This window comes from Cervus canadensis, chromosome 8 (assembly GCF_019320065.1).
Source record: "Cervus canadensis isolate Bull #8, Minnesota chromosome 8, ASM1932006v1, whole genome shotgun sequence".
Taxonomy (NCBI): Eukaryota; Metazoa; Chordata; class Mammalia; order Artiodactyla; family Cervidae; genus Cervus; species Cervus canadensis.
Genome location: NC_057393.1, coordinates 29,456,308 through 29,730,489, shown reverse-complemented (window position 1 = coordinate 29,730,489; position 274,182 = coordinate 29,456,308). Strand labels below are relative to the sequence as shown.

General features: G+C 40.7%; 8 protein-coding genes, 4 non-coding genes and 1 pseudogene across 16 annotated transcripts; 1 reads left to right on the top strand and 12 right to left on the bottom strand.

Moving 5' to 3' along the window:
• Nucleotides 1-16,572: 16,572 nt before the first annotated feature.
• Nucleotides 16,573-44,063, bottom strand: CPN1 (carboxypeptidase N subunit 1). The gene is made up of 9 exons (XM_043475774.1): nt 43,640-44,063; nt 39,285-39,484; nt 33,543-33,698; nt 28,195-28,377; nt 26,892-27,003; nt 24,230-24,369; nt 22,894-22,993; nt 20,399-20,517; nt 16,573-16,846 (listed from the first exon to the last, which is right to left on the bottom strand). Exons 1-9 carry the CDS (start codon nt 43,857-43,859, stop codon nt 16,688-16,690), a joined length of 1,389 nt encoding a protein of 462 aa, XP_043331709.1. The 5' UTR covers nt 43,860-44,063; the 3' UTR covers nt 16,573-16,687.
• Nucleotides 44,064-64,069: 20,006 nt separating this feature from the next.
• On the bottom strand, nt 64,070-84,995 carry LOC122446729 (cytochrome P450 2C23-like). Its single transcript, XM_043477227.1, has 9 exons — nt 84,682-84,995; nt 82,516-82,678; nt 75,935-76,084; nt 75,156-75,316; nt 74,475-74,651; nt 71,592-71,733; nt 69,570-69,757; nt 67,206-67,347; nt 64,070-64,761 (listed from the first exon to the last, which is right to left on the bottom strand). Exons 1-9 carry the CDS (start codon nt 84,862-84,864, stop codon nt 64,580-64,582), a joined length of 1,488 nt encoding a protein of 495 aa, XP_043333162.1. The 5' UTR covers nt 84,865-84,995; the 3' UTR covers nt 64,070-64,579.
• On the bottom strand, nt 73,005-73,111 carry LOC122446874. Its single transcript, XR_006271034.1, has one exon. It is a non-coding gene; the product is annotated as a U6 spliceosomal RNA (small nuclear RNA).
• A 1,119-nt stretch (nt 84,996-86,114) lies between the features above and the next one.
• On the bottom strand, nt 86,115-86,512 carry LOC122445787 (annotated as a pseudogene).
• A 7,101-nt stretch (nt 86,513-93,613) lies between these two features.
• On the bottom strand, nt 93,614-131,045 carry ERLIN1 (ER lipid raft associated 1). Of its 2 annotated transcripts, XM_043475746.1 has the most exons (12): nt 130,915-131,045; nt 130,558-130,681; nt 128,499-128,580; nt 123,710-123,756; nt 122,230-122,291; nt 118,543-118,668; nt 116,445-116,518; nt 109,619-109,677; nt 107,198-107,289; nt 98,284-98,373; nt 97,325-97,404; nt 93,614-95,876 (listed from the first exon to the last, which is right to left on the bottom strand). In XM_043475746.1, exons 2-12 carry the CDS (start codon nt 130,668-130,670, stop codon nt 95,655-95,657), a joined length of 1,047 nt encoding a protein of 348 aa, XP_043331681.1. In that variant the 5' UTR covers nt 130,671-130,681; nt 130,915-131,045; the 3' UTR covers nt 93,614-95,654. The 2 variants fall into 2 exon arrangements, with proteins under 2 accessions (XP_043331681.1, XP_043331680.1); XM_043475745.1 differs by having other exon boundaries at nt 130,558-131,016.
• A 4,844-nt stretch (nt 131,046-135,889) lies between these two features.
• CHUK (component of inhibitor of nuclear factor kappa B kinase complex) lies at nt 135,890-174,470 on the bottom strand. Of its 2 annotated transcripts, none has more exons than XM_043475742.1 (21): nt 174,285-174,469; nt 169,658-169,752; nt 167,966-168,080; nt 167,048-167,117; nt 165,998-166,086; nt 163,975-164,064; nt 163,701-163,825; nt 163,428-163,535; nt 162,683-162,818; nt 160,321-160,515; nt 159,245-159,347; nt 156,518-156,641; nt 155,966-156,117; nt 154,174-154,235; nt 152,828-152,937; nt 152,002-152,051; nt 140,956-141,052; nt 140,517-140,664; nt 139,878-139,993; nt 137,817-137,916; nt 135,890-137,082 (listed from the first exon to the last, which is right to left on the bottom strand). In XM_043475742.1, exons 1-21 carry the CDS (start codon nt 174,387-174,389, stop codon nt 137,053-137,055), a joined length of 2,220 nt encoding a protein of 739 aa, XP_043331677.1. In that variant the 5' UTR covers nt 174,390-174,469; the 3' UTR covers nt 135,890-137,052. The 2 variants fall into 2 exon arrangements, with proteins under 2 accessions (XP_043331677.1, XP_043331678.1); XM_043475743.1 differs by having other exon boundaries at nt 137,034-137,082; nt 139,895-139,993; nt 174,285-174,470.
• On the bottom strand, nt 165,549-165,655 carry LOC122446976. Its single transcript, XR_006271106.1, has one exon. It is a non-coding gene; the product is annotated as a U6 spliceosomal RNA (small nuclear RNA).
• On the bottom strand, nt 166,793-166,899 carry LOC122446966. The gene has a single exon (XR_006271096.1). It is a non-coding gene; the product is annotated as a U6 spliceosomal RNA (small nuclear RNA).
• A 57-nt stretch (nt 174,471-174,527) lies between the features above and the next one.
• LOC122446047 (GTPase KRas) lies at nt 174,528-175,629 on the top strand. Its single transcript, XM_043475747.1, has one exon. It carries the CDS (start codon nt 174,802-174,804, stop codon nt 175,366-175,368), a length of 567 nt encoding a protein of 188 aa, XP_043331682.1. The 5' UTR covers nt 174,528-174,801; the 3' UTR covers nt 175,369-175,629.
• A 2,459-nt stretch (nt 175,630-178,088) lies between these two features.
• CWF19L1 (CWF19 like cell cycle control factor 1) lies at nt 178,089-201,292 on the bottom strand. Of its 2 annotated transcripts, none has more exons than XM_043475740.1 (14): nt 201,152-201,292; nt 198,862-198,946; nt 197,404-197,482; nt 196,633-196,734; nt 194,804-195,018; nt 192,823-192,941; nt 191,399-191,483; nt 189,637-189,777; nt 187,679-187,793; nt 186,902-186,981; nt 183,096-183,305; nt 181,668-181,787; nt 181,166-181,263; nt 178,089-178,525 (listed from the first exon to the last, which is right to left on the bottom strand). In XM_043475740.1, exons 1-14 carry the CDS (start codon nt 201,172-201,174, stop codon nt 178,378-178,380), a joined length of 1,620 nt encoding a protein of 539 aa, XP_043331675.1. In that variant the 5' UTR covers nt 201,175-201,292; the 3' UTR covers nt 178,089-178,377. The 2 variants fall into 2 exon arrangements, with proteins under 2 accessions (XP_043331675.1, XP_043331676.1); XM_043475741.1 differs by having other exon boundaries at nt 197,404-197,466; nt 201,152-201,215.
• Nucleotides 181,989-182,136, bottom strand: LOC122446935. Its single transcript, XR_006271077.1, has one exon. It is a non-coding gene; the product is annotated as a small nucleolar RNA SNORA12 (small nucleolar RNA).
• Nucleotides 201,293-205,468: 4,176 nt separating the features above from the next.
• Nucleotides 205,469-215,042, bottom strand: BLOC1S2 (biogenesis of lysosomal organelles complex 1 subunit 2). The gene is made up of 5 exons (XM_043476891.1): nt 214,927-215,042; nt 214,452-214,568; nt 209,022-209,141; nt 208,211-208,315; nt 205,469-205,955 (listed from the first exon to the last, which is right to left on the bottom strand). The coding sequence occupies exons 1-5, from the start codon at nt 215,024-215,026 to the stop codon at nt 205,924-205,926; spliced, it is 474 nt and encodes a 157-aa protein (XP_043332826.1). The 5' UTR covers nt 215,027-215,042; the 3' UTR covers nt 205,469-205,923.
• Nucleotides 215,043-217,142: 2,100 nt separating this feature from the next.
• PKD2L1 (polycystin 2 like 1, transient receptor potential cation channel) lies at nt 217,143-271,829 on the bottom strand. 2 transcript variants are annotated; one of them, XM_043475801.1, is made up of 19 exons: nt 271,754-271,829; nt 269,145-269,239; nt 261,983-262,114; nt 261,400-261,628; nt 256,455-256,734; nt 255,948-256,061; nt 226,139-226,266; nt 225,421-225,674; nt 224,253-224,477; nt 223,847-224,075; nt 223,014-223,184; nt 222,659-222,840; nt 222,249-222,369; nt 221,192-221,290; nt 220,859-220,980; nt 219,421-219,547; nt 218,177-218,298; nt 217,810-217,933; nt 217,143-217,498 (listed from the first exon to the last, which is right to left on the bottom strand). In XM_043475801.1, exons 5-19 carry the CDS (start codon nt 256,687-256,689, stop codon nt 217,430-217,432), a joined length of 2,322 nt encoding a protein of 773 aa, XP_043331736.1. In that variant the 5' UTR covers nt 256,690-256,734; nt 261,400-261,628; nt 261,983-262,114; nt 269,145-269,239; nt 271,754-271,829; the 3' UTR covers nt 217,143-217,429. The 2 variants fall into 2 exon arrangements, with proteins under 2 accessions (XP_043331736.1, XP_043331737.1); XM_043475802.1 differs by lacking the exons at nt 269,145-269,239; nt 271,754-271,829 and adding an exon at nt 268,842-268,870.
• Between the last annotated feature and the right edge of the window lie 2,353 nt (nt 271,830-274,182).

The window sequence follows — 274,182 nt, the reverse complement described above, 5'->3', positions numbered from 1 at the left end:
CTTCTGTCTCTATTAATCTGACTGCTCCAGGTACCTGTTGTAAGTGGAATCATACAGTGTTTATCTTTTGAGTTTTTGTTTGTTTTTGCCACATCAGGGACTGAACCCAGGTCTTTGGCAGTGAAAGCCCAGAGTCCTAACCATTGGACTGCCAGGGAATTCCCAGTGTTTGTCTTTTGTGATCGACTTATTTCACTTTGTATAGGTCCTCAAGTTTCATCCATGCCATAGCATATGTCAGAATTTCCTTCCTTTTTAAGGTGGAATGATATTCCCTTGTATGTATATACCACATTTTATTTGTACATTCATCTGTCAATGGATGTTTTCCATCCAACATTTGCTTCTACCTTTCAGCCATTATGAACAATGGTGCTGTGGACGTGGGTGTACAACTATCTGTTTGAATCCCTTCATTCAGTTCCTTTGTGAATATGCCCAGAAATGGAATGACTGGGTCACATGATAATTCTATGCTTCATTTTGGGAAGAACTACCATACGGTTTTCCATCTTTGCTTTTTGATGCATGTGCACACTGTGGGCAGAAAACTGTCTAACATATCAATATCTTGGATTTTGACAAAACTTAGCAAATGTGTCATTTGCCTGTAAAACAGTAACTTTTCTTCTCTCAATAATAAGTAATTAACATCACAAATCCCCTGGCTTTATTTTTGAAGATACTGTTCCTGTTCAGCTAACCACAATTTTGTTTGAGTTTTGGGGATGTGCTTTTCTACTGGTTTTTGGACAGAATCAAGTATGCCACATGAAGGGGGAGGGATAAATTGACAGATTGGGATTGACAATACAGACACTACTACACATAAGGTAGATAACTAATAAGGACCTACTGTATAGGACAGGGAACTCTACTCAATACTCTGTAATGGTCTACATGGGAAAATAATCTGAAAAAGAATCGATATACCTATAACTGTCTCACTTTGCCGTATACCTGAAGCTAACACAACACTGTAAACCAATTATACTCCAATAAAGTTTTTTTTTAAGTATGCTATACAAAATCAAGATGAAATTAAAATGAAGCACTTCATTTTAAAAAGAAAACAACTTTGGATGTCTGAATGTACACCCAACTCACCTGGAACCTGTTTCTTTTACCTGAGTCAGTTTCGGAATGATCTGATAACTGAATCTAAAACCTCTGGAGGTTTAGTCAGTTCAGTTCAGTTCAGTTCAGTTGCTCAGTTGTGTCCAACTCTTTGTGACCCCATGGACTGCAGCATTCCAGGCCTCCCTGCCCATCACCAACTCCCAGAGTTCACTCAAACTCATGTCCAATGAGTTGGTGATGCCATCCAACCATTTCATCCTCTGTCATCCTCTTCTCCTCCTGCCTTCAATCTTGCCCAGCAACAGGGTCTTTTCCAATGAGTCAGTTCTTCACATCAAGTGGCCAAAGTAGTAGAGTTTCAGAATCAGCATCAGTCCTTCCAATGAATATTCAGGACTGATTTCCTTTAGGATGGACTGGTTGGATCTCCTTGCAAGGATCTTGTTGGATCAAGGGACTCACGAGAGCCTTCTCCAACACCACAGTTCAAAAGCATCAGTTCTTTGGCGCTCAGCTTTCTTTATAGTCCAACTCTCACATCCATACATGACTACTGGAAAAACCATAGCTTTGACTAGACAGACCTTGTTGGTAAAGTAATGTGTATGCTTTTTAATATATTGTCTAGGTTAGTCATAACTTTTCTTCCAAGGAGCAAGTATTTTTCTAATTTCATGGCTGCAGTCACCAACTGCAGTGATTTTGGTTCCCCAAAAAATAAAATCTGTCACTGTTTTCCACTGTTTCTCCATCTATTTGCCATGAAGTGATGGGAGCAGATGCCATGATCTTAGTTTTCTGAACGTTGAGTTTAGTGAGTACCCTAAAGGCTAAGAAGCACTGCCCTAGGGCATTGTAAAGATTCTAATCATCAAATGCAAAACAATAACTCATCAACAATAATTTACAACACAACATTTGCAGTACAACAGGCATTATGCTATATGTTTTCCATTCAGCCTAACAAAGACAACCAATAAACTCCCTATCCTCATGTCCACATTTTAGAGAAAGGTTGTTGTTCAGTTGCTAAGTCCTGTCCAACTCTTTGCAACCCCATGAACTGTAGCATGCCAAGCTTCCCTGTCCTTCACTATCTCCTGGAGTTTGCTCAAACTGATGTCCATGGAGTCAGTGATGCCATCCAACCATCTCATCCCCTGTTGCCCCCTTCTGTTCTTGCCCTCAATCTTTCCCAGCATCAGGGTCTTTTCCAATGAGTTGGCTCTTCGCATCAGGTGGCCAAAGTATTGGAACTTCAGCTTCAGCACCAGTCCTTCCAATGGATATTCAGGGTTGATTTCATTTAGTATTAACTGGTTTGATCTCCGTGCTGCCAAGGGACTCTCAAGAGTCTTCTCCAGTACCACAGTTTGAAACAATCAATTCTTCAGAGCACATCCTTCTTTATAGTCCAACTCTCAAGTCTGTACATGACTACTGGTAAAACCATAGCTTTGACTATAAGGACCTTTGTTGACAAAGTGATGTCTCTCTTTTTTAATACACTGTCTAGGTTTGTTATAGCTATTCTTTCTAGGAGCAAGCATCTATTAATTTTGTGGCTGTAGTCAGCATCCACAGTGATTGTGGAGCCAAAGAAAATAAAATCTGACACTGTTTCCACATTGTTCCCATCTATTTGCCATGAAGTGATAGGATTGGATGCCATGATCTTTGTTTCTTGAATATTGAGTTTTAAGCCAACTTTTTCACTCTCCTCTTTCACCTTCATCAAGAGGTTCTTTAATTCTTCTTCACTTTCTGCCATTAAAGTGGTTGAAAGGTTGTTTATCTGAGGTTGTTGATATTTCTCCCGGCAATCTCAATTCTACCTTGGGCTTCATCCATGCAGGCATTTCACATGATATACTCTACATATAAGTTAAATAAGCAGGATGACAATATACAGCCTTGACATACTCTTTTCCCAATTTTGAACCAGTCCGTTGTTCCATGTCCAGTTCTAACTGTTGCTTCTTGTCCTGCATACAGGTTTCTCAGGAGGGAGGTAATGTGGTCTGGTATTCCCATCTCAGTAAGAATAGGAAGAGTCAAAAAAAAAAAGAGAATAGGAAGAGTAAGGTAATCATTAAGAATATGAAAAGTAAAAAAAAAAAAAAAGAATATGAAAAGTAAGGTAACAGACAATATATCATTAAACAAATGGTATGCCAAATAATTACAGGGTATGGTGAATGCTGTGAGGGAAATAAACCAGATGATGTGATAAATTAGACCATAGGGAATTGAACCCTAATGCCTTAGGCATCCATTGTATATAATGAATTGATCTCTCTCCTATACAGGGGAATGGCACAAGTTATACCTGGTCCTTGAGAGAACTGAGAATGGAGAACTGTGAACTGAGAACTGTGGTGTGTTCTGCGGTTTAGATGAGGATCTGGTCTGATAAGAGCCAAAGTAAGAAGTGGAAACTTTCTTTGAATATATTGGTTGGGAGTCAGGAAAGTCTCTGCGGACGTAACATTTACTTGTGACCAAAATGATGAGAAAGAACCAGCTATGCAAAGAGCTGAGGAAGTGTCTTTCCAGCAGAAGGAACTGAAGGTGCAAAGCCCTAAAGTGGAAAACAGTTTGATCAGTTGCAGAACAGAAGAGAAGCCTGTGTGAGAAAGAAATCAAGTACTATAAGATGAAATGATAAAACAAACAAGAGTGAAGGTCTCCTGGGCCTGATGGGCCGTGGTAATGAGTTTGAACTTCATTTTAAGTCAATGTACTGATACATAATAAAATGTCCTCGATTGAAGAGACTGAAATAAAAAGGACCAAAAGAGATATGCATGTGGAACCTCTCTGTTAACAATAACGACAATATCCTCCTGTAGAATACTAAAACAGAAAAGTTTAATTTTTTTCCTGGATAATCCTCAATAAGCTAAAATCAATTCCTGTAGATTTTGACTAACCACGTTGATCAAAACTATTTAGGTGTGTCATCCTTTGATCCCATGTCTAAACCTAAACCCACTCTATCAGGACACAGTTAAGTGTCCATTACTGTTATAATGAACTGCATCACTAACAGTTTCCATGGCTGGCCGCAAATCAAAGCCGTTCCCCATGGCTTCCCTCTGGAGCAATGTAGTAGTAGAATATACAAGGCACCGGTTTAGCCTTTTATATCAGAGAAGGAAGAAATAGCACTTGGAGAAACACTAATAACTATTTGTCAAAATGGTGCCAGAATGCACTTGAATAGTAAGGAGAGGACTCCTATTGGGTGGAGGAAGGAAGGGTGGGGGAAGTCTGGCTCTCTTGGGGAGGAGTCCAGGGTGATTTTTGAGGAAGAGTATCTGTCTAGTGGACTTGCACTGAGGCAAGACCAGCTCCTAGATGAAGATAATGGAGGTCATTTAGCTCCATTTAGGAATAGACCCCAGTTGGCAAAAGTAAAGCCGATTACTATTTTGTTCTTTCTAGAAGGACTCTGTAAGGAAGTTCTGAATTCAAACAAAGGACCGTATCATGTTTATCTTAAGAGTTGCTCTTATATATTGATATAGTGTTTCCTAGGGGGCTCCTTCTCTTCCTATCTGCTTGCAGAAGCTTGAAATTGGTTTAATGAGGAAGAGGAAATCCTTTCATAATTAGAAGTAAAAATCAAACTAGCAAACAAACAAATCTACCTTAAAATGCTAATGCCTAGTCCAGATAATATTTTGGAAAATAATCATTCTCTTGTGTATCCATCAAAATATATTTAAGTGAGGACTTCACTCATTGTGCAGTAGATAAGAACCTGCCTGCCAATGCAGGTTTGATCCCTGGTCTGAGAAGATTCCACATGCCTTGGAACAACTACCAAGCCTGTGCACCACAACTACTAAGTCGGTGTTCCAGAGCCCAGGAGCCACAACTACTGAAGCCCACGTGCCTAGAGCCCATGCTCTGCAATAAGAGAAGCCACTGCAATGAGAAGCTCACACAGCATAACAAAGAGTAGCCTTAGCTTGCTACAACTAGATAGAGAATGTCTGAGCAAAGTGAAAGACCCAGCGTGGCCAAAAATAATTTTCTTAATTAAACACACATGCATACATATGTATATATGTATGTATTTAAGTGACACTATCAGATTTCTTCTTATTTTCATAGGAGATAAGAAAGAAAGAAGATAGTTGAGAATCTGGAAGGAGGTAGCGGAAGGAAAAAAAAGGGGAAGCTGAAATACTAAACACAAGTTTATAGTAAATGTTCATTGGGACCTGACCTTATGTTAAGAACTTCCCATATATCATTTTTTTCTTTTATTAATCACGAAAAAATATCATAAAAAAAGGAAATAGAACCTGGTTCCCATTTGAATAGCATCAAAAATTCTTTAAAAATAATCCACAAACCATCTTTATTTTCTTTCCCAGTTTGCCTACATTAATGAAGAAAGATAATCAAGATCATCATTTTCTTCTCCAAATAATATTGGTGGTTTGGTTTATTCTTAGCAGATATCATGTCAACAACCAGGCAAGTAATTGTTATCTTTAGCTTATAAATGAGGAACTGAGGCATCCTGGGGCTAAACAGCTGGCCTAGTGCTTCCACACTTCACATAATTCACTCTCAGAAAACCATCACAATAATTTTTGACTAAATGGATACCACCTTCCTAAATTTTTAAAATATTCTTACTTATTTTTTATTTAATTTAATTGTTTGGCCATGCTGCCCAGCATGCAGGATCCTAGCTCTCTGACTAGGGATCGAACCCATGCCTCCTACCATGGCACCAAGTCTTAAGTACTAGACCACCAGGGAAGTCCTAAAATATGTTTATTTAAATTTACTCACCTTGTTTTTTAAGGAAAAACTTGTACCACTCCCATAAATGCAAAACCAGTATATAGATTGCAATTAATAGGAGATAATCTTCAAAACAAATACATTGAAAACAAAATGGTTATTAAATTCTAATTCTGAGCTTGAGGGCTACTCTCCTCTTGTTAAAAAATGAAAAGAGCCAATGTTAGAAAGCAGACCACCTTACCTGCCTCCTGACAAACCTATATGCAAGTCAAGAAGCAACTGTTAGAACCAGACTTGGGACAATGGATTGGTTCCAAATTGGGAAGGGAGTACGTCAAGGCTGTATATTGTCACCCTGTTTATTTAATTTATACGCAGGGTACATCATGTGAAATCCCAGGCTGGAAGAATCCCAAGCTAAAGTCAAGATTGCTAGGAGAAATATCAACAACCTCAGATATGTGGATGGTACCACTCTAATGATAGAAAGCTAAGAGGAACTAAAGAGCCTCTTGATGAGGGCAAAAGAGGAGAGTGAAAAAACTGGCTTACGCTGAAAGTGAGAAGGATAAAATCCGAAAAGCTTCACCTCAAAGACTTTCGGATCAACCTGCCGGACAAAAACGTGCCTCCTCCCTCCATTGAGCCTTTGACACCCCCACCACAGTACGATGAGGTCCAGGAGAAGGCCCCTGATGCCCGGCCCCCTGACTGATGGCCCCTCCCAGGTGGATTCCCTCCTGTTTCTCGTCCTCTGCACCAACAGACCCTGAATGAAGCCACTTCAGCCACAGTTGAGAAGCGGAGGGGCCAGGTGTGTACTTAGCTATTTGGATGGGGCCAGGAGCTGAGGGCGTTCTAGGACTGGGGAGTGACTCTGCGGTCCCTAGGACCTCCAGTCACAGGTGCATCGGAAAGAGCTGCTGCCTCAGATCTTGTGAAGCTGTGACCCCATCCAGGGAAGCAGTACCGGCATCTTCCCCTTTGTCCTTCTTTGACATTGAATTGCTGGGGACAATACTCCTCCTTCTACTTAGGAAAGGATACGTAGCAACTGGCTTAGATCATGGCTTTGTTTTGCTTCCACTAGGACTGTTTTGTTTCCAAAAGAAAATAAGTTATGCCTTCACTTTCTCCCTGGAGTCCTGCACTGTGGGTAGGAAAGATGACCAGCTTTGCAGAAAGGACATGCCCATGTCATGAATTAAGCTGAACAAGAGGCTGGATGATTACATGGGGGTGAGACCCAGGTGGGGTTCTCAGAGCCCCTGATGCCATCAGTTGTTTTGAGGCCTCAAGACCTAAGGATGCATAAAATCCTAGTCTTATTGGTAGACTTTTACTAGTCTCTCCTATGTATTGGCAAAAAAAAAAAAAAAAAGGAAAGCCATCTGAGATGTTCTGTTCCTCCTAAAATGCCGTGCAACTGAGCTTTTTGTAATAAAATATTTTATATGTCGTAAAAAAAAAAAAAAAACTGGCTTAAAACTCAACATTCAAAAAACTAAAATCATGGCATCCAGTCCCATCACTTCAAGGCAAACAGATGGGGGAAAAGTGGAAACAGTGACAGATTTTATTTTCTTTGGCTCCAAAATCACTGTGGACGGTGACTGCAGCCATGAAATAAAAGACTCTTGCTCCTTGGAAGAAAAGCTACCACAAACCTAGAGAGCATGTTAAAAAGCAGAGACATCACTTTGCCAACAAAAGTCCGTAAAGTCAAAGCAGTAGTTTTTCCAGTAGTTATGTACGAATGTGACAGCTGGACATGAAGGCTGAGTGCTGAAGAACTGATGTTTTCAAACTGTGGTGTTGGAGAAGACTCTCTTGAGTGTCCCTTGAACAGTAAGGAGATCAAACCAGTCAATCCTAAAGAAAAGCAACCCTGAATATTCATTGGAAGGACTGATGCTGAAGCTCCAATACTTTGGCCACCTGATGGGAAGAGCCGACTCACAGGAAAAGACCCTGATGCTGGGTAAGACCGAGGACAGGAGGAGAAGGGGGCTACAGAGGATGAAATGGTTGGATGGCATCACCGACTCACTGGACATGAGTTTGAGCAAACTCTGGGAGATGGTGAAGGACAGGGAAACCTAATGCTGTAGTCCATGGGGTCAGAGAGTCGGACACAGCTTAGCGAAGGAACAACAAGAAAGTTAGAACCCAGTAGAGACTTTCTCCTTGATATATTCAGAAAGATCTAAATAAATTATTAAGAGAATAACTTTTTCACTATTTATTGCTTGGTTGGAGCATCAAACAAAATTGGCTCCTACATCACTTGAATTGTCCTGAAGAATATCTAGAGTGAGTCTTTATCCATATTTGTGATTCTTTACCCATATTTTGGGAAATACCTGATTTCCCAAGATAACAGAGCTTGAAAAGGACAAAGTTAGGTTTCAAACCACCATCTGCCAGTCTCAAAGTCTTTCCACTGTGCAATGTGGGCTCGCCACTCAGACAGTTTCAGAACTTTGCTTAGAACCAGCCCTGTTTTTCTTCTCCTGGCAAAATTGTATCTTCCTGTGTCCACGAGGCTTAGTGATGTCATGACCTTCAAAGTCCTTCCTGAAAATATGCCGGGAACTATATATCACACTCCAGAGGAAGACTGACTCTTGCATGGCCTGGTGGAACTGCGCTCTTTTGATGTGACCCTGTGCTTCTTTAACACAGTCTAGGAATGTTTCACCTGCTTAATAGCTAACGCCGTGCTGTGCTCACTTGTGTCCAACTCTTTTCGACCCTCTGAACTGTAGTCCCCCAGGCTCCTCTGTCCATGGGATTTTTCAAGCAAGAATGCTGGAGTGGGTTGCCATTTCCTTCTCTAGGGGCTCTTCCCAACCCAAGGATTGAACCCACGTTTCCTGCAGCTCCTGCAATGACAGGCATATTCTTTACCACTGAGACACCCAGGAAGCCCAATTGCTTCATAGACTGTTATAAAAAGTGTCTGCCTCTCCCTCTCCTCACATAAGCTAAATTCACAGAAGGCAGAGACTAGTGGATTTATCTTCGTATCGCATTGCTTAGCAAAGTGCCTGGCACATAGGTGTATCTAATAAATGTTTGTTGAATGACTGAGTTCACTTGACTTAAGAAACTCAGTAAAATTAAAACGATGCTTGAGTTTAATAAATTATAATGTTCTTTTGCTGCTTTTGCCTATAACCATCCATTCTCTTTTATTTGGTAACAGTGTTTTTTGAAACAAACAAAAAAAATGGGAACCAACTCTTCTACACTAGGTTCCCATCCTCACTCTGCGCCTTCTGCGAGTGGTCATATAATCCCGAAGTGACCAGACTCATCATGATGGTTTTAGGGACAGACATGTCACCCAATCTGCTCTTGAGAGCCAGGCCCAAGAATCAATAGTTTGTTGCTAGGCTGACAAAATACAAGCTTGAAGCTGCTACTGATCATCTAGTCCCACATGGGGAGAATGTGTATGAGAAGAAAGTCACCACTGAAAGTAATAAAATCAAGAAGTGGAGAAAGATTCCAACCCAGTAACTGGGGCACCTGGTTCCAACTGTGTCTGAAAACCCTTTTTATAAATTTTTAGTTATCTGAACCACTAACAGTCCCATCTTTAAACTACTGGTTCAGAAGTGCCAGACTGAGATAAAATGTTTACTGTTTCCTAGCAAAATGAGAGAAATTTCATTGATAATACATTTTTTAAAAAAATATTGGCTCCTTCACCAGGTGAAGCCACATCCCATGTGCAGCAGGGCCCTTGATGCGGTGAGGGCAAAGGTGCAGGGAAGTTGTGGGAAATGAAGAGAATGAAGGTAGAAGAAGGAAAGATTCATGAGGGGAAGGGGCGTGGGGAGGAACAGTAAGCGCAGAAGGGAGGAATAAGAGAAAGTGAGAGGTAAAAAAACCTTTATACATAGTGAAATTTAACTTCTGGGAGGAGGGAGAGAATGGATGCTTGCTTAGGCATTTGTCCAGAGGGAATGTTTACTCATGGTTTAATAGCCAGAATGAAGTTAGTGCTGAAGTGAAGTAATAGGCTAGGTAGAAGGTGGGCATGATGGAGTGTTGATGGGAGTGTGTGTATTAGACAAATCATGGTAGCAATAAGTGAAGATGATGCTCCAGACCCATGAACTTTGACTTCTCTCATCCTGATGGCACATTTGTCCCAAGCCAGTCTATCCCACTTTCTCAATCCTTGTTTTTGAGATGACTGGTCTTATTAGGGGTATTTTCTCTGGCCATGGAAAAAGTGAATCTTACTGGCTCACTTATGACTAGATTCAATGTGGTTTGGATGCTATGCTGAGTTGTAGACCTTTGCGAAGTTAAGCTTCTAGCATGTTAGATCACACACAGACACACAGACACACACACACACCCTTTAGACCCAGGAGATGCAGCTGCACACACACACCCCTTAGACCCAGGAGATGAAGCTGTGCATACACACATATACCCTTAGACCCAGGAGATGCAGTTGCTAGAACCATCCATGCTCTGGTTAGCTGAAGGGTCCTTGGCCTTGCTATTCCTTCTGCCTATATTTTTTATTCCTATTCTTTGTAAGCCTTTCCTTTTCCTTATCCTTTATATCTCAGCCCAAAAGTCACCTTTTCAGAGAAGTCTTCCCAAACAATCCTATTTCAAATAGATCCTTCTAGCATTTTCTCTCTCAGCACCACTTCTCAGCTACTAATTCTTTTTATGTATTTGTTTATGAACTTGCTTTGTTCTTTGTCTCTCCTTCAAATCCTCAAACTCCAAATAGGTAGAAACCATGTCTTTCTGGTTTACACTGTTTCTTTGCTCTTAACACAGATAACACAGGGTTTGATTCATAAATGGGATTCAACTATCTGTCAGATGAATGAATTAATAAATGAACTGCTCTCAAATCTTATCTTTGATCTTTCACAGATTAAAAATTTGACATTGTTCTCAGTTCAGTTCACTAAGTTGTGCCTGACTCTTTGTGACCCCATGACATTGCTCTACTGGGGTTGTATCTTGTTAGAATAAAATTTCAAACTGTAAGAAATTACTTTTGGCTATTTAAATGGCTCCTGCTGGAGAAGGAAATGGTAACCCACTCCAGTATTCTTGCCTGGAGAATCCCGTGGACAGGGGATCCTAGTGGGCTGCTGTCCATGGGGTCTCACAGAGTCGGACACGACTTAAGCAACTTAGCATGCATGTATTGGAGAAGGAAATGGCAACCCACTCCAGTGTTCTTGCCTGGAGAATCCCAGGGACACAGGAGCCTGGGTGGGCTGCCATTTGTGGGGTCGCACAGAGTCAGACACAACTGATGTGACTTAGCAGCAGCAGCAGCAGCACCTTTCAAACAAGAATCTAAATTTGTACTGGATTTAATTTCTTAAAAATATTGAACTAAATAAAAATTTAACTTGAAAAAAAAAATTAAATAAAATGGCTCCTGCTCTCACTTTTTCTCCAAAATGTCCTGAAGGTGGACAGAAGAACTTGGGATGTTACACACTATTGACTCTGTTCCTTTGGGAAGGGCAGAAGAGCCTCCATTTAAAGCATTTAAGGAACCATTCTGTCTACAGAGTCTTTGGACATGCTTTACATTTTTCTTGCTTTAGTATTTGTGCCAATGGTACATCTCCATAACCCAGTAACAAGCAATTTGGTGCAAATGATGGACACTATTTGAAGCCAGAAACTACAGTTATCCGAAGGATAAATTCCCTGCTGTCAGAGATATGTATTCTTTAGAGAGAGGGAAAATGGGTAAAGTTGCCTATACTACCCCTCTTATTTAAGAAAAGTTGTATGTTTTTGTTTTTTTCCTGTGCTAGGTTCCACATACATTCATATGAGGTAGAAGTACTGGCAGCCTTACCATTCAGTAGGGTGAACACAATTGATTATTGTTGTTTTATTGGTTTATATCCTAATTTACAAAGCAATTCAAGATAGTTTATATATTACTAATAACTTTCTATTGTGTTTAGTCGTGTCTGACTCTTCATGACCCCATGGACTATAAACCACCAGGGTCCTCTGTCCATGGTATTTTTCAGGCAAGAATACTGGAGTGGGTTACCATTTCCTCCTCCATGGGAACTTCCCAACCCGGGGATCGAATCCATGTCTCCTACACCTCCTGCACTGGCAGGCAGATTCTTTACCACTGCACCACTGGGGATTAGCACCAACATAGAGGCTTCAAACAGCATGAATGCATTATATCCAGCTTCTATTGGTCAGAGGCCTGGACGTGGTTGAACTGGACCCTCTGCTCCCATCTCTCAAGACTATACCCAAATATGGGCCTGAGCTCATTCAGATTGTTGGCACGACTCATTTCCTTGTGGTATATGACTGTGTCCCCATTTTCTTGCTAGCTGTTAGCCAATACCACTCTCAATTCCTAGGGGCTGCCTCTTTTCATGTGCAATTCACAACCCAGCTGTCTGTTTTCTTCCTCCCAGGCCTGGGAGAGAAACTCCCTGAGAGTAAAAGGCTGGTCTGATAAGGTCAGGTCCACCCAAGATAATCTCCCCTTTGATTAACTCAGAACTGGCTGGTTTTGAATCCTGATTACATTTGCAAATTCCTCTTGCCATATCTGTCCCAAGTCACTTCAGTCATATCCAACTCTTTGTGATCCCATGGACTGTAGCACACCAGGCTCCTCTGTCCATGGGATTCTCTAGGCAAAGAATACTAGAGTGGTTTGCCATTTCCTTCTCTAGGGGATCATCCTGATTCAGGGATCAAACCTGGGCCATACGGTGGAACATAAGTCAGGGAGTGATATCTTGGGTCACAAGGCCTATCCCACCTGCCAGGGGAGGGTTTAGACAAGAGCTGAGATCATGGGGACTCATTTTAGAATTCTGCCTATCATGGTTTACAATAATAATTTTTAAAACAGATGCTCAAGGGCTTCCCTGGTGGTCCAGTGGTTAAGAATCTGCCTTGCAATGCAGAAGACACCAGTTCAATCCCTGGTCTGGGAAGATCCCACATGCCACAAGCCAACTAAGCGCACGCTACACACACTGAGCCTGCACTCTGGAGCCTTGAGCTGGAACTACTGAGTCCACGTGCAGCAGCTATTGAAGCCCACATGCCCTGGAACCTGTGCTCAGCAACAAGAGAAGCCACTGCAATGAGAAGCCCATGTGCAGCTAGAGAGTAGCCCCTGCTCTCTGCAACAGGAGAAAGCCCATGAGCAGCACCGAAGACCCAGCACAGCCAAATAAATACACATTAAAATGGATGCTCAAAACTATACTAGATAAAAAGAAGAAAAACAGTTAAAGAGGAAAGAATGAGGAGGGAAAATGTGAAAATAGTCATGGAATTATTCACTCAACAAATATGCTTGCTGTATGTATATACACCAGGCAGGCTGAAAGGAAAGACGAGGGAGTCACAGCTTACCAGAGCAGGATCTTCTAGAGGCACCAGTGCCAGGTCCAACAGTCATTAGGTATCATCCTACCTTAAAACTGGAAATTCTCCTCCTAGTCACATGAGGAGGATCACTGGGTCAAGAGTCTTCAATTTGGAAGGAAAAGTGCTAGGAGGAATAAGGAACACTAAAGACTTCCAGCACATGAGATTTTTAAAAAAGAAAGAATAGACTTGACTCAGCCCCTTAGGACCTGCCTCATTTCCAAACTCGCCTTTGCACCTTTAAGTCCTTGATGCCCCTGTAAGCCTCACTGGTTTACAATCGACCCAGCTGATGAGTTACAATCCTCCAAGGAGAGTCCAGGGCAGAAGCTGCCTTTTCCTCCCTACTGATCTATGAGAGTATCACCTTTAACTCCAGGTGAGGTTGATATTATCTCCATTTTTTTTTTCCAGGTGAGTAACCATGATCAGAGATGGTAAGTTACTCGTTCAAGGTCATGCAGCAAATAAGGAGCAGAGCTAGGATTAAACCCAGGTCTGTCAGAGTCCAAAATTCATGCCCTTAATTACAGTATTCTTCCCCTGGGAAACATTATCTATCTAGGCTGGCATTTTGTGCGGAAGATTTAAAATAAGATCCTAGATATAAAATAGAAAGGATACTCTCCAGAAAAGTGCTGGACTCAAAGATGGAGGATGTTTCTTCATGTCCTCTGAATTCTGCCTCTCTCCCCCATTAGCTCTGATTTCACATCCTTCCTCCACATATGAGAAAATTTTATACAGTCATGGCCAGACCCTGTATTTTCCATATAATAGTCTGTCTGTATTATCACCTCCAGCTTGAGTGAATTTTACTCAGCATAGCCTTTAAGGTTTGGTTGAAAACCTGCCATCTCCTTTAGTGCTTAAAATCCTCAGGATGGCAGGCCAGGAGGGCCTGAATGAGAAGGCTGCAAGTCTTGAAGAGGTCAGGGAAGCCGTGGGGGCTGACAGGAAGCCTCTGGCTCAGTCATGAGTTGCCTGGTGGTCCCCACCCCTGCTGTTCCGCCCAGGTCACGTTCTCACCTGGCTCTCAGCAGTCTCTGCAGTGACTCAGCCTTGCCGCTGCTCCAGCCAGCTTGTCAGGCTATAGCCAGGGTGAAGGCTCCAGTTTTGATTCTGCCTCTCCCCTCAGTGGAACCCTTCGGTGGCTGCTTGTTCTTCTCAGGATAAAGTCTGAACTCTGTAATGTGGTTCAAAGGTCCTGCAGGTTCTGGTCTCTCCCCACTCTACTGACCTCTCTGGGCACCTCACTCGCTCCCCGGTGCTGAATCTCTCACAGTTCCCTGAAGGGTCCCCTCTCCTGTGCCTCCAGACCTTGGTACTTGCAGTCCCCCTCAGCCTAACTCTGGCTCCCCTATCTTTCACTACCCCTCTCCCTGCCCCCGACCAACGTCTCTTTATCTGACCTTGTTACATCTCACCGTAGACCTTACAAATTCCAATATGACTTTCCTGATCTTCCCAAGATTATGCCAGGGCCCTTCCCACAGGTTCCCTGTCCCCCCACGTCAGAGTTCACTTAATCATAGCAATTATCACAAGGCAGTGTAATGACCTATTTGTCTTCCCAACTAGGTCACGGCAGCCCTGAGATCATGCGCTGTATCTTCTTTCTCTTTGTATTTTCAGCATTTATTGAGAGAAAGGACTCAACAAATGACCACTGCATGAATGAATGAATAAATAAAAGTATACTGTTGGGCCAGGGAAAGCACTGTGACCGTGCTTTGCAAACATCAGCTTTGCTAAACGACTATGTATAAAGGAAGCTGAAATCGAAGTAAGCAATATTGACAGTCTGGAAAACTCAGGTGCATATGGCAACCTCAGTCATAGTCTTACTGAATTGAAAAGAGCCCTCTCAAGTAGTTCCCTCTTTATAACAATAAGAAGGGAACCAAGGGATATGGGGTTAAAGTTGGGAAGAAAGAAAGTATCACCTGAGGAGAGAATTTCCTTTTTAAATGGGAAAAGATACATTTTCTTCTGTCTCCCATTTGACCACAGATTGAGAGATTGCTCAGGTAACAAAAATAAATCATGTGTTCATCCTAATCCTGAATGGTCTCCTGCAGAAGGTGGATTGTCACAGAGAGAGCACCCCCTGTTTTCCGGTGGAGGTGAGAATACTTGCTAAGAGCAGCTAAACTGCTCAATGTTGGGAAAGGTCTGGGCTTGGGAGAGGCCGAGGAACCATTGGTGGAGGATGACAAGGTGGGGAGAGGTGGAGCAAGTGTGGGGGGAAATGGAGCCTGCCCTGTCTCACTGGGGCTGAGCCCTGAAATGGGTGATGATGGGTAAACTCCCCCTCTAAGCCCTGGGGACAGGGAACTCAGGAACCCCGAACATGCCCAGTGTGGGGTTATGAACTTGAGTGATGAAAGACTGCACATTCCTTCAAAACCTTCAGTGACGTCTATTTTGCTTCATAACACTTTTAGTACAAATGGTTCATTCTGGGGACCTCAGCGGGGTGGAGAGTACTGTGTATTCCTGAAACAGGGTCGGGACACAGTCATTCCACAGGGGCATCCCTATGACCCAGAAAATGTTTGAAAGATGCATATTGTTTAAAATGCTTGTGTATAAAAATAGGTAGCAGAAGGATTAGGTGTTTGTGTGTGAAATCCTTTAGTTAATAACAAACTATTGGCTCAGGCTTCCCTGATGGTCCAGTGGATAAGAATCTACCTGCCAATGCAGAGGACACAGTTTCCATCCTTGGTCTGGGAAGCCTGTAGGCCACAACCATTAAGCCTATGTGCCTAGAGCCTGTGCTCCATAACCAGAGAAGCCACGGCAATGAGAAGCCTGCACACAGCAATCAAGAGTAGCCCCCGCTCACCACAACCAGAGAAAACTCCGCACAGCAACGAAGACCCAGCGCATCCAAAAATGAATAAATAAAAATTAGTTTTTAAAAATCAGTAATATTTTTTTTAAAAAGAAACTATTGGCTCTTGTTGAAACAGTCTTCTAGGATTTCAGAATGGTCCACCTGGTCTTGCTATGGGAACAACATCAACGATGGGTCATCTCATCCTTTCAGCCATTTGTCCAGAAACCTTCATTGGGTACTTACTGTGTTGCAGGCTTTGTGCTAGACTCTAGAGGGAGAGTGATTAACCAGCCAGAACCAGTCTCTGGATACAGCATGGATTGGCACAGAGCCTTCTGGACCTAAACCATATTCCTGGAAATGGAAAATCTTAATGAACATTATTTGCATGTATGTATTACTGCATCAGAAGGTTTACCCCTGGAACAGATGGAAACCATTCTGAATTGTTCTGAATATGTTTATATTTAAATATGTCTCAGATAATAAAATAGAATGCTTCTTCTGGTGGGAGAGCAGGAACAAAGCCTTTCCAAAGCGTTGCCCCGAGCACTGCAGATTTCAGGCAGGGCCTCTCTGGGGTTGCTTCATCATCGTTTCTTTTTTCCTAGCTGCCCGGGGTTGCACTTTCTTTGGTAAGACTCTGCCTCTATGCCCTGAGTTGGGAATTCTCCTCTTAGGGGCTGCTTGAGGGGTGCTTCTCTTGAGTTGGAAATTAACCTGAAAAAAAAAAAAAAGCAGAAGAAGAAAAGCTAGGAGAGCACAGAAATCAGTTTTCCATTCCCTAGAACTGAAATTGGGGGAAGACCAGTTTGGATCCTGCTTTACCTGAGGTCCTGAGGACAAGGAACTGAGGAGGATACCACGGCAACCACCCAGTGTGGGTGGCGTCATACAGGCTTGGCTCACATTTCCCCCAAAACGGTGCATCAGAACTGATAATACATAGGGTGTATCTGGATGAACTTAACATACATTCATTTTATATGTAATAGAAAAAAATATCTACACTCAAGGCATGATTTTTGCCAATACTGCTGTTCAAAAAAGAGTTAAGATTCATGGTGCCACAGTCATCACCTTTAAGCTGTCTGCATGAGTCACAGGTACTGTGCTCAGGCAAGCCAAAGAATGCCTCAGACCTTCAGAAACAGATTGTTAGTATGGATTCTCAAATTCTCAACGTCCTCGTGCACAAATGCACTATTTCCAGCAGTACACTGAAACCTTCCTTCTGGCCATGCACACAGAGGTGACAATGCTTCTGATTGACAAGTGTGGAATCTGTGGGCTGTGCAGAAGCCCTAGAGCTCTGGCCCAGGAAGGGAAAGGCGAGGGTGTGGCACAGTGTTCTAACCACACTCCCTGGAGGCATCCTTGGCTCTCAGACCCTGGGAACAGACCGAGCAGAGGAAGCCAGCGGGGAGTTGGAAAACATGTGACAGACAGACCTCTTAACGGGGTTATTTCTTGCCCCTTTGGGAAAAAACCCACAGCCAACTAGTTCTCCCAAAGCCGGAGAAATCAAAGCCAATTGTACCATATCAGTACTATTTCTTATATATAGTGTCTAGGATCAAGGAAAGGAAAGTGGGGGGAAAAAGAGAGAGAGACAACAAAATGAGGAGAGGACAGAGGAAATGAAAAGCGTGGGACATCTGGACGGCAGTGAGAGAAGCCACGGGGAAAACACTGGACTCTTGGAGACACTTTAAAGAGTTTTACTTGTAGCACAAAAACCCTCTAGTAAACGATCTTTTTTCTTTTCTTTCAACCAAGTAGATCTCTGCTTTAGAATGGGAAAGGGACTCAACTGGGATCAATAAGTGGATTTTTAGTTATGACACTATCTGAGAAATGTATCCAAAAGATAAATTTCCCCCCCTCGGAGTTATACGTGATACAATGATGGGTTATATCAATTCATTTAAAGGTTATATGAGAAAGGAGGCAAGATCTTTTGAAGCCTAATTTGTTACTCAAGAGGATTTGTCCTTGTTTGAATTTGCAATTGAATAAACTTACACATAGTGCAAGACTTCTGTAAGCAGCTGCCTAACAGTCATTTGATTTTAGGGTAGATGAGAAGCAGGGGGATAACAAGGAAAAAGGGAGAGGGTGCACCAATTGGGAAGTTGGGAGCAGGTTAACAGGCTGCCAGGGAAGAGCTACTCTCTGCTTCCCGCATCTGCAAGTAGAAGTCATTTATATCCTGCAGGAGAAGGGAGTGGAGGGACTAGGACAGGGGAAAGGGGGAACTGTATAGAAATTTCAAAGGAATTTTCAAAGTCTTTAAAGAGCTCTTTTCTGTGATTCCTGTGTTAAAAAAGAGGTTACCAACACAGGTGCTGAGCTCAGCACAAGGCCATGTAACAGACTGGCTGAGAAAGCTGCCCTGAAACCTCACAGAGGCTGGACTCCTGGCCCCCACTTACTCACCATGGGGTACTGGACAAGTTACTCCTGTTCTTTGAGCTTCAGCTTCCTCAGCCACAAATGGGTTTATATACAGGGTTGTTATGAAGGTTAAATGAGATGATTCTGGAAAGCTCTCAGGTAACGTTTGACACACAGTAGCTATTCAAAGAATAGTACCTATAACTATTTGAAAAGGCAAGATATTTGACTACATTGGGTTAACAGGGAAAGGGAGGAAGGGTCTGTTAAGTTCTCAGGATGTATAGAGAAGGAACAGGACAGAGTGAGGGGGCCCAAGGGACGACCTGACATGAGGGAAAGGTTCACAGATGCTCATTAACCAGGACAGCCTCATTACCTTTCCTTTGTTTGAGAAACCTGAGGATTAGTGTCCATGATCTTTGAGCTTCTTTGGCTCTGAGATCCCAGTCCCAAACGACCAAAGCTAAAAAGGCCCAAGCTATAGATCAAAAAAGTTTTTCACTTCTCATCCTGTCTATAAAAGAAAGCCTTTTGGAGAGTTGAATATTGAAGAGCCCCGAGGTGAGTGGAAAGCAAGGTTGTCTGGGCACATGGGCACCAGAAGGGGGCAGAGTGCCATCTGGTGGTGGTCCTTACTGATGACCGAGAAGACTTGTAAGCCTGTGTATGCAAGGTCTCTGGGATTTACAAACTAACATTTGTTGAGCACCCCACTCCAGACTCTTGCCTGGAAAATCCCATGGACGGAGGAGCCTGGTAGGTTGCAGTCCATGGTGTTGCTAAGAGTCGGACATGACTGAGCTACTTCACTTTCACTTCACTTTCTACGTGTAAGTCACTGTACTAAATGCTTTATGTGTACTTTCTCATTTCAACCTCTTGTGAAAGAGGCATTATTATCACCAGTTAACAGAGGAAGAAACTGAGGATGAGAGCAATCAGGTAATTTGTCCAAGGTCTGCAGACAAGTGAGCTGGATTTAGAATCTGGCAGTGTTTTAATCACAATGCTACGTTAAAGAGAAGGAAAAGGAAAAACCAAAAGAAATGGGGAAGGATGTAACACAAGAATGATAGAAGAAAAATTAGCATATGGGAGCACTAATTTTGTTTTTCTTAGGTGGTGAAAGAGGGAAGCTTGGCAAAGGTTCAGTTCAGTTCAGTTCAGTCGCTCAGTCGTGTCCGACTCTTTGCGACCCCATGAATCGCAGCACGCCAGGCCTCCCTGTCCATCACAAACTCCCAGAGTTTACTCAAACTCATGCCCATTGAGTCGGAGATGCCATCCAGCCATCTCGTCCTCTGTCGTCCCCTTCTCCTCCTGCCCCCAATCCCTCCCAGCATCAGGGTCTTTTCCAATGAGTCAACTCTTCGCATGAGGTGGCCAAAGTATTGGAGTTTCAGCTTCAGCATCAGTCCTTCCAATGAACACCCAAGACTGATCTCCTTCAGGATGGATTGGTTGGATCTCCTTGCAGTCCAAGGGACTCTCAAGAGTCTTCTCCAACACCACAGTTCAAAAGCATCAATTTTTCTGCACTCAGCTTTCTTCACAGTCCAACTCTCACATCTATACATCACCACTGGAAAAACCATAGCCTTGACCAGACGGACCTTTGTTGGCAAAGTAATGTCTCTGCTTTTTAATATGCTGTCTAGGTTGGTCATAACTTTCCTTCCAAGGAGTAAGCGTCTTTTAATTTCATGGCTTCAATCACCATCTGCAGTGATTTTGGAGCCCCAAAAAATAAAGTCTGACACTGTTTCCACTGTCTCCCCATCTATTTCCCATGAGTTAGAACTATACAATTGATTATTTGTAACTCTGCCTACGTGATCTTTACAGTGCTCTGTAGAGGTCAGCCTAACTTACCAGCTTGGGTTCCGCAGGACCCACGGTCACACTCACGGTCTCTGGGTCGAACCCAGGTGCTGTGGCAGTGACAGTGTAGGTACCTGGAAGCAGCAGCCGGAAGTAATCGCCATGGGCACCTAAAAGTTACAAGGATATAACTCAGTCCGCTGATGAGAAATCTGCCCCAGATGAGGCTGTGATATGAAAAACAATCTGAGGGGTTTAGCTGACCACAAGCTTAATTTTTTTTTTTTAAGCTTAATTTTTTTAAACAGCATGATGAAACTGGTAAAGATCTAAAACAATCATAGGCTGTCATAACCTTGTAAGATCATGGGCCTCAGCTCCTGGGAAGTAGGATTTTCACTGTGCTCTGCACTGAGAGTACTATGTTTAATTTTAGATCCTGCATGCATTTTAAAACAAACTCATGTCCACTGAAGAGTCACTAGGAGAAAGGTTGAAAGATTTATGAATGTTTTCCCTGGTAAAGAGATGACATGAGACCTTTGTTTCAACGTCTGAAAAGTCATTGTGAAGAAACAATGTTTACATGAAGAAATAAGAATGAGGACAGAAGTAAAAATTCGACAAAATATGAGTTACCAAAAAAGGAATGGACTGCCTTTTGAAATTGTAAGCAGAGACTGAATGGAATGAGGGGCTCTAGAAAAGCTACACACTTGTGCAGTGCACAACCTGTATCAGTGGACATGATTCAAACAACCAGATGTCAGTGGTGTTGTATAAGGGTAATTTTTTTTTAAATTGGAGAAGAATTGCTTTACAATGTTTTGGTTGTCTCTGCCATACATCAACATGAATCAATAATAATTATAAATGTATATATGATACATATATATATATCCCTTCCCACTTGAGCCTTCCTCTCTTGTATGTAATTTTGTATTGAGTGGGAGGGCTGGACTAAATGACCTAAATATCTGATTTTGAGAATCTTATTTCTAATATTTCTTCCATCACCATCAAAAGGGGAAAATAAAACTGAAAAGAAAGCCTGTTTCTCAAGACAGGGATGTAGTATTTTTGCTAATGAGTTTATATCTCTTTAGAATAAATTATGACTGTGCCTTTAAAATTCTTTTTATTGTAACAGCAATGAAGAACTGACATAATAAATGCAATTAAGAATGAGAGATAATAAATAATGAAGAAGTCTCTGCCACCTATAATGTCTATAATTTACTTTAAAATTCCTTAGTAAAAGCAGTGTGTTATAATGCATACACTGGGTACTTTGTTATACCCTAGGGACTGTCCTTTTCTTTAATCAGAGGCTCCAACTAGGAGCGGTTAGCTGCCACTGCACCAGAAAGGCCTAATTCCAGATGCAGCTGTCACAATGGCTTCAGCTCTCTTTATCTTTTAGCAACACTGGATGCTTTGCTAAGTAGCATAATGAACGTTAGCAATGAGCTCTTCCAGTAGTGAAATGAGTAACTTACCAATTTAGCATCCTGTGTCTTAGAAATGGGTTCTTATTGCTGAAATTCGTGGTGTTCAACATATGTTGATTGACTAGAATGAGACACTTCCCACCCTTGCATGAATAGGATATAAGAATCCAGCAAGCCCTGAAGCTCTTAGGCATGTCACAGCGTGGTTCCCTGAACAGTCCTGGGTCCAGTCACTGGACTGGAAGAATCTGGTGTCTGATGCTTGACTATGAGTCTACAGAATTCTGCCTTTAGAATTCTGTTGCCTTTGCCTTGAATGAACTGTTCATGGAAAAGGTGTCGGAAGCACCTTAAAGAATGTAAGTTATCTCCTTAAAATTGAGATTTTATCCAGTTTAAACAGACTGTCTGAGCTGTAAGATGCCTGCTTGGTAAAGCTAGCATGGTGAAATGTGGCTGAGCCATGCTGGTATCAAGGTTGGGGGAGGCAGGCAAATCTCACCTGCCCCTAGCCATTGGGAGCTACTGCTCTACATGAAAAACCAACCAAACAACCCGAACCCCAAAGATCAAACCGGGCTGGGGCAGTTTGCAACACCATTGTGCTTTGAGATAGTCTGTACCATTCTAGAAAGTTTCAAGTTGGTTCCAAGAAGACCTGCTCCCACCATCAATCTTGCCCTCAGGGAGCCTACTATGGGATTCATCTTACCAATTTTTTCCTAAACAGAGCTGTAGCAAAAGGCCTGGCTTGGGGTCAAGACTAAACATCAGTTTTATAGTCCTTTTCTTTTCTATCCCATTTCACATCAGTATGAGAGCTATTAATAACCTCAATCCCAGAAAACACTCCTAACAAAGTATGAGGCAGTGACTCCTGAATGCTGAGAGGGATGTTCACATTTGCATCTTCCTGGCCCTTGACTTAATTCCTGTCCTCAATCCTGTTATCCTTCCTTCCTCCAATCCCTCCACCTCCAGTGTCCTTGATGTCCCTGCTGGTCTCACTGGCTTACAAATTGGCTTCCTGACTATGCTGAAGACAGTGAAGCAGTAAAGGCTCCCTTCTCACCTCACAAAGCAGTGGCCACCTACCCGAAGTGACATCATGATTAATCCCACCGACAGAAATGACAGCATCCGCAAGATTATTATAATTCTCATCCCTCACCATTCCCTTGATGCCCTGGTGGACCTGTAGGAAAGTTTATAGTGTAGAGTTATGCTCATAAAACACTTGTGCCCTGTTTGAGAGTCTTCAAAGCCCTTCCACATGTGCCACTGCACTTGATATTCACAAAGATTATGGTAACAGACTCTTGATTGATCTTTCTGTTCTCACCACAATCCCCAGTAATCTCAAAACAGCAGTCAGAGTGATCCTGTTAAAATCTAAGTCAAATTGTATCACTAATCTCCTTTCTATCTCTATGAATTTGACTACTCTTCATACCTCATATAAATAAAATTGCTGTTTTTTTTGGTAACTGGCTTATTTCACCTAGCATAATGTCCTCCAGATTCATCCACATTGTAGCACATGGCAGAATTTCCTTCTCTCTTAAGGCTGTACGTCCACTGTGTGTCTATACCACATTTTGTTTGTCCCTTCATCCATCACTGGACACTTGGGTTGTTCTCACCTTTGGCTACTGTGAACAATGCTGCTCTGAAAACAGGTGTACAAATAACTCTTTGAGATCCTGCTTTTAGTTCTTCTGGATATATACCCTGAATTGGTTTTGCAGGATCATATGGCGGTCTATTTTAAAATTTTTTTCAGGAACCACCACATTGTTTTTTCATAGTGGCTACACCATTTTACATTCCCACCAACACTGCACCAGTGTTCTGATTTCTTCACAACACTTGCTATTTTCCATCATTGTTTTTAAATTCGTCTTTTTATAGCAGCCATCCTAATGAGTGTGAGGTGGTACTTCATTGTGGCTTTGATTTACATTTCTCCAGTGATTCTGAGCATCTTTTCATCTGCTTACTGTTGGCCTTGCATTTGCTACTATGACTTCATCAGGGAGCCCCCTTTCCCCTAGATATCTGAACCATTTACTCCCTTACCTCCTGTAAGTTTGTTCAAATGTTACTTTCTCTGTAAGGCCTTCTTCATAGCATTTTACATTTAACATGTTACAAATTATTTTATTTATTGTCTGTCTCTCCTTACTGGAATATGAGCTGCATACATGCAGAGATATACATTTGTTTACTCTTAATCCTCAGCACAGAGTACAGTCTCTGACAGATAGCTGTGCTCAACAAAGTGGAATGAATTAATTTCACTGGTAGAAAAGCTGAGATCTATTGTATTGAGTCAGAGCAAAAGTGAGACCTGAGTCATACAAAATACCTTGCCTACCATCAGAAAACACTTCCCTTCCTATGACCAGGAAACTTAAAATACGGAATTTACCTGTTCCAAGAATTGGATTAGGGCTTCCCTATTACCCAGCCACTCGCGTTGTAATTCCCCTTGCAGCGGAAACTTGTCACAACTAAGTTCCAGCGTGATCTCGAAACAGTTGGTATGGAGATAATTAAAGTCTTGCATTCCTAGGGGGAAGAGAGCAGTGGCAGAGCTGTATAATCAGGTTCCCACTCAGCATTCAATTTCCCCACACTCTCTTCCCCATCACCTGCTGTTCTAACTCTTTATATCTTTTTCTCCTCCATAAACCCTTTCCCCAGTTTCCAAATTCACATGCCTATCTATCTTTCCAGTTTTCTCCCTTCACGAATGCCCACTGTGTGGTCTCCATTCTCTACTTCTTCCATTTTAAGACTTAAATTTACTTCTTCTCCCTCTCATCACACCAAGGTCTGCTTATTACTCATGTCTTCATATCAGACAATTACTGCTCTCAGGGGGATAGATTCTTCTCTTGGACTGTGATATTCTTCAGATCTGGGCTGGGAGGTCAGAGATGAGATGGCTATCTTGCCTTCACACCCTTTCTCCTACCTGAGAATACAGCACCAACTTGAAAATAGTTACCCTAGAAAAACAGACTCCAGAGAAAGCAGAAGGCAGTTATAATTTTTCTTCGTCAAATGCTTGCCTGTTTCCATCCTGCATATTATTCAACTGAATCAATCATTTTTTAATATATTTCTGATTATTAGAGTGGTATTTATATCACAAACTTATTGGGATTAAAAATTATTCATCTAATCAACTTTTTACTGCTCTCTAAGCTGATGAGTGCAAACAGCTTTTATTAAAAAGAATGGGGAAAGCTGGAGAACAACTCTAGCCTGTTACATTGATTCTCTCCCTGAATCAGAATTACCTAGAAGGCTATGACTTCCAGCCAAATACAAATTGCTAGGCCTCAGCGCCAGAGTTTCTGACTCAGTATGTATCCAGTACTTGTTTGTTTTTTTTTTTAAACAAGTTCCCAGGTGATGCTGATGATGCTGGTCTAGAAACCTCGCTATCATTTTGATATAAACTTCATGATCTTGGAATTACACCCATTTAATTTGGGGTAATGACTAAATGATTGATTTAGTGGAGGCATGGGTTATGCTATCCCAGAAATGGGAAGGGAAAGGGAGGAACAAGTATTTGAAAAGTATACTTTATATTTTAAATTTGGGAGGGGGTACTTATTGCTTTGGGGCTTCCCAGGTGGCGCTAGTGGTTAAGAACCCACCTGCCAATGCAGGAGACTTAAGAGACGTGGGTTTAATACCTGGGTAGGGAAGATCCCCTGGAGAAGGAAATGACAACCCATCCCAGTATTCTTGCCTGGAGAATCCCATGGACAGAGGAGCCTGGTGGGCTACAGTTCCTGGGGTCGCAGAGAGTTGGACACTACTGAATCGACTCAGCACACAAGCACTTATTGCTTTGACCCTGATTCTGGGAAAGACTGAATGCAAAAAGAGAAGAGGGCTGCAGGGTTGAGATAGTTAAACAGAATCACCAACACAATGGACATGAATTTGAACAAACTCCAAGAGATGGTGGAAGACAGAGGAGCCTGGCGTGCTGTAGTCCATGGAGTCTCAAAGAGTTGGACATAACTTAGTGACTGAACAACTTACTGCTTTCCTAATGTAAACCAAAGTAAAGTTCAATCTTCTTGCTTTGGGTTCAAGTGAGTTTTTGGCCACAAGAAGTCTGTCATCTTCCTAGTACATGATGACTTCCTAACCTTCCTCCTTCCCAGTCCCCATAGGACAACACATCAGCTCAGCCCTCACCAGTGAGTTTCTACTACCTGGGCTCTGACAGGTCAGGTGTGAGAGGATGGGGGAAGAGAGCTGCTCCAACATGATTCCTAAGAGAACCTGGCTTCCTACTTCAGCTCTTACCTATCCTTAGGTTCTTTATGTACTGAAGGTTTGTAAACAGAGGTTACATCTTGACCCTCAGTGATGGGAAAAACCCAAAGAATAGAGAGAAGAGTCTCTTCCTAAGGTGTCTGCTATGTTATCAGTGGCCAATGTCCATGGCAAATCCCTGTTGATGGGAGATGGGCAGGCAGGGTAGAAAGAGCACATATCAGAGGAATTGTCTGTCCAGCCTGGCATCTCTCCTCATCTTTGCTATGTGAGGCATACCTCATGCCACTTTAGAAAAAGCTTCATATTTATAAAGCGGGCATTTCCACATGCTCTATGTGCATTATTTTATTTAATACTTACATAAAAATCATAACGCAAGTAGTGTTATTCTTAAAGTACAAACAAGGAAACTGAAGCACAGAGAAGTTAGGTAATTAGCCTGAAGCCACATAATTAGTGAATGGGCAAGCTGGGTTTCAACCCAATGTAACTTTAGAGACCACACTCTTAACCACTTGACTACATTCCTATGATTTAATCCACTACATGAACCATCAGTTCTAGAGGACCATACAGTGTTCCAACCTCCATTTTAAAGAATTACAAGATGATGTTAAATGTCAACTTAAGGCTTCTCATTTTTCAGATCCTCTACTTGAATGCAAAATAGCATTCCTGTCATATCTCTGACAGGATGCAAAAATCAATTGACAATTTAAAAGGAGAAATGAGTCCCAGTTTACTTCAGCTTACAGCACGCTTGTGCCCAGCATTCTTCTTACCCTTGCTGAGGGAATACCAGGAAGCCCCATTGGTGATGCCGTCTGGGAAGTAATCCCCACAGTTCCAACCTTGGTGCATCCATCCATGTGCATAGGAGTAGACCTTCGCCAGCTACAGGTAAAGCGGGTGAAAAATGACCTTGAGTGTCCCCAACTCATATGCAATGCTCATACTCAGAAGCAGGGTGAGGCCAAAAACCCTACTAGGTAGAAACAATTGATTATTTCCTTTTGTGAAAGAAAATACCAGGAGAAATGGAGAGATAGTATATGTGTGTGTGTGGAATGGACTAGAGTTAGGAGATCTATCTCCTGCTGTTCCCACAATATTGGGCCTAAATTTCTTCAAGTGCAAAATGAGGGGTGTCATTCAATCATGTACAAGCTCTCTTCCAAGTGTACCTTAGTTTCCACCTGAGTTTTGCAAGAGAGAATCAAGAAACAAGTAAGACAGGTCTTCATCACAAAAGGAATTATATATTGGGAGTGAGAGAGTGTATGTTAAAGGGACAGGGATAGATTCAAAATCTCTATCATTTTCTTTCATTACTATTTTATAACAATGGACAAAATGTACTAGAGAAGAAAATACAATAATATATTTGCTTTGCAAAGCGACAACTGGTGTTATTCTCTATGTAATGCATTAACTGTTGAATTAATGTTATCATTATAGGGGAATTCCCTGGAGTCCAGTGGTTAGGACTTGGTACTTTCAATGTGAGAACCCAGATTCAATCCTCAGCCAGGGAACTAAGATCCCACAAGTCATAAGACTCAGCCAGAAAAAAACCCTGAAATACTAAATAATGTTACTATTTTATTAATTATATATTATTAAGAATATTAACTATAAAATAACTGATCTGTTAATTTTATTCTATCACTGTTTTGAACTATAATATAAGCCTTTTTCCTATGCATGGTATATTTTACATTTGTACAGCCATATTACTATAAAACTGTAAATTAGAGCCCCTGAAATTCACATTTAATGCTCTAGCTTACCACCAGCACTATCAGGCTTTCAGTATATTTCTTCCTTTTCACCAACAAGTATTTTTTTACATTGTGGTAACTGTACTATAAAGCTTTCCTATTTATCTACTTTTTCATAAATGTATGGTTTATCACTCAAAACAAAATGTAATATACTAGATCACAAGCTCCTAATGAGCAGGAGGTATTTTCAATCATTTTCTGTCAACTCATTCCTAATAGGGTCCTGTGTTAACTGATTTGACCTCTGTCACTCTCCTGAGCCCCACTTTCCTCTGCCTGGACAGATGGCCATTCTGCATACCTTCTGGAAAAGCTTGTCATCAGGCGTGGGAGTATTGGCAGTGCGGCGGAAACCTCGGACCCGGTGCTCAAGGGACTTGTCATATGGGTAATTGGCCACCACTGCCCCTCCATGGAGATTGGCTGAGAGGACAAAGTTGAAGGAGCGGATCCACTGTATCACAGCCTGGGTCTCAGGTTCCACCTGAGGAGAGATGAGAGCTTGGTGGTGAAGCTATAACTAAAGCCAGATGGCTGTTCATGTGAGCTTGTCAGGATGTGGCCAAAAAGGATGGGATGTCTGACAGGAAGTGGCCTGAGAGGATGGCATGGCTGAAAAAAGCAAAGAGAGTTCTACCAGATACAAGAAGTGCAGACAGAGAAATTTTGATCTTTTGCTTGACAGTGTAACAAATTAGGTGAATAGAACACTTTCAAAATGAAATCTAATGTGGAATCCCACTATTCAAAATAGCTAAAAAGAGGTCATGTAGGGCAGTGAAACTATTGTGCATGATGCAAAATGGTAGATAAATGTCATGACACATTTGTGAAAACCCACAGAATATACAACATGAAGACTGAACCCTAATGGAAACTATGGATTTTGGGGTAATGATGACAAGTCAATGTAGGTTCATCATTGCAATAAATGTACCACTCGGGTGGGAGATGTTGATAATGGGAAGCAGGGAATATGTGGAAACATTCTATACTTTCCATTCAATTTTGCTGTGAACCTAAAATTCCTTAAAAAAATAAAGTCTCAAATAAAAAAGGGAGAGAAAGGGAGAAAAAGAGCAATTTGAAAAGGAGTAGCACAGGGTTTCTGAGCTCAGAATTCCAGTTTGGCCTCTCTTGTGTAATAAAGAAAGGGTTCTTCAACTTACCCACTTTTCCAGTAGCTTCTGGAGCTGCAGAAATTTGGAGTTTAATAAATATATCTGAAAATTACTGGTTTACAACAATGATTTTCAACCTCTTCCTTCTCCCACACATCTGCTGTAATGCTGACATGTAGAATGTTCTCCTGTCAGTTCAGCTCAGCTCAGTCGCTCAGTCGTGTCTGACTCTTTATGATCCCATGTACTGCAGCACGCCAGGCCACCCTGTTCATCACCAACTCCCAGAGTTTACTCAAACTCATGCCCATTGAGTCGGCAATGCCATCCAACCATCTCACCCTCTGTCGTCCCCTTCTCCCACTCTCAATCTTTTCCAGCATCAGGGTCTTATCAAATGAGTCAGCTCTTCGCATCAGGTGGCCAAAGTATTGGAGTTTCAGCTTCAATATGAGTCTTACCAATGAACACTCAGGACTGATCTCCTTTAGGATGGACTAGTTAGATCTCCTTGCAGTTCAAGAGACTCTCAAGAGTCTTCTCCAGCACCATAGTTTGAAAGTATCAGTTCTTTGGTGCTCAGTTTTCTTTATAGTCCAACTCTTACATCTATACATGACTACTGGAAAAACCATAGTTTTGACTAGATGGACCTTTCTTGGCAAAGTAATGTCTCTGCTTTTTAATATGCTTTCTAGGTTGGTCATAACTTTTCTTTCAAGGAGTAAGCATCTTTTAATTTCACGGCTGCACTCACCGTCTGCAGTGATTTTGGAGCCCCCCAAAATAAAGTCTGCCACTGTTTCCACTGTTTATCCATCTATTCACCATGAAGTGATGGCACTGGATGTCATGATCTTTGTTTTCTGAATGTTGAGCTTTAAGCCAACTTTTCACTCTCCTCTTTCACTTTCATCAAGAGGCTCTTTACTTCTTCACTTTCTGCCATAAGGGTGGTGTCATCTGCATATCTGAGATTATTGATATTTCTCCCAGCAATCTTGATTCCAGCTTGTGCTTCATCCAGCCCAGAGTTTCTCGTGATGTACTCCACATATAAGTTAAATAAGCAGGGTGACAATATCAGCCTTGACGTATTCCTTTTCCTATTTGGAATCAGTCTGTTGTTCCAAGTCCAGTTCTAACTGTTGCATCCTGACCTGCATACAGATTTCTCAAGAGGCAGGTCAGGTGGTCTGGTATTCCCATCTCTTTCAGAATTTTCCACAGTTTATTGTGATCCACACAGTCAAAGGCTTTGGCATAGTCAAAAAAGCAGAAATAAATGTTTTTCTGGAACTCTCTTGCTTTCTTGATGATCCAGCGAATGTTGGCAATTTGCTCTCTGGTTCCTCTGCCTTTTCTAAAACCAGCTTGAACATCTGGAAGTTCATGTGTTATTGAAGCCTGGCTTGGAGAATTTTGAGCATTACTTTACTAGCATGTGAGATGAGTGCAATTGTGCAATAGTTTGAGTATTCTTTGGCATTGCCTTTCTTTGGGATTGGAATGAAAACTGACCTTTCCTGGTCCTGTGGCAACTGCTGAGTTTTCCAAATTTGCTGGCATATTGAGTGTAGCACTTTCACAGCATTATCTTTTAGCATTTGAAATAGCTCAACTGGAATTCCATCAACTCCACTAGCTTTGTTCATAGTGATGCTTCTTAAGGCCCACTTGACTTCGAATTCCAGGATGTCCGGCTCTAGGTGAGTGATCACACCATTGTGATTATCTGGGTTGTGAAGATCTTTTTTGTACAGTTCTTCTGTGTATTCTTGCCACCTCTGCTTCTGTTAGATCCATACCATTTCTGTCCTTTATTGAGCCCATCTTTGCATGAAATGTTCCCTTGGTATCTCTAATTATCTTGAAGAGATCTCTAGTCTTTCCCATTCTATTGTTTTCCTCTATTACTTTGCATTGATCACTGAGGAAGGCTTTCTTATCTCTCCTTGTTATTCTTTGAAACTCTGCATTCAAATGGGTATAGCTTAACTCTGCATTTAAACGGGTATATATATCTTTCCTTTTCTCTTTTCCCTTTAGCTTCTCTTCTTTTCACAGCTATTTGTAAGGCCTCCTTAGACAGCCATTTTGCTTTTTTGCATTTCTTTTTCTTGGGGATGGTCTTGATTGCTGTCTTCCTGTACAGTGTCACGAACCTCCATTTGTAGTTCATCGGGCACTCTCTCTATCAGATCTAGTCCCTTAAATCTATTTCTCACCTCCACTGTATAATCATTAGGGATTTGATTTAGGTCATACCTGAATGGTCTAGTGGTTTTCCCTACTTTGTTCAATTTAAGTCTGAATTTGGCAATTAGGAGTTCATGATCTGAGCCATAGTCAGCTCCCAGTCTTGTTTTTGCTGACTGTATAGAGCTTCTCCATCTTTGGCCGCAAAGAATATAATCAATCTGATTTCGGTGTTGACCATCTGGTGATGTCCATGTGTAGAGTCTTCTCTTGTGTTGTTGGAAGAGGGTGTTTGCTATGACCAGTGTGTTCTCTTGGCAAAACTCTATTAGCCTTTGCCCTGCTTCATTCTGTACTCCAGGACCAAATTTGCCTGTTACTCCAGGTATTTCTTGACTTCCCACTTTTGCATTCCAGTCCCCTATAAGGAAAAGGACATCTTTTTTGGGTGTTAGTTCTAGAAGGTCTTGTAAGTCTTCATAGAACTGTTCAACTTCAGCTGCTTCAGCATTACTGGTCGGGGCATAGAGTTGGATTACCATGATATTGAATGGTTTGCCTTGGAAATGAACAGAGATCATTCTGTAATTTTTGAGACTGCATCCAAGTACTACATTTCAAACTCTCTTGTTGACTATGCTGGATACTCCATTTCTTCTAAGGGATTCTTGCCCACAGTAGTAGATATAATGGTCATCTGAGTTAAAGTAACCCATTCCAGTCCACTTTAGTTCACTGATTGTGGTCATATCCAAATTCCATGAATTAGATATACTGTAATATGGGCCAGTCTTGTCTAGTTAATGGGAGTCCATGCTTTCTACTACAAATTATATTGCTAGTGAATGACAGTATTATAAAGAAAGCATTGAATCTATTGGACTTGTAGTGTAAGTAAATAATTTATAGTCTTCACAGTTTTTCCTCCCCTCCAGATGGATGTGCTTAGAAGTTATGTGGTGTTAATGACTCCTCCTGGATCAAGGGTCTCTTGTGAAGGTTCTGATCTTTTCTATTCCCAAGGAGACCAAATGAATAATATTGAGCCCCACTCAATCAGAGTGAATATAATCCCAGAGGAACCAGTACAACTCTGACCAGGGCTCAGATGCTTTAAAGCAGTCCTTTCTCCATGTCCTAAGCCTCCATCCATCAGAAGGAGGCTAGCCTTTCATGTTCCTGGCACTTTAGGCTGTCCCATCAAGAGTGAGAGACTTCTCATTGTTTTTATCCTTCTGAGCCGCAGACAGAGGAGCCAGTGGAGTTTAATTATTACTGGCTCAGTTACCTTACTTCACGTAGACAAGTTTAATAAATCAGAGCATCCTTCTGACTGAATATGACAAGTACAAAGTTATTTTTGATTTATTATTTACTTGAGCCAAGAGCATAGCTGCTATCCAAAGTCTAAACATGTCAGCATGACTTTTGCTTCAGTTGCAGTGGGAAAAAATTGGTAATATTCATCTAGCAATTCCCAATATAAAGCCTTATATCTGCTTTATTTTTCTCTCCCCAGTCTCTATGCTCAGATATTCACAAAGAGAATGGTTAGAACTAAGCCATACAGTGTAAGAAACAGGGTGGTGGTGATACTCTGAGGATGACAACAGTCATTCCCAAGAAGAGGCCAACCATTAGGATGAAACCATTTCTAATATGAAGAGGTAAGAGACCTGGGAGTATCAAATGTGATCTTTGATTGAAAAAAGGAAATGAGAGTATGGTAAAGTAGTCAATGGCATACAGAAAGAGAAGAAAAGCTTCTTTCCAAGGGTGAGACTCCCTGACCCTCTTTTCTATCGCTAATTGTTGATAAGCACACAGTTCATCACATGCAAGAGAGATTTCTCTCTAGAATCCTACAGTTCTCCATTGACAGGATAGTGCAGTAGAAAGAATGTTGGATGAGGGGTCAGAAGACTAGGTTTTAGTCTTGAATCTATCAGTTGCTATCTGTGTGAGTTTAAGTTAATTTTTTCTCTAAGTGATATCTATAAAATGGGGATGGATAACACTGCTTGATGCATTTACCACAGTTTTATGATGAGAAACAGTTCTTTAAGATTGTAAAGTGCTGTGCAACAGTATGATACCAGTTTTACCTCCTTCACCACTAACATCAAACATCTTGTGCTCAGTGAAGGGCTCTATGCTCAGGGAGGCAAGAAATACAAGGAGGCACACGATATGGTTAGCACTGCTTTGGATAGATTAGCACAGAACTGGGTTGTTGCTTCATTCTTGTTTGTTTAGTTGATGTGAAGATCGAGAGAAGAAATCCCAAATGCTGATTTACCTGCTTCTGCATGCAAATTTCATCTCATACCTGACTTTTCCAGTTGTCTGGAAGGGGCAAGTGGTGGTTGGGGCCTCCGTTCTTCTCATTGTAGTAGATGTAGGTATTGAGATCGGGGAAATTGCGGTTCAGGTCCACTCCATTTGCATTGTTCCTGCCAACCAGATACCCAGAGACGTCCCGTTCCTAGTAGGAAAAGGAAGAAATGAAAGATGAAGGTCTAGGTTTCACACTGAATGCTCTATTGGAAGAACACTGTATAGTTTTTTTTTTTTTTTACTCATTAGCTAGATCTATGAAATAATGTAACATTTTATTATTTAATTTATCCAAAGTCCCATTGGCATGATTCAAGTTTCCTTGTTGACCATGTGCTGGAGGTAGAGATCCCAGGAGAAGCTCGAACAAAAGAAGGGTGTTTCAGGATAAAGGGAACCCATATTTTTAAAAAAATGTTTATGTCTGTTTAATCAGAATGATAAAGGTATATGTGATAAGAAAATATAATTTTTCAGTTGCATGTGTATTTTTTCAGATTATTTTCCATTATAGCTTTTTACAAGATATTGACCATAACTACCTGTTCTATTCAGTAAATCCTCATTGCTTATCTATTTTATGTATTATGTTTGTATCTGTTAATCTCATACTCCTAATTTATCCCTCCACCCTCTCTTTCCCTTTTGGTAACTATAAGTTTGTTTCCTCTGAGTCTGTTTCTATTTTGTATACAGATTCACTTGTATTATTTTTTAGATTCCACATATCTAATAATATAATAAGTGACATAACTTATCACTTGTAATATTTGTCTTTCTCTGACTTACTTCACTTAATATGGTAATTTCTAGGCCAACCCATGTTGTTGCAAATGACAGTACTTCATTCTTTTTATGGCTGAGTAGTATTCCATTGGATATTTATACCACATCTTCTTAAATTAATCATCTGTTGATGGGCACTTTGGCTGTTTCTATGTCTTGGCTACTGTAAATACTGCTGATATGAAGACTGGGGTGCATGTATCTTTTCAAATTAGAGCTTTCATCTTTTCCAGATATATGCCCAGGAGTAGGACTGCTGGATCATAAAGTAGCTCTGTTTTTAGGTTTTTAAGGAACCTCTATACTCTTTTCCATAGCGGCTGCACCAATTTACATTCTCATCAATCGTGTAGGAGGGTGGGAACTCCTATTTTTTATTTCTGTATTTATCTTTTGGCTGTGCTAGGTCTTTGTTGCTGTGAGGGCTTTTCTCTAGTTGCAGAGGCCAGGGGCTACCCTTCGTTGCAGGGTGCTGGCTTCTCGTCGCGGGGGCTTCTGTTGTTGAGGAGCACGGGCTCTAGGGCACACAGGTTTCGGTAGCAGCAGCACGTAGGCTCAGCAGTTGTGGACCCAGGCTCCAGAGCACAGGCTCAACAGCTGTGGCACACAGGCTCAGTTGCTCTGCAGCATGTGGGATCTTCCTGGACCAGGGATCAAACCTATGTCTTCTGAGACCTGTGTCTTCTGCATTGGCAGGCAGATTCTTTACCAATGAGCCACCAGGGAAGCACCTCTTATTTTTCAAAAAGTTTTATGAGATATAGCTTATATGCCACAACATTCACCCATTTTAAGTGTATAACTTGATGAATTTTAGTATGCTTACAGAATTGTGCAACCATTACCACAATTTTGGAATATTTCTATCAACCTGAAAAGAAACCTCATGCCCATTTACAACAACTATTTTGTTTTACTCCAGTTGTAGTAATCACTTTCAATATCGATGGATTTGCCTTTTCCAGACATTTCAATAAGTGGGATCATATATTATATGATTGGCTTTTTTCACTGGGAAAAGTGTTTTTGAGGTTCTTCCATTTCGTAGCATTATCAGTACTTCATTCCCTTTTATTTCTGAATAATTCCATTATATGGATTTATCACATTTTGTTTATCTATTCACCAGTTAATAGACTATATTTGTTTCCTGGGTCTGCTGTAACAAATGACGACAAACTAGGTGGGTTATAAAATGAGAAATGTATTCTTTCACAGTTCTAGAGGTTAGATGTCTGAAATCAAGATGTTAGTAGGGTTAGGCTCTCTAAAGTCTTTAAAAGAAGATACTTCTTTGTCTCTTCTAGCTTCTGGTGGTTGCTAGCAGTCCTTGGCATTCCTTGGTTTGTAGATACTTCAGTCCAATTTCCACTTCCATCTTCATATGGCCTTCTCCCCCGTATATCTGTGTCTCTGAGTGCAAATTGCTTTCTTCTTTTAAGGACCCCAGTTATATTTGACTGAGGTCCCCTAATCCAGTATGATTTCACTTTAGCTTGATGACATATGCAAAGACCCTATCTCCAAATAAGGTCATGCTCAAAGGTGCCAGGTAGACATGACTTGGTGGGGGTGGGGGGGATACTATTAAACCCAGTACATGGGCATTTGGTTTGTTTCCACTTTTTGGCTATTGTGGATAACGCTTCCATGAACATTTATGTACAAGTCTGAGCATGGACATATGTTTTCATTTCTAATACCTAGTAGTAGAATTTCTGGGTCATAAAGTAAATTCATATGTAACTTTTTCAGAAATTGCTAAACTGTCTTCCAAAGTGGAAACTATCCTCTCCCTTTATTTATTTATTTTACTTAGGATCCTTGATAATCTTTCTTATGAGCAATATCAGCTTCCTGGACCCCTTAATCTCTCTGCTCACACTTCACATTTCATCACTTATTTGGTCATGTATTCATTCTCTCAGTCATCCATTTAATCAATCCACATCTATTTAAGTTTATCTCTATTAAAGCCCTCTGCAACACTCTAGGGAAAGAGACATTGTGACATTACACTAGCCTTCCAGGAATTCATGGTATATATGGAGAAATAGATATTAATATAAACAATAAAATATATAAAGTGGTAGAACAGAGATAAGTTCACAGTCTTTTTCAAAACTGAAATTCTATTTGATGTTCTGTTTGGCATTGGAGAAGGGGAATAGTGTCCACTGGAGCCCTTTGGGACTGAGAGGGGAGAGCCTAAATTGGTGGCCATTCCTGGAAATAGGGTAAATGAATGAGGAGGCTGAAAACTCACAAATGTACTACTACTCATGATTCCTTTAAGAACTCTTTATTGTTCTCAGATTTATCTATTCTTCATGACATCATGCTCATATTTTACTCTTAGGTCTCACTGAAAACATTTTTTTGACATTCTCTTAAGTTTTCTACAGCAACGCTGTTTTAGTGGAAAACATTTATATGATTTTTCTATGTGGAGTTTGATTTTTCACTTCTATGAGATCTATGAAATACTGATTTTTATTATGCTTCCAGATGTTTCCATTGCTTTCTCATTCATATCAACGTAACTCATAACTGTTCATGTTAATAGTTATGCTAACTTACCTATCAGTTGACTTACTACTCACACATGTCATTGGTTAGGCTGACAGTCAAGACTTCCCTTAACAGAAAGTTCCCACTCACAGGGTTCGCTTATTAGCTTCCTATTACTACTATAAAAAATTACCACAACCCTAGGGCTTAAACTTGCACAAACTTATGATCTTATAGTTTTGGAGGTCAGCAGACTGAAACGGGTCTCATAAGACCAAAATCAAGATATTAGCAGGGTTGTGTTCTTTCTGAAGTCTCTAACCCCTTAGAACACCTTCAGATCTCTCTTGGACTGTGATCTCCTGCCTCTTTCTTCCACATTTAAAGAACCTGCACAATTGGTGACACTGGGCCCATTCAAATAATCCAGGATATTTTAAGATCCGATGATTAACAACCTTTATTCCCTTTGCCATGTAATATAACACATTCACAGGTTCCAGGGATTAGGGCTTGAACATCTTTGAGAGGTAAAGCCACATTATTCTTCATTCCCTACAGGTGGCTTTAAATTTAGGTGGCCAGGCAGGTCTTCCCTATATAGCAATGCAGATAGGCTGGCAGTTAGCTCTGGGAGTTGGAGAACATGATGGGTTCTCTTTTGGGGTCAGGTTCAAGATCTGCTCCCTTTGAACAGGTACACAGTAGGTGAGCAGAGGTGACTAGCTCCTCAGAGATAGATAGCTCTAGGATCTAGTGGGCTGGCAGGGGCTTTACCAACTCCCCCACCCCAGCCCCACCCCATCACACAAAAGATGTGGGCAGGTCTGATGTGCTTCTCCTTGTCTTCCTACTGTTGTACAAGAAAGGGCTACTGGGAGGAAAGCAGCCAGGCTGGGTTCTCCCCCACACCACTCTCAAATTGTCCTGCTTTTTTGAAACTTAAGTCTTCAGGCACATTAGTGTCCACCTCTCTGATGTCCAGAGGGGAAGATGACATTTTTTTTTGTTATGCTTTGTTGTTGTTGTTGTTCTGCTCTTTTCATTTGTTGAGTCATGTCAGCAGGAGGTTGTAAGATTACAAGGGTGAAATTTGGGTTTGGTTCAACATTTGGCTGCATTCCCCTCCCTGCTCCTATTCACCCCTTGGCCCTGTCCTCAAGTAGGTTTAAACCAGGATGGGTCATTAAAGAAGAGATGCTGAGTGGTTCCATTTGTACAGGACAGAGCAGTCAGATTCACGCAGTCAGAGAGTAGAAGGTAGTTGTCAGGGGCTGGGAGGAGGGGGAAATGGGAAGTTACTAATGAAGGGTCATAATTTTTTCATTGAACAGGATAGATAAGTTCTGGAGATCAGGTATACAACATTTTACCTATAATCAGCAATACTGTATTATACACTTAAGACTTTGTTAAGGGGGTAGATTTCACTTTGAATAGTTCTTGTCAGAATAAAACAAAATTTGTAAAAAAGTAAAGCAGTGAAGTCTAGTCTTAAAAACATTTCAAGACTACCCCCAAACAAACATATTTTTAAATGAAAAAAAAAGCCTCTTTAATTTATTCCCCCCACCCCCAAAAAAACCCCCCAAAAAACCAGGTTTAAACATAGCTTTTAAAGGAACATATTCTAATTCAGTAGATTTGGGGGTGGGGGCAGGACCTGGGAATCATATTTTGAATATCTTTATCCTCAATTCTGATGCACAGCCACAAAAGAATCACTGATTTAAAGTTAGGCACAATGATATTTTGAGTTTATGTTAGGAAATAAAGAAAAGCCCATAAACATTTGTTTTGATCTGTCCCCTGACCAATGTGACCCTAAAATAAAGAATTCAAAGGCTCAGTACTATACTAATAGAGGAAAAAGCCATACAGAAATGTAAATAAATGCAAAGAATTTATTATTTATTATTATTTATATATTATTTATAATTTATTATTATTATTATTAAATTTATTATTTATTAAAATGTGAAGAACTAACCTGCCACACCCACAATTTCAGAGAACTTTTTCTTCTCTTACCCCAAATACAAATTGAAATGTAGTGTGGGAGGAAGAAGAATGCTTAGGATTTGAAGCATAAAGTGCCGGGAAGGAGGGCTGTTTTGCAATATCCTTTCATACCTCTTTAGTATTTTCCAGTTGACAAAGTGTTGTCACTGATATTGCTTCACTGATCCTCGCAATGAAACAGAGAGCTCAGCTGGAAAGGCAGAGAGGGAATCCAGGCTCAGAGAAAAGCCACATTCATTGCCTAGGGTGCTACAGAGCTGAACCTGTCTTCAAACTTCATTCTATTTCTCCAGCTTTTTCTCTGTCATACCATGGCATTTACAGTGGGACAGAGAGGATGCCTGCTCCCCCAGCTTTTCCTTACACCCTTAAGCTGGCTCTGCTCCCTGCAGGGCCTCCCCCTGGAGGTCGGTACCTGGGCAGCGGCGGCCACCTCGTAGCCGTCAGGGTTCATGGACGGCATGATGTGGATGCGCGTGTCCTCCACCAGCCGGACGATGCGCTGGTTCCTGTTGCGGAACTCCTCACACAGGAACTCCGACAGCTGCAGCAGCAGCTCACGGCCTAGCACCTCATTGCCGTGCATATTCCCCACGTACTTGACTTCCGGTTCCACTGCAAGTGAAACACACGCAGGAAGAAGATGGGGAAAGCTAGTAAGTGCTGCTGATTCCTAACCGTGCCAAGGGACACGTTCCTTCTTTTTCAGTAATGAATAAAAGAAAACCTCTTGCTTCTGTTAGGTCTTTGCCAATAACCCCTGAGCCCCGTTTGAATAAACTGTAACTACAAATGCTACAACAGTTCATGCCAGCGATAATAATGTCTACTATTTGTTAAAACTCTACTGTGCACTAGGCATTTATGTTATTGCTAATCTTCACAGAAAATCTGTAAAGTCGGCATTATTGGCTTCAGGATGAGGGTATGGAGTATGGAAGAGGTTAAGTAACTTGTCTGAGGTCACCTGGCTGATTAACAATGGAGGTCAAAGCCCAGAGGTAGCTTAATGCTTCTCAGAGACAAACTTTTTCAGGATAAGGATGGTGCTTTTCCAAGATGTGCTAGCCTAGACTCCTCTAGGTTATAGCATAACAGTTGCTAATTGTACCAGTTAAAAATATAATTTTCCTGGTACTCAGGAAACTAAAATCTCCCATTCACATCTGAGAATGCTGTGTCTTGAGGCACAGAGTAGGAAGGAGTCTATGTTTGTCTCATTCCTTAGTCTTTTCTTTGGCTATGTTAACTGTGCAACTGAAGTAAGAATTGAGGTCATTAAAAGAGCCTCTAGAATCACTTAGAGAAAATCATTCTTGCCTTACTTTTAAAAGGAAGAAAGGAGAAAAGCTCTAGCCAATGATTTCCCTTCTACTTAACACACTCCTGCCTCCATGCCTTTTCTGATTCTGTGCCTCTTCATCTCCACATTTCCACGTCCTCTTCACCGTCCTTCCAGGCTCAAATGCTCCTTATTCCATGAAACCAACTTCGATTCTCCTTGCTGGGAGTGAATTCACTATTAAACTTCTCTTTTATTATATTTACCACTTTCTACTCTGAACTTCTACTTTAATTTTGCACATGTCCTGTTTTCTTTACTGGACCTGGCCTTTGCAATATATGCCATTTTAAATTTTCTTTAGGACACAATCCATTGCTATTTATCTTAGCAAAGCTAAAGCAGTCTTTCCCAAAGGAATGTCTATAACCCCTACGGATTGTGTAGTGGATTTTCTGTCAAGTGCATTCTTTAATCTTACTGTATTTCTTTGCTCTTATTATGTCTTTCCTGCTTTTCTTGGTGTTAGAAAGTGAAAGTCACTCAGTCATGTCTGACTCTTTGCGACCCCATGGACTATACAGTCCATGGAATTCTCTAGGCCATAATACTGGAGGGGGTAGTCTTTCCCTTCTCCACGAGATCTCCCCAACCCAGGGATCGAACCCAGGTCTCCTGCCTTGCAGGTGGATTCTTTACCAGCTAAAACACAAGGGAGGCACTTCTTGGTGTTATCGCTTATTTTAGGAAAGGATGGTGATAGCAGATGGCAGGTAGTATTTTTCAACATCCTTGTTCATTAAAATAAAATTTGGAAAATCTATTTTAGTCCCCTCCAATCTTATTTAAAAAACATTATATATATATGTATGTGTGTGTGTGTGTGTATTATATATATAATACATATATATTTTTAACTTCTGTGAAATCCAAAAGTTTGGGAACCACTGCGCTGTAGAACCTAGCATAGTGCCCTGCACTGAGTAGGTGCTCAATATAAAATTCTTTTGTCTCTACTTTCCATATATCCAGAATGCAACCATTTCTCCTAACAACCACTGCCATCATTTGGTACAAGCCCTGACACCTGCATACCTGGATTATTACAATAAATATCCTACTTGAACTCCCTGTATCAGCCTAGCCATGCAACTCTATTCTCTTGAGTCAGTGGTTGGCAAAATTTCCCTGTAAAGGACCAGACAGGAAATCCTTTGGGCTTCCAGAGTTACATTGTCTTCATTGCAGCTACTCAATGCTTCCAGTGAAAGCAGACATGGGCAATACAGAAACAAATGGGTGTGACTGTATTTCAGTGAAATTTTATTTACCAAAACAGGTAGCTGGCCCTCAGGACTCTAGTTTGCCAACCCTTGTTCTGAGTGATCTTTCAAAAATTTTAGTCAGGTCATCTCACTCCTCTGCTTAAAACTCTCCAAAGGCTTCTCACTTCACTCAGAGCAAAAGCCAAAATTTTTGAACAGGCCTGTAAGGCCTCACGTAACCTCCTCCTGCCCCCTGAGCCCTGACAACTCTGCACTGACTTGCTTTCCCACGATTCTCTCTGCTGGGGCCACAGGGGCCTCCTTGCTGTTCCTCACACATGCCAAGCACACTCCTGCTCCTCCCTCTGTGCAGCACTTTCATCCCTGATATCAGTATGGCACCTCCATCATATGCTCAAAAATCACCTCAAAGGAAAAGATTTCCTAAAAAGCAACACCCCTGCCCTGCTCAATCCACCATCCTCCATGACTCTCCATCTCTCCTTCCTGGTTTCTTTTTCTCAACAGCACTTATTTCAGCTGATATAATTATATTTATTTAGTTACCTATTTATGGCCAGTCTTATCCCGCTAGAATTAAGACCCTGGGAGCAGAGTCTTCATTTTATTCTCTGTGCTATATTCAGAGTCTACCAAAATGCTTGCACTGAGTAGGTAATCAGTAATATTTGTGGATTAATTAAAGAATGGATGAAAGGAATGAATGGATGGACAGCTGACAGGGCATCAGAGAAAAGAGGGATCAGTGAGATAGAATAGTATAAAAAGGTTCAGGAAAGGCCTCGAATGCTAGAAATAGGGGGAGCTTAAGAAAGGGGCACAGAATGAAGGGCTAAGCCTACAATGCCCATTAGCATCCACAAGCTTCCGAAATTAACATGCAACCTGAGTAAAAGAAGGGTGTTTGCTATGCAAGTGCATCTTCAAAGCAAGGCCCTGGTCATCAGCTAATCACGAAGCCTTCCTTGAGCCAGGCTCCCCACCCCTCACACACCTCCCCCCACTGACCACATAATATTCTGAAGCTGTCATGGATTGTAAGATTGCCACCCAATGGGTGTTGGGTGCCACCCATGGGTGTAAGATTGCCATTGAAGGTTTTTAAGCAAGGGAGTGAGGTGATTATGTCAGTAATTTGGCCATCTGGCATCTGTGTTTTAAATGCAGGGATGAGAGAGTGGTGGCTGTTAGGAGTTAGGAGAACAGTTGGGAGCCCAGTGCAATCACTTAGGCAGGTTGTGATGTAATATGGGCTAGGGTGTGGGGTGTGGAAGTGGAGAGGAAAAGAGACTTGAGGTTAACAGTTTGAAAGAGGAAATGATGTATTTGCATGTCACAATTGCTGGTAGGTAAAGCAGCAAAAGCACCGAGAAATTAGAGACAACTTAAATGCCTATCAATAAATGAACTGTTAAGTACAACCATACAACCATGGAATATTATGCAGCTGAAAATGATAATGCAGATCCACATTTCCAGACATGTATGCTATTCATCAAAGACTAGGATATGAGAAAAGCAGATATAGTATGATTCCATCTTTATTTAAAAAATGCAAAGAAGAAAGTCTGCAAGGAGATACATCAATATGTTAACAATGGTCATCTCTGAGTGGTGAGATTATGGATAAGGGTTTTTCCTTATCTAATTTCTATTTTAATCCAAACATGGATTGCTTTTATAATAGTAACAAATAATAAATAATGCAATGAATAAAATGAATAACCCAGACCTCAGATTCTCTCCAGGATCCCAGACTCTGATTACACTGTCATTCCACAAAGAGCTATCCCTAAACTCTTCTAAGTTTCCCGGCAGAACGAGAAGAGCTAATTGTTTCTCCAGAGGCATTGGATAGGGAAAGGCAGGACAGAACTAGCAAGCAAGGAAGAAGGGAGGGAAAGGGAGTGCAGGGGGGATGGGAAGGGAGCAGGGAAGAAGACTCACTCTTTTACCATTAAGGTCTTGAGCAAACAGAACCCAAACAGGGGCAGCAGACAGGAGCTTGAATTGGGGTTGCAGCTCTCCAGAGGCTGGGCCAGTTTGAGGACTAAGTAAGGAAATACTTAGCACAGACTGGGGAAGTGGTGATACTTCACAGCTAGAGGGTCCATGGACCTTCCCAGAAACCACCCCAGTTACTGGATTTGGAAGGCAAGGGTCCTGCCGCCACACACTTTAAGACACACGCTCAGGGCTTACAGGGTTCGTGGATTCCGGGGTAGTCGCTGAATTCCAGCACGTAGAGGTGTCTCCCCTTCACACTGCGCCCAATGCTGTAAACCCGAGTGATGTGGGGACATTCATTGTGCACCTTGTACAGCATCCGCACGAGCTCATCATAGCGGTGATGGCGAAAGGTCACTGGGGTAACCAACTTGAAGAGAAGGAGGTGGAGGAAGATTGAGACCAGGTCTGACATCTTGCTGGGCTTTTTCAGAAACTAAAATAGGCCCTGCTTCTCCCAGTAACCAGTCAAAATCCAAGGGCCAATAACCAGCTCTTCTTGTTTCCCGCTAGTAAACACCAGTGTGACAGCACCTGGGAAGAAAGTTCAGAATTGTCCGTCCAAAGCCAGAAATGATTTGTGTAGCTCTGGAATAGGCACTCATCTCCCCTCCCCCGATTTGTCTGCCTCTCCTAATCCATGAAAACCTTTTGAAAGGTTTTTGCAGTTCCCCAGATTGGGTTGTTTTCACTGATTCTGGTTTACTGATTAACTGGACTGTAAACAGGCTTCAATAAATAGCTGCTTATAACCCTTTGATTCCCAGAGAATTTTGAGAAGCTTGGCCTGTCCTTCTTCCCTGTATTACAATATAGGGCGCTTGTTAAAATAGAGCGCTTGTCCTTTTGATCCATTCTACATCTTATCTTTCTGAAGCACAGCTGTGTCTTGTCCCTTTTTGCCTCAAAAATCTTTCAACAAATACCAATGACAAAATGAAAAAGTGAGCCACATTTTGGGAGAAAACAGTTGCCAATCATGTATCTGACAATATATCCAGAATAAATCAAGAATTCTTACAACCCACTAATAAAACTAACCCAATTTAAAAGTGGGCAAAAGATCTGAATAGACATTTTACTAAAGTAGATACATGAATGACTAATGAGCATATTAAAGATGTTCAACATTATTGGTCATTAAGGAAATGCAACTTAAAATCACAATGAAATATCACATTACACCCACATCTAGTGGCTATAATCAAAAAGACATAATAACAAGTGTTGTTGAGAACAAGGAGAAACTAGAACCTTCATACATTGCCAACGGGAACATAAACAGTGCAGCCACTTTGGAAAACAGTTTGCAGTTTCTTAAAGGTTTAAATATATACTTACTATACAACCCAGCAATTCCCTTCCTAGGTTATCTACTCAAAAGAAATAAAAACATATATCCACACAAAAACTAGTATGTGAATGTTCAAAGCAGTATTATTCATGATAGGAAAGTAGAAACAATCCAAATATCCATTAACTAATGAATGAACAAACAAAATATGGCATATCCTTACAATGGAATATCATTTGACAATGAAAAGGAATGAAGTACTGATACATTATACAAGATGGATGAACCTTAAAAATATTATGTTTAGTGAAAGAAGACACAAAAGATCACATATTATATGATTCAATTCATATGAGATGTTTAGAAAAGACAAACATATAGAGACTGAAAGTAAACTAGAGGTTGGCTAGGGCTAGGAGTGAAAATAGAGAGTGATTATAAAAGGGCACAAGGTTTCTTCTGGTGATAGAAGTGTTCTCAAATTAGATTGTGGGGAATGTACAGCTCTGTAAATATACTAAAATGCACAGAATTGTAAACAGGAAGTAGACGAATTTTATGATATACAAATTGTGCCTCAATAAAGCTGCTTTTAAAAAAGAAACAAAGTAATTAAGTACAGTTCCCCAAAAGTTAACTATAAATTTACCATACAATACAACAATTCCACTCCTGGGTACCTACTCAATACAACAAAGGCTTGTACACAAGAATATTCAGAGCAGCCTTATTCATAATGACCATGAAAGTGGAAACTACTCAAAGGTCCATCAACTGGTGGATAAATAGAATGTGGCAAGTACATTGATACAATTATAGACTATTCAGCAATAAAAATAAAATATTAATATACATGCTACAACATGGATGGACTTCAAAAACATTATGCTAACTGAAAGCAGCCAACACAGAAAACCCACTTATTGTTATGATTCCATTTACATGAAATGCTCTGCAAAAGTAAACCTACAGAGGAAAAGTAAAATAGTGACTGCCAGGGCTGGGAGTGGGAGCAGGGAGTCACTGTAAGTGGGCATGAGGGACTTTGCTGGAGGAATGAGGATATTCTAAAACTGGGTGATGGTCGCATAATTTGGTAAATTTACTAGAAATCATTGAATTGCACACTTAAAATGGGTGAATTTTATGGTATGTAAACTATACTTTGATAAAGTGGTGGGTTTTATTTTTTAAAAAAGCAAAGTCTCAGTGAATCTCTATGCACCAGAGTGTAAAATCCAAATGCTTCTGCCAGGTTTTCAACTCATCCCAACTGTGATCTCACCCCACAGAGGCCCCACCACCCTGCCTGCTGTCTTCTGATCATGTCCTCATCACTTGATTTCCTGCTTTTGCTTACGCTGTTTCCCCAGGTAACTTAACTCAGCTCCAAACCCTGGGTCTTCTTCACTTCCCCTTGCAGTTACTGTTACCATCAGTCTTTGTACTCCAATCTTACAACTTTGCCTGTTGTGCACTTATCCACCAGCCTAGGTGTTAGGTGTTAGGACAGAGGGCAGCCCGGCCCCGCCCTCTACCCTCTGGGATGAGCATCAGCTTCAAGCAACCAGCCTGGCACAGGTGCACATTTGGTGATGAATGATCAGACCCATTGTTGACTTTTCCTCTTGCATCCTGCTGTTCTGCCCTCAGCAAACTTTCTCCAGGAAATTCTATGCTTTTGTAACCTGTCCGTAAAGCTAGCTATTAACTCTTGGACATATTGGTTGAATAAACTAAGCCAGACCAATCTGGCCCACAGAGAGTCTAGAGAGTTGGCTCAAGATAAGGACCAAGTCAGCAGTACTACAGAGTAAAAAAAACCACAGGATTTTGCACCCACTGTTAAAACCCCATAATATTCTGATGAGATCCTGACACTACAGGTAGTGAGAGCAGGCATCAAGAGAGAAGGATGAAAACACGTCGCTGATGCTGTTACACACTAAGCCCCTGATCGAGGACTGATGAAACAAAATTTACAGTTTAAGGCAGGACAAGAAAAAATTGAACGTCAAATTCTCTGTGTTTGTTTGGACCTCTCCCTCCCTCACCAGATGCAGTGTACATCTGCGTTATACATTAACAAGAGCTCCTCAAAGGTGGGCCTGCTCTACAGTACAGATTGTTTTTTGTTTTTTTTCTTTCTTCTGACAGCTAGCAACATAACTTCTTAAAAGAACAGTTCTTTCCCAGCTCTGTAGGGGGTCATGATGATTTGCTTATGATTACTTTGCTTGTGTCTATCTGGACCATGTGTCCTTGGTGAATTTTATGTAAAATATCAGTATGTCATTTTGACATACGATCCTTTGTCTTGAAATTGTATAAGACTGTGCCTTCTACTTCTAACAGGTGGAATAGTTCTCAGAGCTCTCTAAGAATCTGCTTCCTGGGTTACAATCCTCAATCCTTTCTAAGAATCTGCTTCCTGGGTTACATTTGAATAAAATCCCCCCTTCCCCCACCCTTAACTTGATAGTCAATTGAATTTGTCAACAGGACAGTACCTGTCACTACTGAAGGCTTGACTCAGTGCTCCTTAGATAACCCTAAATTGTTCCTCTGCAGAAGAATTTCCATTTCTCTGGTAAATGTGTCTACAGTTCTTAAGGTGATCTCATCCATGCTAAACAAATGGGTCTCATTGAACTATAAGCAAGGGTCAGCAGGGCTGTGTTCTTTTCTGGAGGCTCCAGGAGAGAATGTGCTTTCTAGGCTTTTGTAGTTTTTAGAGGCTGTTTGCATTCCTTGGCTTATGGCTTTTTCCCTCCATCTTTAAAGCCAGGAATGGCCCACTGAGTCTTTCTCCCATCTCATCACTCTGACTCTGACCCTCTTGCCTTCCTCAGGACACTTGGAATTACACTGGGCCCACCTGGATAATCCCTCCATTTTAAGATCAGCTGATTAGCAAACTTAATTCTATCCACAAACTTCATTCTCCCTTGCCATATAACATAACACATTCACAAATTCCTGGGATTAGGATGTGGATCCATTTGGGGGTCATTATTATACCTACCACAGGAGGATACAGGACTCTGATCTGATCCAACACCCACATATCCTCCAGCAAGCCATCCCTGATCCTCCAAAACTAGGTTAGGTGACCCTGCTTGATGGCCCATGTGGTTATGTCCATCAGTCTTCCCCTAGTGTTGGGCTTGCTCACTAGTCTGTATCTTTGAGAACAGTGACTGCCTTTTTCACTCTTGATTATCTGTCTCTTCACTAGAATGTAAGCACCACATGGTCAGGAATCTTTGTTTTATTCTGTATGAAAAATGATACAAGTAAAGCCTTTAGATATATACAATCCACTTATTCAATATATATGTTAAGTGAAAGAACTATATTCCCATCACCTAACCTGGTCTCTAGCACAGAGTAGATAGATGCTTAATGCTGCTGCTGCTGCTGTTACTATTAATACTGTTAATAATATTTATTAATCCCTTACTATGTGGCAGGTAGTAGTCATGTATGGATGTGAGAGTTGGACTATAAAGAAAGCTGAGTGCCAAAGAATTGACGCTTTTGAACTGTGGTGTTAGAGAAGACTCTTGAGAGTCCCTTGGACAGCAAGGAAATCCAACCAGTCCATCCTAAAGGAAATCAGTCCTGAATAATCATTGGAAGGACTGATGCGGAAGCTGAAACTCCAATACTTTGGCCACCTGATGCAAAGAGCTGACTCATTTGAAAAGACCCTGATGCTGGGAAAGATTGAAGGAGGGAGGAGAAGGAGACGACAGAGGATGAGATGGTTGGATGGCATCACCGACTCGATGGACATGAGTTTGAGTAAGCTCCGGGAGTTGGTAATGGACAGGGAAGCCTGGTGTGCTGCAGTCCATGTGGTCACAAAGAGTCAGACATGACTGAGCAACTGAACTGAACTCACTGTGCAAAAGGACTCACATACATTATCTTGCCTGATTCACACAACTCTTGAGGAAGGAGCTATTTTCCCTCCATCCTATACAGATGGACACTGAGGTTATATAAGTTCATTATTTTGCCCAAGGTCAAATGGCCTAAAAGAGAGTTGAACTTGTCAACTCAGCGAAGGCCAAGACTAAAATTGTCTGTCTCTGCATATGCTAAGCATATGCACCCCACTCCAGTGGGGCTTTGGCACCCCACTCCAGTCCTCTTGCCTGGAAAATCCCATGGATGGTGGAGCCTGGTGGGCTGCAGTCCATGGGGTCGCTAAGAGTCAGACACAAGTGAGCGACTTCACTTTCACTTTTCACTTTCATGCATTGGAGAAGGAAATGGCAACCCACTCCAGTGTTCTTGACTAGAGAATCCCAGAGACGGGGGAGCCTGGTGGGCTGACGTCTATGGGGTCGCAGAGAGTTGGACACGACTGAAGTGACTTAGCAGCAGCAGCAGCATATGCTAAGTGAAATAAACCAGAGAGAAGAAGACAAATATTGTATTATCTCACTCATGTGGATTCTAAAAAAGCCATACTCATAGAAACAGAGTAGTTGTGTCTGGAGCAGATGGGTAGGGAAAATGAGATGTTGATCAAAGGCTACAAACTTCAAGCTGTAAGATGAGTAAGTTCTGGGATCTAAGGTACAGCATGGTGACTATAGTTAATGGGACTGTATTATATATTTGAAAGTTGCTAAGAGAGTAGATCTTAAGTGTTCTCATCACCCATACACAAGTATATGAGGTGATGGAGGTGTTAATTAACCCTAATGTAATCATTTTGCAATGTATACATGTATTAAATCATCATGTTGTATACCTTAAAAGTACACAATGTTGTATGAAAATTACACTTCAGTGAAGCTGGAAAAAAACTTTTTAAAATACCCTATTTCTCTGATACTCAAGTTCCTTCTATTTCTGAAACTGCTTTAAGAGGCATTGTGTGCCCTCTGGCTTCAGGGCATATGCTCTGGTACTCTATGTGAAATTTCAGGGAAGGAGTGCCAGTCTCAGCCCTGAAATACAGAGGGTGTTCCCTGTTTACAACAACCCAAAGTTCATACAGGCAGGGAAGGAACATTCCTCTTCTAGAGAAAGGGCATCATCTATTTATGTTTGTGGTAAATTCCTACCCACAATAGGAAAGGAATACATCCCCCAATACCTGAAGTCTTGGACAGAGCTGGAGCTCTTGGGGGTTGGGGAAGGCTGCAGCAGAAAGCTCTCCTGTCTGACATTCTGCCAGTGTCTTGACTCAAATCTTGGGAAATCAGCCCTGCAGAGCCTTTTTTAGGCAAATGATTCAAACTTTCCAAGCCACACCTTTGGTTATCTTAGTTTTAAAATGTCTTTCTATCCTCTAGCAGTAACTCTGAGCTTGTGCAGAGCACTCTCAATGTAATTTAAGCCTGCTTAATAAATTATCAGTTGACTAGACTTATAAATGAATCAAGAGTCCAGCTCAATTCAAGTTAGCAATGACTCAGAGTTAGAGTTTTATGGGTTAGGAGAGGATAGAGCAAAAAGGAGCCTGGCCAAGCACGGACAGTAAGGAAAGTTGGTGCTCAGGACAGATTCTTCTAATTCTTTGCCTAGAACGTTCTCCTCTAAGCTCATCTTATACTTCTGATATTAGCACAACAGTGAACAACACATGGGTTTCCCTGGTGATTCAGTGGTAAAGAATCTGCCTGTCAATGCAGGAGATGTGAATTTGATCCCTGGGTCAGGAAGATAACCTGGAGAAGGAAATGGCAACCCACTCCAGTATTCTTGCCTGAGGAATCCCATGGACAGTGGAGCCTGGCGGGCTGCCGTCCATGGGGTCGCAAAGAGTCAAACACGACTTAGCGACTGAACAACAACAAACTACACATGGAGACTTTACCCTGATATTTCACTTAAAGAGGTCTCCCCTGGTTATGCTGTCTTATCTCCTGTTTATTTTAATCAGAATATGTGACTTAGTCTGTAATTACCTTATTTACTTCTTTATTGTCTACTGGCTTTCTCTCTCAGTAGAAGATAAACTCGGCAAAGGCCAAAACTAATTTATCTTACCATTCATCACTAAATCCCAGTACAATGTGCAGGATAAATTTTAAAATGAAGAAAGTAACATATGGACTGAGATCTGAATGAGTAGATGTTAACCAGATTAAAAACAGAAGAGGAGTGTGTGTCTGGGGAGAGTTTTGAGAGGGGTGAGCCTTACTGATTCCTCCTCATCACACTGACCCTGTGGAAATTGGCTAGGGTCTGACCTTGAATTTCTTTTCTTTATCGGCACTTAATTTCAGATGATCTCATGCGCAAATCCTACTGTAAGCTGATTACTCTCAAATTTATATCTTCTTTTATTGCTCTGAGCTCCAAAACTGCATTTCCAACTCCCTACCTCATACCTCCATGAGGATTTCTAGTAGGTACCCATGCCTAAGGCCACTTACCCGCTTCCAGTTCCAGGAGCCAGAACAGAGCCTTACAGATAGAAGTTGTTATTGTTTAGTCACTAAGTCATGTCTGACCCTTTGTGATCCCATGAACTGTAGCCCACCAGGCTCCTCTGTCCATGGGATTTCCCAGGCAAGAACACTGGAGTGGAATGCAATTTCCCTCTCCAGGGGATCTTTCCAACCCAGGGATTGAAACTTCATCTCCTGCCTTGGCAGGCTGATTCTTTATCACTGAGCCATCAGGAAAGCCAAACTATGTCTACAAATGGCACCAACTGATGACGGGTCGACTGGATGAGGGGAAAACAATCTTGTCCCCAAGACTTCCTTATCATCTTGCCCTGTTTCATATTTCTTCTTCAAAGTACTTATTACTATCTGATACATTATATATCTGTCTGTTTATTCTCTTCTCTCCCTATAAAGATATAAGCACCTTGTGATCAAGAATGGATCTCTTTTATTTTCTGATGTGTCTCTAGCAACTAGACTGGGGCCTGACATGTAGTAAGTTCTCACTGAATACTTGTGGAGTCAGTGAATGATTGAATGATTACATGCTTTTACCCACATAATCCCATTTAACCTTCACCTCAATCTTTCTTGAGACCATTATATCCCATTAATATATATGAAGATCTCTAAAATTTAAGGTGATGTTTCCCAGCTCACACAACATACAGTTAGACAATCTGGAGATTAAATTAGCTGTCTGACTCCAAAGCTGGGTGCTTTTCATGACACTGGAATGCCTTCACCACTTGGGCCTGGTTACATCAGGAAAACTGCCTCTAATCTGGCCTCCAGTTCTTAAGGGTAATTGAAAAATCATTTTCAAAAAATAACTGAATATGACCATGTAAACATGAGATACTTTTGTTATGAAAACAGAAAAATATAAAGATAAAAATAAGACACGACCCCCATACTCCATCAGCTAGGAATAGCCACTGTAATCAACTGGTAACAATTGATCTTATTGTGATGACTCTTAAAATCTGTTCCTTCTTCCCTTTTTAGTTTCCCCACATTGGCAAATATTACCATGATTGACCCAATTCCTGACACCAAAACCTAGGACTTATCCACAAGTCCTCTCTTTATCTCATTCCCCATATCACCAAGTTATACAGACTGCTTTGAAAATATGTCTGGAAACTATTTCTCTCACCATGATCACTGTCATCTTAGTCCAGAGGACCATATATTTCTTGCTTAGATGGTAACAATTGCCCCATCATGTGTTTCTTATTTGGACAATGACAAAAGCCTCCTCAAATATTCCCCATTTCCATTTGGCCCTACTAGTTTTATTCCCTACAAAGTAGCTAGAGTGTTTTAAAACATAAATTACTTTCAGAGTCAAAACATTTCAGTGATTTCCATGCTTAAAATATAAATTCTTATAATGGTATTAAGGCCCCGTAAGCAACAGTCCCAAAACCCTTCTACTTTCTTAAACATACCAAGTTTGTATCTACCACAGGGCCTTTACACTTGCTATTTTTTCTGCCTGGAATGCTCTTATCTTAAATGTTTGCATGCTCTTATCTTAAAAGTTGGCCCTTTACATCACTTAAGTCCATACTCAAATACCACAGCCCTAGAGTGGTGGGCTCTGATCTTCCTACCTGAACTAGTCCCTGGCTGCTACCCCTTATCATTCTCTATTCCTTTTACTTGATTATTCTTCATAATACTTATCACTAGCTAAAGGCAAACTATATAATTATTTGTTCATTTTTTGCGTGTTGTATTCACCACTAAAATGTAAGTTTCATGAAGCCAAAGATTACTGTCTTCTCTTGCTTTTTCCTCTGTCCGGCCTTTTTTTTTTCCTCTTCTTTTCACTACCTTTCCCTCAATGCTTAACATAATGTTTAACACTTACTAGGTGTTCACTAAATGCTTGTAAAGAATGAATTTGCAGATAGGGGGACAGACAAATAATTTTACAAAAAAGAGATCATAGTCTTTATGCTTTTAAAAATAAAAATTACTACACAACATATATTTAACAGAAGAAAAAGAAGTTGAAATAAAACTGAAGGAATAACTCACCTTTAGAAAAATGTTTCTTCATAAGATGCAATATTGATGCTGTCAACTTTAATGGCTCTAGAGGGAAAAAAAAACATAGAAATCATTAAGGGATGGTGATTATGTTGCTATGTTTTTTCAACCACATTTGTAGAGAAGGATAAAGAGTTTAACAGAAATATAACTGAAACTTAAATGAAATTTATTTTTTCAAGATATTAGGTTGATACCTTTTCAGAGAGCATTTATCTGGCCTTTGCAGTAAGTATTGTTTACTCGTCAAAACCTGCCACAAAACCAAAGCTGTCAGTGTCGCTTATAAAGAGCCATGCACTCCTGGTGCTTCAAGGCTATCTTTGTAATGCTTTACCTTTTCTTTTCTTTTTTCTTCCTGAACACTTCCTTTGGGCAGTTTCCTACTATTCTGCCTTCCTGTGTGGTTTTCTCTAATTTCTCTGATTTTCATGTGTGTTTCCTGCCCCCAACACCTTATATCCTTTAGGATTAGAAAGAAAATGCCAAATAGTTGGAGCTTTACCACTTTCTTACATAAATGGAGTTTGGAAGTGTTAGGTAGGAAGTTAGGCATGAGCTCCTTGGAAGAAAAGTTATGACCAACCTAGACAGCATATTAAAAAGCAGAGACATTATTTTGCCAACAAAGGTCCGTCTAGTCAAGGCTATTGGTTTTTTCAGTAGTCATGTATGGATGTGAGACTTGGACTATAAAGAAAGCTGAGTGCCAAAGAATTGATGCTTTTGAACTGTGGTGTTAGAGAAGACTCTTGAGAGTCCCTTGGACAGCAAGGAGATCCAACCAGTCCATCCTAAAGGAGATCAGTCCTGGGTGTTCATTGGAAGGACTGATGTTGAAGCTGAAACTCCAATACTTTGGCCACCTCATGCGAAGAGCTGACTCGTTTGAAAAGACTCTGATGCTAGGAAAGATTGAGGGCAGGAGGAGAAGGGGACAACAGAGGATGAGATGGTTGGATGGCATCACCAACTCGATGGACATGGGTTTGAGTAAACTCCAGGAGTTGGTGATGGACAGGGAGGCCTGGTGTGCTGCAGTCCATGCGGTCATAAAGAGTCGGACACGACTGAGCGACTGAACTGAATTGAACTGAACTAGGCATGAGCAGTGACTGCTGGCCTGGCTGAAAAGGATGCAACTTGATGTCTAAACCCCATCGCAGACACATCCAAGAGAGCTCACAGATATGCCACAAAAATAACCACAAAGACTTTTCCAACTCTGCACATGCATCCTACCTAGGCACACAGTGGAACGCAAACTAACCACAGGGGTTTCTCCAACTCTGGCACATGTGCCCTTGATGCACAGCTGTGTCCTCAAGTAACCTTAGGCAGGTAGGCACCTATTGTGCATGTGTGCTAACTTGATTCAGTCATGTCCAACTCTTTGCAACCCTATGGACTGTATCCCACCAGGCTCCTCTGTCCATAGGATTCTTCAGGCAAGAGTACTGGAGTGGGTTGCTGTGCCCTCTCCAGGGGATCTTCCAGGCCCAGGCTTTGAACCTGTGTCTCTTACATCTCTTGCATTGGCAGGCGGGTTCTTTACCACTATAAGAGCCCATTAAGGATTCAGAAATATTCTATACATACATATATCTGATTATAACAGACTGAATTATGGGGAAGACATGCACAATGCAGCCTGTTGTCATATAACTTGCAACTGTCAATTGGCCTTGATGGTTCACCCATTTGCATTCCCTTTCCTGATTGGTGGCAGGTACAAGCCCTATTTTGCACAGGGCAGAACCAAGAGAAGGATACAGGTGAGTATAAAAAGGAAAGCCAAACTGGATCCCTGCCACTCCTTTGGGGATGGCCCACTCCCATATCTCAGGAGTGTACTATCCTCTGTCTGTTTAATAAAAGGTCTGCTTGAGTATAACTAAGGTGTAACCAGTCTGTTTCAAATCCTTACTATGATAAGACAGTCCGTCATTCCAAGGGAGAGAAGCAGTGACAAGACCAGTGTTGTGTTCATCAAATGGTCCAGGCACATTCTAGCTTGTTACTCCACCTGTCTCAACACACACTTAACTTATTGTCTGGACAGATCTTCCAGCCCCATGTTCACATTCACATTCTAGCCACCCCGCTGGTGGGAATGAGTAAATGGAATGTGCTAGATACATATTCAGCAGTAAAAAGAAGTGGAGTACTAATCCATGCTGAGACACAGATGAACTTTGAAAACATTATGTTAAATGAGAGAAACTAATCACAACCCCCCCCCCCACGTATTGTATGATTCCATTTATATGTGGTATGTGCTTTATATCTCAAAAAAGCTCCTTAAAAAATGAAAACAAAAGCAAACTTCCCGTAGTTTTACATGGCTCCCACTTACATCTCATAGGCAGTCACGTGGTCATGCCTATTTGCAAGGGAAGCTGACAAATGTAGACTTTATCCCAGCCAGCCAGCCATGTGCTCAGCTAAAATTCAGAGGTCCTGGTATAGCACAGGGAACTATATTCACCATGTTGTAATAATCTATAATAGACAAAAATCTGAAAAAGAATATACATATAAAACTGAATCACTTTGCTATACACAAGAAACTAACATACAATTGTAAATCAATTATACATCAATTTAAAGAAGTCAGAGGTTCTCTTACAATAAAAATAGGACATCTATTGCAGAACACTGACCATCTAGTCAGACCTTAGACCTTGTCCATCTACCTGCAGAGAATCACTGCATGTACTTCTCGGGAATGTGACATTTAATTTTACATAAATCAATTTTTCTCTCAAAGTCTATGTAGGGATGTATTGGCTCTGCATTCTCATATATTTTAGGTCAAAATTCTCTTTTTTTGGCAGCTACTCTTCACAGTGTTGTTTTATAACTTTTTCCTTGTTAACTGAAGGTGGAAATTTCTTTTTTACTTTTCCTTCTTTTATTTTGCTTTTGGTTGGTTTCAAGAGTTGCAAGTGAATTCAGAATGCCCTTTCCCCCACAATCTTCAACCAGAATTTTCCAGTTGAAGAAGAAACATTCTTGAATATTCTTGCCTCTAAATGCAACACTTCTGGGGTTTCTTGGAATTTTTGGATCTAGCGGGACCTCCAGGGTTGGATCTTCACTGCTCTCTACAAACAGGCCATTCCTCCCAACCAGATAAACTTCCCTCAGAACCCTGCCCCCCAACACACTGTCTGCTCCAGTCACATCTCACTTCCCAAAAACAGTTTTGTGTACTCTGTAGAGTGTTGTGCACATGTCAGTTATTTCTCCTATTGCCTTGGCTAGGACGCCTTCCCCCTCTGCCCCTTCCCCGGGGCCCTCGGTGCAGCCCCTTGAATCTGAATGCCGCCTGTTTTCCTCCAGAGCAGGGCTTCCTGGGAAATGGCACCACCTGTTGCCCAAGTTGAAAACATGGGAGCCGGTCTAAATTCTTCCTTCTCGCTCTGCTGCTGCTGCTGCTAAGTCACTCACCTCCTGCGATTACTCACCCTCGAAGCCGTCTCAGTTCTCTTTCCGGCCGATCCTCACCACGCTTCTTGCTTCTCACACTGCCACTGCGGGGTTCTGCGTTCCTGCATCCCTGCTTGGACCAGCCTTGCTGCCTGGAACTCTCCCTCACCAGCCTCCCACTTCACACGGGAGCACATGTGCTCCTCCTTCAACGCAACCACATCGCATCTCCGGCTCGCCCCTTACTTCTACCTTCAGACTCCTTATTGGTTTTCCATTCTCGTCGGTTAATTCCAAACATCTGTCCTGGAAACAAGGCCCTCCAGGACCTGGCTATCACTGCCTGTCCCACCTCTCTTCCCCAGCACTCTTCTTTCCTGCTGGCTTTGCCAAACAAACAGCAGTCTTTCAAAAGACTGCATTTTTCCCTACCAATTTTTAAAAAATTATGATAAAATCCACCAACATAAAAGAGTGTTTAAACAGCTCTTCTCCCTCTGTTTGGAAAGTAACTGACTCCTGTTTATGTTTCAAAACCAAGTGCAGGCATCATGTTCTATAAAACTTTCCTATCACGTACCCCTGGTCTGATTTCCGTTGTTCCTTTCTTCTGTTTCCTTAGAAAGCTCTGCATACTTCTCTACAAACATAGCATTATGCTGTCATTTTTGGTTTGTCTTCTACGATTAAAACATAAGGCCCAAAAAAAAAAAAACAAAAAAAAAACAAAAAAACATAAGGCCCTTAAGACCAAGGACAATATCTTGTTTCTGGATTCCCAGTCCTTAGCCTATACTCTTGGTGTGTAACAGGGATTAAACAAATATTGAAGAGCAATAACAAAAAATGAACTATCTTCTCTGTATTTACATTTTGTTGACAACAGTACAGGAAATGACTAACAGAAATTCCAGAAACCCAGGCTCTTCCACACGCCCCCACTAACCCTGCTTGTCCCCACTAACCCTGCTTGCCCCCACTAACCCTGCTTCCAACAGGGCAGTCTTTGGTTAGTGACATGTTGATTCAGATTGCCCTCCAGCCGATGGAAAGCATACATGGCATGGACTCTGAATCCATTCTGTGTACCAGTGTTGCCTAATTTGTCAATAGGTTGTACCTGTGTAATCCTTACTGGTAGTAAAGAGGTTCTCTTTGAGTTTGAAAAAACTAATGTAACATGTGTTTACTGATATGACATCATATTAGGTATGAGGGTATCAGGGTATTAGGTTAACTGGAAAATAGGAGCCTGAATCTAACTGATCTGGTCATGTGGGCTGAAGGGACTAATATACATTAGACTTTGAGCAGCCTGTTAACTGGACCAGTAACAGTCTATGGATCCAAATGTAGTAGAGGACAACTATATTTCGTTGATTCTAAGGTGCCCTTGATTTCACATTTTAATGTCTCTGAACCTGAAAAGTATCTTAAAACAGATGGCATCTAAGATTTGGAGAAATGCAATATTATAATAAGTGTAAGAGAAATCCATCATGTCACTATTATATCAGAAAAACGTAATAACCACTATTAATTGATTTAATAGTAACTGAGCCTGGAATATCACACATTAAAACAGGGGAGCAATGAATCACTGAAAACTTGAATTTGTATTGACTGTAGGAGAATTTTCAATGACTTGGTAATAAAAACCATCATTTATGAGCCCTTCCTAATTACCAGGGAAAATACATACATTACCATTAATCCTTACCCTCCTAACCTGGAAAGTAGGTGTTGTTAATTTTGTTTTTTAGATGAAGATCAGATGAAGTCTGGACCTGCCCAAGGTCAAACAGCTAGAAAATGTAAGATATGTTCAGATTTCAAATCCTATTACCTTAATTTCATCCTATGTTCCCTCCTGAATCAAGAACTGACCCTAAAGATAAAATAATTGTTACCTAAGACCAAAGAGGAGATCCAACCAGTCCATCCTAAAGGAGATCAGTCCTGGGTGTTCATTGGAAGGACTGATGTTGAAGCTGAAACTCCAATACTTTGGCCACCTGATGCAAAGAGCTGACTCATTTGAAAAGACCCTGATGCTGGGAAAGATTGAGGGCAGGAGGAGAAGGGGATGACAGAGGATGAGATGGTTGGGTGGCATCACTGATTCAATGGACATGGGTTTGGGTGGACTGTGGGAGTTGGTGATGGACAGGGAGGCCTGGCGTGCTGTAGTTCATGTGGTCTCAAAGAGTCAGACACAACTGAGCAACTGAACTGAACTGAAGACCAAAAAAAATCGTTTTGGACTTCAATGATGGTCCAGTTATTAAGAGTCCACCTGTCAGTGCAGGGGACACGAGTTTGATCCCTGGACCTGGAAGATCCCACATGCCTTGGAGCAACTAAGCCTGTGTGCCACAACGACTGAACTCGTGCTCTAGAACCCACATGCTGTAACTACTGAAGCCCACGGGCCTAAAGCCCGTGCTCCGCAACAAGAAAAGTCATCACAATGAAAAGTCCAGGCACTGCAACAAAACAGTATCACCGCAGCTCGAGAAAGCCTGTATACAGTAATGAAGACCTAGAGCAGTCAAAAATAATAAATAAATAAAAATTTAAAAAAATTTTTTTTTCGTTTGAGTAATTGCATCATCATTGAGGAAACATACTTGTTCTGTGTTTGAAACTAGTGAAGAAGATAAATAAGAAAGTCTTGAGCAAAACTTTTTGGGTTTGGTTTATAAGGTCTCTGAGAATGGAAATTCATGAGGTTATTTCATCCTGAATAACCATAAATATGAAGTTAAGTTCAGCTTCACCAAAAGTTCAGCGCTATCTAGAACTGACCACCCAATATATTATAGCTTTTTGTGCCAATTATGTAAAGGCCTTTGAGACTTAAGATTTTCTATCACTAAGGCTAAAGGCATTTTGTCCTAAACCTTTCCTGCTGTGATTTTAAATTTGTAGAAATACCAATAAAACAGCACCCTATGGATGAACTTGAATCCTTCTCTCCTGTCTCTTCTTCCTACAACAACATCAGTCTCAATGTAGCTTGTGTTTATCAAGCTCCCTTGGATTGTTGACTCCACATAAGTGGCCCCGTGGCCTCCACTTCTGGTTGTGCCTGATACTAGGATGTTCCCTTTCCCCTTACTAGCCTGTTCTGATTCTATACTTACGTCCTAGCTTGCCTCGACCCAGAATATTGCCTTGAACCTGAGTTTTGATTGTTGCATGCCCTAGGTAGGTTATAGAAGACATTTATGCACCATAAAGAAGTGAAAGTGAAAGTGTCAGTCGTTCAGTCATTTCCAACTCTTTGCAACCTCCATGGAATTCTCCAAGCAAGAATATTGGAGCGCGTTGCCATTTCCTTCTCCTCAGATCTTCCCAACCCAGGGATCAATCCGGGATCCCTATATTGCAGGGAGATTCTTTGCCACCTGCACCATGAGGACCACCAGCACCATAAAGTACTAACTAGTCATCGTGTCTTTATTTTATCAGGAAAATTTATGCTAATTATTGATGTTTTTGTGCTTATGTGTGTGTATATATATATATATATATATATATATATTTTAAAGCATAAAGACAGCTTTATGGGAATTCCCTGGTGGTCCAGTGGTCAGGACTTGACACTTTCACTGCTAGGGCCCTGGGGTTTGATCCCTATAGGGGAACTAGGGACTGCAAGGAGATCCAACCTGTCCATCCTAAAGGAAATCAGTCCTAAATATTCATTGGAAGGACTGATGTTGAAGCTGAAACTCCAATACTTTGGCTACGTGATGCAAAGAGCTGACTCATTTGAAAAGACCCTGATGTTGGGAAAGATTGAAGGCGAGAGAAGGGGGTGACAGAGGATGAGATGGTTGGATGGCATCACCGACTCAATGGACCCAAGTCTGAGTAAACTCTGGGAGTTGGTGATGGACAGGGAGGCCTGGCGTGCTGCAGTCCATGGGGTCTCAAAGAGTTGAACATGACTGAGCGACTGAACTGAACTGAGGGGAACTAAGATCCCACAAGCTGAGCAGCATAGTCAAAAACAAAAATCAGTAACATCCTCCTCAGCTTTATTGAGATAAATTTACACGCTATGAAATTCACCCTTTTAAGTATACAGTTCAGTGTAATTACAGAGTTTTTGCAACCATCACTGCAGTCTAACTTCAGAATATTTTCATCAGCTTCCAAGGAAACTCCATGCCCATTTGCAGTCACTTTTCAGCCCTAAGCAACCACTATCTACTTTCTGTCTCTGTGGATTTGCCTGTTCCGGACAATTCATATAAATGGAATCATACAGTATGTGGTCTTTTGTGTCTGGCTGCTTTCAAGATTCATCCATGCTGTCGTTGTGTACTTCATTCCTTTTTTATGGCCAGAAAATACTCCTTTGTATGGATATAACACCTTTTATTTATCCATTCATCAGTTGATGGGCATTTGGGTTGTTTCCACTTCTTAATTATTATGAATCATTCTATGAACATTCTTGTGCAAGTTTTTGCATTTATATATATTTTGATTTCTCTTGGATAGATACTTAGGTGAAAGTACTGGTTCATATGGTAACATTATGCTTAATATTTTGAGGAACTGCCAAATAATTTTCCAACATGGCTGCACCATTTTACATTCACATTGGAAATATATGAAGATTTCAACTTCTTCGTGTTCTTGAAAATACTTATTATCTTTTTAATTTCACCTTACTAGTAGATGTGAAATGGTATGTCAATGTGGTTTTGATTTGCATTTCTCTGGTGACTAGTGATATTGAGAATCTTTTCATGTGTTTATTGGCCATTAGTATAACTTATTTGGAGAAGTGTTTATGCAAATCCTTTGCTCCTCTTTAAATTGGGTAGTCTTTTCATTGCTGACTTATATGAGATATTTATGACCTAACTTGGTTAACATATGATGGGCCAACCATGCCCACAACCCAAAACTACCTGCTATTCTGTTGGGTGGAACCCGTTTAAGATCTTACTGTCTCCTAGGTTAACATCTCATCTGTGGCAAGCAGCCACACATCCTTTGACCTTGGGAATTCTGAGAAGCATATGCCATTCCAAATTAGCTGCAGCCATTGTCTCTCAGATTTCCCCAGTATATCTCAGACCTCAGTACTTTTAGTTCAGTTCAGTCGCTTAGTTGTGTCTGACTCTTTACAACCCCATGGACTGCAGCATGCCAGGTTTCCCTGTCCATCATTAACTCCTGGAGCTCACTCAAACTCATGTCCATCAAGTGACTGATGCCATCCAATCATCTCATCCTCTGTCATGCCCTTCTCCTCCTGCCCTCAATCTTTCCCAGCATCAGGGTCTTTTCCAGTGAGTCAGTTCTTCACATCAGGTGGCCAAAGTATTGGAGTTTCAACTTCAGCATCAGTCCTTCTGATGAATATTCAGGACTGATTTTCTTTAGGATTGACTGATTTGATCTCCTTGCAGTCCAAGGGACTCTCAAGAGTCTTCTCCAACACCACAGCTCAAAAGCATCCGTTTTTCGGTGCTCAGCTTTCTTTATGGCCCAACTTTATATCCATACATGACTACTGGAAAAACCATAGCTTAGACTAGACGGGCCTTTGTCAGCAAAGTTATGCCTCTGTTCTTTAATATGCTGTCTAGGTTGGTCACAGCTTTTCTTCTGAGGAGCAAGTGTCTTTTAGTTTCATGGCTGCAGCCACCATCTCCAATGATTCTGGAGCCCAAGAAAATAAAGTCTGTCTTGTTTCCATTGTTTCCCCATCTATTTGCCATGAAGTGATGGGACCAGATGCCATAATCTTCAGTTTTTTAATGTTCGGCTTTAAGCCAGCTTTTTCACTCTCCTCTTTTACTTTCATCAAGAGGCTCTTTAGTTCCTCTTCGCTTTCTGCCATAAGGGTGGTGTCATTTGCATTTCTGAGGTTATAGATGTTTCTCCCAGCAGTCTTGATTCCAACTTATGCTTCATCCAAGCCCAGAATTTCACATGATGTACTCTGCATACAAGTTAAATGAGCAGGGTGACAGTATACAGCCTTGTTGTACTCCTTTCCCAATTTTGAACCAGTTCATTGTATTATGTTAACAGTTTTATGTTAAAATTAGCTGTTGCTTCCTGACCTGCATAGAGATTTCTCAGGAGGCAGGTAGGTGATCTGGTATTCCCATCTCTTGAAGAATTTTCCACAGTTTGTTGTGATCCACACAGTCAAAGGCTTTAGTGTAGTCAATGAAGCAGAAGTAGATGCTTTTCTGGAATTCTCTTGCTTTTTCCATGATCCAGTGGATGTTGGCAATTTGATCTCTGGTTCCTCTGCCTTTTCTAAATCCAGCTTGAACATGGAAGCTCTTGGTTCATGTACTGTTGAAGCCTAGCTTGGAGAATTTTGAGCATTACTTTGCTAGTGTGTGAGATGAGTGTGATTGTGTGGTAGTTTGAACATTCTTTGGCATTGCCTTTCTTTGGGATTGGAATGAAAACTGACCTTTTCCAGTCCTGTGGCCACTGCTGAGTTTTCCAGATTTGCTGGCATTCAAATTCAAGTGCAGCACTTTAACAGCATAATATTTTTTTTTTTAATTTTTTTATTAGTTGTAGGCTAATTACTTCACAACATTTCAGTGGGTTTTGTCATACATTGATATGAATCAGCCATAGATTTACACTTATTCCCCATCCCGATCCCCCCTCCCACCTCCCTCTTCACCCGACTCCTCTTAACAGCATAATATTTTAGGATTTGAAATAGCGCAGCTAGAATTCAGTTAGACTATAAGTCCTGTTTAAAGGCTGAATAATACTCTATTGTATGTATATAACCACACTTTGTTTATCTACTCTTCTGCCAATGGACATTTGGGTTGTTTCCACCTCTTTTGGCCATTATGAATAATGCTACTAGGGACATGGGTGTGCAAATATCTGTTGGAGAACTCAAAGGAATCAATTCTTCTGAGTATATGCCCAGAAACTCAGTTCTACTTCTAAAGCTTCTTTCCCTCCCAATGTCCTGGAGTCTGGGCCGCCTCTTGACGTTTGAACCATCCTTCTGTGGCAGCTGCTGCTCACAGCACTCCACTAGGCCCCCACTGGGCAGTTATTCTAGCCATTCTCTTCTGTGTCACTATTCTTTTGGCAATAACAGTCTTTTCTTTCAATTTACCCTCTTGCTTTCCAAACCCCAGTCCTGCCCCTCATCACTTTCTGAAGAAGATGCAGCTATACATGTCTGAATCCTACCTATGTACATGGTTGACTTTTATCCAAGGTGGCTTCTTGGGCCTCCATGTAAAGCAATGGCTGCAAATAGATGAGGTGGGGCAGGGAGAGATTTGTGATGGGGGTTATAATTTCATTTGTTTATCTTATTCTAATTGTAGAGTGCCCATACCTCAAGGAAAGGGATATTTGACACTTGAAATAAAGTCAAACATTCACAGAAAACCTGCTGTGGAAAGAAAGGATTTATTTTGTGAATGTGGCAGAAATCATGTAAGTGCTTTCAATGGGAAATGGAAAAAATACACATTGGCCATTATATTCTCTATTTTGAAAATTATAGAATATCAGCCTATCTCCAAAGGCACAGAAAAAGTGAAGGCTCCAATATTTGCTGATAAAGGCCTTCTGTGGGCCGGGGCTTGGTTTGGCTGGATCATGGTTTATAAAGTATTCTATAGGGTATAAGATATTATTTTACCCATGGAGTTTTCAGGATCCAGCTTCTTTTTTCAAGGAATTTATAGATTTAAACAAATATCCATCAAGCTTTTAGTGAGCAGTGTTTCTGTACTGCAGTACAGGCAGATTCTTTATCAACTGAGCTACGAGGGAAGCCCATGTTTCTGTCCTAGGCAGAATTTAAAATGAAAAGAGACTATTGGGGTGGGAGAAGTAGTGAGAAGAAAAAGCTATTACTTTTATTTAAATTGTTAAAAGAGAAAAGCTCTTCTTTCATCTGGGGATAAGGCATAGCTTGAAGGGTGGTGGCATGTTGATCAGTCCCGTAACAATGGGTTTGGTCTCTATGTCCTTTGTCTCCCCCAGGGGTTTCAGGACAAAATTTTGCAGAATGGTGGTTAAGAACAGGAACAGCTCCATTTGGGCCAGGCCCTCTCCAATACAGGCTCGTTTCCCTGAAAGGAGGAGACAGTTCCATTAGCTTGTTCCACAATTAAATATTACAATAGCCCATATTCAAACACATACTCCTAACAGCCACTGAAAACACTGGTCAGAAAAGTGACAGCTCAGAAGCAGCTAGAGGACGATCAACTGATTCAGTTCAGTTCAGTTCAATTGCTCAGTCGTGTCCAACTCTTTGCGACCCCTTGAACCACAGCACGCCAGGCCTTCCTGTCCATCACCAACTCCCGGAGTCTACCCAAACCCACGTCCATTGAGTCAGTGATGCCATCCAACCATCTCATCCTCTGTTGTCCCCTTCTCCTCCTGCCCTCAATCTTTCCCTGCATCAGGGTCTTTTCAAATGAGTCAACTCTTCACATCAAGTGGCCAAAGTTTAGGAGTTTCAGCTTCAATATCAGTCCTTCCAAAGAATGCCCAGGACTGATGTCCTTTAGGATGGACTGGTTGGATCTCCTTGCAGTCCAAGGGACTCTTAAGAGTCTTCTCCAATGCCACAGTTCGAAAGCATCAGTTCTTCGGTGCTCAGCTTTCCTTATAGTCCAACTCTCACATCCATACATGACTACTGGAAAAACCATAGCCTTGACTAGACAGATCTTTGTTGACAAAGTAATGTCTCTGCTTTTTAATATGTTGTCTAGGTTGGTCATAACTTTCCTTCCAAGGAGTAAGCGTCTTTTAATTTCATGGCTGCAATCACCATCTGCAGTGATTTTGGAGCCCAAAAAAATAAAGTCAGTCACTGTTTCCACTGTTTCCCCATCTATTTGCCACAAAGTGATGGGACCAGATGCCATGATCTTAGTTTTCTGACTGTTGAGCTTTAAACCAGCTTTTTCACTCTCCTCTTTTACTTTCATCAAGAGTCTCTTTACTTCTTCACTTTCTGCCATAAGGGTGGTATCATCTGCATATCTGAGGTTATTGATATTTCTCCCTGCAATCTTGATTCCAGCTTGTGCTTCCTCCAGCCCAGCGTTTCTCATGATGTACTCTGCATATAAGTTAAATAAGCAGGGTGACAATAGTCAGCCTTGATGTACTCCTTTTCCTATTTGGAACCAGTCTGTTGTTCCATGTCCAGTTCTAACTGTTGCTTCCTGACCTGCATATAGGTTTCTCAAGAGGTAGGTCAGGTGGTCTGGTATTCCCATCTCATTCAGAATTTTCCGCAGTTTATTGTGATCCACACAGTCAAAGGCTTTGGCATAGTCAGGAAAGCAGAAATATATGTTTTTCTGGAATTCTCTTGCTTTCTTGATGATCCAGCAGATGTTGGCAATTTGATCTCTGGTTCCTCTGCCTTTTCTAAAACCAGCTTGAACATCTGGAAGTTCACGGTTCACGTATTGCTGAAGCCTGGCTTGGAGAATTTTGAGCATTACTTTAGTAGTGTGTGAGATGAGTGCAATTGTGAGGTAGTCTGAGCATTCTTTGGTATTGCCTTTCCTTGGGATTGGAATGAAAACTGACCTTTCCCAGTCCTGTGGCCACTGCTGAGTTTTCCAAATTTGCTGATCAACTGGTACAGTTCCTCTAACAAACCATAATTTCTCTAAAGAGATTTATACTCTTAATTCAGTAGTTCTCCTGGGGATTTATCTGTAGGAACTACAGATTCACCAATGAGGATGTTACTTTCATTATTATTTATGACGCTGATGAGTTAGATGAACACTAGACATACACCTATGTTAGATTAATTAAATAAGTCATTGTGCAACTATCATGCAATGCCACCTAAACATGTTTGTGTGGAAGATTATTTAATATCACAGGCTGTCTTTTAAAAACATATTAACTGTTATTTTTGAAAATACTAATCAAATAATTGACTAGGATAACAAAGAAAAAAAAATATGTGCTGAGTGATCTTAAGTTGTCTTTATGACCTTATGAGAAATAGCAACTGGGAGCCAATCAGCTCTTGCAAAGAGGCAAGGTTATGTGGGGCTCTGGATTTCAGAGGGGAAGGAAGAGAATGAAATGACCAAAGTCCCTCTGATGGCCTCTGGCTGTAAGAATCAGAAAATTAATACAATAATGTTTAATCATTTTAAAAGAAGAAAGAAACCTGAACATTCTGTTTTAGAAAAGTTGTATATTACAGAAGGGAGATCACCAGGTAAGAGTCTACAAAAGGAGGTCTCTTTGTTATCTGATAATAACATCTGAATTGAATTGGTTTGCCTTGATTTTTTAAAAAATTGGTATTGTACTTAGTCACCAGATAACAAAATAGTCCTTGAAAGACTTATTTGATCCTATTGGTACACAGACTTAAATGGCTTCATCTTGATTTAGAGGGTTATAGCAGATTGATTTGATTAACTTTGCGATCATTAGTGGACTACTTACATACATTCAGTAAAGCTAAAAGTTGTTCAAAAGGTTCATGTGTATGGTTTGGATGGTGTGTATTTATATTTACCCATGGAAAAAGCCACGAAGTATTTTGTTTTCCTGAAGCTGCCATTTTTATCCAAAAAATGGCCTGGGTCAAACTTCTCTGGGTTAGGAAACTCCTTGCAGTCGTACAAGATGGGAGACAGTAACGGCAATACAACAGTACCCTGGAACCAAGAAAGAGAGAGTGGAATGGCATGTTATCATACTTATCTTTGGTTCATAAAAAGCCTCACACTTTTAAATATAGTGGATTAAACAGGACCGAGAACTCTTAAAGCTTGTGTGAGAGCTTTCTGTCTTGTGTGAGAGTTTTTTCACACCCACTATCATACAATACCTTTTATCGAATAATAAGATGGTTCTCTGGGGGAAGAGCACTGTTACAGTCAATGTGCAATAAACAATTGTTCACAAACTAAGATTTGCAGCTCATATTGTTTAGACATGTGCTTTATTAGAACTGCCACCTCAAATTGGAAGAGTTCACTTTTCACAATTTTTTTCTTTCTGAATTCAGGTGTGAATGTAAGAAAATAAGATATAGTGCCTTGTAATCTACAAAATCTATTGGCTCAAACCCCACCTCCTCACTTCTAAAATGGAGTGCATGTGTGTATGTTTGTTGCTCAGTCATGTCCAGCTCTTTGCGACCCCATGAACTGAACTGTAGCCAGCCTGGTTCCTCTGTCCATGGAATTTTTCAGGCAAGAATACTGGAGAGGGTTGCCATTCCTTTCTCCAGGGGATCTTCCCAACCAAGGGATCAAACCTGGGTCTCCTGCATTGCAGGCAGATTCTTTACTGTCTGAGCCACCATACACTTTCCTCTTTGCCCCATTAGAACCTATGAGGTTTACATGACAAAATGATAATGACCATTGATACAGGATGCTTCACATTTACCTGACATTGCGTTTAATTGTTTATAAATCTCATTGAATTCTTACTTCAACCATATTCACTAGGATCTTGGTTTTTTGGCTCATTGTATATATGCAGAAATTGAGATTCAGAGAGAAGAAACAATTTACTTGAGGTTATTAGCAAGTGGCATGATTAGAATTTGACCCAACTTCTACCTGATCATAAAGCACCCCTATTTAAGTGAAAGCCTCCTCTTTCCATTTTTACTTCATTTTTTATTTCCTGAAACATTATTTCACAATTTTTGGAGTAGGTAATACATATACATGGTATATAAAAAAAGTCAAAGTGAAAATAAGTTTCTTTTTCCTATACTCAAGTTCCTTGGTTTCCTTCTTTTTTTTTTTTTCCCTTGGTTTCCTTCTTAATGTAATCACTGCTATCAGAAATTTATTCCTATTTTATTATAGGTGGGGCTTCCCTGGTGGTTCAGATGGTAAAGAATCTGCCTGCAGTGCAGGAAACCCAGGTTCAGTCCCTGGGTCTGGAAGATCCCCTGGTGAAGGAAATGGCAACCCACTCCAGTATTCTTGCCTAGAAAATTCTGCGGACAGGGGAGCCTGGTGGAGTCACAAAGAGTCAGACATGACAGAGCAACAGAACAGAAACTCTTTAATATTATCAAAAGCACTTTCTGTATAAATGAGATTACCATGTGGTTTTTCTTTAAATTCTATTTCTATGGTGAATTTTATTAAACCAAATTTTCTGGTGTTAGACCTTCCTGTGTTCCTGATTACCTTCACTTGCTGATGGTATAGCATTTTTAATGTGATACTAGACTTATGTGTTAATAGACTTTTACACTGGGATTTGGCAGTAAGGTTGGGGGCTGTTTCAGCTTTGCAGTAGTCTGGTCAGGTTTGACACCTTTTCTTCCTCTTCTACACTCTCAAATGTAAAACCCAATCCTTTAATCACTACAGAAGACTGACTACATCCCCAGTGTGCATGTGAATGTTTTGATCACTGTTAATTATTATGGGCAGCAATGTCGCAAATGTCCTGGTACAAGAGATCTTGGGAGCAGAGAATTTGGGTTAAAGAAAGTGACACTTGATTACCTTAGAGCTGCAGATACACTGTCCATCTCTTCCCCCTTTTTAACATCCATCATGGAAAATCAGATTTCTGTTTCCACAAGATTCATACTAATGCCAATCACTTCTCCCTTAATATATACTATTATACATGAGAGTGTGAGGAGCCTTGGAAGCCCTGGGTTAGCTTCCCCATTCCAGGAAGGCAGGGGCAGAACCACAGAGGTGACACAATGGCCTGAGAGTACACTGCATAGGAGTGATGGATTTTAAACCCAGGCCATGTAACTCAGGCCTTGTGTTCTTTCCATGTCTCTCAACTGCCTCTCTTCCTGAAACAGCTACGATGCCTCTAACAGGACCCATGGAGTGGTACCATGTTGCATCTTCTATCTCAGCCAGCTTTCCCAGCCACCTCTAACCTTGGGGATGACATATTGTCTGAATTTTGTGTCCCGGACCACAGCATGGGCTAAGTTAGAAGGAATGAGGGTGATGTATCTTTGTATCTCATGCAACACAGCCTCTGTATAGGGCAGCTTCATCTTGTCCTTCATACAGGGACTTCGGGTGCGTCCAATCACACGGTCAATTTCTTCATGAACTTTGGCTGCAGAGACATGAATCATGAATCCTACTTAAGAGATGTGTTCCCTGGATACTTGGAAATGCTTACAATGTGGAAAGAAAGTGGCCTGGAAAAGGCTCCCAAGGTCAAAGACATGTTGCTAAACAACCCATAACTTTGTTCCTCATAGAATTTCTTTTTTTTTTAAATTTCAGTATAAAATCTTTATTCTTAGAATGCTCTTTTTAAAATTAATTAATTCATTTTAATTGGAGGCTAATTACTTTACAATATTGTAGTGGTTTTTGCCATACATTGACATGAATCAGCCATGGGTGTACATGTGTTCCCCATCCTGAACCTCCCTCCCACCTCCCTCCCCATCCCATCCCTCAGGGTCATCCCAGTGCTCCGGCCCTGATCACCCTGTCTCATGCATCAAACCTGGACTGGTGATCTATTTCACATATGGTAATATACATATTTCAATGATATTCTCTCAAATCATCCCACCCTTGCCTTCTCCCACAGAGTCCAAAAGTCTGTTCTTTACATTTGTGTCTCTTTTGCTGTCTCGCATACAGGGTCATCGTACCATCTTTCTAAATACCATATATATGCATTAATATACTGTATTGGTATTTTTCTTTCTGACTTACTTCACTCTGTATAATAGACTCCAGTTTCATCCACCTCATTAGAACTGATTCAAATTCATTCTTTTTAATAGCTGAGTAATATTCCATTGTGTATATGTACCACAGCTTTCTTATCCATTCGTCTGCTGATGGGCATCTAGGTTGTTTCCATGTCCTGGCTATTGTAAACAGTGTTGTGATGATCATTGGGGTACACGTGTCTCTTTCAATTCTGGCTTCCTCAGTGTGTATGCCCAGCATTGGGTTGCTGGGTTGTATGGAAGTTCTATTTCCAGGTTTTTAAGGAATCTCCACACTGTTCTCCATAGTGGCTGTACTAGTTTGCATTCCCACCAACAGTGTAAGAGGTTTCCCTTTTCTCTGCATCCTCTCCAGCATTTATTGTTTGTAGACTTTTTCATAGCAGCCATAGAATTTCTGTTTTCTATATTGCTGCAAAGACCAGAGATTTCGCTTCAGGAAACATAAAAGCTGCATTAGGTATGTCCTTGGCCTCCTGCCTGAACTGGTTTGTCCTCCTGTACAGGTGAGGAGATGACCTCTGTGCAGGGATTAAGATTTACCCCAGGTTCCTGGCAAAGCAGCTGCAGAGGGGAAATGTTTAATCCTCACTCTAGTGGGAGCATCTCCTCTGTCAGTCTACTAACATTTTGTGGGAACAGAAAACACCATTTTGTTAAACAAAATACTGGCTTTCTAAGACCTGTGCCCTGAGAATATGATTGAGAAAATCAAGCTAGTACAATTTCATTTTTGAATTTTAAAATATATTGGAGCTAAAAATCCCCTTTGGGGAGACTGATCCATTTTCAAGATGAAAAAAACAAAGGCCTATGAAGTGAAATAACTTGTTGGAGGTCACACAGTCAGGTATTGGTGGCTGAGAATGAGAATCCAACATGGGAACCCATGCATCCCTCATCTAAATTGGGCTGACTCTGCAACATTATATCATATATAGAAGAGCTGGGATTCAGAAGCTCCTCTGCTTTTAAACTTAAAAAGTCTTTGATTTGTAAAGGTCTCTCTTGCTTATCAACGTCACTTGATAGAATTTTGATCTGTAAAACCAAACCACATGGGTGGCCCTATGCATGATGCTCGCCAAGGCTGTCCAGAGAAAGAGAAGTTGTCACAGACAGTAGTACCTTACTACCTTCACCAGTTCCAGGAGCTCCTATTTTATCCTAAATAAATACTTAGGATATTTGCTGTACCTTGAACCTCAGGGTATTTCATTAGGAGCAGGAACCCATAACTCAGGGTGGCAGTGGTTGTCTCTACTCCTGCTGAAAACAGATTTGATCCACAGGTTGCTAAGTTTTCCAAGTGAAATTCAGACTCTGGGTTCTCTTTCTCCTGTAGATGGTAGAGTAAAAAAGAAGGCAATGGCTTATCAGAGCTCCATGATCACACCCCATCACTGGTAATAGGCTTCATTTTGTGTGTGGTAGGGTAGTAGATTTTTAAAAATCAGTCATGGAATTGAAACTTCTGGTTCAAATTCCAGGTTAGTCAATGATCAGATATATGCCCTTGACAAGTTACCTTACCTCTTTACTCAACTTCATAATAACCTGTTAACACTCAGTTAACGGAATCTTCTTTGATTATATTTAATGAAAAAGACTAGATGTGAGCACAATGTAGATAAATCAACTGGTTTGGAACTGGTCTGTTTCCTTCAGACCAGTGATACAAATCATGGGAAATTGATACTACCCCAGCCCTTTAGAGTATTGTAGTGAAGAATATAGAGGTCAATTAAATATTTTGTTAAAGTATGATAAGTGCTATCAAAGAAAATTTCAGGGTAGTATTTGATTCATCATTTTACTCCTTTTACCAACCATCACGGACTGATAGAGAGTTGGTATGAAGGAAAATTTTTAAATGACTGAATTAAAAACCTAACTATTTTTTTTTCTCTTTCCCAGACAAACATCTAGTCCTCTGAGGGCCAACAAAAAACTTTTCCATCAGAATGAAGAGGATATTTCAATGCACATTGTTGATAAGTGGAGTGAGCTTAAATGTCTCTGCTAACTCCAGGGAAATTTCTGAGAAGGAAAGAGAGCATCATCATGCCTTCCTTCAGCATGTTTTCTAAGGAAGTCAAGCTTTCTAAATCAGCCCTCCCAGAGATTAAGAAGACTAAACAGGTTATTATTTACTGTTTGCTATAACTTGCACATTTATGATATAATTGCACAGTATTTTTCTTTTGCTTATTAATGTATATTTGGGGAATTTTGGCATGAAAGTCAAAGTGTTAGTTGCTCAGTTGTGTCCAACTCTTTGCAATCCTGTGGACTGTAGCCTGCCACACTCCTCTGTCCATGGAATTCTCCAGGCAAGAATACTGGAGTGAGCAGCCATTCCCTCCTCCAGGGGATCTTCCCAACCCAGAGATCAAACCTGGGTTTGCCTGCTTTGCAGGCAGATTCTTTACTGTCTGAAATAACGCTTTACTGGGGAAGCCCAACTTTGGCATAAACGAGGTTAATTTTACAGGGCTCAAGGAATTATTTTCAGATTTTAAGTTGTTACATAGGTATATATATTGAAATATCATTTTTTCAGAAATACAAAAATTGAAATTATATTGGTAAAAGTCTCGTGCACACAACAAAAACATGGAACACTTCACAAATTTGTGTGTCATCCTTGCACAGGGACCATGCCAACCTTCTCTGTATCATTCCAATTTCAGTGTACGTGCTGCCAAGATGAGCACTGAATATCCTTTTGCAGTCTATAACAATAGCTTGTCACAGTTTTGACTGTTTTCCTACTGATGTTCTCATGGACATTGATGCTGGTATCTTATGCCAGTGATGTTCTAAGAGCTGGTGGCTGTGATACTTGCTATTCAATATGTTTAAGACCACCGATGGTTAATTATAATGTATTTTTTTAGAATCTCTTATCCCTCGTTAGCTTCAAATAACAAAATTGTTCCATGGGAAAACACAATCCAGTTTTTATAATGTATTGGTCTGTGACATACCACCTGGGAAACATCGTGGCAAACAATGGCAGACTATGGTATGTAAAGAAGATGTGTGTGTCTTTTAGCCACATTAAGATAAATATATGCTCAGAAACATGCATATATATACATATATGTAGCTCATCATAAATATATACTGAGAAGATTTCATTAAATGCTAGTGTCCAAGTACAGGAAGTAAATAGAAATAAAGGGAAATAATATGTATAATATATATTTTTTAGAAAACTTATTAGTTTTTGTCCAACTAAAAAATTTATGACATTTTGATTCCACTTGTTTGACTTAGTATGAATAGAATACTAGCTTTCTAATTTAGAAAAATAGATGTGCAACAAGCAACAAAGGTTTATGTATAGTACAGGGAACTATAGTCAATATCTTGAAATAACCTATAATGGGAAATATCTTCAAAAACAATATGTGTGTATATGTATAACTGAATCACACACACAAAAAAGAATTCTACTTTTTGAAATTTAGTAATGTTTATCTTATTGCCAATTTTTCTAAATGTCCTACGGACATCTAATAACAACATATGAAATACAAAATTTTAAATATATTCGTGTAGTATATGATTAAATTAATTAAACACAAATTTATTACATTTAAATTATTAATGACATCATTCAAGATGCTTCTATTCTGATTTTTTCTGCACTTGATAAAATATTCTCAGAGAAATGTTAATATTTCTCACTATGATTGTATATTTTTTTCTTTTCCCTTATGTTTCTTCTGATTTTTGCTTTATGTAATTTTGTTTCTTTGTTGTTAAGTTGTCTAAAGGTTTATGATGTCTATCTTCTTTTTGAATTGTACCTTCATTGTTAAAAATATATATCTTTGTTTCATTTAAAATAAATAAATTTTAAAAAGAAAAAAAAGAAATACGAAGGAAGAAGAGGGCTTTTGCTCTTTTAAAATTTCTGCACTATGAAAAATTTCTACTATTTTTAATAGCATACCCCATTGCCACAAGATATCAAAATATCAAGAATTACCTACATGGTGTGATTATGCTTTCCTGCATTCCCATGGACTGACAAAATATAGTATCAGGGAAATATGTCATGTACAATACCTGCTCCATCCTGCTGAGGAAACAGTCAATGTAGTCTCGAGGGTTATTATGATCCAGGGACTTTTGATGCTCCTTCACTTTTTCCAGAACAAAGTAGTGAACATCCTTAAGCCTTTTTGAAAATGCTCTGTGCTCTCCAGGGAGAGGCTTTATGAGTTTTGGCCATAGATTGTAAATCTAAAATGAGAACAAAAAATACGCAAGCAATTCAGGTTGTGAAGAGACACCAGGGTTTCTAAGTGGAGCACCGAACTCTCTGCAGGGTCTGGCCAGGGAGAATCCTTTCCTCCAACTTTCAAGCTAAAGAGAAGGGAGGATGACCGTCACATACACGAGAGTCGCCCCTTCTCATCTCCTGCTCAACCACTCTCAGCCAACCTCAGAGTAAGAGAGGGGGAGAATGTGCACAGGAGCCTTAAAAGAAAGGCAGGGAACTGGGAACATGACATCTTCTTTTGGGGGAATCACCTCACAGAAGCGAGCAGAAGGCAGCCTTCATAGGTGCTGGTGTAAGTGACACGGTACTAATCCACTTCACATAAGACACACATGGAGGGAAGGGGACAGCGCTTGCCTCGGCACATGCTCATGGGGCAAGGTGGGCAGCTTGCAGCTCTTTACCCTGCTTGTGTAGTGTGTCCAAGAGGTCAAGTGCAAGGGTGAACGAAGACTTGGCCTTACCTGGTTCCAGAGAGAGCTTACTCGATTGAAATTTTTATTTAACGAATCCAGCAGGGAGTGAAAGGTCTTATCTTTGCAGTGGAAACGTTCATTGAAGAGGATGGAGCAGATCACGTTGCAGGTAGCACAGGACAGGGTGACAGCAGGGTTAAAGGGCTGAGCTGGTGTGAAGAAAAAACAACTCTAACATTTAGAGTCTTCATCAGCCTGCATTAGGGTTTCAAGAAGATGGCCTCCCTCCTCCTCAGATGGATACTTATATTTTATTTTCTCTAAACTTCTTCAAATTAGGATGTAAGCATCTTCTATTAATACTATATGCTCTATAGTATTATACTATGATACTACTAGTAGTTGTTATATTATTCAGTGAATATGGTAATAGTCACAAGAGGAGCAAGTAATATTATAGAATATTTACCACATACTGGATACGGTGTAAATATTTTGCAAACTGTATTATCCAACCCTCAATCTGAGGTTTGATTTTTAGCCACATTTTTCAGATGAGGAAACTGCACCTTAGAGAAATTAAATAACTTGTCCAAATTTAGACATCCAGTAAGTGCTGAAGTTGGGAGATGAACCCAAACAAAGGGATTCAAGGATCCTAAGTAACAGCTTTGAGTCATTTTCCTCCTGCCCCGCTTTTCCTTGCCAATGCCCTGGTTAACAGAGCAGACTGTGGACTGCTGAGCATCTCCTGAAGGAGGAGCTTTGGTGGGAAGGGCTGTGTGCGCAGTAGCCCCTTGGCCCAAAAGATGGTCCACGGAACACACCCTCTGATTTCCTGAGCTCCTCCATCAGAAATTGGGCCTCCTCCTGGATCCTCTCCTCGAGGCTCCTCTTCCCCATCCCAAAGTCCCTTAGGGTCATGAGGGAGAAGCGCCGCATTTGCTTCCACGTGTCTCCATTGCTGAAAAGGATTCCTAGGAAAAGAAGCAAAGAGCAGAAAAGTGGTTTTGCATCATAGAACTGGATGTCCCCAGAAGTTGATCTCGTGTCCACCCTGTGCTGTGGCCACTGCCCCTTATCAGGAATTTTAGCAACTGGCCTTTGAAGAGCACAACGTAGTCTTTGGTTTGGGTCAAATATTTGTCACAAAGAAAATAAAACCCAAGTTCTGGTCAACAGAGGACAGGGGTGAAAGAGACAGGGGCAGGATCATTGGCACATAGGAAACATTCCCAAGTGTGTGAAGGGCCATCCATCTGGTTTTGTTGAAGATGGTAGACTGGCATGTGTTCACAAACCCCTCTCCTGAGTGTCTGTTTTTGCACTTAACACCCCTTTCATTTGTGCTTCAGTTCTACCCATGACTTCCTCTACTAGAGGAACTGCAGCCCCACGGACTGCAGCCTGCCAGGCTTCTCTGTCCATGAAATTCTCCAGGCAAGAATACTGGAGTGGGTAGCTGTTCCCTTCTCCAGAGGATCTTCCCAACCTAGGGATCGAACCCAGGTCTCCTGCATTACAGGCGGATTCTTTACCAGCTGAACTACTAGAGTGGGTAGCCATTCCCTTCTCAAGCGGATCTTCCCAACTTGGAGGATTGAACCTAGGTCTCCTGCATTGCAGGCAGATTCTTTAAGATCCGAGCCACCAAGGAAGCCCCTATTAGAGGAGAAGCAACTGCAAAGCAGAGCAATAGGGAATACGCATTTCTATTCACCTCTGAATTTACTACAGCTGTTAGCTAATCTGAACTAGAAAGAACTCAGGAACAAAGGAAATGTTCACACCCAATGCTTTTTCATTTCTTCCTCTGTATATGTCCTGAATTTCCTATTTCTCTCAATGCACCACCAGTTTCCTAGTACCTCAAACCCAAACTTCAGGGCATTTTCACATCGCTCTTGCCCTATACAGCTGCATTTGGTAAATCCTGTTGACTCCACCTTCAAAATGTCTTTCTCATCTGTCCCTTTTTGTCAATTCAAACTACACTACCACACTTCAGCTTCTAAGGTTATGATCATATTCAAACCAGCTTCCTAGATTTAGAGTTTCTAGGTTCCTCAAAATCAAATACGAGGACAATTTTTCTGGTGCTAAAAAGCATTCAATGGATTTCCCTATACCCACCTCTCACCATAAAGAAGGCTGAGTGCGAGAGAATTGATGCTTTCGAAATGTGGTGTTGGAAAAGACTCATGAGAGTCCCCTGGACAGCAAGGAGATCAAACCAGTCAATCTTAAAGGAAATCAGTCCTGAATATTCATTGGGAAGACTGGTGCTGAGCTGAATCTCCAATACTTTGGCCATCTGATGCAAAGAGGGAAAGACCCTGATGCTGGGAAAGACCGAGGGTAAAAGGAGAAGGGGATGACAGAAGATGAGATGGTTGGATGGCATCACTGACTCAATGGGCATGAGTCTGAGCAAACTCAGGGAGATAATGAAGGTCAGGGAAGCCTGGCGTGCTGCAGTCCATGGGGTCACAGAGTCGAACACGACTACAACAAATACAACCCCCTAGCTCCCCACCCAGTCTCATTATGATACTGTTGTAGCCACGCATTCCAGGGAAACAAACTCACTCAGAAGGACAATGCAGATAGTGGAGTGCAGTTTATTACACTGGTAGGCCCAAGGCAGAGTCTCCTCTTAGCCAAGGACCCTGACCAGTTTTTGTGAAAACCTTATATACCCTAAGTATACTTGCTCAAACCCACCTCCCCAAATTCCTTGAAACTAGTCTGGACAAGGTAAAAAAGAGATACGATCAAAGTTAACCCATGATTCATGTGTCACAAGACTAGATAAACAGTGGACATTTATCAATAGGACTGTGGTCATATCCCAATAAACATAATAGAATTTACTACTTTGTTCTGTTACAGAGATAATTAGCATATTCTTTTAGGCAACGGAGAGTCCAAGTACAAGTCCTGAAGCTCTTTTATCCAGGGGGTCTGGTTTCCCATTGGTATGCCACTTCTATAGACACTGGGCACAAAGTTCAGAGTACAATGGGAGGGTGACCATGCGTGTAGCCTAATGTTCGCAGCCTGGCCTAAGATGGAGTCCAGCTCTGTCTGTTTCCTCCTTCAATATCTTTAAACTCCTCAAAACTTTCCATCAGTCTCCCCATTGGCTCTAACTCTGAACCAAAAAAAAAAAAAAAACCAAAAAATTAAAACATAGATTAGTGTATTAAGACTACAGACTATGGTTATCGGTTCTGGGCTCCAGAGTTAGGCAAACTGAATTCAAGTCTGCTCGAAAAGCTTCTAATTTGGATGAGCAATTAACTTCTGTTGCCTCAGCTTTTCATCTGTTGAATGGAAATAAAAAATATCCTCCTCATAGGGCCATCGTGGTAACTGAATATGGTAATACATATGAAACCCCTAGCATGGTATCTGGCACACAAGAAGTATTTAATAAATGTTAGCTATTATACAATTATAGTTATTAGAATCATAATTCAAGTCAATAATAATCTAATTATTATAATGTCTAACTTTTATAATAATTATTGATAGTAACATTATTATTATCATTGAAATTTAGGAATATTTTCATCTCTTCAAATTTTTAACTGTTTTTACATCATCTTTAAATCAAAAGGCAATCATAAATGTGGCAAAATTATTTATTTAATCCTTAATTAGACTTTCAAATATTGCCATATCTTTTGTGCTTCATTTATTCTTCTATTTATTTAATAAATTTTCATTGCTTTCCTGTGCCAACAAAGGCATTTTGCTCACCATCCCGCTCTACAAGGGTTAGATCATTAGCCACTGTAGTCGTTGAAAGGCATTCAGGGTGGAGATCAGGGATGATCTAGGATGATAAACTATTGTTTATGTCAACTAAACTGTTGTTTATGTTGTTTATGTCAACTGATGAGTTATTTGATATATATCAAATAACTTCCAAATGTTCAAGCTGGTTTTAGAAAAGGCACAGGAACCAGAGATCAAATTGCCAACATCTACTGAATCATCAAAAAAGCAAGAGAGTTCCAGAAAAAAAGGGAGTTCCAGAAAAACATATATTTCTGCTTTATTGACTATGCCAAAGCCTTTGACTGTGTGTATTGCAACAAATTGTGGAAAATTATTCAAGAGATGGGAATACCAGATCACCTGACCTGCCTCTTGAGAAACCTGTATGCAGGTCAGGAAGCAACAGTTAGAACTGGACATGGAACAACAGACTGGTTCCAAATAGGACAAGGAGTACGTCAAGGCTGTACGTTGTCACCCTGCTTATTTAACTTATATGCAGAGTACATCATGAGAAACGCTGGGCTGGAGGAAGCACAAGCTGGAATCAAGATTGCAGGGAGAAATATCGATAACCTCAGATATACAGATGACACCACCCTTATGGCAGAAAGTGAAGAAGAACTAAAAAGCCTCTTGAAAGTAAAAGAGGAGAGTGAAAAAGCTGGTTTAAAGCTCAACAGTCAGAAAACTAAGATCATGGCATCCGGTCCCATCACTTCATGGCAAATAGATGGGGAAACAGTGGAACCAGTGACTGACTTTATTTTTTTGGGCTCCAAAATCACTGCAGATGGTGATTGCAGCCATGAAATTAAAAGACTCTTACTCCTTGGAAGGAAAGTTATGACCAACCTAGACAGCATATTAAAAAGCAGAGACATTACTTTGTCAACAAAGGTCCATCTAGTCAAGGCTATGGTTTTTCCAGTAGTCATGTGTAGATGTGAGAGTTGGACCATAAAGAAAGCTGAGTGCTGTAGAATTGATGCTTTTGAACTGTGGTGTTGGAGAAGACTCTTGAGAATCCCTTGGACTGCAAGGAGATCCAACCAGTCCTTTCTAAAGGAAATCAGTCCTGAAAATTCAGTGGAAGGACTGATGTTGAAGCTGAAACTCCAATACTTTGGCCACCTGATGCTTAGAGCTGACTCATTTGAAAAGACCCTGATGCTGGGAAAGATTGAGGGCAGGAGGAGAAGGGGATGACAGAGGATGAGATGGTTGGATGGCATCACCGACTCAATGGACTCAATGGGTAAACTCCGGGAGTTGTGATGGACAGGGAGGCCTGGCATGCTGTGGTTCATGGAGTCGGAAAGAGTCGGACACAACTGAGTGACTGAACTGAACTGAACTGAGCTCAATCCAGCCTAATACCTTCTGCTCCAGTTAAAAATTAATTTCAGGGTTTCCCTGGTGGCAGTGGTAAAGAGTCTGCCTGCCAATGCTGGAGACATGGGTTCAATCCCTAGCCGGGATATATCCCACATGCCACAGAGCAAAAAATCCCATGCACAACAAGTATTGAGCCTGTGCCCTAGAGACCAGGACCTAGAACTACTGAGGCCACAAGCTGCAACTACAGAAGCCCGCGTGCCCTAGGGCCCGTGCTCCACAACAAGAGAAGCCACTGCTATGAGAGGCCCATACACCACAACTAGAGAGTAGCCCCCTCTCACTGCAGCTAGGGAAAAGCCTGTAGAGCAATGAAGTTTTAGCAGATACAAATATAAATAAATAATTAATTCCAAAGCTCACACACAGCCAATGTAATCTTGTTTTAAAAAAAAGGGAAGAAATGAGAGAAGATTTGGTTGCTTCTTTAGGTAAGCATGTACATCTTATGTAAGAGAGATTAAAAACTGTTTCTCTTTCATCACTTAGTACACTGCATAATATTTAATTAATTATTCATAAATATGCTTTGAAAGGAAGTTTCTATTTCTTTGGGGCTTGTTGCAATTTTACAATTTTAAATGGATTAGAGGAGATTTTCAGGCTGTCCTAGGTTTTTTTAATTGTGTAATACTTCATATATATAAAGGAATATATATATAACATATGTCCACATTTTGAAACATAGTAAGAAAATAATTATCTGTGAGCCTGTTGTCCCACTGAAGAACTTGAGCTTGACTAAGTACCACTGTAGCTCCCTGTGTGTTACCTGTCTGACCTTACCACCCTCTCTCCGCCCCCTCACTCCCACCTCTCCACCCCCCACCAGCCCCAAACCAAGAGCTGACATTGAAAACACAGTAATTTCTGTACCTAGTTGTCTGTTGTTGCTGCCACTATGCCACTGCAATCTTTGTACCCTGTGAAATGACACCCCAAGCATGGCTCTCTAAATCCTAAGACCTTTGGGTAACAACTTTTATTTTCAAAATATTTCCCAGATTGCTTTTTATTAAATCACAATCATATTTGCAGATTTACCTTAAAGGGAACTTGGAGTCTGTTTTTGGTGTTTATCTCAATAGAATTATCAGAGTATCTGTTGTACCAAAAAAAAAAAAAATGTCTGTTTTTTGTCCCCATTCATGGGAGACAGCTTCTAAATCCTCAGCTTTTCCCACTTCTAACACAGAAGTTTGTTATTCATGCTGAGCCTCTGGGATCACACTTAAGTTTATGATAATAAAGTGACTCATGGTAGATTCCTAAACAGTGTCAAGATGGAGTTGGCCATGCCAGAAAGATGAACTTTGTATTCAGAGAACTGAAGCTTCCACCCAAGTGATATCAGCCAGACCTTAGGACTTTCAAGGAATGGAAGGAGCTAGAGACTGAGTTCTATCAGATGGCCAATCAATCAATCAACTGTGCTCAAGTAATGAAGTTCCAGTGAAAACCTCCAGACACCAAAGCTCCGATGAGATTCTGGGTCGGTGAACATACCAACACATTGAATGGGTAACACATTCTGATTCCTTGCAAGAGAATATAGAAGCTCTGCATTTGAGGCATTCCTAAACCTTGTCCAACATGTCTCTCCATTTGTAGCTTTCATATGTAACAGAATTGTGATTGTTAAGTATTGCATCTTCCTGAGTTCTGTGAGTCATTCCAGTAAATTATTGAACCTGAGGTGGTCATGGAAACCCTGAATTTTTAGCCAGCTGGTTGTAAGTGTGGGTAATTGGAGACCCCTGAACTTGCAGCTGACATCAGAAGTGAGGGTAGTCTTTTGAAGAATGATGCCCTTAACGTAGGGCTTACCAGGTGGTCACTAGTGGTAAAGAAACTGCCTGCCATTGTAGGAGACATAAGAGACCTGGGTTTGATCCCTGTGTCGGGAAGATCCCCTGGAGAAGGGCATGGCAACCCACTCCAGTAATCTTGGCTGGAGAATCTTCCATGAACAGAGAAGTCTGGCGGGCCACAATCTATAGGGTCACAAAGAATGGGACATGACTGAAGCGACTTAGCACGCACGTGTGCACACACACACACACATACACACGTACTTAACATATGGAGTATGAACTAATTCAGTAGTATCTGAATTGCACTGCAGTATTGCAGCATCTAATTTATTGCTTGTTGCAAAGCAGATACTCATTAGGTTAATCACACTTTTTTGCTAAAAAGAATTAACTTGTATTTTGAAACATACCATATCCTCTCTGGGTATCGTCAATAATAGGAATAGGTCCTCTGCCAAGGAATTCATCACCTTGGTCAATTAGAGCTTCCTTCACCGCCTCATATCCATGTAAGACCACAGTGGTCTGGGATCCAAGGTACAGAGTGTAAACAGGGCCATATTGTTTGGCAAACTATAAAGAGATACAAACAACTATAAGGGCTATTGTGAAATCTCTCCATTGGAGGCTTCGGTGGGAATTAAGTAATGATTCACACGTAGCTTAGACCTTGCTCCATTAAGTTCCTTTCAGTAATTTAACTTGGGCTACAGTCATGGATTCATTCTTTCCTTCATCTATACATGCAACCATTGAGCAATATAAATATTCACTAAGCACTTATATTGTCAGACATTGTGCCAGGAACTCCACGGAACTTAGAGTCTAGTGGAAGTAACAGGCAGTAAAACAAACTACATTTGCAATACAAGCTGCACATGATTCTATGAAAGTGGTAAAGAATGTACTTATGCTAGATGATAATGGGAAAACTTAATAAAATAGATGAGAATTCTATGAGGAGGTAACATTTAAGATAAAACTAAAGATGAGAAGGAAGCAGCAATGATAAGAGAAAGAGAGATTACTTAATAGGTATTAAAAAGAATGAAATCTATATATTTATGATAGCATTGTGTCAAGGGGAAAAATAGAATACTAAAACAGCTGCTAGCTAGGGATTGGTTTTCAAATGTATTTTACATCCATGCATGTGAATTTAAAGTAGCCATTTGAAAGTACTTTTGTGAAGATGTATGATGATGGTTCAGAAACATGTTCATGTTCTAAATTAAATAGTTGAAAAAAAATTACATTTAAAGATCCATATGCATATTATAATCCTCCATTTTTTAAAATAAAATTCTTAAATGGCAAAACTTATTGAACTTGCCACCTCTTTTTTCTTTCTGCTTTTCCTACACTTTTTAAAACTTACACGTACACTTTTTTTAAAACTTACACGTAAATGGTAGAGAATTTTGCCACTTTCTGTTTTCTCTGTCCAAGGAAAATGAAACTACTTCCTTGGTTCCTCTGAAGGAGTGTCTCTCTGTATTTTAGGGCACAAAATATCAGGCCCTCCTCTCCCAACCTCACCCTCAGCTGATGATGTTGCTTCCTATTTCACAGAGATAACAGAAGAGAATGTCCATGTGCTTCTACCATAGCTTCTTGTTCACTTGAATCTGTACCCACATACATAGTTTTCTGTTAATATAAATGACTTTCCATGCCCCCCAAAAGGCCCAATTCTCCAGCTTATGCACTGGATTCCATTCCCTTTTAGCTATGGCAACTTGACTTTCCTTTTTTACAGCAATATTGAACATCACCCTATTTTTCCTCCTCCCCCAGGCCCTGGCAACCACCATTCTACTCCCTACTTCTATGGGTATGACTCTTTTAGAGTCCCCATGTAAGTGAGTTCATACAGTATTTGTCCTTCTGTCTGGCTTCTATAATTTAGGATAATATCCTCCAGGTTCATCCATGTTGTTGTCAGTGACAGGATTTCTTCCTTCTTTAAAGAGAAATAATATTCCTCTATGTGTGTGTGTGTGTACACATCGTACTTTATCACTGGTCAGACGACAGTAATTAGGGATTTTGGGAGAATGTATACTTGCACAGTGAACTCAAAGGAGTGAATGTCAGTCAGGGAGAGCAGAGTTGAGTTGTGTTAGAGCAAGGTGTGAGGATCACTCTTCAAAAGGAGGATCACAAATTATACCATAGATTAGTCTGAAATAGTAATAATAATATAAAAGGACATTGTTTACATTTTTTTTTTTTTTAACATTTGCTTGTCTTTTGGTTAGTGTTATATGCAGAAAGGATTGGAAGACTTTCAGTTAAAATATGTTCTGACTTCAGAATTTTCCCATTCACTAGAATTCAATCTGTATCTCAGGTCAGGTTAACACACTTCATTATCACCTCTAAAGTGATCCAATTCAGAAAAAAATAAAGGGGGGCAGGAAGAATTTCTGTCTTGTAATACAGAAATAGATACACCAAAGTGCCTTAGCAGTGAGTAAAACTATTAAGAAGAAAACTTAAAGATGACACAAAGATAATCTGAAGGTGACTCCCCTTTACCTGGAGATGACTAGCCCCTAATGAAACCCCCTTACCTTGGAGAGAGATGCAGGGATGTCCTTGAAGTTTAGTTGCATCAGATTCCCAATGATGGGAAGGGGAGTTGGACCAGGAGGGAGCTTTCCCAAACCTTTGTGACTTTTCTTCCACATGAAAAGAAAAACCAGGCAAGTGATACAAATCACAAGAGCAAGAGTAGTGATTTCCAGTTGCTCCATCTTGGTTACTCAGTGTTAGTAACTGTTTGGGTTGTTTGTTGGCAAAGTCCTATATACCCAGGGTATGCTCCGTAAGTCAAAGGCTGGTCTGAGTTCTTGGACTTAGGAAACAACCTGGCACTGGTTTTGGCTGTATTTACCTTCCCGAAGCTTGAGATTGGGATGGATTCATATCTTTCCTACCTCTCATTCACAAAATCTGCAATTTTTGATTTTTTAAGCCTCTCCATTACATGTACTATTTCCTTTCAGCACTAATGATACATTAACTATAAAGCTGGGGGATGTAGAGGTACAAACTATTAGATATAAAATAAACTACAAGGACATATGGAGAATATAGCCAATAGAACTACAAAAAGTAGAACCCTTGAAATTTGCAAATCACTATATTGTATGCCTATAATGTATAGTATTGTACAGCAACTATACATCAATAATTTTTAAAAAGCTAACCAAATTTTTTATTTCAATCTATAATGATTGTTTCTAAAAGTGTTAAACTAACCTTATATTCCTAGGATGGACATCTCTTCTTTCTCATGATGTAGTAAAACATTTTTATTTTCTGAATTTGATTTGCCATTACTTTGTTATGGATTTTTGTACTTATGTACATGTAGAATATTGGTTTGCAATTTTATTCTCTGTAATGTGTTTGTCTGGTTTTAACATCAGATTTATGATAGGCAGATAAAGTAAGTTGGCAAATGTTCCATTTTTTCTTTTTAATAAGTGGGTTTTTAAAGTTTTAATTAAAAGACTTGTGTTGTTTTTCCTAAAAGGTTTGATAAAAGACTACAGTGAATCAATCTGGTGCTTTCCTTGTGGGAAATTTTTTTTTTTAAGAGAAAAATCCTTTTTTCCTCTTATCACAGCTGGCCTTTGACACATGCCAGGTAAGAAAAAAAGGAATACTGCAGGGTGATGGGAAGACTGGACCTTTCCCATTTTTGACGTTGTAGCTGAACTTTTATTGGTGGTCCTAGTAAAATATATAACTCTCTTTTCTAGGCAAGCCCTTCTTTCAGGTTTCCTTCAAACAATGCCTTTACTCTCCCATAAGAATATGAGGATTCAGAGATTTTGAATAGCAAGATTCTCGTTGGGTAGCAGTCTCTTTAAATCATGAGCTGGCCATGTAGAGAGAAAGTTATGGGAGACTGGCAGGAGAGGAGGGTAAGAGAAAGAGAGAAATGCATCTTCTTCTTTGGGAACACTGGAAGAAAGCAAGTTTTTCAAAGTTATTGCTAGTATCTCATGAAGGCCCAGATTGCTACCATGGTGAGGGTAAACAAAGGCAGCAACACCACAGTTCTGGCAATACCGCTTGGCTCCCCTTCACTTTGAGGCCCTAGGGGCCCGTTCTGCACCTGTAACCTGTGCTGCACTCTCAGGGACGCAGCATAGCCTGCATTACGGAAAAGGTCTGCGGCATCCTGGGGCAGCAGATTCTTTAGGTCTCGGCCGTTGACTGAGCAGATCTTATCACCCTCCTGCGGCCACCCATCCAGGGCCACAGCCCTGTTCTCTTTGATGTGGCTGACTGCTGATCTGTCCCACCGACGATGTTGAAGCCCAGGCCTGATGGTCCTCTAGTGAGATTGATCTCTTCCTCAGTAACCAAGTAATCCACTCTTCTGTTCATGAGGACTGGCACAGGTGAAGGTGAGAATTGCTCCTGGCAGTGGCCACAACGCTGCACTTTCGGTTTCACCAGCCCACGAACCAGTAAAGGGCCTTGTGGGAAAATTTTTGTTAGTATAGCGAATTTTTAAAAAAGTTCTAGAAATGGGTAATGGTGATGATTGTACAAAGTTGTGATTGTGCTTAATGCCACTGACCCGTACATTTTTTTTTTCATTTATTTTTATTAGTTGGAGGCTAATTACTTTATAATATTGTAGTGGTTTTTGCCATACATTGACACGAATCAGCCATGGGTTTACATGTGTTCTCCATCCTGAACCCCCCTCCCACCTCCCTCTCCATCCCATCCCTCTGGGTCATCCCAGTGCACCAGCCCTGAGCACTTGTCTCATGCATCCAACCTGGACTGGCAATCTGTTTCACACTTGATAATATACATGTTTCAATGCTATTCATTGATCATCCCACCCTCGCCTTCCCCCACAGAGTTCAAAAGTCTGTTCTATACATCTGTCATCTGTGACTCTTTTTCTGTCTTGCATATAGGGTTATTGTTACCATCTTTTTAAATTCCATATATATGCGTTAGTATACTGTATTGGTGTTTATCTTTCTGGCTTACTTCACTCTGTATAATGGGCTCCAGTTTCATTCACCTCATTAGACTGATTCAAATGTATTCTTTATAATGGCTGAGTAATATTCCATTGTGTATATGTACCACACAGCTTTCTTATCCATTCGTCTGCTGATGGGCATCTAGGTGGCTTCCATGTCCTGGTTATTATAAACAGTGAACATCAGATTTATGATAGGCAGATAAAGTAAGTTGGCAAATGTTCCATTTTTTCTTTTTAATAAATGAGTTTTTAAAGTTTTAATTAAAAGATTTGTATTGTTTTTCCTAAAAGGTTTGATAAAATACTACAATGAATCAATCTGGTGCTTTCCTTGTGGGAAAACAAGGTTATTATAAACAGTGCTGCAATGAACATTGGGGGTACACATGTCTCTTTCAGATCTGGTTTCCTCGGTGTGTATGCCCAGGAGTGGGATTGCCGGGTCATATGGCAGTTCTATTTCCAGTTTTTTAAGGAATCTCCACACTGTTCTCCATAGCGGCTGTACTAGTTTGCATTCCCACCAACAGTGTAAGAGGGTTCCTTTTCTCCACACCCTCTCCAGCATTTATTGCTTGTAGACTTTTGGATAGCAGCCATTCTGACTGGCATGTAGTGGTACCTCATTGTGGTTTTGATTTGCATTTCTCTGATAATGAGTGATGTTGAGCATCTTTTCATGTGTTTGTTAGCCATCTGTATTTCTTCTTTGGAGAAATGTCTGTTTAGTTCTTTGGCCCATTTTTTGATTGGGTCATTTATTTTTCTGGAATTGAGCTGCAGGAGTTGCTTGTATATTTTTGAGATTAATCCTCTGTCTGTTTCTTCATTTGCTATTATTTTCTCCCATTCTGAAGGCTGTCTTTTCACTTTGCTTATAGTTTCCTTTGTTGTGCAAAAGCTTTTAAGTTTAATTAGGTCCCATTTGTTTATTTTTGCTTTTATTTCCAATATTCTGGGAGGTGTGACCCGTACATTTAAAAATGTTAAAATGGTGTACTTTATGTATATTTTACCATAATAAAGAAAATGATTACTTAGCTGGTATTTGATAAATGTTCTCATTTGTATTGCATTTAAGATAATTAACACTTTTGCTGATTTATTCTTTGAGATAAATCTTACTATTAATAGCAATGTCTCAGAATCTAGACATCATTTTATGGCCAATTTGTTACAATAAATCTTTTTCAAAATCTAAAAAAATCTACTGTGGTTTCCTACTATTTATTATAGAAAACATTAGAACCATTTTATTCATTGCAAGTAATTCCCAAAAGCCAACCCCAATCCAAATGGACAGGAATTAGGTTTCCTTTCTTGATGGGAAGTGGTGGTGGTCACACTACAGAAGAGAATGGGAGGTGAAAGATATGGTTGTGGTTAGCTCTGGGAAATGCTCTGGAAAATGCAATCTGCCCTCAACAAGCAGGTGGGAGAGCAAAATATCACCTTTGCACTGATGCAGGAAAACCTGAAGAAAAGAAGTGGGAGCCAAGTTAGCACTAAAATTCATTAAATTGTTTCAACTTTACTATTTTTCACTAATTCCAGAACTCTATTTTTCCATAGCAGACTATTTGCTTCCATTAAACAATGTTATTAGGCTGCACTCATATATGCATTAGATGTGGGGCTACTAAGCTGGGATGGAGCCACAGTCAGTGATAGGTTTAGGCATGATGAACCTAGGTAGAGGTAATTAGCTTGAAGTGTGAAAGTCGCTCAGTCCTGTCTGACTCTTTGTGACCCCATGGACTATAGTCCATGGAATTCTTCAGACCAGAATACTGGAGTGGGTAAGCTATTCCCTTCTCCAGGGGATCTGTCCAAAACTCAGGGATTGAACCCAGGTCTCCTGCATTGCGGGTGTATTCTTTACCAGCTGAGCCACGAGGGAAGCCCATATACATACATGTATACATATACATGGGCTTCCCGGGTGGCTCAAATAGTAAAAATTTGCCTACAATGCAGGAAACTCAGGTTTGATCCCTGAGTTGGCAAGATCTCCTGGAAAAGCGAACAGCTACCCACTCCAGTATTCTTGCCTGAGAATTCCATGGACAGAGGAGCCTGGCGGGCTACAGTCGATGGGGCTGCAGAGTCAGACACAACTGAGCAACTAACACATTCATATACATTGCCGTAGTCCTTCCAGCACCTTCTGTGAAATCAGCGTCCACTGATGCTTACCCTGAGCTGCTTGCAAACATTTGTTTGCAGACATTCCACAATGAGGTCAATTATGGACTTTGAAATGCTTGAAAACTTTGGACTGGTAAACGTGTTCAGAAAGGGCAGTTTTCAAATTACCTAATCAACTTCCCTGCTTAGAAACCTTAAAAGGTGCTTTTTTTAAAAATTCATGGATTTTTAATAGACCTTTCATTACTAAGATTTTGTTTCTAGAGCAGTTTTATAGCAAATTGAGCAGAAGATACAGACAGTTCTCATATACTCCCTGCCTCTATTAAAGTCCTGAACCAGAGTGGTATATTTGCATGTGTATGTCATTATTCCAGCACAATTTGTTGTAAAGACTATTTTTTCTCCATTGCATTGCCTTTGTTCTGTGACAAAGACTGGCTGACTATATTTATCTGGGTCTATTTCTGGACTCTCCTTTCTGTCCCACTAATCTACTTGTCTCTATTATTTTTTTTTGCCAACAACACACTGTTTTGATGACTGTAGTTTTATAAATCTTGAACTTAGGTCATGACTTCCAACTTAGTTCTTCACTATTACACTATCTATTCTACTTCTCCATATATGCTTTAGAATCATTGTCAATATTCATAAAATAACCTGTTGGGATTTTAACTGAGATTGCACTGAATCTATAGATCAAGTTAGGAAGAAGTAACATGCTGACAATATTGCCTTCCTATCCACGAACATGGAATATCCTCATCTATATCAACTCTTCATTGATTTATTGAAGTTCTGGGTTTTCCTTATACAGATCTTGCAGACACATATTTTGTTAGATTTATACCTATTTCATAGTCTGAGGTGCTGATACAAATGTTATTGTGCTTTAAATTTCAAATCCTGAAATGTTTTGCTTGGAAGGTTTATAACCTTTGGAAATATCACTGATATGTAACAAGGCTCAGAAGGCCCACCACATTCCTCTTGACACCTACCTTACCAGTGTCATTTTTTCCTGCTCCTACTCTTGCTAATGTTACACCTGTATCAAACTCTGGTCTATTCTTGAACTGACATCTTCACATTATAAGGCTTCACATGTGAGCATTTTAAAAAATAACAGCTTTACAAAAATAAACAAATGGGACTTAATTAAACTTAAAAGTTTTTACACAACAAAGGAAACTATAAGCAAACTGAAAAGACAGCCTTCAGAATGGGAGAAAATAATAGCAAATGAAGAAACAAAGGATTAATCTCAAAAATATACAAGCAACTCCTGCAGCTCAATTCCAGAAAAATAAATGACCCAATCAAAAAATGGGCCAAAGAACTAAACAGACATTTCTCCAAAGAAGAAATACAGATGGCTAACAAACACATGAAAAGATGCTCAACATCACTCATTATCAGAGAAATGCAAATCAAAACCACAGTGAGGTACCACTACATGCCAGTCAGAATGGCTGCTATCCATATCTATATGGATAGCTATCCATATCTACAAGCAATAAATGCTGGAGAGGGTGTGGAGAAAAGGGAACCCTCTTACACTGTTGGTGGGAATGCAAACTAGTACAGCCACTATGGAGAACAGTGTGGAGATTCCTTAAAAAACTGGAAATAGAACTGCCATATGACCCGGCAATCCCACTTCTGGGCATACACACTGAGGAAACCAGATCTGAAAGAGACACGTGCACCCCAATGTTCATCGCAGCACTGTTTATAATAGCCAGGACATGGAAGCAACCTAGATGCCCATCAGCAGATGAATGGATAAGAAAGCTGTGTGGTACATATACACCATGGAATATTACTCAGCCATTAAAAAGAATACATTTGAATCAGTTCTAATGAGATGGATGAAACTGGAGCCCATTATACAGAGTGAAGTAAGCCAGAAAGAAAAACACCAATACAGTATACTAACGCATATATATGGAATTTAGAAAGATGGTAACGATAATCCTATATGCAAGACAGAAAAAGAGACACAGATATATAGAACAGACTTTTGGACTCTATGGGAGAAGGCGAGGGTGGGATGATCTGGGAGAACAGCATCAAAACATATATATTATCAAGTGTGAAACAGATCGCCAGTCCAGGTTGGATGCATGAAACAAGTGCTCGGGGCTGGTGCACTGGGAAGAGGCAGAGGGGTCGGGATGGGGAACACATGTAAATCACAGTTTCCTTATCCATTCATCTGCTGATGGGCATCTAGGTTGCTTCCATGTCCTGGCTATTATGAACAGTGCTGCGATGAACATTGGGGTGCATGTGTCTCTTTCAGATCTGGTTTCCTCAGTGTGTATGCCCAGGAGTGGGATTGCCGGGTCATATGGCAGTTCTATTTCCAGTTTTTTAAGAAATCTCCACACTGTTCTCCATAGTGGCTGTACTAGTTTGCATTCCCACCAACAGTGTAAGAGGGTTCCCTTTTCTCCACACCCTCTCCAGCATTTATTGCTTGTAGACTTTTGGATAGCAGCCATTCTGACTGGCATGTAGTGGTACCTCACTGTGGTTTTGATTTGCATTTCTCTGATAATGAGTGATGTTGAGCATCTTTTCATGTGTTTGTTAGCCATCTGTATGTCTTCTTTGGTCGTGTCTCTTCTTATAAGGGTACCAATTCATAAACAAGAGTATCACTCTTCACAACTTAATTACCTTTCAAAGGTCCCACCTCCAAACACCATCACATCGGGCATTAGAACTTCAACATGACTTTTAGGGGGACACATTCAGCCCATGGCAGATGGAAGATAGAAAAAGGGATAGGAGATAATAGGAAAAAAAGATGAAAGGCACTAATTCCAAAGAAATATGGTTAGGAAAACAAGTAAAATGTCATTCTGAGTTACAGAATAATGGGCATTTGTGGGGGGGGTGAGCAATGAATTAACAATAAACTAACTTTAAATGCTTACACAAAGACAACAGACCAGAGGGAAGCTGAGAAGCTGGCCCAGCTTGCTGAGATATTCCTGGAGGGCTGTGGTTGAGGTTAAAATCCAGCGATCACTTAGGTCACTGATGCTGAAGACATAATTCAATCTGAATCTGAGTTTTCTAATACACCTGGATCAGCACTGTTCTCTCTGTCCATCACAGGAACTTACGGTCTACTCAGAGAGAGAAACATATATTGACTCCAAAAGACTGCGTGAAGTACTACAGCCCAACCAACAGCACTGTAAATCACTATTCCAAGTGCATAAACAGATATTGCTCAACCTACTGACAAGCTCCGTAAGGACATGTCAACAAGTTGGAATATTATGTAATTTTCCATCATTACACACTAAGTCCTGACATGGACACTCTAGCCTAACTTCTGCATCCTTCTTTTCTCCCCCACTACTCATTTACCTGCCTTTCACACTCATCCTTATGTTCTTTCCAGCAACGTAATAGACCAACTCATATGTGCCAAGCACTGTGCAAGGCATGAGCAACAGATATTATCCCAGGGAAGAGCGTGGCTACAGTCTCTGCACCCAGAGAGCCAACACTTGTGAGAACAGGTAATGTGAGGTTACGTGGTTAAAAACAGGGCAACGTGGGGTCTGACCTGAGCAGGCAGTTTCAGGAGCTCTTTCTGAAGAAGCGAAGACTCTATAGCAGTTAGTAAGGTTGGAGCTGTAAGGGAGAAAAAGTAGACCAGGTGGATGGAACAATACATGCAAAGGGACAGAAGGTACATTCAAGCACCTGGGCTGAGAGCTCAGCGGGAGCAAATTCCAAAAAACCTTGCATGAAAACATTTGGGACTTAATCCCAAGGCTAGGAGAAGCCACAACACCTCATTCACAAAATTCCTTCCCCACAGAAAGAGGAAGAAATCACTTATATCTAAACCCTTCATTCTAAGACTTACCAAAAGCCTACAGGATAATCATTTTGAATAAAATCTCCGTGGATTGTAGCCACAGATGAGGGATAGCATGGGGTGGATCCCATAAAGTTATGATGCAGTTTCTTTCCTTCACGTCAGGATTAATGTCCCTCCCCTCCTCAGCTCTTGGGCCGTCCCTGAAGGGCATAATGCTCCGTCCTCCCCCTTCCCTTCTCTGCTGCTGGCTGCATCCCACAAAGAATCGGAACATCCCTTGTTAAATTCCATGAGTCAGCAAAGAATGGAAACCCTGCTTTCAAAATTCTTACATGAGGTTTCTGGGAAGAGTGTAAGAAGAGTGTCTACACTAAGATAAACTAACAAATAAACTGGCTCCTGAGCTGAAACAGGAAGGACAGTTTGAGGAGCAAGATAAGCAACAGAGAAGAACGGAGACACATGGGAAAAACACAAATCACTGATAGTAAAATAATTTTATTTAGTGTCTTTTTTTAAAAAGGTAGCATTTCACATATAAATTTAGACTTCAAGATTACCAAAAGGAACATCCCTGAATGGGGGACAGACTGAGAGCTCCAGTGAGCACAGGGAAGCACACTCCATGGAGAGTTTAAACAAAAGTCCTTTCTCGAAAACTTCACAGTGCTACTTCCCTGTTCCTCAACTCTGCCACCAGGGCTTGTGGCTTGTAAGAAAACCCACATCCACCACTTTGGGGCAACAGCTTTTAGCTCATAGGAATAGGAAACATCTCTAGGAATGAAAGCACAAAGGTCAATGATCCAGACTTCCCACAACAATCATTATTTATATGCAGCAACATATATGACAGTTTATTATATAGTTCCAAAGACCTTTTAAAGAGGGCTAGAGAATGCAAAATTCATTCATAAAGAGAATGTATATAATTAAATGAGCAAAAACAAAAATCCTTTTCATATTACGAATGCCTTTATAGGATAAGGCCTAGGGAAAAGACCCTGAATCTGGGATTCCTTTCCCATATTAAGTGTTTGGCACAACCCACAGGCTGTCATGAAACTGATAGTTAGCTTAAACGTTTCTGGAAGTGGTCCCATGAGTTTTCTGTCTGGCTTGAATGTAGCGTACATAAAAGGTGTCTTAAAACTGCATAAATTCTGGCCTAATTACAGGGCTCACTGATTCAGGAAACTTAAGGTAAAAAAGGTCCAGATGAAAATAGATCTCCCATAGCCACAGGCTAACTTTTACCAGCCTCCCATGGAAATTAAAATCCACTGGCTGCCTAGGAAGTCACTGGAATAATCCTGATCTCCTAGGTGAGGTAAAAGCTGGGGAACAAGTTCGATTTTAGCATCTCTGGGCCAGGGGGGACGGAGAAAAAGATGACCAAGGATGCTTTCTAGGTTACTCCCTGTTTCACCCTATGTGGACTCCTGAACAATTTCAGAAGGAGAATCTGTGGGCTAGTAACCATGGCAGCCCCAGGATTTGACCTTTAGGCAGAGGTACTGGGGCAAACGAAAGCACCCCAAATCCAGTTTTAAAAATAAAAACTTCCTGCAGTTATGATACAATACTGTGCAGTGAACAGCTAGAAGCTGGATACTGCTCCTATTTCTGGTTAAAGTCTTTGTTCCACTCTTGGTCAGAGCTGAGAGGTGACATATAAGGAGTTGTCTGTGGCTAAAAAACCAGGCAACTTGTCACACATGGCCTGAGGCAGTGACACAGACATCCATCACCTAATGGAGAATGCACGTCCCCCTGAGCTTTGGTTCAAAGCAAAGGTTTCATCTCACCCCAAACTTCAAACCAAGCTCTATCTCTGAGCTTACTAAAGCAATAAACTAATGATTAGGAATCTCTCTGAAGAATCTCTGATTGGGTGGCATGGTGCACGTCCCAGCAGCCCACCATCTTTACTACAGGAAATCAAACAGGTGAGAATCTTATCAAGTAAATGGTTGCTCAAGTGGAAGATCATTTCCTGAAGAACTTTTGTGGACTAGATGCTAATCACAGGGATGAATGCCAGGACTGGACCCCAAAGAGAGGGCCTGGGTCCCGAAGCAATCAGTCTTCATTACACTTACCACATTCTGGCCATCTTCTCTCTGGCCTCCAATCTCTTGAATGGCTGAACACACATTTCCACAGGGACCAATGTAAACATTATTCAATAGATCTCAGCTTAGAAAAACACAGCTTATTATATATCTAGTGTTTAACATTCCAGTGCAGGCAGTATCTTAGCATCAGACTTTCTCTCATTCATGAGTACCAGTTAAGAAAGGAACACATTCAGGATAGTTGATAAAACTGTGGCTGAAAAGACCATCTGGGTGCAGACAGCAAGTTCTATCCTGCAATCAGCTGATAAACCAGGACGACCACAGGAGAGGCAGAACAGAGCGTGAGTTCTCTGTAAATCTGAAGAGTTGTATAACCATTGTTCCCATTTAACCCCTTGGGCCACATCTTGATACTGGAGAACATTTCCATCTGTTGCATCAACCTGTATTCTCCTTGTTTTGGACAGGACTCTCTCCAGAGGGTTCAAGAGCCTCCTTAGAGGGGAGAGAACCTTTTCTTCCAGTCCTAACATCTGAATATTTCAAAGCACAAGAAGAGTCCACGAACATGCTAGGGATGCTGTTGCCAAAGTAGATCTTACTGTTAGAAGCAATGGCCTGGTACCTTTTGAGCTCCAGATATTCCGGGGTCAATTTGTGCTGTGAGAGGCAAACAAGAGCACAGGCATCAGGACACTTTGGTGCAATATTCATCTCTCTCTTTCCTAACACAGATTTTCCCGATTGCTTTCCTGAATATCACTCCTCAACTCTGAATTATTACCAATGACCCTCTCTCATTTTGAAGTGTGGCTATCACATTAACAGCATTTTTCACAATGACATAAATTACTGCCCCTTTCAGCCTAAGGCTGACCTCAATGACAAAGTCTTGATACTTGTGTCTGGCCAGCTCTTCCCAAGACAGATTTGGATCACTGGTTTGGAAACTGAAATTTCTCATCTTGCCTTCATCTTGACGAAATTCTATTCTGTTTCTATACAGCTGCATCCTCCACTCCAATATATTAAGTTTATTTCTAAATTTATATGGATTTCAAAGTACTAACAACTCTGTTCTGACAACCTATCATATCTCAAAATTTCTTCTGAATAGAGATTATGTTGTTCCTTTCTAAAGAGAAAAAGTTAAAGCCCTATCTATACTTTAAATCTTGATTCTAACCCTTCAAACTGCATCATATACTTTAGCAACCTCCTTCTCAACTTTTTCTCTGTTACACTCTATTGTATAATTAATACGTTCTAAACCTTGGTCATATTCTTTCCTTCTCAGAATACTAGAGGTTCTAGTTGACTTTTAATTAAATAAATCCTACTAACAGGTCTGTACTCTCTAGATCTAAACTCACCCCAGTCTCTATACAAAAACTGTTTACCCATACATCACCCAACCTCCTTTCTCAAGGTACACATATGAAATTCCTCATGACTACAGCATTTTTTAAATCCAACAAACAAGCATTACTCAATTAGGGGTATCTGGAAATATGTGTGTGTGTGTGTGTGTGTGTGTGCTCTGTGTATTGTTAAAATAATTGGTGAGCAAAACTGATAGTAGGAAAGGGCCAGCAAAGCAAAACATACCATAATGTATAAGATAAGTCTTCAACAATGAAAAAGTATCTCACCCCAAAATGCTAGGAATTTCTGTCTGATGAGAAATGCTGCTTTGAACAAGCTCAGCATCTACCCACCAGGGCTACCTTATCTGGAAGGCAATTTTAAATGAACTTTACTCCTCTCCTGTCACTTTTGTTATTTCAGGAGAAGACCTTTAACTTTCCTGATTACTGAACTCTTATGCAGCAGTACAAATGAATGAATTTATGGCACTTAACCTGGGTTTATATATCTGCTTGCCTTTTTCCTAGTTCCTCACTTTTATAAGGAACCAAACAAAGTTCTCTACTCATAGAATGTGCATTATGTGCCTTTGGAAGTGAATGGCTGATTCTAGAGGGTGTGATAGTAACCATCCTTTCCTGACACTGGATAAAATCACCTCTATCATGTCAGAACTCCCCACAAGGGAAACGAAATACCCAAACTCTATTACTAGGACAGTGGCACAGAGAGCCAGTCACCTTGTTTGAGGTGGCATATTTGTGTGCGGCATAATACTCAGCATCTGCTTTCGCCTTCTCTCGGGCCAGGAATGCAGCATCTAGTAAGCAAAACAGTCAGGGTGTTTAAAACAGAGCAAAGGTGCAACCCGTTTCCTCAGCTCTGGGCAAGAGTTCAGACTCTACCTGAAGAAGCCCATTTATCCACTGCCTGATATTACAAGCATTTACTTTATTTCAAAGGCATGTAATAGTGTTAGCAGTTTTCAAACCCCAGTCCCCAGTCAACTCCTTCTCAAAGGGGGGATACTCTTGACAATGTCAAGTTAAATAACTCAGTTCATCTGAACCCACTTCATTTTCCACCTGAAACTGAACCTTCTTTCCACCACCCCTCATCACCAAAAGCCTCATACCCCACCCAGGCTCTAGGCTTTAACTAAGTAAGTTCAGACATGAGTCCTTGGCTCTATTTATTGCACTGTCTCCATCCCCTTCAAACTGGATCCAGAATCAGTTAATGCAGAATGATCAGAAGCAGCATCATATAAGCAAAAGAGGCTGAATATTTCACCTTTAAGATTGTGAACTAAGAACATCGACTTCTCACTATGTGTAATTAAGAGTTTGGAAGATAAAAACTGGGGCTTCTTTTTTCCCCAACTAATTGTCTGGTTATTTTTTTGGTTGACAGGCAGAAAAGAAACTGGTGGTATATTCTTTAACACTGATTACTTTGCCTGAGAACAAATAAATCCTAATTTAAGGATGGAAAATAAAAGGTTGAGTTTACCATAGTTACAAACCAAAGAAATAAATATGCCATGGCAATTTAAAAAATATTTGTCTAGAATATCAAACTAGCTACTTCCTCCAGACCAGATTCTTCTCTCTATGGCCCACCCACCATAACCCAAACCCAGTCCCTGAGACAGCGAAGCAGTTTAGGATGGTCAGAGTTTCTTTTCTCCCTATGGTACCTTCAATTTCAGAAATGCGCTTTTCGGTTTCTTTCTCCATCACCTTCTGCTGAAACCGAATTTTTGCCACTTGTGCAATCTTCTCTGCTTCTATAATTATATACAAAACAAGATGCCTTCAAAAACATTTCTCTAGTTCCGGAGCTACTTAGAAAACAGCAGCACACAGCTTACATTTAATTATATGACACTTTATAGCCTAATTGTTTCACTGTTTTATCTATCCAAACTATAAACAACTCATTGGAAAAAAGGAAATTTATTTCCTACTTCACTGTTTTATTTTGACAGTGTTTGTTTTGTGGGAAGGAGGAATACAAAAGGTAACAGTTTCAGTCCTTCATGGGATTAAATGGCAGTGATCCACAAGTTAATGAGGAAAACAAGATACTTCATGAAAGTACTCAAAACAAAAACAGAGCAACACAAGTGTATGGCAACAAAGGACATTTATATATTGTGGCAGGAGAAAGAAAGAATATGGAAGATAAGCCAAGGGAGGTCTTCTAGAAGAAATCTTAAAGAAAATAATACATAGAACTTAAGAGGACCTGGCAGAAAGTGTAATGAAAACAAGAAGAAACAAATTAGCAAGTCACAGTGAAGAGGTGATAAAAGAGCCAGTTGACAAGAGAAGATAACAAAGAGACTACAGAGAGGGCTAAAAGAACCCTGCTTGGAGCTAAGGAATTTAGCTTTAATATACACTCAAGATCAACTGTTAAGTAACTATCAGGGAAATGATGTGATGAAGGGTTACCAGAGGAGTATTCTGACTGCTATAGACATAAAAGAGAAAAAGCAGGGTAATTCATCTGAGCATGTGAAAATGTGTTGGGAGTGAACAAGGTAGCTGCAGCGGGCAATTACAGGCAGGGAAAACAAAACATCCTAAGGAACTCTCCGGCCTAACCAAAGGATCCAGAACCAGGGAAGAAAGACTCTAATTTTACACTTTCAATGTAACCACTACAATTCTTAAAGAACATTCTCAATTCTCCTTTTCAGACAAAGAACTTGAGTATTTTAACATATTTTCTCTTTGGCCTCTGGAGGAAGTACATAATGGAAAGAACACTTCGAAGTGGTTTCTTCTTTCCAAAAGGAAGGATCCTTTACGAACTACTCCAGGGCATACTTCCCTATATCCCCATCAACAGTAAATCAATCTATCATCATACCATCCTAAAAACAGACTACTATGTTCAGCTGGGCTAAAAACTTAGCAATAAGCAGAGACTCGATAAAATTCAAATAAAAGGTGAGGAGTCTAGAGCCTGCAGCTAGAACCCAGAGAATGGTGTCTTAACATGGGAAAATGATGCAGTAATCCCATTTCACACTATTCTCTGACATATGGGCATAAACCAACAAACAGCATGACCAGACCTCTAGTTAAGAAAACTGGTGGAGCAGGCTAATGAGAAACCCTTCAGCTATCAACATCTTAAAATGCTAGATAAAACAGAATAAAATTGTTTCCTAATGTGTAACTGAGATCTTCAAGAGACACAAGTAGAGAGAGCTGGAGCCTGTATGACAGCAGCCCTGGGAGTGGATATCAGACAAGAGGGAGGGCCTTGGGTTACTGCCCATGCAGGGCCGGGAGAGGACGTCTTGAGATGGTAGAACTGAAATCCCCATGTAAAACCCAAGACCTTCTAAAGGGCTCCAACTCCAGTGAAACTAAAATGCTCTACCTTTTGGCTCAGTGACATATCATAGTGAAATTAGAGACAACCCCAAGACAGAAAATTCTTAAAAGTAAAGCGAGGGGAAGAGGCCAAACAAAACCAAAATATTACTGCCAAAGTGACATAGAAAAGGAAGCTGAGTTGGGCTTAGAACTATAGGTTAAATTACCATTCAAGAATGAAGTAAAACTATTTCAGACCAAGGAAGATGGAGTAAGTTTTTCACTTCTCAGCCTTCACTGAAAAAAAGCTAGCAGGAAAAAAGAAATGAATTGCCAGAAGCAATGGAGAGTAAAAAAATTACACAGTACATTTAAATAAAAATAAAATATTTTACTGTAAGAATTGATGATAATAATGGGGGAATGAAAACAACACAAACTAAAATATCAGGCAACAATAATATGTAAAACTGGAGCACAGTGATAAGAGCTAAAGCATCCTAAGGTATTATTCAAGAAGAATATGAAAAGAATGATTAAATTTAAAGTCTCTCAAGTCAGGTATGCTTGTAGCATTTTACAGGCAATGCTTAATTATACATTCAAGGAATAGAACATAAAACTTCCAATCAAGTCAAAGGAGGAAAAGAATAAAGAAAAGATAATCAATTCAATATCAGTCAAAAAGGGGGGGAAGGAAGCATGGTAAATGGCACAAAATTAAATGATAAAAACAAGTCCAAATATAGCAGTAACCACAATAAATATAAAAAGACTAAACTCACCAGTTAAAAGACAGATTCTCACATTGGATAAGATAACAAAATCCAGCTATATGCTGTTTACAAGAGACACACCTAAAACATAATGACATAGAAAAGTTGAAAGTAAAAGGATGTGAAAATATACATCAAGAAAATAACTAACCAAGAAAAATCTGTCATAGCTATATCATCATCAGACAAAATAGACCTTAAGCCAACAAGTATGTCTGGCTATAAAAGAGGGTTATTACATAACAGCACCAATTCTCCAGAGATGTAATAATGCAATTCTGAAACTGAACACTTTTAAAGATATAGCCCTAGATTACATCAAGAAAAAGTTACAAGTCAACAAATTCATGGTCATAGTGGGAGATTTTAACACACCGTCTCAGTAACTGATAGCTCAAGAAGACAAAAACTAGAAGAGTACACAAGATGCGTACTACAAGAGTACACAAGAACAATACAATTCATAACCCTGACATAATGAATATAAAGAGAACCTGCATCCAACAAATAGTGAATAGACATTCAATCTCTTCAAGCACACATAGAACATTTACCAAAAAAGGACCATGTACTTGAGAGTCCACAAAACAAACTTCAACAAATACTTAAGAATCCATATAACAGGTCATATTTTTCTGATTACAATGCAGAAATCAACAATAAAAAAAATAGCCCCGTGAGAATCCACTCAATTAGAAACTGAAAATATACTATTAATAATTCATGAGTCAAAGCAGAAATGATGGAAATTAAAAACAAAACAAAAACCAAACACAAATAAATTAGATTACATTCAAAACTGGTGAGATGCACGCACCTAAAAGCAGAACTTGGAAGAAAATGTCTAAATTTTACACTTTTCCATTAGAAAACATTAAAAACTAAAGAATTAAGTCAGTCAAGAAATTAGAAAAGAACCAATAAGTAAACTTTAGGTAGAAAATTTAAAAGTGTAAAATAATAATTTAAAAAGAAAGTGACAAAAGAATCAACCAAATCAACATTTCGTTCTCTGAAAAGATGAAAAAAACCAATCTCTGATCCAGCAAAACAGAAGGCACAAATAAACAATATCAGGAATGAAAAGGGGCACACAGATTTAATAGAGGGCTTATTTTTAAAAAATCATGAGAACTTTACAAATGAATTTATGCCCTCAAATTTGAAACAGCAGATGAAAACATAACTACCAAAACTGACTTAAAAAAGAAACAAACACCTTACACAATACAGAAATTAAATCTGTAGATTAAATGTTGCCATAAAAATCAAATGAGCATACAAAAAAGCACAAACGCCACTTTACCAAGATGGTTTTTATAACTGAGTTCCAGCAAATCTACAAAGAGAAGATAATTTATATCTTATACAAAATGCTCAGAACATGGAAAAAAGAAGAAATGCCCTCTAACTCATCTTGAGGTTAGTGTAACCAGGATACACCAGACAAACAAAAACAAACAACATGCCCCAAAAACCTAAGAGTAAGAAAATAAGAAAAAAAAAAGCAGCTGACCATTTATGAAAATGAAAGTAAAAAAATAAGAGAAATTAAAGCAAGTCATATAACATGTATTAGGGTAAATTAACCTCCTAATTTATGAGCAAATGAATTTATCCCATGAAGACAAAATAACTTTTAAGAGAAAAATCTATTAATATAATCATAATATTAACTGCTTTAAAAAGAGAAACTATATGGTCATCTTAACAGATTTAGAAAAAAAATTGTAGTTTTAGCAGTCATTCACAATAAAAACCCTTGGCAAGCAAGAAACACAAGGAAACTTCATCAACCCGATAAAAGTTAAGTATAGCAAACATCACTGAGACTGTGTTTTTAAAGTTAGAACAAGACAAGAATGCCTGTTTACCATCTTTCTTTTCAGCACTGGAAGTCATAGCCTAAAGCAGTTAAGATAAGAACTAAAAAGTGCACAGTACAGCAAAAAAACAGAACTGTCCTGATCTGAAGACAGTATGATTACTTGAGAATTCCAAGAGAATATTACAAACAACAGCATTTTCAGGAAGACTGCTAAATGAAAAATCAACAGCATACCTACAAAAGTAAAAAGCAGTTCAAAAATCTGTCTTGCAAAAAGAGCCTACCTGTATTAGCAAAATATTTGAGGAATATATAGAAATAAGTCTCTAACAAAGAGGGTTTAGGAACTATGAGGAGAAGATTATGATACCTTTTTCTGAAAGGTCATTCTTTCATTTTTCATTCTCATAAATGGAGAAATGCAATAGATTTATAAAATTCAATATCATAAACATTATAATTCTCTTCAAATTGATATACCATGTGACTACAATAAAAACTCAACAGTATTTTATAGACTTGAACCGTTTCTAAAATTTATATGGAGGAATTAGGGCTTAGAAATACCAATACAATTTTAGAAATAGGAATGGTTAAGAGGAATAGTGAAGAAGAAACAAAACTTGCTCTACCAGATAGCAAGACTTAAAATAAAAGCTATAGTAATTAAAACAAGGTATTACTGGAAAACTAAAGACAAAGAAATTGAAAGAAAACAGAAACCCAAGCAACAAAACAAATTATATATAGGATCTTATATATGTCAGATGTGGCATTAGAAATAAAGGGAATAAGGAACTACTTAATTGTCTAAGTTTGCCATTTGGAAAAAGTTAAACGGATTAGATTTGACAGTGCCTGAAGAACTATGGACAGAGGTTTGAGGCATTGTACAGAAGGCAGTGATCAAGACCATCCCTAAGAAAAAGAAATGCAAGAAGGACAAATGGTTGTCTGAGGAGGCCTTAGAAATAGCTGAGAAAAGAAGAGAAGTTAAAGGCAAAGGAGAAAATGAAAGATACACCCATTTGAATGCAGAGTTTCAAAGAATAGCAGGGAGAGATAAGAAAGCCTTCCTCAGTGATCAATGCAAAGAAACAGAGGAAAACAATAGGATGAAAAAGACTAGGGATCTCTTCAAGAAAATTAGAGATACCAAGGGAACATTTCATGCAAAGATGGGCACAATAAAGGGCAGAAATGGTATGGACCTAACAGAAGCAGAAGATATTAAGAAGAGGTGGCAAGAATACACAGAACAACTATACAAAAAAGATCTTCATGACCCAGATAATCATGACGGTGTGATCACTCACCTAGGGCCACACTTCCTGGAATCTGAAGTCAAGTGGGCCTTAGGGAAGCATCATTACGAACAAAGCTAGTGGAGGTGATGGAATTTCAGTTGAACTACTTCAAATCCTAAAAGATGATGCTGTTAAAGTGCTGCACTCAATATGCCAACAAATTTGGAAAACTCAGCAGTGGCCATAGGACTGGAAAAGGTCAGTTTTCATTCCAATCCCAAAGAAAGGCAATGCCAAAGAATGTTCAAACTACTGCACAATTGCATTCATCTCACATGCTAGCAAAGTAATGCTCAAAATTCTCCAAGCTAGGCTTCAACAGTACATGAACCAAGAGCTTCCATGTTCAAGCTGGATTTAGAAAAGGCAGAGGAACCAGAGATCAAACTGCCAACATCCGCTGGATCATTGAAAAAGGAAGAGTTCCAGAAAAACATATACTTCTGCTTTATTGACTAAGCTAGAGCCTTTGACTGTGTGGATCACAACAAACTGTGGAAAAAGCAATAGGACTACCAGACCACCTACCTGCCTCCTGAAAAATCTATATGCAGGTCAGGAAGCAACAGTTAGAACCAGACATGGAAGAACAGACTGGTTCCAAATTGGGAAAGGAGAACATCAAGGCTGTATATTGTCACCCTGCTTATTTAACTTACATGCAAAGTACATCATGCAAAATGCTGGGCTTGGATGAAGCACAAGCTGGAATCAATATTGCCAGGAGAAATATCAATAACCTCAGATATGCAGATGATACCACCCTTATGGCAGGAAGTGAAGAAGAAGTAAAGAGCCTCTTGATGAAAGTAAAAGAGGAGAGTGAAAAAGTTGGCTTAAAGCTCAACAGTCAGAAAACTAAGATCATGGCATCCGGTCCCATCACTTCATGGCAAATAGATGGGGAAACAGTGGAAACAGTGACAGACTTTATTTTCTTGGGCTCCAAAATCACTGCAGATGATGACTGCAGCCATGAAATTAAAAGACAGCTTGCTCCTTGGAAGGAAAGTTATGACCAACCTAGACAACATATTAAAAAGCGGAGACATTACTTTGCCAACAAATGTCTGTCTACTCAAAGCTATGGTTTTTCCAGTAGTAATGTATGGATGTAACAGTTGGACCATAAAGAAAGCTGAGTGCCAAAGAATTGACGCTTTTGAACTATGGTGTTGGAGAAGACACTTGAGAGTCCCTTGGACTCCAAGGAGATCAAACCAGTCAATTCTAAAGGAAATCAGTCCTGAATATTTATTGGAAGGGCTGATGCTGAAGCTCCAATACTTCAGCCACCTGATGTGAAGAACTGACTCCTGAGAAAAGATCCTGATGCAGGGAAAGAGTGAAAGCAGGAGGAGAAGGGGACGACAGAGGATGAGATGGTTGGATAGCATCACTGACTCGATGGACATGAGTTTGTCAATCTCTGGGAGCTGGTGATGGACAGGGAAGCCTCTCTTGCTGTAGTTCATTGGGTTGCAAAGGGGCAGACTCACTGAGCGACTGAACTGAACTGAATTTCTATATCACACTAAACATTAAAATAATTTCAGATGAGCTCAAGATCTAAATATGAGAAGAAAACTTTATAACTTTTAGAATAAAATTATTATTTTGGGGTTGGGAAAGAATTCTTAAACAAGATAGGAAAAGCACAAACTGGAAAGGAAAAGATTGATGAATCTGATTACATGAAAATCAAATATATACGTATGTCAAAGACATCATAAAGTTCAAAGACATGCCATAAATTGAGAGAAGATATCTGCAGTGTATAAACCTGGGAAGGGACTAGTATCTAGAAGATATAAAGAATTTTTACAAATCATTTTTAAAAAGTAATCAAATAATGGCCAAAGACATTAACAGGCAATTTACACATCAAAAAAAGGGAAACTTGAATGTCCCATAAACAATACTCAACTTCACCAGTAACTGGGGAAACTCGTCAAAACTGTGTGGTTTCATGTCCATCATCAAAATGGCATAAATTTTTAAAAATCTGATAACTCCATGGGTAGAGGAGGATGTGAGGAAATTAGAACTGAATAAGGCAGCAAAGAAATGGAAACTCAAACACTGCCGAAGAAAGGGTAAAATGGAGGCGTCACTTTGAAGAGCAACTTGGCAGTGTTTTTGTAACTTGAAGATGTGTGTACCCTATGACTCGAATTCTACTTTGAGATACGTATTCTAGAGCAGTGCTTCTCAAACCAGCTGTGGGAAAGAAGTTTTTTGTATTTTAATATTTAATAAAATATAATAGACAGGGCACTGACCCACATCACATGTTAAGTAGCACTTCCCTAGAAAAACTCTTGCATGTGTGCACAGAGAGATATGGATAAGGGTACTACTGCAGAACAGTCTGTAATAAGGAAAAACCAGAAACTAGCTCTTCATTAGTAATCCATCAAAGGATCACTCACAGAATGAAATGTATACACAGCAATTAAAAAAGAAACTAGATCTATATGTATCAATATGAATAAAACTCAGTGTTAGAAAAAAAAAAGAAGTAGTAAATAAAAGGTGGGGTTTGATACCACTTCTGTAGTAAAACAATTCTGTGAATTGTTACATACTTAAAGTAATATGGACAGAAAAGATTTATGTCAACTTCAGAACAGAAGCTACTCTGAGAAGACAGGTCAAGAAATAAGACCAGGGATGGGTACGAAGGGAGGCTTCAAATAGATATATAAACATTTTCCTAAAAGAAAATGCAATCTGAAAGAAATATGGCAAAATGTTAAGCCTTCATTATATTGTTCTCTGTATGTTCCCATATATTTGAAATATTTTAATATAAAATAAACTTTCAGCAAACCAAGGAAGAAACAAGTAAGAACCTAAGGCAGCAGTTGACTAACAGTGTGTTAGGATTTTAGGGAAGCCCCTGTGACTTAAAATTAGCTATAAGCAATCCTGCTGTACTTCCAGAGATGGCAATATCTATCCATGCAGATAAAACTAGGTTGTATGTCAACAGTAAGGATGCATACTATAATCCTGAGCTTTGGCAAAAAACCCTCCCTTATTCTCAATCTGTGTACACAAAACCCCTATTCCACCAGAGGCTAGAACTGTTCCCAAACCCTATCCACTGTCCCTGTCCTCGAAAGACAACAGAGGGGGTCAACAACAGAGTGGAGAGCCAAAGCACTTCATCAAGTACTGGCCTCATCTACGTTTAAAGGCTTTAGGACATCTGAACATACAAAGGAATTTCCAGGATTCTTCATCATGTATGATACAATCTTATTTGAGTCCCATCAATATCCAACATGAGGCTGATAAAGAACATGACAAACTCACAGCACATGTACTTAGAGACTTCCATTTCAGAAAGAAATCCAAGTACCTATAACAGCCTTTTTCCTCTCTGTCTCAGCTTCTTTCTCCACAACCTTTTGTCTCTGTGCAGCTATAAGAAGTTTCGTCTTCTCAGCCTCCCTGAGGGGAGAAAAATTACAAAAAATTAGAAATGACCTATAGTCATAGATAGTAATTCTGACACTACAGTGGTTCAGAGCATCATTTTCAATAAGAATTTTCTGACTCGCTAAGGTAGGCAAGAGAGGTGTTATCCTATTTTACTGATAATAAGTCTGAGGTTGAAAGGTTAAATGATTTGTCCGAAGTCACCCAGAAACAGGAATCAAGTTTAATATATTTCAGTCTGACATGTTCAGTTGCTCAGTCATGTCCAACTCTTTCTGACCTCATGGACTGTAGCCTGCCAGACTCCTCTGTCCATGAAATTATCCTGGCAAGATTACTAGAGTGGGTTGCCATTTCCTACTCCAGGGGATCTTCCCAACTCAGGTATTGAATCCATGCTTCCTGTGTCTCCTGCAATGGCAGGCAGACTCTCTACCACTGAACCACCTGGGAAGCCCTTAAGCTGACCTTTTCCACTAACTGTATCAAGAAAAGGCCTGTGATCTGGAAGTGTCTGAAGTATATAAATGCTTCCTTCGCTATTAGGCCTCCAGCTAAACTGGACCAACTAGCAAAAGGCACTAACCTCTGGGAAGATGCAGCCCCTCAGGTGCACGGTTTGGCAAGCAGAAGGGGGCTGGATTTCAGGCCCTCTTCCAGCAGACACTCTCATGTAGTGTCCCTATTTGTTGTACAGAAGATAAAACTAGATGGCAGTTCTTAATTAGGTGGTGAACTGGGGCTCAATGTACAAAAGAACATTCTAAGAATTTGAGCTTCCTAATAATGGAAATAGGTGGCCCGTCACTAAGCATGGACAAATGGCTACTGGGGGACCACACGGAATGTAGGGTATTAAAAAAAAGATATATATTAGGAGGGAGGTTAGACTGCATTATTCCAAGATAGCCTTTAATTGTGGAATTCCAACAGTCTTTAAACTCAGGAGAGATCCAAAATCCAGACACGCCAATAGTTTCCCCAAACATCACTCTCCCCAACCTCTCTCCTTTCCTCCTATTAGCAGATAAAAGATATAAAATGGCATTCTGGATACTATGAGTTATTTGAGGGCAGAGAACACATAGTATTCATCTTTCCATTACCAGAAACTATTATATTTAAAGTCTAAGACATCCTGAGCCTTCAAGAAATTTTTTTCTTCTATAAATGGATCAGACCCATGATCTACTCAGTCTAGCACTCTGTGCTTTATAGTTTTAAAAGAGTTCTTTTTCTACAATAAAAAAGGGAAAACAAAATTATGCATAATAGAAGGTATAGACTTGGGAACAATAAGGACTCAGAAGTATATCACTCTGTAAAGTATTATTATTACTTTTTGGATGCCCTGTATTTATACATCTTTTGTATTCTTGACTTTTGCAAAGTTAGTTTTCTAGCATTTCATATTTTGCCTCTTAACATATCTCCCAAGTTTCCTAAAGACTTTTAGGAAGACAGAATAATAATACTTTAGTTTCCAAGACTTCAGTTTCTTTTTTTCAGTACCTGTCATGATACCCACTGTCAGAATCTGGCTTTCTGGGCTGTGGACACATAAGCCCTTACATGGTTATATCTACTTGGGAAATTCAGATTCTGAAGGCTGACTTTTCTGTATCAAAGACTGTATCTCTCAGAAGTGTTTGACTTTACTAGTTAAACATCCAGTACACAACCCCACACCTGACTGCACACACACAAAAACATTTTGACTACAATAGGTAGTCCTTTAAAAGGAATCGTCTAAAGCTCTCAGAAACTAACTTCACGTCAAGCAAGTAACTTCTTCATTCCCAGTCAGCCCTGGACACATAAAAGAGAAAACCAGCAGGAGTCAAGGCAAGCAAAGCTTCCCCAAAGGCAAATTATAAAGATCAGATCTAATTTTAGATACACAATCACACACAATGGAAAAGCAAACTTGATACCAATGTGTTTATTCTTACCATTTATAACACAGTAACAAAATATAGGCACTCTCTTCAACCTTAACAGCTAGGACTCTTCCTCTCCTCTATTAATATTTAATTCAAGCTATTATTCACATCCAAATTATAGCTCCTTAGGCTTCCAACAACAGTTCTACAGCAAACTGCATCTTGAGCCACTGAAGCTGCTCCTGAAATATCCATATATAAAGAGAAAACTAATAAAAGTCTAGTGGGAACTAAGACACCAGAATAGATAGTATTATTAGAATTAAGGTATAGAAGATATAGACATATACCCCTCCCCAGTGTAATTATCTCAAACATAATTTTTTCCTCTAGACAGGTAAGATACGTATGTAGACAACCCAAAATAAAAATATTGAGATCCCATGCATATTACTCACATTAACTCAAAATTTCTTCTTATGGCTTCTGGGATTTTGGGTTTTGTAACACGCACAGCCTAAAAAATAGAAGTGAAAAGGCCAAAGTATATTTGAAAAATAAATCTTTAAATCTTGTACAAAAGAGTGCCTCAAATGAAACTAATATTAAAGAGCTATGACATAGCTGCCTACAAACACATGTAGGGATCCAGTAGAAAATCTATTTTTCCTGCCACCACACCAAAGTCAAAGATAAACTGCTTCTTGTTTCCTTAAAAAAATGGTTGGCTAATGGATTTCCTCTATCCATTGAGGAAATAAATTTTTAGAGAAAAGATTCTTCCTTAAAAGATCTTTCACAAAGCTCTTAAATTGAATACTTTTGTGTCATTTCAAACCTGAAAGCCAAAGAAACAGAAGAAAGGCAAAATTTCAAGATTTAAACTGTAAAGTAGGAAATGGTCAAAAACAAAAACAAACCCTCATGGGTATCTGCAACTTAATATAGTGGACAGTAAATGAATATATCACTTCCTAAACCTGCAATCATTCAGTATTGATTACAAATAAACAGCCCAACACTGAGGAAAAACAAACACCAATTAATAATTAACAAACACCAATTAGCAGGTTACCTTCTTTCTCCCTAGAATCTTGCTTAGAACAAAGTCTATGTGTCTCTGCAGACATTTTTTATTACACAGATTCCCTAATCATAGTGTACCTTGGCATAATTATCTATGAAACAGGATAATTTTGGGGTGCAAGAGCCCGTATAAAAGCCCCTGTGTGTTCCCTGTTTTTTTTTTTTTGTAGAAAAGGGCTTTAGTTTCCTGGGCCTTTCCTGAGGTCAAAAGAACAAACTCAAGCAGTCAAGAAACAATAATTTATAAAACAGGGTCAAGGGATATATCTAACAACCTGATGCTTGTCTCTGACTCATTGTGCAGGAACTAAGGCCCTCACCCAGGTGGAGGACGGTGACTACACGCTAAGCATGAGCACACAGACCCCCGACTGGTTGGCACAAGAAGACTGATGATTAATATTTCTGGAATATTAACCAGAAGAAAGTCATGCCTCCGACAACCTTCACTTCAAATGTTGCCTTTAAAAACTTCCCTCAAAGCTATTGAGGAGTTTGGGTCCTCTGAGCATCAGTTGCCCACTCTCCTTGCTGGATCCTGCAAATAAACTTTTACTTTGGTGCAAACAACAACTGTCAAGGGTTTGGCTTTCTGTGCTGTGGACACACAAGCGCTTACACGGTTACATCTATGTGGGAAATCCAGGTTCCGAAGGCTGATTTTTCTGTATTAAGGACCTGACCTCTCAGAAGTGTTTGATTTTACTAGCTAAATGTCCTGTACCACCCTCCACATGACTGCACGTGTGCACGCGCACACACATGCACACACACACACACAAACATCTTGCTGATCTGAAGGAACTTTTAATTTCCCTCTGAAAATTGGTTGAACTTTTAAGCAACAAGGCTTTTAGGCACAAAGACTTCATTTAGGACTTTTGAAAGAAAGCTTTTAAAACTTTTAAGCAACACAGCCTACCCTCCATAAAAAAGCTAGATCTGTGCATAACTGAGGATTATCATAACTAAATATAATAATTACAGTGAAATGGAATAAGAAGCTGGGGACCATGGTAAAAAAACCTCAATTTTCATGCTGAAGGTTGTAGCATGTGAGGTTATGAAGAAGAACTCAAGGACATATCCAGAAGACAAAGAAAAATTCAGAACCAAAACTAGTAACAGATGCCTGATTTCCCTATGTGAGTACCAGAAAGACAGGTACCTCCAATATGATTCAGGGGGAAGCAGTGGCCACGTGTTTTCCTAGTCTTAAAAAGTAGCATGAAATAGAACTGTCTTCTGAAGACTTCTATCTTGCTGTGTGAGGCTGAAGAATATACTACACACTTGTCAATCTTGGGAAATCTCATAATTTTCAAATATGTGAAACATAAGCACCTATTGATATGAATAATTTGCTTCATAAAGAGATTTAAGAAATAAAAGAAAAAAAAAAAAGAAAAAAAAAAAAAAGAAATAAAATACCCCAAAACAATGGTCAAATACACAAACACACACAGTGAGTGAAGAAAGGGAAAAAGGCTGATGAAATGAATGTGTCTGTTGAAACTGAACCCTGGGTCATAAGCACATACTTTAAACCAAAAGCCAGCATATAATATAATCACTGCCTTAAATAGCATAGGAAAAAAAAAATCAAGAATTTTTTCACCACTTCAATTTGCCACAGTAGTTGTTAAAGAAGAAAAAATGCAGGGCTTCCCTAGTGGCTCAGTGGTGAAGAATCTGCCTGACAATGCAGGAGACACAGGTTCGATCCCTTGGGAAGATTTCACATGTCACAGAGCAACTAAGCCCGTGAGCCACAACTCCTGAGCCCACATGCTGCAACGCTGAAGCCTGCGTGCTCTAGAGCTCTTAATCCACAACAAGACAAGCCATGGCAACAAGAAGCCTGTGCACTGCAACTAGAGAGAAGCCCCTGCTTACCACGGCTAGAGAAAGGCCCTCACAGCAACGAAGACCTAGCAAAGTAAAAAAAACAAAATTTTTTAAAAAGAAAAGAAAAAATGGGGTACAAATATAGAGAAGGGAAAAATTAAAACACTGAGAGTTACAGAGAAGGTTCACTCAACAAGTATTAATTGGGTGCCTAGTCGAACCAAGTACTGTTTGTTTCAACCACTGTGGATACAGCAATAAACAAGACAAGACTGCGCTCATGGACTTTAAAATTTTAAAAGGACAAAAAGACAGTAAATAACAACAAAAAGCATATAAATAAACAAAAGAATTTCAGATAGTTATTAGTGTTATGTGGAAAATTAAAATATTAGATTGGGAGGAAAGTCAACATTTTTATTTTGACATAATTACTTAGCTAAAAAAATTCTAGAGAAACTCATAAAGTTTTCATCAAGTAAAATAAATAGTTCCAGAGATCTACTGTACAACATTGTACCTACAGTCAATAAAATGTACACTTAAAATTCTTTTTGTACACTTAAAATTTAAGAGGGTAGATCTCAAGTATTTTTACCATACACATGCACACAGAAATCTAAGGAAATTAACTGAAAAAATTACTAACAATAGTTTATTCAGCAAATCTGTAGAGATACAATAAAGTCATCAAGAATTGTTTGCATTCCTCAATGCTTAAAAATAAACTACATATTTAATTGCATTAGAGTTCATTAAATTTATGAATATTAATTTAACTTGGTATATGGGTTTCTCACCTAAGTCAGAAATTCTAAAAGAAACAAAAATGATAATATAAGTAAAGTCATAGACTATATTCCTAATTTTAAAATGTACAAGCCAATTTAGGTACCTGGTATGCCTTGAAAATATCAGTAGTGAAAACTCATCATGGAGAGTTAATTGGACATAAATATCAAAGGCCATTATTTTTGAAAAGACAAAATATATCTCACCAAAATTTTAAAAGTGACTAAAAAGTTGAATTATCATAACCGTGAGGTAACATGTTAAAGACAGGAACACTGAAAAATAGCCTTTAAGTTTTAAAAATGCATTTCAACTATAAGAAGCTATTTTATAACAAGACTAAAGCAACCAAAAAATGGAGATCTTGATCAGTTTAAAAAAATGAATATAATGATATTTTTTCATTCAACAACTTTTAATAAAAACAACAAATAAATATAGTTAAGTTTAAAAGATCCTTTTTCCTGCCATGCAGTAGACAAGTAAAAGTGAGAAAACAAGATAGGAGACTATTGCAGAAATTCAGGCAAAAGACAGTATTTGGTTTAAGGAGGTGGCAGAGATGTTTTAGATGGATTCAGTAGAATCAGCAGGATCCAGGGACCAGATGTTAAGGGCAAGAGGGTTGTCAAAGATGCCTCCCATATATTTAGACTGGCCTGAGGCTAAGAGGGAATCATTTACTAACTAGAAGAAAAAAACAGGAGAGAAGCAGATTGGATGGGAAAAGATGAAAGTCTCAGTAACTAATGGAAGAATAGGAAATAGAAAAAGCAATGGAACAGAACAAAGTCCAAAAAAAACGACTTTACCATATAACAAAATTTAGCATACAATACCATCGGCATTTCAAACAAGGAAGACAGAAGGGCATAAATTATTCAATAATTACTGTTAATAATTGGGGGAGGGACTGGAGTCCAACCTCACAACTAAAAATGAATTCCAGATGAATTAAAAATTTAAACCTAAAAATACAACTATAAAAGTAGAGAAAAAAATATAATTTCTGATTTTATTTAGATTTTTATATTTTAAAGTTGGTGAAATGCTCTTAAAAGCATGCTGGCACAGCAAAATTCATAAAGAAAAAATATTAAAATTACTGCTAAAAATACTAAAATTAAACTTCAGAACTGTCAATGGGAAAAGTTCAATGGCAAAAAAGAAAACTAGGAGAAAATGTTTCCTATGCATTTGAGTTGCCATAATTAACATACCAAAAATAGTTTAAGTCAATGAGAAAAACAGATAAAAACCAAAAAATGAGCAAACATACATCCGAGAATATTCAATAATTAACACAAAATATCAGACACATTTTCTCCAAAAGGATTTAGAGACACGCATCTGTTAATTATTTGGGTACAATCACACAATCAAATGTACAGAAAACAACAGCTCATGAACACTACTGATGAGAGAGCGCAAGATGCTAAAATTTTTCCGAAATGCAGTTTGGCAATATGTAACAAAAAGTCCCCATACAGGGCATACACTTTGACTCATCAATCCTACAACTGAGAATTTATCCTGTACTTCCCTGGTGGCACAGTGGGAAAGAAACCGCCTGTCAATGCAGGGAACACTGGTTGGATCCCTGGTCTGGGAAGATTCCCCATGCTGCAGAGCAATTAGGCCTGTGGGCCACAGCTATTGAGCCTGCAAGCCCTATAGCCTGTGCTCCACAACAAGAGAAGCCACTGCAATGAGAAGCCCACACACCGCAACAAAGAGCAGTCCTGGATCACCGCAACTTGAGAAAGTCCTTGCAAAGAAATGAAGACCCAGCACAGCTTAGTCATCACAACATGTACATAACAGCAAAAACTGGAAGCCACAGGGATTAAATTAAAACGTTAAAAGTGATGATGTAGCGAATCTTATTTTTGACTTGAAAAGACACTTACATATTGTTGGTGAAAAAAATGGTTAGGGTATGACTCCATTTTAGTCCAACATTAGGGCAAAGAATATGAATAGGCAATTGACAGAAGAGTGCAAATGGACAAAAATTAAATAAAAAGATGTCAACCTCATTAACAACTAATGAAATGCAAATCAAAGTGATATTCAATAACTTCACATGTATCCATGTGTCAAAAATCAGTATGTCTGATTGCTTCACATGTTGACAAGGTTGTGGAGAAACAAGTATTCACAAATACTGCTGGTGAGAATGTAGATTTATACAGCCACTTTGAAAGATAAATTGTACATACAAGGAGATGTGTCAGGAATATTCACGACACTATTGTTTATTAAAGGCAAATTGGAAACAATAGGTAAATAGTTATGTAATATAAGGCAAGGAACTATACAGGGTTGTAAAGAAGAATGAGCTCGATCTCCAAGTAACAACTTGAGCAGAATGTAAGAATCTGTGACATTCACTTTATCTTTAAAATTGAAAAGCTACTCCAGAACAACCAAAAGGGTTTTACAAAGTTATCTCTGGACTTTTCAAGAGACCCTGTAACTTGGGCAGCTTCCCCTCAGGAAGCCAGCAGAGATAATGGCACAGCAAGGGGGAGGACAGGGAAATACCCTAGGACTTATGAGATTGTGCCTGATCACTCAGAGTGAATGCACACTTCTCAGAAGCAGTATGATCTAGAAACTGAGGAAGCATATTAGAGAAGTCATATTCACCACTTCTCGGATAATCCAGATCCAGAGTCACTGCTTTCCAATGTTACTGAGCATGACTACAGTAGAAAAGGCATCTTACAGTGACACCCAACAATAACACCTACCCCACACACTTACATTATACAAACACGTTTCACAGAATGGTACTTAAAACTTACTACAAGCCATGTGCCCAGGTTTCTTTTCCTATTCAATTCCATTTTATTTAAAGGCTAGTCATAACCCACTAAAACTGATTTTAGAACCTAATAATGGATTTCAACCCACTCTGAAAAAATACTGACCCCAAAAAGCAGTTTTTCTCACTATTCTATCTCCCAATGCCACTGCTACCATCATACCACCACTAAATTCATCTGTTACCTTGCTTTTACTTCGGTCATTCCATCCACTTGAAATATCTTCCTTATTCCTTTCCCCCATATAAATCCTATTAATTCTTCTAGACCTATCAAAATTCCAAGCCAGTCATTTCCAGGCAGACTTTCTTGAAATGTTCTTTTAACTAAGAGCAAAACTCATCCAGTCAATTCATCTGTCAATGAATACTTTGTGATATCTACTTTGTCTGGAATTATTGTTCGAATTTTATACTTGAAATTCTTTTTCATAATCTTACTGATGTCAAGGATCAGTCTTACACTGACTTAACACCATTACTGTAACTTAATAACGCCTCAAACATAGCAGTATACAGATTTTATTTCCTGCATGAACCTCAGCTTATCTGTTCCAAGAGTTCAGAAAAAAATGCTACCCATAACCTAAAGTTAAACTGAGAAAGACAGACTATAATTTACCAAAGCACTTCAGTTAAATAACTGCTTAATACACAGTCCTATTAGAGGATAATCAAATTCAAAGCTCTCAAAATTCCCAAAGAATTTCCCTAGGAGAAGGGCTTACCTGTATGGTGAGGCCTGGGGCCATGACGTTTAAATCTTTCTGCAGAGCTTGCTTGAGGTTTTCGTCTATTTGATCTGTTTTTGAAGCCAAGAACAAGAGCTCTCACGACACTCAGAAAAACAGTCTTAACACTGTGCTAGCACTAAAACAAAACTAATTATTATTAGATCTAAAGTTTCCATGGTATTCTTTTATAGAGCTTAAGCCATGTCACACACATATGAAAACAAATAAATATATACACAAATGAGAAAAAGTGTGAGGAATTATTGGACAAAGAAATTGAGGAAAGACAACAAGCAGCCACTGACGTTTATCCAATAAATGGAGGATCTAGGTTTCTAATGTCTTAATCAGTATTGTGACTTATATGTGTCTTGATTCTCTAAAAAAACAAATTTCTATCTTTAGTCAATCTTTATTCAAATTCTCAAATAACTAAATTTCATTTCTATGGAACTCAGCTGATTATTTTAGATTTAGAGAGAGAGAAGGGGAAAGCCTCACGGGAAAGTTCTTAAAGCATACGAGAATAATGATGTCACTTCACTTGACTTTATAATTCACAAATTTTTCTATCCACCTCATCAGTACTTCCCCCATTACTAAATAACCAGTAATGTGACAAATAAGAAAAGGCCAAATTTTCTCAAACATCATTCCAATAGCTCGTAACCAACAACGAGGAATCAACTGATAGATTTCTACACTGATAAAGCATTCCTATATCTGCCTCTAAGAAATTCATTAATAATTCCAGAAGAGAGAAGTAGGCAGCCAATAGCAGCAACCTAACCCCTGGCCAGAACTTTCAGTATCACAAATGAAAAGTAACTTGTACATAAAAGAATTAACATAGCAAGCCTGAAAACTACTATCCTAGAAAGGCCTATTTGCAATTTGGTCTCTGTCTGTCACCTGGGGTTGTGGATTTGGAGAGCATTTCATTTCCACAATCTCCAGAACTGGGAAGAATGACTTCACTGTGCCTAAATTGTTTATTCAAACAATGTATTTTACGCTGAGTATCTACTTTCCTTCTGGAAATCTGGAATATTGGTATTGATACATGCTAGGCAGAGGGTACCTACATGAACAACTTCCAGGAAAAATTCTGGGCAGAAAGTCTCTAATGAGCTTCTCCAGCAGACAACATCTCACATGTGTTGTCACATTTCAAGGCTGGAGTAATCCAGTGTATCCTGCATGACTCCACTGGAGAAGACTCTTGCAAGATTGTGCCTGATTTTCTTCAGACTTCACCATGTGCCTTTTCCTTTTGCGATTTTGCTCTGTATCTTTTTGCTGTAGTACATCTCAGCTGTGAGTATAATTATATGGAGTCCTGCCAGTCCTCATCAAACGTGGAGGTGAGTCTTGGGAAACTGCAAGACACAGGTTCTAAATTCCCCAAATTATCTATTAAAATAGCAACAAAACTGGGCTTCCCTGGTAGCTCAGCTGGTAAAGAACCCGCCTGCAATGCAGGAGACCCTGTTTCGATTTCTGGGCCAGGAAGATCCTCTGGAGAAGGGATAGGCTTCCCACAGCAGTATTCTTAGGCTTCCCTGGTGGTTCAGATGGTAAAGAATCTGCTTGCACTGCAGGAAACACAAGTTTGATCCCTGGGTTGGGAAGATCCCCTGGAGGAGGACATGGCAACCCACTCCAGTATTCTTGTATGGAGAATCCCATGGACAGAGAAGCCTGGCAGGCTTCATGGGGTCCTATACAGTCAGATGCAACTAAAGAGACTGAGAGCGCACAAGCAAAGCTAATTTTTAGTAAATTATCATGGCACAAATAGAATATTGTAAGAAATGAATCTTTTTCCAATCTGTACCAAGTTATACACTATACATTTCAGAAAATGGTTATCATTCTTAAAGTATCTTAAGTAACAATTTGCTTAATTTAAGCAATTTTAAGCAAAGAAATTTTAAACTTAAGATAAAGAATATTTTAAACACAACTGCTCTATTATAAATTCAGAAGAAATGCACAAATAACACATTACTGTTATTATTATAGCCTTCACAAACAAGTTGAACAAGATTTCTAATTGATTATTCATATATTTAAAACAAATAAGACTCACCAAACAATTCAATGTAAACTTCTTGAAGTGTATGGGCACTGCAAAACTGGTTCAGTTCATGGTGGATTTTATTGAAGATTAAGGTCTTGTCATAATCTGCAGTGTAGTTCCTCACGATATCGAACACTGGAAGAAAGGTACAATTCATGTTAACCTGTGTATCCTCTAATTCAGCCAAGGTAAAAGTTAGTTATAAAATATACATAAGAAGTGCCAATGAAACAGTGAAAACATGGAACACAACTCCAAGCCTTGATGTGTTTCTTAACGTGCATAATATTCCACATATTACTGCATTTGCAATTCTAATAAGCAAACTTTGAGTTCTATACTAAGGAGAGTATATATTATCTTGAAGGTAATAAGGAACTGTCAAAGTTTTTGAGCAAGGACATGACACTATCAGACTGTACTTTGGCAGCAGAGTTAAAAATGAACTCTAAGGCATAGAAATCAGAAGCAGGGAAAGTATAAAGAAGCTATGATTGAAAAGCAAAAGTTTAGATGAAGAGAACCTGAACTAATTGAGGAACAGTGGAAATGAAAGAGGGAAGTAGCTCCAAAAGGCCACTTTCAAAAAGGCAGTTTTCAAAGGTTGGGGGGAAAAAAAAGATGCTAGGCTAGAAGGGAAGGAAGCTAACATTTCTGGGCCAGGCTTTATGTCCAGCAATTTATATACTTCCTTAACACACAATCCTCACAAAAAAATCTAATTTTTCATAATATGAAACTGAGAAACAGAATTTCAGAAATGTGCTAAGGGTATATACTATACCGTGCCAGAACCTAAGCCCTACTTATTAAAACATGCTGCTTTCTCCCTTCAAACCCAAGACATGCTCTACTGGCCTTCCTATGGAGGAAACTAGAAGTTACTAGACTGCAGATCACAAACAGGTCATCAAAAAACACTCGGTGGCTAATTCATTCTCTTGGTCATTTACAAATGAGTCAGTGATCCAATAGTTTCCTCTTTATCTCTCCCCAGAAAACAAGCAATATCTCCCCTTCTTCTGTTGTTTTTCAATCACAGTCCATTCCACTGATCTGTGACCAGGGCAAGTGAGAAAGTGAAGTCAAGTGAAAGTGTTAAGTTGCTTAGTCATGTCTGACTCTCTGCGACCCCATGGACTATAGCCCTCCAGACTCCTCTGTTCATGGAATTTTCCAAGCAAGAATACTGGAGTGGGGTGCCATTCCCTTCTACAGGGGATATTCCCGACCCAGGAATTGAACCCAAGTCTCGTGCATTGCAGGCAGATTCTTTACCATCTGAGCCTCCAGGAACACCCCTGTGACCAGGGAAACTAGATGATAAAAGACAGGAAAATACTTAGTTGCTGAAAAATATAATCCAAATCCAGTTGATAGTAACACAGCTTGCTCTCTGCTCTGAAATTCTTTTGCTATTTATGCCTGTACCAGTGACATGAAATTTCAGCTAGACCTTATATTCCAATATATATGTATTCTTAGGTCAGTATCATGCCTTCTCAAGAGGGAAAAAAAAAAAAAAACAAACCCTTAAGGCAAAGGTCTAACTTCATGTTTTTGAATTGTTTTTGCTGAACACAATATCCTGACATTGTATGTGTGCAAATTTTAGTAATAAGGATAATTATTAATAAGTAATACTTAATAAGGAAAAGTATTACTACTTAGTAATAAGTAATAAGGATAATAAAATGACAGATCATTTAAAAAATTTTATTTTATTACAGTATAGTTGATTTATAATGTATTAATTTCTATTGTACAGCAAAGTGATTCAGTTATACATATATACACATTCTTTTTCATGTTCTCTTTCATTATCATTTATCACATGATAGTGAATATAGTTCCCTACGCTATACAGTGGGGTCATACTACTTATCCATCTTTTATATAACAGTTTGCATCCGCTAATTCCAAACTCCCAACCCACCCTCCCCGAAGGCAACCATAAATCTGTTGTTTCATAATATGTGTCATATTTTAGATTTCACATGCAATTGGTATCATACCATTATTTGTCTTTCTGACTTTACTTAGTACGATAATCTCTAATCCATCCATCCATGCTGCTGCAAATTAGCATTATATCATTCTTTTTTATGCTGCATACATTCCATTATATGTATGTACCACATCCTTTTTAATCCATTCATCTGTCGATGGACAATTTAGGTTGTTTCCATGTAAATAGTGCTACAATGAACTGGGGCATGTATCTTTTCAAATTATAATCTGTCTAGGTACATGCCCAGGAGTAGGATTGCTGATCATATGACAGCTTTATTTCTGGTCTTTTGAGGAATCTCCATATTGTTTTCCATAGTGGCTGCACCAATTTACATTCCTACCGACAGCATAGGAGGGTTTCCTTTTCTCTACACCCTCTTCAGCATTTGTTATTTATAAGACTTTTAAACGATGGCCATTCTGATCAGTGTGAGGTGGTACCTCATTGTAGTTCTGATTTGCAGTTCTCTAATAATTAGTGATGTTGAGCATCTTTTCATGTGCCTATTGAGATCTGCATGTCTTTTTTTGGAGAAATACCTATATAGGTTTTCTGAAAAGAGCAGATCTTTTGATTCAAACTAAGATCTCAAAGAGACCCATGTATACCCATGGTCATAGCAGCATTATTCATAATAGCTAAAACATGGAAGTAACCTAAATGTCCATCAACGGATGAATGGATAAACAAGATGTGGTATATACATACAGTGGATTATTATTCAGCCTTAAAAAGAAAGGAAATTCTGACATGCTGCAACACAGATGAACCCTGAGGACATTACATTAAGTGTTAAATAGGCCAGTACAAAAAGACAGACACTGTATGATTCCATTTATGAGGTACCTAAGAGTAGTCAAACTCACAGAGACAGAAAGTACACAGAAATGTCAGAAAGACAGAAAGGGTGGTTGCCAGGGGCTGGGAGAGGGGGCAGATGGGAAGTTACTGTTTAATGGGTAGAGAGTTTCAGTTTTGCAAGATGAAAATGAGTTATAGAGATGGATGTTGGTGATGACTGTAAAACAATGTGAATGTATTTAATGCCCACTGAATATTTAAAAGTGGTTAAGATGGCAAATTCTGTTATATGTATTTTATCAAAATAAAAAAAACTGGGAAAAAAAATCAAACATTAAAAAGAAGGCCAATCTTACTTCAGAAGTTCTCATTCAGTTTTTTATTTGAACAGTACTCCATTTCTGGGGGTTTTCATCTATTACCAAGAAAATGTTTTCCCCACACTGAGGACTTTCAGATTGCAAGTTATAGCAAATCTCAGCTAAAAAAGCTTTTTCGGTGGTCACAAATCAATGTGGTCAAGGAACTGATCAGTTATAGACTTTCAATATGTAAGGAAATTATTTCTCATCCTGACTGGATGAAATGTCACTTTCTAGGAATTCTAGAAATAATCAATGACTATCTTGCTAAATACACTCAGCTCAGAGAGGAGTATCCCATACAGTTGCAGAAAGTCAACTTTGTCTAGGATTTGTGATCTATCACTATCACCATTCCCTAAGAATGGAAAATATTCCAATGATTATTTTATATAGAGAGAGATCAGAAATGAATCAGGTCATAAAATTTTCCTTAGGGAATCTCTTCCTATTCTTCAAGGACTCTCTCAGTTACAGATACTCTGATTATAACTCTAACAGAATAGATGGATACCATACCTGCACAAGGGGCCAACATATTAACCACTTCTATTCGGTCAATATAGATCATGACCCCACCACTAAAAACAGAGAAATGGAAAAATGTGAGCCAAATACAAACTAATAGAATCCCAGATTAATCCCACATCATCCAACAACCCCACGTGATAGAAATTTAGAAGTAAAATCTAAAGATATACTACTGATTAAAACTACCTCATTAATCACTACTCAAATAACCCTTATACACACTCACCTGGCTCCTCTCATAACCAAAGGCTCTCCTTTGTAAATGCTATTATCACATGAGCTCACAGGAAGACTAGACCTAAAACCTAGAGCTGCTTAGTACTCTGTCCTTATTAACTGAAGCCAACAGCTAAAGCAGTGCATTCCCCAAACTTCTCCAACAAGGAACCAGATAAAATAGTTTCCCAAGAGGTACAGAGGTCAGCCATGAACTGAAATTCTTTTGATTTCCTGCTTTATCTTAATCTACTTTTCATCTGTATTTATTCTAATATGAAAAAAAGAATTTTCCCCCAAAACGTGAAGTAAAATTGACACTCCAGAAAGATAGCTCTTGTTAATTTAATGGTTTCCTATAGTTCCTGGCCTACCAGCACACATCCTGAAGGACATGTAAACCTCAGTTTAAGATATATGAAGTTAAAGAGATTTTGAAAATATACAATTAAGCCCTTCTATCAACTTACAATAACATTTTTTTCTGATAAAAAAAGCATAATACCTGCTCACAGGCAAAAAATCTGACAAACATAGGAAAGCATGAAGATAAAAATAAAATTTACCCAACATCTCATCAGCTGCCAATTTTGAGTAATCTCTGAAGGGAATCCATAAAAGAGAGTTACAGATAGACCTAGAGAGAACTTGGTATCAAATACCTTAACTTAAAACAGAGAGAATCTGCTCCCTTTTTAAGAGCATTCCTGTCCTTCCACAGATGTCAAAGCCTCTTTTACAGGCTTTAAAAGTGATATATTAGTCATTTAAAATACACAATTTAAAACATACTTTGAGCTTTATACTCTTCCTTTGATACAATGCAATGTACTGATTATACTCTTTGAGCCTTGCCTGACTTTCCTGCCCCACAACTCTTTAGGGCACTGATTTTCTAAATATGGTCTTTGGACCAGCAGTATTAGCATCACCTGGGAACTCTTGCTAGCAATGCAAATTCTTGGATCTCATTCCAGACCTACTGAATCAGAAATTCTAAATTAGATGGCATTTAATACTACACTTGATATGGTGAGCTAATTCCATTTTAAACTGTTACTATCAGTTTAAAATGACTCCTAAGATGGAAAGCTCCTGTTTGGAGGCAGGGCTTTTCTCAAATAACACTCAGAAGAGAAATTCCCCTGGGTTACTATCACGCCTATCTGAAAGATGTTTAAGCGACTACAGCTTATGAACAGAAACTACATCTGAATCAAAGGGACGTTTGGTAAGCAAGGGGAACCCTTACCTTGTTCCACAAGGCACATTTTTAACTTCATCAGTTTGTAGTGTTGTCTGGGGAGGAAAAAATATCTCATCAATACTCAGCACACATATCATCAAGGAACCACTAGTGCTAAAGGAAAATCTCTACAGAACTGCTAAGAGATAAGTACAAGAGAACTCCATTACAATTTTAGCCCCCCAAAGATTAGCTATCAGAGTAATTTCTTTATGTATCCTTGTTGTTCAGTTGCTAAGTTGTGTTTGATTCGTTGCAACCCCATGGACCTCAGCATGCAAGGCTTTCCTGTTCTACACTATCTCTCGGAGTTTGCTCAAACTCATGTCCATTGAATTAGTGACGCCATCCAACCGTTTCATCCTGTCATCCCCTTTTCCACCTGCCCTCAATCGTTCCCAGCATCAGGGTCTTTTTCAATGAGTCAGCTCTTCGCATCAGGTGGCCAAAGTATTGGAGCTTCAGCATCAGTCCTTCCAATGAATATTCAGGGTTGATTTCCTACAGGATTGGTTTGATCTCTTTGCTGTCCAAGGACTCTCAAGAGTGTTTTCCAGCACCACAGTTCAAAACCATTAATTCTTCAGCATTCAGCCTTCTTTATGGTCCAACTCTCACATCCGTATGTGACTAGAAAAGCCATAACTTTGACTATATGGATGTCTGCTGGCAAAGTGATGTCTCTGCTTTCTAACATGCTGCCTAGGTTTATCATAGATTTTTGTATCCAAACAGACATAAGAGACCAGAGACAAAATATTTTATAGTTAATGTTTGAGTCAAGAAGCACCAGGAAAAGTTTCAATGTTCAATCTCTCAATCAGAGTCCTTTATTTGCCTGGGGTTGGCCTAGGATTGCAAACTACATGGAATACCCACAAGGATACTATTGCTAGGACTTGTGTTTTGAACTCTGATTCGACTGCTAATATTAATGCTTACAATGAAGGTAAAAGATAACTATTATATGCATACAAGTAGCCCTTTGAACTCAACAGCAACCTCTTCCTCTGAAGCTGTAGGCAATATTTTAGGTCAGGTCCTAGTTATCTCTCAGATGGCCGATTCAATTTCCTTTTTAATAGAACTGCCACCATCAGCAGTGCTTCCTCCTAGTGAACCAACAACATGGTACTTAATTACTCTACCCCTGTCATAACTTGATTTGGATCCGGAATGACTCCCTATTGCACTGGAAGGCATCCAATAGGTGAGCACATAATGAGTGTATCCTGGACACAATGCACTGTATTAAGCCTGTTGTTGTATTAAATACAGCAACAGAGCACTGGACAGAACACAAGGAGAAAGGAAGCATGGCCCCTGTTTCCAAAGAACTCACAATCCAACACAGGAGAGAAAATCCTTATGAAGCAATTCATAACAGATACAAATTAGGTATTAACTGGTAGAGTTAAATAACCAGCCACACAACTGTGTGTATAAGTGTCAGGAAGCAGTTGGCTTAGGAAAGGCAATATAGATGAGGTGAGGCTCTGAGAAGAGAACATGATGATGATGTTAGGGAGAGGGCCTTGAATATTGGCTGGGGGGGCTTGTGCTCTCCCTAATCCATCCTATAAATAGCCACAAAATGAACCTTTCAAAAAGATGACTTTTTCTTCAGTCCTTTGCTTTTGTGTGATGTGGCTCTCATTATCTATCACATCTGCAGGCAAGACCACCACCTGGGAAGCTAAAGTATTGATTTATTTAGATTAACATAGAAAAGGCCATGGAAACGGAAAGTTGTCAACCCAGGAGACATAACAGGAATTTGACAACTATTTGCATATAAAATTCCAGGACAGAAAAGAATAGACTATGAATTCTAGGGTTAAAAGGGTGATAATAAACATTAGTGACAGGTCCTGAGTAGGGAGAGAGAAGTTGATATGAAAGGTGAGCTCAGTTTATTCCCTTCAAAACATTAACCAAATTCAACTGCCAGATGAACTTTACATATACATTTCTATCTAAACCTAAAGGATAGTCTTCAATTGTCAAACCAAGAACCAGCAAGAGTTCAAAGGTTAAATCTTCAATTTGACATCCTATTTTCATGTACTTTTTTACTTCTTTTATATTATCTCAAAAATCATTTTCCCAGTATAAATACTTTAAAGTCTTTGGTTTTGTTATATGTATTTTAAAGGCTAAAAGTGTTCATATTTTTCTAAACATTTTTTTTTCTTACATCATATATGGGGATCTCACATTTTCCCAAGATGCTTCTTAAATATTCCTATCAAATGCCAAATCTGTTAAGCCATTTGTTTATATAAGTTATGTCCTCTAATGTGTTCCAAAAATTCCTAAAAATAAGTTTCTGCATCTCATTCTTATGAAAACAACTTAAGAGGATTTTATTAATATAATTCTTTCCTAGAACATTGCTGTTTCACATATAAAGACCATTTCCATTTAGTCAAACTGACTCCAACATTTAATATTTTGTAGATACAAAGTACATTAGTTCACAAAAATCTTTTTACAAATTTCATTTTCATTTCTTATGACAGTTTATCACTCTATATGTGTATGTGTGTATATATAAAATATTTATATGTAAATATAGACACACATCCTGTATTTCTCTCTTTTATATAAGAGTCATCAGTATGACCCAACATACTAACCTCCAAGAAGACAGAGACAGACATGCCTGGCATTGAACAGGATCTTAAAAAAAGCCCCTGATCTCTAAGCATCTGATGACACCATTGACAACATCACTATAGACCATTTAAGCTATTGGTTGTGGCTGTTATTGTTCAATCGCTAAGTCATATGTGACTCTTTGCGACTCCATGGACTGCAGCATGCCAGGCTTCCCTGTCCTTTACTATCTCCCAGAGTTTGCTCAAATTGAGTCAGTAATGCTATTTAACCATCTCATCCTGTCGCCCTCTTCTTGTGTGGCCTTCAGTCTTTCCCAGCATCAGGGTCTTTTCAAATGAGTTGTCTCTTCACATCACGTGGCCCATGTATCAAAGTTTCAGCATCAGCCCTTCCAATGTATATTCAGGGTAGATTTCTTTTAGGATTGACTGGTTTGATCTCCTTGCAGTCCAAAGAACTCTCAAGAATCTTCCCCAGCACCATAATTCGAAAGCATCAATTCTTCAGCACTCAGCCTTCCATATGGTCCAATCTCACATCCATACATGACTAATGGAAAAACCACAGGTTTGACTATATGAACCTTTGTTGGCCAAATGAGGTCTTTGCTTTTTAGCATACTGTCTAGGTTTGTCAGCTTTCCTTTCAAACAGCAAGTGTCTTTTAACTTCATGGCTGCAGTCACTATCCACAGTGATTTTGGAACCCAAGAAAACAAAATCTGTCACACTTCCACTTTTTCCCCTTCTATTTGCCATGAAGTGATGGGACCAGATGCTATGATTTTAGTTTTTCAAATGTTTTTCAACAGCTTTAAGCTGTTGGTAGGTTCATGCAGTTAAAACCTCTTGCTTCAGAGAACTAACTGGAGTCTAGAATGGTTAGGTACTTTCTGCAAAGTCATGTAACCAACTGGTGGAGGAACCAGGGTCAGAACCTCTTCTCCAGGTTTCTGGCCCCATGTTCACTACACCAGACTGCTTCCTGAGAAATCACTTCAATTTAACAACTTTCACCAAAAGTAGAAAGGCCAGAAATATGAATTGTGTTACAACCCCTGCCTTCAAGAAATTTGGAGACTTTCTGGAGAAAAATTCACACAAAAACTTATGAGACTAATAACAAGACAACATTACTAAAGGAAATAAGACCAAGGGCCAAAATTTACAATATAGACTTTAAGAGCTATGGAACAAGAGTAGAATTTGTGATGAGCTTTAAAAAGGCTGGCAAGATTTAGACAGGAAATAAGGAATAAAGAGAGAGATGGTGAGATGCCATCAGCCAAGGCAAGAGTGAATAAAATATGGGAAAACAGTACGGAAATCAGTCTGACTAGGAGAACACAATATTTCATTTCAATAGACATGATTTATTCCAGGCCATCTAAAAGGAAATTGGAACGAAATCTGGAGGATTTAACTATTCATAATGAAAATCTCATTTAGCAGAAAGCCTAGACTTTAAATTACAAGACTAAACACATTAAATTTCCCTGAGTCCTAAAAAATTAGCAGCAGATAGTAGACAAACTTCTGAATCCAAAGATTTATAATCACACAGTGCTTGCAAAAGTAGTAACAATTTAATCCTGCTTTGTCATCTTGTCATGTCAAAAGATATTTACTAAGTGTCTCCTACGGCCAAGACAGTATTCTCAAGAACCAGATGCTTATTTCAGATATTCTGGGATGTTGTCAAACTAGAACATTCAGTAAGGTTCCACATAAAGTTGTGCTTAATGTTCCAGGCAAAAATATGAGGCACAGAAACTGTATAAAAATTGAGGTCCTCCACGTTAACAGTAGCCCAGGAGATTGCCTGTATGGAAACCAAACACCATTCTAAACCAAGAAATCACTGGTTTATGTCTCCAGCTGTTTCAAATTTTTGCTTTTACTCTGATAGCAGCAACAGAAAACCTGCTGTATTCCACTATGTAGATGGGAAAAGTCAGTCCTTAAAAGCTGCCTAGCTCATACTTCAAGAGAGTGACGTCGTTCAAACTCATAACTTATACTGTGACAACTGTACTCTAAACTTTAGCTCCTACATTGGTAGCATACTACCATTTGCTTAAGCAATAAGGAACTCTATCTCCACCCATGAATGTGGTAACTGTTCCTGTCACACTTGTCTTTCCAGTGTCAGGGCTTCCCTAGGAATCACTCACCTGCACAGATCTGAAGGTAGTAATGAAAGGCAACATGATATGATAGCCCGGTCCACTGGGGCTAGTTAGTAAAGCTCCTCCCCTGCAAAAAGATGTTTCAATTTGACAAGATTATAAAAAGAGAAATTCTCTTTTCAAATCTAAAATGCTGTAATAAATATTCACTCTTACTCATGCTATTGATCTACTAAAGCCTCACTAGTATGAGTTACTCGTGATGAACAACTGCTGGTTCCTACAGTATCTGTCACACCTACAAAAGTGCAAAGATAAAATTAAACTGTTAACATTACACCTTGTTTCATAAGCTCTACCAACCACACCTCCGGGTCTCCAGCATACTCTCAGGTATAAAGATTCTCTTTGGTCTTTAACCTTTTGAGAAATACTTGTGGAAAAAAAATTTAGCTGGTTCTCGGTTGATGTACTTTAATTGTACATAACACAAGCCAGATCAAAACATAATACATTTAATCACCGGGCTGGAAAAAAAAAAAAGATAACACAAACTTCCAAGTAAGGAGAAAATTTCTGACGCTCACGATTCTTTTAATCTACCTAGAAAGCAATTAAAATATTGGGGGCAATTAACATATACACAACACTATATATAAAAAAGGTAAACAACAAGGACCTACTGTATAGTACAAGGAACTAAACTCGGTATCTTGTAATAATCTATAACATAAAAGAATCTGAAAAATATATAAACATATATATGTAGAACAATCACTTTGCTGAACACTTAAAACACAACATTGCAAATTATACTTCAAAATGTCTTTTATGAAACAAAAAAAAAACTGGGGCCATAAAGCCTCTATAAAATCAACAACAAAAAATTAGCATAGAAAGATGAAGAATAAAGAGATAAAACTATAAATCAATATGTTATAAGCATAGACATGATCACCAAATTCTGAAATGTAAGAAACATGACACCACACCCTGGAAGTTATAAAAAGGAGGCAATTTGGATGCAACTATAAAAAAGAAATCCCATATTATATAGTGAATAGTAAATTCATAGAACTTAGCTTTCTATCTTGAAAATATAAACAGATTTGCAAAGAATTCATAACAAATAACTAAGAAAAGATTAGTTGCTTGAGGTCCATCCCTAACTCTTTGAAACCCACACCTTGAAATGTTCTTTCTTTGCCTTTACTATCACTTTTTTCCATTATTCCAAATTTTTAAATTTCAAATTCATTGAAAGAAATAGTTATATGCTGAACTAGATGGAAATACAGACTAACCTGTCATTTTAAAAATGCTAGACTCCCACCCACACTTACTATTTCTAAGACTCACGGTGGATCTAAAAGCGGAAAATATCAGTTTTAAGGGAGGATGGGTGGAAGCCAGCAAAAAGTTGAAGCTCTTTCAAACACACCATTTCAAATTTCCCCAAACTGTCATCTGTCTATATATAAAAAAAAAAACTGGTGGTAACTACGTTGAAGGAACAGCTATTCATCTCAGCTAGAGAGCAACTAACACTTCACACCATTCCTTTCCACGTGAAAAGAAAGGGAAAGGCTGGGAAGATAGTCTGTCACATCCTGTGCTTGTCTCTCAAGGTCCAGGAATTTAGCAACTGTCATGGTCTTCACGGCCTTACAAGCCCAAACCAGACGCCAGAACCTTTTAAAGAAAACAACAAAAAGCTAAGAAACAACCACAAACAGGACCCAAGTTTCTAAATAGCATCTACAGCTGCAAACAGGCAGTAAAGCTGTATGCAATTTAACAATGATTTATCCACCTCCTCAGCTACAGGTGGAGTGACCACTGCCTTCCACCCTTCATTTTTTTCCTACAAATAAGTGGGTTTACTGACTATTAGGAACAACTGTAGGGAGTCTTAATCTCTGCATAGCACCGAAACTGTCCAACTGTCTACAAAAGCCTGCCACAACCTCCAAATTCCCTAGGGATGCGACGAAAATCACTTTCTAGGACTAGAAAAAGTTTCCTGAGAACAATTTCCTAGACTCGAATAAAAGTCTCCCTTCTACCTGTTCTAGAACCTGAGCTGACTGCACGTGCCGCTCACCTGTAGTACACGGCCAGGTGTCCTTCCTCGATCTTGTGGATGGAGGCGTAGAGGAGGACCACCACCAGACCCACCACTCCAGCCACCAGAACTCGGGCTTGAGTCATATTCATCCTAATTCCTCCTGCATGCGGATGGAACGCAGCCCCAGCCACTTGAGTGACAGGCCCACCACCTCTGGTTTCCACCTTCCCCCTCGCGACCTGGCGCCGTGCCGCAGGCCGAGCTGAGGAGTCCTATGCCCCCTTTTCCTCCTCGCCACCCTCCTCCGCTCGAGCTGGCCAGTGAGTCGACACGGCTCGGGCCTGACAACCCCTCCAGACGACCGCTCCTCCCCGCCCAGCGGAAGGCACTAACTGAGAGGGGAGCCAGCCGAAGACTCCGGACGGAGGCCGACCCCTCGGCCGGGCCTCACTAATCAGTGACGCATCGTCCCCGCCCGCACGTGGAGCCGCCACCAAGGCCGGACCAACCGCCGCCAACAGCCGGCCCCGCCCACCCGCGGGGCAATGCGGCTGCGCGGACACGCACGCCGACGCCGCGCCCTGCGACTAGAGACGGGGAGCGAATGGGACAAAATTCTCCAAGCCGCTCGCCGAGAGATTTCGCGCGAAGGTGCGTAGGGTCTTCTCTGTGTGCTGTTGGTTTCCTGCTCCGGAAGAAAAGGGAAGTGGGCTATTAGGAGTAAGCAAAGTGGCAGAGGAAAGAAGGCATCTGAGACAAGGGAGTGGTCAGTTTGTCCTTGTGCAAAGACATCTATTAAGGTGCCAGAATGCTGATCCAGTGAGGGCTTTATGAAGACCATCCAAGCAGTAAGAACGGAATGAACTAATAAGCACGCAACCGTGGGTGTGTGTTGGGAAGGTCCTTCAGGAAGACTACAAACAGTGAGTATTTGAACTTCCTTGAAGCCTCTGTGATGGAAAGGAGTGAGATATTAGGCTAGGCCCTGATTTTGAAAGGCTCAAATGTGCTTTTCTGCAGGGAGGGGAAATTGGATGGCTAGAGAATAAAGACAAGCTTTCTTTTCACTACTTTTCTGCCCTTTTAAGTTATTCATTGTTATTTAGTCACTAAGTCGCGTCTGACTCTGCGACCCCATGGACTGCAGGATGCCAGACTTCCCTGTCCTTCACTATCTCCCAGAGCTTGCTCAAACTCTTATTCATTGAGTCCGTGATACTATCCAACCATCTCATCCTCCGTCTCCCCCTTCTCCTACCCTCAATCTTTCCCATCATCAAGTCTTTTCCAGTGAGCCAGCTCTTCACATCAGGTGGCCAAAGTATTGGACCTTCGCCTTCAGCATCAGTCCTTCCAATAAGTATTCAGGGTTGATTTCCTTTAGGACTAGGCTGGTTTGCTCTCCTTGTTGTCCAAGAGACTCTCAAGAGTGTCCTCCAGTACTGTAATTGAGAGTATCAGTTCTTTGATGCTTATCTTTATGGTCCAACTCTCACATCCATACAAGACTACTGAAAAAACCATAGCTTTGACTACATGGACCTTTGTCAGCAAAGTGATGTCTCTGCTTTTAGTGAAAGAGTAAAGATAGGAGTGAGATAGATGAGTATAAGGGAAATAAGGGCAGCATATTAGAAGAGGTTGGGCATTAATCATGTAAGCTTTGAAAGACTAGCAGTGGGACCACAAATAGACCAAATAGACTAAAGTTGGAGGGCTCTGTAACCTCTTGGGTAGGGAAGTATGAGAATGCAATGCTTCTGGGTCAGTGAGTCTACAGAATGGCTCAGAGTGGAGACAGGAGACAGGGAAGCCAAGTGGTTAGTAAACTGCAGGCCCAAGGTTTCACTAGTTGTAACTGGTGGAAATGGAAAGAGGTAATAGAGTCAATTCAGATCTTCGTTAAAGCAAGCCCTCCCAGACAACTGTACCTTTTCCCTTCAATAAATGCACTTATTGGATCATCCCTTTGACTTTTACACCTAGGAATGTATGGGACCTTGTCTGTACTAGATAAATGTTAATTGCAGAGCTTAGCTATTTTGACCGACAAAAAGCAAAACAAATGAAAAATTGTTTGCTTCTGTTTTTTGGATGAATTATTGTAGCTTTCCATAGTATTGCTTGAATGAAATAAGATATAATCCACAATTGAAATTCAACTCTGAAAACTTATCAGCAAATAACAAATAAGAGTGGTCAACTCATGTATCAAAAGCATATCTGAGGTGATCTCACTGTAACAGGCTATTCTGACTCATACCACTTGCCTGTATCACACAGATCAAGCTCTCCTGAGGTCACATCAGCCACAAACCATAAAAACAGTCCTGCCCTATACCAGATCTTCTATCACTTATTATAATGATCTGGAATGCAAAAGTAGGAAATCAAGAAACACCTGGAGTAACAGGCACATTTGGCCTTGGAGTAAGGAATGAAGCAGGGCAAAGGCTAATAAGAGTTTTGCCAAGAGAACGCACTGGTCATAGCAAACACCCTCTTCCAACAACACAAGAGAAGACTACACCTGGACATCACCAGATGGTCAACACTGAAATCAGATTGATTATATTCTTTGCAGCCAAAGATGGAGAAGCTCTATACAGTCAGCAAAAACAAGACTGGGACCTGACTGTGGCTCAGATCATGAACTCCTAATTGCCAAATTCAGACTTAAATTGAAGAAATTGGGAAAACCACTAGGCCATTCAGGTATGACCTAAATCAAATCCCTTATGACTATACAGTGGAAGTGAGAAATAGATTTAAGGGACTATATCTGATAGACAGAGAGCCTGATGAACTATGCACAGAGGTTCATGGCATTGTACAGGAGACAGGGATCAAGACCATCCCCATGGAAAAGAAATGCAAAAAGGCAAAATGGTTGTCTGAGGAAGCCTTACAAATAGCTGTGAAAAGAAGAGAAGCAAAAAGCGAAGGAGAAAAGGAAAGATTCCCATTTGAATGCAGAGTTCCAAAGAATAGACAGGAGAGATAAGAAAGCCTTCCTCAGCAATCAATGCAAAGAAATAGAGGAAAACAACAGAATGGGAAAGACTGGAGATCTCGTCAAGAAAATTAGAGCTACCAAGGGAACATTTCATGCAAAGATGGGTTCGATAAAGGACAGAAATGGTATGGACCTAACAGAAACAGAAGATATTAAGAAGAGGTGGCAAGAATACACAGAAGAACTGTACAAAAAAGATCTTCATGACCCAGATAATCACAATGGTGTGATCACTCACCTAGAGCCAGACATCCTGGAATGTGAAGTCAAATGGGCCTAGGAAAGCATCACTTCGAACAAAGCTAGTGGAGGTGATGGAATTCCAGTTGAGCTATTTCAAATCCTGAAAGATGACGCTGTGAAAGTGCTGCACTCAATATGCCAGCAAATTTGGAAAACTCAGCAGTGGCCACAGGACTGGAAAAGGTCAGTTTTCATTCCAATCCCAAAGAATGCTCAAACTACCGCACAATTGCACTCATCTCACATGCTAGTAAAGTAATGCTCAAAATTCTCCAAGCCAGGCTTCAGCAATACGTGAACTGTGAACTTCCAGATGCTCAAGCTGGTTTTAGAAAAGGCACAGAAACCAGAGATCAAATTGCCAACATCCACTAGATCATCAAAAAAGCAAGAGAGTTCCAGAAAAACATATATTTCTGCTTTTTTGACTACGCCAAAGCCTTCCATAAACTGTGGAAAATTCTTCAAGAGATGGGAATACCAGACCACCTGACCTGCCTCTTGAGAAACCTGTATGCAGGTCAGGAAGCAACAGTTAGAACTGGACATGGAACAACAGACTGATTCCAAATAGGAAAAGTACGTCAAGGCTATATATTGTCACCCTGCTTATTTAACTTATATGCAAAGTACATCATGAGAAACGCTCGGCTGGAAGAAACACAAGCTGGAATCAAGGTTGCTGGGAGAAATATCAATAACCTCAGATATGCAGATGACACCACCCTTATGGCAGAAAGTGAAGAGGAACTAAAAAGCCTCTTGATGAAAGTAAAGGAGGAGAGTGAAAAAGTTGGCTTAAAGCTCAACATTCAGAAAACTAAGATCATGGCATCTGGTCCCATAACTTCATGCGAAATAGATGGGGAGACAGTGGAAACAGTGTCAGACTTTATTTTTGGGGGCTCCAAAATCACTGCAGATGGTGATTGCAGCCATGAAATTAAAAGACGCTTACTCCTTGGAAGGAAAGCTATGACCAACCTAGATATAGCATATTAAAAAGCAGAGACAGTACTTTGCCAACAAAGGTCCGTCTAGTCAAGGCTATGGTTTTTCCAGTGGTCATGTGTGGATGTGAGAGTTGGCCTGTCAAGAAAGCTGAGCACTGAAAAATTGATGCTTTTGAACTATGGTGTTGGAGAAGACTCTTGAGAGTCCCTTGGACTGCAAGGAGATCCAACCAGTTCATCCTAAAGGAGATCAGTCCTAGGTATTCATTAGAAGGACTGATGCTGAAGCTGAAACTCCAGTACTTTGGCCACCTCATGCGAAGAGTTGACTCATTGGAAAAGACCCTGATGCAGGGTGGGATTGGGGACAGGAGGAGAAGGGGACGACAGAGGATGAGATGGTTGGATGGCATCACCAACTCAATGGACATGGGTTTGAGTAGACTCCGGGTGTTGGTGATGGACAGGGAGGTCTGGCGTGCTGCGATTCATGGGGTCTCAAAGAGTCGGACGCGACTGAACTGAACTGAACTGATACCAGATCTTTTATCACTTATTATAATGATATTTAGAAAATTCTCATTTCAAAAAGCCTTTAACAATAATTTCATTCCAAACACTCTTACTGTACTGCCTGTGTTAATTTTTCTGATCTTCCCATTTTGCTCAATATCTTCCAAGCAACAGGTACCCAATAAATGTTTACTGATTAAAACCGTCTAGAACTGGAAGAAGCAAGAGAGAGACAGCCAGTTTTAACGGCTGGTAGTCAGAATGTCCATATTCAGAGAAAGAGTAGTAGCAGCTGACTAAAAAGTTAGGCGAAGACAATCCCAAGGTCTCAAACTGAGATGACTGGGAAAATGACAGTTAACAAAAATGGGGATGGGTTAACTAAGACAGCAGTTTTTAGGACATGGTATAAGCATAGTTTTTAGAAACAGATAGTCATGACAGACCATCTCAGGAGCAAAGACTGTATTAAAGAAGCTACCCAATACTGCCTTTACCGTAAGTCTGTTTTATTCCTAAGTACACTAAAAGCCTGTTATGTTACTCTGTGCTCCAACTCTGCTTCATGGAACCTTCACATTTTCTCAAAGCATATTCAATTATTCTGCTACAATCTGATTTTAATGAATAGAGATTCAAAAAGTAATTTAAAAACTGTTTAATACACAAAGTGAAAAACCGTCTAGAATACAAAAACATTTCACATTTTTTAAACAAGTAATACCTTCTAAATTATTTAACAGACGATAGATCCACAATCCTTTATCTGAAACCCTGTCTGCGGCCATACCATCTTGAAGGCACCCAATCTCATCTTGAAACCCTTGGTTTCAATTCTGATGCTTCAGAATTATGAAATTTTCAGATTTTAGAAAGGTAATTCAGTGCATATACCAGACTACATAAACATCAGGCAGGGTCTGTGGCAGCACCCTCCCCCAAACAATCAAATACAGTAATATTTCTGCAGCAAAAGAAAAGAATATTCACACTAAATGGGATAAGTAGACTCAATGTCAGTTCTCGTTGGATGTGCAAGCAGATGAATTTTGTCATCAATCTTATGAAAAATCTTGTTTGCAAAGAGTTTTGGATTTTGGAATTACAGATAAGGAATGCAGATCTTTATAAATTTGTATGACAAGACATGAAAGATTCCTTAAAAGACCCATTTTTACAAATGAAAACACATAAGCTTTCAAATACATTATAAATTAACAGGCATCTTCTTTTTGATATTATTAAATGTACATCTTAAATACATATACACATAGCACACTTAACAAGATTTGGAAGAATCAGTTGGTATTAAAGGCACAAATGCACAGTCCCCTTCATAGGAAAGGGATACAATCAAATGTGCAGTAAAATGGAAAATGGGATCAAACTCTTATGATGCTGGGAAGAGCACTGTTAAGTGCAACACAAGTACAACACAAGCAGTCTCTTCCACAGAAACACAGGCAAACACTTTTTACTTAGAATACATGTTGAGATTTTCTTCTCTGTGTACATTATTTTGGCCTTATGCTCAAAAGTTAAATGTTGAAAGAATCAGTTAAGTAAGTAATGTTTTACCAGGTTTGAAGACAAATGGATTTAAGTCCACTGACATAAAATTCTATCTGTTCAGAGGTTAAAATTACCCAGAGTCAAATATTATGCTATAAAATCGTGTGGAGTTTCTGATCATAGTCATTTCTTCCATTGACTGGTATTTGAAGAATGGTTTCATAGGAGAAAAACAAATGTCCAACCTGTGCAGCAACAACTTCATAGGTTTCAGGAGAGTCACTAAGTGGCAAGTCATTCTGTTAACCAACTCCAATCAAGACTCTAAAACCAGGCATGAAAAAGTTAACCATTAGATGTTGACTCTAAGCGATAGATATATGGGTGTTCATTTTCGCAAGTTTTCTGTTTCTTTGGAGATTTTATAATCAAAGTTGAAAAACCAAAAGTACAAATAAGTTACAATTAAAGAGTTTACCTTAATTTCTACTAACAAAAAAAAATTTCAGAGTTTTCAGATAATTGAAGCAAATAATGAAAGAGGAAGTAACAAAGAATTAATATGAAGACTAAATATAGTAAAAGTTAATCCAGTAAATATTTTATTGTAGTTTCTCCAAGTTTTAACAAATCAATAATTCATAGCAATCAAATATTCATAAAAACACTTCTGTTAATAACCATATTAACATTATTCATTTTGCACACAACAGTTAACTATATTTGAATTACAGTACAAATTATGTCCCATCTTACTGGAGAAAACTGACTGCAGAAGCAAAAAAGTACAGACCATTTGATTTCAGTGGTCACACTGCAAAGAAAGCTCACCATTTAACTTGACCAGAAATGCTATTAAAGATTACTGATGGCATAATCCTAGTATATCCATGGGTAACAGAAGATGAGGAGTTGAGGTTAAGCATTCCTCAAATGCTCTTTCCTCTGAGTTCTATTCCCCAACTGAATCCCAAACACCAGATAAGTCCAGCATGGAAAGTTAAACCCTTTGCACCCAACACACTTAAAACACACATCCATATTCATATAAAACTTACCATCATACTGTTGCCCTGTTTTTCATTTGCTTCATGAATAATAGTGCTTAAATGGCCAAGACAGTTCAAATTTTCTTCTATCATTTGTGCTAAAGTCTCCCTGTGGAATGAAAGCAAAAGGGCATATGAATTTCCTCTACTTTCTGATCTTCAGGGTCAGGATGATACTGCTCTTCCTATAACACCACAACCCAGCAACCAAATGCAGCTGATTCCTGTTCAGTTTGCTCATCGCTCCCACCCAGAGGCAGAGGCCTGTTTGTGACTCCAGGCTGCTGCCTCTGCCCAGCTCTAATGAGAAGGAGTCCCCTATGATGCCAATCTGATTTTCCTCTGAAATATAAGTGGCACTTACATACAACTTTTTGCCCCTGAAAATGCTCACTCAGGGCAAAAAGAGATCGTGTGGCACAGCCAGATGAAAGATCTCTTTTTGTTTCTGGAACAGTTCCTTTTCCTTACAAGTAGTAAAAACATCAGCATGCTTACTTCTGAGACACAAATGTCGGGGAACAGATAGAAAAGATATACTATCTTTTCTGCAAAGATCAGGGAAGGTGAAAAAAAACTGGAAAATATAGATGACAGCAATGAAAAAGAAAAGCAAGCTGATTCCTGAGGACAGCAGAAGAAAACTGTGACAGGGGACCTGCCAAGAACCAAGAAGTATCCTTGGAAATTTGAAGACAATCCTGAATCTGATTTCTATCTTCTATACTTTCCTCCTCTATACGGCCTCCATCCTTACCTTTTACTAACCCTCAGTCCCTACCTAGTAGAACCAATTCCAGGCCATGGAAGATGGTCACTGTTAGAACTAAATTCTCATTCAGCTTATTCAACAGATAGAAAAATTGAGGTCAACAGTCCCGAATCCTTGTGGTTAAGTACCACAGGTATATTATTACTGAAACCAGTTTTCCTCTTGGAAAATATATTTTAAAATTCCTGGTGAATATATTTTTGCAAACAATCATAACCTCACACTGAAAATCACTTGTATAGAGGTAACATTTGCAACCATTTGCATTCTCTAATAAACCCAAATGCCTCTAATGAAAGCAAAAAGATATTAAACTTTATTTGTATCAACTCTGATTAATATTTCCTAAAGTCCATACAACTAATTATAGTCTATGCTATAGCTGTGGATGTATTACATTTGGCCAAATGTATAATGACCCTAAAATATACCCTAGAACTTGCTTTCTTTAAGAAGATAAAATACCTGGTATCAGCTTGCCTTCCTGCCATGTGCTTTTCTCTCATAAAAGCAGAGTACAGAATGTGCAGCTGCTGACCTCCTGAGCAGTGATGTTACACGGCTGCACCTCTGCAAAACTAATTATGGGCAGAGCTTCCAGGAAATGCTGGTACTGTAGAGGTCTCCATGAGTTGTAAGAAAAGCGACAATATACAAGCTAGCAAAGAGCCGCTGGCTCTAGATACGGCACACCTCATGCTGAGAAAAATAACAGAAATGGATAGTCATTCAGCTTTTAGCAGAAGAGTAGGAATTAAAAGAAAATATAGGACTTCAAACTTGAGTTGTTTCCAAAAATGATTTAAGGCACTGAAAATAGTCTGATTTTAAGAATACTAAGTTAAAAAAAAAAAAAAAGAATACTAAGTTATAAAATGAGTAGATTAAACTCAATTCCATTAGAGGGGTGATCAAAGGCCCTAAAATGACAACTGCAAAAAGCATAAATTCTTAGAGATAAATGATAAATTTAGGAATAAAGTATGGCTAAAAGGTTTAATAAGTCAATAAGAACTTAGAACTTGGATTGAGCTAATAAGAAGTAACATTTGCTAAGGATTCACTTCCCAAATATACTGTCTAGATGAATTTTCATAGCACTTCCCATTTTACAGGTGAGGAAATGTGAACATTAAAACAGTAAAGTTAATTGTGTGGGGTTATTACAAAGGGACAATCAGGATTCAATCCTGGTCTATAAGGCAGTGAAGATTACATCTTAACCACTTCACTCTACTGTCTCACTCCCACCACTGCTCTTGAACACACAACTATCTATTGTAACAAAGTGAACCCACCCATCTTGAGGAGTTACCACGCATGACAGAGGATGTTCACGTTCTGCTGAAGTTGGAGGCAGCTGAGGGGTTACACCTTCTAGACTGGATCCTAGAGACCGAGCAGAACTCTGTGTCTGAAGGAAAAAAATAAAATTACAGGCAAGCATTCATATTCCTAAGACACATTTCTATCACTACTTTTATGCAGAACCAGAGTATTTCTGTACAAAACTACCTCCACTGTTACACACCCTACAAATTATCCTTTCCTGGACCTCTTTCTTCATTGATTAAAATCAGATGTATCCATCCTTCCATTCTACTTTAGTTGGAGGAAAAACTCCAGTTGAACCAAGGGCTGGTTTTTCAAATTAGCCAGGCACATCTATCCCCAAGTTGGGTTGGGTGACCACAGTGGTCTAGGGTTGGGAGGAGTATAAAAACAGGAGACTAGAAAGGAGAGAGAAAACGGAGAAAGATCGTGAAGTCCTACATCTGAATCACTAGTGAGACACCAAGCAAAGAACATGAGCATCAACCCAACATAAAATACATATGTCTTAAAGAGGACAGAAATCATGCTAATAAAAAACCCTTTTGTAGGGAATAACAGCAAATTAGTGTCATATTAAATAATTCATATTAAAAATTACTTACACAGGCAATTTTAAGGAGATGCCATATTTCTTTCTGCCTCTTTCCCTGCATAAACATGACAGTATTGTCAGCTTCTTTGATGTTACTGAGGGCCATTTCCACCTTGGGCAGTAGATCAATAATCTTCTGCTTACAGCCCAACAACTTGCTGGAGAGGTAAAATCTGTGTCAGATACTTACATATCCCCCAAGACTGTACCCCATACTCCCAAACCCACCTGGGGTAATGAGTCACAATCAGCACAGATTTAGTGACTGATCTGCAAAGCAGTGCACACCGAGAGGACACTAAATGCATGCAGCCGTGGCTAAGCTCTGCAGCATGCTGCCAGTACTCTTCCTGGGTCTAGTATATGTACCAGAAAGGGGTATTACGTTTTAAAAGGAACCTGGCAAAGGTTCCCTGGCTTTTCAGTAGGAAACAAAACAATATTTCTACCTCAGATGACCAAACAGCTCCTTGAGAACCCGGTCCTGACTCTGCACAGTATGCACAATGATTTTCACCATCTCCGTGCTGTCGCTGTAGGAGTGATCTATAAAAGGACTCAGTCAGTAGGTATGACCTCTCTTCCGCATTAAACAAACCAGCCCTAAACAAAAAATTCCTAAAAATCCTAAACTAGTCTTAAATAATTAACATCTCCATTTAATTTCAAAACTAAATTAGTATAAAAGGTTTTATGATTATATATCTATAAATAATCATATAACTAAAAACAAAGTCTGTCTTTGTGTGTATATATGTATACATGAAAAAGAAAGTGTTAGTTGCTCAGTCGTGTCTGACTCTGCAACCCCATGGACCACAGTCCGCCAGGCTCCTCTGTCCATGGATTCTCCAGGCAAGAACACTGGAGTGGGTAGCCATTCCCTTCTCCAGGGGATCTTCCCAATCCAGGGATCAAACCCGGATGTCCTGCATTACAGGCAGATTCTTTACCATCTGAGTCATCAGGGAAGCCCCAGGTGGCAAGAATACACAGAATGACTATACAAAAAAGGTCTTCATGACCCAGATAAGCATGATATGTGGTCACTCACCTAGAACATCCTGGAGTGTGAAAGTCAAGTGGCCTTAGGAAGCATTACCAGCAAGGCTAGTGGAGGTGATGGAATTCCAGCTGAGCTATTTAAAATCCTAAAAGATGCTGCTGCTAAAGTGCTGCATCAATATGCTAGCAAATTTGGAAAGTTCAGCAGTGGCTGCAGAACTGGAATAGGTCAGTTTTCATTCCAATCCCGAAGAAAGGCAATGCCTCAAACTAATGTATAATTGTGCTCATTTCACATGTTAGCAAGGTAATACTCAAAATCCTTCAAAGCTAGGCTTCAATAATACATGAACCGAGAACTCCCAGATGTAAAAGCTGAATTTAGAAACAGCAGAGAGAATCAGAGATCAAATGGCAACATCCACTGATTCACAGAAAAAGCAAGGGAATTCGGGAAAAAAAAAAAATCTGCTTTGTTGACTATGCTAAAGCCTTTGACAGTGTGGATCACAACTGTGGAAAATTCTTCAAGAAATGGGAATATCAGACCATTACCTGTCTCCAGGCCAAGAAGCAACAGTTAGAACCGGACATGGAACAATGGACTGGTTCCAAATTGGGAAAGGAGTCACGGCTGTATATTGTCACCCTGCTTATTTAAATTATATGGAGAGTACATCATGCAAAATGCCAGGATGGATGACTCACAAGCTGGAATCAAGATTGCCAGGAGAAATATCAACAATCTCAGATATGTAGATGATGCCACTCTAAAAAAGAGTGGCAAAGAGGAATTAAAGAGCCTCTGGATGAGGGTGAAAGAGAAAAGTGAAAAAGCTGACTTAAAACTCAACATTCAAAAATCTAAGATCATGGCATTTGGTACCATCACTTCATGGCAAATAGAAGGGAAAACAATGGAAACAGTGACAGGTTTTATTTTCATGGGCTCCAAAATCACTGTGGATGGTGACTGCACCCACAAAATTTAAAAATGCTTGCTCCTTGGAAGAAAAGCTATGACAAACCTAGACAGAGTATTAAAAATCAGAGACATCACTTTTGCCAACAAAGGTCCATTATAGTCAAAGCTACGGTTTTTCCAGGAGTCATGTATGGATGTGAGAGTTGGACCATAAAGAAGACTGAGCGCTGAAGAATTGATGCTTTCGAACTGTGGTGCTAGAGAAGACTCTTGAGAATCCTTTGGACAGCAAGGAGATGAAACTAGGCAATCCTAAAGGAAATCAACCCTGAATATTCATTGGAAGGACTAATGTTGAAGTTCCAATACTTTGGTCATCTGACACGAAGAACTGACTCATTGGAAAAGACCCTGATGCTGGGAAAGATTGAAGGCAGCAGGAAAAGGGGGTGACAGAGGATGACATGGTTGGATGGCATCACTGACTCAATGGACATGAGTTTAAGCAAATTCCGGGAGATAGTGAAAGACAGGGAAGCCTGGTGTGAGGCACTCCGTGGGGTCACAAAGAGTTGGACAGGACTTAGCGACTAAAGAACAACAATGTACACATAGATTTATCACTGTATATTCAAAGACACTGTATCGTCTCTGTTTTGAGAAGGATTATGTTGGCTAATTCAAACCCCAGATATATATGCAGCTTTCTGAACAAGAGAACAATTTTTCTTAGATGACTAACAAAATGTATTTAGAAGCAGTACAACAATTCATCAAACTTTCACTGACTCAAAGGAGTTCCAGCTAGGATGCTTGAAATTTCATGTTTATCCTTCTGTTTATACCCATGAAAACACTGAAAAAAGCTGATCAACTTAAGCCAAATCTGATGCATAAAAGGACCTGCAGACATTTTGAAAGTTCAGTTTGAGGGCAGTATGACATCTCAAAGTAAACTGGCAGCTGACAAAGATCCTCAAATGGGATGGTGGTGGGATGGTGGTCACAGTGAGTTCTACCATTACAGGATATGCCACTTCATTTAAAAAGCAAACCCAAAAACTAGCATTAACTATTATGTTTCAGAAAATGGCTATTTAAGTTTTAAAAAATTGGAAGTTTGGTCATGGATCATGCTGGCATTTTCCCAGACAATAATTAATCTCAAATGCAAAAATAATATTATTATTATATGCTATTATCTACTTACAGTTTTCTCATTTAATACTCACAGGAGTCCCAAGAAATGGCTATTGATGCTACCCACATTTTACTATGAAAGGAATATCAAAAGAGATTTTTAAAAAGTTGTGTCCTGTGTTAGCACGGTGAAGGCCTTCCCGAGTACTCAGCTTTAGTCCCCACACATCTTTTTCTCTGTCCGTCCCTCAAAAACAACCAAAGACAGAGACTCCCAAAAGGCTTCTCTCCAAACAGCACTTATTAATAAATCCCACAGATCAAGCCCAACAGCTTTGCCATATAACTATATGGCATATAGCTCTTTTAGATGGTCAACGACCTCAGAACTTTAACCTACTCCAACATAAAGCATGGGTAAAGTTGGTTTTCACCATTTGCAGCTGAACAAGAATCTCAAGTCAACTCTGAACTGGAAAAAGACACCAAAGACCATATACCTCAAGTCTGATTATATTAGCCCCAACAATAGACAAAACTTCTTGTCACAACTTGTTTGTCAGTTGAGGTGAGTATCAGTTCTTTGGATAGCAACTTTATTTCTAGGCCCTGTGATATGCTGATACCTGTGACTACTGCAAAGATTTGTAAGAATAACCCAAACAAATTTTATCAATGACTGTGGAAAGTTAATTTGACTGAGTCAATGGATGGAATTTTATATATCTTCATCTACAATATCTGATTCATTGGTCAGGAGATGGAGAGTAATGAATACATATTAAACGAAAAAAGTTAGCCTTGCTCTATTCGAAATCTTAAATCTCAGTATTTTACTCTAACCTCTATCATTTTTTTTGGTCATTATTTTCAACTTTTCTGTCCCTTTATTGTCAGCAACATCCTAAACCTAGATCAGTCTAACCACCTGCTCTAACAGTTTTCTGTATCCAAGCATCAAAACAATTATACATTCATTCTCTCTGCTGTCCTAACTAATTCACAGGTTTTCACTTCTGCTCTGGATTCTTAATAAATGTCCTGGACCAGCAACATCTGCCACTGCACACATCAGTTTTCAAAAGCATACTCGTTTAGCATACTCCTTAAATCTATGATGTCACATCTCTTCTGTTGTAGTTAGCCCAACATCTTACTTTGGAATAGGAGGCTGTAAAGCAGTAAGATTCTCACCTTTCACCCCCTATACCCACAGAAGTGTCTGTATCCACACACATCTCCCTCTCTAAGATCAGGAGCAACAAGCCCAACCCCTCCCACTATTCTCTGGAGTCAGCCCCTCAAAGTTGTTCAGAGACTTCCCTCTCCACAGGCTTTTGGCCCCAAGCGCGTAAACAAGCTTAAGTCTTTCTTCTGAAAATTGACTTCCCTTCATTCTTCAACCTCTCTGAGCTGCTCATCTCTCTTCGTTCCTTAACAGCCAAGCTTCAGGAAAGAATAGCCTAGATAACCAGGTTTCAAACTTACTGGTCTCAGGACACCTACACTCAAAAATCCTTAAGAACCCCAGGGTTTTTTGGGAATTAAACTGAGAAGTATTGAGAAGCTGACAAGTTTTGGATGATGGATAGAAGTTTTCCTACATTCTAATTTTTTGCTTGAAACATGGAATTTTATCATTGACAACTAATATTGTTTTTTTTAATCCTTCAAGTGACAGTCATGCTCCATTAATTTTTAGAAAATATCTGCCACATACCCAAATCTGAAGAACCACAGTTTATCTGATGATCATTGTTCCAAGTAAAAATGGTGTTCTGTTAAAGAGGCTGGACCACAAGCAATGTCAACAACTGCTGATGTGGTTTTCCTTAGGACAACTGTCATACCTCAGCAGGGCTACCATCATACCTCAGCAGGGCTTCCCTCATAGCTCAGTTGGTAAAGAATCCACTTGCAATGCAGGAGACCCTGGTTCGATTCCTGGGACGGGAAGATCCCCTGGAGAAGGGATAGGCTACCCACTCCAGTATTCTTGGGCTTCCCTTGTGGCTCAGCTGGTGAAGAAGCCACCTGCAGTGCGGGAGACCTATGTTTGATCCCTGGGTTGGGAAGATCCCCTGGGGAAGGGAAAGGCTACCCACTCCAGTATTCTGGCCTGGAGAATTCCATGGACTGTATGGTCCATGGGGTCACAGTCGGATATGACTGAGTGACTTTCACTTTCATACCTCAGCATGTAACAGAAGCACTTTATGAGTACTTTCCATTTGTCATAGAGAATATTAAAAAGACATATATACCCAAGGGTTGACATTTCTTTAGAATTTTTACTGCCTTATCAAGGACACTCTTAAATGAAACTGGCATTTTTTTTAAAAACTATGAACCCATACTGGTGAAAGTCAGTGACTATAAGCATACTTTGGTGCTAGTGCCTTCATTCATGCTAAGCAAGGTGCAAGCTGTTTACCCACCAAAGTTTTTGCAGCATCAGTGAAAATGTCAACATAGTAAAAGAGGCAAATAACATTCCAGTATTGTGAAAACAGTTTTGACTTCACTGACTCCTCTTAAAAGGATCCCTTGCAGATCCTCAGGGGTTCATGAGCTACACTTTTAAGAACTGCTGATCTAGACTGACTTTTCCATTTCCTCCTATCCCACTCCCTCCTCAGCCCACTACAATCTAGTTCTGTTCCCAAAAGTCCATTATTTTACCAAGATCACCAATGATGTCCAAACTACCAAGTCTGATGGGTATTTTGATTATCATTTTTATTACTCACATCTCTAGCATTTCACCCTGATCACTTTCTTCTTGAAATTCTCTGTCCTATTCCCATCATATCATTCCTGCTATACATTCAAGTCATTCCTCAGTCTTTTTTGTACACTCTTCTGCTTCTAGCCATTTCTTGAATGCTGGTATTCTCTAGGTCCATCCTTGGTCTTCTTATTCAACATATCTATACAAGATGATCACTTTATTCCTATGGCTAATTACTCTCAAACCAGCTAAATATCCAGTCTGGATTTCTCCACTAAATCCACATGTTCAATACATTCATACATATATACATACAATACACATGTATATATGTGTATGTATGTGTATTTATATATACATACACACATATATACTATTGTCCATCTTATTTAAATGTTCCATTGACACCTTGACATCAACATGTACAAAAACAAACCCATGTTCTTTTCCCATTAAGCCTGTCATCTTTCCTATACTTCCTATCATGGTGAGTGGTCCTCGCCCACTAGAATTGGGTGCTAAGAGCACCCAATTGCTCTAGCCAGAAACTTGGCAGGCATCCATGACTCTCTATCCCATCTCCTTCCACCCATATCCAATCCATTACCCTATATTATCAGTTCTACTTCCTAAATATCTCTCTTGCCTTTATCCTCCTTCTCTTCACTGCCACTCCCCACTGCCACAGTTCAGGCTCTCTGCTTTAGTTCATGTCCTACCTTATCCTGTGCCACAGTTACTCAACAACCTCATAACTGATGAATATCTCTAACCCAGCCACACTTTAATCCATTATCCACAATGCTACCAATGCAGTATTTCTAAAATGCTAATCTGATCATGCCATTCTCCTGATTCTATCTTTTTAGGGTTTCTCTTTGCCATCATGATGAAATCCAAAACTGTTACTATGACATGCCAGATCCTTTGTGATCCAGTCACATTTCTCCTTCTGAAACTCTATAATCCAATATAAACCAATATAAATATCCAATATAAAAATATAAATATAAAAAAAAATCCAATCCTTCTATAAACTCTATAATCACAATACATTTCCTCAAACATGCTAACTGCTACATGTATGTGTCTTTATCTATTATACTTGTATATATAAAAGTCTACCTTCTTTCACCAAGCTACAGCTACTTATCCTTTAAGGCTCATCTCAGATGTCGTCTCCTGCAGGAAACTTCCTCTAACCAACCATGACTCCCAATCAGGGTTAGATGCCTATTGTATACATATCTCATACGTGTTTGTAGAAATTAACTGAACAAATTCCACTACAGTTAAACCAATGTAGAGGAGATTTTGTTATTTGTTACATACTATTTAATATTTGCATGTGTTTGTAAATTTTAAGGTATAAAAGTTACGGTTTTGTTTGTTTACAATTTTAGTATATAACAGATCAGGGCACAGACTTCACCTTTTAGTTCTTCCCTAATCCTTCAAAACAGATCAGTTTTAACTGAAGGATATCATCTTGCACATACATAATACTCTATAGTTTTCAGCACTTTCACAAACATCCTGTCAAATATAATGCCATGTATAGTCACTGAGTTAGGAAAGTTAGATTCCTACCCCATTTTGCAGAAGAGGGAAATGAGATACCAGGAAAAAAAGTTACTTGCTCAATAAAGTGCCCAATTTACAATTAAAGCCTTCTAATTCTTAATCCGGGTGCTTTCCTGGTGGCTGAGCTGTAAAGAATTCTCCAGTAATGCAGGAGACTCAGGAGACATGGGTTCAATCCCTGGGTTGGAAGATTCCCTGGAGGAGGAAATGGCAACCCAGTCCAGTATTCATTCTGGAAAAATCCCATGAACAAAGGAGCATGGTGGGCTATAGTCTGTGGGGTCAAAAAGAGTTGGACACAACTGAAGTTAAGTCGCTCACTCGTGTCTGACTCTTTGCGACCCCATGGACTGTAGCCCACCAGGCTCCTCCGTCCATGGGATTCTCCAGGCAAGAATACTGGAGTGGGTTGCCATTTCCTTCTCCAGGGGATCTTCCTGACCCAGGGATCAAACCCGGGTCTCCCGCGTTGCAGGCAGACGCTTTAACCTCTGAGCCACCAGGGAAGCCCTGGACACAACTGAACATGAATGCAATTCTCAATCCAGTGTACTTTCCATCAGAACATGCTCTGTATTCAGCAGATGTTCAACAGAAATGAACAGTTTTGTCAATGAAGTAAGCAACCAGTGACCAGGTGCAGAGGAAGGTATCATTTTCAAAGTACACTGTTTTGGCCTAGCATATGGGCATCCTTCTGACCATTCCACACCTGAATCCACAGCCTCAAATTCTTCCCAATCTCTTTTTTTTTTGGGGGGGGGGCTGCACCAGATCTTAGTTGCAGCATGTGGGATCTAGTTCCCTGACCAGGGATTGAACCCGGGGCCCCCTGCTTTGGGAGCACAGAGTCCCAGCCACTGGGCCACCAGGGAAGTCCCCCCAATCTCTTTAATTTTAAGCAGCATTTCTTTCTTCTTTTTTTTTTTACATCTTCCACACATTTTCTTGCTTCCTCTTTCCCTTATTCCGAGTTCCTTTTATCTCTTTCATTCCTTCCTTTCACTTCCCTTTAAAATCTTCTCTATTTCAAAATAAACAAGTGGGACCTAATTAAACTTAAAAGTTTTTTGCATAGCAAAAACATAAGCTATAAGCTATAAACATAAACAAGGTGAAACTATAAACAAGGTGAAAAGACAACCCTCAGAATGGGAAAAAGTAATAGCAAATGAAACAACTGACAAAGGACTAATTTCAAAAATATGTAAGCAGCTCATACAAGTCAATACTAGAAAAACAAACAAACCTAATAAAAATAAAACTAAAAAACTAAACTAAAAAAAAAAAAAAAACCTAATAAAAAATGGGCAAAAGACCTACAGAGACATTTCTCCAAAGAAGACATACAGATGGCTAATAAACACATGAAAAGATGCTCAACATCGCTCATTATTAGAGAAATGCAAATCAAAACTTCAATGAGATATCACCTCACACTAGTCAGAATGGCCATCATCAAAAAATCAACAAACAATAAATGCTGGACAGGGTAAGGAGAAAAGGGAACTCCCGTGCACTGCTGGTGGGAATGCAAATTGATACAGCCACTATGGAGAACAGTATGGAGATTCCTTATAAAACTAGGAATAAAACCACCATGCTGCTGCTGCTGCTAAGTCGCTTCAGTCATTTCCGACTCTGTGCAACCCCATAGACAGAAGCCCACCAGGCTCTCCCGTCCCTGGGATTCTCCAGGCAAGAACACTGGAGTGGGTTGCCATTTCCTTCTCCAATGCATGAAAGTGAAAAGTGAAAGGGAAGTCACTCAGTCATGTCCGACTCTTAGCGACCCCATGGATTACAGCCTACCAGGCTCCTCCATCCATGGGATTTTCCAGGCAAGAGTACTGGAGTGGGGTGCCATTGCCTTCTCCGTAAAACCACCATATGACCCAGCAGTTTCACTACTAGGCATGTACCCTGAGGAAATCAAAATTGAAAAAGACAAATGTAACCCATGTTCATTGTAGCTCTATTTATAATAGCTAGGACATGGAAGCAACCCAACGTCCATTGACAGATAAATGGATAAAGAAGCTGTGGTATATATATACAATGGAATATTACTCAGCTATAAAAAGGAACACATTTGAGTCAGTCCCAGTGAGGAAGATGAACCTAGAGCCCATTATACAGAGTGAATTAAGTCAGAAAGGAAAAAAAAATTATCATACATGAACACATATATCTACTTCTGCTTTATTGACTATGCAAAAGCCTTTGACTGTGTGGACCACAACAAACTATGGAAAATTCTTCAAGAGATGGGAATACTAGACCACCTGACCTGCCTCTTGAGAAATCTGTATGCAGGCCAAGAAGCAACAGTTAGAACTGTACATAGAACAACAGACTGGTTCCAAATCGGGAAAGGAGTACATCAAGGCTGTATATTTTCACCCTACTTATTTAACTTACGTGCAGAGTACATCATGAGAAATGCTGGGCTGGATGAAGCGCAAGCTAGAATCAAGACTGCCAGGAGAAATACCAATAACCTCAGATGTGCAGATTACACCACCCTTATGGCAGAAAGAGAAGAAGAACTAAAGAGCCTCTTGATGAAAGTGAAAGAGGAGAGGGAAAAAGTTGGCTTAAAACTCAACATTCAGAAAACTAAGATCATGGCATCTGGTCCCATCACTTTGTGGCAAATAGATGGGGAAACAATGGAAATAGTGACAGACTTTATTTTGGGGGGCTCCAAAATCACTACAGATGGTAACTGCAGCCATGATGTTAAAAGATGCTTGCTCCCTGGAAGAAAAGTTATGACCAACCTAGACAGCTTATTAAAAAGCAGAGATATTACGTTGTCAACAAAGGTCCATCTAATCAAAGCTATGGTTTTTCCAGTAGTCATGTACGGATGTGAGAGTTGGACTATAAAGAAGGCTGAGCACTGAAGAATTGCTTTTGAACTGTGGTGTTGGAGAAGACTCTTGAGAGTCCCTTGGACAGCAAGGAGATCCAACCAGTTCATCCTAAAAGAAATCAGTCCTGAATATTCATTGGAAGGACTGATGCTGAAGCTGAAACTCTAATACTTTGGCCATCTGATGTGAAGAACTAACTCATTTGAAAAGACCCTGACGCTGGGAAAGATTGAGGGCAGGAGGAGAAGGGGACGACAGAGGACGAGATGGTTGGATGGCATCACCGACTCAATGGACATAAGTTTGAGTAAACTCCAGGAGTTGGTGATGGACAGGGAGGCCTGGCGTGCTGCAGTCCATGGGGTCAGAAAGAGTCGGACACGACTGAGCGACTGAACTGAACTGAACACATATATACGGAATCTAGAAAGATGGTACTGAAAAACCTATTTGCAAAGCAGCAATGGAGACACAAACATTATGAACAGACTTATGGACATGGCTAGGGTGGGGGGGTGGTGCGGAGGAGTGGGTGGGAGGTATGGAGACAGTGACATGGAAACATACATTACCATATGTAAAATAGATAACCAATGGGAATTTGCTGTATGACTCAGGAACTCAAACCAGAGCTCAGTAACAACCTAGAGGGGTGAGACGGGGAGGGAGGTGGGAGGGGTGTTCAAGTGGGAGGGGACATGGGTAAGCCTATGGCTGCTTCATGTTAACGTTTGGTAGAAACCAATGCAATATTGTAAAGCAATTATCCTTCAATTAAAAATAAATATATTAAAATTTTTTTTGTCTATTTCAAACATTGTTACTTTGCCTTCCTAATTTCTTAATTCTCACAGACTTAAATGCTGTTGTACCATAAACATCTCAATGTGAAGTTGAAGTGTTAGTCGCTCAATCATGTCCGACTCTTTGCCACCCCATGGACTATAGCCTGCCAGGCTCCTCTGTCCATGGATTTCTCCAGGCAAGAATACTACAGCAGTTTGCCATTCCCTTCTCCAGGGGAACTTTGTGACCCAGGGACTGAACCCAGGTATCCTGCATTGCAGGCATATTCTTTACCAACTGAGCCACGAGGTAAGCCCCTAAACATCTCAATGGCAATATCAAAACTGGAATTCATTCTGCAGCTTGCTTAAAATCCTGTTTCACAGATTTGTTAAGCTAGTGATGGTTTCCTAAAATGCCTTTGTGTACTGTGAAAGTGTCTTACCTGAAGGTCTGTGCTTTAACTGCTTATATAGATCAATTGCACGCTGTTCCCTATGAAAGAGAAAACATGTTTCTAAATGTGAAGATAGTTTAATGACTTTAATAATTTCCAACCTGAAATGAACAATGTTATTTGAATAGAGTAATGACCCCATTTTCAAGTAATTACATATTGCCAATGAATATTTTACAGGGTGTTTCACTGGGTAATAAGCAAGATCTTAAGATGCAAAGTTTAATATACTAAGTATCTGCTCTGATCCACCATCACTTATATAGTATTTCTGCACCATTATGTCCTGTGATTAAAGAAAAAAAATCTGAAGTTTCTACTTAGGAAGTTAACCTTATTTAGGGAATTTAATAAATAATACTTCCCTTAAACCAGAAGTGTGGTAAGTAGGGATATAGTTTGCAACTTAAAATACTTGAAAAATTATTAACACTCACATGAAAAGATGCTTCGATTTAAAAAGCAAAGGTCATGGAAAAGAATTTGAAAAAGAACGGGTGTATATATATGTGGCTGAGTCCCTTTGCTATACACTTGAAACTATCACAACATTGTTAATCAACTATAATATAACCCCAATATAAAATTAAAAGTTTTTAAAAAATAAATAAATAGCAAACGTCAACCCAAAGAGTTATTGCCAAAATTTCCTGTGATTAGGAAAGAACTTCCTTTTTAACTATGATGCCAATGTATTTGTGGAAAGAAAAACTATAGAAAAGAACCATATTTAATCTTCCAGAAATACAATGAAAGAATAATCTGCTACCAAAAATTACAGACACCAACACTAACAACATGACTTCACCCTTACAGAGATTCCATCAAGTCTCCCTGACGTCGTCCGTAGGGGCTCTTCTGTAGCTCCATGATTTCAGTGTGCAGGGACATGATCTGATCCTCCAGGTATCCAATAACACCCACCTAAAATATGATGAAACACAAAAGAAATGACAGGCTCACCACCACACAACATGAGGAACTCAGAGAATGACTTCTTACAGTAAGAGAACAAAGTGATTTAATGTAAAACACTGATTTTGTTCAAGCCTTTTTGTCTCTCAGATTATGACATGTAACTTTCACATGAAAACCAACTTATTTCAGGCTTCTCTCCTGACAACAGAAGACTACTAGCATTTTCTTTCTCCTCCTGAGAAGGAAAAAGACAGAAGTGTCACTAATAAGTAAAAGTGACCATCAATACCACTGCATCTCAGTTCTACGATTTTCAGTGTCTCTTGTTCCCAACTTGAATAAGGATGCAGAAAGATAAACACTGGATTTCCCAACCCAGGATACCAACTGCCACACTCATTCCTCAGGAAGTGCTGCCATCAAGGAGAGCAACAATTTAATGAGACCACAGACAGATGTACAAGGTAAAGAAGGAATCTGCCACCTAGAGTGTGACCATAAAAAATATATTGTCCAAACCAGCATAATTTTGAGAGTATTATTGATAATAAGGGTAAAGAATCCACCTGCAATGCAGGAGACCCTGGTTCAATTCCTGGGTGGGGAAAATCCCTTGGAGAAGGGATAGGTTACCCACTCCAGTATTGTTGGACTTCCCTTGTGACTCAGCTGGTAGAGAATCCTCCTGCAATGTGGGAGACCTGGGTTCGATCCCTGGGTTGGGAAGATCCCCTGGAGAAGGGAAAGGCTACCCACTCCAGTATTCTGGCCTGGAGAATTCCATGGACTGTATAGCCCAGGGGTCGCAAAGAGTTGGACACAACAGAGCATTTTTCACTTAACTAACTTAACTAATTGATAATTAAGGCAAGAGAGGTAAACTGAAACTGTCCTGGGTAAAACCAGGATGTCCAGCCATCCTATCAAAACCAGTCTTAAAAATAACAGTGATAACTACCATTTATTAGTCACTCCCACTTAAATCTGTATAACCCCACTAAAAAAGGTACAGTTCCCATAATATAATTATGGAAACTGAATCATAGTGAGGCTTCATTTTAGTCTCATTTACCCAAAGCTCTTGTTTTTATCCACTGTGGTACTTCCCTCTAAATATACATACTAGATATCTGTCTGATATTCAGGAATGATATGAGAAATATTCTACAGACCAAAACCAAAGAATTTCTAAGGGAGCCCTCAGGAGTTAATAAGCACACAGAATGAGCTCAGTGATTTTACCTCAGCATAGTGGATAGCCTTTTCTTCCATTTCTTTCCATGCTTTTAACATTTTTTCTGAGGCTAAAAAAAAAGTCTTAATTGGTTATCTCAGAAATAGCCATAGGTTTAATTACTGACCTATCCATCTCCTTGCCATATCAACATCAAAACAGAGTTATGAGTTGAACTGTTCCCCCAAAAGATGGTGAAGCCCTAACTCTGTACTTCAGAATTTGACCTTATTTGGAAATAGTGTCAGGTGCAATTAGCTAAATTAAGGTTGAGTCTTAATCCAGTATGACTAGTGTCCTTTTAAGAAAAGAAGAAGAAACACAGCAACAGACATATGAACAGTAAAGCTCCATTTCAGAACACAGGCAGAGACTAAAGTGCTACAGCTGCAAGCCAAGGAATGCCAAGGATTGCTGGCAAAGTACCAGAAGAATCTAAGGAAGTATTCTTCTCCATAGGTTTCAGAGAGAGCAAGGCCCTGACAATACGTCAATTTTGGACTTTAAGCCTCTGAAACTGTGAGATAATAAAGTTCTATTGTTTTAAGCCACCCAGTTCATAGCAATTTGTTATGGCAACCCTGGGAAACTAATACAGATGACTTTCTCTTTAAAAAAAAAGAAAAAAATTTTAAAGTAATACACGAACATGATATTTTAAAAAAATCAAACACTATATAGAGATGTAAAAAGTCTCCTCCCCTTCACTCTCCACCTTCTGCGATCCCAGTGTTAATCATTTCTTACAGAGACACATCTCCTTTTCTCTCATAAATAGAATCATCTATATATACTTTTCCTTCCTTGTTTTTTTCTCCAACTTAAAACATTGCTGCCTTAAAGATCAACTGATTTTTTAATATCAGCACACATAGGTCTACCTCACTCTTTTTAAACAGTAGTGTAAGGAAATGGCAACCCACTCCAGTACTCTTGCCTGGAGAATCCCACGGACAGAGGAGCCTGGTGCGCTACAGTCCATGGGGTCGCAAAGAGTCGGGCAAGACTGAGCAACTTCACTTTCTAAGATATACAACTTAACAAGATAAGTCAAAGATAATCTGATGAAATAACTATGTTTTGCCATTCATCAGAATGCCTATAATACACAAACAGGAATAAAACATCAATCATAGAGCCAGCTTTGGTGAGAAAACTTATTTACCCAGCTGGACACCATTGATCATTTAATTCTGAAATACACACACCTTGCTCAAGATAAGTATACAAACAGAAATGCTGAAGGCAACTCTTTTGGTTTATTATTTGAATTTTAACTCTGCTTTTTACATCTCCTTAGTACATCTGAAGGGAGATAAGCTCAGAATTAAATACCAAAAAAATTGGAGGCTATGTACAATAAAAAACAGCGGGACTCCACAATAGGTTGTTTAGAAATTAAAAAAAAAACAACCTGGAATTGCTTGTATTATTATTTATAGAAAGATAAGTAAATTAAGACTTCCCAGGCTAAGAAGTCACCCTAATATAGACTTTGTATCTATTTTTTAAATGAGGTTTGACAATCAAATTCTTAAATCATTTTGCATTTTTCTAAAGGTGAACAATTTAGTCCAATTGTGTGGGTGAGGGGTGGGCAGAGTAAAGCTGCTCAACTAAAGATTAAAAAAATAACAAACTAATATTCAAACCAAATACGGTTTACAATGATATGAGATGTCCTATCTTTTGTTCTAATATGAATGCAAGTGAAACAACTGGCTAACAGGTAAGAAGGTAACACAGCAGATGGCTTCAAGAGACAAGACACTTGTTTCAAATACATTATCCAACACTTACATATCCCGTAAGTCATCTGCTCACTATATCTTTCCAAGTCAAGCTGAATGCTTTTATGAAAAAACTCCAATTTAGCTTTCAGTTGCTGAGATGCTGAGATCAAAGTATTCTTCATTTTGGTCAAGTTAGTATTATATCTAAGAAGACTTAACCTAAACCACAGCAAGAAAAAAACAAGATATAAGCCTTTTAGAAACACTGGACAAAAGTTTAAAAACTCAAACTGCCATAAGCCCAAAGCCTATGTTTCTATTATCAATCTATGAGAAATAGCTGATCTCTAGAATCTGATCTCTAAAGAATTTCTGCTTGTGATACTCTATGATAAAACAATCTTCTTATACTAGGACCATTCAGGAACTACTGTCTATTGCAACTGGATGGTTTCAGACTGTTAATAAGAATTCTACAAGCCTGATCAGAATATTACATTGCAAATTGGCCCAGTAATATATTTTTGCATGGGATATTGACTAGTGAAAAGTAGCAAAATTTAATTCTTGAGCATGAATGCATATGACACTGTGCCTATAAACAAGAGAATTCACTTACATGGCTGCTCTCTGTCCCTGAAAGAGCCTGCTGTAGTCTTCTTTCAGCCCAGACACATAGTGTACTGCTTCAGCCCATACTTTACGCAGCTGGATAACTGGAAGCTGTATTTTGCTGTCCTGCACTATGTGTAAGAAGATGGGGGAAAGGAAAGGGGAATTACTTTTTAAGATTCTAGAGTTCATTTATTATTCTTTGTGATTTTCTGTCCATACAAATAGCATTCCTATAGATGTTAGAAACCAGATGCTAGAAAGAACTACTTGTTATAGGTCCATTCAGTCAGTGTAAATTTATTGAACACCTGCACATGTACTTGAGCCCTGCTCCAGATACAAGGGGAAATAAAAATGAAGACATAATTACTACATAATCACAAAGCTTACAATTATTCCTGTACCTGTCTTTTTCTTCCTTGTTTCTCTCCAATCTCGAATCTTTTTTTTTTCCTCTTCAATAATCCAAATTCTTTATTCCTTTGAAGTTCTAAACTAAGTCCCAAGTACTCCACAATCTGCTACAGTCTTTTTTTTGCTTCTGAATAACAAATTTCATTTCTTGGACTACCAACTCAGCTTCAGAAAAACACACTGGGTAAATAGTAGTTTAATAAGATATGTCTTTCTCAATGTAAGACTTATGAAATTATCTATTTATGATAATCTCTTGTCTTTTCTTTGGTAAAGGGGATGCTTCTTTCTATAACAATGGCAGGTAGATATTAAGTTCAATGAAATTTCATTTTAACATTATATAATTCTCCAAGATTGAAGAGAGATTCATCTCGTACTTTAAGGTGGTGATTATATTCTGTTATTCTTTTCCAATGAAAATCTTCAGAGAAAGGGTGCTACACTAGGTTTCACATTGAGAAAACACATGATCTGAAACAGATGTCAAACAAATAAAGCTGTATATCTGGAAAAAATCTTTGCCTCCCCTAATAATGATAAATAGCCTCAACTAACTTTTCTTCTATTTTTATACACCCACACTTAATCCTGAGGCTTCCTCTGACAGACCAAACAAACAAAACAAAATAAAAACTCACACACTTAAAAAAAATAGTCTGGGGGAAGAGAGTCCAGAAAAAAATTATATACATTAAAAAAAAAAGTCTGAAAGTGCCCAGAAATGATACCCCAATAGCAAGAAGCATACCAAGTATCCAAATTTTGATTTCTAATGCTGTTCTCAATCAAAGGAACCAGGGATCCTTGGTGAAATGGCCAATTCTAGGACTATGGTAGAAAATTTAAAAGATGGGCCTGGAATACTACATGGTACCAGAAAGTAAGGAAACGTTTAAAAAAACAAAAGCAAAAATAAAAACACCCTCACTGATGGGTCAAGAAGAAGAGGCACAGGAAGTCAACTGAAAGAGCTTCTAAGGTAAGCTGCAACAATATGAATAACAAAATAAACTAGTATTGGATTATAATCTATAATATAAAATAAATATCCATGAATTCAAATTTATATGATAAATGATTAAATAAATTAACAAATGGGAGAGAAGAGATAATTCATGTAAGCAGAAGCATTTTCAATAAATTATATAGATATTCTACCCTAAAGGAGGAGGCATGTAACTCCTACTCCTTAAGTGTGGATTCTTGCATAGTGATTTCCTTCCACACAGTATCAAAAGGAGGAGAGGGTAAGACTAAAGTTTACAGTGAAGAAAGCTGACTACTTCAGCCATGTGAGCAAGGTAACACCAACAGTCATTAATGATGTACAGTAATGACTGTATGTATTAATGATGATAGTATGTACCCTTTATATATGTTTTCAAAATGGCATTTGAATTCTTTGATCTTTCTCTCAAAAACCCATTATCCTAGCCTAATCATGAGAAAAAAAAATCAGGCAAATTGCAACAGAGGGGCATCCTACAACATATTTGATCAGCACTTTCAAGGTCATCAAAAACAAGGAAAATCTGAAAAACTAGCACATCCAAGAAGAGCCTAAGCAAACATGACAACTAAACGTAACGTGGTATTCTGCATGGGATTCTGGAACAGAAAAAGGACACCAGATAAAAACTAAAAGAAATCTGAATAAAGTATGAACTTTAGTTAATAACAATATATTGGTTCATTAGCTGTAACAAAGTATCATAATAACATAAGATGTTAACAACAGGGGAAACTATATGTGTAGGGGAATAACAGAAGAACTCTGTCCTATCTGCTCAATTTTTCTATAAATCCAGAACTTTTAAAAAAAAACTAATGAAAAGGAAAGATCACATAATTTCAGCCCTTGTGACCAATTTTGTTCTTGATTTTATAATGTGCTTGTTTTTAGTTTTGGGTAGATAGAAATTAACCACTTCACTTCTTTAGTAGAAAACATTAATTCTCTGAGGAAAAATGAAATCATTTGAACATTAAGTAGTATTCATAGGATAAAATGAAGTATCTGAACATGTGTTAAGTAGTGAAGGAGAAACTAAAAAGTGGGCTTAATAGTGAAGATTCAGTTTTTCCTGTGAAAGTCATATTCACAGGAAAGTCTCCTGCCAAATGAGGGGTGTGGTGGTGATTTAAAATCTACCTCTTCACCTTCCAAACCATATAAACCCATCTTTTAGCACACATAGAAACCTGAAGTATGATACAGAACAGAAACACCAAAGAACCATTTCTACTAATCATGTCGTGTCAAAATTATATTACTTCAGGTTTGCAGCTCAGTCAGTAAATGAACTATACTTACCAATATAATTTACACAGTCAGATAAACTTCTGGAAGCAAATGGTCCTTCATATACAGTCTTACTTTTATCAAACAAATAAACCATATAGCTATCACAGCCCCTCTGAAAAAAAAACAAATTAAGAAGAAAAGATCCTTGAAAATTCTAGGTTCTCTAAGTACCTAAGCACCAGATTTCCTACTTTGAAATGCCAACAGTGAAGTCAAGTTCATTAGCATGCATCTCACAGACTTAAGGTCTAAATTTTTATTTAAGAAAAATAACTAACTGTAGTATGGACTAAAGTGAAAAACAGTCACCAGACCCAAAAGGACAAATGCAAAAAGTTACAACAACATACAATGGGAATATTTTTTCAGTAATCAAAAGGAATGAAGTAATGAGATAAGCTATGCCATGAATGAATTTCAAAAACATAACGGTAAATGAAAGAAATCAGACACAAGAGATTATATGATTCCATTTGTATGAAATGTTCAGAAAAGGCAAATCTATAGAGGTAGTAAGTAAATTAGTGATTTTCTGGGCTAGGCAGAATGGATACTAGTAGTTAAAGAACATGAAGACATGAAATGTTTTAAAACTGATTTATGATGATGGCTGTGCAATTAGGGTGGTTTGCTAAAAAAAAAAAAAAAAAGAAACAACACTGAATTGTACACTTGAAATGGTTAAGTTATATGATATATAAAATATGCCTCAACAAAGATAAAAATGGAAAATGAAATGAGTCATGACCAGAATCATATATTACCATCCGTCCATCCTCTGACAGGACCTATGAGACTGTTGGTCTAATTTCAAGGTTATAGGCTTCAGGACAAAATGGGGTAAAAAAAAGGATGGAAGTGGCACCAAAGAGAATGTCATATACAGTTTAAAATAACCAATGTTTCATTTCTATCTTTTCACCTTGCAAAGCAATAAGCATAATGAGTAGGATAAAACTAAAAGAAGAATTATAAGATGTGGACCACTCCCCAAATGATGCCAAATAGACATAAAAACTGCAGGGCATGCAATCCCTCTATGCAAAGAGATTTCTTATACTCTAGGTATATTAAAATTGTCTTACAACTCCATCCAGAACACACTGAGAGGCTGGTTTCCGAGGATCCAGAGAAATTCCCATCTCTGAAAGAAGCTCTTGAGAACCAGTGTTTATTCCAGTTTCCCGCTCAATACGAGACTGTAGTGAATGAAGACTTTCATCAGGTGGTAACAGAAAAGAAATTATCTTGGCAGAAGTCATATTTAGTATATGTACTATCTGTTTAAATAAGAAAAAAGAGAAATAACTTTGATCATTTGCTACATAAAAGATTCAGTGCTAGCTACTTAAGGGCATTATCTCTGCATTAAACAAGATTCAATCATTTTCCAAAATTATTATGTGCATATTTAAAGTTTTTCATAATAAATATTTAGAAAAATCTGTAATCAGAATCTACAAACTTTTCTTAAGGAAAGGAAGTAATTCAGTAATTGTTTTACTGATTTCTTCTTTCTTTTCCCCCCAGAAATATGGGATGCACTTACTTTTTAAATTTATTTTTAACTGGAAGATAATTGCTTTCCAACGTTGGGTTGGTTTCTGCTGTGTAACATTGTGAATCAGCTGTAAGTACACGTATATCCCAGCCTCTTCAGTTTCCCTCCCACCCCACCCCTAGGTCGTCACAGAGCACCAAGTTGAGCTCCCTGTGTTATACAGCCGTTTCCCACTGGCTATGCTGATTTCTTCTTTAAATGAAAATAAAACAGATGTCATTCCCTCCTTCAACAATATAATAAACACCTTAGAAAAATGTCCTATATTAATAGCAACCTATTCTGTAGTTCATGCTTCTGTGCTCATGACATTCCTCTGCTTGCAAATCTTTCCCCTCACCCATTCCCCAGATTAACACTTCCTTATCCTTCAAAACTCAGTCCTATTATTATGCCTGGGAAGCAACCCTGAACTATTATGACTAGTACCCTATCCACACCTTATTCTGAAACCTCACAATAATACTGATCCTTTAAAGAAGATGTTACTGTAGCTAAACTACAAATAAATGTAAATAATATATATATATTTTGCCTAGATTCACAGATATACAGTTCAGTGCTGCAAACTGAACTAAAGTCTATAGAACACAAAACACATAAGGAGGACTCCTTACTCATGCTCTGTAAAACAAGCACATGCCCACAGACTCCTTACAAGTAGAAATGATGTTATGATTACCATGATAAGACTGAAAAATATGAGAAAAAAATAAAAAATTTTTGAAACCAACAAAGAACTAAAAGGTGTCACCAAGTCCTGCTTATCTAACATGCTGGGGGATGATTTACTCCTTGGCACAGTAGAAGAAAACCAAATCACGACACCAGCTGTCTTTCCAATGTGAGCCAAGAATGACATCAACATGGCCTCAAGTTCCTATTTAATGAAGTATATCAAGGTAAGAGTAAAACCTTACATTACGACTACTTTCTCATTTACATTTTAGAAACACTATCTACCACAAGCAATCAACAAATATGAAAAGATCACAGATGAGTTGTTTCTACGTATACAGCATAATAGAACCTCTCGTTCGTATCAATGGATATTTACTGAGAATCTGGTATGTGTCCAGCTTTGTACAGAATGCCAGCATAGGAACAGTGTGGTGATAGGATAGACGACTGTTAATAAAAGTAAGAAAAACAATCTCAGCATTAAAGAAGACAATCTATATGGAGAGGCATGAAAGGAAGATGAGAAACAACTAAAGAACATAATAAAAATGGCTAAACAACACACTGCGGTAGACACAGTTTGGAGAAAAGGAGAGTTGAATATGTGCCAGTACAGGTGAGGGGATACATAGAGATAGATATCAGTCTGGGCAGAGGAACAGTATCTGTCAACACAAAAATGGATAACGGGCTTGATGGCATAAGGTGCAATGACAAGCTGGTCCTAAGTTAAGGGTAAAAGAAATCAAATAAGCACTTGGATGAGGTGGACCTAAATGAAGAAAACCCCCATAAACCCAAGCAGGTCAGTTTAGACTTGATTTGGTAGGCAAGAAAATACTGTTAGTTTCTTGGACTGGAGAATCAAAAAGCATTTTCAAAAAATAAGACAGGCAGTTCATGCTGTACAGACTGTAGGATGGAAAATAAGTATAGAGGCAAAAAGCCAGGTAGGAACCTTCCTCACCAAACCAAATCCAATATGATTAGATCTAAATGAACGAGGTGAAATGGTACCAATATGAGAGAGGGGGAAAATACAAAAGATACTTCAAAGGAGTGATCAATAAGACCACTGAGAAGTAAAACTGAGAAAGCTTACTAAAGAAATAGAAATGCACTATTAAAATATATTTATGTCCATTCTCCAATAAGTTTGTTAACTTCAATGTAAGTCTTATGAAGTAGACCCCATTCAAACTAACCTTCAAATTCAGAATGTGATCCATTAATACAAAACATCTTGGCTGCTTCAAAGTAAGATCAACAGGTCCTCCTCTCTGCTGAGGATCCCAGTTTAGCATCAACTGCAGCCAGTTTTCCATGGGTTCTACTATTAAACTAGAAAACATACAAAAATAGGATAAAAATCATTATATTCCAATTTTCTTTTAGTTTTGTAAAAAAAAAAAAAAGTGGTTGTATAGGATGGCTATATCCTTTGTCGTTATGTGTATGATATTATATCTTACTTCCAAATAATTCATGAAATGACAGGTGACAAACTTTTTTCCATTAAAAAAAATCCCAAATCCACATGTGCAAGTTAGTTACAGGCAACTCCAACGGGTGAATTCAGTTCCATTTCCTAAGGAACCCATTCATCACAGTATTCTCAGAGTGTTCTTAGCACCTAAGCCAATCAGTTGAATAGCAGTTCTTATTTCCACTAGACTGGTGCTGTCCATATGGATGCCACTAGTCACAAGTGGCTATTTGCATTTATACTTAAGTTAATTAAAGTTTAAAAATTTGAAATTCAGTTCTTCAGTCTTATCACCCATCTTTCAAGTGCTCAGACAGACTCATGTGGCCAGCATAGATATAAATCATGTCCAGCATTACAGAAAGTTCCAATGGATAATGCTACTTGAAGCAGACAACAACTTTACTGTTCTTTTACATCCCTGAAGAAAATGAGACAAACCTCCTCAACTAAAATATACATACCTACAAAGGCTATTTGGTTGAGGTAAATGGCTACTAAACCGAACTTCTCCTGTCATTTCTTCACATGCAAATATACACTTTGGATCCTTCTTCTTAATCTTCTCATGCCTATGAAAACAAAAGCTACTTCAGTTGACAACCTGAGACATTTTTGCCTTTTAATTTTATTCAATTGTGTTAAAAAGTAATCATACTATTTAAAGAAAGGCGGCCAGAGGGGTACTGAAAATTTCACTCTCATTAAGCGTACCAAAGTTCTCTCCCATTTCTTACCAGGTAAATGGCTGCAGATGATGCAAAAAAGGCCTATATCCAGCAATACACTCAAACACCATGGTCCCAAAGCTCCAGTAATCAACAGTGGCTGTATAAGGCTTATTCTCAAAGAGCTCTGGGGCCTTAAAAAGGAAAAAAAAAAAAAAAATGCTTTAAACATCGACACTATATAAGAGAAAAGCTACCTGAGTTTTGAACTATTACATTCACAACCTTAAGAAATAAGAATAATCCTGTATAGTTAAACTCAAAGAAACAATATGTGTCTTACCAGATACTGCAAAGTTCCCACAAAAGATGTACAAAGACTTCCTTGATCAACATCTTTGGCATATCCCAAATCAATTATTTTATGCATAATCTGCAAAATAGTAAGTATTAAATGGCTGAGAAACTTGAAAAGGAAAGGGAACAAGGTCCTTATAATGCTCTGGAGAGGGAGGTGGTGAAGAACATGGCTCTGGAATAGAACAAACATGTTTCAAGCCTAAGCTCCACCACGTAGATAAATAGTTATGTGACCTTGCTCAAGTTATTCCTCTCAGTTTCCTATATAATGATATTCCTAACAATCCCTACTTCACAGAATTGCTATTGGGATTCAATAATAATGAAAATAATTTAACAGTGTCTGACATATAGTAAAAAACTAAATCAGTTCAGTTCAGTCGCTCAGTTGTGTCCAACACTTTGCGACCCTATGGACTACAGCCATTGGCCTTCTCTGTCTATCACCAACTCCCAGAGCTTGCTCAGACTCATGTCTGATGAGTCGGGATGCCATCCAATCATCTCATCCTCTTGTCATTCCCTTCTCCTCCTGCCTTCAATCTTTCCCAGCATCAGAGTCTTTTCCAATGAGTTAGTCCTTCGCATCAGGTGGCCAAAGGACTGGAGGTACAGCATCAGTCCTTCCAATGAATATTCAGGACTGATTTCCTTTAAGATTAACTGGTTTGATCTTCTTGCAGTCCAAGGGACTCTCAAGAGTCTTCTCCAACACCACCATTCAAAAGGCATCAATTCTTCGATGCTCAGTTATCTTTATAGTCCAGCTCTCACATCCATACACGACTAGTGGAAAAACCATAGCTTTGACTAGACAGACCTTTATTGTCAAAGTAATGTCTCTGCTTTTTAATATACTGATATAGACTGGCTATTTTTATTTTGGTATATTCAGAATAAGCTTGATCCGTTAAACTGGAAGGCACAGGCAGGGTAACTTCCAAACTTATAAGAAGCATCATACCATCTTAGAGTGGATCAACGTGAGTAAACACCTATCTAACTTCAAGAACATCCTGAAGTCTCAGGATACGCACACAAACAAAAAGCAAGTAGTCGGTGCAAAGCATACACAAAAAGCTCCTAAGAGAAGAAGCACCGAGGTTTCATCACTTCCAACTGATCATTATCTTCACTACCTAAGGCCAAACAATCCAATTCAAGGTTCACATTCTTGGCTTTATGTCTTTATTGGAATGGAATTTGGGCACTAAAAGCAAGAAAATTGCTCAAATTACTTTGATAAAAATAAATAGTCCAAGAATTAATTCACAATTTCTAGTTCTTCTCAAGATGACTCCTTCAGGAATCTGAGAAATCAAGGTTTTGAATTTTAATTAAAAATAAAGTTAGGACTTTTGGGAAGGAGAATGACTTTGTTTTGTTTTTCTTAAATATGAAAACATACTTTATTATTATTATTTTTTTAACTTTCATTTTGTATTCTTTAATCAGTATGCAACACTATGAGTGAACAGTTGTTCTGGTTTTACTGATCTGAAATGTTACCTTGTTTTTCCAGTAAATTCTTTTTTTTTCCCCCAATTATTTTTATTAAAAAATATGGAATGCTTCACAAATTTGCGTGTCATCCTTGCACAGGGGCCATGCTAATCTTCTCTGTATCGTTCCAATTTTAGTATATGTGCTGCCAAAGCGAGCACGAAAACATACTTTAAACATATTTTTTCTTTTTCTTAAAGAAGACCAAGGATATGTTTTTTGGATGTACTTCATAACATCCAAATTAACAAATTACTTACTGCCTACTAGCTCTGCTAGATACTGTGCTGGAAAAATGAAATGAAAAGACAGATGTAGCTCCTTCTCTAATGGAGCTATTATGTTAGCAGAGGAGACAGACAAACAAAAAACCACAGCTCAGTACAGTGAGGGCTGGGATAAAGAAGTACAGAATGCTATGGTGGGCACCAAACCTCAAAGACTAACTATATCATGGAGACTCTATTCAATTAGCACAGAACATTTCTTCGGGTTTTACCTACCTTTCCACCAACATCCTGAAGAACTATGTTTTCAGGTTTTAGATCACGATGTATAATTTTGTTTTCATGCAAATATCGGATTCCAGATCCTAAATAAAGTTTAAAATGCATTTTGAGGTAATAAAAAAAACACTGAAATAAAAAAAATTCAACTCACATTCTGTACAGATTTGGTCTGATGCTCAATTTTATATGGACCATCATAACTACATGATTAACGATTTTATAGACACTCAAATTTTCTCCACAAAAATATGGTAACATTAATCAAAGACTGCAGAATTACAATATGTTCCCATTTAACTTATGAAAATTAATATTAAAAAGAAATGGAACAAGCAATTGAAAAAAATCCCTGTATTATCATTGGAGCCTTTCCTTCTGATCTAACTCACCCTCTTCAACTAGACTTTGGCCTCCATCATCTAAGAAAAGAAACAAGATCAAAATATATAGAGAAACATAATTTGGCCTTCTGAGCTCTCTCCAAGGGCCTATGTCCTGGTTATTTTAGAAACTTTTCAGGAGTAATTCTGATTAAAAAGAGATTTCACCCTAAGAATACGTATGCCTGTGAGAAGCAATGTCCCTGGTAAATAAATTTACTATGTTAATCAGGGAGGAAGGAATGAATAAGATCACTTCACACCATTTTTTGTTTTTTTTTTGGCAACTAGAATATCTATCAGTCAAATGGACACAGACAACACAAAAAATAAAAAGCAAAATATCCCAGCTTTAAATTAGCATCAACAGTAATACTTAATTTTTTCTGATAATTTCTTTTTTTTTTTTAAAAATATGGAACGCTTCACGAATTTGCGTGTCATCCTTGCGCAGGGGCCATGCTAATCTTCTCTGTATCGTTCCAATTTTAGTATATGTGCTGCCGAAGCGAGCACTGATAATTTCTTAAAAATAAAAAATTTCTTATACTTAAAAACCTATGCTTTGTATAGTTTATCAACAATTCTAATTTCCAAGCAGTATACACTCTTACAGACCAAATGGGCATTAAATTATGATGGAACTTTCATACTGATTACATACCTATATCACTCAGTAAAGAAAGTATCTGGCTTTCTTTAAGTCCACAGCAATTTTCTGGTTTGTTGAGTAGCTAAAGGAAAAAAAAAATCTAAAAATGTATATTGCCAATATTGCTGGGCAGTAATACTGATACATTAACCATTCTACTTTGAGTGAATAAGAAAATTAGTCATGATTAAGAAAATATAAGGGGGAAAAATTACCAAATCCACACAGAGGACATGTAAATTTCATGACAAAATTTATACAAGTAAAAATAATGGGAGAAGGTATTTGAAATTTTACAAGGTTGAAAAATCTCACAGATAAATATATACAAATAGTCATATGATATTTAAAATAATAGTCACTTTAAATATATAAAAAGAGCTTCCAAGGTGGCACAGCAAGAGCCATGGGTTTGATTACAATTACTGGATGGGGAAGACCTCCTGGAGAAGGAAATGGCAACCTGTTACGTATTCTTGCCTGGTAAATCCTATGGACAGCCCATAGGGTCACAAAAGAGTTGGACATGACTTAGCAACTAAACAACAACAACAACTGGTAGATTTAAAATGAGATGGGAAAGAAAGATCTGCAACAGAGAAACATTAACACTAAACATTGATATTGTGATCTAAAACCATCCCATTCTGCAAACACCACAACCATCAACAAAAATATTCATGTTCTAAAGCAGCAGTCAGCAAACATTACTTGTAAAGGGCCAGAGAGTAAGCTCTTTAGGCTCTGCAAGTTATGCAATCTCTGTCACCACTACTCGACTCTGCTACTATTGTAAGAAAGCAGCCACAAAAACAGATAAAAAAGGCCATAGTTTACTGACTCTTACTCTAGATTATTGTACTGAGTGGGATTCAAATACTGTTAAAGTTCGTGATTTATTATCTCATCATCTCAAAACATCCACACTACCTTCCGGAGATCTCCTCCAGAACAATATTCCATTGCTAGAAGAGGCACATCGTTAATCAAAAAATTCAGTTCCTCAGGAACGTCACAGGCCTTTACAACATTGGCGTGGTTCAACCTAACAAGGGGAAAGCATTATAATAAAAAATTTGTTTCCAATGAAAAGGGACTGAGTTTTAAATTGTAGTTAATTGGGGGCAGTGGGGGGACGAAAGACTGACTTTATTTATAATATTCTAATTTCTCATTTGTATAATTAAAAATTGATACTTGTTTAAAAGTTTTTAACTTGTGTACAAATACATGTTTTTCAATAAATATTGAATCACATTATATATTGTTTCCTAACATCTTTTTTTAAACTTAGGAATATATCATATCACCATCATCATCACACAGTGGTCTCTAAACTGGAGTAAGAGTCCCAGGGCCCAGGGACCTAAAGAAACAGCATTTCCATGTGTAGAGCCTGAGGAATTGTATTGTTAAAAAGTTTTTCTAGTGATTCTTCCACATAGTCAAGTTTGAGAACCATTAAAATGCATTGAGAACACTAAAGTCAAAAAGTGCTTATTTCAAATCCAGGATCTGTTACCTATCAGTAGTATGACTCTATAAGCTTCAACTTTTTCTTTAGCAAAGAGATAATGCCTAAACACAGGGTTGCTGTGACAACTAGAAGATATGGGTAAACCCTTATTAGCACTCTACCTGTGGAGGTTTTAAAACATAGCCACTTCTCCCTTCAAGAGCTTAATTCTCTTTCCCTGGAGTAGAGGCTGTATTTAGTGACTGATTTCTAACAAATAAGAAATTATTTGGAAAGCATAAAGTGTAGCTTCTGAGGGAAGATCATAAAAATATGTCCGCTTGCTCTCCCTCCCTCAGATCACTGACTCTGGGGAAAGTCAGCTGCTATGTTATGAAGACATTCAAATTTCCCAATGGAGAGAGAGGCACATGTGGTGGGGAACCAATGTCTCTAGCCAACAGACACTAAATGAGCTTTGAAGTGGATATTCCAGCCCCACTCAAGCCTTTGGATAACTGCAGCCCCAGTCAACATTTTGAGATGTTTCAGGAGGGATCTCTTGAGTCAAAACCACCTAAGTCACTCCCAAATTCCTAAACCACAGAAAGTGTGAGACACCAAACTTCTGTTGTTTTAACCCACTAAGCTTAAGGATAATTTTTTACAAAGCAATAGATACACTGTTTAACAAAAGTAGGTGAGAGTTAAAAAAATTTAAAAATGAGAGTAGTGATTGCTATTTAACTATAAAGTATAACAGATAAGCACTGCCCGAGACCCAAAAGAAACAGATTTTGCCCTCGGAAAGCTGAGTCTGATAAAACCTAGCTGACATTTTGTTTTGTTTTTGGAGCAGAGAAAGGTTTACAGCAGGGCCATGCAAGGAAATGGTGGCTCATGCTCCAAAAAACTCCAAGTTCCCTGAAGGACTTTTTGTTTTTCTTCAGTATTATACTATCATTACCTAGATAACTATTTAAACAAAACCTACTTAAGCATGATGTGATGTTATTATTTGAAATAAAACACACATATTTAATGAGAAAGAAAAAAATAAGTTCCCCAAAAGATCCTAAGAAGAATGGATTCCTAGTCTCTTTCCCTATGACGATATCTGGCTGGGTTGCAAAACTGGGGAAACTTAAGTCATCAAGTACACTTACTTCTTCATGATCTGGATTTCATGGCACCACCGTTCTCTGTTTTTGGTACTTAGCTCTAGGCGACAAGACTTAATTGCTATTTTGAGATCAAGTTCCTGCCAAAATAGAAAATCAACAGATTATAAATTAGGTTCTTGTGCAGATATACTTGCTATCAAAGAAATGCCAACTTGGGGAAACAAAACTCTTAGCTTTACTAATTAAACATATGTATCCACAGTTCTCTTCAGCCAATGCTTCTACCAAGTAAGCCATGAGACTATTAAACTAATGCTTTTAAACTGACCTTCAAACACCAAAGCACACAAGCAAAAAGTTACTGAGGCTGATCCTGTAAAAGATCTCTTCAGAACACCATCTCAATACATGCTGCTAGAATATAAAAAGACTCTGTCTCCCCAACAACCCCTTTCTGAATTTAGTCAAGACAGCTAAAAAGGGTCCCAGGTTCCAGCATAACTAGAATGTGGAGAATAATTCAGGGCTCCCTGCCTCAACAGTAAGAAATAGTTTTAATATGACCAAATCTAATACAAAAAAACTCCAAAACTATTTCCTAATTTTTGCATTTCAAATGACATTAAAAGACTCCTAACAATGGCTGTATATTTCCATGTCTAAAAAACGGACCTAACAGCTCTTGCCTCTATGACTAGTAATTTAGCCAATTCTAACTGAAATTAAACCCAACCTGATGCACATTACAGGAAGTAGCCAGACCTCATCACATTCTGGCAACAGTAATAATGCAGCCCAGGAACAGGAAGCAAGACACAACTTGTATAGGATGGTCTGAAATGGGGGACAGCAAGAAATAAGATAACTGATGTATAGAGAGAGAGTTGGAGAAGGAAACGGCAACCCACTCCAGTGTTCTTGCCTGGAGAATCCCAGGGACGGGGGAGCCTGGTGGGCTGCCGTCTATGGGGTCGCACAGTCGGACACAACTGAAGCGACTTAGCAGCAACAGCAGCAGAGAGAGAGTAAGGAACTAGGACAGGCTACAATCCAACCTAACCTGTGTCCTCCCTCCCTTCAACCTCTCATGAGTAGATACTGAGCTGCTGCTAGGTCTCATGTACATTTTTACCACTATAGAGTCAATTTGGTACAACCATGAGCAACATTAAGTCCTAAATTCTCATGAGAGTAAGGCAGAAAGCTATCTATTTCAAAAAGATTTCATCCTACAGGATCCTTCAACCTCTCAGTTTATATTTCAGCTACTCTTTGAAGGCGTTTCTCACTCTACCTTTTCACAGAGAATGCTCTGTTGAAAGTTTATACATGTCCAGCAAAACAAAAAAAGAAGAGTTCAGTGCTAAGAAAAAAAAGGTAATAGTAATATTCAGGAGATGAATGGTGGTGATGGCTGCACAAAATGTGAATGTACTTAATGCCACAGAACTGTACACCTAAAGATGGCTAAATGGCAAATGTTATGTATATTTTGGGGCTTCGCTGGTGGCTCAAAGGGTAAAGCATCTGCCTGCAATGCGGGAAACTTGGGTTCAATTTCTGGGTCGGGAAGATCCCCTGGAGAAGGATTGGAAAATACTAAGCTAAATTAGTTTCTATTAGTTTCTTTACTATAGGACTTCACAGAGTTTTTAATATACTATTGTGGGTTATGACTCTCCAAATGAAGAAATATTATATTCAGCATTTATAGAATGTATTGACCACAGTATCCTTTTTTCAAAGCATTTTACAAGATTGGTTTTTCCAAACACATTGTGAGAAGTGCCACCCTATATCCTAGGAAGAGTTCTTTGGTTATTTCACCATGCTTCGACATCACTTTGCAAATACCTTCATTATATAGGTTACCACACTGTACTTAAAGTGTTTCTGTGTCTACTTCTCTCACTAGACTTGAAATTTTTTGAGAGCAGAAAATACTGTTTTTGTTGATTCTGGTACCATCAGCAGTCAGCTACCCAATAATCAGTTAAATAAACCATCTCACATCCTTTTCTCTTTCTCGTTGTGATTTAAGAGGGGTAGATGAAATATTGAGATATGGCTTCCACCAAAACACAAGGATCTTGAAAGCCAAACTCAAAGCTCTAATTGGAAAAGTAATGATACTGTTTCCAAGTCTTACCTAGAGTATTTCTTCTCTTCTCACTACAGACTCAGTTGTCAAATGTCTCAGTTCTGGGGAAGGGCCACTGTGAACATCTGGAAAGTTCCCGAGAGATTTCTAAGATTCTAGAGGAAGCTAAATCTCTTCCATTTAAACAGTGATGAATTCCAAAGACATCCTCTGCCAGAGGATGTGGGGAGGAGAAAATTAGGGAGGAATTATTATTTAAAGACTCATGTCCTGGAGGCTCAGATGGGAAAGAATCTGCCTGTAATGTAGGAGACCCAGGTTCAATCCCTAGGTGGGGAAGATCTCCTAGAGAAGGGAATGGCAACCCACTCCAGTATTCTTGCCTGGAGAATCCCATGGACAGAGGAGGCTGGCGAGCTACAGTCCGTGGGATCTCAAAGAGTCGGACAGAACTGAGCAACTAACACTTGCTCTTTCTTTCATTGTTTAAAGGGTACAGACTTTCAATTTGGGAAGATGAAAAAATTCTGGAAATAGACAGTGATGGCTGTTGCACAACAATGTAAACATACAATGTCACTGAACAGTACACTTTAAAATGATTAAAATGGTAACTTTTATGTTATATATACTCCATCACAATTTTTTTTTAAAATTTGATGTATTCATTCATCCCCAGCCAGGGACCAAGCAAAGCAGTCACATAAGCATGCGAGCACGCAAACTTCTTTTTCTTATGACCAGACTGATGGGCAGGTTCAGATAAGGCCACAGGCAACATTCTGCTGGAAGTACTTGGCCCCTTCTCTTTACTCTTTGAGTGCCTTGTGTCTGATGGTGAAAATTATTAAATTTACTACTTGTCTGGCTGTCAAAGTACTTAATGTGTGGTCCTTCACCTTCCTTTCTCCCTCTTTCCAAGACTCTCTCCTATGCTCTATCTAGAAACATGCTTCACAAAATTTCCTGTTATATCAGTGACATTTGTCACTGTAACTGCCACACAAACAAGCCTAATCCTCCCAGGTAGACTCCCATCTACCCTACCTCTCTCCCTATGCTGTGAGCTCTCTACTCACATCCATATTTCTTAGGACAACAAATCATGATTCCCCCTTTTGAATCCACTTCTTAGGTCATAGGCCAATGCATTTTAGTAACAGCTTAACTGTTCATCTTGTCTTATATGTTTTTCCACAAAGATTTACCTTTTATAAAAAATCTTCGAGGACACCACTTTTATCTTGACATTTCCTTTTTTTAACATCAGTTAATGATGATGAAGATGATGACAACAGCAACAACATAGCAGCAGCAGGAGCTAATATGTGAGAGCTTACCATAGGCGTGGCACTTATAAACATCTTATTTAACTCTCAGACTTATGATGTATATACATTATTATAACCATTTTACATATGATAAAATAAAAGCTATACTGCAGGGAATATTGTTCCAGGGTCTATAAAGCTAATGGGTCTGAGAATGTCTTTCAAGAGAGCATGTGCTGTGCTAAGTCTCTTCAGCTGTGTCCAACTCTTTGCCCCCCTATGGACTGTAGCCCACTAGGCTCCTCTGTCCATAGGATTCTCCAGGCAAGAACACTGGAGTGGGTTGCCATTTCCTCCTCCAAGAGATCTTTCCGACCCAGTGGTCAAACCGTGTCTCTTCTGTCTCCTGCATTGGCAGGCGCATTCTTTACCACTAGCACCACCTGGGAAGCCCTCAAGAGAGCATGGACCCCCACAAATGGTAATGCATAAGGCTGTATGAGTGTGCATCTGTGCATTTATCTGGGGAAAAGGTTCATAACTTTTATTGGTATATGAAAAGACTGGCTCACACATGATTGTTAAATGCTGCTACAATGGTTAAATATTTTCAGTTATTTTCAGTTAAATCGAAGCACAATTTCCGAGTCTAATGTTAACTGTCTTCAACCTGCTAGAGGACCTCACCCTCAATCTATCTCCTCCCCTTGTGAATCCACGATCATTTTCACCAGCTGTTCCCTACTTAGAACGCATCCCCAATTCCAAAGCCTACCCAATGAAACCAAAAGCTTGACTGCGGACCCACTATGACACCGTCCTTGTCTACTCCAGGCCCTACAGACATCACAAGGCCTGCAAGCACACACAAAACACACACACATTCCAACAGGCAGCCCCTCCTCAGCCCCATCTTCTCACCCACTTGTGCTCACAATACACTCTGATATGTGTGTACCTCCCACACCCTGACTCTAAATTCAGAGGGACACGTACGTACCATCACGCTCTGTAAACACATCTTGACAGCCATAACAAAAGTTCTCCCTAATAGCTCTCTCTCACACACTGCCCCAGGACCTCGGATAAACCTCAGACTCAATCGCCAGGCTCACAAATACAATCCGTCCTCTGTTCTCTCTCTCTCTCTCTCACATACACAGACACATACTGAGCCTCACAGGCCCACAACACTGCCCAAGGTCTCACCGACAATCTCTCACGTACTGACAGGCACTGTGTTCCACAGGCGCCCTGACAAACACCCACCGCCGCTCCCTCGCGCGCCCCGCCTCACCCGATGTTGATACAGGCAGACGTTCCCGAAGCCGCCGGTGCCCAGCCGCTCCCGCATCTCCCAGGGCCCGCCCGCGCCCGGCCGCAGCCCCGGGGGCCGCTCCATGGGGCGGGAGAGCTAGCGGCCTGAGGTTCCGCCACTGTTTCGAGGCCGGTTCCGGGCCGCAGAGGCTCGCGCGTCTTTCTTCTCGCGAGAGGTAAGCGTCATTTCCGGTAACTGCGGCAGCAAAAAAGCCCGCCCCGAGCCCCGCCGGCGAAACGGTGGGGAGGAAGGTGGGTACTTTCAATCCCCTCTCTCAAAAAGTTCCCTAGGCATTTTCGTAGCTGAGAAAACCCACATGTGTTTTTCCAGTCTTCAAAAATATAAGCTCTCCAGGGTGGCGGCGGCGGCGGCGGCGGCGGCGGCGGCTCGGCCAGTACTCCCGGCCCCCGCCATTTCGGACTGGGAGCGAGCGCGGCGCAGGGACTGAAGGCAGCGGCGGGGGCCAGAGGCTCGGCGGCTCCCAGGCCTGCTGAAAATGACTGAATATAAACTTGTGGTAGTTGGAGCTGGTGGCGTAGGCAAGAGTGCCTTGACGATACAGCTAATTCAGAATCACTTTGTGGATGAATATGATCCTACGATAGAGGATTCCTACAGGAAACAAGTAGTAATTGATGGAGAAACCTGTCTCTTGGATATTCTCGACACAGCAGGTCAAGAGGAGTACAGTGCAATGAGGGACCAGTACATGAGGACTGGGGAGGGCTTTCTTTGTGTATTTGCCATAAATAATACTAAATCATTTGAAGATATTCACCATTATAGAGAACAAATAAAAAGAGTTAAAGACTCTGAAGATGTACCTATGGTTCTAGTAGGAAATAAATGTGATTTGCCTTCTAGAACAGTAGACACAAAACAGGCTCAGGACTTAGCAAGAAGTTACGGAATTCCTTTTATTGAAACATCAGCAAAGACAAGACAGGGTGTTGACGATGCCTTCTATACATTAGTTCGAGAAATTCGAAAACATAAAGAAAAGATGAGCAAAGATGGTAAAAAGAAGAAAAAGAAGTCAAAGACAAAGTGTATAATTATGTAAATACAATTTGTACTAAAAAAAAAAAGAAAAAAAAATATATAAGCTCTCCAAATATATATATATAAGCTCTCCCTTAAAATCACTTTCCAAGCCAGTCTTGGCCGTATTCGTCTTTTCTAAACTTAAGGTTGTCTCCACCCCTGTCAATGGCACCCCACTCCAGTACTCTTGCCTGGAAAATCCCATGGACGGAGGAGCCTGGTGGGCTGCAGTCCACGGGGTCGCTAAGAGTCAGACACGACTGAACGACTTCACTTTTATTTTTCACTTTCATGCATTGGAGAAGGAAATTTTCGCAACCCACTCCAGTGTTCTTGCCGGAGAATCCCAGGGACCGGGGAGCCTGGTGGGTTTCCATCTATAGGGTCGCACAGAGTCGGACACGACTGAAGCGACTTAGCAACAGCAGCAGCCACCCCAGTCTACTCTTCACCTTTTTTCAGACCTTTCCTCCAGCCCCACCACCCGCTGAGCTGCCACTGATAAAGGCCACCGAGGATTTAAATATCGCGAAATCCGAAGAACTAGAAAGAATTCTGCGCTAACAGGCCTGCTGATGCATTAGGCTTCATAGTTCACTTTTCTTCTCTTAAATGACTTCGTATGCATCTGTTCTAGGATCTCCCCTATAACCCCAGACAACTCAAGGATGTGACGCTGTTCCGGGGTAAAGAAGGCTCCGCCTGACTTAGGGAGCTTTTCCCTAAAAGCCTCACAGAGCTTGCTGTCAGGAGTACCTCCAGTTGTGGGTTTGCCAGCACGGTAGTTCCTCATTGTGGGGATTGTTTCCCACACGCAAGGCAGAGCTGCAGAGGCAAGCTTCCGATATCTGTTGGTGCAACAGTAAGTGCTTCCGAGTGGCAGACTGCCTTAGAATAGGGGCGCCAACTCCACATTTTCACTGAGTTGGTTGTATGCTTCATGGAAGTTGAGGATCTCATCAATCACTCCAAGGTATGTCAGCATGGAATCAAATTCTCTAAGTGAGAGTTACCTTAAGCCTGGTCATTTGACCCTCCTTTGAGATTATGTGCACTTGGACCATCATTTGTGCAGCCTGGGTTGTGAACTTAAAATTCAGCTAACATTTTGGACATGACTGTGCCACTAGAGATGTAGCATGTTGAGACTTCTAAAGGTGGATACAGTAGGTGCACCACAGCAGTGCTGCTGTTTTGAAAGCATTGAATGGACATTGTTATAGCAACTGTTGTCCCCAAAATCCCTGAATATTGCAGCCAGGATGTTAAACACTGTAAGATACAAACCATGTTGTATAGTAGCTCACCAGTAACCTGTGTGTAGTATCCAAAATTCTGATTTCCCATATATGCTTGCTAGTCATGGAGCTGGAGCGTCAGACTTGAAGGTGGTACACAGTACCGCCAAAAGCATGTCCCTTACAGCCGGGCAGACTACACAGATTGTGACAGACTGTTCAAACAGAATGAAGTACTCATTTGCTCAGTGGGCAGCATCTGGCTCTGGAGTATATCTGATAGCCATGCTGCTGCTAAGTCACTTCAATTGTGTCTGACTCTGTGCGACCCCATAGACGGCAGTCCACCAGGCTCCCCCATCCCTGGGATTCTCCAGGCAAGAATACTGGAGTGGGTTGCCATTTCCTTCACCAATGCATGAAAGTGAAAAGTGAAAGTGAAGTCACTCAGTCCGGTCGACTCTTAGTGACCCCATGGACCACAGCCTACCAGGCTTCTCTGTCCATGGGAGTTTCCAGGCAAGAGTACTGGAGTGGGGTGCCATTGCCTTCTCTGCTGATAGCCATAGGTAGGGCCAAAATCCCATAATTCTTACTTGGAAGAGCTATGAAGGGATGCTGAAGACCCTTAAGTGGCCATCTTTGCAGGAACTGGGTTGTTTCCCATAGTTCACTTTTTGAGGTTTTTCTGAATTAAAGAAAAAAATCCTGGCTGGTTACCTTCAGGCTCCATCCTCTTCAAGCCTGCCAGCTTGTTTTTTCATGTGTAAAACAGAGGTAATAATACCTACCTCATAGCTATCTTATGAGGGTTAAGTAAGAGTGTCTGGGCCGTAAGTGTCCAGTATATAGGAGCAGTTATTTTTCTTTGGCTTCTAAGATAAGGCATTCTCTTATGATCAGTCCCTCTCTGCTCTTTTTCCATGTACTTCTTGGATCACTCGATTTCCAGGCACTCCTTAAATACTGATATTTCTCAGGTAGTCTTCTTATAACTGCATTCATCCTATCTCTTTTCATCCATTCTCTTAACTTCACGTGTGGGCTATATCCTGATGAGCCCCCAAACCCTATCAGCAATCCAGAGGGCCTTGAATTTGTAACTATCAAACAGCAACTAAAGCTCACTTCTTGGTAAAGGAGAACTCATCTTTTTAAAAATCTTGCCCTTTCTCTTCCCAATTAGACTGTAAACTCGGGGACAACAGGAATCATGTTGGGACATGGCTATACTCCTGGAGTCTAGAAAAATGTCTAGTACAGAGGAGTTAAGTATTTGCTGAAGGACTGAATGAGTTCTTTTCTATCACTAAGATGAATTCTATAAGGGGAAAATGGCAAAGGCCTTGGGTCACTTCTCCATCCTGGGTTGCTCAGTAAGAAGGCACCTGTGAGATCCTGGGATAACAGCTGGACCTAAAGCCCTGGCCCCTCCTACTATACACACACACGCTACTTCATTTCAATAGTTACAGGTAACATGAACACAAGACACTTCCCAACCATGAAAAAGCATTTGGATTTTATAATAGTTTAAATATTTTTGAAAATGTTGACAAGCATAAGCTCTACTTGGAACTGGATGACAGATATGCTTTTAACATAGATCTTCATCCTAAAATATGACTTTTCCCAAAAAATATTCAATCTTAGGCCTCTTGCTACAGGCAGGTTCCATGGGAATACACAAAAAAGAGGCAGGGAAACAGTCCCCATGGGAGACTGTTGTTTCTTAAAAAATAGGCTGCTATTATATCCTGTGAAGTTCATAAGGTGCTTTTTCCCTTTGCTCAGTCATCATCCACAGTGAAGTCAAAGGGCTCAAAGTCTTTCCGGAAGCGGCGAGCGAGAGTCTCCTCCTCTTCCTTACTGATCTGACACTTCCTCCAGTCAGACTTGTCAGGAATATTAAGGATAGCTTCACTAGCCAGGACCTCCCTGCAAAAAGAGCACAAAGAAGTCAAAATGGACAGTATCAGTCCAAAACCTTCGATTCCTCTCTAGCCAGAGAGCTCTGCTCAGCATCACCCAAAAAAGGTATGCAAATTCCTCTAACTTTGCTCACACCATGTTCTCTTCCCTGAGGGCTATCTCTGCCATTCTATCAAAATCACATCTGTTTTAAACTGACCAGCCCAGGTCTTAGCTCTTCTCTAACCCCTCAAATTCCATTTACTCCTCTGAACAACCTGGAACTACATTACTGGTACCTAGAGAATCAACATGACACAGTAGAAAGGGGGCAGGCCCTGCAATCAGAAAAATCAGAGACTGGATTCCATTCCCAGCTCTGCCGTTTGCTGTCTAAGAACAGATTACTTCATCTCTGTGTCTTAATTTCCTCACCTATGACATGCAAAATAAGGGTTTTCCAATGTATGAAGATAACACAATCAAAGCACCAAACTAGTTGTAATTACATCCTGCCTTAAACTCTAGTTTTGTTATCTCAGGCCATTAATGTGCTGAGGGCATGGTGAAAAGTCAGGCACCTAGTATCATACCCCAGTCTGACTTTCTGCCTCTTTCTAGTGCCCTCAAGTCTATACAGGCACAATACTACATGCTCAATGTCAACAAAATCACGTCTCACACAAGCTATCTTCTAAATGCCACTGCTTTCTATTTTTATTTATTTTGATATATTAGAAATAATCCTGTTTGTACATTTGTTTGGTTCATTTTCCACTTTGAAGCTACAGTAAATAGAAAGGCTAAAAACAAATCACAGAGTCTTCCAAAAGTCAAAGGACCTAAGCTCAAGTTCTTATTCTCTGGGCAGACTATGAGCCTATCTCTTCATCTGTAGAATGAAGATAGACCCACCCTTCTTATACAGCAGGAAAAAAAAAGATGTCTTCTCAAGTATTTTGTTAACTATAAAATGCTATGTTCCCTGGTGGTTCAGATGGTAAAAAATCTGCCTGCTAATGCAGGAGACACAGGAGACGCAGGTTTGATCTACTCTTGCCTGGAAAATCCCACAGACAGAGGAACCTGGCAGACTACAGTCCATGGAGTGGCAAAGAGTCGAACATGACTGAGTGACTAACACTTTCACTATCACCTGTAAGTTACTACTTTGAAAATACTCAGTGTTGAAAATACAACTATCAGGAACATAAAATCATTCAAAGAATCTCTCCTTTGTAAGCTTACATGCGTGTGCCATCAGTATCTAAACCTGTGTCTGCTGCTGAATCAACAACACAAAAGATAATGTCAGATGTCTGAAGCTCCTAATACATTTTTTCTCATTTATTATCTTCTTTGAAAATGTAGACTACTACATTTACTAGACTTATCTACGGGTGGCAGTCTCTTAGAGGCTTTCCAAATTGGCCCAAGAATGGTTCAAGGTTGATTCAAACCTCAGTTCTACTAGGGGGAAAAAAACCACTGCAAAACACAGACACCAGCACCAGATAATCTGTCCTGCACATTCTTCCAATTACCCTCCAAAATCTCTTCTTGCCAGCAAATTCCTGCCTTCAGTCTCTGCCTAATTTATACCACTCCCTGTACAGTTCTGCAGTCATGTTCTCCATGATGTGAGGAACAGAAATGAAGCCTCATCCAAATCTTTAGGACACCGCAGAGCAATGAGTTAAGACCTCAATTTTGGGGTCCAGCAGGCCAGGTCACTGTGACCATGGACAAGCTACCTCACCACTCTAGAGCCACACTGTCCATTACTAAAACCACCATGCAGTGTGCCTGCATGCTCGGTCATGTCCAACTCTTTGCAACCTCATGGACTGTAGTACACCAGACTCTTCCGTCCATGGGATTTCCCAGGCAAGAATACTGGAGTGGGTTGCCTTTTCCGCCTCCAGGGGATCAAACCCCACATCTCCTGCAACTCCTGCGTAGGCAGATTCTTTACCACTGAGCCACCTGGGAAGCCCAATGAAGCCAGCAGCCTAATACATTTAAATTTAATCATAATTAATTAAATGAAATGGAGTTTCTCAGTCACATTAGCCACATTTCAAGTGCTCGGTAATCACTAGTAATGGGGCTGGGGATTACTGTGTAGGACAGTGTAGATTTATAGACTATGTCTGTCATCATGGAAAGTTCTATTGGGCACTCCTCCCGAGTCTCATTCTCCAGACTGGTAAACTGGGATGACAGTACCTACCATACAGAGTTTAGAAGATTAAATGAGGTAATGCATGGAAAGTTCTTGGCACAGTGCCTGGCACAGAGCACATGTTCATGGTAGCATTTTCCTCCCTTGGGCTAGAATGCCCATGCACCAGAGTTTACCCTCTAAATCTCTCTCCCAGGCTCAACTTCAGCCCTTTCATGATGCCTTCCATCAAGCAGAAATGGGCTCTCCCTTCTCTGGATTTCTAAAGTACATTGTTCCTCAAAACTTTTTTATGGTACTTTCCACATTCTACATTACATTACTGTCATATACGTAAGTACCTGACTTGCCCTAAGACTATTTGTTCCTTAGGGCAAGGACTATTTCTGGTTTGGCTTTTTATTTAACTCGTAATGCAGTCCACTACTGTATTCAGAGTAGGTCTAGTGAAAACACATTTAAAATAAGAAAAATATACAAACCTTCCAAACTGCAAAGGAAAATTCTTTTTAATTCTGTGGAAAAGTTTCTCTCCTGTGTCAAGTTCAACATAAAAATATGCTGCTCCTGGCTGTGCAATCTACAGTAAACAGAGTCATATGAGGACATGTAATAGTACTTTAAACATTGAAAATCCCAGCCCATCTCTTAAGAGCTTTAATTTGGCAAAGAATTTAGAAGTACAAGAACTTTAATACAACTAAAGTTTAAAAAGCCACTGGCAGATATTACAAAGATCCTCCCAGTGGCACCTACCTCCCTAAGTTCCTGCCGTAGGAAATTTCCAACTTCTTGCCCTTCCCGGGAAAGCACCAAGGAACTGCTATAATATAATCTTCATCTCTAGTCTAATCAATACCCCATGCTCGAGTACCAAATTGTCACCTGCCTATTTAACATTTGTTGAATGCCTCTGAGTACCTCAGGCTCTATAGGCCAGAAACCCAGTATCTCCTGGAATATCACCTTCCTCTCCTGTTTTACCTGCTTGATGTCTGAGTGCTCTGGGATTTCCAGGAGCTCTATCTGCTGTTCCTGTGCCTGAGTGATGAAGGCGTCTTTAATGTCATCAGTAGCACAGCTGCTGAGTGGCACAGGAATGACCTGGGGAAGGCGGGGGAGCGGGGTGGAAGAGACAGGAGAAATTCTTTGTGCAGGTCTCAGAGAGGTGCCGCCCGTACAGTCTCTGAGATGTAGCAAATCCATCACAGGGGTGGAGGAACACCCCTCAGCAGACATTTTCCTCAGGCCAGACAGGCTATGTCATCCTGTCTGTAAGGACTTAAACTTATGAGACAGCCTTTCACATGTGGGAGGCCATCTCTGATGCAGAAAAGGCTAGAAAGAGATCTCTTTGTCATCAAGCCTTTGCCAGCTCCTATATAATATATGTGGCAGAGTCAGGCCCATTTGAAAACTTAACAAATGTGCCAGAAAGAAAACCACCACAATGACAATCAAATTACCCATAACAGTCTCTGAATTTCTGAGCTGGTAGCCCCAGGCAAGACCTGAGACTCCTTCCTACCTGTGAGCTGTCACTCATGCTAAGCGTCACACAAAATACCCACTCTCTTCCCAAACTCTTATCTGTCAAGGCCCAAATCTTTCTTGGAACCTTCCTGAACTATCCATTTCTTTTCTCAACAAGGCACTTAACTACCTGTGCTATTCAGTTGTGCTGACTATGTACTTCCCTGTGAAGTCCCTGGAGTTATCGCCAGAAACTATAACCTTTTAAATGAATATTATTTAAATATTAATATGAAAGTTCATACTAAATTTTTTGAAGTATTACGTCAACTATTTAAATACTTAATCTTATATTAGAATCAAATACTTAAATATTTATTAAAATTAAGTATTAACATTTGTTGATGGGCACTTGGATTGTTTCTATGTCTTAGCTGTTGTAATAGTGCTGCTATGAAAATTGGGGTGCATGCATTTTTTTGAATTAAGAGTTTTCATCTTTTCTGGATATATACCCAGGAGTAAGACTGCTGGATCAAAGGATCTATCTTTAGTTTTTTGAGAAACCTCTATACTGTTTTCCGTAACAGCTGCACCAATTTACAGTACAACCCAAGCGTCCATCAACAGACGACTGCCTCAAGAAAATGTTGTATATATACACAATGGAATATTATTCAGCCATGAAAAACAATGAACTATTGCCATTTGCAGCAACATAAATAGATGAACCTAGTACAGGGAATTATATTCAATATCTTGTAATAACCTATAAATGGAAAATAGTATTTTATATATATATACATGAACTGAATCACTTTGCTGTACATGTGAAACTAATACAATATTGTAAGTCAACTATACTTCAAAAAAATTAACATTATATAAATATTTATCAATATCCAGGCCCTTCCAAGCTCTTGGACAGAGATCACATACCTGTAGCTGCAGGTGATGGCTCTTATAATTTCTCTCAAATAGAACACATCGTTTGCCTCGACTCCTAAAGAACCTCCTCAATGTAGCCTTGTACTTCTCCACCTCTTCCACCACCTCTGCTGAAAGCTCCACCACTGACTGGTAGTGTCCAATGGGCAGAATGAGGACATGGTCATCAGATAAGCCTCCTTTGGCCAGGGCAAGGTAGCACTGAAGAGGAAGCACACAGAAGTGAGACTTCAATACTGCATGTGTGATTCTTCAGAGAAAAGCCTCTACAAAGTGTGAGCTGCGAGGGTGTGGGGAAAGTGCACCAGACCCTACCAGCAGAACTTCTCCTTTTAAAAAAAATCTGATTTTAGAGGTTATGACAACATTGTTGTCAAGTACCTGCTAAAGAATGAGGTTAGATGCAACAAATTTCTATGCAACTATCAAATGAACTGGGGAAAAATGAGCAGCACACAAGACTGACTTTTGGCTACAAACACACCAGAGCTGAAGGAGACCAGAACAACAAACTTCCTTTTTCCTCCCAGGCTCCAAACTTGAAACAATTTAACAATTTTCCAGTGACTATCACTCTCAGCCACAGGAAGATACCACTTCTGATTTCAAAGGAACCACTTCTGATTTCAAAGGAACCACTTCTGATTTCAAATGAACCACTTCCCCTACAGTGACACCTAATCCCACCCCTAAATACACCTCCTGGGTTCACGAAAAAGGCTAAGATGACATGATTAGCCTCCCATGTCCCTACAGCCTTAAGCTGCTGACTGACCTTTACAAAATGAAAGCAAACATAATCTAACGGGGAAGGAAGAAGAAATTTCAAACTCAGGTACATCCAAAGAAAACTATGGTTCCCAGCAATGGCTGTCGACAGCTAAACAGCAACTAAAAATATTTCTGTCAAAACCCAAACACACAAGACTGTTCTGCCACTCAGACATACTTTGAAGGGAAGAGAGCAGAGAAAGGGCCAGGCAAATGAAGGTACCAGAGCTGTAGAAAAACAATCCAAAGTATACTTTTAGTGTGGTGCGTTCAAAGTTAAGACTGAAGGAAAGAGTCATTTATTTTTCATCTACACTGAGAAAGTCCAACAGAAAGACAAGATAGGTAACAGCAACAAACTAAAGCATTATCATCCTTGATCTCCTTGGCACAGAGGATTGAACACATCTACAGAGTTAATATACCAGATGACTAAAGTTCATCAAAACCTCATAAGCACTAAAACAGTAAAAAAAAAAAAAAGTACAGTAACCAATGTGATTGTGTTTGTTTTAAAAGGTTACTCTAGAAAATTACATTTTCTAGCCTTTATGTCAGAGGGTTACTGCCATAAATGGCAGTTTTTATACTGTGATGTGCCTTGAAGCTACTGAAGGCTTCTAGTCTAAACAGCACCCCTAAGGCAGTACCTTCTAGTTTTTGTGACGTTTCAAACTTGCCCAGTCTCCTTCCTGCTTTTCAAACTCTCAACTTCTAATCTGTGCTGTACTTGAATTCATCTCTAATTTTATCTATCTAAGTAGAACCTGAATGAGTATTTCTCCCATAAATGCATGGATTCTGCAGTACCTATTCTGGACTCTTAGCAGTCTGCATCTGCTTTTACCAATTTAAACCCATGGGTCATTAGCATACTTCTATGTATACCCCTTGAAGAAGGCATGGCTGCTGCTGCTGCTGCTAAGTCACTTCAGTTGTGTCCAACTCCGTGCGACCCCATAGATGGCAGCCCACCAGGCTCCTCTGTCCCTGGGATTCTCCAGGCAAGAATACTGGAGTGGGTTGCCATTTCCTTCTCTGGGAAGGCATGGCAACGACAGAGAAAAGCCAGGGGAAAAAAGTAATGAAAGGGGATCGAAAGGAGTGGTTGCAGACAGGGGACTCCCAAGTCCTCAGCCAGATACCCACAGGTCACCAGACATTCACAAGAGATTTCTACCAACAAAGGACAGTACAGGTAAGGGTAAACTTGATTGGTAGGTAAGCTCTAAGCTAAAATCATCATGTGACCTCCTATTTGGTCCACAATCAAAATCCGATATGCTTTTTGCCCCTCTAACTTCAGGTCAAGATAAGAAGCAAAGAGTTTTCCTTGAAATTCCCCTAGGCTCATAGTAAAAGGCCCTCATTATCAGGATAAGCTGAGGAAAAAAAGGTCATCCCCAGGAAACAAAATCAGAATAAATCAATGAAAAATGGATGAAAGTATCTGCCTGCAAAAGCATCACACACTACGAAATGATCTGTATGTATTATCCTCAGGAGCCTTGGAAAATAGCCGTTTCTAGTCATGGGTGACTAGGGTGCAACTGTAACTCTAAAAATTAAGCTTCTTTTCATTCTAAGTGAATGAAAAAGAAGGATAATGGTCTATATGGATCCCAGAAGAATGAGGGTCAAAAACAAGTATTGTTTAATATCTAAGCAAGTCATGCCCAAGGAAAAGCATTTGGGGAAGTCTGAAATAGGAGGACTTCACAGTGAGACACACGTAGTCCATCAGAACTTTCCACAGCCTGAATAAAATCCTTCTCAAGATCATCCAGTTGTCATAGTCTGATTCAGTGCTTACCCAGCAATCTTATAATTATCATCTTGGGTTCCCAGATACCCAGACCAGAAATGTGGATGTCAGTCTTCCTGTCATCAGAAAGCTATATCCTCTACTACTAGGCAAAACTGAGAATTTATCACTTCAGTCTTTTATAATTAGTGTAAATCAGTTCCCAATATTACATAGTTACTATTGATAAAAATTAATAAACTCAAGTTTTAAAATCTGAAGATACAAAAAAAGAATATCAACATTTTTTGCCAAATATGAGTGTATAAGCAACAGAGGACTCCTTTTCAGGGACAAAGAAAATCTTTGTTTCAAACGGTAATTCAAAAAAGCAACTCATCATCCCCAAATAGTATGGAATAAAAACATATAAAGTTAAAAAAATATATATATAAAGTTCAAGAATTTCATAAAAGCATCACCCTAGGAAAGCCATACCTATTTGTCAGAGAGGAGGGAAAGAAGGAGGAATCTTGTGAAACTGATTCGACTAAACCACAAAAGAATTGCTATAGTTGCTATGGTCAAAAAGATAGAAAATATCAAATGTTGGGGAGGATGTAGAAAAACAAGAACTCTCATACATTGCTGATGGGAAAACAAGATGGTGCAGCTATTTTGAAAAATAGTTTGGCAGTTTCTTAAAAAATTAAACATAAAATTACAAACAACTCCACTTCTTAGGTTAGGGCTATCCAAGAGGAAAAATATATGTTCACACAAAGACATGTATGCAAATATTCACTAGCAGCCATAAAGGGGAAACAACTCAAATGTCCATTTAATGAATAAATAGAAAAAATGTAGTCTATCCATACAATGGAATACTATTTGACAAGGAGGAATAAAAAACTGATACATGCTACAACATGAGTAAGAAGAATATTATGCTAAGTAAAAGAAGCCAGATGCAAAGATGCTGTACAATTCCATTTATAGGAAATATCCAGACAGAAATGAAAACAAAGTAGCTGAGTGGTTTCCAGGAACTGAAGGTGGGCGTGGGGATTAACAGGAAATGGGCCTGAGGAACCTTACTGAAGTGATGAACATGTTTTAAACCTGTATTATGTGATGACTGTACAATCAGGAAGCTTACTAAAAGTCACTGAATCGCACACTTAAAGTAGGTAAATTTTATATGGAAACCATGACTCCATAAAGTCAACAGAAAAGAAACAGGTGTCTTCCTCTCTGCAAGAGGTTCAGGGAAGTAACTCACATGTGTGCCAATGTTGACCACCAAATGCTTTTCCACTTCAGGGCTGGCAAGGCAAAACCAGCAGGGTCCTGGAGGCTGAGCTTCATGTGGAAGAAAGACAAATGTTACCATGGTCCAAGCATTACAGCACATAACCACCGACAGAACTCAGCCTTGTCTGATCTTTATGTCCTGCAAACACTGTATGTACACACTACTGCCACAGTGGGTCTGCTGTGCTCCCACCATGACCCCCGCCCCCATCGCCATTGTCAATGAAGCTAAATGTCTACAGACGTTCTGAATTTGTAACCAGTCCACAGGTAGGTGATCTACAAGTGATAACCACAGCATGTAACTGGCAACTGACTGCAATAAGAGAACATTCAACTGGGTGTCTGGAGCCCCATTTCTAGTTCCAGTCATGCCACCAGCTAGTCACATGACCCCAGGAGTTACAATGTCAACTTCTTCATCTTTGAAACAAGTGGGTGGAAAAGAAGATCTCAGTGTATTAACAGCTGTCTTTGCTAACATTTTGATTATTATTTTATAAACCTGCACTGGTTTTGTAGGCTCTTAACCTTCTGTTTTACAGACATGAAGGAAAGGAACTTTCTCCATAGTTCTTACAGAAATAGCCTCAGACAGCGTCAAAGTCAGGCCATCTTTGCATCCTTTTGTTTTTATTATTAATCTTCTGCCAGAAGAGGCCCTTTGAGCAATGCTGCTTCCCAAACAAGACCCAAAATAACCAGTATTGCCCAAAGAAGAGACCTCTGGAACCAAGGTACTTACGAGGTTTCCGAGGCTGCTTTGGGTGAGGAGAAGACTTGCTGTCTCTGCCTGTAGATGAACGCTTCCTTCCCTGCTTTTCATTTAAATCAAAGAAAAACTGGCAGGCTGATTCTTCCTGGAACAGCCAAGAGAAGAGTAAATGTTATTAAACTAACCTTTAAGCAAGTAGCCAACCATCACACACAAGGGAACATTGCTACCTTCCTCCCAGCCCCTTCTGCCTAATCTAGAGAAGCAAAAGAGTTTCCCAGTCCTGATGCCTCGACTCAGTCACACCTCTCAAAACTTATCTCAGCTACCACCAAATTCATCCCTTTGGAAAAGCGAATCAAAATGTAAGTTATACAGCAATTCTTGCCTAAAACACAATAGCATGACCCCACCCAAATCCCTTTCCCTCTCTCAGTAGGGCTGTAGTAGGCTTACAATTTCACAGATCAAACGACTTTAACTGAGTTTTAATTTAAAAAAATAAAAGGCTGCTCATAAAGAAAGTCTAAGAAAGCAGACCATTCATACTAGTAAGGGAACTTGACATTCCTTGCTTGAGTGAGGGAAAATGAATTTCAGAAAAGTCTGCTATTAAGAAATCTCTTCAGAGTAAATCTTATTGACCTACTACCACTCATTCAGTTCAGTTCAGTTCCAGTTGCTCAGTTGTGTCTGACTCTTTGCGACCCCATGGACTGCAGCACACCAGGCCTCCCTGTCCATCACCAACTCCCAGAGTTTACTCTGCCATCCAACCATCTCATCCTCTGTTGTCCCCTTCTCCTCCTGCCTTCAATCTTTCCCAGCATCAGGGTCTTTTCAAATGAGTCAGTTCTTCGCATCAGGCAGCCAAAGTATTGGAGTTTCAGCTTCAGCATCAGTCCTTCCAATGAAAATTCAGGACTGATTTTCTTTAGGATGGACTAGTTGATCTCCTTGCTGTCCAAGGGACTCTCAAGAGTCTTCTCCAACACCACAGTTCAAAAGCATCAATTCTTCTGCACTCAGCCTTCTCTATAGTCCAACTCTCACATCCATACATGACTACTGGAAAAACCATAGTTTTAACTAGACGGACCTCTGTTGGCAAAGTAATGTCTCTGCTTTTTAATATGCTGTCTAGGTTGGTCATAACTTTTCTTCCAAGAAGCAAGCATCTTTTAATTTCATGTCTGCAGTCACCATCTGCAGTGATTTTGAAGCCCAAAAAAATAAAGTCTGTCACTGTTTCCATTGTTTCCCCATCTACTTGCCACAAAGTGATGGGACCAGACACCATGATCTTAGTTTCCTGAATGTTGAGTTTTAAGCCAACTTTTTCACTCTCCTCTTTCACTTTCATCAGGAGGCTCTTTAGTTCCTTTTCACCTTCTGCCATAAGGGTGGTGGCATCTGCATATCTGAGGTTATTGATATTTCTCCCGGCAATCTTGATTCTGGCTTATGCTTCATTCAGCCCAGTGTTTCTCATGATGTACTCTGCATATAAGTTAAATAAGCAGGGTGACAACGTACAGCCTTGACATACTCCTTTCCTGATTTAGAACCAGTCTATTGTTCCATGTCCAGTTCTAACTGTTGCTTCCTGACCTACCACTCATTATAAAATAACAAATTACATTGCTAACAAGCAGTTGGATCCTTGCCTGAAAAGTTAGGAACAGGGAAGTAACTTTAAACAGGAAAGATGTTATATGTGTAACCCTAATATTTGAACCAACTTTAGACATTGAAAGACTTAAAATATAAAACTGTTAACCCCAAACTACAATTAAATGTACACACACACATTGATCCTACTGGAAATCTACTAAGGCTTTCTAATCACCACAATTTCCCAAAGGAGAAAAAAAGAGATTAAGGTTCTAGGGATTAAAGTTGCCTTATGAACTAAATTATAACCAGGGAAAAGACACCTATAATGGGTAACCATGCCCAGAAAATGTCACCTCTCAATGAGAACCCACCTCAGGGGCAGGGGTTTGCTTTTCTGTGGATGCTTCCTTCCCAGATTTTCTGTAAGGGTTTTCAGTGACATCTGGCGGCTGTTTTACCAGTTCTGCTGCATCCATTAGTTTCATAGGAACAATGCTGAATGCATAAAGATACTTTGGAAAAAGAATAACAATATTATTATTTGTATACTACTTATGCAGATATAACCAACCTCTTGGATTGTAAAATTGCACAAAAATCTTCAGAAACTGAGTAAAACTACAGAGAAGCAACCAGCCTATCTGTGGTTCAGAGAATCCATAACAATGCCATTTCGGTGATCTCCGCAGGGGCTAACCAAGGGCTGATGAAGTAACAAGCAACTAATCAAAGTCCAGCCCTTACACAAAATAGTTAACACTACAAGCCCTAGAGGGATTTGCTCCATAATCCTTGAAGACAAATTGCTTTTGTCTCTCAGTCCTTTATCTTTTTGTACTTTGTCAATAGTCACTGTACTGCCCTTGTTTTTTTCCAATGAAAAACAATTTAGTGTTTTCCTTTGATTCAGATAAATTTTCTTAGGGATTAGTAGCAATGAACTAAATATGTAAATATCTAGAATCTAGGACGGACGGCACAAATATTGAAAACTTTATGTGAGATATGAATAGATGCTTAACCTCACTACTGATCAGGGAAATACAATCAATGAACACTGGCACACAACCTTCTTCTTATCAGGATGGCAAAAATGTCAATAAAACCTTGACCCTACCCATTGAGAATGCAGACAGAAAACAGTCTCATACGTTGCCGGTGGGGGTGTAGACTGGAACAAAATTTTGAGATGACTTTAATAATACTTGCTGATTTCAAAATTGCATACTCTGAGTGAAGTATGCATTACTTAGGGCTAAGGCTAACAGGTCCCTAAAAGTAAAACAACAGACTAAAAATACTGTAAGTGATACTCAGTCTTAAAAGGGCAATTTAAAAAAAGGAAGGAAGGAAGAAGGGAGGAAAGGCAGATAAGTTATTAATAAAAAAAGAAATTACAAATCAAAACTTGCTAAGAATGCCCTGGGCCCCAAAGTTTGAGCTATTATGGAAAAAACAAAATAGGTATTTGCTTATCTTTTGCATGTACACTTTTCATGGCCTATTAAAGTGAGAAAAATCTTCAGATAATTTATCTGTTTTCCCACTTGACTAACTGTTCTAATCTTTAGCTGTCTCAATCCACAATATCCTGGCTTTTGGCCTTAAAGAATCAGAAATGCTCTCAAGGAAGTGAGAAAACCAATATATATACTTTTCTGGTATATTTTCTTTCATTCACTTGCACAGTTTTCCAGTATAAAGCCAGATTCCAGGTGTCACTAAGACTGCCCAAAGCCAAGGAGAGCTTAGGTAAATCCTTGGGAAGATTTTATTATTTTGACTAAATGAAGTTGCTAAAAGAAGCAAAGCAGTAGTACCATCGGATGTCAAACTCTTGAAAAATACCCATGGAGACAACCACATGGATGTGGGAAGAAAGGAACATAACTCATTTGAAAATCTGCCTTTGTTCCACTGGGCCTATTTTCCCAAACCCTTCCCTAAAATCTCCTACAAAGGACCCAAGGAAACTGACCTTTCATTACCATATTATTACAAAGAGTAAAGTCGCTGAAGTACTGGGACATTACAGTTGGGAAGAAGAGAAGATCTGAATCCTAAACTGGGCAAGAGGAACATTTATCAGGCAAACAATGAATACTAACCAACCACCAAACACTCAACATTTACCTTTTTCTTTTCTGGATTTCCAACATTTGCCAGAGCTATAAACCTGGTGGCATGCTGTGCATTTTCCTGTAGAACAATGTGATTTCTGTAATATATTTGAAAGATAATAGGTTATCAACAAACTTTACCTTTTTTTGGCCGTGGCTCGAGGCTTGCGCATTCTTACTTCCCTGACTAGGGAGCGAACCCAGCAATGGAAGCACTGAGGCCTAACCACTACACTGCCAATGAATCCCAACAACAAACTTTCCTTTTGATCTGCAATTACAAAATATGTAGATTCCATGGGTCCATGAAAAGAGCATAGGCTTAAGTCCATGACTACATCATCAACAGTATTATCTCAGATGTTACCCATCCATTCAGTAGAATAATCATGCCTACTTCCCAGGGCTGCTGTTAGGAGAAAATGAGATCACAAATCTGAAAAGCACAAAAAAAGTCTTGATTTTAAAAGAGTTGGGCAACTGGCAAAATGTTGATAATTGTTGATGTAGGTTATGGGTTCAGGAGGGTTCATTATACTATTCTCTCTTCTTTTGTGTAGTAATATATTAGAATACCCTAAGGGCTAATGATGTGAGAGCATCTTTTCACGCGCCTATTGGCCACTGGTCTATGTTCTTCAGAGAAATATATATTTGCATCCTTAAAGGTTGAATTGCCTTTGAGTGGCTTGTTCCAATAACCTTTCTGTTTTTACTGTATGGTTTCAGAGAAGAAGAGGTTTTTCTAGAAGGCATATATGGAGATATAAAACAAAAATCTGTAATATCTATGTTTATACCTTAGGCTGTGGGATTTATAGGCAAAGAGCAGGTTATATTCTTCTTTTGCTCACCTATATTTTTTGAACTTTTAACAACACATATAATGCTTTTGAATAAAAAAAATAAATATAAATTACTTAGGGATTATCCATGCCCTTTACAGTGATGGTCATTCACAATAAACTTTACTTAACTCTATAACTTGTAAAACACTGGTTTTATTTTTTCTGCAATATATCCTTTAAAAACTCCACTTCCAAACTATACTGAAAAAAAGAAGAAAAAAAAATTGATACAAGTTTTTGATTCCTAAATTGAAATGCTTCTTAGGTAATTACCCTGAGTTTAAGACTATACAAGGAGCACTGTTTAACCTGATCAAAATAGGACATACTATACATCAAGCTATGATGATTAAACAGCACTGTAATGTCAGACCCTTACACCTACAAGGGGCTCTGTATTGGCCAATCCTTTGTATTTCAAATTAGGAAACTAAACTCAGAGAAGTGGAATGGTTTGAGGGTCACTTATTTCATGCCTGAGAAACTAAAAGAAACCAAGATGTAATATAGCTGAAATGAAAGGGAGAAGTTTACACAGAAAATCCAAGCAAATTCTTCAAAAAACCAAAAAGAATGGAATGCTACTCACCGATATGGAAGCCTCTCATAATAGGTCTTTTCCAAAGCAGCAAAATGATATCTTGGTTTCAAGCCTGTGGCAAGACTGGAGATCAAAGCAGAGCCACATTTTTTGGTATCCACTTCTCCCTAGTAAACAGAAATTTAGTCATCATTAACAGATCTAGGAGTTATCATGAAATGCAGAGATATAACAAGACACTTTGAAACGTCTTTGGAATTTTTATGTGGCTACAATGTGGCAGTAGAATTTGCATCATGAATTCCACTCTATGGCAATCAGAGAAATTAAACACATAAGGGGAAATGGGCCAATTACAAATGCAGAAATAGGAACAACAATTAGAAGCCAGAAGTTAAGGAGGAAGGTTACTCCTCCATATAAACACCCAAAACAAGATTTATGAAAATCTCATTTGGGAAGGTAAGTATTCTCTCTCTGGAGCCCACAGACTGTGTGTCTACAATTTGCTTTGCTGTGCTCCTGTAGTTCTGATAATGCAGGCAGTAACAGTCACTACAGAAGATTAAAATCAAAAGCCCCGAGGATCAGGGCCCCTAGGATCCACAGAATATTTGCCATAGAACATTCAGGGACTTCATCACATAAGCACACAGCCCTCTATTTTGCTTCAGTCAAGGAAGGCATGGCTTGCAGAAGGGCATAACCATGTCCCTGGTTCAGTCTGTCAAAAGTTAGGCTTATTCCCAGAGCTTCCATCAACAACAAATTATGTGACCTCTCACCCATAACCAGTTCATACTTTCTCTTAGAACTTCATTCTAAGAGAAAGTATGAACTGGAAAAAGAGAAATTATCAGAGTTAATTTTCACTAAATAAAGCAACACTTTCCTTTTGTCTTATGCCTGCCTCCTTCAGGTGTCTGCTGAAGGGAAGGGAATTGGCCTTGAGGCTAGTATCTTAGGGACTGGTGTTTTTTCCCCTATAAATATCTTGTGTGATTATTCATTTTCACTAAAGTTAAGTTTAATCAAAAATTATAAACTTTTTTTTAGCACCCCTTTTCATTCTTCCTTATAAAGTATCACTTGTCTTCCTCCCATCATCACTTTAGTAGTCTTTCTCTGAATCTACTGCCCCTTATGTTCTAGTGGCAGAATAACCATGGGTTTTTGGAAGGGGAAGAGCATGTCCCTTCTACCTTCAATATCCTGACAATGCCTGGTGTTTTGTTGGCCTTTTTGGTCACAGACATATTGTACTAAAGCTGACAGACAGTAGTCTACAAGGCCCTTTTCTGGATCATCACTGATAACTCTGCATCTAGGAACTGATATTTTTCCCCTAAATATACTCTTTACATTTTCCTTCACTGAAGCTCAGTGGATGCTTTCTGCCCTCACAGACAATCTTTCAAGGTCTTCCTTAGGCTTATTTTCCACCAGTGTAGCTGTCACTCACCAACCTGGTGTACATCCTCTTCTTATAAAAAGCATTTAGATCAAATCCAACGACACAGTCCAATACATTCCAACATTAAAGCATTCCCATTAAAGAAGTACTAAGTTTTGAACATACTGTGTCCCAACTTTAGATCGCTATCTTCACTCCCATAATGATTCCATCTTTTAAAATATTTTAATAGCCAAAAAGATATAATCTGGAATGGAAAGGGAAAAATAAAACTGCAGAGCTGCCACTAGCTATGAATATTTCACTGAATATTAGTGACTCCTCAAAACATCTTAAGAAGGCTAAGAAAGGATACTTGAGGCAGAGACTACAATTCTTAAAAAACTTTCATTTATAACTAAGACTTCAGCAATTTCATTCGTGAGCTGTGTTTTCACAAGATCAACTTGCTTTCATCAGCCAATAGGCTTTAAGTATCCCGAAAAAATTCACACAAGATTTCTACTGAAAGGAACTAAGAACTGAAACACTCAAAGAGGAAAAAAAAAAAAAAAAGCTCAAATTAAGCCACTGCAATTTGTTTTTAGAAATTCCAACTGAACAAACACTACTCACAGAAGAATTCCCAAAGTTCCCCACATACTTGGGCCACGGGGATGTGAGCAAGATATCAACACCCTTAAACTGGGGTGTTGAACACAGCATTGTCCTCAGGGAAGACACATCCTTGGGACTGAAACTGTAACCTGGGACAGGCTCATTTAAGGACTCTGTCCCACTGAGGTACACAATCTGTAGTCCTGAACTTCCAGTGAAGACACCTTTACGACCTGGGTTCAGAGAAAAATGGAGAAGTTTTAGTCACACTGCAGAAGGAAATGTCATGCTGGTGATGAATCTCTTTCATGCCCCAACTCTCTTAAAGCCCACTTCTGGCTCCCAGATCTCAACGCTGGATGGCTACAACAGTATTCCTGTTCAGTACATAAGAGCTGTCCTTATGTGGAAGCTGCTGGAGCCCACAGGCTGACTGCTCTAAGTGCCTCACAACTGAAAAAACTTTGGAAGCACTGATTAAGAAAAAGGCTTTCTGCCTTCTAGAGACTCCATAGGGACTAAAAGAAATCTAGACACCTGGAGTGGCACTGAGAAGAAAAAAAAAAAATTGCAGGTTTGAGTAAACTATAGTCTAGAATAGATGTCCACTTTATGAAGGCAGACACTTCCAAATGAAGGAAAACATTAGGAAAGAGCAATTATTTAGGAAAAGTTAAGAGACTCTGCCATCTTCTCAATTTATTCCTGGCTTGTGCCCTTGATTCTCTTCCTTTGTGTTGCCTCCAAAACCTTGTTCCATCAGCTTTCACCTCCCTTTCATCTACTGTCTCTCACATGGCTCTTTCCATATACTGACTAACAAGAATAACAAGGTAATAAAGAACACACATACTAATAAAAAAAAAAAACTATAAAGGAGCATTTATAGCAAAGGAAATGTGGAAGCTTTCTAAAGAAAACAGAGACCAAGAGAGAGGAAATGTGAAGAGTAGTCGAGCCATTTTAGAAAACACAGGTGTTTTTTTTTAGTTCTCCCACTTTACTGCTACCAACCCATCTCCCTCCACCCTCGTGCACACATGCTCAGTCATGTAACCCCATGGACTGCAGCCCGCCAGGCTCCTCTGTCCATGGACTTTTCCAGGCAAGAATACTGGAGTGGGTTACTATTTCCTTCTCCAGGAAAAAACTGAGTTGAATGATGCAAGAAGCAGTAATGGTAGAAGGAGCGGAGCACGGGAAGAAGAAAAGCAAAATCTGAGCTTTTTTTTTTTTAAAAAACAAAACAAAAAAACAGCCAGACACTGAAAGGACCCACTATAAGAGTTTCAGGGGGTTGCAGAGGAACAACTTTAACCTGGAATTGAAAAGTGGACCTTGAATTGGAAAAAGGACAGAAAAGTAGTGAAAAACCCAAGAACCAGCATTAAAAACTTGAGTTTTTTAAAACCTCAGTGAAACCTAGAGCTATAGAAAATTAGGAGTCTAATTAACAAATAAGCTGTATATATCTAGCAATGTTACACGGTGAGACCACATACATGGAATTAAAAAAACAAAACAAAACACAATTTATACCTTAGGTACTCCAAACATTGTGGTCAAACAGTTTACTCCTCTAGTTGGCTGAAACAGTATATATTGGGTTGTGGGAGTATAAGGAGATTGGGGAGAGGTGTGAGACACCAGAGACAACAGAGGAAAAACGACATAGTCTGAAGCATATGGACACTGACTTTAGAAAAGAACCCCCTGATCCCCATTCTCTCCGGCAGTAATGGCAGATGAATCCAGCCACAAATTTCCTGGGAGACTAATTCCTGAGACACATTATGTTCATTACAAACACATAAAAAATATCCGCTTAAAAAAACATATCCACTTACCCAGATAAGTAATGTTCTCAGCTAACTCACACCCATCAACATCTTGGAAATATTTTACTGTTTCTTGGTTATTGGCACCCAGCACATATGTCTGAATAGGAGCTAGTGAGAGAAACAGACATGACACTCGCTAGTTAGCAGATCTGCTTGGGGACCTGAGAACTGCTTCCCCACAGGAAAAACATTCGTAGTGAAGGTAAAGCCTGCAATCCTCCACGTGGAACACGCTCACCACAGAGGACATCCTACAGCCAACCTTGTGGCTTGATTATTAAATGGCATCACTAGGCTTATCACATCTTAGAACGAATGGTCGATGTACAGTTAGGAAGGCAGACCCAAAAGAGCTTCATAAAAAAAACACTGAAACTGAAAAAAAGGAAAGAACACATACAGTTGCATTATTCAATTCTTTCCCACTGAGAAGAGAATTCTTTTCCCTGGAACTAAATCCAGCCAAATTAAAAATTTGAACATCTGGACGCATAGAAATTCTTCCCAGATCAACGCAAAACTCAAAGGCAAACTTTTAAATCACTAACATGTAAAAAACAACTTGGCAAGAACCAGGGAGCCTTAAAACTTTGTTAAAAACCATGTTAAAAATAAGTTCTGGGGACTTCCCTGGTGGTCCAGTGGCCAAGACTCCACACTCCCAATGCGGAGGGCCTGGGTTGATTGCCTGGTTGGGGAACTAGATCCCACAAGCTGCAACTAAAACCTGGCACAGCCAAATAAATGAAATATTAAAAAGAAAAATAAGTTCTATACCTTTCTTGATGCCAGTTTTATATTCCTCCCATTCAGCATCTGGAGTGGAGCCAAAGAAATTTCCTACACACAACAGCAGCTAAAATGAGTTTTTTAAACAGATATGAGATTTTTAAAAAACTATCAAATAGTACATAATTAATTGACAGTAACATTATTTGGCTAATTACCCTATTTAATTATCTCTAACCATTTTTTTCCTTAATTTATAGAATTTCTAAACAATTCTTTAACAATTGTAGTAGTTACTCTGATTCTACCAATTACTAAATTTTGGCTCTCTAGCTGTCAAATACAAGCTTGGGAAGGGGATGAGAGGGTCAGGGAAAAAATGGAGAAATCAACCTTGAAGAATATCTCTATGAAATACAAAACTCAGGTATCCCTCGGGTATTAGGTACCCTGAGAGATATAGGAAATAAAGGACACATTTAAAAAAAAAAAAACTAAAAAAAAAAAGGACACATTTCCTGCTTGTTGTCTTACTCAACCGTTAGCCCAATGAACAAATAATTCCCATACCTACAATACTCTTCTGTACTCTAAGAATTTAGAGTCCAGTAGTCAACAATACATAACAATCAGGGCTCTTTAGTTTGTGAAGCATTTGCACATATTTTGTCTGACTTCATCCACACCATACACCCATGAAATAGATCTGTGCTTCCCAAACCCAGTAATCAGAATCACTAAGGGAGATTTTTCCAGTGGTCATGTATGGATGTGAGAGTTGGGACTATAAAGAAAGCTGAGTGCCAAAGAACTGATGCTTTTGAACTGTGGTGTTGGAGAAGATTCTTGAGAGTCCCTTGGACTCCAAGGAGATCTAACCAGTCCATCCTAAAGGAGATCAGTCCTGGGTGTTCATTGGAAGGACTGATAACCAGTCCATCCTAAAGGAGATCAGTCCTGGGTGTTCACTGGAAGGACTGATGTTGAAGCTGAAACTCCCAATACTTTGGCCACCTGATGCGAAGAGCTGACTCATTTGAAAAGACCCTGATGCTGGGAAAGATTGAAGGCAGAAGGAGAAGGGGATGACAGAGGATGAAGTGGTTGGATAGCATCACCGACTTGATGGCCATTGAGTTTGGGTAGGCTCCGGGGGTTGGTGATGGACAGGGAGGCCTGGAGTGCTGCAGTTCATCAGGTCGCAAAGAGTCAAACACTACTGAGGGACTGAACTAAACTGAACTGAAGGAAGGTTTTGCAAGTCTGTTTTCAGTTTTGTGTAAAGTAATAAAGTAACAAAACTCAAATTCAAGAGTATAAAAAAAGTCTACAGTAAACACATCCCCTTTCCCATACCACTCTTCGGTTACTAAATTTCCATGCTCACAAAAGAAACTCAGTCTAACAAGAGAGTAGGTGTTCCAGAAATGTATAAAGAAGCCCAAACTTTAATATGTTTGATTACAACAATCAAATTTTTAAATGCAGTAGAAAGAAACATCTTACGTCAAAGTTTCCACTTTTCTTCTGAATTGCTCGAACTCTATTGAATAAAGCATCAAACTTTCCTTCGACATCTCCACATGCCAAGCTGCAAATAATATATAAATGTTAAAGCAGTTCAGGACACACAAATGGGCCTGCCATGTTTGGTATATATACTAGTCTTCCTGGATCAGTGAGATTTGGATTCCAGTCTCTCTGAGGTTACCTGAGGGGTTCAAGGCATGTGAACTATTAGTGACTGCTGGGTGGCTCCAACTGAAGGTCTCACCAGTTATCTTCACCATATCTAAAATTTAGCTTATCATTTCCTCCAAAATTGAACCAGTTTCTTCTCACTTGCCAAGTTTTGTGCATAAGTCTACTGCCAACTTGATTACCAAGAGGCAAAAATCCCCCATCCAGTCTCTTCAATTCCTTTTACAAGTATCTTTTGTGATCCTCTTGTACTTTTCATTTCCACTGCCACTATCTTAGCACAGGATTTCAGTCATCCATTCAACAAACACACGCTGAGCACCTACAATATGCTTTGCTAAGTGCAGTATGCCAAGTACTATGCTGAGGACATGTTAAGGAATATAAAGAAGAGGAATTTTCTTTCTATTTTCTGCCTTAGGACAATTACGAGGCAGAGCAACTGAGAGTCCTGTAGTTACTGAAGAGGCAGAATCAGAGAGAAATATAATGAATCTGGTAATGGCTACAACATAGGGAATATACTTATATTTCCTCTAATACCTTCCCTTCTTCCTGTCCATCCTACATAAAGCCAACAGCTTAATGTTCTTTCCTCAAAAACATTAAGACAACTCCACAGCCAGAGAGATGACAGCTTTTCACAAGTCCCTGATCTCTTTCCCTAATGCTTTCTCCAAGTTCCAAAACAGAAACCTTCTCTACAGTCAATCTGATCACTCTCTCTGTCTCTGCCATTCTGTTGGGGTGGTGACGTCTCCTAACAGTCCCACTCTACCCATCTTGAATCTAAAAGACTTCCCATCTTTCAAGGCTGAGCTCATCTCTAAAGCCTTCCTGATCAGCTCAGAAAGTCCTCTTCTCAAAACTTTAGAAACCCAAACATCAGGGCAAACCCTGTAATAAATTATTTGGCATGTTCATTTATCTTCAGAGCCCTCCAGTCCCTATCAGTCACCAATTCCTAGTGTTCCCACAGGACCCTGCACTTCCTTTTACAGCAGTTGTCACATGGGATTGCCATTGTTTGGGGGACAGCCACCGTCCAGTCTGTACATCATAAGACACCTCAAAACTCATCATCTCCTCATCTGGGCCCTTTGCCACAGTTTCCAATCCTATTGAAGAAAAACAGAAATCTAGGATCCGGACAATGCTGACTTCTTCACACTCATAACCAAACATCTCCAAGCCGTGTTGATGTCCTCTCTTTAACAGACCTTGAATTCCTGCATTTTCTTCATTTACCTAGTCCTAGCTGTCTTCTACTTTGGCTCTAACTTTTTCTTCACACTGCAGCCAGAATCGCTTTTCAAAATGAAAATTTGATCATGTCAAGGTGTTTGTAAACATTCCAGTGACTTTTTTTGGAATAAAGACCAAAAAAAAGACTATTAATCAAAGCTCAATCCTCACTTCCTTGATTCCTCACATTAACCGAAATTATCCTATATAAATCCTCCCAGAACCGTGAACCTTTTCCTTCTGCCATTTACCAGGACCATAATTTAACATTTATCTGGTTTCTCTGATTAGTATTTGTTCCCCTAAACTATAAAATTCATTAGGGCAGGAATTCCATCTGTGCAACGCCTAGCACCAGTGCCTGGCGCACTGCATCTGTTCAATCAATGCTGTTGAATGAATGGATGAATGGAAGGCTTCTCCTCACCACCCCTCTGAAAAAACACGCCAGGGCAAAGGCCCTATCTTTCTCCTTAGTCGAACCCTGCCCAGGGCCCATCAATGGGCCCATGCCTACAATTTTTGGCTAATAAATATACTGCAAAGAGAAACGAAGGGGAAATGATGTCAGAGGCCAGGAAGGCCTAACATGTAGGCCTGACTCTGGCAGCTTCCTCTTCTCTCTGCGACTGCAGACACTAGTCTCCCTCTTCAGAAGCGAAAACAATCGGGAGAAGAGGCCTGCCTGCCGTGGCCGGGCGAAGACGCGTAAGGCGCTCACCAGCAGCCGCCGGGCTTCCATCCCGGGCTTTTCCTCCTTTCTTCACGTCTTTAGAAAAACCCTCTCCAGCAGACACAAACACACAGACACACACAGAGACACACAGGCTTCGGACTCAAGGTCACTTACAGACGCAGCGGTTTCTGAGCCATCTGCGTTAACACCCTGAGTTGGGCCGACCACGCAAAACTGGAACTGCGAACCCACACGCCTCCGGAAAACTCGGCCGCACTGCGATAAGACGACAGCGCGCCCAACCAATGAAAGCTCAGTTACCTACGGAGAGTGCCGAGGGACAAAGGTCTGTCTCAGATGGTTTCGCCTCACCGAGGAATCGAAAAAGGAGCGTAGAAGAGGTAACGAAGAAAAATATTCCCACTGTAATTTTTTAATTTGGCGGCAGTTGAAATTAGTGAGCTGCTAGAAAGCTGTCTGCACAATGTTGGCCCCAACCTAACCATGTCACTCTTGTGGGGAAGACGGATTCCATGCACACATGCTTTTTGTAACTTTTAAACCTATCAAAAAGTTGAAAGAACAATGGCCATCCCCCAGATTCATGTGTCAACAAGTTGCCAAATTTACTCCTCCCTCCCTCTTCTTTCCTTCAAGGTGCATAGTATTAATACTTTTATTCCCAGAGTCATTTGAAAGTAAATTGAAGACAGCAGAATACCTCAGCATGTATCTCTTAAGAAGGACAGTTCGGTTCAGTCGCTCAGTCTTGTCCGACTCTGCGACACCATGGACTGCAGTATGCCAGGCCTCCCTGTCCATCACCAACTCCCAAAGTTTACTCAAATTCATGTCCATTGAATCGGTGGTGCCATCCAGCCATCTCATCCTCTGTCGTCCCCTTCTCCTCCCGCCTTCAATCTTTCCCAGCATCAGGGTCTTTTCCAACGAGTCAGTTCTTCGCATCAGGTGGTCAAAGTACTGGAGTTTCAGCTTCATCATCAGTCCTTCCAATGAGTATTCAGGACTGATTTCCTTTAGGATGGGCTGGTTGGATCTCCTTGCTGTCCAAGGGACTCTCAAGAGTCTTCTCCAACACCACAGTTCAAACATCTAGTTCAAACACCACAGTTCAAAACGCCAGCCTGAACGTCTGGAAGATGGACACCCTCCTACAAAACCACACCACCATTAACACACCTAAAAAAATTAACCTTAATTCAAAATTATCCACCTAACACACATTTATATTTAAAGTTCTTGTGTCCTCCCAAGTTTATTTTATACCTTTGTTTTCATTCATGATCCAATCACATTTCACACCTGGATTCAGCTCTCTCTCTCATCTCCTTTAATCCACAATAGCCTACCTACCTTTTTAGTTGTTTTTCATGACAGTGACTTTTTTTTTTTTTTTTTGAGAATTCAGTCTTACTGGTTGGAGACAACAGTGTTTAGTGAAATGGAAACAAAGAAGAATTCCTGATAACTGAGATGCATGGAAGACTCATCACAGGCAACCTAAGCAATTCAAAATTAACTAAAATTTAAGTTTAAGAAAGAACAACAAAAAGTCTGATTTTCCTCACAACTTCTACAATTTTTTTTGGAAAGATCAAATTACCTGCCTCATAAACATCGATGTCTCTGTATTGCTGGCACACTAACATGTTTTTTTTTTCTACTTTTAGCACACTACAGCATAGCCCAGGAGTGAAGATCAAGACTGAATCTTAAATAAGAGAAGTTTGTCAAGCATGGGCAGGTAATCATTTCAGGAAGAGGAAACATGGTTGAGAAGTGAAAACTCAACCATGAAATTCTGTTATCCTTTTTAAACTTAGGTATATGGAATTCTGTGTTACCTTTACAACTTTCCAGCAAATCTAAATCTGTTGTAAAGTAGAAAGTTTATGAAAGAAAAAAAAAAGACACCTCATCCATGGTAATTTAAGGTAGCTCATGACAGCTGAGTACAGGGTTAAGTCTCAGAGTAATAAGAAGTAAAATTTAAAAAAGGAATGAAATAGGGGCCTTGTATGCATGCTAAGAAATATGGATTTAGGAAACACATTCTTGCCAACTGCACATGAACTTTCTCCAAGCTAGATCATGTATTTGGCTACAAGTCTCAACAAATTCAAAAAGATAGAAACTATATCAAGTATCTTTTCTAAATACAATGTCACAAAACTAGAATCCAGTAACAGGAGAAAAATTGGAAATTCACAAATGCATGAAAAACATACTCTTGAACAACAAAAGAACAAAAACAGAAATCAAAGGAAAATCAGATGAAACATGAACCTGGAAACACAACATACCAAAATTTATGGATGTTGCAAAATAAGTTCTAAGAGGGAAGTTTACAGCTACAAATGCCTATATCAAAAAAAAAGAGAGATCTCAAAAAGCCTAACACTACACCTCAAGGAACTAGAAAAACAAAAACAAACTAAGCCCAAGGTTAGCAGAAAGCAGGAAAAAATAGAGTAGAAATACATGAAATAGAGAGCTGAAGAACAATAGAAAAGATCAATGAAATTAAGTTGGTTTTGGAAAAGATAAACAAAATTGGCAAACCTTTAGCTGGGCTAACCAAGACAAAAAGAGATAGGTCTCAAATAAAAAAGTTAATGAAAGAGGAAATCTACTGAAATACAGAGACTATATAAGCAATTATCTGCCAACAAATTGGACAACCTGAAGAAATGGATAAATTCTTAGAAACATATGATTTACCAAGATTGAGTCAGGAAGAAATGGAAAAATCTGAACAAATCAATAAAGAGTAAAGATTTTAAATCAGTAATCAAAATCTCCCAACAAAGAAAAGCCCAGAATCAGATGGTTTCACTGGTGAATTCTACTAAAAAAAGAAGTAATGCCAATCTTTCTCAAACTCTTCCCAAAAATCTGAAGAGGGAACACTCCTAAACTCATGAGGTGAGCATTACCCTGATACCAAAGCCAGATTAGGATACTACAAAAAAACTGCAGGCCAATATCCTTGATGAATATAGATATAAAGCTTCTTAACAAAATACTAGCAAACCAAATTCAATAGCACATTAAGACTCATATACATGATCAAGTGGGATTTATCCCTGGGATACAAAGATGGTTGTTGTGCTGTTGTTGTGAAAGTCACTCAGTTGTATTTGACTCTTTGTGACCCAGTCCATGGAATTCTCCAGGCCAGAATACTGGAGTGGGTAGCCTTTCCCTTCTCCAGGGGATCTTCCCAACCCAGGGATCAAACCCAGGTCTTCTGCATTGCATGCCGATTCTTTACCAGCTGAGCCACAAGGGAAGCCCAAGAATACTGGAGTGGGTAGCCTATTCCTTCTCCAGTGGATCTTCCTGATCCAAGAATTGAACCAGGGTCTCCTGCATTGCAGGCAGATTCTTTACCAACTGAGCTATCAGGAAAGCCCACAAAGATGGCTCAACACACACAAATCAATAAATCTAATACATTAATAGAATGAAAGATTAAAACTACGGTATTTTCAGCTTTACCTTAGGAGAACCCTGAATAGAATTGGGGATGTTGTTGCCTCTCTATACTGACACCAATTTCAAAATGCTAGTTTGTGTCAGGGTGTGTATCTGGCCAAATGCTTCGAATCTTATATGAAAAACAGTTACAGAAAGTTTAATAAAGAACCAAAGGGAATTACATTTGACTACTTCCTCAGAAACACAAAAGTAATATGAAATACTTATTAAAATGTTGGTTTCTAAGTTTAAAAAAGAAAGTCTCACTTTTTCAAAGACACCATGAGAAGTCATGAAAGAATTCCAAGCAGGAGTAATGTGGCCAGTTTACATTTTAGAAAGATTGAACTGCCAGCAGCGTAGACTGCAGGTTAGAGGCATAGTTAAGGAGACCACAGCAATAGTTCAGAGAAGCAGAGGATCATGGTGGACTTCTAGAACTTAAATGGTGGGAAATTATAGAGTTGAGTTAAGAACTCTTTTGGAAATGGAATTGGGGACCTCAGGCACCTTCATAATTGCTGATACCCAACTCTGGATATGATTGACTGTCTTCCAAACTAGACTGGTTAGTTAGTATCCTCTGCTGTCTTTAGTCTGAAAGGAATACAGTCAGGTTCCTGGAAGCTCCCCTGACCCTGTAGACACAAGTAGGAAGATATTTTATAAAATGCTTTACTTATTGAGTAGCAGCCTGGGTGGCAGCCCCACCTCCCCACCTAACATACACACCCATACACATCCTGTTATATTTCCAAAAGAGAGCACATATGCCAAGATGTCATCCATCTCTAGCCATCTGACTCATAAAGAGGAGACAGGAGGGGCCCATCACATACACCAAGCTATCGGAATGACACTCCTTTCACTGTTTCTGTTCAGTCTAGAAGACTTGGCCTGAGACGATTTTAAAATTTTCTGTTATTTGCAATGTATGGAAAAGTAAATTACTGACATTCACAAGGTAATAAACTGACAAGAACAAGACTGTTTTGTTTTCCCTTTTTAATTTAGAGTCTTGTTAGCAATACATTACATCCTTGATAGAAAAAAACAACCTTTTACACAGTAACTCAAAAACCAACCATTTAAGAAAGTAATATAGTAATCAACTGCTACCAGGGTAAAGAGCTCCTCTCATTTGATTCTACTGGCAGGCCCAGGTTTATCTGAACTTTGAGAAACTCTCTGTCCTGAATGGATGATGAAGCATTCAAGTAAAAGGTAAGGAGTTGTTGAGTTTCTGAGGATTCTGCCTCAAAAGAAGTTCTTCCAGGGACAGCCATAGTTCTCCAGTTTACTCCAATGTTGCTATGTTTCTGGGACGACCAGCATAGTTGCCTTTTGAGGAGTTTTGACAATTCATCAACCTCAAGATTCAGGTCTCATAAAACATTCTTCCCACATTAAAAAAGACTTTGTCCCCACAGTAAAACAGTAGTTTTTCATCGCTTCTCCAGCTTCTTGTACTTGGCTTCTGCAGTGGGGAGAGGGAGAGAAAGAGTTATATCTTTTAAAATTGGCTCTTACAAAAAAAAGAGAGAGGGAGAAAGAAATAAAAAAGAATTCCCCTGTGGTTCAGTGATTAAGATTTCATCTCCCAATGCAGAGGGTGCAGGTTTGATCCCTGGTCGGGGAACTAAGATCCCACATGCCTGTGCAATGTGGCCAAAAATTAAAATATAAAAAAACAAAATCAGCTCTTACAAAGATACTCTTTAGTTAGCATTTCCAGGCAAATCCAAAAATGTCTATTACATTAAAAAAATTTAAAAATATCTATTAACTTCAGTCCTTGTAGACGTCCAAATTGTATCCAAATTACAGGTACACCATAAATGCTAACTATCATATTAGCTATGGACAGATATTTGGATATCTGTCCAAATATAATCAGTGTGCACAACTTAAGGTAAGGAGTCAAATATCCACACACATAACCAAGAATCTAACATGAGTTCCCTACATTCTAACCCTGTCAACAGCACCTGCTCAGACACTCTACCAGGGTTAAGCAAACCTATTAGCACTTGAGCCACCAGGAGCCTTAGAAAAGCATAGGAAGCACTTGCCCCTCCAGGCTCTGTCCCAGGCACCCTCTGAGAGCCAGACTGAAATCCTGAGAGGGGAGCAGGCAGGAAGGCCAGGGGTCTCCAAATGGAGGAAACAGGCTGCAAGTGTCAGACATTTTTATCTCTCTTAATATCTAGCGATGTTTTTTTCCTTCTCTATACAAATTTAAAAGGAGGTTTCTCTTAAAATACTGTGTTGCCATAATGACACCTGGTTTCACCTGAAGTTAACTATTCTCAAACCTTGAGTTAACCAATGCATTTTTCTTATGGAAATGTTTGTCTTAAGCTATGTTAATGTACTATGCATTTACCCCATACTCTGTCTTCATATTTGTATGGTAATCTGCCCTTCTACAAGATTCAAGTCAATCGTTTTACGGCCCAGGATGAATCGTCCGGTGCCGAGATTATCCCAAAAATACATCTTGTGGATGAGGGGCCTGGTGCCATTCTGAGTTTTAAGACATTCCTTTTTTTCATTAAAAGACTGCTAGTGACTATATAACATGCAGCTGAAGACTAGCAGGGGGGTACTCTTTCTGCCCCCTTCTGATGCCTGTGTCAGAAGCTTTCTCTATCTCCTTTATACTTTCATAAAACTTTATTATACAAAAGCTCTAAGCGATCAAGCCTCGTCTCTGGCCCCAGATTGAATTCTTCTCCTCCGGAGGCTAAGAATCCCGGCATCTTTTCGTGGGTCAGCAACAACCTTTCAATCTCAAGTATGTTTCTCCTTTTATGTTCTTATCCCTATCCCTCATACACACTAGGAAAACAATTTTGAAAGATACAGGAATTTAAAAGACCATCAAGTAAACCCCTTAATGTTATAGATTCCCTGTTTCTTTAAAACCCTGAAAGCATCTGGCACAATGCTTTCTAAAGTTCACAGTCACCAGTTAGTAAATTTAATTGTGAACAGCGTTAACCACCACCCATGTCAAATCTCAGTCTGCTACAAACCAATCGCTTGAAGTAGTCAACAACTGTCAAATGATTAAAAAATAACATGTAAATTATATCTATGGTAAAAACAGCAGTGGTTTGTTTTTTTTTAACAACTGTGTTATTTTTAATCATGGATATAAGAGCCAGATTCAGGTAGCAAGGCATCAACACTAGTACCAGTTTCTTCCTTAAAGGAAAAGGAAGCCCTTAAGAAAGCCTTGATTGGACTGCCTACTCTATTTCTGAAATGTGTATCTACATTATTAAAGATGCTTCAGCCTGCTGAACCACAATTAAAAGCTTGAGCTTTGAAATCAATCAGACATAGTTTGGAATACAGCTCTTATAGATAACTAACTTTGTGTCCTGAAGCACTTTCACTGTGCAACTCTGCTGTCCTCAAGCCAGTTAACTCCTTCAACCACAGCTTCATCTTCAATAGAATGGGGCTAAAAATCATGTACTTGCCTCAGAGATTAAAGGATAAAAAAATAATAGGCACAAAATATTAAGAACAGTGCCTGATATATTATTAAGCACTCAGGAAATGTTATTTTATTACCACTAGTCATAAAAAGTTACTCTCCACAGGTTTTGTGAAGATTAAAATAGATCACTATAGGCATACCACAAATGTTAACTATCATTATATAAGGTCATACTGGCAGGAGGGTGCTCTTATCAAATCAAGACAAATAAAAATGGTTACCCAGTTTTTTTGAATATGCATCCAACTTGTAGGCTGCCTGCTCAAGAGCTGCTACTTGCTCCTCAATTATGTTGATCTGATCCAGATAAGGCTGCAGTCCAGCATCTTTAAAAACAAACACAGACCACTGGTTTATACAGCATCAACAAGGAATGCAGAAAAAGGTGGAAAGTAAGCATGCTAGTGTCTCTTCAGCTCTGCCTAAGACAGAGTAGATGGAGTGACATGATTCTGATCACTGGCAGGGCACATGCCTTAGAAGACAGTAGCTAGCTGATCAGGCATGACTGGTGACCTAAACAAAGTTAAGTCTCTCTCATCTACTAGCTTTCCTCTCTTTTAAATTCCTTGCTCCTCAAGCAATCTTTCCATTACTGACTCAGTTTCTTGGGTACTCCCAGACCAAGAAGGAGGGCCCTATAGACAGGGAACACAAATATAAGTCAACAGGAAAATATATTCTACCAACTAAAGTAGCATTTTATGATTATATATGTTATAGTTTTCTGTTTATAAAGTAGTCCTTTACGGATTTCATTGTTAAGTTAATTCACTAGAATCTGGCCACCTTTCCTCTGCCCCATTTTTCTGGAAATAAATGGATCAAATCAAGATTCAGAAGCAGAAATAACCATACCACCAAAGCACACTAATCCTCAGAATGGAAAAAATTCACTTTAACTTTGTAATTCACTTGTAGAAAATGAGCTACCTGAGGACAGAGACCATGCTCCCTTCCCTTCTCCACTGCCCCAAGCACAAAAGAACATTAAATACAAACAAATACGTTTAATTGTAAAATTATACTTACACTTCTGGTTTAAGTCCTTTAAGTTTCTACTAATGTTTATAGCAATATCTTTCATTTCAAGATACTTCAGGCTGGTTAGTTTATTCATATTTTCCAGCAGCTTATAGTCTTCACTGGTGGCTTTAAAACAAACACAGAAGATGTGATACCTTTAAGATTTGTGTAGATCACTAGAATGTGGAATTAACTACCAAATGGCAGTTCAAGGCAGGATCTAGGGAATGTCAAAGAAGCAGGCCACTTCTAACCTATGACATTTATACTCAGCCTATGTGGTCTAGGGCTTCCCTGGTGGCTCAGCAGTAAAGAATCTGCCTGCAGTGCAGGAGCTGCAGGAGCCCTGGGTCTGGGAAGATCGCCTGAAGGAGGGCATGGCAATTTACTCCAGTATTCTTGCCTGGAGAATCCCATAGACAGAGAAGCCTGGAGGGCTACCGTCCATAGGATCGCAAAGAGTAGGATACGAGTGAAGCAACTTATGCACACCCATATGTATTCTAAATGTCTAAGCAGGAATTCAGGCAACAATTGGCAAACTAAACCAAGTAAAATCCAGAAGCTTCAGGATCGTAGTTAGAAAGGGAAAAGATAAACTCATGTACCAGAAAAAGGGAGGTGAAGCAGTCTTGGTCTCCCTACAATATGACATCATATAATTGGGCAGACTGCACCATAAATACAGATACATATAGATGGCTAATAAACATGTGAAAAAGTGCTCAACATCGCTCATTATTAGAGAAATGCAAATCAAAACTACAATGAGGTTATCACTTCAACACTGGTCAAAATGGCCATCATCAAAAAAAATCTACAAATGGGGCTCCCTTGGTGGCTCAGTGGTAAAGAAATCCACCTACCAATGCAAGAGATAGGGGTTCAACTCCTGATCCAGGAAGATCCTACATGCTGCAGAGCAACTAAGCCCGTGAGCCCCAACTCTGAGCCTGTATACTGCAACTACTGAAGCCTAAGTGCCCTAGAGCCCATGCTCCAGAACAAAGAGAAGCCACTACAATGAGAAGCCTGTGCACTGCAACAAGAGAGCAGTACCCACTCGCCACAACCAGAGAAAAGTCCAAGCAGCAATGAAGACTCAGCACAGCCAAAGCTAAATAAATAAATAATTTTTTTTAAACTACAAACAATAAATGCTGCAGAGGATGTGGAGAAAAGGGAACCCTCTTGCACTGTTGGTGGGAATGTAACTTGATACTGCCACTATGGAGAACAGTATTGAGATTCCTTAAAAAACAAAGAATAAAACTACCATATGACTCAGCAATCCCACTACTGGCATATACCCTGAGAAAACCATAATTCAAAAAGACACTTTGGCCACCTGATGCAAAGAGCTGACTTATTTGAAAAGACCCTGATGCTGGGAAAGACTGAGGGCAGGAGGAGAAGGGGACAACAGAGGATGAGATGGTTGGATGGCATCACTGACTCAATGGACATAGGTTTGGGTGGACTCTGGGAGTTGGTGATGGACAGGGAGGCCTGGCATGTTGCGGTTCATGGGGTCACAAAGAGTCAGACACGACTGAGCGACTGAACTGAACTGACCCTAATGTACATTACAACACTATTTACAACAGCCAAGAAATGGAAGTAACTTATATGTCCATCGACAGATGAAGGGATAAAGAAGTTGTGGTACATGTATATAATGGAATATTACTCAGCCATAAAAAAGAACGAACTTGAGTCAATTCTATTGAGTCAGATGAACCTAGAGCCTGTTATAGGCTTCCCTGGTGGCTCAGACGGTAAAACATCTGCCTACAATGTGGGAGACCCAGGTTCAATCCCTGGGTCGGGAAGATCCCCTGGAGAAGGAAATGGCAACCCACTCCAGTATTCTTGCCTAGAAAATCCCATGGACTGAGGAGCCTGGTAGGCTACAGTCCATGGGGTTGCAAAGTCAGACACGACTGAGTGACTTCACTTTCAGAGCCTGTTATACAGAGTGAAGTTAAGTCAGAAAGAGAAAAACAAATATTGTTTATTAACATACATATGAAATCTAGAAAAATCATACTGATGAACCTATTTGTAGGCCAGGAATAGAGACACAGAGAACAGACTTGTGGACACAGAGGGGAAGGAGAGGGTGGGACAAATTGAGAGAGTAGCATTGAAACATATACATTACCATATGTACAACAGATAGCTAGTGGGAAGTTGCTGTAACACAGGGAACTTCAACCCAGTGCTCTGTGACAACCTGGGGGTGAGGGAAGAGGGGAAGGTTCAAGAGGGAGGGAACATACGTATACTTAGAGCTGATTCACACTTTTATATGGCAGAAGCTAACACAACATAGTAAAGCAATTACCGTCAATTGAAAATAAAATAAGGGAAAAAAAACAGCTTTGCAAATAAATGTAGATGAGATGGGGGAGAGATACATATATATATATATATGTATCTCAAAATATATATAAAGTCAACTAGGACCTCAACGCTTCTTAGTAATTCATTTACTACTTGTAATTCTGTATTCCATTTTATGCACTGACTTTTCCAAAATATTTGCCTGCTTCTCACATTCTTGGTTCCCTTCCCCATCCCTACTCAAAGCAAATGGCCTTTACTACAACTTTCCCAAAAGTCAAGCCCACTTAGATAAACTGCCTCAATCTTTCTGCCTCACTTCTAAACCTCTCTGTACCTTAATATATTCTCAAGAGGCAGAAGTGTTCCTAGTCTTGCCAAGACAGCTCCTTCTCCTCCTGTGTGCCTGATCCCAATCCTTCTACCTCTTCAGAGCCTCTCTTCAACCATCTCCTTTCCCTTGCCTTTCCAAATTCTCTCTCTATCCTGGCACCTTCCTCTCTATCTATATTCCAGTTTCCTCCAGCCCAGAAGCACTCCCTCTATTCCACACCTACATCGTTCACTCAGTAAAGAAAAGGAGCTTCACTGTGAACCCTTTTGAAAGAGTAACTTACACTCATTGCTTCCTCCTCCTCACCACTCTCTGGTGTAAACCATTCCTGTCTGGTCTCTGTCCCCAACACCCAGAGAAATCACATGCTCCAAGGTTGTCAGTGCTCTCCTAATTACCAAATCCTTGGCCTTTTCTCAGTTATTATCCTCCTTTGGCTCTCCATAGTATCTGACATTGCTGATCTCCCTCTCTCCATGAACTGCTCCTTTCCTTGGCTGCTATAGCATTTTCTAATCTAACTGCTCTTTTTGAGTGTCTATGCCAGATCTCTTCTCATCCAACCCCCTTAACTATCAGGTCTCAGCTCTTCCTCAGCTGTGACTCATGGCTGATGTTTACATAGGTGGCACATTCCTATGGCACTCCCAGAGTTTTTGAGTTTCAAACTCAAAAAGGTATTTGTATAGATAAGGATGACAATCATAGGGAAATTACAATCCACTTTAAATTAATTTTATAATAAATCATTTATAAATCTAGGTACTTTAAGTACTGTTAATAAAAACTAATTGCCCAATACAGGCATTCCCTGAGATTTTAGTTCAGGTCTTCTTATCTACCTCTAAGGTCTTCCTTGGCAATCTCTTCCTACACATCCTAAACTCACACTACTAGGCAAGTGACTCCCAAATCTGTTTCTCCTGCTCTGATCACTCTTTGAGCTCTGGACTCACATATTCAAGTCACCTGAATGTCTTGTTAACAGTCACCCGAGTATCCCAGTAATACCTAAAATCAGCAAAGCCCAAGCTGAAAATATTATTTTCACACTAAACATGGTTCCTCTTTCCAACTTGCCTATTTTGGCTGATGGCACCACTGGCTTAAAACCTCAGACATGTCTTTAGCTGCTCCCATCCCTCAATATCCACTTTAACAAGTCTTATAAATTCCACTTCTGTAATGATCTTGGGTCCATGCTCCTCTCTCCACTCCTTTTACCATCACTCTGTCACAGACCATATCTTTTCATCTGAAATATTGTTATTCCATCTCTCCTCCATATCCACACTCTCACTGCTATCAAATTTGTCTCTTTCAAATGACGGTGACATACTCAAATACCCAGGAGCCAGCAATATTATGTAAATGAGTGAAGCAAGCCAGGTGTTTGCATATTAAACACAAAATTATTCACTTCTACAAAGAAATACACTCTCATTTCTTGGAACAGTATGATCTTCTTAGTCTATCATTTACTTTACCAATTTTGATAGACATTGGTACAGAAAACCATTTCTATACCACTACTAAAAAACAATATAAGCAGAGTAATAAATGGCAACTGACACCAGGTCTCCATAAAAGGGAGAAAACAGGGAGTAGGGGGGACAAACTGCACCATGCTGGTCCATTTAAAGGAGACAATGCCCAACTCTAGTCAATTAGAGCCTTGCAAGAATGGGAGCATTGCCATGTCTTTGGAATTTTTTTAAAAAGCCAAAAAAAAAATCATCTAGATTTTGTTGCTTGGTTTCTCTTGCTCAGAAATAAACAAATAGGCTGTTGGAGACTCACAACCCCTCCTATTCTACATCAAGCATTTTCTCATAGATTCTGGTTCACAAATTTAGCTCACAGCAACTTCCTGGGGAAGTGAAACAATATAACAGACCCTTATGAAAAGCTACACTTGACCCAGACTTCATTTTTTGGACCTTCCTTCACACATGGGTCATGCGTTCACTTGGAAATACACACTGGACCAAAAAATTAATGTCTCAAAGAGTGGGTCGTCAAATCCTCTGGCCAACCTAATAGACCCCAAATTTTGCTGGTCACTCCCCATTTCCCTTGAGCCTAATTTAAGTACATCTCTTTAGCCAAACAAACAGCTTGCTTATACCACCTCACTCACTAGTCATTTCCCACTTTTCGGCTTATCAATTCTTAGATTCTCTACAACCCCTTTCAAAATACACTTCCCCCAAAGAAGCACTTCTTGATGAATTCTTTTTCGTTTTCTCAGGCTCAGTCTACATTATGGAGACCTGAAGGGTTATATTAAGTATTCTTACGTGTTTCTGCACCGAACTTTTTTTTTTTTTTTGAAGTACAGTTGATTTACAATGCTGTGTTAATTACTGCTGTAAGCAAAGGGACTCAGATATATATATATATATATATATACACACCACACACACACATATTCTTTTTTCCTTACATTCTTTTCCATTATGGTTTATCATTGGATATTAAATATAGTTCTCTGTGCTACATAGTAGGACCTTGCTGTTTATCCCGTGTTTCTGAAAGTAGTTCCTGAATTTCTCCAGGGAAGGGAGGGACTTCTTTCCTACACTTTCTTGACCTCCGCAAACTTTCAACAGGCATGTTTTGAAGTTTATGGGGTTACGGAGGGAGCCACAGACTGACGCTACTAAAGCACCTCACCGGTTTGCCGGTGCCAAACCCCAAACCACTCCAGCGGGTGGTGCCCGGCACTACCCGCATCCATCCGGACAGTGCCTCACCCGTCAGTTCCCCAGTCAGGTAAGTTGCCATTTTGGAGAACATGTCCCGACAGAGCTCATTTATGTCAGCCTCAGCAGGCTCCTTTGCTTCCTCAGCAGTCTCCACGGCGACATCATCTGAATCAAAGGAGAATGAGTAAGTGCCCCGCTCTGCCCCGGTCCTAATCCAGACACAGCAGCTTCTCCCCACACCCCTCCACCTGACCTCATTCCATCAAATCGGCTCCGTAATTCCGTTCGGAGTTCCCGCCTCACCTGCCCCTGCCTCATGCCTCCGCTCCCTTGCACCGGCCTCAGCCCACACTTGACCTCGCGGCCACTGCTTCTCAGTTGCCCTGACAGAACAAACACGCTCACACACAGGCGCGCCCCTTCGATCTGCCCGCTCCCGCCAGGTGAGCCCCGGCATCTCGGGCCTTGTACCCGGAGACTCAGGCCTCCCACCGGACATTTCATCCCCGTCCACTCCGCATACCTCGAACTGGCTCCTCGCGGTGGGTCGCGAGGACACCCTCGGCCGCCGCCGCCGCCATGCCCTGCCCCCGCGCTGCTTCCGGTTGTGAGGTGCTGCGCATGCGCGCTGGGCGTGCCCCGCCCAGGGTTCAATGCCCTGTCATTCTGCGCTTGTGAGCTAAGTTATGTCTCAAGCAATGAATAATAACCAAGAGTAAGCACTAAGCCCAAATTTAAAGCTAAAATAGTCTTCGTGAGTCAATGCGCTGCCAAGGGTCCGACATCTGGAACCAAGGATGCACTCAATCCCGCGGCCACTCCCTGGAAGTATCGCTAGCCTAGTAAGACCCACGACCTCTGGGATGGATCGAGCCCAGTGTAGCCTGCTGATTATAAAGTGGTAAAGAGACAAGTTAGCCCCTCCCCAGAGAATCCTCACTCTGGCCGGTATTAGTCTCTGAAAGACTGCTCAGGAAATCCATGCTTTTGAAGATAGTCTCATCCAGGCTCTGGAAAACCTTCAGGCAGTTATACCTGAGCCAAAATACTCTCTCTTCCGCTTCCCTGATAGCTCAGTTGGTAAAGAATCCGCCTGCAATGCAGGAGACCCAGGTTCGATTCCTAGATCGGGAAGTTACCCTGGAGAAGGGATAGGCTACCCACTCCAGTATTCTTGGGCTTCCCTTGTGGCTCAGCTGGTTAAGAATCCACCCGCAATGCGGGAGACCTGATTTTGATCCCTGGGTTGGGAAGATCCCCTGGAGAAGGGAAAGGCTACCCACTCCAGTGTTCAGGCCTGGAGAATTCCATGGACTGTATAGTCCCTGGGGTCACAGAGAGTCGGACTGGACTGAGCGACTTTCACTTCACTTCACTTCCGATGTCCTAGATTAAGGTCAGCTCATTGGGCCTTTTTTTTTTTTTTTTCAAACTGCAGACTGGCACCTGTTTCTCTTCCGTTGCTATAACCTTTCTTGAAGAAAGCTTAGATCATATATTTTTTTTTTCTGGTCACACCACCTGGCATGTGGAATCTTAGTTCCCCCAACCCGGTAGGGGATGAAACCTGTGTGTCCACATTGGGAGTACAGAGTCTTAACCACCAGGGAAGTCCAGTTATAATTTTTCAGAACTAAGGATACAGTCTGGTGTTCTTAATTGCATTCAGCTGTTTCAAGTACAAGTAGAATGTATTTGATGGGATGGAAGAACAGCGATGGGTGAAGGGAATGGATGAAAAAGAAACTGGGGAGCAGCGGAATGTGCAAAATGAGAGAGGAATAAAGATCACAAGGGAAGAGAGAGGGGATATATAGCAGGTGTCAAGAGGCAGGCCTATACACCCAAAATCTTAATGTAGGAGTTTTTTGTCTTATCTCTGGTTATTCTCCATCTGCACTCTCACTGCCCACACCCAACAGTGCACGTGCGTGCACACTCAAACACACACACACACACCCCTTACTCTCTTCACTCTAAGGACAAGAACACCCTAGATTACCACCTCCACTTCCTCCAATAGGTCAATCATAGTGTCCACCATTTCAAACCATTCCTATGAGTCAGAAATTTTTCCTTCAGGACTCCTGGGGCAGCCCAGCTTCTTCACACTGTCACTGTCCCAGCTCTACACTTCCCAGGAGGGATGAGCTTTCTCCAGTCCTAGTATTAATACAAGGATGGGTCACAGTTCCAGCCCCTCTTCTTTCTCCTGCCATCCCCAAAGCAAGTGCAAAATCCTGGTTTTCCTAAGGATTTTTTTTATTGATAATCACCAGGCAACCCCACAATGTTCTGTGGAAGGACAGAATCAGAGTCCCCCACATTTTATCCAAAGATCCTAGAATCCTAAGGTAGTTTCTTGGCCAGCTTCTCCTCAGGCTTCAGCTCTGTTCTGGTTCACACCCCTCTCCCTGTTCAGTGGCATGTCTGGAGGCAGGCTTGCCACTGAGCCTTCCTGGACTTTGCTGGGGAATGTTGAGGGAGATCACCAATCCAACTCCTCTACAACACTGTACTCTCCCCACGCAAGAAAGTGTCCCCTCCTCTCTGGCTTCCTCTTCTCTTTCACAGAGAAACCCAATGGGGAAGAAGTGAACCCCATGGTTGCCGGCAGTTGTCCTCAAGACACATAGAGGAAAAGGTTCACTGGCAAGTAAGAAGACATCTAGATGTTGCTATTCTTTCAGCTTCTACTTTTTTCACAAATCATGGCTATCCAGATGCTCAGAAAAGTTATTACCCTTTTTTCCTTTATTGTTATTGACTTTAAAATTATCACAGCAGAGTTCAGAGCACACGGGGGTGAGAGATCCAGCAGGAAATATTTCATAGAGCTACACAGCTACACACAGAAACCTTGGTTCAAAAGGCCAGGCACAGGGTGGGGCTTGGCAGCAGCAGTGGTAGCACCCACTGCCCTAGAAGTGGAGGGCGTGTGCTGGGGGAGCTTCTGGGGAGGCGGTGACAGAGGAACCTGCTGTCTGACGCTTTAGGACCCCTCCCCCACTGCTCTCCTGCCCGCCCTAGAGTCCCCAGGGGGCTGGAGTCACAGCTGAGGCTGTCTGCAGGTGCTCCCAAATGCCTTGTTCCCCCTGTTGGAAGAAAAAAAGGACAGGTCACTTGGAGGAGGAGTTTGTGTCCCACTTTCCTTTTACCTGGATCTGTTTCTCCAACCCCAGACCCTCTCCTGGAGGCTAAGGCCACCCTCAGGCCAAAGCAACCAACTTCAGTTCTTCTTTCCACCCACCCGACCTCCACTGACAGACTGACTACTGGGAACATGTTGCCCCAGGAGCCTGAAATGCTGGTCTTTCAAAAATGTTTTGCCTCCATCCACTGAGTGGAAAAGATGGTAGAGATCAGCTGTGGGCAGCCAAGAAGAGCCAGGTGAAGGACCACTCACTGCTCCTGGAGGAGGAGCCAGCCACCCCTTCCTCTCCACCATCATCATCTTCGAGCTCATGGCATCAACCTGGGTCATGACTCCTTCCAGGACAGTCTCCAGCTGCAAAACTCTCCTTGTGAGCCTGTGTAGGATTTGAGAGAGACCAAAGGAGCAGAAATGTGTGTCTGGAGAGCTGGGTGATTCTAGGGGAAGGGGGTACAGAACAGGGGGTGCCTGGATGGGAGCAAGCAACACAAGGCCCAGTGGTGCTGGGAGAATTAAAGGGGGACAGGGGTTTTCCCTGGGGTAGGATAGGGAGTTGGAAGGAAGCTCAAGGTAGGACGACATAAACACAGTCAGCCCTGGGCCCCCTGGCTGCACGTACGTGTAGAATTCTTCTCCCGAAACCCAGCCACCTGCTTTGGCAGCCTGCTTTGGACTCGACTCGCCTGGTAGGCTCCTCACAATGGACCAGCCCAGGTTCTCCAGCTCAGCATGGATGGCCACCTGAACAGGAAGTCAGAGGTCAGGGAGAAGATGACTTGGGAAGTCATCAGCTCCTGCTCCATCACTTGCTCTAATGGGCTTTCAGGACCAGGCCTTGGGCTATAGTTATTGCTATTTCCTTTTCCCCTCAAACTCTAGAGACAACATAATCAGAGTGGTGGTGCTGGACACAAAGCTGGCCTGACCTCTGGGAGAGAATCACCTCCCCAAGAAACAAAACGCAAGCTCCTTGAACCACTGATGAATGAGGCACTCACTAGAAGCCAACTCTGTTGAGGAAGAGGAGAGACAGTGTCCTGGCACTGCTCCTTTAGCCCTTGGCTTTTTGATTTATGCAGGCTAGGGATGAAGAGGCATAGAAGGGGCAGCTAAGAGTTTGAGAACTCCAAGGAGAAGGCAAGTGCTCTGAAGGAATTGTCAGAGATTCCTCGGCACTTGGTCCTTTTCTCCCGGAGGCTGTGTTTTAGAGCAATGATGATCAACCTTGGCTATGCACTGGAGTCACCTGGGGAGCTTTAAAACTGATGAGGCTTCCCTGGTGGTTCAGTGGTAAAGAATCCACCTGCCAATGCAGGAGACATGGATCCAGTCCCTGATAGGGGAAGATCCCACTATGCCATGGACCAACTAAACCCATGCACCACAACTCCTGAGCTTGTGCTCTAGAGCCCGGGAGCTGCAACTACTGAGCCCACATGCCACCAGCTACTGAAGCGCACGTGTCCTGGAGCCCATGCTCTACAATAAGAGAGGCCACCGCAGTGAGAAGCCTGCACACTGCAACTAGAGAAAGCCCTCAACAAAGATCCAGTACAGCCATGAATAAATAAATTAATTAAATTTAAAAAATCAGCCAGTGTCCAATTCTGGCAGAACCACACTGAAAACAAATGATGGCTGACCCCCACTGACTCCCCCAGAGATTCTGGTCTGGAGTGTGTGGCCTGAGCATGAGGATGTTTTTAAAGCTCTCCAAGGGGTTCTACCACACAGCAGTTTGAGAACCACTATTCTAGAGAGCTCTTTCCCACCCATCCAAGTTGGTTTGTGTTCTGGGTGTGCTGCAGGAAGAGGAGAATGAGCAGTTTCCTTGTAGCCTCTCCACCAGCCATCTGGGCTCACCCTCTCCCCCTTCAGGTTCTGCCGCATCTCTTTCTGCTCCTTCTCATCTAGGATGCCATTCCCATCTTGGTCAAACCTGGTGAAGGCAGCCGTGAGCTTGGTCTTCTCATGCTCTGTGTGCTCCAGCCTGAAGATAACAGGGGATGGGATGAAATGACCTCTGACCTGCCATGGCTGTGAGCTCTCCATTATGGACTCCTCACTCTTTTTTAGCTAGACTCTGGCAAGAGTCTTGCTCTCTAGGGACAAAGGGGGCCACATGAGAAAGCCAGGATGTCAAGGTCTAGTGATTTGATACCCCTCACCCAATCCCTTGAATCTATTTCTTCCTTCCCTGACTCCTGCTGACTAGGTTCAGGCCCTCAGGATCTCCTAAAAGAATTACTGCAAAATCTCTTTGCCTCCAAATAACCCACCCTCTACCTGCTCCCTACCCCCTGCCCTGTGGCCTTCCCTTCATTCCCTGCCCCTGAAATCCATCCTTCATACTGCAACTAGAGTAATTAAGATTTCTAAAGTACAAGACTAGGGAATTCCCTGGCGGTCCAGTGGTAAGGACTCTGCATTTTCACTGCCAAGGGCCCAGGTTTGATCCCTGGTTAGGGAACTAAAATCCCAAAAGCTGTATTGCATGCTCCTCCCCTACCCCCACCCAAAAAAAAGAGTACAAGACTAACTATAACCCTTCCCTGCTTAAAACCCCTCCTGGGCACCCTATTCTTTGGATAGAGAAGTGGTGTTCAAGGTTTTTCCCAGTGTGGCCTTAGCCCATTTCTCTGCCTCATCTGCTTTGCCCAGCCTTTCATTTAATGCCTTACAATGCTCAGTTACTTATTACTCCTGTGTATGTGGCTCAATTTCAGACCTCTTTGCCTTTGTATGTGCTTTTATATCTCCATGCTCCCTCTCTTTTAGTTGTTTCTGTTGTGGAACAGAATCACTGTTCTGTGATTGCTGTTTATGTGCTTACATGTCTGTGAATTCTTGGAAGACAAATATTATCTCATTTGATTGTATGCCTGGCCCACAGCTGGTACTCACAATATATCTGTTCAATGTTTATTCATATGTTTAACTGAGAAGCAGGGAGAGGATGGCTAAGGAAATGATCCCGTGTTTGTGAGGAAGCATAGAATTAAGCTCAGAGTTTTGTGGGAGTGAGGGATGTGTACAGTGGTTAGGGAATCATGGTATTACACTAGTGCTAAGGGTTGTTCAACAAGGTCCAGAATATCACAGAACACGATCAGACTCCTTTAAACCAAGGGCACAGTTCTGTAGGTCAGGATAAGAGATCTATAAGCCAGGGTCAAAGGCCTTTAAAACAAGGTCAGAAGCCCACAGGCCAAGATCGGAGGGTTATAGACAAAGGGCATATGCTTGAGGGTCAAGGACTTATAGACCAATGTCAGAGAAGGTTGGATTTCCGCTTGCTCACTCCTTCAAGCTGTTGGTGAAGTCCTCGAACTGGATCTCCTGCTCCCCAGCCTGCAGGACCTTCTGCACATCTGAAACCTGCTCCTTCCTCAGACGCAGCCTCTGTAGGGTCTTGTTGTAGCCCTGGACAGGGACAGGAAACAGGCCTGGTTCCCTCCTGCAACCTCCTCCTCATCTCTTGTCCCCACCTGCACTCACAGGATGACAGGATCCCAGGGATAAGCTGAAGGCACACGAGAGCACAGGCCCCTAACCCATCAGGCGCAGACCAGGACACAGAGCCTTGACCTGGGCCCTGATGCACATGTACGGCTCAGGGAGACTGAGTAGTCACCTGTCTCAGGAGGTCTGAAAGCTGTAGCTCATCCTTTTGTCCAGCCAGCTCCTCCTTGACCTCTGAGTATGTGTCATTGATGATGGCCAGGAACATGTTCTGGAGGAGAAAGCAGGGACCAGCGTCCTCACTTCCAGATCTACTGACAGCATCAAGTCCATTGACCCTATGAATGGCCCAACATGTGTTCTAAAAAGGCCGATACTTCCAGCCCCATCTCTGCAGCCCAGTAATCCCCACATCTCAGGGTCCCCAGAGCCCAGCCTTTCAGCACAATTCTATTATGGGGGTGGGGGTAGGGGTCATGCCCCCTCATCAACCTGATGTCCTCCTTCACTGCTGCAGTAATCTGGCCACTAAGATACCCCAGCATATGCCACAGGCCCCCTTCATGGAAGGGTCTGCCTGTCACTGAAGCCAGAAACTTTCCAAGGTGAGAGTAAAATTGTGCTCTTTACCGTCTATCCCCAAATCCATATCTGTATCCCTGTCCACCGATCAAATAATATACAGTGGTTAGGGAATCATGGTATTACACTAGTGCTAAGGGTTGTTCAACAAGGTCCAGAATATCACAGAACACGATCAGACTCCTGCTGGCTTTTCTAACAAAAATCAAACACAGATCTTTCGTGGCTGGCAGGGAGAGAGAGCAAATACAAAACAATGGTAGTAGAAAGAGCCAGAGAGCCCCAGGGGAAAGGGGGGCATTCTTAGAAAATAGGCAGAAAGGCTTTCAAGGGCAGGCCCTTCTCCTCATGAGGCAGACTTTCTTCTCTTTCCATCCTTGGAGGACAGGGGTTTGATTTTAGGGAGGAAGCCTGCAGATTCCTTTATACTCTGCAAACTGCCTAACTGTGCTGACCACACACTGGCCAGCTTTCAGAAAATGCAGAGGTTCTCCTCACCCCCCACCTCTCCATCCTTGGTTTGAGAAACCCACCATAATTATTAGTGTAGAACATGGGTGGAGGGGGGTGCAAAGCCCCACCCTGCAGGCCATTCACATGTCCACTCCTCAGGTTCCCAAATCCCCATCCCTCAGTGGGACCCTCACCAGGAGCACGAAGAAGACGAAGAAGACGTAGGTGACAAAGTAAACAGGTCCCAGGATGCGGTTGGCGTTGTCAATAGCATTGTAGTCAAAGTCCCCAAGGATGATCCGGAACTGAGTGAAGCTGAGATACCATGGCCTGAGCTTCACCCTGAGCCCAACCGTGACCTTGACACCATCTCACTTCCCTCCCTACTGCTCTTCAGTGAACTCAGAGCCCTGACCCAATCTGATGCGGACAGAACAGGGTCAGAGATGCTGAGCACACACACTAGGGCTTCTGGGGCCTCATCCAGATGCCTTAAGCACAGAGCCACCCACATCCACATCCCCCCAAATTCCCCAAGGATACACACACCCCTAGAGCCAGAGGGTGAGGGGCCAGGGAGGAGTGAAGGAGGAGGGACACGCACATGCACTTGACGAAAGTGCTAAAGTTTTCCACTTGGGTCCCGAAAAGCAGGTAGCCCAGCTGGGCGTAGGCGAAAAACACAATGAAGAACATGACCGCAAAGCCCAGGATGTCCTTGGCACAGCGGGCCAGCGTGGAGGAGAGCTGGGTCATGGTCTTGTTGAAGCTGATGTACTTGAATATCTGAAAGGGCCATGTTGAACCAAGTACTTAGGGAAGAAAGATAAAAGCCTGAAACAGTCCACTCCGGGAGCCTAGGGAGGCCACAGGAGTTGCCAAAACCAGACAAGGAAAATGAGACAAGTCCTAGGGAAGGGAGAATGAGGTGCTGCTGAGGGTGCGGGGCCCCAGGGTACCTTGATCCAGGCAAAGAAGAGGTTGACGGCGTTCATGTTGTTGTACTGTGTCTGCCAGAAGGCGAGGAACTCGAAGTCAGCATACATGTTTGGCTGCTGTAGAAGCTTCTCCATCAGCCGATTCACCTCGAGGGTTCGGAATATGTGGAAGCCCACAGCCATAATGGAGAGCTGTCACAACGGGGGTTGAGGGGTGTCAGAGAGTCAAGAGAATCTCAAGGGAAGTTCAACCATGAAGTCCCAGGGGAGACCTGGAGTGGATAAGACAGGTGGGGGGAAGAAACACCTCTTTCCCTGCTGAGTGGTTGACTATCTTAGGTTCAGATGGAACTGGATAGGATGATTGGGAGACATCTTAAAGTCCCAGAGAAGGCTGTGAGACCAGTGGTAAATATGTAGGTTGTAAAGGACCATGGAGAGATGGAGCCAGGCAATTTTATTTCCCCTACCTCTTTCCAGCCTTGGTCAGAAATGCATGTGTTCTGTTAATGGGAAGGAGAGGAAGATGAAGAGGCAGAAAATTTTAATAGAAGAGAAAAGGCAGGAGTTTCAAGGGGACAGGTCATGAGGGGGAGAGACAGAAGAGGAACATAATGTCAGGTACAAAAAAGAAGCAGGGCCTGGATCACAGGCCAGAGGGAAACATGGAGATAGGATTCTTCTAGGGCCGAGCCTGGGGCACATCAGCCTCTGGCTTAGGGAACTGTTACACAGCGATTTGACCAGAAGTCTCAAGGACTTGGGACGCCAGAAGGAAGAACTGGGAGCCCCTCTCAGGGTCGACCTCCCTGCACCACCCCAGGTGTCCCAAGTCTAAGACATCTGTCCCTCACCAAGATGACCACCAGGTCCAGAATGTTCCAGATGCTGCTGAGATAACAAAGCCCGTGGATGCGGAGCTCTAGGATCTCCTCCACTATGTAGTAGAAGATGAAGATGCAGAAGGTGATCTCACAGCCAACGATAAAGAAGTCCCAGTTGCTGACATAGCGGATCAGCTTAACCGTGCGGATTTGCCAGGATGGGATGGCACCTCCTGTAGCTGGAAACTCCACCACCAGCCTGTGGGAGAAGTGGGGTGTCTGGTGGGGCCTTGCGCTGGGACAGTTCCTCCCGTCCTCTCCCCTCCCCCACCATAGGGAACACATTTAAGGAAGGATCTCCAGCAGAGGCGAAGTGAACCAGGAACCATGGATGACAGAGGGAAGGCAGGGGGATGACAGAGGGAAGGGGACCCACCTCAGAACACAGAAAAGATTGATGTTAGCATTGTAGACTGAGAAGTCGATGAAGACCACCCGAGTGCCCCTGTCCAGCCACAGGCCCTCCTGAAGGTCCCTGAGTGCCTCTGCACAGGCCTGTCGAGATCCTGGAAAGTCCAGGTAGTAGCCACCTCCACTGTAGCTTGTGAGCTGGCCCCAGTGAGAGGAGCCCCCCAGCTCATCCTGCGAGTGGTAGGTCCATCTGTCACAGAAGAAGCCATCTGAGTGGAGAAGTCTGAGCCAGTACCAGAAGCTGGTCTCCCAAGGCAATGGCAGCATTTTATAACTGTCTGGGCTTTACAGTTTCATATATATTACCTATACATATCACAGATACACTTTACATGTATTATCTTGTTTAACATAACTATTTGAGAAGGAAGGAAAAATATTATCCACATTTTACAGAGGATGAAACTAAGACTCAGATGTCTGAGATAATCCAGCTAGTTAGTGGCTGAAGTGAAATTCAAATGTAAATCTCCTGATATTTTACAATATCACCCAAGTCTACAGATAACAAACCCAAGTCCACTTTTGACTCCAGTCTGAGTAGTCCCCATGAGGAAAGCCCAGAAAAGGCCCTTTCTTCTCTTGTGGTTGTGCACCTGGCTACTTAGTCCCATGATTCTCTGTTCTGTCCACAAACTTTCCTCCCTGGACCCTTATTTCCTTCCCCTTCTTTCCTGTCCTATCAACCCTTTTCCCCTTTCTTCCCTAATTCCTCATCCATCCTTGGCCCCTTGCTGCCTTCCCCTAATAGCTCCAAGGGTCAGACTCTTCCAGCCATGACTTGTTTGGAGCATCAGTGTTTCATCCATTCTCCATACCCAGGAAGGATTTCTGGGCAAGAAAGGATGCTTCCTCTGGCAGGACTGCCTCCAGAGTAGGGCAGCTGTGACAGGGACCTGTGTGTGAAGACAACTCTGGAGGCTATGGCTCTGTCTGCTAACATACCTTCTCTGTTCCTCAATGACCCAGACCAGGGTCTCCAAACAGTCACAGATGGGACTCAGAGAGATGCCTCTCACCTCCCCACCAAGTACCCCCAAGGCTCTTTAAGTCTGAACGGAAATGGTTCCCAAACCTGGGATGGGCATCAGGTTCAGAGGGGCAAGCCGTGTGACACTGGTTGGGGGACTCACGCTGTGCCATTGAGGGGCCCAAAGGGGAGTTGCTCTTCCTTGTCTGGGGAGTAGACATCGTAGCAGCTCAGAATGTCCTCGCGGAAGTCCTCATGCACCACGCAGGAGTCATTGCGGACCCGCAGCTGCCGCAGCCTCGGAACCCCCAGCAGCAGGTTCTCATAGTAGATGAAGGAGTGGGGGCCACGGCCAAGGCTCTGGTTGTTGTACCATTTGGTCCAATACAAGCTGTCCAGCAGTGGGCCCTGGGCAAACTAGATCACAAACTGGGTTGAACCTGACCCAGACTCTCCTGACTCTTACCCTTAGAATTCCCTTTTCCCATACTCACTGACCCCCTCCAGCTTGTCTCCAGTCTGCTTCTGTTGGGCTCTTCAGCTTCCCCGTGAACTCTTCCCCGTGAAATCTTAGCCTGATGGCCTTACTCTTGACTTAAAATACATTTTGAAGTTCTGCTTTACCTCTGACTCTCAATACTAGTTTAAGCACTGACTTGACTCTCTGATGATCATCCCGATCTCTAACCTCTCATTACCTGAACTCTGTCTAGTCTGACCCATTCATTCATGCCTGACCCCGTGACAGCCTGATACTGGAATGCCCTGGTCTCTGGATATGGCCTTATCTACCATTTCACAGCCCTGAAACCTGACCCATGGCCTCAGGCTTTAGGCCACTGTGAAGAAGAGGGCAGGGGTAGAGGAGATCTCATACTCACCTCCCAGAAGTCCTCCATGCTGCTGATGGCCTGGAAGGAGATTCCCGTGTCCGATGGGGAATGTAAGAAGAGCTCAGACATCACTTTGGTGTAGTAATAGGCGCTGGAGCTGGTCATTCCATAGGTCACTAGAAACCAACCCAAGAGGCTGTGTCCTGAACACTGTTTCCTTCTCCATTATCCGGAAGAGAGAGGATAGCCACTGCCTGAGGTCAAAGATGCTACCTGGATGGGATCTACCCCCTAGAGTTGGCTAAAGGGCTGACAGTGGCATTGGGGAAACCAGGGAATTAGGGGAAAGTTGTAGTTATAGCTCTCCTCCTCTCTTCCCAACTCACCTCAGAAAGACTTAACTCCACTGTAACTGTCTCTTGACATTGTCATTCTAAATAGTCACTTTTCTCTTCCTGAGCCGGCTTAACTTCCTAGCTTTTACTCCCCAGAGCCAAAAAATTTCTACCTTCTACATCAGGTAGTGCTTCCCTTTATTTGTCGTATATTAATGCCCTTGGAAAAATGCCTCCAAACTCAAGTATGCCAAGTTCAGTTCGGTTCAGTTCATTTCAGTCACTCAGTCGTGTCCGACTCTTTGCAACCCCATGAATCACAGCACGCCAGGCCTCCCTGTCTATCAGAAACTCCCGGAGTTCAGTCAAACGCATGCCCATCAAGTCGGTGATGCCATCCAGCCATCTCATCCTCTGTTGTCCCCTTCTGCTCCTGCCCCCAATCCCTCCCAGCATCAGGGTCTTTTCCAACAAGTCAACTCTTCGAGTCTGCCAAAGCCATGCCCAAATGCCTTGCCATGGAGATGGGCGTCCTGGACCTTGGAGTCAGTGACTGCAGCTATGGGAGTAGGAGGTAGGCATGGCACCTTTGGCCCCAGTGCAGCCTGCTGGGCATAGCTGTTCTGAGAGAGGGACTCAGAGCATTCCAAGATCAAAATAAAACCTGGCCTTTGTTCTGAAGAACCAGATCCCCCTTGACCACTGACACACACATCTAGACCAAAGTAGGGCTGTCAAGGGAAGTTACAAGTTTTCTGGTTAAAGGGCAGAATTGAAGAGTATAAGCTAGTTACTTTATAGATTGCCCCTCAAATGAGATTTGTCTGGTGTTTCCTTGTGTTTAAATTCAGGTTTTGCATTTTTGGTGAGGAATAACAGAGTGAGACTGTCCTTTTCAGTGCTTGATATCAGGAGGCACAAATTGTCTAACTGCATATTACTGGTGATACTAGCTTTGATCCCTTGTTAAGATGGTATCTTCCAGCTTTCTTCAATATACAAATATTATTTTTCTCTTTGCAATGAACACATTTTGTGGGAAAATACTTTGAAACTATGCAAATATCCTTTATTCATCAATTTTTCACCATTGATGACTTTTGCCTAATTATTATTATTCTGGTTGTCAAGCTGTGATTTGCTCATTCTATCATTCCTTCTGTGTTTATTGGCATTCTCTTCAGGAAGAGCTTTCCTTACTTCCTCGCTAATTTATTTTTTATGTTTATCAGTATGAAACTCTTTAATATTTCTATAATTCTGTAAAATTTCTATAATATGTCAATATTTTTAGACAGGTCATGAAAAGCAAAGAAATTGTCCTAAAATACTAAAGGACTCTTTTAAAGATTAAGAGAGACTAAAGAATCATGAAAATGAAATGCAATATGAACATCTAGTTAGGATTATATTCTGGGCCATAATTTTTCCTTTTTCTATAAAGGCTATTAGTAGAATAACTGGTGAGACTGTAATAAGGGGTGTTCGTTAGATAATAGTACTGGATCATTGATAGTTTCCTGGCTTTGATCATTTCCTTATTTTTAGGAATAACAGGGCATTATGTCTACAATTTACTCTCAAATAGTTGTGTGTGTGTGTGTGTGTGTGTGTGTGTGTGTGTGTGTAGAAGGGGGACGAAGAGAGAGGGATAAAGAAAAAGCAACCACAGTAAAATATTCACATTTGAGACATTTGGGTGAAATACATATAAGAACTCTTCTATTATTCTTGTAACTTTTCTGTACATCTGTAAATTAAAGTTTTTAAAAATTAAAGTAGGATTTGTCAGCCTCTTGTGAGCAACTTCCTTTAAGAATTTTCATTTTCAAATCTTGGAACCTATTTTCTTCCAGTGCCCCATCTGGAAAGGGAATGCCCTGGGATGGAACTGAAGTTCACTCACAATTTGGGAGGAAAGAGAGGCCAATGAGTGGTCTCAGATTAGGCACAAGCAACACCATTCATTTCCAGGGAGAAATCAGCAAAAAGAAAGCATTATTATTTCACATTTCCCCATTCCACTCTACTAGTTCCAAGAGGTGACTAGATTTCTCTCTAAATAAAATCTGTGATTACCCTTCCTTAGTATCTGGAGGACTCAGACTCAGCTCATCTGAATCTGGAAAATGGGTTGGAAATCAAACTCTTCTGTCTGCTGAGAGCCTACCACAGTTAGAACTGATGGTCAGTGAGCTGAACTTTTCCTAAATACCGCTGCTGTGCTGTGCTCAGTCATATCCAACTCTGCGACCCCCCTGGACTGTAGCCCGCCAGGCTCCTTTGTCCATGGAATTTTCCTGGCAAGAATACTGGAGTGGGTTGCCATTTCCTTCTCCTAAAGGCTCTTCTGATCCAGGGATTGAACTCGCATCTCTGGCATCTCCTGCATTGGCAGTCGGATTCCTTTACCACTGCGCCACCGGACATTGCTGATTAAAATGTTATACCTCTAGAAGGCCACTAGGTGGTATTCACAACTATATCTTTTTCTCTTCTCCAGTTCTAAATTACCCCTCAGAATTAGTATTGCTCTGAACTGGTTCTCAACCCTTTATGGAGGAGGCATAACATCTCTGATTATTATCCAAGACAGTAAAGACTATGTATTCTGAGAAAAATGGTTTCACCTAGTCAAATGCCCACTGATACTCAGAACACCTATTATATGCTCTATGTTAAATGCTTGACATGACTATTTCATTTAATCCTACAACAACCCAATGTATTAGGTGCTATTATTTCCCCTATTTTCTACTCTCAGAGGGCTGGAGTCACTTGCCCAGGGTAAAATAACATAAGGGAGCCAGGAATCAAGGATGGCCCTATATCCAAGAAGTAGAAGTTATAGAAGGGAAAACTTAAGTTCCATTAATGGCAGAACTTCCAAACCATGTGTGCTTCCTGTTAAGAAATAGGCCACTTCACAAACATGCATTTCACCCCTGGCAGTGTCAGCAAAGGACCACGTGCTGAGGATCACATTGAGGGGGTTTCTGCAATGGGCAGCCGCTGGCCTTTCCAGTTCCTTCCTTTAAGATCCAGTGAAGGAGTGGAATGGCTTCATATGTTTCAAAAGATAACACTAGGGGCGGGGCTGGGGGCGCGGGGCCCCGCTGCAGACCCCGCGGCGGGCGGGGGGCCGCCTCGCTGCCAGGACCGGCCCTGTGGGGAGAGGGGCGGCGGCGACCGCGCGAGGAGAGCCCCCGTCTGTCCTGGTAACTTACAAGATTAAAGTTAAATTTGGTTGACGATTCTGAACAAATACACTGTTTTATTTGAGGTATGCCATTTTGAAGATTGAGACCATGGAATTTTATCCTTGAGGATAAATCTTTGATACTCTGTATTTTGTATAGCAAGAATAGGAATCCTGAAGCTGAATTACCTAAGGGGCCTCTACAGCGAAGTGAAATAGATGTTGGTGGAAGCATTTACATCCAATCAGCTTGAAGAGTCTCAAATAGACCCTATCACTGAGAAATCAAGATGGCAGTCCACTATGGGGAATTGAGAAAAATGAATTAATACAAGAGTGCTGTGATAATATGCAACCAAGACAGGGTTCTTTTCACATGAATTTCATGAAATGAATGAAGATATAGGTTTCTTAATAGCATAAATGGACAGTGAATTTGACTTTCTAGAAACTTTTTGTATCATTAAGAATATTTTTGACATTTGTAGAAAAAGATGGCACATTAACAGATGATAGTTTGCATGCCTGGAATTTTTTGCGGTTTGATTTGTATGAGTATGACCTTGTGGAATGTTAACTTTAACAAAATTTCTAACACTTAAAAAAAAAAGATAACACTAGGGCAGAGAAAGACAAGCAACGGGGAGGAATTTGAATTTATGTCAGTATGTCAAATGTCAGTGCTAAACCACCTTTCTGGTGTAGTGAGGGCCTCATTCCAGGAAATTTTCAGATACTGGACAATGACTGCATGAGAATGCTATGAAAGGGATTCAGAGACCAGGTGGCCATCCAGTACAGAGAACCTGATTTTTTTTTTTCTCTTAGATACTAAGTTCTCCTACACACTATATCATATCTGGTAACTTTGGCTTCAGATCAAATTCCCAGTTGCTGAATAATAACAATAATTGCCATTACTGACTCATTATTCACCAGGCTTTGCATACATTTTCTCCCATAATCCTGAAAAAAAAAAAAAAAACCCTCATAAAGTAGGAACTATCTATATTTTATGCAGACAACAGAAATCCAAATGTTATTAAATAACTTGTCCAAAGATCAGACAGCAAGCAAGTAGAATTTGGATTCAAACTCAAGTCTGACTTACTCCAAGGACCGTGAATTTAGCCATTGCTCTACATTATACTAATATATCACTCTACTACTCAACATCTTTCTGATAACGGGTCCTGGCTCTCCTTCCAAAAGTCAACACATATGATTAGGATGGTGCAGGTTTATAAGGTGTCCTTAGAAGAAAACTATTTGAAGAGTTTGACATTTGACTCAGGAGGCAAATTATAAAAGCAATTGGTGAACTCAAGATAGGAACACCTTAAAAGAAACCTCAAATTTCTTCATTCTGGTATAAATGGAAAATGTATATAAATCTGTATCAAGAATCACATTCTGACATAGATGAATCTCAAAGAAGGGGAAAAAAAAATCACGTAAAATTGTTAACCTGGGTTATTCACAATATCAAAAAATTACAAACAACCTACATGTCCTACAGAGAGGCAGTAGTTAAGTAAATTATATCACTGAGACACTTAATGGAGTATGATACAGCCATTGAAATGCTAATAAAAGCAGAATGAAAAATTGTTTCCCTGCTATCACTATATTTAAATATTTTTAAAATGTTAAGCATGTAAAAATTTAAAGGAAAAGTGAACTTTTAATGAAAAGTATAATAGATTAAATTAATGCTATAATAATAATAGTAATAGAATAGAAACAATTCATTTAAAAAAATCTTCTCACCTTTTTGTTTTAAAGTCATGAGTTGAAATTTCCAGGTGCTGGATGCTCTACTGGGCTTTGTGACTGCTCCCCTAAGATCCTCTCTTGGTTCATACCATGATTTTATTTGAGGTATCACACCTCTCCCGATCATCTCACCTATGTCTCCAGATGCTGAATCCACCCCTGGATCTAGGACTTGGACAGGAGGCTCAGGGCTAAGCTGATCCACAAATACCTCTCCCTTGGTACCATTGTTAGTTCAGAGATGAGCATCTAATACATTTCAGATCAAAGACTCATGAAGAGAGATTTCTGGAACCTTTGGGAATTTCCTCTCTCTTGCTAGATATGAATAAGAAGGCCCCAGATGATCCAGACTTAGGATTAAACTGATCATGCAGCTGACAAACTGAATAACAGAAATAAGTGATGATGTCATTAAGTCACGAAGCAACTGGATTGATCAACCCTGAACCTTGCCCTCCTTTGGATCTTTACCTGGACAAAAAGTCCCATTCAGGTGTAAGCCTGTTTTCACTGGATTTTATTTTATTGTAACAGTCCTTACTTATATGGAAATCAAGACATTTTCAAAAAGATTGCATTATTTCTGAGGAAAATGGAGCTAAAAAAGCTTCTGCTACTGTCTGAACATCTCTAGAAGATAGTGGATGGTAGCATATCTGTGCCAAAGTCTACATTAATTAAAATACATTACAGCCCTATAAGAAAGAGGGCTTGGTGACCAAGCCAACTGATGACGAGGATATTCTAGGAACACACCCATCATTCATTTCACAAAACTAAAGTTCACTTTCTGAACTTTATTTACTAAAGTCAGGTTTCTAGAATATCATGAAGTTTACTTATATACCTACTCCTAAAAATTGCCTTTATAGAATAAGGATATTATACAGATTTTAAGAAAGGCAGATATAAAAAACAATCAAAAGTAGCACAAATTTTTAATATTGCCTTTATCCATTATGATATTCCATGTCCCTTATATACAAAATCCAACGAAGCTAATTCTTCCAGAGTTACATCTTCTTATTAACTGGTGTGCTCTTTCTTACAATGAGAACTACTCAATCCATTTGTGTTTTCTTTGCTTTAGTTGCCAGGAACCTCAGGGTTTTTTCTCATTTGTAGTGCCTTTGTTCATTTTAAGTTATTTTCCTCCCCTTCCTCCTCTTATTTTGCCATGTCTTTTTATTACAGTTTTAAAAGGTTATATTTTATTGTATCTGTGCTTCTTAATGTAAACTGGCTCAGGTTCCTTATGGATATAGGTAGGCCACAACATCCACTGGATCATCAAAAAAGCAAGAGAGTTCCAGAAAAACATCTATTTCTGCCTTATTGACTACGCCAAAGCCTTTGACTGTGTGGATCACAATAAACTGTGGAAAATTCTGAAAGAGATGGGAATAACCTGACCCACCTCTTGAGAAACCTATGTGCAGGTCAGGAAACAACAGTTAGAACTGGACATGGAACAACAGACTGGTTCCAAATAGGAAAAGGAGTACGTCAAGGCTGTAAATTGTCACCCTGCTTATTTAACTTATATGCAGAGTAAGTACATCATGAGAAACGCTGGGCTGGAAGAAGCACAAGCTGGAATCAAGATTGCTGGGAGAAATATCAATAACCTCAGTTATGCAGGTGACACCATCCTTATGGCAGAAAGTGAAGAGGAACTAAAAAGCCTCTTGATGAAAGTGAAGGAGGAGAGTGAAAAAGTTGGCTTAAAGCTCAACATTCAGAAAACTAAGATCATGGCATCTGGTCCCATCACTTCATGGGAAACAGATGGGAAACAGTGGAAGCAGTGTCAGACTTTATTTTGGGGGGCTCCAAAATCACTGCAGATGGGGATTGCAGTCATGAAATTAAAAGACGCTTCCTCCTTGGAAGGAAAGTTATGACCAACCTAGTTAGCATATTTCAAAGCAGAGACATTACTTTGCCAACAAAGATCTGTCTAGTCAAGGCTATGGTTTTTCCAGTGGTCATGTGTGGATGTGAGAGTTGGACTGTGAAGAAAGCTGAGCACCGAAAAACTGATGCTTTTGAACTGTGGTGTTGGCGAAGACTTTTGAGAGTCCCTTGGACTGCAAGGAGATCCAACCAGTCCATCCTAAAGGAGATCAGTCCTGGGTGTTCACTGGAAGGACTGATGCTAAAGCTGAAACTCCAATACTTTGGCCACCTCAGGCAAAGAATTGACTCATTGGGAAAGACCCTGATGCTGGGGGGGGATTGGGGGCAGGAGGAGAAGGGGACGACAGATGATGAGATGGCTGGATGGCATCACCAACTCGATGGACATGAGTTTGAGTAAACTCCAGGAGTTGGTGATGGACAGGGAGGCCTGGCGTGCTGCGATTCGTGGGGTCACAAAGAGTCGGACACGACTGAGCGGCTGAACTGAACTGAGGGCACAAATATATATTATTAAATAAGTATGACTGTAATAATTATTATTAATCATCATCATCATGAACTTGTGTAATAACTTGATTTTTCCATTCCAGTGTTCATAGTAGAGACTGAAAGTTCTTGTCCTCTTTTTTGAATTGCTAGAAGACCTTTCCAACTCAGAGCAATAAACCAGAAGTTGCTCTGTTCTTTTTGTTTCCCAGGTGATCATCACCCAACTCTGAGCTCCTTCCCTGTCCTTAATTACTATTTAAAGAAACAGAGCCATACTTTTCTAACAGCATTCTCCTTGGGCAGGAATGAGATCCTTTCTTTCAACTAACTGACAAAGTACCTTGAAGAACTAAGGTGCTTCCACCAGTAAGTGTATAATTCCTTTATGTGTCTACACTACTCCTCTGCTGGAAAAATCTGTGTCTTCAAGTTTTTGACACTTAAAAGCCAGCTACTTCTTTCTTAAGCTGGCTGGCTCTGAGGAAAAGCACTGCAGATGCTTCTCTAGAAAACTGCAGGTCCAGTTCCAGCCCTGGCAGTGATCATGTGGATAGAACTTCCACTGTTCTATCCATCCTCCAATTGCAGAAGAGCTGGAAGTTCCTTGGGCTTTACCAGTCCTATATATTTAACCTATAGCTCCTCTGGTGGCCTTTTCCTGAGCCTCTCTTATCACCTTGCTTGCTGAGAAGCTCTCTGAAATATCTCTACCTATTTATTAGAACACTGGATCCCTTTTGGCTTTGGTCACATACATAATGTGGAGGGAAATAAGGTTTATGGTTGGCTTCCCAGGTGGCTCAGTGGTAAAGAATCTGCCTGCCAATGCAGGAGATGTGGGTTTGATTTCTGGATTGGGGAGATTTCCTGGAGTAGGAAATGGCAACCCACTCCAGCATTCTTGCCTGGAAAATTCTATGGACAGAGGAGCCTGGTGGGCTGAAGTACATGGGGTGGCAGAGAGTCAGACAAGACTGAAAAACTGAGCACGTGAACAAGGTCTATGGTTGTCCCTAGAGGACAATTCTACTTTCTTGTGAAATAAAATACAGTGCCCTGAAACTCACCCTTCTTTAATGTCTCCCCAACAATCTTTAAAAATAGTTTCACAAGAGCTGAAATAAACATTGGAATACTCCTGCTGGAAAAAAAATCAGATCTCATTAGCCTCCATTATGATTTATGTCAGGGATTTCTCTAGGTTCCATTAGCTGTTGCTGTTCTCCTGCCAAACTATGGAGAAGATTTATTCTCCCCCTACCTGCCATAGACTGTTAGCTATTCCCCAATACATCTCCTCTCTTTTCTGTATAGTAACATTATTTTATCTAGGTGCACATGACTGCCAAACTAAATACCACATTGCCCAGCGTCCCTTGCAGCTAGGTATAGTGGCCATTTGAGTAAATTTTGGCCAATGGAATAAAAGTGAATGATATGTTTCCATGTGCCGCTCTGACTTCTGTCCTTAAAAAGAAGGAAAATGTTTTCCTTTTCTACTTTCCTACTTCCTTCTACCTAGAGCATGGACATAAGAGCAGGAGCTAGAGCATGAGACAGATGCCATATGTTGAGGATAGCAAAGCAATATGGTAGAATGAGCCTGGGCCCCATATGATTATGGAGCTCGACATTAGTTCAGGGCTTCTTACACCTCAGATTATTACATGAGAGAGAAACAAGCTTCTGTCTTATTTAAGCCACTGTTATTGCAGCTAAACTAATATCCCAACAGAAGCAATTCATATGAACATATCCATATCAGAAGGGTACTTTCCAAAAGGAGTTTTTCTAAGAAAATTAGGATAGGCACAGAGGGAAAAAGATAGAGTTGAAATCAGCAAGCTGTTAGCCACAAAATTCCTGTTCTAAGAAAAGTCAAGTCTAATCACAGATCTCTTGTTAAAATCACTTCTTGGATACACAGAACATTTTTCCTTCTCTTAGTAAGACATTCCCTGTTAAGAAAATTTTTTGTTCTTCTTGGGCAGTTCCTCCCTTTGTTCTTTTCTTTACCTGCCATCCTACTCACACATCCTGATTCATGCTACTGGATTATCCAAAGTTGGATTCCAAATACTTTATGTTTCTTAAGATGGACCGTAGGCAGAAGAAAGTTGGGACCTGGAAATGAAGGAAGTGTTAAGTCCTCGGAGTGTTGAATGAAGGATTTCACATAGGTGTATCTAAGAGGACACAGCTGAGAGAACTAGATCACTCACAGCTGCTTTGGTAACTAAGTCCATGAGTATTATCAAGCCTTTCAGGAGTTAAAAAGATTAAAGTTCTAGAGCAATCTATGACTACATATGGTTAGTTTCTTCTTAGGAAATCAGATTCAAGGCCAAAGAGTTATGAGTTGCTTTAGAAGGAATTCAGTCAGGCTAAAGGTGATCATTCTGAGAAGTGGAAAATGAATCCAAGAACAAACCAGTGGTCTCCCTAAAGTTTCTGGTAGCTCTGAGATCTTAGGGCAGGGGTAAGAAAAACTTATAAATATCTTTCCATCCTGAATCAATGTAACAGATTGTCTCAGGAGATGAAATATTGAAATAAGATACCTAGATGATTATCATGCTGAGTGAAGTAAATCAGACAAAGACAAATATCATATGATTTATCGCTATATGTGAAATCTTAAAAAAATTATACAAGTGACCTTATTTACAAAACAGAAACAGATTTAGAGAATGAATTTATGGTTACCAGGTTAGAAGGGTTTATGGGAGGGATAGATTAAGCATTTGGGACTGACATGTACACACTACTATGTTATATTTAAAATAGATAACCAATAAGGACCTATTGTATAGCACAGGAAACTCTGCTCAATATTCGGTAATAATCTAAATGGGAAAAGAATTTTAAATAGAATGAAGTGAAGTGAAGTGAAAGTCATTCAGTTGTGTCTGACTCTGCGACACCATGGACTATATAATACATGGAATTCTCCAGGCCAGAATACTGGAGTGTGTAGCCTTTCCCTTCTCAAGGGGATCTTCCCAACCCAGGGATTGAACCCAGGTCTCCTGCACTGCAGGCAGACTCTTTACCAGCTGAGCCATAGGGAAGCCCTTAATAGAATAGATACATGTTTATGTAGAACTGAGTCATTTTGCTGTTCATGTGAAACTAACAACACTGTTAATCAACTATGTCCCAATATAAAATAATCAAAGTTTAAAAAAAATAAAAATTATATCAATTGTAAAAAATGATACCTAGATGATTGGAGATGGAACTAGGGAACAGGCCACAAGAATACACTTATGATTAGCTGCTGGAACTTCTCTGTTCTATTCAATTTCTCAGTGCAGATGCAAAGGAGAGCAAAAGCAATTGATTCTTACAGATTTAATATAAACTTAGCTGATAGGTTGTAAACTGTTACATAATTTCAGAACCCAAACAGCATAGTTCTTATGTAATCCAGAACCCTCAAGATATAAAATGAATTTCAGCAATGTCATGAAAGATATATAAGACATATAGAGCTTTGGTCTCTAAGAATAAGGGCACACTGTTTTAAGAGAAGATGCCAACTGGAGTATAACATAAGAGACCTGCCTTAGTATGGGGTTTTTTCCTAGTTGATTGTCTGAAGTGATTCTTACACATATTTTCCTAGAAGGTTACAGAAGAAGACTGTGCTTGCTCTTATCTATGTTTCCTTCAATGATTTCACCTGAGATCTCCTAAAGACTAATCATGAAAAAAAAAAAAACCAAAAAAAAAAAACCAAGGCCATAGAGAGGAGTATACACCTGAACTTTAAAGACTTTACAGCCTATAGCTATACCAAAGAGCTATTTCATGTTAAATCTGAGGAAGCATTAAAAGAAGAGCCCTTTAAGTTAAAGGGTACCATGGTTAGAATTCTTGAAAATTTGGACCCAAACAAGTTGAAAATGAGGCAATACAGATAAATGACATATTTAGGGGCTACCCCAATTATGATGCTACCATTTCATGCTCTATCCTTACAAAATATCACAGAAACGTGACTAAGGTAGTAGCATTGGTGAGGAGTGATTTCACGACATAGAAGTCATGGACTTCACCTGTAATTTTGCTGTTCAACCTGCATGCATCAATGATTCTGTGAAGATTATAGGATAATCAATACCATGACTAAACTACAAAGAGATCAGTCCTGGGTGTTCATTGGAAGGCCTGATGTTGAAGCTCAAGCTCTGATATTTTGGCCATGATGTGAAGAGCTGACTCATTTGAAAAGACCCTGATGCTGGGAAAGGTTGAGGGCAGGAAGAGAAGGGGACTACAGAGGATGAGATGGCTGGATGGCATCACCGACTCGATGGACATGGGTTTGGGTGGACTCCGGGAGTTGGTGATGGACGGGGAGACCTGGCGTGCTGTGGTTCATGGGGTTCAGCGGCACGACTGAGCGACTGAACTGAACTGAAACTACATGATCATCCAATGCCAAGAACTGATTCTGTCTGGAGTTATAGGGTCTGTTAAAGGTAGCCTCAACATTGATTGGCTCATAAAATATTGCAAAATTAAAGCAGTTCAGGAAAAATGTACAAAGGCAGCTTCAGACACATCACAAAAATATATCACCTCCTTTACTATAGGGCATGCTCACTCAGTACAGAACAAGAGGCTCTCAAATGATTCTACAGAAAGGGAAGACATATTTAAGTAATTAACATATGAACTGACTTTAAAATAATTTAAATAGAGACATGTCATTATCACTTTGAAGGGCGTGAATGCCTTGAAACACATTATCAAACTTTCCCTATGTAAGCTGGTACAGCCACTATGGAAAATAGTATGGAGGTTCCTCAAAAAAAGAAACTAAAAATAGAATTATCATATGATCCAGCAATCCCACTCCTGTGCATATATCCAGACAAAACTAATAAAAAAAAAATACATGCACCACTATGTTCACAGAAGCACTAATCACAATAGCCAAGAAGCTATTGGAAGCCATGGAAGCAGCCCAAACATTCACCAACAGATGAATGGATAAAGAAGATACGGTATGTATGTTACTAAGTGAAGCAACTCAGAAAGAAAAGGACAAATACCATATGATACCACTTATATGTGGAATCTAAAAATGACACAAATGGACCTGTCTACGAAACAGACTCATGGACATAGACAACAGACTGGTGGTTGCCAAGGGGGAAGGTGATAGGGAAGGATGGAGTCGGAGATTGGAGTTAGCAGACATCCACTATTACTTATGGAATGGATAAACAACAAGGTCCTACTGTATAGCACAGAGAACTATATTCAGTATCCTATGATAAATCATAAGGAAAATAATTTTTAATGCATATATAACTGAATTACTTTGCTGTACAGCAGAAATGAACACAACACTGTAAATCAACTATATTTCAAATAAAAATGTTCAAAAATTAAAAAACAAAGTGAACTTTCCCTGGGGTTGTCAAATTAAAACAATATTCACAATCTAAAAGTTGAGAGTTAACAGTTTACTTGGTGGAGATTTTTAGGATTTCAAGTCTGGCAGGCAACATCTCAAGTAACCCTAAGAGAACTGCTCTGAGGAGGTGAGGGGGGAGCCAGATTATACAGAAGTTTTGCAACAAAGGGCAAGTAGTCAGAACATCAAAAGATTATTGTAAATGACAGAAAACCAAATATCCCAAGTTAAGGAATTTAGCGTTTTTATGTGTATGGAAAGATGCAAGAGCCTGGGCTCACTGAAATCATTCCTGTGACATACACTTCAGCTGTGTGGGGCTGGTATTCTGTATTTTGACAGCCTGAGTTTCCTCAGGGCTTACCATAGGGAGTGGCTGCAGTCTGATGGCTGCTAGATAGCAGGTATTCTTTCATTCCTGAGTTTTCTCAGGAATCACCAGCTCCTGTTGGAGGGCTGCAATTGCTGATAGCTATAACATCCTTTGTTTACTGATATGGCGGGCAATATTCCATTTCTCAGGTAGGGAACAATATTTTCCTGGAGTTCCCATCAGAGATAGCCTTTCAAAGAAATCTCAAGAAGCTGTATCAGGGACAGAGGTCAGGGAAAAGGCTATGGACAGTGGAACAGAGAAAGAAGTAAAAAAGAATGAAGGTTCCAGCTCAAGATGGCAGAGTATAAGGACATGTGCTTATCTCCTCCTCCTCCTCCACCAAAATAGCAACTAGTTGTTGAACAACCATCAACAGGAGGACATTGGAATCCACAAAAAAAAAAGACATTCCACATCCAAAGACAAAGAAGAAGTCACAATGAGACGGTCGGAGGGGAGCAATTATGATAAAATCAAATCCTATACTGGACACCACCCTTATGGTAGAAAGTAAAGAGGAACTAAAGAGCCTCTTGATGAAAGTAAAAGAGGAGAGTGAAAAAACTGGCTTAAAACTCAACATTCACAAAATGAAGATCATGGCATCTGGTCCCATCACTTCATGGCAAATAGATGGAAAACAATGGAAACAGTGACAGATTTTATTTTCTTGGGCTCCAAAATCACTGCAGACAGCGACCGTAGCCATGAAATTAAAAGACACTTGCTCCTTGGAAGAAAAGCTATGACCAACCTAGACAGCATATTAAAAACCAGAGATATTACTTTATTGACAAATGTCCATATAGACAAAGGTATGGTTCTTTCAGGAGTTATGTATGGATGTTAGAGTTGGACCATAAAGAAAGTTGAGCGCCAAAGACTTGATGCTTTTGAACTGTGGTGTTAGAAAAGACTCTTGAGGGTCCACTGGACAGCAAGGAGATCAAACCAGTCAATTGTAAAGGAAATCTACCCTGAATATTCATTGGAAGGACTGATGCTGAAGCTGAAGCTCCAGTACTTTGGTCACCTGATGCAAAGAACTGACTCCTTAGAAAAGATCCTGACGCTGGGAAAGATTGAAGGCAGAAGGAGATGACAAAGGATGAGATGGTTGGATGTCATCACCATCTTGATGCACATGAGTTTGAGCAAGCTCTGGGAGTTGGTGATGGACAGGGAAACCTGGCGTGCTGCAGTCCGTAGGGTTGCAAAGAATCGGTCATGACCGAGCAACTTAACTGATACCTGCTGGGTGGGCAACCCACAAACTGGAGAATGATAATACCCAAGAAATTCTCCCACTGTTCTGAATATTCTGAGCCCCATGTCAGGCTTTCTATCCTGGGGATCCAGCAAAAGGACTGGGAATCCCCAGAGAATCTGACTTTGAAGGCCAGTGGGATTTGATTACAGGATTTCCACAGGAGTAGGGGAAACAGAGACTCCATTCTTGGAAGGCACAAACAAAATCTTGTGTGCATTAAGACCCAGGGGAAAGCAGCAAAGGATACTGAACCAGACTTACCTGCTAGTGTTGGAGGGTCTCCTGTGGTGGCATGGGTCGGCAGTGGCTCACTGCAGGGACAAGGGAACTGGCAGCAGCGGTCCTGGGAGCTGCCTCTTGGCTTAAGTACTCTTGAAGGTCACCATTTAACCCTACCGTGCTGTGCTGTGCTGTGCTTAGTCACTCAGTTGTGTCTGATTCTTTGTGACCCCATGGACTGTGGCCTGCCAGGCTCCTCTGTCCATGGGGATTCTCTAGGCAAGAATACTGCAGTGGGTTGCCATGCTCTCCTCCAGGGGATCTTCCCAACACAGGAATTGAACCCAGGTCTCCTGCATTGCAGGTGAATTCTTTACCATATGAGCCACCAGGGAAGCCCAAGAATACTGGTGTAGGTAGCTTAATCCTTCTCTAGGGGATCTTCCCAACCTAGGAATTGAACCTGGTTTTCCTGCATTGCAGACAGATTCTTTACAAGCTGAGCTACTAGGGAAGCCCTAACCCTACTACAGAGCCCTGCAGATCCCAGGGCTGGGTCACTTCAGGCCAAACAATTAACAAGGAGGGAACAAATCCCACACATCCGCAGAAAATTGGATTAAAGCTTTTCTGAGCATGGCCCTGCCTACCAGATCAAGACCCAGTTTTTCTCACTGCTAGTCCCTCCAGTCAGGAAGTTTATACAAGCCTCTTAGCTTCATCCACCAAATGGCAAACAGAACAAGCAAGAAGAACCACAATCCCACAGTAGCTAGAACAATAACCATATTACAGAAAGCTAATCAGGATGAAAAATCAGAGGATTATGTCCCAGATGAAGGGACAAGATAAAATTCTATAAAAACAATTAAATGAAGTGAAGATAGGCAACCTTCCAGAAAAAGAATTCAGAATAATGATAGTGAAGATGATCTAGGATCTCAGAAACAGAATGAGGATGATGCAAGAAATGTTTGCCAAGAGATGAATAATACACTGGAAGGAATCAATAGCAGAATAACTGAGGCAGAAGAATGGGTAAGTGACCTAGAGGACAGAATGGTGGAAATCACTGCCACAGAACAAAATATAGAAAAGAGAAAGAAAAAAAAAAAAGAAGATGGCCTAAGAGACTCCTGGGACAACATTAAATGCACCAACATTTGCATCGTAGGGGTCCCAGAAAGAGAAGAGAGAGAGAGAAGGGACCTGAGAAAATATTTGAAAAGATAATAGCTGAAAACTTCCCTAACATGGGAAAAGAAATAGTCAACCAAGTCCAGGAAGTGCAGAGAGTCCCAGGCAGGATAAACCCAAAGAGGAATACACTGAGACACATAGTAATCAAACTGACAAAAATTAAAGACAAAGATAAAACATTAAAAGCAACAAAGGAAAAATAACAAATAACATACAGGGGAACTCCCATAAGGTTTTCAGTTGATTTCTCAACAAAAACTCTACAAGCCAGAAGGGAATGGCACAATATACTTAAATTGATGAAAAGAAAGTATCTACAACCAAGAACACTCTACCCAGCAAGACTCTGACTCAGATTTGACAGAGAAAGCAAAAGCTTTCCAGACAAGCAAAAGTTAAGAGAATTCAGCACCACCAAACCAGGTTTATAACAAATTCTAAAGGAACATCTCTAGGCAGGAAACATGAGAGAGGGAAAAGATCTACACAACATAAACCCAAAACAACTAAGAAAATGATAATAGGATCATACATGTCAGTAATTACCTTAAATGTAAATGGATTAAATGCACCAATCAAAAGATAGACTGGCTGCGTGGATGAAAACATGTGCAAGTGAGACAGGGTGCTCAGGGCTGGTGCACTGGGATGACCCTGGGGGATAGGATGGGGAGGGAGGTGGAAGGGGAGTTCTGGATGGGGAACATATGTGCACCCATGGCTGATTCATGTTGATGTTTGGCAAAAACCACTACACTATTGTGAAATAATTAGCCTCCAACTAAAATAAATAAATTAATCTTTTTAAAAGTGCAAATATGCTCTTCCACTTACTACACTCTAATTAGCCTCCCAAATTTTATGTAATTATTTTATATTGTTAGGTTAATCATGTTTCCATTATGGGTTGCAATTGTAATGATCTTTTTTGTCTGGCTATTGATGGTGAAAACTGATAAACCTCTTCTATTATTGTGATTTCTGCTTAAAACACTAATTGTATCATGACTGGTCAGCAGAAAATAATAGAGTTCTGTATCACTGAAATTACCATTTAATAGAAAAACCTGTAATCACTTAAAAATCCAGAGGCATATCAGAATTATCTTGGAATTTTTTGAAAAATACAAATGCTCAGGTATTGCTTTTTTCCTCCAAAACTCCAGATATGTTGCTAATCAGCAGCCACTTTTTTTTTTTATTTTTAGCAGCCACTTTTAAAAACAACTAAAGTATATGATGATCTTTTATTTTTATCTAGTTTGTTTCTCTTTTTCTATTTCATATTCAGTACTCCCATTTCATTTAGTTTATGTTTTCCAATTCTCTGTTTTTTTTATGTTCTTTCTCAAGCCTTTATCAAGAGTAGCAGAATATATATACATATATAAAAATAGTATGTGTAATATAATAAATACATTTTAGAAAACTTATGGATTTTTGCCTAGATAAAAATTTTATGACATTTTTATTCCGCTTGTTTGACTTGGTATGAATAGAATGAGAGATTTTGAATTTATATTCACTCAAAACTTTGATATAGTTCCACATATTTTGGCATCTAATATTACTGCTAAAAGTCTAGAAAGTTTATTATCTTACTGATTTTTAAAAAAATTAAAAAATTTGAGTGAGGCTTGAAACTTCTAATCCAATTCTGAGAATATAAAGAAATATTATGTTTAAAAAAATAGGAAATTAACATGTGATAGATTATTATTAACTAAAGTACAGATTTTGTTCAAATTTCACAAAATTTTTTGCTAGTGTCCATTATTTGGTTTCATATCTTATTCAAGACTTCACATTGTATTTAACTGCATTGAGCAGCTTCAGCTGTATGCAACAAATTCTGTTGAATTCTCATTTTTATTCTATTACAAAATATTTTCTAATTTTCCTTGCTATGGCCTCTTAGATACATCCATCATTTAAAAGTGGACATTTAATTTCTAAATACATGAGGTTTTTTAAGTATCTTTGGTATTAATTTCTGATTTTGATATTAATTTCTCACTTAAATGCTTTCTTCTCTGCAGTCACCCTCTGTGCTTCTTCAGTCTTCTAATTTTATTGAGGCTTTCAATGGCTAAGTCAAAGATCTCTCTTGGAAATGTTATATTGCACTTAAAAATACGTGGATTATTTTCAAATATCTTTTGATATTGATCTCTAGTATAATTCCACAATGATAAGAGAACAGACTCTGTACGATTTCAATACCTTTACAACGTGAAATATTTGCACCTGGTCTTAAGTCCCTGGATATGTTCTAGTGTTTCCTAGTTATTGTCTATGGGAAATTCAATACAATTTGTATCCTACTGTTGTGTGAAATTTGTATAAATCTTAATTATGTTGAATGCTTTTCAGATCTACTATATCCTTCTACTTCTCTGTATATTCATTCTATTAAGTTTTGAGAGTTTGATATTGAAACTCCAATTAAAAATCTTAATTTATCTACTTAAAAAATAATTGTAATATATAGCAGAATTATATGTAATTTTGTTCTGTATTTTCCAAGTCTCCTGTAAATGTGTTATCATATTTTCATAATTTAAAAAAATTAAAAAGAAACAGAAAAAAATAAACACAGGAAAAAAAGTTAAACAAACAAAAAAAAACCCAAGCCATCAGAAGTAGTTTACCAACTACAGGAAGTCTCACTATAATGTATTCATTGACCTAGGTGCCAATGTAAAATTTCATTCTGCTAATAAATGTTCATTTTTATCCTTATGTATAATGCAAATTGTCTAACAATTTCTTCTCTTGTTTACCTATACTAATAAAATTCAAAATCGAAGCCCAACTTTAATCTCTCTGAAGGAAGGTATTTTTGCATAATCATATTTTAACTCTGTCCTGGTCTTAATCTTCCAACTCTGTTTCCTCTGAAAACAGATTTTATCTGTATAGGATTTTCTAGTTTACATTGCTCTGTAAAATAAGGCAGGGAATAAATATGCTATTTAAAGTTTTTTTAAAAAAGGAAAGAAGATTCAAATACTGTGGGCAGAGGTAAGTGAGAAGAAAGCAAAGCCGACTAGCGTCTGGGGAGAGAGATGAGAGACAAGAAAGAAGACATTGGGAGAGGTGGGCCAAGTTACAGAAGTACCCAGGGACATTCTTGGTGTTTAGGTGGCAAAGACTCTGTGCTCCTAATCCTGAGGGCCCAGGTTCCATCCCTGGTCAGGGAACTAGATCCCACATGCCGCAACTAAGACCTGTCATACCCAAATAAATAAGTAAATACATAAATAAATATTTTTTAAAAAACAAAGAAGTACCCAGCAAGAAGCACTGTATCTGATTCCTGCCTTCACTGCAAGCTGTCAGTTTCTGGCAGATATTCTGAAGTGTGAGTTAGTTTCTACAAAGTGCATCAAGAGTTCCTACACTGACTTTATTGCCATCAGCCATCAACATCTTAGGAAAGCCTCCTATGCTTATCATCTTCAGAGCACATTTCATTTCTGTTTGCCTAGAACAAACCATCTGTTTGCCCATAAATCAACCAAAGTCTCTTTTCTAAAATTTCTACCTATATGTGCCTGGGCTTCCCTTGTGGCTCAAGGGTGAGAGAGTCAATTCTTAGGCAGGTTGATAAGAAGTCCGGGGTCCGAGGAGGAGACAGGGGTCTGGAATTTTCAAGGAGGAGGAAAGGACAAACTTTTTTTCCCTCTACATTCCTTAGTCACATAAAACGTTTTTTCTTTAAGCCTGAGGATTACACAACAAACAGCTCTGTTGAAACTCTCTACTAAGGATTATAGAACAACAATGTATTCTGGTTGAGAATAGTTTCTCCTTCTTAAAAACCATCAGACTAATCCTGTTATCTTAAAATGCAAATTGTGGTAGTGGGTCTGTGTGTGTGTATTTAGTCATTCAGTTGTGTCAGACTCTTTTTGACCCCATGGAACCTTGAGACATTCTTTTGATTTATTGTGATAACCAATTAAAAAAGTATAACTCCTTTGCTAACACTAGCTGGGGGGCACTCTCCATCCCCCTTCTGATGTCTATATATAGAAGCTTTCTCTGTCTCTTTTCATACTTTAATAAAACTGCTACACAAAAGCTCTTGAGTGATCAAGCCTGGTCCCTGGTCCTGAAGCTAAATCTTCTTCAGAGATCAGGAATCCGACATCGTTCACCGTAAGCTCTCAGTTGTAAAGAATCTGCCTGTAATGCAGGAGATATGGGTTCAATCTCTGGGTCTGGAAGATCCCCCTGGAGAAGGAAATGGCAACCCACTCCAGTATTCTTGCCTAGGAAACCCCATGGACAGAGGAGCCTCACCAGCTACAATCCATGGGGTCGCAAGAGTTGGACATGACTTAGAGACTAAACCACCACCACCAACTTATGTGCCTAGAAAATGGCTCAAATGATACACACCAAACTGTTAATAGTGGTTAATAACAGTGGCCTTATTGGGCTTTTTAAAACAAGGATTATGTATTAACATTTCAATAAAGATGTTCCCAGAAACTTTTGAGGGGGGTTTGGAATTTTTTGTAAGTAACGAGGAAAAACACTATTTTACATTTTCCTGTTATACTTGTCCTTTCAGACTCGGAGTACGGCAAAGCTCTTGTGTAACTATAGTCTGAGGCCTTAGCTGGCTCTGGCTACCTCCTCCAACCCCTGCCTCCTCCAGGCTAACAGCCAATGATGTTAAAACAAGCAAGCAAGCAAACAGCAATGACTTTAGGCCTCTTTGGCATTGACTCTGGGTCTCCTCAGATGCAAATGCTTGCCTGCCTCTGGGAGCTGCGAGTGCTGCCAGATTGCTCTGACCATTTTGTTCCCCACATCTTGCCACGGTCCAGAGCACCCCTTCACCATTGTATTCATCACACCTTGTCACTGTTGCTTTACATTTCTACCATTTTTCCTCCTTGAGGGCAGAGGACAAATCTCTGTATTTCAAACCCTTTAACAGTTGGCCTAGGGCCTGACATAGTGAAAAGTGAAAGTTAGTCACTCAGTCATCTCTGGCTCTTTGAGATCCCATGGACTGTAGCCTGCCCAGCTCCTCTGTCCATGGAATTCTCCAGGCAAGAATACTGGAGTGGGTTGCTATTTCCTTCTCCAGGGGATCTTCCCCACCCAGGTATTGAACCCTGGTCTCAATTCTTTACCAACTGAGCCACTAGGGAAGCCAGGACTTCATATATGTTTGAATGAAACAATGTGAATACCCAGGCTCTTGTTCTTCATTGGAACTCTTTCCTAATAAGCTCTCTTTGTCTCATTTGTCCTTTTCCTCAATGTTGTGAAATAATTTGGTTTGACTAGATCAGACTCATTCTCTAAGTCAGTGGTTCACAAACATTTTGTTCTCAGGAGCCCCTGAAAGGATCTCAGTATATCCAGGTGTCCTTAGAGCACAACTTTGAGAACCACTGCCCTTTGCCTATTTCTGTGACTAGCACCTCCACCCAGACCTGAGAATCTGCCTGAACGTAAAACCCTAGACTTTCTCCTGCTACGATCCCACAGTGTAAAGAGATCATTATCAATGTAATCCCTTACCTGTGTACCACATTACATAGTTCACAAAGAGCTTTCCCCTGCAATATCTCCATATAGCTTGTCAGACATGGTGTGATTTTTCCACATTATCCACAAGCAGTTTCCTATGAATTATGAGGTTCAGAGTTATTTGACTAGCTAAGGTCATTTAGCTGGCAAGAGGCAGAGTCAGCACTCAGACTCATGCCTTATGAATATGAACTACGTATTTTTTCTCTGGCCACTTACACTGGCAGAGCCCCAGATTTCATCAGCTAGTGGTGCCTGCACTCTGTGCTTGACTGAAGCATGGTCACGTTGCTGTTGTTGTTTACTTGTTAAGTCATGTATGACTCTTTTGTGACCCCATGGACTATAGCCTGCCAGGATCCTCTGTCCATGGGATTTTCCAAGCACGAATATTAGAATAGGTTGCCATTTTCTTCTCCAGGGGATCTTCCTGATCCAAGGATCGAACCCGTGTCTCCTGCACTGGCAGGTGGATTCTTTACCACTGACCCACCTGGGAAGCCTGAAGCATAGTCATAGTTCTGAAAAACCCTTTCCCTGATCCTAAGATCTAGCACTTAAATGTACTAGTGTGTTTCTAGAGACCAGTGACAGCCCCAAATGGGAGAAAACTAAATGACAAGTTATCATTCAGCATTGGACAGTAGGATATGTCCAAACCCACTGGTCTTATAATAGTGATCCAGGCCCTGAAAATTCCGGGGCACCAGGGAATTCCGCAAATACGGATCAAAGCCTGCTATGCTGTGCTGTGCTTAGTCACTCAGTCGTGTCTGATTCTTTGTGACCCCATGGACTGCAGCCCGCCAGGCTCCTCGGTCCATGGGGGCTCTCCAGGCAAGAATACTGGAGTGGGTTGCCATGCCCTCCTCCAGGGGATTTTTCTAATCCAGGGATTGAACCCAGGTCTCCGGCATTGTAGGTGGATTCTTTACTCCCTGGGCCACTAGGGAAGCCCCAAAGCCTGCTGATAGGGCCTAAATCTCTATCATTTAGGTTTAATTGACTCAGATCATCTCACCCTAGTACTGGAAGGACATCTTAATTCTCTGGGTCTGGATGGGCCATGGTTAACTAAGTATGCTAGGAGAGGCATGAAATTATTATCCCATGGTCATCCTTTCTTTTTTTTTTTTTGACTGTGTCAAGTCTTAGTTGTGACCTGCAAACTCTTAGTTGTGGCATGTGAGATCTAGTTCCCTAGACAGAGATCAAATCCCAGGCCCCTTCATTGGGAGCATGGAGTCTTAGCCACTGGATCACTAGGGAAGCCCCCTCATGGCCATTCTTAGTCTTTGGCAACCTCATCTGGAGAGTTAGTCTTGCTGATCCTTGCTAAACATTATATTGGTACTTTCAAACAGATCTCAGGTTCTGGTGGGTTAAACTTTTCATTTACGTATTTTCCAAATTTATGGAAATGATGTGGAATGACAACTGATATTTATTGAAAGTCCACTATACGCCAAACACCATATTAAGTACCTTTTTTGTTTTCCACTAGTCTCACAAAGCAGACATTATCCTCATTTGAAATACAAGGAAATCAAAACCTCCAGGGATTTAAATATCTTGACCTACATCTTATCAAAGGCACATGTCTAATAACTGGTTGCACCATCATTTGAAGGAAGTCATCTTATTCTAGGTCCCATACTATCTCCATCACCACTGTGCCTTCACTAATGTTATGATTCTATATGACCAATTATCTTCTGCCATCATGACAGCCACATGGGGCATGGGGCTCACCGAAAGATATTTCCTTAACCTCTAATATCTTTCTGTTCCTTTCTTTGTTAACTCTAGGGATGCTCAGTCAAGAAAGCCATCTTCTATGAAGGTTTCTCAAAAAATTAAAAATAAAATTACCATATGATCCAGTAATTTTATTTCCAGGTATTTATTCAAAGGAAATGAAATCTGTACACCCCTATGTTTACCGCAATATATTTGCAATAACCAAGACATGGAAACACTGATGGATGAATGGATAAAGAGAAGGTGATGTGTGTATGTGTGTATGTAAAGAGAGAAATACTGTGTGACTTTACTTACTGGTAGAATCTTAAAAAACAAACAAAGAAACCAAACCAAACAAAACAAAACCCCCAAAAAGAAAACCATCTCAACCTCCTGAACTCATAGATACAGAGAACAGATTGGTGGGTACCAGATGCAGGAGGTGGGCAAAATGGGTGAAAGTGGTCAAAATGAAAAAATTTCCAGTGATAAGAAATAAGTCTTGGGCTACAGGGCTGGTGACTATATTTGAAAAGCTGCTAAGAAAGTAGATCTTAAAAGTTCTCATTACAAGAAAAAAACCTGTAATTATGTGTGCTGATAAACTAAACTTAACTAAACTTACTGCGGTAATCCTTTAACAATATATAAATATATCAGAACATCATGTTGTACATCTAAAACTAATACAATGGTACATTATCAATTGTATCTCAGTCTAAAAAAAGACATATTCTTCCTAATCTCCAAGCTTATTCCAGCCTCTCCTGTTAGCGTAAGATTCCATCAGTCTACAGACAGAACCTTAAAACCCACTAAAAGAAGCCGAGTGAACAGAGGCAGGCATTTCCTGACAACCAGTAGTGGATAAAGAACATCCAATTGACATTAATTGGAGTGTAGATATAAGTCGCCAAAGGCCAAGGGTCTTTGCCCTCCTCCACAGCTCCATGGTGACCAGACTCAGCCTTGTCTTGGCTCAGAGCTGCTTCTATTCCAGGGGAGTGAGGGACAGTCCCAGGTGCACCTTTGAGATAACAATACTGTCTCCTAAAACAAACAGCCATTGTTTCTACACAAAGACCTTCAATGTTTCCTCCATCAACAAAAGGCTACAGCCATCCTACCAAGAAGACAAAAGGCTGGAAGCCCTTTCAGAAATAGCATGATGGTGGGAGGGAAGGGGTGGGGGCAGGAAGATCATTCTTAAGCACTTTCCCCGCCCAGGAATAGGAGTGACTCTACTCATCAGGAACCAGACTGAATTACTGATCATTCCTGGACTATTCATAATGACAATCGTAACAGCTTTCTAAGCTGTGGAACGGAAATAATAGTATCTACTCCTTACAGGATTGCTGTCAGGATCAAATGAGATAACAGGTGTGAAAGCTCTTTGTGAGATTTAAAGGACTGCACAACTGATATTGTTATTATGAAAAGATTGATAGTTCACCCATAATGCCTCTATCAAAAAGACAGATTTATTTTAACCAGATGAGACTCCAAATACCCTGGTGTCTAGATCCACCCAGTTCCTGAACCAAAGCATAACAGAGAAGAAATGTAGTTAGTATGGCTAAGCACCATGGTTTACTAGTGCCCATTTCAGCTCAAATTGCTGTGCAGGTGATGCCTGACCTAGCTGACTATTCTATCCAGCCCCAGGAACCCACATCCTGGAAGTGAGCCCCTTGGAGGTTGGTCCCTACCTAGGGTCTAATGTGCCAAATGTCACCCCCAATCTTCTTCCTTGCTCTTCTTAAAATGTATTTCTTATGCAATTATACAAAAATAAACACACATAATATATTAAAACATGAGAAAACTGTCTATCCTCACTAGTGACCAAAGACAAATAAATTAAGGCAAACTGTACTATGTTATGCCTATTTAATAATAAAAATTATAAATAAGAATATCCAATGTTAACAAACTTGTGACAAAATTGGTGTGATCTTACAATGCTAGCAATATAATAAATTTATATGGTTGCTTACAGAGGGAAAATAACAACACATAGCAAGTACTAAGAAGACATTCCTGCCTTTGGCATAGTAACCTCTCTCCCTGGAAATTCCAAGGAGGTCATTCAACAAAAGTGGTGAAAAAAAGCAGCAAGTATAGATATATTTACCTGTTCTAGGCAAATACTGAAATAACAAGAGAAATGTTTTAGTTAACTGTGGTGTGACTGTAGTCATTAAAATGAAAATATAAAAAACACTTAGAAACATGAGGAACTATGATATAATTCCAAGTGAAAGTACACAATATGATGATGAGGCAACATAACTTCATCAATCATATGCTATGGTCTACGGCTTCCCTGGTGACTCAGCTGGTAAAGAATCTGTCTGCAATGCAGGTAGATTGACCTTGGTTTGATCCCTGGGTTGGGAAGATCCCCTGGAGAAGGGAAAGGCTACCCATTCCAGTATTCTAGTCTGGAGAATTCCATTCTAAACCCATAGAATATACAGCACCAAGAGTGGACCATAATGTGAAGTATGGACTTTGGATGATGACGACGTGGCAACATAACTTCATCAATCATAACAGGTACCACCCTGGATCTGTGTGTGTGGAGGTGAGGGGCCCTTCCACTATCTCCATAGTTTTGCCTTTTCCAGATTCAGATGCCAGCTCTTCTCCTTACTAGTTCAAGTATTTGGAAATCCCCTTAACACAAAGATAAATACTATCAATGATTGTGTGAGCTTCTTTATACATTATCTCCATAAGTATTATTATCTTTGTTCTAGTCTAGTGTTTCTTAACATTTTTTGCATTGTACCCTAACCCAGGAGCCTCTTTAGACATTTTTTTCCTAATCACCCTACACCCTAATTAAATTTTAGTATCACATACACTTTCTACATTAGCTCAAGTACCAGGGTCCTTTGGAGATCCAAAAGCTATAGAAATAGCTAAGCAGGGTTGTTTTGTCCTGAAGGCAACTATTTTCACCCCTTTGAGGGCTACATCATCCCCACTGAGAATATTTAGTTTAGTTGCAGATGGCCAGCGCTCAGGGAGACTGTGTGAAGAAGCGAAGATGCTAGAAAGGTAAGGTCAGGACCCTGGAGAGCACCAAAGAAGCCCTACTGAGACCTTGTCCAAGACTCAGTGTTACCTGAAGATTAACCTGAAGCAAGGAAGGGGCTATGAGAGGAGGGGGCCTAGGAAACTAGTCTTAGTGGTATTTTATTGCATGTTGTAGGAATCATCAGAATATGAAGGCCTCCAAATTCTCTCTCAAAAGAAAGCTCTTGAAGGGGCTGGCAGTCTGTACTTATAACTCTTCACAGGGTCCTCAGGATAACATCCCAATTACATATTATACCTTATAAAGCCCTTCACAACACCCTCTGCTTAAATGGCTGGCCTTGTCTTCCTTTACCACTTTGTTCTTCAAATTCCCTGCTCCAGCCACACTGATGCACTCTCACTAAACTGTGCCCTCTTTCATTTCTAGGGCTTGACACATATTATTCCCTTTTCCCAGAAACGTCCTCATCTTCACCTTTCAGGAAGCGGAATTCTCCTCCTCATTCAGGTTTTAGTTCAGACATTACTTCCTCTACCTGTCCTCATACATCCCTCAGATCTGGAGTAACAGCATCACAGAACTCTGAACTGGCTGGATTGACTATGGAGTATTTTGTCCATTAGGGGTATCATATAGATCAGACCTGGAGACAGGCAATCAGGATGGTGAGCATTATGGAATATATATGATAGGCATGGAGGTAATGACTCCATGGATCTTACTTTATGTTTCTCACGTAATAATCCCATTGGATTGGGTAGGTATAGAAGAGAAAACTAAAACTCAAAGTTAAGCTACTTACTCAAGGTCCCTCACCTGGTAAATGGTAGAACATGGTGTTTGAACCCAAATCTGTGTAAATTCAGAGCCCATGCCTTCAATCTCTGCATAATACCACTTCTGGAAACCATTTTATAATGACTGGATTAGTGGGAAATTAGCAGGTATCTAATCCAGAGAACAGATCACCACATCCATTCACACAGCTGAAGAATTGTCACTTTGGAGAGTAACAGGGAAGTAGATGGCTCAATAGAAGGAAGTTCTTAAAAGGAGAAGGTTGAGCCCCTGAAAGGCCCAAGGATCAGTCATCTCTGCGTATCTCAGTCCAAGGTCTGGTACAGAAGGGGGAGCTCTGTGAATGGAAGGAAATAGTGCTACCCCATGAAACAGTGAAACTCTCATGGATGCTCCACAGGTTGTAGTCACCTGACAAGGCACCACAGGGAGGATCAAGGAGAAAGGATTTCTATCTCTTTGAACTAGATGACCTGTAAAGCTCCTGGACACTCAAAGATTCTGTGATTATTGGATTGAGTCTATGACTCAGACTTTGGCAAGTTACAGACCACCTAATATTCGGCAGTGCATTGGGATCTCAAAAAGTGGAGAATGTGAGCAGATGGACTAGTGGGCTCTGAGAACTGCAGCTTCCCACCCTGAAGCCAGAATGGTTCACTCTGACTCTGGGGATCCAGAAACCTCCTGATCTTGCTCTGGAAATAGAGACATTCCTGTCATTTATAAAGAAAGGCTCTGCCTACCTGTTACAGCTGCTGTCATAGGATCTGAAAATGGAGAGAAACACTCCTTCCTGGCAGATGGTTGAGACAAAAGACAGTATGTCAACAAATGAATTTCTGACAGTCATTTGCTGAGAGGAATAAAATGGGTCTCACAAAACATACCCTGGGTTGACTGTTGTTCCCCACATGCTCTGTCTCCTTTCACTCCATGCTGATGGCCTATGGTAAACATAGAACTGCCCCCCTCTCCCCACAGAATGAGTTCCAACCAAGTACAGCCAAAACAAGTGCTCAGCGTTCCTAGAGGGCTCATATAAATGTGGATGGCTCACAAACATGATGAAATTTTTAACCTAAATTATATTATCAGAACTTCAGATTCTACTTGCAGAATATTTGTGCAACCTAGAAAGAACAGAGACTTCTGTGAGGTATGTGCTGTGCTGTGCTTAGTCGCTCAGTCATGTCCGACTCTTTGCCACCCTGTGGACTGTAGCCTGCCAGGCTTCTCTGCCCATGGGGATTCTCCAGGCAAGAATACTAGACTGAGTTGCCATACCCTCCTCCAGGGGATCTTCCCAACCCAGGCATCAAATCCAGGTCTCCTGCATTGCAGGGAGATTTTTTTTACCGTCTGAGCCACCAGGGAAGCCCAAGAATACCGAAGTGGGTAACCTAACCCTTCTCCAGGGGATCTTCCCGACCCTCAGGAGTCGAACTGGGGTCTCCTGCATTGCAGGCTGATTCTTTAAGCTGAGCTACCAGGGAAGGCCTCTGTGAGGTATAATATCACCTAGTAATGGAGGCACCTTAGCTGTATGATCTAAGCTGCAGCTTCAGTCAACACACGTACCCACACAACTCCATCAAACTAACCAAAATTCACTTGTGCAAGAACTTAAAGCAGCAGTTAACTAAATACAAAGCACACTTACCTATAGGTCTTATAGCATCTGCTCGATCCATCTTTATCACTACCTCCAGTTATTTGTTCTTCTATGACTCACTGATCTACTTGCAAAATATTTATGTTAAATATGTAAATATGATAAATATTACAGTTATCAGAGAAGCTTTTCACTTGCTTCTCTCAAGGGACAAACCAAACCTTCCCAGCTTATATCTATAGATAGAGCTTCAGATAAGCTTCCCTCCATACCCTTGGCATGGGAGAATCTTAGCTACACTGATTACCACACCATTTGCATCTTTAACCTTTTATTAGGGATATGAGTTCTAAGGCCTGCTTGAATCTTTTTCTTTCTGCCTCCAAAGAAAAGTGGATCAAACATAGTCTATGTTAACTATGTGAAACCCACCAAACTATTTTTTTCTGAACAGAAAAGAGTGTCATCCACTCTTTACAGAAGGTTAAAAACTTCCACCTGCTAACAGAGAACAGTGGTTGCTAAGTCAGTATCAAGAACTTGAACTTAAAATGTGGATTCCCCTAAAAACGAAACAAACAAAAAAAAGTGGATTCCCCCTTGTAACTCTTGACAAAGCAACCTGTATGAAGTTTTCCCAGTCTGCCTTTTTCTCCTGAACTCAGTGACATGTACTTTTTAATTAAAAGGCCTGAAGCTGGAAAGGTATAAAATAGAATGTTATTATTGATATAAAGATCCTAGGACACGGTCTGATCACACAGGTGGAGGAGGCCATCCCCACAGACGCTGCCCACAGAGGTGTGTACACAGTTGCTGTACACACAGATGCTGATCACACACAGATGTACACAGAGACAAACGTTACTCACAGAGACAGATGTCCACCAGGAACACGATGTATACCAAAAGTTCCCGCAGGGTGGTCTTGACATACAGCTCCCGGTTCTCAGCTGTGTTTTCAGTCAAGGTCGTTCCCCAAAGTCCTAAAGGGGGGGACATTGGAAAGATGTCCAGAATTCCCACAGCAGGGTTCCTTCCAGTTACCCCACCAACCAGTCCCTGGAATTTATGCTCATTTCCACCCCAGCCCCTTTTCCCATCACCTTATCCCAGATGGGGCAGGCTAGGGTATCATCATATCCATGTCTTCCCTCAAACTAGCTCCCATATATGCTTCTGGGTCCCCAAGAGATGACTGTGCCAGGCTTTCCCTCTGACTACCACACTAGCCTCTGTACCCTGGGGCATTCAGATCTGACACAGACAGTTCACAAACCCCAAAGATACATCTTCATACTGTATCCCCTTCCCAAAGCCTCAACTGGCCCCTTCTCCCGACCCCAGTATCTCAGGAGGTGCCTCCCCCCACCAGGCACCTCTGATGCCACGACAGATGCGAAGGCAGCAGCTGGACACCAGGGTCCTGTGTGCTTTCTCCTGGGGTCCATCTTCAGGCTGCTTCGGTTGGGATTGAGGCGGCACTGCACTGGAGATGGTGCAGATCCTGAGGGTCCCTTGAGGGGAGGGGGTGCCGCTGTAGGTGGGGTTGTCCCAGGCTCCACTCCCCAGCGTTTGTAGCTCCTGCTCCTCGGGGCTTCCCACAGCATTCATGGGGAATGAGGCAGGGGACCTGGCACCTCAGGTACCCACTGTCACCTGGAAAACAGAGAACAAAGACACAGGTTAGCCTAGCCAGCAGAGGGCAAAGGGAAGGGAATGTGAGAGCAGCTGGTCTCCTGCAGCCTCTGCCTCCAGCCTTTTGTACGGGGAGTCTGTGCCCGCTGCGGGGAGGGAGCAGAGGAGACGGAGGGTGGGGAGTGACCGTCAGTGCTGCCAGGGGCTTTCTCTCCCCTCAGCAAGTGCAGGGGACAAGAAGAAAGAGGGTGGGAGGGAAGAGGGAGGCAGGGGGTTGATGGGGGAATAGGAAGGTGTGGAGACTGGGTTTGGAAGGAAGGTGGGGCAAGAGAGGCGAACACTGTGGGGAGAGCAGGGCTGCTTGCAGATGGGGCCTGGGAGGAATGCACCCCCACCAGATAGGAGAGGTGATGAAAGAGCAATGGGTGGGGCTGGGAGGAAAGGGAGGCCTTGGAACTTCACTGCAGGTCTGAACTCATTGTCACTAAAAGCTCCAGAAAGGGCCGCCATGGATCGGGGTGGGGACCCAGGCCAGGCACAGGGACTGAAAAGTGCTGCCTCCCTCCAGGCTCAGTCAATGGTGTCTGAGGCTCTGTTATGGTCTCACCTTGAGCTGACCCCTGGTGGGGTGAAGAAGGGGGGCTCTTCTCCCTCATTCCACCCTCACAGCTGGGGGGAAGGATCAAGACAGGAAGTCCCCCTCTTTCAGACACTTATGTGACAGGGTCTCTGACCGCAGATGAAGAGGGGGAACGCCTGCAGAGGTCCAGATCACCTGTATTCTTTTTTCTGAGGTCTGTCCTCTTAGAGGGTCCACACTCTAGCTTACAGCTGAGCTATACTGCCAGAAAGGTCTTCCTGCAGGGTGCAGAGCTGTTTAGGGAAGAGGCTAAGCACTGATTGGGAAGGCTGACCAGAGAGCAAAGGGCAAGGGCTGTGTGACCTGGGACTCCTTAAGGGGAGTGTACATGTGGACCCAGCTCAGCTGACAAGCTTATCTTAGCCTCTGCTTAATGCTGGACCTAGAACAGTGAGCAGGAGCACAAAATGCAGCAGGAGAAATAGCAAGGCTGATTGGCTTTCCCCCCCTAATCTTAGGTTTCTGAATCAAATCCCTGGCAAGGACCCTCAGCAATCTTTGCCTGTGCCTAGCTCCAGGCCCTGAGCAAGTGCCCTGGCTTGCCTACAGGCATGAGCTGTGGCTCAGAACAGAGCTGGCCCCAGGGATGCAGATGCTTACCTCCTCCTTGATGGCTGGAGTGGGGGCTGCCCTCTCTCCTCCTCTTGACTCCCTCTCTGGGCTCCTCTATTGCTGCTCTGGCCTGAAGCCCACCCACCTTTGTGCTCAGTGAAACATCAGCCTGGTGGAAGTCAGCAGTCTTAGGTGTCCCCATAAAGAGATCCTGATCCCAGACAACTCAGGGCTGGGCTCAGCTCCTCATGAATGTATTTTAGCATCTGAGACAGCATCTGTCCTAGCCCCGGGCCTGCTGCATGGCTCTCCCACCCCAGCCCGGGGCCACTATGAAGGGAATGAACTCTCCATCTGGGCTGTAGCTCACCCAACTCTGTGAGCCCTCCCAGATGGAAGAGTTCCCCTCTTTGCATTTTACTGGTTAATGAGACACATTTCAAGGTGATAGTTTTCTTTGGGAAGACAAAAGATCAAGACTGGGCCTGTACTGCCCATCTGATCTGAAACCATCTGACAGGGAAGGAACAGGAGTTTCTACCTCTCACCCACAGGCTTTTCAAACAATTGCAAAAGGACCGTTGGCCTGCAAAACTGAGCTCTGGGACAGAGGCGATGAACAGGAAGCTAGAGTCCAAAGAAGTGGGAAGAGGAAATGGAGATGGTTTCTGATTCCTTTGGGATGATTTTATATCCTAAGGGGGGCTTATGATCAGCAGGGGTTTGGATGGACTCAAGGAGGCCCATCACGTGACAGGTCCTAGGCCCCAGGGAGCTTAAGGCCAGGGATATGGGACCTGTCTCGGTCACCTACCTGGCCAACATTGTTCTTCCCTGCTCAGTCCTGAGCACTCCCCATGGAGTATGATCTATAAGGCCCACTGTGGGCACAGGTCATGTAACAGCTTGAGAAATTCTCTCAAAAGGCATTGTGCATTCTTAGGATGTTAAATCTTACTCAAGAAGTTGCAAATGTGGTAATAAAGTGGGATCTCCTGATGATTTAATGACCAGCAGTTCTCCAGGCCCTCCAGCTCCTACTGGCACTAGACTCTACTCTGTTAAAAAAAAGGCAACTGATTTCAGAGGAGTCCTGTGGCTCAGACTGCCTCTTATCGGCTCAGCAAAACCCAAGAGGCTTGAACTTGAAACCAAAACTCCCGGGTTTAACTCTTGGCTGAAAAACACATTAATCAGATGGTTCTGGGCAACAATAAGAGTCCCTTTGAGGCTCTGTTTACCTATCTGCAAAGTGTTGATAATAAGGCCTGTCCTGCTAAATTTAAGGATTATTTTAGAACTGAAATGGAAGTCTTTATAATCTGTGCACTATAAAGCACACAACAAATTTAATAATCCTAAAAAAAAAAATAATAATAATAATCCTAGCATGACAGGCACCCTAGTGCATTCCACTCAGACACAGCAGTTCATGGTTAAAAGAGACACCTTCAGCCTGGACTCTGTTGTCATCGCCCCTGAAGGACAAGTGGGGTCCAAGAACTCTCTGTGTCCACACCCATTCCACTTCAGCTGACACCAACAGAAGGGAATGATAGCATTTCACCTGGAAAGTATTATACAAGTAGTCTTTAAATGAAAGCACCTCTTAGAAGAGTTTTACAACCACAGGACCAGCCTTGTGACTCATTCAAATCAAAAGTACCTCTTCGTCATGAAGCCTCTTAGCCACTTGGTGACTTGGTCCCGTTGCTTCAGTAAGACAAATTTTTTGGTCACATGTTCTCCTCGTGCAGTCACCAGGAAGAGGGTTACCCCATGCCTGCCACTGGTACACTCCTTTTCACAGCCTCCCCATCCCAGCCAGCTTCTCCAGGGTTTCTGGGATCCAATAGGCCTTGACAAAGGGTTCAGCGACATCGAAGTCTACAAGATGGAATCTTGTGCTCCATCTCCTTATAAGCTTTCCTTGGAAGTTCCTCTGAGATAGGACACTTTCCATACTTTAGAGAAAGGAATTCTAGGGTGATTCACAGTCCAGGTTCTACAGGGAGAAGCAAGCTGCAAACCACCTTCTGTACTCTACATAGTGACTCAACCTTTTTCACCCCAATAGACATAAACAGTAAGAAACACTTTATAAGTAACAGTGGCTATGGCAATGATTCTCAATGGAAGACACTGGAAATCACTTATCTATAAGAAAGAAGCCTGGTATAAGAGCTTAACCTTCACTGATACACCATCACAGTCATCTGCCTGGTAAAAATACTGAAATTTGAGTAGCCCAAGTTTTCAACAACAAACATGGTGGATCAAGCAAACCAACCTGAGTAAGCTAAGCCAAAGGGACTCCTCCCCTGCCTTTTTCCATGTAACAAACACCACAGCACTACACCAGGGGGCCTGCACAAGCCCCAGCTTCTCCATAATATATTAAAGTGAACAAGTCAGTTCTGTTGGAAAGTCCAGGTAAATGAAGTCCTGTAGCAGCTGTCCCAGCCCAGACAGCAAGAAAATAGCCTCTGTCTTGTTTCACCAGACACCTCACAGAGAGGCTGGATGTGACCCACCTCTTCATTATAAGGACCCACGTTAGCCTTTTCATCCTTTGCTTTTACCTCCCTGATTTCAAAGTCCTTCTGGAATACATTTTGCATCTTCCATCTCTCTAAAAGGAATCCTTGTGAATGAGACCCTCAGCTTTCCTCCCATTTCTAGAGGATCCGCATGGACATTGATGTCCATCTGTCCATACTGTCTACAGAGATTTAGACAGATGGAGGAAAGCAATCAAACCTAGGTGGTAAGATACAGATGACACTATTTACAAAAACAAAGTTAGGACTTCCTTGGTGGACCAGTGGTTAAGACCCTGCATGCCACGCAGTTCGGCCAAAAAATAAACAAACCAAAAATAAAGAGGTTGTCACTTGACTAAGCCCTAGAAAATGGATCTGAGCTCACGTGTCCTGACATAATCCATCAGCAGTTTCCTTTCTAGGCAGAGCTCCTGCTGTGGCAGGCGGGGTTCTTTAGCTGGTGTGTTGCTGCTGCTGCTGCTAAATCACTTCAGTCATGCCCGACCCTGTGTGACCCCATAGACGGCAGCCCACCAGGCTCCCCCATCCCTGGGATTCTCAAGGCAAGAACACTGGAGTGGGTTGCCATTTCCTTATCCAATGTGTGAAAGTGAAAAGTGAAAGTGAAGTCGCTCAGTCGTGTCTGACTTGTAGTGACCCAATGGACTGCAGCCTACCAGGCTCCTCCATCCATGGGATTTTCCAGGCAAGAGTACTGGAGTGGGATGCCATTGCCTCCTCCAAGCTGGTGTGTTAGTGGAGTGTTAATCAGGCCACCTGCTGGAGGGGGTGGATTGGGGAAGGAAAGAACTCCATGTGAGTAGGAGACATCAGGCTAGAAAGAAAGAGGAGGAGAGGAGAAAGAAAGGCATGAGAGGGAAAGGAGATGGAGGATAGAGAGGCTCGGGGAAGAGGACGTGAGAGAATGCGGTTCTCCTCAGAGCCACTCACCACATTTCACATGAGGCACTTTGACTGACTGTCCCAAGCCTGTGTAGAGGGGAGACTGGAGCCCCAGGGCAGGTCCCTCGGGGTTCACTCTTCCAGCATCACCTCAGGCTCTCAGGGCAAACATCCATCATACCTCCTTGTACCTCCCTCTGAGAGCCCCATTAGAGAAGCCACATCTTCTTCCATCCTGAGTCCTCATTCCAATCATAATTCACTCCACAGATGTTTACTGAAATAGCAAAGGAGATCATTAGGGCCCCCTGCCTCATGAAATTTACATTCTGGTGAGGAAGATAAACATTAAACAAATATACAAATAATTGATGGTTTATCATCATAAAAAGTACTGTAAGGGAGAAGCAACAGGTGCAACAGGTGCTCTGCGGCAGGAGATCCAACTTTCTGAGGTCAGTGAGGAATGGAATGATGATTTCTATCTCTCTTCCCGCTTCTTGTCCCTGCAGCACACCACATTTTCTGAGAGGCAGACATGTTTTACAGATAGCACGCACAAGGAAACAGATCAAGTTAAAAGAGCAAATGAAAAGAAAGTTACAACACTGCAAGAAATATTAAAACTTACAGTGATCTTTATTCCTCATGGTCACTGGAATGGGAGCTGAGCTAAGCTTGAATTACTCATGCCTTAGCTTCTTTCCAAAAACAGGGAATCCAACAACTTTTTCACTCCTGAAATTGGTTATCTCTTCAAAAGCTGAAAAGGAGACAAATGAATAAAAGAGCTAGAGTAGCTGGTGAAACTACAAATTGATTAAAATTTCCTGAGGTGATGGTTTTAAAGCTGTACACTTATTGCCAAACTCACTAAGTGGTACACATTAAATAAATACAGATTTTTGTATGGCAATCACACCTCAATAAAGGTCAATCATTTTTCAAATTTTTTTAAAAAACTTCCTGAACAGGAATTCAGAACCAAGACTTTCTTTTCTTTTGTTCCACTGGCCCTGTTATCTCAAATCAAGAAATCTACCTTGGTATCTCTATCAGTATGATTGATAAGTTATTAATTTTTTAAAACGCTGGAAAAGAGGAAGCCCAAATATCCAGCAATAGAAAAAAAGATCAAATAAATTAAGACACATTCACATAATGGATTGTTGTGCAGAAAAAAGCAACATTTTTGAGTAACATTTAATGTCATAAGAAAAAGCTCAGTGTATGTTATGTTAAAACTTCTGGCATATACATGTACAGAACTCAAATTTTCTCTGTATATACTTAGATAGATGCATCAAAAAAGGACTATATTGAAGAATAAAAATATTTAGTAATGGTAGCTCTGGATGGTGTGATTATAGATGCTTATTGTTTTGCTAATTTTTTCTACAATGATTATGAGTACTTTCATATTTGGAAAAAATAATTATTTTTAAAAAGCCAGTTGTCAGTAGTTATGTACATAAAAATCTGAGGTTCATTTTTATTTCAGACTCAGAGAACCTCTTGGCTGGTTGCCTTCACAGCACTAGCTCTCCATACCAGTGAGACATCAGTGTGTTCATTTCTTGACATGGGAGTCACCATGTAGTAGACTTGCTTACCGCCTGCCTGCTCTAAGCCTAATTGCTACTTCCTTGGAGATTACAGCTGGGGAAGAATATGGGTGAAATGTATGGCAGGTATGAAAATAGCTACAATGATAAGTAATATAATGGGAAGTACAGTATCTCACAGAGGAAGGAAGGTGATTGAGTTTGGAATTGGGAAGGTCAAGAAGGGAATTTTGAATGGGAATGGCACCAAAATGGATTTTGAAGGATGGATAATATTTTAAGAGGCAGAAATAAGGTATAGTTGGGGCTTCCCTGGTAGCTCAGCAATAAAGAATCTGCCTGCAATGCAGGAGACATGGGTTCCATCTCTGGGTCTGGAAGATGCCCTGGAGAAGGAAATGGCAACCCACTCTAGTATTCTTGCCAGGAAAATCTCATGGACAGAGAAGCCTGGCAGGCTACAGCCCACAGGGTCGCAAAGAATCGGACTGAGCACAGCACAATAAGGTATCAGTTCAGTTCAGCCATTCAGTCGTGTCCGACTCTTTGCGACCCCACAAATTGCAGTACGCCAGGCCTCCCTGTCCATCACCAACTCCTGGAGTTTACTCAAACTCATGTCCATCGAGTCGGTGATGCCATTCAGCCATCTCATCCTCTGTCGTCCCCTTCTCCTCCTGCCCCCAATCCCTCCCAGCTAGTTACCACTTAACCAAAATGCCAGATTCTTTACTGTGTATTAATATGACCTCAGTTATCTCTCATACAATTAGCTTTTCATTATCTCTATTTTACAGGTGGAAGAAACTGAGGATCAGAGAGAGAACTTATGGTGGTGTCAGGCTTCCAAATGGGGTCTGACGACAGTGGTAATGACTTCCCGCATATCAGCCTGCAGGGGCAGCAGCGTGTATGAAGCCAGGCAGGTGGGAAGCTGAAAGTAAGTCTCTTTTGGAAGAACAATCCCACTTTGGCTGGAGTATAGAAAGGGAGCCAGGAAAGAGGGTTGGGAGAAAATATGGAAGGCCTCATATACCAGCCATTTTATTTATTAGGCAACAGAAAGACAGACAAAGCATCTGAACAGAGTAACTATATTAAAGCTATATTTTATGGAAAACAGTCTGACAACAGGATAGGTTGGTTTGGGAGAAACTGGAAGCAAGCAAATCAGTTGGAAAATTGCTGTGTTAGTTCAGGGACAGATAATGAAAGTACGAATTTCATTCGGTGAAATAAGACTAGAAAGGAAAGGAAAGATATATGAGAAATCTCTTAGGTGGCATCTGCTGGGATTATGATGTACCTGAAGGATGTGGGGTACAAGGGAGAGAAATCAGAGGCAGATCTAAGGTCTCAAACCTGGACAATTGGAAGAGTGGTGATGCTATTACAAGGTGGGTGGGGAGATGGAGTGAAAGAGGAGTGGGTTTCAGTAGGAAGGTGATGAATTTGGCTTTAAGCATATTTGAGTCTAAAGTGTTAAGATGATGAAATCTGACAGTCTGTTGAACAATTTGGGCTAAAGTTTAAGTGGGCAATAAAGACTATGGACAGTAATATGGGGATTGTGTGGCTAGAAGTTTATTGGAGCCACAGGAACAGTTAAGATTGCCAAAGGATTAGATTGAATAAAGAAAGAAAAGAACTTGAGTTGGAGGACAGAAGAGGAGCCAAAAGGGAGAAAGAGTCATGAGAGACAGGAGGAGGACCAGAGATTTTCAAGACATGAAAGTCAGAGGAGGAGTGTTTGAAGAAGTAGGCGCTGATGGACGGTATCAAATGGTGCTAAAAAGTCAAGAATTCCAATAAAAGTTTCTGGATGTTTAGACTAGAATCTCTCAGGAGACCGTGAAAAGTGAGGAGGCTAGAGATGCCTGATGTGGAGGAGCAGGGGTGTAGAGGTTAAAGGGTGGGTCACAAGGCAATGAAAGAAGTGGCTCCATTTAACTGCACATGTAAATTTACTAAGTATTTGAGTACCTGCTGGGCAAGCTTCTTGCACATCTGCTTGGGGATGTCCCAAGAAACCGAAACCAACCATCCTCATCTTCATGTTCTAAAAGCTTCAGTTCATAATATCTGAAACTAACCCAACATTGTAAATCAACTATCCTCCCAATTAAAATTAAAATTCTTCTATTTTTTTTTCCTTTTAAAAATAAAAATTATTTTAAGTAAAATAGAAGTTTCCGTTCATTCCAACTCCTCTTCTGGTGCTGAATTTTAAAAACAGATTTATTGAGATATAATTCACAGATCATACAGTTTACCCATTTAAGTATACAAGCTAGTGATTTTTAGTATCTACACAGATGTCCAACCATGGTGTTGACTTTAAAGGATAAACATTTGAATCTGGAATTCAATTCTTATAATTTATGCTGTAAATGAGGGAGCTGCTGCTGCCGCTAAGCCGCTTCAGTCGTTTCTGACTCTGTGCGACCCCATAGACGGCAGTCCACCAGACTCCCCTGTCCCTGGAATTCTCCAGGCAAGAACACTGGAGTGGGTTGCCATTTCCTTCTCCAATGCATGAAAGTGAAAAGTGAAAGTGAAGTCATTCAGTCGTGTCTCACTCTTAACGACCCCATGGACTGCAGCCTACCAGGCTCCTCCATCCATAGGATTTTCCAGGCAAGAGTACTGGAGTGGGGTGCCATTGCCTTCTCCGAAACGAGGGAGAGGGGATCCCGAGGCCCAGAATAGATTCTTCACTCCCACCTTCTTGAGCAGGATCACAGAACAGTAGGAAGGCACAACGGTGCTTTGCCTAAAACACCCACCAGGTGGTAGCACTACCCTTGCCCAGTTTGAAAGGCTGTGTCCTCAGGGTCTCCCACCTAGGGACTGGTCTCTCCTCTGCTCCTTCCTGTTACTTACTCTTCTCTTCTTGGTAACTCTACTAACAGGTCCTAACCAACAGGGATTTATCATTCTGGAGGCATGGTAACTTTTTGTGTGAACCTGTGTCCTCTGAGAAGCAGAGGCCAAGAATAAAGCTTGTGAGGGTATTTAGTGTGGGAAACACTTGTAAGTGAAAATAGGGACTGAGCCTAGGAAGGCTAGGAGAGTTGTCAGACTAGAATGTGAATCTGACCCCAAATGAAGAAGAGACAGTAGGAAAGTTGGTGTGGAGCCTCCTGCAGTATAGTTAGTCTCAGAAATGTTGGCCAAGACCTTCAGGAAGCCCAAACAAATGACCAGAATTCTGTCTCCCAGGAAGGAGCCTGCCTTAGTATCCCTGCTAAGCTCAATTATTGGCTGGGCTGCGCACCTGTAAGTGGCCCAGGTGGAGGCTCTTGGTCAATTATCCCACCAGCAGTTGGTAATGTGTAAGGCCTGTTCTCATGGCCTCCACATCTTCCTTCAGAAAAGGAACAGCCTCAGCCCTCAGGTACAAAATGACACAGGGCAAAGGCTAACAGAGTTCTACCAAGAGAACACACCGGTTATAGCAAACACTCTTCCAACAACACAAGAGATGACTTTACACATGGATATTGTCAGATGGTCAATAATGAAATCTGACTGAATATATTCTTTGCAGCCAAAGATGAAGAAACTCTATACTTAATCAGCAAAAACAAGACCTGGAGCTGACTGTGGCTCAGATAATGAGCTCCTTTTGCAAAATTCAGGCTTAAATTGAAGAAAGTAGAGGAAAACACTAGATCATTCAGGTATGACCTAAATCAAGTCCTTTATGATTATACAGTGGAGGTGATGAATAGATTCAAGGAGATTAGATCTGGTAGACAGAGTGCCTGAAGAACTATGGGCTGAGGTTCATAACATTATACAGGAGTGGGTGACCAAAACCACCCCCAAGGGGAAAAAAACGCAAGAAGGAAAAATGGTTGTTTGAGGAGCCCTTACAAATAGCTGAGAAAAGAAGAGAAGCAAAAGGCAAAGGAGAAAGGGATATACCCAACTGAATGCAGAGTTCCAGAGAATACCAGGGAGAAATAAGAAAGCCTTCTTAAGTGAACGATGCAAAGAAATATAGTAAAACAATAGAATGGGGAAGACTGGAGATCTCTTCAAGAAAATTAGAGATACCAAGGGAACATTTCATGCAAAGATGGGCACAATAAAGGACAGAAATGGTATGGACTTAACAGAAGCGGAAGATATTAAGAAGAGGTGGCAAGAATACACAGAAGAACTATGCAAAAAAGATCTTAATGACCCAGATAACCATGATGGTGTCGTCATTCACCTAGAGCCAGACATCCTGGAATGTGAAGTCAAGTGGGCTTTAGGAAGCATTACTACAAACAAAGCTAGTGGAGGTGATGCAATTCCAGCTGAGCTATGTCAAATCCTAAAATATGATGCTATGAAAGTGCTGCACTCAAGATGCCAGCAAACTTGGAAAACTCAGCAGTGGCCATAGAACTGGAAAAGGTCAGTTTTCATTCCAATTCCAAAGAAAGGCAATGCCAAACAATGTTCAAACTACAGGACACTTGCGCTCTTTTCACATGCTACCAAGGTAATGTTCAAAATCCTTCAAACGAGGTTTCAACAGTATGTGAACGGAGAACTTCCAGATGTACAAGCTGGATTTATAAAAGGCAGAGGAACAAGAGATCAAATTGCCAACATCCACTGGATCATAAAAAAAGCAAGAGAATTCCAGAAAAACATCTTCTTCATTGACTATGTGAAAATCTTTGACTGTGGATCACAACAAACTGTAGAAAATTCTTAAAGAAATGGGAATACCAGACCACCTTACTTGTCTCCTAAGAAACCTCCTAAGGTCAAGAAGCAACAATTAGAACCTGACATCAAACAACAGACTGGTTCCACATGGGCAAAGGAGAACACCAAGGCTGTATATTGTCACCCTGCTTATTTAAATTTTATGCAGAGTTTAACATGCAAAATTCTGGGCTGGATGAATCCCAAACGGGAATTAAAATTTCCAGAAGAAATATTAACAATCTCAGATATGCAGATGATACTACTCTAATGGCAGAAAGCCAAGAGGAATTAAAGAGCCTCTTGATGAAGGTAGAAGAACTGAGTGAAAAAAACTGACTTAAAACTCAACATTAAAAAAACTAAGATCATGGCATCCAGTCCCATCACTTCGTGGCAAATAGAAGGGGAAAAAGTGGAAACGGTGGCAGATTTTATTTTCTTGGGCTCCAAAATCACTGCAGATGGTGACTGCAGTCACAAAATTAAAAGACGCTTGCTCCTTGGAAGAGAAACTCTAACCAACCTAGACAGCATATTAAAAAGTGGAGACATCACTTTGCCACCAAAGTCAATCTAGTCAAAGCTATGGTTCTTCCATTAGTCATGTATGGATATGAGAGTTGAACCATAAAGAAGGTTGAGCACCGAAGAACTGATGCTTCCCAATTGTGGTGCTGGAGAAGACTCTCGAGAGTCTCTTGGACAGCTAGGAGATCATACCAGTCAATCCTAAAGGAAATCAACCCTGAATATTCATTGGAAAGACTGATGTTGAAGGTGAAGCTCCAATATTTTGGCCACCTGCTGCAAAGAGCTGACTTATTGGAAAAGACCCTGATGCTGGGAAAGATTAAAGGCAGGAGGAGAAGGCAGTGACAGAGGATGAGCTGGTTGGATGGCATCACCAACTCAATGGACATGAGTTTAAGCAAACTCCAGGAGATAGTGAAAGACAGAGAAACCTGGTGTGCTGCAGTCCATGGGGTCACAAATCGTTGCAACTTAGAGACTGAACAACAGCCCCCAGTAGTCTCCACCAAGGGCCATCTGTGTTCCCCATCTCTGAGGGGGGCAGTTCAATCCCCACTTCACACCTCTTGTGCTGACTTCATGCCCCACTCTCCAACCCCTCTCCCATCTGCTTCATGCTGCATCCAACTCTCCACCTTCCTGGATGAATCCAAGCCGTATACCCTCCCAAGAAAGCCCTACCTTTTCGAGGCCCCTGTCTTTGGCACCTTCCTTCTTATAAGCTCTCGAAAACTGAATGAGGTGATGGGATTAACTGGGTATTGGCTTCAGCCCTGACCCACAGGCCCAGGCACCAGTCTGCCCTGGCAAGAGATGGGTTGACCAGCACCAGGGCCCATAACATAGCTTTGCCAAGTGGTCCAGAGGGCCAGGGAGCTCTTGGGGGCCAGGAAGAAGTTGGCATTTGCCCACGGAAAGCAGAAGTTTGGGGAGAAGGGTGTTAGGGAAGAAGACTTGTGGGTACCCGACATGACAGGAACTTACCACGTCAGTCGCCTCCGAGGGCTGCCCTGAGTGCTGAGGGCTCATTGTGCTTGGACCTCTAGGTTTTGCCCCTCTCTCCCCTGGCTGGTCCTCAGCTGAAAGACAGGGTTGGCAGAGATGGGCTGATTACAGCTGGCTCTCCAGGCTGCTGCTTGAAAGAAGCACATGGGGAAAGCAAGGATTCTGCAAGAGCATGTCTGGGCCAGGTGACATTGCAAACACAGAGTCCCTTAGGGAAATAGGAGGAAATAACTTGGGAGTTTCAAAGGGAAACCAGGCAATCCCTGGCATGGGAGCAGCAGAGAATGGCCTGGCAATCTACCCCAATTGCATTATTTACACTTAGATGACAGAGGAAGCTGAGGGCAAGTGTGGGGTTTCCCCTTTTCCCTCTTGAGCAGAGAGAGGTGGAAAAGAAAGGTGGAGTTGGGGAGTGGAATAAAAGGAAGACACCTCAGGTGATACGGAAGGTGGTGGTGGTGGGGTGGGTTTCCAGACTGTAACCTGCCCAGGGACCCGGACCAGGGTTGATGGAACCAGGATGGGGGCAATGGGACTAGCAAGACTCCTTTCCACTCCCCACTCAGCACATTTGTTCCATGCTTGGAATGAACTCCTTGCTAGACAAACCTATGAAGTATATATCCACCCCTAGCAAAGGGAGCTGATATGTACCCCCCAACATCACCCCCACCCTAATAGCCCCAGACTGGTACAGCCTTCTGAGCCTTGTAAAATAGGCTAAATATATCAATAAATATTAGTAGCTTGTCAGAACACCCAGGCCACTGCATAGGAATAGACGCTCAAAAAATTGCTAAATGAGTCTGTCTCAAGCCCATTCTCTCCTATAACCAATTCTAGGGGCACTTCGGTTAGGAACCTCTCCTGAACCCACTCCCCATTTAATAGGGTCTGTTTGTACCCTGCGGTCATCAGATGCTATCCTGCCCAGTTGGCTATTGTACTTTGTCCTGTTTCCTTTGGAAAGCTGTGAGCTCCCCGGGGACAGCTTCAGAGCCTTGGCTGCATTCTCCACCACCTCCCCACCCACCACTACCACCCCGGCAGAGCAGAGAACTAACACTCCACTGGGCACTGTGAAGGCTCAGTCAACACTCAATCCTCAGGTGGATTCACTGGCTCAGAGGGAGAGCAGCAGGCTCTTGGCTGGGAGAGGCTGCGCAGAGAAGGCGCCGAGGGAAGCCTGACTCAGGACACAGACAGCTGCCCTCTGGTCCGGGCACCCCTGCTGTACCCGGCTCAGCTGCTGTGTCAATGGAAAGCAGCGTGACATCAGCTGTGGAAGAGGTTACTATCAGGCAAAGGGAAGGGCAGGGAGAGCAGGCCAACCGCCTGTGGAGGCTAGAGGCTGGATCAGCTGGGGAGAGGGTGCCTCGTGAGGGCTGGGTTCAGGTAGGGGCCTGCAGGGAGCAACAAGCAGGGAGGCAGAGATGCGGAAGAGAGGGGCTGAGGGCATGGATGGTTAAGGCCTCTAGCCTTCCACCTGTAGGATAGAGGGAACCTTGGTTTGGAATTCTGGAAGACAGTGAGACTCCCCTTAGCCACTATACGAAGCAAGCGGGGTACACCTCTCTCTGACCACAAAAGCAAGGATGGGGCAGGCCCTCTCTTCTCCATTCAGCTCAGAACAGAGTCAGGGCAAGAAAGGCTTTCCTTCCAGCTCATGTATTTGTTATTGGAGGCCCTGGGTCAGTCCTTCTTGCTGCCCACCACAGATGAAATGCTCAGGTATGGGACATCTTCCCTGGCTGGGGTAAGAGCCCTGGGGAAAAGTCAGGCCACCACAGAAACTGCCAGCCTGGCCCCGGTCCCAAGATCTGTCCCTGGGTGTCACCGCCCCCACCCCAGGGCGTCAGTGAGATCGCCAGCCTGGACCTTTGAACAAAGGTTCTAATAAGACCTTTGTCTCCAAGTCTCGCATGCCCAAACTCTTAGCCCCTGGTCCCACATTCTGCCCATTTACTGCCCCCAGTAGCACTCACTCTGATCTGCAGACATAGGCCCAGTTCCCAGAGACAGGCAGTAATTACTTGGTAGAGGCACCAAACCTGCTCCCCACCCCCCCGCACTGGGGACACAGTGGCACATGGCTGTATGTGTGTACACACAGGCATGCACACACACACACACACTGCTGTTCTAGGCCTGACAGGAGGGCTGTGGTGAGGGGGATGGTGTAGATACACAGACATGCAGTCAAACAGGGAGCTGGCTGGAAAAGTGCCCCAACCTCTCCTCAACCAGGGTCACACAGCACAAGACCTCGCACCATCTCTCTGGCCTGGGTCCTTGGAGGAGCGTGTTTCAGGTCCTATTGCAGTGTCAGTTTTGAGTCTCTCTTCCTCTTCTGAGCCTCTAAACTTGTCAACTGCCCTTCTCCACATCCATCCCAATGGTACCTTGAGACTCACCACTGCCACCTCCTCCAGGAAGTCTCCCCTGATTCTCCCAAGCTGGTCTGGTATGTGCCTCTCCCTGGAGTCCATAGCACCCTGAGCTAAACACCATTATCCAGGGTTATAAGGATCTCCACTACTATGGTGAGTTGCCCAAGGTCAGGACCTCCTTATGACTTAAGCACTTACCACTATGCCTGGGACCATGTGGCACTCCATATTCACTGCATGAGAGAGCTGATATATTTCTGGAAGTGCAGGGTCTCCACCCCTTGTTTTACTCAATCTCCCACAGAAGCCAGTGGGAGCCCAGAAGGCAGACTAGCCTGGTCCCCACTCCTCTGGGCAGGAGGAAGGGAGTCCACCGATGCTAGCTCTTCTGGCTGTCTGCTGTCTGTGACTCAGCTTGGACCACGAGACAGGAAGGAGCCCAAAGCCCAGGAGGGTCCTGCCCCTTGTCTCTGCACAGAGAATAGGCTGCGGACAAGCCCAGGCCAGATGTGGGTGCTGACTTCCCTCCGTTCTCCACATTGCCAGGTCTCGCGGGAAACCTTGAGGTCAGGGAGGTGATGACAGTCTGGACAGCTCTGGTCTCTTGCCCTGATGTCACAAGGCCATGGGCAGTATGGAAGGACAGTGACGTGGGGCTGGCTGGATCACACCTTGTCTCAATGTGCTTGTTTGAGTAAGCAGACACTTTAATCTCAGGATCTGAGGGGCTGAAGAGAAGCCTTGGGGACCTGTCAGTCATGGGGGAGGAAATGAGCCTAGTTACCGTCATCATCGGGTAGGGCGTTAGGTCAAGGTAATGAATTATCTCTACTTGTGTGTGTGTGTGCTCAGTCATGTTGTGACCCTTGGTGACCCCATGGACTGTAGCCCACCAGGCTCCTCTGTGCATGGGATTCTCCAGGCAAGAATACTGGAGTGGGTTGCCATTGGGTGCCATTTCCTCCTCCAGGGGATCTTCCTGATGCAGGGATTGAACTTGCATCTGCTGCATTGGCAGCTGGATTCTTTACCATTAGTGCCACCTGGGAAGCCCTTATCTTTACTTATGTACATCTAAAGTTTGGCTTAGATCTGTGGGAAAGAGCGAGGAAGAAGGAAGTAAGGAAAGACAGATCGGCGGGGCGGGGAGGGGTGGGTTGGGGCAGGGGACAAGTGTGAGGTCCCTGAGCACCTATGAGGGTTGTAGCCAGTCCTTCTGTAAACCTGACCTCCCCAGGTTCAGATCTTATAGATGTTACTGGTTTCTCCATACAGGGAGCCCTGAGAGCAAAAGGAAGAGACTGCCGAGTGGGCTGTCCAGGTCGCAAGAAGATCTGTGAACGTACTCCCCCACCCCCATTTGACATTTGACTGGGACAGTCACAGATCCTCAAGGGAAGTGTTACCCAAGGCCCAGCCCCCACCACTAAGCTGCCACTCCATCCCCCTCTTTCCTTCTGCAGCCTAATGTGCCATGATCCCAGACATGTGTCCTCAAGCCCTGTCTTCCTAAACAAGTCAAGGGAAGGAAAAAGGGAGGCCCAAACTGTGTCCAGCACAGGGGCCTTTCTGTGTCACAAGCAAGTGTTCATGAGAATCATGTGATTTCCTGGGATACAGGTCACCCGTGTACAGAAAGCCAATCACATGGGCCCTCATCCTTTCCCCAAACCCCTGGGAGACCAGAGCTAGGTATTCATTGACTTCCCTCCTATGAGAAAAGTATATGATAACTGAAGACGGCTTGCCTCCATTTCGCAGAGGAGAGACTGAGGGACAAAGCATTAAAAGAGCAAGTTGGAGGTGAAGTTGGGACAAGAGTTGGAAGTGAAAGGAATCAGCTCTGGAATCTTGCTATTTTCCATATTCTCAAGTGTCGGCTTATTTCCCAAGCGGGGTTGTCTACTGTGTCACCCCACTGCCTACTACGCAAAGGGAAAGAATGCTGAAACCTACTAACCTAAGCTGTGATGTGGTCAGCTACAAAGCAACAGGGAGCCAGTTTCCTAACACCCAGGATGCCAGGGTCTTCAGAACAAGGATTCTGGAGGCTTCACCCTGGATCCAGAAAGCAGAGAGACACTCATAAACTGACAATCACCAGCATGCAAAGTACAGCCCCTACATTTCAAAACCTTTGCCCTGGCCACATGGAGTCCACAGAGGGACTGTCTTGACAACGTAGCAGCTGGTTTTGTAGCCAAGAATGACTCACAGTCACAGGAGGTGAAAAGGGGAGAAGGAACCTTGCCTCACAAGTCTGCTTCTTCCTGAAAGCTTTGGGCTTGGGCCACCCTCCCGACCCCAACACCTGAAAGACTCCCCCTCCAGGAGGATCATGGCCTCCCATGGAAGCCTACTGCCTTCCCACTGGGCTGCTTAGCGTGAGACACCCAAAGCCAGGCTTGGAGGGGCCAGGTCACTAAAGAGAGGCCTTCACACAAGGGGAAGAGCTGATGCCAGGCTGAGAAGCACCTCTATGCCCTGGAAGTATCTCTCTCTCTCCTGATAGTGACCTGCTTGCCTGCGTGGGGTCATGTTCTTTCTTGTCATGTGGGTGGGGGAAATCTTTGCCTTCCCAGCAGTGGGAAGAGGTAGGAAAGTCCTCTGAACTGTCCTCCCTTTTC

Coding starts and splice junctions, on each gene's coding strand:
- CPN1 (XM_043475774.1), bottom strand. CDS start 43,859: ATGTCAGACCTGGTCTCAATCTTCCTCCACCTCCTTCTCTTCAAGTTG. Junction 20,518..22,893: donor TAATCATGATGTCACTTCGG/GTAGGTGGCCAC, acceptor TGTAACTTTTAG/GTGCCCATGGCGATTACTTC. Junction 16,847..20,398: donor GTCCTGCGGAACCCAAGCTG/GTAAGTTAGGCT, acceptor TTTTTTTTTCAG/GTTAATTTCCAACTCAAGAG.
- LOC122446729 (XM_043477227.1), bottom strand. CDS start 84,864: ATGGAGCAACTGGAAATCACTACTCTTGCTCTTGTGATTTGTATCACT. Junction 74,652..75,155: donor TAAGCTCTCTCTGGAACCAG/GTAAGGCCAAGT, acceptor TTCTCATTTTAG/ATTTACAATCTATGGCCAAA. Junction 71,734..74,474: donor TCCTCAGCAGGATGGAGCAG/GTATTGTACATG, acceptor TACCATCTACAG/GAGAAAGAGAACCCAGAGTC.
- ERLIN1 (XM_043475746.1), bottom strand. CDS start 130,670: ATGAATATGACTCAAGCCCGAGTTCTGGTGGCTGGAGTGGTGGGTCTG. Junction 116,519..118,542: donor AGTTTACATTGAATTGTTTG/GTGAGTCTTATT, acceptor CTTCAAAAACAG/ATCAAATAGACGAAAACCTC. Junction 109,678..116,444: donor CCCCAGGCCTCACCATACAG/GTAAGCCCTTCT, acceptor TCTATTTTTTAG/GCTGTGCGTGTTACAAAACC.
- CHUK (XM_043475742.1), bottom strand. CDS start 174,389: ATGGAGCGGCCCCCGGGGCTGCGGCCGGGCGCGGGCGGGCCCTGGGAG. Junction 159,348..160,320: donor AGTGTGTTCTGGATGGAGTT/GTAAGACAATTT, acceptor TTTTTTTTTCAG/AGGGGCTGTGATAGCTATAT. Junction 139,994..140,516: donor ATCTCCTTAAAATTGCCTGT/GTAAGTAATTTT, acceptor TTTTTCCTTCAG/ACACAGAGTTCTGCTCGGTC.
- LOC122446047 (XM_043475747.1), top strand. CDS start 174,802: ATGACTGAATATAAACTTGTGGTAGTTGGAGCTGGTGGCGTAGGCAAG.
- CWF19L1 (XM_043475740.1), bottom strand. CDS start 201,174: ATGGCTCAGAAACCGCTGCGTCT. Junction 196,735..197,403: donor TAAAACTGGCATCAAGAAAG/GTATAGAACTTA, acceptor TTCTCTCACTAG/CTCCTATTCAGACATATGTG. Junction 192,942..194,803: donor GGAACTTTGGGAATTCTTCT/GTGAGTAGTGTT, acceptor TCTGTTTACTAG/GGAGAAGTGGATACCAAAAA.
- BLOC1S2 (XM_043476891.1), bottom strand. CDS start 215,026: ATGCGCAGCACCTCACAACCGGAAGCAGCGCGGGGGCAGGGCATGGCG. Junction 208,316..209,021: donor AAAGGACTTAAACCAGAAGT/GTAAGTATAATT, acceptor TTGTTTTTAAAG/ATGCTGGACTGCAGCCTTAT. Junction 205,956..208,210: donor TGCATATTCAAAAAAACTGG/GTAACCATTTTT, acceptor TCCCCACTGCAG/AAGCCAAGTACAAGAAGCTG.
- PKD2L1 (XM_043475801.1), bottom strand. CDS start 256,689: ATGAATGCTGTGGGAAGCCCCGAGGAGCAGGAGCTACAAACGCTGGGG. Junction 225,675..226,138: donor GCATGGAGGACTTCTGGGAG/GTGAGTATGAGA, acceptor TTTGTGATCTAG/TTTGCCCAGGGCCCACTGCT. Junction 224,076..224,252: donor AATCTTTTCTGTGTTCTGAG/GTGGGTCCCCTT, acceptor CTTCTCCCACAG/GCTGGTGGTGGAGTTTCCAG.